At 45.5% G+C, this 288358-nt stretch overlaps 3 protein-coding genes and 2 non-coding genes across 7 annotated transcripts in view; 3 read left to right on the top strand and 2 right to left on the bottom strand.

The window, feature by feature from the left end:
* The window catches only part of MDM4 (MDM4 regulator of p53), a 73290-nt gene extending 70882 nt beyond the window's left edge, over positions 1 to 2408 (bottom strand). For both annotated transcript variants that reach the window (XM_073587169.1, XM_073587171.1), the window contains exons 1-2: positions 2252 to 2408; positions 693 to 801 (exon numbers count right to left, since the gene is read on the bottom strand). In XM_073587169.1, the coding sequence (XP_073443270.1) occupies positions 693 to 767 (75 nt within the window). In that variant the 5' untranslated portion in view covers positions 768 to 801; positions 2252 to 2408. The remainder of the gene's footprint in view (positions 1 to 692; positions 802 to 2251) is intronic.
* A 301-nt stretch (positions 2409 to 2709) lies between these two features.
* On the top strand, positions 2710 to 2782 carry TRNAK-UUU (transfer RNA lysine (anticodon UUU)). The gene has a single exon. It is a non-coding gene; the product is annotated as a tRNA-Lys (tRNA).
* Positions 2783 to 3042: 260 nt separating this feature from the next.
* On the bottom strand, positions 3043 to 3115 carry TRNAK-UUU (transfer RNA lysine (anticodon UUU)). The gene has a single exon. It is a non-coding gene; the product is annotated as a tRNA-Lys (tRNA).
* An 87664-nt stretch (positions 3116 to 90779) lies between these two features.
* PIK3C2B (phosphatidylinositol-4-phosphate 3-kinase catalytic subunit type 2 beta) lies at positions 90780 to 224031 on the top strand. Of its 2 annotated transcripts, none has more exons than XM_073587167.1 (33): positions 90780 to 90952; positions 128393 to 129208; positions 130571 to 130671; positions 134588 to 134742; positions 137168 to 137288; positions 141399 to 141510; positions 142170 to 142249; positions 142492 to 142555; positions 143760 to 143906; positions 144744 to 144777; positions 150280 to 150475; positions 155052 to 155174; positions 160159 to 160326; positions 163509 to 163617; positions 169272 to 169414; positions 184428 to 184616; positions 185822 to 185915; positions 186005 to 186099; positions 186288 to 186468; positions 186855 to 186962; positions 188417 to 188509; positions 190310 to 190439; positions 194067 to 194203; positions 195539 to 195708; positions 195820 to 195976; positions 197415 to 197524; positions 197624 to 197825; positions 197967 to 198091; positions 208827 to 208944; positions 212225 to 212306; positions 213986 to 214092; positions 220012 to 220137; positions 221844 to 224031. In XM_073587167.1, exons 2-33 carry the CDS (start codon positions 128492 to 128494, stop codon positions 222030 to 222032), a joined length of 4683 nt encoding a protein of 1560 aa, XP_073443268.1. In that variant the 5' UTR covers positions 90780 to 90952; positions 128393 to 128491; the 3' UTR covers positions 222033 to 224031. The 2 variants fall into 2 exon arrangements, with proteins under 2 accessions (XP_073443268.1, XP_073443269.1); XM_073587168.1 differs by lacking the exon at positions 90780 to 90952 and adding an exon at positions 122120 to 122242.
* A 48710-nt stretch (positions 224032 to 272741) lies between these two features.
* Positions 272742 to 288351, top strand: PPP1R15B (protein phosphatase 1 regulatory subunit 15B). The gene is made up of 2 exons (XM_073587166.1): positions 272742 to 274790; positions 286276 to 288351. The coding sequence occupies exons 1-2, from the start codon at positions 272931 to 272933 to the stop codon at positions 286471 to 286473; spliced, it is 2058 nt and encodes a 685-aa protein (XP_073443267.1). The 5' UTR covers positions 272742 to 272930; the 3' UTR covers positions 286474 to 288351.
* Positions 288352 to 288358: the final 7 nt, after the last annotated feature.

The following is a 288358-nucleotide window of genomic DNA, read 5'->3' as shown; positions in this document are numbered from 1 at the left end:
AGGCAAAAACAGGCTCAGGCGCGAAAGGGTTAAAGAAAGAAAACCTGTTGGGGGACCAGAAAAACTCCTTAAATTTTGGTCATCAGTTTTGATAAATAAGGAGTCCAATTATTTTGCTTTTCTGGTCTAGTTTTTGTTGTTTTATGCTGGTTTTTGACTGGCACAAAATTCTTTTAACGTGGGCTTTTTTGTTAAGTCTATTTATACATGTTTGTTTTTTTTTGTTTTTAACGTCCGCCAACGTGGGTGAAGCTTTGTTTTCCATATATATGCGGACGATCAATTGCGTCTTTTTAAAGAGTCACTAAATTTTTCCCAAACCTACTTTGGATCCCAATTGAAGTGATTACAAGTTTGCCTGAAATTTTTGCCACATTTTAGTGGAACATACATCTTTGGTGCTGTAAAAATGAACAAAAATATAAAACAAGAATAAAATGCTTGTTACTTTTGCATAAAATTCACAAATTGTGTGCTATTTTGAAGAATTTGGTGGAAAAAAAAACATTTTTATAAAAATTAATCAGGCACAGTGTTTTGTTTTTTAAATGTGTTAAAAGAGAGAGACATTTAGGATGAAAACCAATATTCGTTACAGCCCATCCTTTTAATGTCTTAATAGCTAATCATTTGTTACTTCAAAATCTAACAGATCTTTTCTGTGACGCTCATGATGAGCTGTTCTCGCATACCGCATTTCCCTCGGAGTCCTGTAGGTTTGAGGGATTCAGTCCCAGCAGCTCCTGCGAGGAGGTAGAAGTTGACATGTTGGCAGTGTCACAGCTGTGTGTGAAGTAGTAACTGCAGAAGAGGGAAAACCAAAGTAAACCACAAGCACATAACTCAGGAAAGACTGATGAGCACAAGTATTAGGGATTGTCCTGCCCTACACTGATTACCAGGTACATGGCTGAAGTAATGAGGAGTACAGCCAGGTGGGTGATCTGAGGGCCGTTCCCTGGGAATGCCAATGCACAAATTTCTACCCAATATTGCAGGGGCCATGCTTCGACATGGCATAAATGGCAGTTACCAGAGGTGGAAAAGATCATCATATGACCTCATGCTATAAAGAATATAGTTACACAAAGTATGCACATAAAAAAGGGGCAACACTCAAGTATTTAGTGCTACATTATCTAGGAAATCTGATCTTTTACACATTTTTTTTTAAGCTGCAGGCAGTCCTGTGTGTGGCCACGGTCTTTCCACCGCTTCCCTGCGCAATCACTAAGGCTAGGACGAAACTGCAATATTGGACACAATGATGTCATCATGTGATGGGCTGCGACACAGACAAATGTTTCCAAACATGTTGGATTTTCTGTCGCAAGAGACAACCTTGCCGTTCACACCAAGACAAGTGGCACATGTATGGCCTGTAGCTGGTTATACATATGCGTGCACACTCAGCTGAGCATGCATGTGTTTTGAATTGTGATAGTGGAGTTAGTCGCTGACAGACACCTCTGGTGATGGATCATCTTCACTGAGATCAAAAGGATCAGATGGGCTAAAGACCAACAGCCCACGCCTTCTCTTCCCAGACATCTGCCCATAGCAGAGATTCAGGAAACCCCCCATAAATTGGACCACTGGTTGCGTCATAATCTATGGATTTAGCCGGCATAATTCTAAGGCATATAACCACGTTAGGTGAGCACTATGTGGCAATACAACCAGATAGAGTCACACCCTTGTCCTGTCTAGTAAATACTGTGGCGAGCTGTCAGTCTTCAAAATCACTTTGGGTGTAATGAAGATCTGTCATCAAATAGTTCTCCTGAACGTCATGATATTGATTGCTTATTCTTAGAAGTCATTAAGTTCACATTGGTGGAACGGGTCCTTAAGGCAAGTGGAAGCAGGGATGGCTCATGAACAACTGGGGCAGCACTGGGAACAGATTCTGAAAGGCTCACAGCCAAATGATCCGGATCACCAAAGGCAGCTGTCAGCCATGCCCCTGCACTGCCATTTGTGGGAGGGGGGCAGCAGCCCCTGCACTGACAGTGGGGGGCCCAGCACTGATCAGCAGTGATGGGGCAGGTGGGGATAGTGTCCGGCACATGAGTGAAGCTGGGGTGCGAATATACTAATAAATCCCCCAGCGAGTCCCCCGGAGGCCTCCAGCACGTGATGGCGCACACGTCTCAGTGTATAGAGCCGGCCACTGCGGACGTGCTTGAGGCCAAGGAGCCCATGTGAGGGACCTGGCCAGGGGCCAATGCTCGCGGCTTTCACTTCTCACCGTATATTCGGCCTATTACATTCTCATCCTGGCCTACACGCCGCTTCCGCAGCCACCACTAAGGACGACTAGGCGCCATATTGCGGGAATTCACCGCTTCCGGTTCACGTAAAAGGGTGTCGCTTTCCATTTCCGGTTCTTAAAAGGGAAAAAAAAAAAAGGCTGGGTGATAACGGCCTGTGTAAAGCGGAAGTAGTCACCATAGAGAAGCCGTAGGGTAGGATAGAGGGGCGGTACTTTTTGAGCAGTGGGCTGGGATTAGAGCGCTGGAGGGTGGCGGCGGTTTATGACGTCACTGCACCTCACAGAGCGGGAGACTCTAGGTCTAGTACAGTATATGCTGCGGCTCCAATTACTTGTACATAGACTGTACTGTGGGCAAGAAATCATTAGCGATATGGTCGGACAGGTGGACTGCCGCGAATAACACGGTGTATTGGGTGACGGATCGACAACGAGCCCGGATAGCTCAGTCGGTAGAGCATCAGACTTTTAATCTGAGGGTCCAGGGTTCAAGTCCCTGTTCGGGCGGCTCTTTTCTTTTTTTTCTTCTATTTTTACATTTCATTAAAATTCCTGTGCATTTCATCAGTGATGTGCGAGGTAAAACAACACTGCACAGTAGATCATGTGCTGGGAAAGTAATGCTAGTCATATCTGTTGTTACAGGGCACAGCGTGCTCCTACTGCACCCTAATATTTCACCGCATGTAATACAAGCACTTTTATTATAATTTTTATTTTATTCTACTTTAGGATTGATTAAAAAAAATAAATAAAAACTCGAGCGCCGCCCGAACAGGGACTTGAACCCTGGACCCTCAGATTAAAAGTCTGATGCTCTACCAACTGAGCTATCCGGGCGCTCATAGTAAAGTATGCGGATTTCCACAGCATAGTGATAACAGGTGTTTTCATTTTCCTGTTTTATTTTCTCATCCCTTTGTCCAAATGCCATCACTTTTTTATTTTCCTGTATGAGGTCTTGTTTTTTTGGGCAATGATACCATTGATTTTACTGGAAAATGCCATAGTCTAAGAGCTGTAACTTTTTTTTTATCTTTTTGAAAAAAATCCTTGTTTTTTTGCAGGACGGTTTGGAATTTTCATATATACCATTTTTTTGCATATGACTTTTTGATCACTTTTTATTCACTTTTTTTGTGAGTCGCTATGATGAAAAAGCAACATTTTGAGCCTGTTTACGATGTTATTTTTTCAATTCGCTTTAAGGAATAAATAACGTGCCAGTCTTATAGAGCGGGTCGTTCCGGACGTGGTGATACCGATTATGTGTACTTTTTTTGCTTGTTGTTGTTTTATCACATTTGCTATGTTTTGAGTGGCTAAATGATTTTTTGTTATTTGTGTGTGCTTTTTTTCATATTTTATTTTATCTTTTCACTTAGGCCTGTTTCACATTTCAGTTTTTTGGCGTCAGTCAAAATCCGCCAATTTTTGTAAAAAGCGGATCTGCCTTTTTTTGGCGGATCTGCCCTTTTTTCCATTGAATTACATTAGTGGCTGATTTTGGCGGATGGTCATCCGTTACATCCGCTATTCGGTGGATCCGCCAGATTTCTGGCGGATCTTGCCTGAGGTGGACAGACTTTGTAAGGCCTGTTTCCCATTTCAGTTTTTTGGCGTTAGTCAAGATCGGACATCGTGGCGGATTGACGGATCCGCTATAAATGTGTCAAAACGGATGGAAGCGGATAATACGGATCCGTTTTTTGACGGATCCGCTATACGGATTTTTATACGGATCCGTATCATCCGTTTGCACCCGTTTTTGTCATCTGTTGGATCAGTTTTCTGACGGATCTGTTTTTCCACACTTCCAAAATGGGATGCTCCCAAATATGATTGGCTCTTGGAAACTGCTCCCAAACGTGATTGGATCCTGGAAACTAGTGGAAAGCTATATATAGAGTTGAGCGACTTTGGTCGGATCGGGTTTCATGAAACCAAATTTGTTTCAGATGAAACTGGTCCGACTAGGACAAAAAAAGTCGGAGTTTCGTCCGAAACCCGACCCCAATGAAGTCAATGGGGAATAAAAGTTGGCATTGAGCGGATGACATTCATCCACTCAATGCCGACTTTTATTCCCCATTGACTTGTTTCATGAAACCCGATCCGACCAAAGTCGCTCAACTCTAATAGCGAATATTAATAGCATCTGTGTGGATTTTGATTTTGAGTGCAATCGTTTGGCAATTATTGCTCGGCAGAAGGAGGAAACCAGACTGCGCATCCTGCGTCGGAGAAGGAAGAGACGGCAGTGGATTCATCCTATAAATGCACAGAGATTGACCCTTGGAGTTTTTTTGACACGTTATCTTGAATTGAGGGATAACCCTGAGAAGTTCTTCAATTATGTGCGGAACAGACAGGACCTGTTTGAGATTTTGGTGGAGCGTGTTGGAGCGTAAATCCAGAGAAGGGACACCTACTTGAGCTTTTCAATATCACCGGTGGAGCGTCTGCTGGTGACCCTTGGGTAAGCTATCTTTTATTTAAAAGTTTTCAGATTCTGCAGACTTTTATTGTCATGTTCTTACTCGTAGTTTGTATCAAATTTCTTTTTTCCCCTTTTTTTATCAGATTCCTGGCAACTGGAGAATCCTTCACCTCCCTCCATTACCAGTTCCGGCTTGGGATATCTACAATATCTGGAATAGTCCAACAGACCTGTCGGGCATTGTGGGATTGTCTACAGGAGGAGTACATCCCACAGCCAAAACAGGAAAGGTGGTGTGAGATTGCTGAAAAATTTTCAAAAAATATGTCAGTTTCAGAATTGTGTTGGTGCAGTGGATGGGAAGCACATAAGGATTGTGAAACCCGTTGGATCCGGATCAGAATATTTCAATTATAAGAAATTCTTCTCAATTGTACTGATGGCAATTGCAGACTCAAAATGCAAATTTATTGCGGTCGATATTGGTGCGTATGGTCGATCCAATGATTCACAGGTTTTCAAGATGTCTGCAATGGGCCGTCGTTTGTATGGAGAAAATTTTGATTTCCCACCTCCAACACCACTCCCTGGAACAGCAGGCCCACCAATGCCATTTGTGTGTGTTGGTGACGAAACATTTCAACTGTCTAAACATCTTCTCAAGCCATACGCAAGTCATGGATTGACACACAGGAAAAAAATCTTTAACTAACGATTAACAAGAGCGCCAAGAGTGGTGGAGTGCGCTTTTGGGATTTTAACATCAAAATGGAGAGTTCTGTTAAGTGCCATAAAAATGAAAACTGAGACTGTGGATGAGGTGGTGAAGGCATGTGTGATCCTGCACAATTTTGTAATTTCAAAGGAGCCAGTTTCCATTGAAGAAAATGTTTGTGAAACCACCTTGTAGGATTATCACCAGACAAGTGTTCGGCGTACTCTTTCAGAGACAAAAATGAGGGACACATTTGCTGATTATTTTGTATCAACGGAAGGAAGAGTTGACTGGCAAGTAGAGATGAGCGACTTTGCCTTTTTTAGGGTCGAGTCGGGTTTCATGAAACCCGACTTTCTCAAAAGTCGTGTCAAACGAAATCGGCCGACTATAGGGAAAAGTCTTGAAACATGAAACCCAATGCAAGTCAATGGGGAGAAAAGTCGGCAGTGAGTGGAGGACTGTAAACACACCTGGCATGAATTTTAACCCTAGAGGCGGCGAAATCTCTCTCTCTTCTCTCTCTCTCTTCTCCCTCTCCATCTCCCTCTCGCTCTCTCCCAATTCCACTCCCACTCTAGCTACGCTCCCACTACGCTCCGCTCCGCTTCTCTCATTGGCTGAAAAAAGTCACGTGCAAGCATTCAGCGAAACCCGACTTTGGCGCTTGGGTCGCCGACCGCATGGACATGCACTGAGAACCTATAGGCAGGGTTCCTATCCAACCCACTCCTCCTCTCTGTTCTCATTCCACTTCGTTCCGTACTTGTCTTTCTCTCTTATGGAAATGCAGGTTACAGTTCTACGTCTCTCTCTCTCTCTCTCTCTCTTTTTCTTCCAGGGACCCTCACTCCTGTCTGAGTGGCTTCCGTCCCGACTGACCTTCTGTCAGCCTCTCCTCACTCTCTCTGTCGGCCCCCTAAGGGACTGACCTCGACTCCCGTCCGGGAGACTGAACTGTCCTTCCCCGCTGGGTGACTGACTTGTCCTTCCCCTCTGGGAGACTGAACTCTAATTCTATCTTTCCCATTCTTTTTATACTAACTCCACCCACCTCCCAGCACATCTCGTGTTACGAAGCAGGATTCCAAGAAGGGGCTCGGCTACCCTGTTATGATTGAGTCACCGTAGGAGGCAAAAATAGTAATGCTAGCTAAGTCCAGAAAACCATAGAAGTTGGCAGCTATCGGATTGCAGACCCCTGAACCTATCAACACAACTAGCAGTAGCCGTGGGGGGCTCCTACGATGCCCTAGGCCCCTCGATCACAGCCGGAGGACTACATAGCCTAAAGACAGAAAGGTAAATCTAAACTGCCCCAGAGCAGACCCCAAAGTAAAAGGCAGCCCCCCACATATAATGACGGTGAAGCAAGAAGAAAGAACAAAACACAGACAGAAAGATAGACTGAGCAAAGATGGGGCCCACGCTAGCTTAGATAGGAAAGGACAGGAAGGCTGCTGTCTGCAATCCGTGAAAAACCCTATGAAAATAAGAGCCAACAAACTGACAGTAAAAAGGCCCTGAAGACGCTAGGCTTCAAAAAAGCTATGTCAGTACTCAGGAATATTCTGAAGACAGAGCAACAGGCAAAAGGAGATTCAGCTAACCCCAGCAGGGAATGGCAGAATCCAGAAAAGCAAGGAAAACAAAACACTAATTCAAAAAGTTAAAGCAGAAATCTTAGCTTTAGATGAGCAGGAATCAGACTGGTTTCCTAGAAGTCCACAGAGAAATCACCAGCAGGCCAGAAGGGCGTTGGCAGCCTTATATCCAGTCATTAACTCCACTCAACCAGTCATCATCATCAGCCCCAGGTGTTTGACAATCAGGCTCACTACCTTTCTTCACCAGAAGAGGGAGTTCCTCGGGCCTCAGTAGTGAAGGGGAAAATGAACTCACAACAGTACCTCCCCCTTGAGGAGGGGTCACTGAACCCTCAACCACGCCACCAGGGCGATCAGGGTGAGCCCGATGAAAGGCACGCACCAATCTTTTGGCATGAATATCAGAGGCAGAGACCCAGGAATTATCCTCCTGACCATAACCCTTCCACTTAACCAAATACTGGAGTCTCCGTCTAGCTAGACGGGAATCCAGTACTTTCTCTACCTCATATTCCATGTTACCTTCAACCAATACAGGGTCTGGAGGTGCAACCCCCGGAACAACAGGTTCAACAAACCTCTTCAACAAAGATTTATGGAACACATTATGGATTTTAAATGTGACAGGAAGAGCCAAACGAAAAGAGACCGGATTAATAATCTCCAAAATCCTGTAAGGTCCAATAAATCTAGGCTTAAACTTAGGAGAAGCCACCTTCATAGCAATATTTTTTGATGATAACCACACCATATCACCAACCTTAAATTGGGGACCAATGGTCCTATGTCGGTTGGAAAACCGCTGGGCCTTTTCCTGGGAGAGAGATAACTTATCCACCACTTGGTCCCAGATCTGGTGCATTCTCTCCACCACAGTGTCAACCCCTGGGCAGGCAGAGGGCTCCACCTGCCCTGAAGAAAATCGAGGATGAAACCCAAAGTTACAAAAAAAAGGAGACATCAAAGTGGCAGAACTAGCTCTATTATTTAAAGCAAATTCGGCCAAGGGCAAAAATGAAACCCAATCATCCTGATCAGCAGAAATAAAACATCTCAAATATGACTCCAAGGTCTGGTTTGTTCTCTCTGTCTGCCCATTGGTCTGAGGGTGAAAAGCAGAGGAGAAGGACAACTGAATTCCCAGCTTGGAACAGAAAGTTCTCCAAAAACTAGACACAAACTGGACTCCTCTGTCAGATACAATGTTCTCAGGAATCCCGTGCAAGCGAACCACCTGTTGTAAAAACAGGGGCACCAATTCAGAGGAAGACGGCAACTTAGGGAGTGGTACAAGATGAACCATCTTAGAGAACCTATCACAAATCACCCAAATAACAGTCATCCTTTGAGAGACAGGCATATCAGAGATGAAATCCATTGAAATATGGGTCCATGGCCTCTTGGGGACAGGCAAAGGCATCAACAACCCACTAGAGCGAGAACACGATTTAGACCGGGAGCACGTCCCACAGGACTGCACAAAATTCCTGACATCACGAGACAAGGAGGGCCACCAAAAAGACCGACTCACCAGATCTCTAGTACCAAAAATACCTGGATGACCAGCCAAAGCAGAGCATTGAACTTCAGACATCACTCTCTTCTTCCACTGGTCAGGAACATACAACTTTCCACTGGGACAACGCTCAGGTTTGTCCTCCTGGAACTCTTGCAGAGCACGTCTCAAATCGGGCGAGATGGCAGAAAGAACTACCCCTTCGCCTAAGATGGTAGCAGGCTTGGTCACCACAGGAGAATCAGCAAAGAAGCTCCTAGAGAGGGCGTCAGCCTTCACATTCTTAGTTCCAGGAAGAAAAGAAACCACAAAATCAAAACGTGTAAAAAACAAGGCCCACCTAGCCTGTCTAGGGTTCAAGCGCTTAGCCGACTCTAGGTAAATCAAATTCTTGTGGTCAGTGAGGACCACGACTTGATGCTTAGCTCCCTCCAACCAATGTCTCCACTCCTCAAATGCCCATTTCATGGCTAAGGCTGGTTTCACACTTGCAATTTTTGCGCTGCTTTTTAGCGCAAAAAAAGCGTGCGTTTTTTCCCTTATACTTTAAAATGGCTGCGCATATGTGCGCATACATATGCGCACGTATGCGTTTTCTATGCGCATGTGTTTTTTTGCAGTGTGCGCTCGGGCGCACAAAATGCATCCTGTTGCATTTTTTGTGCGTCCGACTTGCCCCCCAAAAACACATGCGCACGCAATGTGTTTTTTTTTACAGCAAAACACCCATTAAAGTCTATGTATGCGCAAAAAAAGCATGCTTTTTTTAAAAATGCACCAAAACCCGCAAAAAACGCACACAAATGCATGATGCTTTTTTTCATGCGTTTGTGTGCGCAAAAAATGCGCAGCAAAAAAACGCAAGTGTGAAAGTAGCCTCACAGTTCCCGATTCCCCACATCATAGTTACGTTCAGATGGAGAGAACTTTCGGGAAAAGAAAGCACAGGGATTCATTTTAGATGTTACAGGATCCTTTTGGGACAAACCAGCTCCTGCACCAATCTCAGAAGCATCCACCTCTACCTGGAACGGAAGTGAGACATCAGGTTGCCGCAAAACCGGGGCGGAGGTGAATCTTCGCTTCAGCTCCTGAAAGGAAGAAACAGCCTCCGGAGACCAATTTAACACATCAGCACCCTTCTTAGTCAAATACTAGAAAATTTTGCTATAAATTTCCGATAAAAATTAGCAAAACCCAAAAACTTCTGGAGGGCCTTCAAAGAAGTGGGCTGAACCCAATCGTAAATGGCCTGTACCTTGGCCGGGTCCATTTCAATAGTTGACGGGGACAAAATAAATCCCAAAAAAGAAATCTTCTGTACTCCAAAAAGGCATTTAGATCCTTTGACATACAGGGAATTCTCCCTCAAGATCCGGAATACAGTCCGAATATGTTCCACATGAGAATCCCAATCCTTGGAGAAGATCAAAATATCATCCAGATAGATAATCAAAAATTTATCGACAAAATCTCGGAAAATATCGTTCATGAAGCACTGGAAGACAGAAGGGGCATTAGTGAGCCCAAAAGGCATCACCAGGTACTCAAAATGTCCCTCCGGAGTATTAAATGCCTTCTTCCATTCATCCCCATGCTTAATGCGAATAAGATTATACGCCCCCCTGAGGTCAAGCTTGGTAAACCAGCAAGCGCCTTTAACTCTGGAGAATAGATCAGAAATCAGGGGTAACGGATACTGATATTTAACAGTAATTTTGTTGAGAGCACGATATTCAATACAAGGTCTTAATGATCCATCCTTTTTGGCTACAAAAAAAAACCCGGCACCTAAGGGTGACGAGGATGGTCTAATATGACCCTTCTCCAACGCCTCCTTAATATAGGATCACATAGCCTCGTGCTCGGGTACAGATAAATTGAAGAGCCGACCCTTGGGAAATTTACACCCCGGGCTCAGTTCAATAGCACAGTCATAACTCCTATGAGGAGGCAGAGACGCAGACTCATTCTCACTAAGTACATCATAAAAGTCCGCCAAATAATCAGGAACATCATGCGACTGAGGAGAGGTGGAAAACACCGGAGCCTCACTAAAGGCACACCGACAACCCCAACTCACCACAGACACAGATTTCCAATCCAAAACTGGATTATGAATTTGTAACCAGGGAAACCCCAGAACAATAGTATCATGCAGATTATGTAACACCAAAAACCTGCAATTTTCTTGATGGTCTGGGGCGACCCGCATTACCACCTGGGTCCAAAACTGAGGTTTATTTTTAGCCAAAGGAGTAGCATCAATCCCCCTCAAAGGGATAGGCGTCTGCAGAGGTGTCATCGGAAATCCACAACGTTTAGCAAAATCCAAGTCCATTAGGTTTAGAGCTGCTCCCGAATCCACAAAAGCCTTGGCGGAAAATGTGGACAGGGAGCAGATCAGAGTAATAGCCAGAAGAAACTTAGGTTGAACACCACCAACAGAAAACGTGTGTGCAAAGCGTTTCTCGCATTTAGGACAGACAGAAATAATATGCGAGGCATCTCCACAGAAAAAACACAACTTATTACGCCTTCTGAACTCCAGACGCTGCTCTCTGGAAAAAACTCTATCACATTGCATAGGTTCAGACGTCTGTTCAACAGGTGGCAACCCCTCTCATGCAGCTCTGCGTTCGCGTAAACGCCGATCAACCTGAATGGCTAAAGACATAGAATCGTCAAGACCAGAGGGAACAGGAAATCCCACCATAGTATCTTTTACGGCTTCTGACAACCCCTTCCGAAAGAGAGCAGCCAAGGCACTATCATTCCAGGTAGTGAGTACCGCCCACTTTCGGAAGTTTTGACAGTACAACTCTGCAGAATCACGACCCTGGTTCAATGCCAGCAGGGTCTTTTCAGCCTGATCAATGGCATTAGGTTCGTCATACAACAACCCCAAGGCCTGAAAAAATGCGTTCACGTTAGTCAGAATAGGATCATCTGGTTTCAAAGAAAACGCCCAATCCTGGGGATCGCCACGCAGCAAAGTGATGACAATTTTAACCTGCTGTGCGGAGCTCCCTGACGAGTTAGGCTTCAAGGCAAAAAATAATTTACAATTATTTTTGAAATTCAAAAATTTAGACCGATCCCCAAAAAATACATCAGATGTAGGAATCTTTGGTTCAGCAGCATGTGAATGAGCAAGGTAGGCGGAAATTCCCCGCACTTCCGCAGCGAGCTGCTCCACACGATCAGACAATTGCTTTATCTCCATTGAGAGAAAAAAAGAAATTCCCCCTACGGCCTCAGAGATATAGAGGAAAAAATATACACACTTTTTTTTTTTTTATATATATACAATTCTTTCCTGCTATTGAGTACCCTAGAATCTGCGGTATGGCGCGTGATTCTGTTATGATTGAGTCACCGTAGGAGGCAAAAATAGTGATGCTAGCTAAGTCCAGAAAACCAGAGAAGTTGGCAGCTATCGGATTGCAGACCCCTGAACCTATCAACACAACTAGCAGTAGCCGTGGGGGGCTCCTACGATGCCCTAGGCCCCTTGATCACAGCCGGAGGAATACATAGCCTAAAGACAGTAAGGGAAATCTAAACTGCCCCAGAGCAGACCCCAAAGTAAAAGGCAGCCCCCCACATATAATGATGGTGAAGCAAGAAGAAAGAACAAAACACAGACAGAAAGATAGACTGAGCAAAGATGGGGCCCACGCTAGCTTAGATAGGAAAGGACAGGAAGGCTGCTGTCTGCAATCCGTGAAAAACCCTATGAAAATAAGAGCAAACAAACTGACAGTAAAAAGGCCCTGAAGACGCTAGGCTTCAAAAAAGCTATGTCAGTTCTCAGGAATATTCTGAAGACAGAGCAACAGGCAAAAGGAGATTCAGCTAACCCCAGCAGGGAATGGCAGAATCCAGAAAAGCAAGGAAAACAAAACACTAATGCAAAAAGTTAAAGCAGAAATCTTAGCTTTAGATGAGCAGGAATCAGACTGGTTTCCTAGAAGTCCACAGAGAAATCACCCGCAGGCCAGAAGGGCGTTGGCAGCCTTATATCCAGTCATTAACTCCACTCAGCCAGTCATCATCATCAGCCCCAGGTGTTTGACAATCAGGCTCACTACCTTTCTTCACCAGAAGAGGGAGTTCCTCGGGCCTCAATAGTGAAGGGGAAAATGAACTCACAACACTACCCCCAGCCTGAAGCTGCTAGATGTCCGTGCTGAACTATCCTGTGTGTGGGATGCAGGTGTTGGAGTGTGGCAGGGAGTTCCCACCTTACCTGGAAGGTGGGGCACTACACCTTAGGAGAAGGTGCAGTACCTCTGTGGCGACTGAGCCTCAGGGGCACCACACACCGAGACGACTGTCCGAGAACCGCGGCCCCGTGTCGACCAGCGGCCGCTGCTGCCTTCCTCCTGCCCGCGGACACCAGCGGCCGTTGCCGTCTCGCTCCTGCCCGAGGCTGCGGCCTGCCCGCGGACACCAGCGGCCATTGCGGCCTCGCTCCTTCCCGCGGCTGCGGCCTGCCCGCGGACACCAGCGGCCTCTGCCGCCTCACTTCAGCCCGAGGCTGCAGCCTGTCTCCCGCCGTCCGCAGCCGCCCTGCTTCTACCCGTGGCCGCGGCTAGTTCTGTGCTGTCGGCAGCCACCACTGTCCCGCTCCAGTCCGCGGCAAGGGCCGGGTCCTCCGTTGCAGTCGCTGGCTGCGCAGGTGGCCTGCCAGCCGGCACCCCGCATCGCCGCTGCTTGCCCCTATCCGGGGGCTGCGGCCCATCTGTCCAAGGACTCCTCCAGGGCCTGTTGTACCCCTGCTTCACCGGAGCGTTGGAACGCTCGAAGACTAAGAAAGATCTTCAGCGGCTGGGCCCAGCGGCTGCTACGCCGAAGAACCATCGTCCGGGACGCCGAGCGACATCGAGTCGGTTAAGTGACACTATATAGTTAAGGACCCGTAGTCGGCCATACCGCGGCACTATAGTGACCGGCTTTTGCCGGACGTAGTCGTGTTCTCATATTTCCATGTTTGCTTGTATTGAGTCCCTGCGAGGACAATTCCTGTTATTTGTTCGGTTGCTTAGACTACCCCTGCGGATAGTTACCTATAAAAGTTATTACTAGAAACACCAGACCGTCTCGCATCTCATCACTGCATCTTGCGTACCTGCTAGTACCACATTTGGCGTAGTTGGCAGGATGCAGTCTCCGAGCGCGGACAATGAGGGCCCCATGCCCAGCATTTCTTTGGGGGGCTATGCTAAGCAATCTACCCAGGTTCTCCGGCAGCAATATTATGCTGTGGACCTGGACGGAGCGAATGCGTGGGTTATTTAGAATGCATCCGCTTACCCCTGACCTAGAGGCAGAAGTGGCCCTGATGGCGTTGGACGGGGAAGCCCGGGATTCCGTAATGTTGAGGCCCCAGGGGCAGCGAAACACCTTCGTCAGGGTGTTACAGATCTTAGAAGAGACCTATGGGGACCCGACCGATGTGGGGGAACTGAGAACCCGGATGTTTAGTCGCATGCAGAAAGAGGGGGAAACAGTGACCCAGTATATGAATATGTTGCAGGAACTGTTTCTAGCCATTGAAAGGAAGGATGGAGTCGGCGTGGGGACTGTGGACATAACATTACGTGACCTGTTAGTGACTGGGTTACGAGACACCCTGACAAGACAGGCTTTGCGAGAGCGGGTGCAAGTGGACCCACATCTGACCTTTTCAGAGACGGGGAAGGAGGCACGTGTTCGGGAACAGGAGCAAGAGGTGACGATCCTCTTGGGGATGGCTCGGAGTATCGAAGTATCCGTAAGAGCCCTGGGCGAACCTCACTGGGTACAAGAGGTGAAGCAAGAGATACAGAGTATTATAGGTGAATTGGCCGAAGCCAAGAAAGAGGCCACATGGAGTCGGCTAGGGCCGGGTAAAGGAGGCATGAACCATCGCGGTCCTTACCCAAGTTGGTCCCCACGACCATTCGCCTGTTACGATTGTGGAGAATTGGGACACTATGCCCGAGAGTGCCCACGTTCCAGGAGGAACCCGCCCCGCTGGCTAAGAAGAGCAGAGGACCCTGAGCCGTGGAGACGTCGCCCGGAGCCGGAGCCCACCACACGGGATGGTGGAAATCATGAAGACCTGGTCGCACGGTGTCCAGTTGTATGGGCAGAGGTCGAAGGCCGTGCCGTACGATGCCTAGTAGATACGGGATCACAAGTAACGAGGATGCCAGAGACTTATTTTCGGCAGCATTTTCCCGAAGCAGTGAGACCTCAGTGGGGGGCCGTGATAAAGTTGGTAGCCGCCAACCAGCTACCAGTTCCTGTCGTCGGGAGTAGCCTGGATGCAGATTTCGATAAGCGGCAAATCACTCGGCGGCCGGGGAGTGGTCCTGACCCACGGAGACTTCAAACAGCAAGCATCCGGTTACTCTGGGTATGAACAGACTACGAGAGTTCGGCAACTTCCTCCTCAATGAGCCCACACAAGAGACTCTGCGCCACTGGGGTTCTCGCACGGCTCAAGGGCAGGTCTTCCAGCGGTTGGTGCGGGAGGCGCGAGTGCTCCAGGAGTGCCAGGAGGGTGAGGCACTGGGCTAAGTCATTGCGCCGGCAGCTCCCCCGCTCATGCTTCCTCCTGGGCAGACGGTGATGGCCCTGCCTTTCCGCGCCCCGATGCCACTGGAGGGCGTGGAGGTGCAGGTGGAACCATGCTACTCAGAGCGCCTACACTCTGGCATACTGGTAGCCCACTCCCTGGCCATGGTGCGGGAAGGGACCGTCCTGGTGCGTTCTGTCAACCTGGAATACCAAGATATCGCCTTGAAGCCCCGGTCCGAAATGGCCAAACTAGTAAGGCCTTTGGAGGAGATGCTGCCGGACCCCGCGGTCCAGTTGAAGGTGCGGCCCGAAGATCCTTGGGCAGTAACGATACGGACCCTACAGACTGCCGTATACTCAACCCAGGAGAAAGGTCGAGCCATCCTGGAGAGAATGCGGGCCGAACTTTCCGGCCTAGCGCCAGCCCAACTTCTCCAGGTAGAGACACTTCTCGGACAATATTACAGTGTCTTCGCCAGTCATGAGGATGACTTTGGATGTACCACGGTCATCACGCATGGGATCCCCACAGCAGGAGCGGCCCCCATCCGGGAGCGATATCGGCAAATTCCACCACAGCTATACCAGGAAGTGAAAACCCTATTAGCTCAAATGCTTTGGAAGGGGGTCATACGAGAAAGCCAGAGCCCCTGGGCGGCCCCCATTGTACTGGTTCGCAAAAAAGATGGTACTCTGCGTTTTTGTGTGGATTACCGAAAGTTGAACTCCTGCACCATCAAGGACTCGTATCCACTGCCCCGCATAGAAGAGTCTGTGTCCGCCTTGGGGAACGTAACGTACTTCTCAACTCTAGAGCTGGCCAGTGGGTACTGGCAGGTGCCGATGTCGGAGGAAGACAGAGCCAAGACGGCATTTATCCTTCCCATGGGACTGTACGAGTTTAATCGGATGCCGTTCGGGCTGGCCAACGCCTCAGGAACCTTCCAGCGGTTGATGAATACTAGAGAAGAGAGAGAGAGGATTCAAAAAGATATAAATAAACTGGAGAAGTGGGCAGCAACTAACAGAATGGTTTTTAACAGGGAAAAATGCAAAGTACTACATCTGGGCAATAAAAATGAAAAAAGCATATACAGAATGGGAGGAATAGGGCTAAGCAACAGCACATGTGAAAAAGACTTGGGTATACTAATAGATCACAGACTGAATATGAGTCAACAGTGTGATGCAGCAGCAAAAAAGGCAAATGCAATTCTAGGATGTATTAACAGAAGCATACAGTCTAGATCACGTGAAGTCATTATTTCCCTCTACTCCTCTTTGGTCAGACCTCATCTGGAATATTGTGTCCAGTTTTGGGCACCACATTTTAAAAAAGACATCAACAAACTGGAGCAAGTTCAGAAAAGAGCGACCAGAATGGTGACCGGTCTGCAAACCATGTCTTATGAGGAAAGGTTTCAGGATTTGGGAATGTTTAGTTTGCAAAAGAGAAGACTGAGAGGAGACTTAATAGCTGTCTACAAATATCTAAAGGGCTGTCACATTGTAGAAGGATCAACTTTATTCTCATTTGCACAAGGAAAGACTAGAAGCAATGGGATGAAACTGAATGGGAGGAGACACAGATTAGATATTAAAAAAAACTTTTTGACAGTTAGAGTGATCAATGAGTGGAACAAGCTGCCACGAGAAGTGGTGAGTTCTCCTTCCATGGAAGTCTTCAAACAGAGGCTGGACAGACATCTGACTGGGATGATTTAGCGAATCCTGCTTTGAGCAGGGGGTTGGACCAGATGGCCCAGGAGGTCCCTTCCAACTCTACGATTCTATGATTCTATGATTCTATGATTCTATGTGTGGGAGACCTCAACTTTGAAGCCACGTTGATATACCTGGACGATATCATCATTTATTCCGCCACGTTCGAGGACCACCTGCGGCGGTTGGGGCAGGTGCTTGACTGGCTGCAGAAGTACGGGTTGTAGGTAAAGCCCCAGAAATGCCACCTGTTCCGCACCCAGATCGAATATCTGGGGCATACCGTCTCGGCGGAGGGTGTCAGACCATCCCTGGAAAAGGTTGCTGCCATCCAGGGGTGGCCTACCCCCGAGACGATGAGAGACATGCGGGCCTTCCTGGGGTTGGCCGGCTACTACCGTCGGTTCGTGAAGAATTTTGCACGTCGAGCCCGAGCCCTGCAGGACCTGCTGAAGGGGACTCCAGCCGGGGCGAATGGACGGACGGTCCAGTGGCAGCAACCGCAAAAGGATGCGTTTCAAGATCTCAAAGCTGCACTCTCGTAAGCCCCGGTATTGGCGTATGTGGATTTCTCGCAACCGTTCATCCTGCATACCGACGGGAGCCTCCAGGAACTAGGAGCTGTGTTGTCACAGGTGCAGGACGGCCGAGAGAAAGTGATCTCCTATGGTAGCCGGTCGCTGCATGACTCCGAACGCAACCCGGACAATTACAGCTCCTTTAAGCTCGAGCTCCTCGCGGTAGTGTGGGCAATGACGGAGCGGTTCGCAGAGTATCTGGTGGGCTCTGAGGTGGTGGTGCGGACTGACAACAACCCACTAGCCCATTTGGAGAATGCCAAACTGGGGGCCCTGGAACAGCGGTGGGTGGCTCGGATGGCCAAGTTCAACTACAAGATCATCTACAAAAGAGAAAACGTGCACGCTGACGCACTCTCCAGAATCCGACACACCACCCCAGGGAGGAATCGAGACGACGAATTAAAAGGAGAAGAGACGCCGTTTTCCCTCACCACCGCCGCACTTACAGCCACCGTGCAAGATGCTCCTCATCCGGGATCCTTAGGGGGAATGCTGGAACAGCCATGCGACAAGTGGATCCAGCAGCAGCAGGAAGATGGAGAAATTGGACTCCTTGCGCCGATGGGTGGCCACCGGCAAACTGCCCACTGGCTCACAGAGACAGACTTTGACCCAGGATATGTTGCTGATGTTGCGCCAGTGGGAGAAACTAGTCATCAAAAAGGGACTTTTATATCGGAGAGTCGTGTCACGAACAACGTCTGCTACAATATGGCAGGTGATCATGCCCGGAACCCATCTCAGCCAACTGGCTCGGGAAGCCCACGAAAAGGGGGCTCACTTTGGTGGTCAAAAGACTTTGCAATGGTTGCAGCAGATAGTGTGCTATCCACACTTGCACGCTGCTGTGGAAGAAGTTTGCAGAATCTGCCGCCCGTGCGAGCTCGCTAAACCTCCCGCGCAATGAGCCCCAGTGCAGACAATTGTAACATCAGCTCCCCTCGAGCTCCTCATGGTGGACTATCTGACCATAGGTCCTGCCTACCAGGGGTATGAACATTGTCTCGTTATGGTGGATCATTTCACCAAGTTCGCCGTGGTCACCCCCACCCGAGACCAGACAGCGGAGTTGGCCGCCTATGCGATTTGTAAAACTTTATCCAAGTGTACAGCTGCCCGCAATGAATACATTCGGATCAAGGAGCGTGCTTCCTAGGAAGAGTCATGGAAGAACTACATCATCTCCACAGTATCGATAAGTCTCGGACTACACAATCGGACACTAATCCAAATGCTGCGTACCCTGGAGAGTGACCGAAAGGCCCGCTGGCCTGAATACGTCCCTGAGCTGGGGTGGGTATATAATAACCGGGTGCACCGGGTGACTGGTTACACCCCCTACTCATTGCTGCTTGGACGGGAAGGCAAAGGAATCACGGAAGTGGAGTTAAACCAGGAGGAACCCCAACCCTGGACCGGAGTATCCTCGTGGGTCCGAAAACACCGGCACCAGCTGCAGACCCTCCACCGAATCGTCCATACAAAGCTCCAGGATCTAGAACACCCGGGGGGAGCGCTGCCCCCACCAATTGACTTCCGGACTGGGGATTGGGTACTCGTACTAGATCAACGCCCCCAAAACAAGTTAGAACCACGGTGGGAGGAGAACCCGTACCGAGTGTTGCGTTGGATAAGCCCCAACGGGCCTGTGTATGAAATACAATCCGAAGGAAACGACGCACCTCACTCGTACTGTGCACCGAAATATGTTGCGCCCCTGTGCGTCCACTGATCCCATGCGACCCGAGCCAATCCCTCAGGTCCCCGACCCCCCCGTCAACTGTCTGGGACCTGGATGATGAAGAGGACTTCCCAGCCACATCCGCGGGCCCTCCAAGTAGTGACATTGCAGCAGACCCAGTTAGCCCACCAGAATCGACCAACCTACCACCATCCACCACACCAGAAAGCTCCACTACAGTCGAACTTAGACGCTCCGAGCGGTCAAAAGCTGGCAAACCCCCTGAACGCTACGAACAGGACCAATTCTTATTGCGACAAGAACTGTCGTCTCCAAAGACTAACTCAATTCTACTAAAGCCCTCGCCCGAGGACTGGCGAGCATACAGGGTGGGGGAGTGTGGGAGAGAGGGTCCCCGCCGAGTGTCCGGGTCGGAACCAAGGGGACCGTCACCTGGGTTCCGGGGGAAACCGTTTACGGGGGACAGAGTTCAGGGACGGACCGTGGAGACTGACAGGTGGGCTGGGGGAGGAACCAATATAAAAGGGGTGGGGAATGAGAGTCACAGTGAGTCAGCAGAAAGAGACAGAAAGAGCAGGAGACCGTGGGAGCGACTGAGAGCCAGAGCAACTTACCGGAGCCAGGAAGGAGGCCAGAGACAGGAGAGATACTCCCCCTTGACATCATTGGGACGGCGCCGAGACGACCATCCGAGAACCGCGGCCCTGCGTCAACCAGCGGCCATTGCCGCCTTCCTCCTGTCCGCGGCTGCGGCCTGCCCGCGGACACCAGCAGCCGTTGCCGCCTTGTTCCTGCCCGTGGACACCAGCGGCCGTTGCGGCCTCGCTCCTGCCCGCGGCTGCGGCCTGCCCGCGGACACCAGCGGCCGCTGCCGCCTCACTTCAGCCCGAGGCTGCGGCCTGTCTCCCGCCGCCCGCAGCCGTCCCGCTTCTACCCATGGCCGCGGCTAGTTCTGTGCTGTCGGCGGCCACCACTGTCCCGCTCCAGTCCGCGGCAAGGGCCGGGCCATTGCTCGCCATGGGTCCTCCATTGCAGTCGCTGGCTGCGCAGGTGGCCTGCCAGCCGCCACCCCGCATCACCGCTGCTTGCCCCTGCTGCTGCGGTCCATCTGTCCAAGGACTCCTCCAGGGCCTGTTGTGCCCCTGCTTCACCGGAGCGTTGGAACGCTCGAAGACTACGAAAGATCTTCAGCGGCTGGGCCCAGCGGCTGCTATGCCGAAGAACCATCGTCCAGGACGCCGAGGGACATCGAGCCGGTTAAGTGACACTATATAGTTAAGGACCTGTAGTCGGCCATACCGCGGCCCTATAGTGACCGGCTTTTGCCAGACATAGTCTTGTTCTCATATTTCCGTGTTTGCTTGTATTGAGTCCCTGCGAGGACAATTCCTGTTATTTGCTCGGTTGCTTAGACTACCTCTGCGGATAGTTACCTATAAAAGTTATTACTAGAAACACCAGACCGTCTCGCGTCTCGTCACTGCATCCAGCGTACCTGCTAGTACCACACAGTCACTAGAGCGGCCTGATATAGCCCATCTGGTCTGCCATTGGTCCGAAGGTGCTTCCGGGTCAGGGCACAGCCGGAGCACAAGAAGCAGCAGGGAGGCGCGGCCGCGGCCTATGGCGCATGCGCATTGCATGCAGAGATGGCGTCGGCCGCGAGCCCGTCAGAGGTGACCGCCGTAGCTGTTGGGTGGAGAGAGGCTGCGGCATGGGAGCGGAGGCCGGCTGCGGCGTGGGAGCAGAGGCCAGCTGCGGCGTGGCAGCGGAGGCCGGGTGAGTATGATGGAGCAGTGTAACACCAGACAAGTGTTCGGAGTACTCTTTCAGTGACAAAAATGAGGGACACATTTGCTGAATATTTTGTATCACCGGAAGGAAGAGTTGACTGGCAAGATGAAATGGTTTAATTTTTTTTTTATGTTATATCAAGGTTCCTTTTTTGTGTAACACAAACTTTTGTAATTTTTCCATTTTTGTTTCATAGTTTTGGTACCTTTACACCAATTTTGTGTACTGAAAGTGTGGTGTTTTTTACATGTACACCACTGTTGTTCCTTGACCCTTTTTGTACCTTTCAAAAAATGTTGTGTATTTAACCTGTCCACTTCTGGTGTACCTTCACCATTTTTGTACCTTTACCAAAAAATTGTTTCCTTTACTTGTACACCACTGGGGTACCTTGAACCTTTTTGTACCTTTACCAAAAAATGTTGTGTATTTTACTTGTACACCACTGGTGTACCTTGAACCTTTTTGTACCTTTACCAAAAAATGTTGTGTATTTTTACTTGTACACCACTGGTGTACCTTGAACCTTTTTGTACCTTTACAAAAATGTTGTGTGTTTAAACCTCAACTCCACCGGTGTAATGTTTTTTTACTTAACACTAAAGAAAAAATTAAACAACACAATAAAATTCTTTTGAAACAAAAAATATTTTATTTATTTTAACAATTTGGTAAACATTTTTTTTACAAATGCCGGTATTGTTGGGTGGAGATATCATCGGAGGGGTTAAGAGGGCTGACCACATCGAGGGGGGGGGAGGACTGGGAACAAGGTTGGGGAGGATCAGAAGTGGAAGGGGGGTTTAAAACATGAGGTTGGGACGGGAGTTGATGGACAGAGAAGGTTTGTGGGAACATTGAAGGTGTGGGTGGGTACGATGAGGTCATTGGGGTATAATGCAATGGGGATGGAAGGTACTGGGAAGAATGGAATGGTGAAATCGAGAAAGGAGAAGGAGTGGTAGGAGGATGGACGCTAGGAGGATGGACGGTGGGAGGATGGACGGTGGGAGGATGGACAGTGGAATGAGAAAGTGAATAGGTAGATGGGTAGGTTGGGAGGCCTGGGAGATTGTAGTCACTAGAGCATTGTGACAGCTTTGCATCACATGCATCTGCAGGTGAGGATTTAGATTTTCCATGTGCCAGACAACTGATTGGAAAAAAATATGTCTCGGCACCTGGTTTGCCACTGAATGCATCCTCTCCATATAACTTCTGAGTTCCATGATATTTTGATTTATCATGTTCAACCCAGAAGTTATCTCTTGCCCTAAAAGTCGGAATGCATTCTGGATGGATGCATTCAGAGTCAAACAGTCAGAGAAAAACATCCTTTCCTGACCTCTCAGACGCTGCCGTCCAGAGCCAAAAGTTGGTAGAGATGTTGCAGCAGTGTCAGATGGGGTGGGGTAAAGGGTACTCTAAATCGTCACCTGCAGCTTCATGTGATGAAGACTGCCCTGCTGCTCCAGTGCTGGTGGATGGGAAAGAGGGACGAGACCAGAGGGAAGGTACTGAGGGGTGGGGTACTTCGACGTGGTCCCCGGTGGCGGTCTCCGAAGGGATCTCTCCAGAGGGAGCCAACTCGGAAGCAGGCTCCCGAGTGCTGCAGATGGTGCTATAAAAGAGAAAAACAATATATATTAATATATTGATATTTCATTGGCCTTGCTGAAAAAAATTAGGTTAAACATGTAAACATTTGTACTACAGAAATGGTGTGTGGAATATTTACCTTCTGCTCACCATTGTCAACCGGAGGAACGACAGGCCTCTGTAGTATTTATACTGGCTGCTCCTGCGTCCTCTCGATCCACTCGGGGCCTGCATCTCCTTGTTGAAGTCCCTCTTGAAGCGTTCCTTGAGTGACCGCCACCGCATGATAACCCTGTCACCTGTGAAGCAAAAAAACAAAGTGGTTAGTATTCAACACTTCACATGATGTAACATAACTTACTGAAATCTGAATACTTACGCAATAAATCCTGGGCCCTCGCGTCGCGCTCCTCCCAGTTTTCTATAACCACCAAGCAGACTTCATCCCAATGACGTCGGGTGGTTGGTTGGTCAGCATGGCGTGGGTCCGCCATGTTCCACAGCGGCTCCCGCTCTCGCACCGCCTCGATGAAGGTGTCCACATCAGTGATCCCCTTGTCATAATCTCTGTCGGGAGCACGCTGTGAAACCTGTGGAAAAAAAATAATTAATAATAAATTCATACACATGAGGTTCATTAATCAATCACCCAAATAAAGTGTTACTTACTGATCGCTGACCGCCGAAAGCATCACCTCGACGATGCTGGGATTTCCTGGGAGTTGCTCTAGTGCGGACACCGGATTGAGAAGACTATAAAAAATAAAAACATGATTATGTGCTTGGATGGATGCGTAGTTATTGTGTGTGCTGTGATGAATGTTTGTGTTGGGTGTAGCATTATGTATGTCAGTATTTGTATCTGCTAAACTTACACTCTGCGCGCCCCCTGCTTGCATTTCTCCACCCTGCATGTCTCCTCCTGGAAGCTCCTCAGATTCAGCTTCCTGTGAAAACAGAATACATGCATATAGGGTTAAAAAAAAGTGTCAAATAAGAGTAAAAAAAGTTATTTATATTACCTCAGTTCGCTGATGCTGTGAGGGGGGCTCCCAGAAGAAGACATTAGTAACAAACTGCTGTGGCTTGGCTGGCGGGTCTCTACTATGGCCTAGCTGGTGGCTCTGCTGCGGCCTGGCTGGCGGTGCTTCCTGAACGGATCTGCAAGTATAAAAAGACACTTGTAAAGCTACTATACAAAGGATCAACAAGCTTTCAGGCCTTTATACTTACAGGGAAAATAGAACTCTTTGCCTAGCGGTGTAGGATGCGGCCTGGCTGGCGGTCTCTGCTGCGGTCTAGCTGGCGGGTCTCTGCTGCGGCCTGGCTGACGGTGCTTCCTGAACGGATCTGCAAGTATAAAAAGACACTTGTAAAGCTACTATACAAAGGATCAACAAGCTTTCAGGCCTTTATACTTACAGGGAAAATAGAACTGTTTCCCTAGCGGTGTAGGATGCGGCCTGGCTGGCGGTCTCTGCTGCGGTCTAGCTGGCAGGTTTCTGCTGCGGCCTGGCTGGCAGCTCTGCTGCGGCCTGGCTGGCGGTGCTTCCTGAACGAATCTTCAAGTATAAAAAGACGCTTGTAATGCTACTATACATAGGATCAACAAGCTTTCAGTCCTTTATACTTATAGGGAAAATATAACTGGTTGCCTAGCGGTGTAGGATGTGGCATGGCTGGCAGGTCTCTGCTGCAGCCTTGCTGGTGGTGCTTCCTGAACGGATCTGCAAGTATAAATACACTTGTAAAACTAATATACAAAGGATCATAAAAAACAATTTAAAAAAAAAGTATTTTCAGATATATTTTGATTGAAAAACCACCCCAAAAAAATGTATACCAAAACCACAGAAAAATATTAACTACTTGAATGTTTCCCACTCCTCTTTAATTTAACGGTTAACGTTGAATGTTGATATGCGCAATGCACAACCTTCCCAACCCTACACCTACTGTTCCCTTTTAAAAAAAAACAAAACCTTGGTATTGTATGTATACCCACACTTAAAGTGACCTGGTTTTGGTATTGCACGTATACCCACACTTTAAAAGTGACCTGGTTTTAAAATGATACTACGGACAGTTTTTGGAGACAGTTTTTATTTCTTATATTTTTTTTTGTTTTCAATTTTTTTTTACAAGTAGGAGCTACTATACTCTTTATTTTAAATACAACTACAGTACATGAAAAAAAAATGGATGAACACATGCTACACAGTCACAGCACATACAATACCACAGTCACACCACATACAATACACACATAACACACAATCACAGCACACTTGGAAATATTCAAATAAAATTACAGTAGTATGAAAATAAAATGCAGTACACATGCAACAACAGAAAAGCAAGTAAAGTATGGAAAAAAAATGCAGAATAAAAAAACACACACACAGGCATGCAACACTGGCAGGCCACACACACACAGGCAGGACACACACACAGGAAGGCCACACACAAGCAGGCCATACACACACACAGGCAGGCCACACACACACACACTCACGCACACACACACACACACACACGCAGGCAAGCCACAGACACACAGACATGCCCCACATAAATAGGCTATACTCACACTTGCAGGCCTCTTTGCTGGCAGGCTGTTGGTGCTGGCACTGGCAGGCCTCTCGGTACTGGCTTGGTGGTGGCAGGCCTCTTGGTCCTGGCTTGGTGGTGTCGGGCCTCTTGTTCCTGGCTTGTGGTGGCAGGCCTCTTGGTGCTGAACTGGTGCTGGCAGATGCTGGCAGGCTGTGGCTCTTCCATCTTGATGCTGGTGCTGCATGTCTGGGCCCAATGAGTAATTAGGCCACCTTATATACTTTTTGGACTGTCTGGAAAAGTATCAATTCTTCTGAGCATGCTCAGTGCGTTAAAGCGGATTCCGCCGGCGGATTCCGCTAAATGGCGGATTCGCCGCCCATAAGCGGCCATTCTATCAAATGGTGGACGGCGTGATCCGCCATTTTGACGCAGACAAAAGACGTTACAAAGTCCGTCCACCTCAGACAAGATCCGCCAGAAATCTGGCAGATCCGCCGAATGGCGGAGGTAACGGACGACCATCCGCCAAAATCTGCCACTAATGTAATTCAATGGGAAAAAAGGGCGGATCCACCAAAAAAAGGCGGATCCGCTTTTCTCACAAATTGGCGGATTTTGACTGACGCCAAAAAATGGAAATGGGAAACAGGCCTAGCGTTTTTTGTCTGCGTCAAAATGGCGGATCAATGCGGATCCGCCGCCGTCCGCCATTTGATAGTATATGTGGCGCCCCCAGGAGTATGGTCGCCACAGTGGCATTACCTTCATCCTAGGGAGTGTGATGTCATGCTTGGAAGCAATAAAGGGTCTCTCTGTCAGGTAAATACAACACACAGCACAGTTCCCACTCCAGGCCAGCAGAGGGAGCTCTGGACCAAAACTGGGGGAAGAGCTGCTCTCTGGGGGCCAGGAAGGGGAAGTTTAGTTAGTTTGTGTGAGGAGGGCGAAGTGTGTGGATGAGAGAAGAAGAGCTGGAGGATTGAGCAGAGTTCAGGCTCACTTCTAGTGTGGCGCATGGTTCCGGATTCCAGTATCCGAGGTTGTATGGATACTGATGTTTCTGCAGCAAAAATCGGAGGAATAGGAAGCTGTAAATGCTCTGTTCCCACATAAGACTCGGAGGCACAACAGCAACGTGTGAGCCAGAAGAAGGAGGCTACAGCTGTCTGCCATACGAGGGGGTTCTAAAAGAGAGCAAGCAAGAGGAACTTCAGTGTAACTCCATACTGCATGTACCTCAGATAAACGCTAGAAAGGAGACTACGCAACCTATCTTCATAGAGAGATTCCTGAGTTGCTTCCAGGCTGGCCAACTCCTGTTCCATCTGTAATCTGGATCCTGGACTGCACTTGCAAAGCAAAGTAAAGGTAAAGGAAACTGCACCCTTTTGTGTCATTGCCTTCTTCCTGCAACCCCTTCAGCACTGCTACATCTCTATGCCTAACACTGCACTGCACCCTCTTCCTCAACACCTATTCTCACTGCCCTGGGGCTACAGCTCTACCTGTGGGGACCTATTACATCTTGCTGCCTTATACCATCTGTCCCAGAGGATCTGCCTGCAGCGTCAGATTAACCCCTTCATGGCCGAGCACCACAGGTGGCGTCACATATCATCCACTTATAAACTTTAACCATCCATGCTTAACCCCTTTTACATGGACGCCCAGGGCCACGGACCAGGTCACCGCTACTGTGACACTTCCCTCTGAGATACCGGCCCGGTACCGAGTACCCCACTACCCTGGCGGGCGATCCATATATAAGGTGGCCTAATTACTCATTGGGCCCAGACATGCAGCACCAGCATCAAGATGGAAGAGACACAGCCTGCCAGCACCTGTCCAGCACCAAGAGGCCTGCCACCACAAGCCAGGAACAAGGGGCCTGCCAGTGCCAGCACCAACAGCCTGCCAGCAAAGAGGCCTGCAAGTGTGAGTATAACCTATTTGTGTGGGGCATGTCTGTGTGTGTCTGTGGCTTGCCTGCCTTTGTGTGTGTGAGTGTGTGGCCTACCTGTGTGAGTGTGTGGCCTGCCTGTGGCGCCCCCAGGAGTATGGTCACCACAATGGCATTGCCTTCCTCCTAGGGAGTGTGATGTCATGCTTGGAAGCAATAAAGGATCTCTCTGGCAGTTAAATACAACACAAAACACAGCTCCCACTCCAGGCCAGCAGAGGGAGCTCTGAACCAAAAACTGGGGGAAGAGCTGCTCTCTCGGGGCCAGGAAGGGGAATTTAGGAGTTCGTGTGAGGAGGGCAACGTGTGTGGACGTGAGAAGAAGAGCTGGGAGATTGAGCAGAGAGTTCAGGCTCATTCCCATCTATAGCGCATGATCTGGAGCCCGATCTCCAAGGTTGTATGGATACTGATGTTCCTGCAACAGAAATCGGAGGAATAGGAAGCTGTAAATGCTCTATTCCCACATAAGACTCGGAGGCACAACAGCGACGTGTGAGCCAGAAGAGAAAGGCTACAGCTGTCTGCCATACGAGGGAGTTCTAAAGAGAATAAGCAAGTGGAACTTCAGTGTAACACAGTACTGCAAGTACCTAAAACCAAGCGCTAGGAAGGAGACTACACAACCCATCTGCCTAGAGAGATTCCTAAGTTGCCTCCAGGCTAGCCAGCTCCTGTGCCTTCTGTAATCTGGACCCTGGACTGCATTTGCCAAGCAAAGTAAAGGTAAAGAAACTGCACCCTGTTGTGTCCTTGCCTTCTTCCTGCAAACTCTCCAGCACTGCTACATCTCTGTGCCAAACACTACACCCTCTTCCTCAACACCTACCCTCTTCATCTACTCTGCCCTGGGACTACAGCCCTGCCTGTGGAGGGCTACACCATCATTGCTGCACCCCACCATCTGTCCCAGAGGATCTGTCTGTAGCGTCGGCTTAACATCTTCATTGCCGAACACCACAGGTGGCGTCACGAATCATTCACTCATAAACTTTATTCCATCACATAATCCCTTTTACATGGGCGCCAAGGGCCACGGACCGGGTCACCGCTACTGTGACATTCCCCTCTGAGAGACCGGCCCGGTACCGAGTGCCCCGAAGCCCTGGGAGGGCGACCCATCTTGGCGTCACGAACAGGATCACGGAGCCCGGTGTCCCCGGGTCCTGTGTGCCAGAGACTGTGTTGTGTGCCACAGACTGTCGGCGCCATTATCCCGCTGCTTGGCGCGCGCGGGAAACCAGAGGGGCGGGCCGTCGTGGGCGGAGCCAGCCGAAAAGCGCGGAAAAAGTGAAGGGCCGCGCAGGAAGAAGCCAAAGCGCGGGAAGTGAGAAGCTGAGGCCTGCAGTCCCGGCGTCCCCCGATCATCCAGCCTGCACAGCGGCAACCGGTAAGCCAGCGCAACCCAGGGCCTGGCCAAACGTTAACTGGGGGGGAGGAGAGTGTCTGAGGCAAGAGCAGACGCAGCGGTCGATGCCACCGCACCCCCCACAGCGCCACAAGATGCAGGCGCCAGCGCAGCTGCGGCTCTAATGGCGCCACAGAACCCAGCAGCCAGCGCCACCGCCAGAGCACAGCAGGAACAAGCGCCCACTGCAACAGTCCCCATAATGCCGCTGTCTATGCCCTATATACTGGGAGCAGCCTGGCTACCGCAGTATTCAGGGGAGTCACATACCCTGAGTGAATTTAAAGAGAGACTGTGCAGTTTGTTTGAGGTGTATCCTCTATCTGAAAGCCAGAAAGTGAACATCCTTATTGGGCAGCTAACTGGTGCAGCGCAAAGGGAAGTAAACGCCTGGCAGGACACTGATAAAGAGACTGTTAAAAAGATCCTGGCTAAGCTAAGAAGCACCTTTGACACCCGCACTGCAGCTGAAATAAAGATGAGAGTCTTTGGGTGTAAGCAAAGAGTGCAGGACAGTATACGGGACTATGCTCTTAACCTGCAGGAGGCGCTGCGAGCCATCAAGCAGATTGATCCAGACAGTGTGAAAGATGGAGACAGACTGTTAAAGGAGCAATTTATTGAAGGCCTCTTATCCAGTACCCACAGAGCACAGCTGCGTATCATAGCCCTACAGAACCCTGACCTAGACTTTGCAGACTTCAAAGACAGGGCTATCCTGGTGCTGCATGAACCAAATGTCAGCCGTCCAGCGCCCCCTAGGCGCCCAGCGATCACATACCATCAAGAAGCAGCATCTTTCCCTCTCAGCCCGGTGGAGGCTGATGCACAGACTCTGGACAAAGACCCTTCTGCCGAACTGCGTCTTCAGGTCCAGGAGCTGACCAAAAATATGGCTGCACTTGCCAAAACTGTGCAGTCCCTGCAGGTGTCATCCAAGGAGAAGATCCAGCTGGCCTCCAGTCCAGAGGATGTCCCGTGGCTACGGAAGAAGAGGAACCCGCCACGCCGAGGGAGAGACAACGATCGCTATGACCAGGATGGACGTCCCATCTGTCGTCATTGCCACAAGGCAGGCCACATTGCAAGGTTCTGTTATTTAAACGAGCAACCCCTGGGGCAGAGGGCCAACCCCCAGGAGTAGGACCATAAGGCCCAAGGAACTGGTGAGCCAAGTATGTTGGAGGGCGACCGGTCCTCCCAGTGGTGATTGACGGTATCCCCATGAACGCTTTGCTGGACACTGGCTCTCAGGTGACAACTATGCCATATATCCTTTACAAGCGGTATTGGGCTGACTCTGAACTTACTCGCGGCCCAAGTGATGAACTCACAGTAGTTGCCAGCAATGGTCATGTGGCGCCCCTGAGGCTCAGTCGCCACAGAGGTACTGCACCTTCTCCTAAGGTGTAGTGCCCCACTGTTGTGAGTTCATTTTCCCCTTCACCGTTGATGTCTTATGAACTCCCTCTGCTGGTGAGGAGAGGTAGTGAAATTGATTGGGTTGGGAAGAACCTGTCATCTGAACAGGTGGAGCCTGATTGGACACCCGGAATCACTGAGTGGATATAAGGCAGCCGACGCCCTACTGGGGTGCTGGTGAGCCTTTCTGCTCTGAGCTCTTGCAAACCAGTTCAGTACCTGTCTTCTGAAAGCTAAATTTTTGCTCTCTTATTTTTCCATTAGATTGTGTCTGTTTACTTAGTGTTTGTGTTCTGCCTGCCCTTGTTGGTATAGGCTGAGCTCCATTTTTGTCTCTGGTCAAGTTGATCTTTTGCTCAGTCTTCAGAATATACCTGAGTGCTGAGATAGTGATTTTGAAGTCTAGTGACTTCAGGGCCTTTTTTCTATCAGACGTGTTGGACATTATTTTGGCAGTATTTTTGCGGATTGCAGCCAGCATCTTTTCTGTCCTTTCCTATTTAGTTAGTTGGGCCCATCGTTTGCTCAACCTGTCTTTCTGTCTATGTTTGTGTTTTCATCTGCTTTTCACCGACAATACATGTTGGGGGCTGTCTATTGCTTTGGGGTCTGCTCTGGGGCAGTTTAGATTTCCCCTTTCTTTCTTTAGGCTTATTTAGTTCTCCAGCTGTGATCGAGGGGTCTAGGGCACCGTAGGAACCCCCCACGGCTACTGTTAGTTGTATGAATAGAATCAGGGGTCTGCAATCCGATAGCTACCAACCTCTCCGGTTTTCTGGACTTTGCTTGTATTTTTGTTTTTTCCTCCTTCGGTGACTCATTCATAACACCCCACCATCCAGGTAAGGTGGGAACTCCTTGCCACGCTCCAACACATGCATCCCACACACAGGATAGTTCAGCAGGGTCACATTGCAGCTTTAGGCTCGGGGTGTGTAGCAGAGCACCTTTCGTGGAACCCTGCTTCGTAACACGAGATGTGCTGGGAGGTGGGTTGAGTTAGTATAAAAAGAAGGGGAAAGATAGAATTACAGGACAGTCTGAAGTCAGTCCCGTAAGGTCGGTCTCAGAGCAGTCTGAGAGGAGAGTAAGGAAGCCACTCAGTGAGGAGTGGGAGTCCCTGGAAGAAGGGATGGAGGAAGGAGTGCTGCAGCTGCCTCAGTGACCTGAGCCAGCTGGCACGGGAAAGGAAAGAGACAGACGTAGAACTGTAACCTGCATTTCCATAAGAGAGAGAAAGACAAGTACGGAACGAAGTGGAAAGAGAACAGAGAGGAGGAGTGGGTTGGATAGGAACCCTGCCTATATGTTCTCAGCGCAAGGCCGGGGCCCGGTCCCCGAGGTTGTACGGACACTTATGGTTCTGCAGCAGACACCAGTGGAGTAGTTGGTTGTAAATGCACTACTCCCATCAAAGACTTGGGACACAACAGCAAACTGATAGAGAACCGGGATTCAGGAGAAGGGAGTCCCCGAAGCAGGCTACAGCTGTCTGTCATACAAGTGAGAGTTGTTAGGATTAGGAACATCTGACAGGAGGAACTTCAGAGAACCACGGTACTGGAGCTCTTCATACTAAAAGGCGCAATAGAGGAGTCGTTCAGGAAGGAACATGTTGGTGGGGTGCTGGCGGGGGAGAGTCCTATCTTGCCTGGAGGTTGGCTGGCCCTCTGCCTCGGAGGACACGGTACCGAAGCAGGCACCTGTGTGCACTATGAACTGTGAGTAAAGCTTTGAAACTGCAAGCTCTGGTGTCCTCCATTCATTCCCGCATCAGCACCGCTACATTTGGGTATCAACATCTACACCATCAGGTGCCCCTACTCTTCCATCGCACCTACACTGCCCTGGGGCTACAGCTCTACCTGTGGGGAGCTATACCATCTTTGCTGCATTACACCATCAGTCCCAGTGGATCTGCACGCAGTGATGGCTTACCATCTTACTTGCCAAACACCACGGGTGGCGTCACAAACTTTTCATATAAACTACACCACAAACATCACCGCCATTGATATTGGGCACCCAGGTCCACGGACCGGGTCACCGCTGCTGTGACACCACATCATCCCCCTGACACCGGCCCGGTACCGAGTACCCCACAGCCCTGGGTGAAGCCGGCGGGGGTGACCCAATTTTGGCGTCACGAATAGCATGACGAGACCCGACACCATCGGGTTCTGTGTGCCTGAAATTTATTGAACTTTGAAAATGTGCAGAAGACCTGATTTGATAGACTGTAAAATGGACATTAGAAATAGCCGCTGGCACGGAGAAGAAGGGCGTGAAGAGATAGGAGGTCCTTAGAAAAGACCGCGAAGAGTATTGGGCCTGCCCTGTCTGAATTACTATGTGACAGATACATGGCCCACCCCCCGAGGGGTTCGTATACTGGCTTGGTATGGAGGCGCTGGAAGAAGACGCCACCCCCGGAAGGAGGGGCAGAAGAAGCCAGTGGCGGGAAAGGGGCCGAGGCAGGAAGAGGAACGCCAGAGTGCCATGATGAAAGGAGATGAAGAAGAACAGGGGAATGAGGAATTACTCGCCCCTAGGCCGCCCACGCGGAGGCTGCGACCGCTGATACATCCCCAATGGCGGTCGCCACTACCTCACCCCCGATACTGCCATTGGGTGAGTCCCGTTCAGAGAAGATACATGAGGGCGCTGGAGCAGAATGGAAGCCCGGGACCGCTCCCCCGCCTGGACCGGGCGCGGTTGTTCCGAGCTCCACCAACGATCCCCGTCGAGACTGGTCTTGCCCCGGCTGGAGCGCAACTGCGGTCCATCCCATCCGTCACTCCGGAGGTTGCTGCAGCTGCCATTTACTACCCGGAGCTGGAACTGGACCCACGGCTGGGACCGCCAGGTACGATTACTGCCCCGGGGGTGACCTTAGCTTTGGGAGTGGCACCTATGGATAGGAATGGCCCTGTTGACCTCCGCCGAAGACCCCCGCCCGCGGTACCGCTGACTGAGACCCCAATGGATATCGAAGAATCAGACCCTGAGGAACTGGCGGTGGTGCCCACAGGGGATGTGCCATCCCCACCGGCAGTTGATGTTTCAATGGCCCTTTCCATTATCCCGACCAGTCCTTACCTCTCCCTGTGGGAAGTAGAGTACATGCGGTTAGCCAGCCAACAACAGGATGAGGACATCTCCAGTACCACATCTGAAGACAGTTCCAGAACCCCAGGAGGGGACCACTATTAACAGATTTGCATTTTCAATCTCGTTACCCAGGAGGGTTTGTTGCACCAGTTGTGTCTTTTGTTTATTATGTTGCCTAGTTTTGATTGGCAGCGTTATTTTTGAAATGGAACTGAGGAGATCATAGACGCTGATTGATCCAAAACTTTATTGTAAATAGTTTGCACCTTTTTAGGTGCCCTTTCTTGGTTTTACATATAGAGACACTTTGCGAAGATGATGTTTTTGCATGGACACTTTTCGAAGAATGATGTCTACCTCAAAGGACACTGCAAGAGATCCCGGCTGGGAGCAGTGTCCAGCGCTTACAAGAATCTTTACAAATGTTTTACTGAAAAAGTATTTGATAATGTGTTTAATGAGAATGTTGGTAGTTGAGAAATAGCTTTTATATAGTGAGAATTAGGAATGTCAAATATAGAAGTGAGCGATGTGAATAAAGAATTGATAGAGACAGGTGACAGACCAGGTATTAGAGGTCAGTGTCTTGCGTCTAGTAGAATGAGAGAAAAATGAGAGTAAATTGAAAGAATAAGAGGAAAGTAATAAAGAAATGTTTTACGGAGACTAGCACTTTGAAAGCAAGAATTGCACTTGGAATTGAGAAATAATTGCACTGTTTAACATAGGATTTTAGATAGGATTGTTGGTAACGTTTAAGAAGAGTACCTCCTATATTAGGAAGTTTAGAATAAGAAAAGTTTATTATGCATTCTAAAAATTTTGTACGTTTCTTTGCTGTATGCTTTGTTTTCTTGCAGCCCGCGGACATGCTGTGTTTAATGGGGGGGAGTGTGGCGCCCCTGAGGCTCAGTCACCACAGAGGTACTGCACCTTCTCCTAAGGTGTAGTGCCCCACCGTCCAGGTAAGGTGGGAACTCCTTGCCACGCTCCAACACCTGCATCCCACACACAGGATAGTTCAGCAGGGTCACATTGCAGCTTTAGGCTCGGGGTGTGTAGCAGAGCACCTTTTGTGGAACCCTGCTTCGTAACACGAGATGTGCTGGGAGGTGGGTGGAGTTAGTAGAAAAAGAAGGGGAAAGATAGAATTACAGGACAGTCTGAAGTCAGTCCCGTAAGGTCGGTCTCAGAGCAGTCTGAGAGGAGAGGAAGGAAGCCACTCAGTGAGGAGTGGGAGTCCCTGGAAGAAGGGATGGAGGAAGGAGCGCTGCAGCTGCCTCAGTGACCTGAGCCAGCTGGCACGGGAAAGGAAAGAGAAAGAGAGACGTAGAACTGTAACCTGCATTTCCATAAGAGAGAGAAAGACAAGTACGGAACGAAGTGGAAAGAGAACAGAGAGGAGGAGTGGGTTGGATAGGAACCCTGCCTATAGGTTCTCAGCGCAAGGCCGGGGCCCGGTCCCTGAGGTTGTACGGACACTTATGGTTCTGCAGCAGACACCGGTGGAGTAGTTGGCTGTAAATGCACTTCTCCCATCAAAGACTTGGGACACAACAGCAAACTGATAGAGAGCCGGGATTCAGGAGAAGGGAGCCCCCGAAGCAGGCTACAGCTGTCTGTCATACAAGTGAGAGTTGTTAGGAACATCTGACAGGAGGAACTTCAGAGAACCACGGTACTGGAGCTCTTCATACTAAAAGGCGCAATAGAGGAGTCATTCAGGAAGGCACATGTTGGCGGGGTGCTGGCGGGGGAGAGTTCTATCTTGCCTGGAGGTTGGCTGGGCCTCTGCCCCGGAGGACACGGTACCGAAGCAGGCACCTGTGTGCACTATGAACTGTGAGTAAAGCTTTGAAACTGCAAGCTCTGGTGTCCTCCATTCATTCCCGCATCAGCACCGCTACATTTGGGTATCAACATCTATACCATCAGGTTCCCCTACTCCCCCATCGCACCTACACTGCCCTGGGGCTACAGCTCTACCTGTGGGGAGCTATACCATCTTTGCTGCATCACACCATCAGTCCCAGTGGATCTGCACGCAGCGTTGGCTTACCATCTTGCCAAACACCACGGGTGGCGTCACAAACTTTTCATATAAACTACACCATAAACATCACCGCCATTGATATTAGGCGCCCAGGGACACGGACCGGGTCACCGCTGCTGTGACACCACATCATCCCCCTGACACCGGCCTGGTACCGAGTACCCCGCAGCCCTGGGGTACTCTGAGTTGGTGCCCCTGTTTTTACAACAGGTGGTTCCCTTGCACGGGATTCCTGAGAACATTGTATCTGACAGAGGAGTTCAGTTTGTGTCTAGATTTTGGAGGACTTTCTGTTCCAAGCTGGGAATTCAGTTGTCCTTCTCCTCTGCTTTTCACCCTCAGACCAATGGGCAGATGGAGAGAACAAACCAGACCTTGGATTCGTATTTGAGATGTTTTATTTCCGCTGATCAGAATGATTGGGTTTCATTTTTGCCCTTGGTCGAATTTGCTTTAAATAATAGAGCTAGTTCTGCCACTTTGATGTCACCTTTTTTTTGTAACTTTGGGTTTCATCCTCGATTTTCTTCTGGGCAGGTGGAGCCTTCTGCCTGCCCAGGTGTTGACACTGTGGTGGAGAGAATGCACCAGATCTGGGACCAAGTGGTGGATAAGTTCTCTCTCTCCCAGGAAAAGGCCCAGCGGTTTTCCAACCGACATAGGACCATTGGTCCCCAGTTTAAGGTTGGTGATATGGTTTGGTTATCATCAAAAAATATCGCTATGAAGGTGGCTTCTCCTAAGTTTAAGCCTAGATTTATTGGACCTTACAAGATTTTGGAGATTATTAATCCGGTCTCTTTTCGTTTGGCTCTTCCTGTCACATTTAAAATCCATAATGTGTTTCATAAGTCCTTGTTGAAGAGGTTTGTTGAACCAGTTGTTCCTGGGGTGGAACCTCCAGACCCTGTATTGGGTGAAGGTAACATGGAATATGAGGTAGAGAAGATACTGGATTCCCGTCTGGCTAGACGGAGACTCCAGTATTTGGTTAAGTGGAAGGGTTATGGTCAGGAGGATAATTCCTGGGTCTCTGCCTCTGATATTCATGCCAAAAGATTGGTGCGTGCCTTTCATCGGGCTCACCCTGATCGCCCTGGTGGCGTGGATGAGGGTTCGGTGACCCCTCCTCAAGGGGGAGGTACTGTTTTGAGTAGCATTTTCCCCTTCACCATTGAGGTCTGATGAACTCCCTCTTCTGGTGAAGGAAGGTAGTGAGGCTGATTACCAAGCACCTGAGCAGGATGATGATGACTGGGTGACTGGAATTGCTGACTGGATATAAGGCAGCTGACGCCCTTCTGCCTTGTTGGTGATGCGTGTGCGCCGGCTACTGTGTGCAGACAGTCAGCGTGGGAGAACTCTTATCTGCTACTAACGCAATAGAGATCCGGAGGAAGTGACAGAGCAGCAGCAGCTCTCGCTTCCTCCGGATGCCTTTGCCTGAAGGAGAGTGCAAACAACGCTGATTGGCCACAGGGATCACGTGACGTCATTATGTCAACTGATCCCTGGGGAGACAGTGCTGACACCGCTGGAACGGCGCCGGCACCAGAGGTGATTGTGTTATTATTTTATTTGGAGAAAACATAGGGAAACAAAAGGGGCTGTCCGAGCAGTGAGCAACCTCTGGAAGAACAGGATCTGGATGAATACTGTTTTTGTACAACGGAAGTTAATGGAAACAGTTATATTTTTGTTCTAATTTTATAAAAATAAAACTTTCAACAAAATGAAAAAATATGTCTTTAATGTATTCTTATTACATCTCACAGAAAAAGACAACAACTGCAAAACATTCCCTAAATTAAATATCTGATCAGGGACCAGAGTAACAAGACCACCCACAATTAACGTGTTAGCTTTCAATATGGGATGATGTAAAGGATATTTCAGACCTCAAAATACTTTTATGAGTGTGAGTATAATATGAGGATGTGCAATTCCATGTGGCAGTAATTAGACACTTTTTGGTTTAGAGGTTCTGATGGTGTTTCCAGCCAAGCATCGTATGGCAGAGATCACAAGTGCCAAAAATCTGCAGCAAAGTACAGAATAACACATGTGAATTGGTTTAATTAAAACCTAGTTGCCATGCAGCCCAAAATAAGACTGCTGCAAAGAAAATCTGCAGGCTGATCTGCTGTGTTCTGGATTTTGCTGTGGCCTTATGGTACACCGACCATGCTTTACAGAGGTGACATTAGCAGTAAAATCTGCATGCACATTCACATATAAGGGTCACGCGGACTTAGGTGTCTTGCTGTGACCCTTGACACCAGTAAAACGGGTTCTTCAGGGTGTGTGTCATTATCTTCTGCAGATGACACATTACGTCCAGGCTTACAGTGTAGACAAGGAAGAATTCTTATAAAAATAAACTGGAATTTACTGATGAACTTGATAGACCTATTATACAGAGAACAGCAGGTTCATTATATCGTCTGTTTCCACCAGAGACACATACATAGTGGTTACATGTGGTGGCACATATCTTAGATAGCATTGAGTAGTCACACTCACTACCTGTAGAAGGCCTTCCATCTTTCCTGATAGACTGTTACTTTCCATCCACCATCAGCCCACTCCCAGTGTTCAGTCCGTGTCCCGGCTTGGCTATTTCACTTTCAAGTTCAGCTTAGATTTAGCCATAGCTCTCAGCCGTCCTGAATCCAGTGGGACTGTCCCTGATTTGGGGCTCTGTCCTACTGTGGCGGGCGGTGAGCCAAGTGTCCTGCTGCGCCATCATCAGTGAAGCACTGCGCAGCTTGAGCACTGACAAGCTGAGCTCACACTGCCCAGCCAGGGTTGGACTGGCCCACCAGAGAAGCGGAGAATCCTCCAGTGGGCCCTGGTATCTCCTTCAGGAGAGTTCATAGTGCAAAGCTTGCAGTTGCTATGGGGCTCTTCAGTGGGGGATAAAGGTGGGCCTTCAGAATCAAATTCTCTGGTTGGCCTAATGTTCTTCAGTCTGACACTGTGCACAGCACTTTACAAATGAGCCGCCGTGTCTCTAGAGAAGATAGAAGCGGCTCTTCACCGGTATCTGTCTTCTCTTCTGCAGTCACCAAGAGCTTAATGAGCTCCATCCGCTGAATAGAAGCAGCTTTGGCACAGTTAATAATGCTATTAACCTGTAGATATAAGCTTAATCCGCACGTTAATAGCGTTATGGATGTGTTTGGCTGCTGTACTGAAAGTGCAGAAAATTACATTTGTTCTCCCCAGGAGCCGCTGGCTTTCAGTCATACTGGTGTGTCGGTATGGCTACAGTAAGCATGTGCAGACTGTAATCCTGAGAATGGAACTGGTGTATTGTGTAGAAGATGGAGGAAGAGAATGTATAACCTGTAATTCACCAGTTTGGCCAAATATATAATGGAAATATGACATATTAAATGAAATGATTACCAGGAGAGGAACTGTACTAAGGTGCCCATCAAGGAAATGGCGGTCCACTCACACGACTACCACCGGGGACCAGTTTACATTTGGCATAGTCGGGCGGATACGAGTTCCTTGCATGAAGATAGCTGAGTCGAAAAAACCTGTGTCACAGACAAGGGGGTGCCTCAATACATACGCCCCAAGATGGTGACCAAAAGCATGGACTTCAAGATGGCAGCGGTTAAGACAACCTATTGTGGGTGTGGATGGCATCAGAGGGCAAAAATGTGTCCCCAACCCCAAAGGTGTCGGCCATAAGAAGGGTTTGCCCTGCAGCTAGGATCCAGCCCAGAGTGGGAGGTGTGTACCAAAAGAGGACAAGGCGCAGCCCATTGGGTAGAAGATGATGAATGCAGGAGGCGTGGCTGAAGGCAGAGTCACCGGGAGTGATGCATGATGAAGCAGTCGCTTCAGAAGTCTGGCCCAGGAAGAAGGGATGTCCCACAACCCACACCCGAACCCCCAAAAGCAAGTGTGGCCTGAGAGGTTCAACTGGAACCGGAGGAGGTGGGACCCCCCCCAATCCCTGTAAGGGAGATGTCCAACATCATTGAGGCGTGGACGCGCTGACCTGGAAATGGCTAGCATGTTCAAGACAGGCTCTGTTCGAGGAGAAGTGCACAGAGCGCCGGGTGATCGTTTTCAATCAGATCAAGAGATTCGGTTCTATCAAGGAGCAAGGAACAGGGGATGAGGTTTACGTTAAGCGGGCAGAGTGTGGAGAAGGCTGTGTGCAAGAGAGGTGATGACAGCAGGAGGACAGGTCAACAGGCTCAGCAGGTTGTCCAGCTTCAAAACTTCCAAGTGGAAAACCTCACACCCCTAGCAGCCAAGCTGGGACCAAGGCCTTTCTGGCAGGACAAACTCCTGCTGGGAGCACAAGCTGCTTAACTGACTTACCGTAATTTTACAAGGAGTTATTGTGAGTCCTAGCCGTATATGGGTTACATTTCCAAAGTCTAGGGAATGGGAAGAAAGCCCGCCGGGGTCTGGACCAATTCTAGCACCCCGGGGTGGGGAGAATGGCTAGTTGAAGCCAGGTAGCGAAGCCGTGTTTAGTCGCCAACCATAACAAGGGCTCGGCCAGATGCGATGTCGCCAAATTCACGTCCCTATGACCTTCCATTGAGAAGTTATGATCCATCATAGGTTTTGGCATTTCAGCTACCAGACCCAAGATGAAATAATCTAGGACCATCCCGGGGGCGAGAAGGGAATGTGACCAACCTAGTGGTTAATTGCTAGTGCGAGGTTGTAGCACAGGGTTCTCTTCTAAGGGAGGTCACACCGTCGTATCATGTTGGAAGAAACCAGAAACCGCTGACACCCCACATCTCCCATGTGGCTGCACAGCACCAAGGCCTAACATCAACTGGTAACTGACTGTTAGGCGCCGGATTCCTGCAGCTACACTACAGGAATCCCGAGCCTCACATGCTGCTCTGCAGCAAGTCATTCCTAAGGCTAAGTTCCTCAGCCGCTCCACTGAGCATGCTCACGAGACGATCTCCCATTGGAGGTCGGGAGTCACCTGCTCAGGTCCTTCTCCAGATCTGATTGGTCCATCTCAGAGATCTGGAAGGTCCCGGCAGCGCACGGCTATAAAAGGCCCGCATGGCCGCTCGGCCGTGCGCTAGTATAGACTCTTCTTGCTAGATGTGTGAATGGTGATGGATGTATGATTCTGGTGACTGACTTATTAAGATTCCCCTCCCTCTGATATTACGCATGTGAATAAGGAACTGTAGAAAGAGTCAGCGCCAGTCAGTGGCAAGCCATAGGCCACTGTACACACTGCACCTCTACACTAGCGTCCGGTGGTGTCTCGTCTCTCACGGCACTATTGTATAGCGGCTGTGTCTGCCGCCGCGCTGCATTCAGCAGCACTTACCGGCGTCCGCAGTTGCGGCGCCGAATGCACGGTAGGTCTAGACGGACACCGTCCACTGTCTTGGACCCTGCCCTGTGACCTGATACAGTGCGTGCAATTTCGCTGAGACCTGTGAGTCTAATAGGCTCGGTGTTTGTGTTTATGTTTATGTTACAGCGCCTCTGTGAGTTAACAGAGTCCGCTCTGCGCACATCGGGTGACGTTGAACCCGTGTGCATTATACCGCCATATAGCGCGTCTGCCATTGTCTAGCAGCTGTTTTAACATCTACTGAACAGTGGACCCCGAGCGGCGAACGCACTTATTTATTTATTTAGTGCGTTCCGCCGTTCCTAACACTGACTTTTGTTTCATCTGCTTATACTTATTGTACTACCACCTGTATTTGCATATCTGACCACCGTATATCCATTGTGAATATAGTATTTTGTCTAGTGTGTCCTTAAGGTGATTAAATATCTAATTTAGCCTGGGGCTGCTCTTTCATCTCAATCTACGAATCCACACATCTGTGTTTTCGGTTTAACGTTACATGCTACCGGGGCTGGTTTGTGGCCTGATATAATCTCTTTAACGGACCAAATTTTACTAAGAATTAAATGTAAAAAAGACATGAACAAGAGAGTAAATTGGATACTGTATATCATGCAGTATAATATTGGAAGACAAGTAAAAAAAGGCCTAATCAGTCCGTATCTAATATAAAAGTAGTATAGAGCTTACCCATATTGAGGTGAAGAGACCCCACATATAGCCACCAGTGCCCTGATGCACATTTTGCTGTTACGCTTTCTCAAGTGGTGTGTAACAGTGAAACGCACGTCAGGGCACTGGTGGCTATATGTGGGGTCTCTTCACCTCAATATGCGTAAGCTCTATACTAACTTTATATTAGATATGGACTGATTAAGCCATTTTTTTGTTTTGTTTTTATTACTTGTCTTCCATTATTACATTGCATGATATACATATTGATTATTTTTGTTACTATACTGTCTTAATAGTCTGTACTATGACTTACAGTATCATGCCTTACATGCAAATTCTTACGTGAATCATGGAAGTTCATTATTATTCCTGGCTTTGTCTGATATAGACTACCTTGCTACCCTTTACTTTTTGGGAAAAGTCCCCTCCCACCTTTATCTACTTGATTCTATCCCTTTTTGAATCCTCTTACATGTCCCATTTACTCTCTGGCTCGTGTCTTTTTTACATTTAATCCTTATTAAAATTTTTACATTTTATACTCTTTTGAGTGGTGTTTTTCTGGGTACTTTGTACCCTGATTTTGGTTGTATATATCATTAGAACCCACTGGTTATTGATCTTTGTATGATGGAAAAATCCCTATAACCATGTTTATATGTCTTTTGGATATTTTTATGGTCAAAATGAGTAGTTGGTGCCAAAACTTCACCCTACAGTGCCTAGCATAGGAGACATGCACTACAATTACAGTCTATTGTATATACAGTAGTACAAGATGCCCTGAACCTCCTAGTAACATCTCCAGAGGTCCTCCCAGCTGAAGGGCTGACTCACTGTTACTCCTCCCTATTCAACTGCCTATTTTTAAAAAAGCTTGAACATAAAAAGGGATAACAGTAAACCATATCATTAACCATAAAATCACAAAAACTTGAATCAGTGTCATGTAATAATAGTATATTATGCAAATAAAGCATTATGTCTCATCACAGCAAGTCTCTTCAGGGGTGTTATCCATCATCCACTCCTTTATACACATATCATCCAATTTAAAGGCTACTGCACGTGGCACAGTGACTGTCCAGCCTCCATGTATATCTGAACAGGGTCTATTCTATGCCAGTCTCCCCAAGAGCTATAATGTCTCATATGCCGGTCCAGATATCTTTTTGCCTTTGTATGCCTCTGGATGATATTGGAGGTAGGCAAAAAGGGTTCTCATATGTAAGCAGATGACCAAGTGCACTGCACAGACTAGCACAATGCAGAACAGACAACAAAACTGTTTATTACTTCCGGTATGGTGGGAATTTGTGGAACTGGGGAAGCAGTTTAACAATACTGTGGGTACGGAAAGTATTCAGTCCCCTTTAAATTTTTCACTCTTTGTTTCATTGCAGCCATTTGGTAAATTCAAAAAAGATCAATGTTTTTCTCATTAATGTACACTCTGCACATTAAATGGAAGAAGTTTGGGACCACCAGAAGCCTTCCTAGACCTGGCCGTCCAGCCAAACTGATCAATCGTGGGAGAGCCTTGGTGAGAGAGGTAAAGAAGAACCCCAAGATCACTGTGGCTGAGCTCCACCAAATGGCTGCAATGAAACAAAGAGTTAAAAGTGTAAAGGAGTCTGAATAATTTCCGTATCCACTGTAGAAAACCAGCACAAAACACAAGTGGGTTATACAATGCAAAACACAGAATAAGTTTTACATTTTAATCAGAGTAATCGGAAAAGTCTCTTAAAAGATTATAATAGCGTCTCTTCAGCAGGGGTGGATACACCCATTCCTGGGAACGCTGATATGCTTGCTTCTCTTAGCACAATGGCCCTAGTGGGAGTCACTGGGTATTCCCACTAGACCTCAAGTCCTCCTAACGAAGACTTGGTGTAGGAATTGACTGCCTGTCTCACTCGTGTCTCCCTTGTTTCACCACAATTGTCCTTCCTCAGTTGAAGTCTCCTCTTGGATCTTCGGTGTTTGACTGGCGGCGGGTGTCATGTAAGAAGGTGGATCTTGGCATCTGCACCGTCGCAGCTACAGCCACAAAATTTTGCACAGTCACATGTCTGGACCCCGAGAGCATCATAGGCTATGTTGTGAGGTAAAATTTTAATGCCGCATGTTCTAATTCACCAAACAATTTTGCCCCTAGTGTGGTGTAATTACTACTGTGTCCGCTAGGGGGCGCTGTGTGGATGTCCCAAGAGAGAGGATGAGTGGCAGAATACTGAGTGGCCGTTGTGTATCTCAAAGTGGGTGGCTTTGAGATGAAGGCTTGGTTATGTGCTGATCAGCAGAGCTGATCTTTCGTGCCTATCTGTTAGGGAGAAGCCTTCAGGCAGCTGGAGAGATGGGCAGGTTCTAGCTGCCTACAAATCCACCCAGGGGTGTGTCTGATAACACCTATAGTAAAAGGCTATGTGAGTATGTGAAGGACCTGTGATGAGGTCATAGCCATGTGACCCGGTGGGCGTGGCTACGGACCATATATGGTGGCCAGGGTAGGTCACATGGGTGAATGCTGGGACCTGATTGGTCCAGTTTGGAAGGTCCCGTGAGGAGAAGAATCTCCTCACTAACAGCCTGTGGAGCGGCTGTGTGTGAGCAATGGCGATGTGTGCCTGAGAGCTCCCTGGAGGGAACTAACGTATGCGATGGTGAAGCCGCATAAGGAACTCTGACGGGTGAGATAATGATGAGGCTGAATAGCCTATATAACGGACACTATGCTGATATGAACTTTGTGGTGCTTCCTTTGGTTTATGCTGAATAATAAACCTCACGGACTGGTATGGTTTTATGGAAAGCCCGTACCGGATGTGATTTATTTGCTGCCAAGTGAGTGTCCCCCAACCTTGAATGACAGCGCTACCTCACAATTGGTGGAGAAGGCTATGTGCAGTGGTGTAGCCTTGTTGCTGGGAGCAACGGATAAGGACTGCAAAATTCGGTGGCAAAGAGCAACGCTGAGCCAGGAGGGCTGACGGTTGTGGAAGCCGTGTGATGTTCTGCTGACCGGCCACGTGTGAGCAGAGCCTGTGACAGCCTGCAAGTGGGGAAGGCTCTGTCCGGCTGTGGTTCTGGAAACCGTGGGGCGGCCTAGTGAGTAAGGCACTGTCCGTATCGGTGAGCCCAGTGCGGCTGCTTCCCCAGGAGAAAGAGACTAGTATTTACTAGTGTGCCTCTGCGGAGAAGAGGTACCCGAGGACCTGTGTGGACAACACAGGAGAAACGGACTGGTGTTCGTGTGGTACTGACCTGAGTCAATGAGTAAAACGGTGACCCGTGTGGCCGACACAGGTATCGGACAGGTGTTCGTGTGGTACTGACCTGGGTCAGTGAGGAAAACAGTGTACCTGGTGGGTTCAGTGAGGAAAGGTCCTGGAGGGTCAGCCCTGGGACAAGAGTCGGATCCCAGGAGCACGTGGTGTGACGTTGGACCTGGTGAGGCATGAGTGTTGGGCAGTCTCAGGCGGAGACATATGTCCTGAAGAGCACCCGCCGAGCCCCTGGACCTGGTGAGGCCGGTGTGTGGGGAGACCCTGGGAGGAGGGTCGCTCCCTGAATCGCACCCGGTGCGCCCTGTGTGTTGGACGGTCTCAGGTGGAGACAGGAGCGTCCGGAATAGCACACAGTCAGGACACGTGAGTTTTTGAGTTTTTTGTGGTGTGTTTTTTCTTCTTTTTTCTCGACTCAGCCTGCCGTGGCTCAGTGGGAGTCAAGAAGGTGACAAGCGGCTTGATGTGGCTCAGTGGGGTCACGAAGGTGACAAGCGGCTTCCGGTGGATCGGCGGGTCCACGAAGATGGCGCAGCAGGAGCTGCAGTGACTCCAGCTGCTGTGTGTGTGAACAGCAGCCGGTGGTGCCGGTGATCGGTGACAGCAGAAGCTGTGGTGGTGCCAGCAAGGACTTGTCTGGTATCGTGAGAGAAATAAACTGTGTTGTGTGAACTGTCGTCTGAGAAGACCAGTATAACGAACATGGGGAGATCCCGAAAAGGGGTGGAGTCCCAAAAGGGGGCGGTGACCCAAATTGGGGTAGTAGCCCAAAAGGGGGTGGAGTCCCAAAAGGGGGCGGTGACCCAAATCGGGGTGGTAGGCCAAAAGGGGGTGGAGTCCCAGAGGGTGGTGGTGACCCAAATTGGGGTGGTGGTCCAGAAAGGGGCCGAGTGTGAGGAAATGGCAGCACGGGTTGGCTCAGTGGGTATGTCTGGGAAACTGCAGTGTTCGTATATGTCATTTCCAGAGTGTGGGATATTCTTTCCGAGTGATGACTGGCCGCAGGTGTGTTCCGTGATGCTGCACAGGGAAGGGATCTCGGGACGGTTGGACTCAAAGAGTCAGGTAACGCTGGTAGGAACTTCTCTCACTTTCTGTCTGACCGAGAAAATGGTCCAGGTTCGCTGTGCACATGGGGTCACAGTGAACTATGCGGTAGACAGAATAATGTTTGAGGCACTCGAAGGAAGTGAGTGCCAAGGGGGCAGTATACCATCAGACTTAGTGTATGCCTTGGAATGGGGCCGGGACTTTGTCAGATTTGATGATATATGCCACGAGGGTGGAGACGTTCCTACTGTTGGACTAACCAATACGAAGACGCTGACGCCTCCTAACGTGGACAGGCCAGACGTAGGGGTGACCAGAGAAAGAATTACGTCAGATGAATTTACTGACCTGACGTCACCTGAAGGGTACCACAGTGTGAATGAGAATGGTGTGGTAAACAAAAAGAGCGGAGCTGACACACGGATAGAGTGTGTCTTGGGGGTTCACCGTACGATGTGGTGTGACTGTGACGTGTTGTTGCCAGTAGCCACCACAAGGACAGAATCTAGTGCTGTGCTGACTGAAACTCGTGACAAAACTGACGCTGACCTGGTGGATAAGACGGCGGAAGTAGTCACACGGTTAGTGAGTAACTGGAGGGATGACAATCTCTGGGGGTGCCTTTGGCTCTGAGAAACAAAGGGAGCACAGAATAGAAGGGCTAGAGAAAGAAGTCTATGAGCTCAAAGGCCACATGGTAATGTGGCAAGGACTGAATAAGGCCCTCAGAGAGGAGGTGGATGAATGTGTCAAACGAGAGAGAGTCCTGAGACAAACGGCTGAGCACAGGGTCGAGGAGCTCAAGAAAGAGATCTTGGAGCTCAGAGGTCACCTGTCCACCTGGCAAAGTGTGAACAAGAACCTCAAGGAAGAGATGGAGAAACTCAGAGGAGTAGTTAACAGTCTTCGGCGGGAGAAATTGGACGAAGACTTACCGCGGGTGAGCGTGAGTGATAAGACAGAACTGCCAGTAGCCATAGTGGCCAAGGGTCATGAAGTGATCCAATCGTGTGAAGTTGATGAGTTAAGAACTGAAGAAGACAGTCACCCGGTCGGGTCAACTGTAGTGAGAGAAGTGTCCGTGGTAAGGCCAGAGCCTCCTGGCCTGGAAGAGAGCAAGACCACGTCCTTCAAGACTGTGATTGACATTCCAGAAAACATGCAAGACGCCTGTGCAGAGGAAGGTGTACATGAGGCTTTCAAAGAGGCGCTCAAGGCGTGTGAGGTGCACTGGGCACCTGAGACACGGCAGTTAGTGATAATATCCTCCAGAGAAGATACAGCAAACCGGGTAGCTGTCCTGAAAGAGATGCATTTGCAGTGTCTCCACGTCAAACAGTTGGTCAGGCAGAGTAATGTGAAAGCTGCTCGACGCCTGGAGTTAGCCAGGGAGGCTATGGATCGGCTGGGTTTGCAGATAGACGTGGTTCCGGTACCCAAAGCTCTGATTGGGAGAATCTTTGGAAGATCCGGGAAGGTAATGCAAGACCTTGTGAATATCTCCGGTGTGGTGAGGGTGAGGATCCCTCCTGTTGATGAAGACCAGGTATCCAGTGAAGTGGGTAGAATTCCAATCATGGTGGATGGCTCTATGGAGAGCCTGAGAGACTTTCGGATGCTCATGGAGTATCGAGTGGGGTACCTGCGAAAAATTGAGCAGTTGAGGCTGGACCGTCAGCAAATTAATAAAGAAGTACGGAATACCAGGTGGCGGCCGCCTGCAACCCAACAAGATGTAAGGACCCGAAGAGTTCCAACAAGAAATGACAGGGCAGATGGCCGAAGAGTGTCAGCAAGTGGTAGTTCGACTGGCAGGATGACGGTGAGAGACCGTAGTTCCTGTGAGACGCTGAATGAGTCAGACTCAGGCCAGACAGTAGGGCCGATTAGGACTGATGACCGTACCAACCGGGAGAGCCGGTCAGTGGGAGAACGGTCAGGTGACAAAGCGCACTCTAGGAGGGTGGTGACTAAACATTGTCTGATGACGCAGACAGACTGCAACTGGAGGGTCAAAGACAATGACCGATATTTTGACCGCTGGGGGCGGGGGAGGCCTAACGCAGAGATGAGGCCGTATGACAGAAGGAGACGGTTCTCTCGACCTGGGGGGCAAGGTGTAATGAGTGCCCGGTCTCGAGATCCTGGTGTAGGATTGTGTGTTCAACCCCACAAGTTTGCACAGAGGGGCGGGGTATGTGGTGTAATTACTACTGTGTCCGCTAGGGCAGTGGTCCCCAACCTTTTTTGCACCAGGGACCGGCTTGAACCAAGACCATTCGAGGTGTGACAGGGGCTGGGCTTTGGTCATAAGGGGGCGGGGCTATGGACGCGGTTGTAGTTTAGCAGTGCATACTTATCATTTAATTATAACATTTTTAATGTGACTCAACTCACCATAGGTTTTGATTGAGTGGGAGCACCTGGCTTGTTTCTCTGTTTCAGTGGGAGCACCGACTACTTCTACTGATGACCGTCACTGCTAAAGATGATTGGAACCTACAAGGAAATGGAGCATTGAGCACTTAAGAAAAATTGTACTGGAGTACTGTACATGCTGATTATTTTCTAATCATCAGAAAATGTATGTGTGGTCCCCCCTGTCCTGTCCAGCTCTGTGTGGCTCCCCCTGTTGTATGCATGGCTCCCCTGTCCCATCCTTGTATACATGGCTCTGCGCCCATCCTCCCATCCTTGTATACATGGCTCCGCTCCCACCCTCCCATCCTTGTATACATGGCTCCGCTCCCATCCTCCCATCCTGTATGCATGGCTCTGCTCCCACTCTTCTATCCTGTATACATGGCTCCCCTGTCCCATCCTGTATACATGGCTCCGCTCCCACTCTCTCTCCGCTGTATGCATGGCTCCGCTCCCACTCTCCCGGCCTCCCTTGTATATATGACTCTGCTCCCACTCTCCCTCCCTTGTATATATGGCTCCACTCCCAGTCTCCCGGCCTCCCTTGTATATATGGCTCTGCTTCTACTCTCCCTCCCTTGTATATATGGCTCCGCTCCCACTCTCCCGGCCTCCCTTGTATATATGGCTCTGCTCCCACTCTCCCTCCCTTGTATATATGGCTCTGCTCCCACTCTCCCTCCCTTGTATATATGGCTCCGCTCCCACTCTCCCGGCCTCCCTTGTATATATGGCTCTGCTCCCACTCTCCCTCCCTTGTATATATGGCTCCGCTCCCAGTCTCCCGGCCTCCCTTGTATATATGGCTCTGCTTCTACTCTCCCTCCCTTGTATATATGGCTCCGATCCCAGCCTCCCTTGTATATATGGCTCCGCTCCCAGTCTCCCGGCCTCCCTTGTATATATGGCTCCGCTCCCAGTCTCCCTTGTATATATGGCTCCGCTCCCAGTCTCCCAGCCTCCCTTGTATATATGGCTCCACTCCCAGTCTCCCGGCCTCCCTTGTATATATGGCTCTGCTCCCACTCTCCCTCCCTTGTATATATGGCTCCGCTCCCAGTCTCTCGGCCTCCCTTGTATATATGGCTCTGCTTCTACTCTCCCTCCCTTGTATATATGGCTCCACTCCCAGTCTCCCGGCCTCCCTTGTATATATGGCTCCGCTCCCAGTCTCCTGGCCTCCCTTGTATATATGGCTCCGCTCCCAGTCTCCCGGCCTCCCTTGTATATATGGCTCCGCTCCCAGTCTCCCGGCCTCCCTTGTATATATGGCTCCGCTCCCAGTCTCCCAGCCTCCCTTGTATATATGGCTCTGCTCCCACTCTCCCTCCCTTGTATATATGGCTCCGCTCCCAGTCTCCCGGCCTCCCTTGTATATATGGCTCCGCTCCCAGTCTCCCGGCCTCCCTTGTATATATGGCTCCGCTCCCAGTCTCCCGGCCTCCCTTGTATATATGGCTCTGCTCCCACTCTCCCTCCCTTGTATATATGGCTCCGCTCCCAGTCTCCCGGCCTCCCTTGTATATATGGCTCCGCTCCCAGTCTCCCGGCCTCCCTTGTATATATGGCTCCGCTCCCACTCTCCCTCCCTTGTATATATGGCTCCACTCGGCTCCCCCATCATACTTACCCTCACATCGCTGACCTTCCTTCCCGTCGCTGAACCTCCCTCCCTGCATCTCGCGGCGCTTCAGCTCCTGTGCGGAACGGTCACGTGCTACCGCTCATTAAGGTCCATGAATATGGACGCCACGCCTAAGGGAGAGGAGTGGCGTCCATATTCATGACCTTAAATGAGCGGTACACCTGACCGCTCAGCGCTGGATGAAGCCGCCGTGGGATGCAGGGTGAGTATCAGCTGCTGCACCGCCGCCGGCTCCCCTTCTGTCCACGGACCGGCAAGGGCACTGCAACGGCCCGGTGCTGGGCCGCGGATCGGTGGTTGGGGACCCCTGCGCTAGGGGGCGCTGTGTGGATGTCCCAAGAGAGAGGATGAGTGGCAGAATACTGAGTGGCCGTTGTGTATCTCAAAGTGGGTGGCTTTGAGATGAAGGCTTGGTTATGTGCTGATCAGCAGAGCTGATCTTTCGTGCCTATCTGTTAGGGAGAAGCCTTCAGGCAGCTGGAGAGATGGGCAGGTTCTAGCTGCCTACAAATCCACCCAGGGGTGTGTCTGATAACACCTATAGTAAAAGGCTATGTGAGTATGTGAAGGACCTGTGATGAGGTCATAGCCATGTGACCCGGTGGGCATGGCTACGGACCATATATGGTGGCCAGGGTAGGTCACATGGGTGAATGCTGGGACCTGATTGGTCCAGTTTGGAAGGTCCCGTGAGGAGAAGGATCTCCTCACTAACAGCCTGTGGAGCGGCTGTGTGTGAGCAATGGCGATGTGTGCCTGAGAGCTCCCTGGAGGGAACTAACGTATGCGATGGTGAAGCCGCATAAGGAACCCTGACGGGTGAGATAATGATGAGGCTGAATAGCCTATATAACGGACGCTATGCTGATATGAACTTTGTGGTGCTTCCTTTGGTTTATGCTGAATAATAAACCTCACGGACTGATATGGTTTTATGGAAAGCCCGTACCGGATATGATTTATTTGCTGCCAAGCGAGTGTCCCCCAACCTTGAATGACAGCGCTACCTCACACTAGGTACATAATGGGGAAAAAGTGTATGTATGTATATATGTGTGAATGTCCGGGATTGGCATCTGCACTGTCACAGCTACAGCCACAAAATGTTGCACAGTCACATGTCTGGACCTCGAGAGCGTCATAAGCTATGTTGTGAGGCGAAATTTTAACCCTGCATGTTCCAATTCACCAAACAATTTGGCCTATTTTTCTTATCATTTTTATGGCGTTATCGTCCTTCTGTAAAGCTGGAAATAATACAATTTATTACCGTGCCAACACAGACCACCCTCTGACACAGACTGCAGGGGGAGCCCAGTATCACACAGGATGGGATTAGATACACAGCTCAGCAGTCAGTATCACACAGGAGAGGATTAGACACATGGCTCAGCAGTATCACACAGGATAGGATTAGATACACAGCTCAGCAGTCAGTATCACACAGGATAGGATTAGATACACAGCTCAGCAGTCAGTATCACACAGGATAGGATTAGATACACGGCTCAGCAGTCAGTATCACACAGGATAGGATTAGATACACGACTGAACAGTCAGTATCACACAGGATAGGATTAGATACACTGCTCAGCAGTCAGTATCACACAGGATAGGAATAGATGCACGGCTCAGCAGACAGTATCACAGGATAGGATTAGATACACAGCTCAGCAGACATTATCACACAGGATAGGGTTAGATACACAGCTCAGAAACAGGATGTGCCAAAGGAGAGGACATTTTCATTCCAAGAATTCCACTCATTCCATCTGATTTGTTTTTTGATTTTAAATGCCTCCAGTTTCCAGTTCAACTGCTTTTTGCAATGTCCATTAACAATGCTCAGGGACAGTCCTTGAAAGTAGTAAGGATCGATTTGCAATCTCAATACTTTTCTCATGGTCAACTTTACGTGGTCTGTTCAAGAGTTGGAACTGCCAAAAATCTGTTCATCTTTGCACCGAAAGGAAAAACCAAAAATCTTGAATGAGTTGAAAATAAAATGCTATCAATACTTGGGTAATCGTTTAGTTAATTTGTGTTGCAAATCTGTAGTGTAAAATGTTTTTATGTGCAATATAATCATTATAATTTGCTATAACTAGCCACAGTTGGTTACTATGCCCAGGCAACGCTGGGCTCTTCAGCTAGTAATATAGTAACTGACAACCAGCACAGATTCATAAAATGAATGATAAGTCATGTCTAATCAACATGTTGTGTTTCTATGAAGAGGTGAGTGCAAATCTGGATGTTGGTAATGTGGCTGATGTGATTTATCTGGACTTTGCAAAGGCATTTGATACTGTTCCACATAACAGCTTTATACTGAAGCTACAGAAGTAGGGACTAGGGGAAACTATATGATGTTGAATAAGGATCTAGCTAAAAGAAAGGTAACAAAGTGTCACCATAAATGGTACACTCTCTAAATTGGTTACAAGTAAGCTGAGCAGTAGTACTTAATGTCAAGCAGCAGCTGCAATAACAAACAAGATTTTAGGGTGTATAAAGAGAGAAAGAAAATCCTGTCATCCCAACGTATTGTTACCCCCTTTATAAATCAGTTGTGAGGCCACATCTAGAATATGGGATCCAGTTTTGGGCTCTACATTTAAAAAGGATATTCAGAAGTTAGGGTCAGTTCAAAAGTGGACAACTAGATTGTTACAAAGGATGGAAGGCCTCTCATATGATCAGTTGGAAAAGTTGGGCTTGTATTGCTAAGGCTACTTTCACACATCAGGTTTTCGGCGTCAGGCGCGATCCGGCGTCGTGCCGGAACGCCGGATCCGGCAAATGTTTAGTAAAACCGGATGTGACGGATCCGGTTTTCTGCCGGATCCGTCTTTTTCTTGACAGACAAAACCGGATCCGTCTCATCCGGTTCATCCGTTTTTCTATCCGTTTTTCGACGGATTACGCCGGATCCGGTTTTTAAAATTGACCCTTGTGGCCTTCCGAACGGGATTGGCTACTGGAAAACTATATATAGCATGTTCCTACAGCCCTTCTTTGACAGGTTGTAGAGGAGAAAGTGCAGGTTGGAGAGAAGAGCAAGTACTGGCGAAGATGGATGTTGTCATTGGAAATATTTTGAAGAATTTGGCGGATTTTACAGCGGAGGCAAATCGTTTGAGGGTGATTGTTCTGGAGAAGGAGAGAGCGAGACAGCAGCGCATCAGGCATCGTAGACGACGTTTGTGGATCCACCCCATCACAGCCAAGAGAATGACGCGTGGGGTCTATTCTACACTATGCATGGACCTTCGACGAAACCCGGAGAAATTTTTTGGATATGTTAGGATGAAAATGGAGAATTTTGATTACTTGGTGGAGCGCATTGCACACCTCATAAGAAAAGCGGACACCTATTGCCGCTTCTCAGTTTCACCCGCAGAGCGTCTGATGGTGACTTTAAGGTAAGCCACATTTATTGGATATGATCGCATCAGAGCACACTTTCACTGCAATCTTGTTGGTGGTAATTTGTATCTCCAAGTGTTATAGGTCAGTTTTGGTATGTAATGCTGTGATTTAAAACTAATTTATTGTTTGTTAATTCCCCACAGATTTCTTGCAACTGGAGAATCCCTTTCGTCACTGCATTTCCAGTACAGACTCGGGATTTCCACCATATCTGGAATTGTGAAGTACACATGCCGTGCACTGTGGGACTCCTTAGCTGAAGAGTTTTTACCAGAGCCCACAACAGAGAGGTGGATTGAAATTGCTGACAAGTTTCAACAGATATGTCAGTTTCCCAACTGCTTGGGCGCTGTGGACGGGAAACATATCCGCATTGTAAAGCCAGCTGGATCGGAATATTTCAATTACAAGAAATATTTTTCAATTGTCCTCATGGCCATCGCTGACGCGGAATACAAATTTATTGCGGTTGATATTGGGGCCTATGGCCGCTCCAATGACTCTCAAGTTTTCAAACTGTCTGCCATGAGGCGTAAACTGTATGGAAACACCTTCCAGTTCCCACCACCTAGACCGCTGCCGCAAACATCTGGTCCACCTATGCCATTTGTCTGTGTAGGGGATGAAGCCTTCCAGCTGTCAGAACACCTTTTGAAACCGTACTCTAGCAGAGGATTGACAAGACCAAAACGCATTTTTAATTACCGCCTCACAAGAGCAAGAAGAATGGTTGAATGTACCTTTGGTATTCTGACAGCCAAATGGCGGGTCCTATTGACTGCGATCAACCTCAAGACAGAAACTGTGGACGAGGTGATCAAAGCGTGCGTGGTACTCCACAATTTTGTTATCTGCAAGGAACCCATTTCCATTGAGGACACCTCTGAAGAAACCACCTTGCAAGATTACCATGACATTACCACTAGAAGTTCTGTGACGGTTTCAGTAATGAGGGACAATTTTGCACTATACTTTATGTCACCTCAAGGCAGAGTACACTGGCAGGATGACAGAGTGTGAAAGATTTGTGCCCAACCAAACTTGTGTACCTTCTGTACCAACAGTATATACCTTTGCCAACCAAAGTTGGCTATCTTGTCATGGTCTCTATTTTTAGCTTTAGGCCACAGGTGTGTACCTGGTTGTGTTTTATGCAAAGTATTTCACCTTTTAACAAAAGTTGTGTACATTGTTAGGAAATCACCAACAATAAACACAACTTTTTAGGTGAAATACTTTGCTTCAAACACAACCAGGAACACAACTGTGGCAAAAAGCTAAAATTTACCCACAGTTATATACCTAGTTTTGAATACTATTTCACCTTTTAAATACCCTGTATTTAACCTTTTTCGCCGCAGAAAGAAATGACAGACAACCAGTGTAAAATAATTTAACTTTTATTGAAAAATGTTTTTTTTAGTAAACTTTTTTAAAATTTTAATAAACATGTTTAATAAAAATTTGAAACTATAAAACTGAAACCATAAAACTGGTCATTTTTATTTAAATACACACATTATAATTCTGTGTAGTGTGTGGTGGAAATACTGCTGTAGGGGCTGCGGGACACTTCGACACTGGGAGTGTGGAGAGAGGACTGGGATCGTGGTGGGGAAGGAACAGTTAGAGGTGAAGGTGTGGAAAAAACTACAGAATGGGTGGACATGTGGGAAGCAGAAGAGGTGGTGGGTGGTGGAGTGGAGGGTTGGGCAGGGACTGTAGGAGCAGATGATGTTGATAGCAAGTTGTATGGGGAAGGAGTTTGGTACGGGGCAGGTTGCTGGAAGTGGGGAGATGTCTGATACGGGGCAGGTTGCTGGAAGTGGGGAGATGTCTGGTACGGGGCAGGTTGCTGGAAGTGGGGAGATGTCTGGTACTGGGGAGTTTGCAGGTACTGGTGAGGTTGCTGGTACTGGTGAGGTTGCTGGTACTGGTGAGGTTGCTGGTACTGGTGAGGGTGCTGGGGAGGTGGATGGTGCTGGGGAGGTGGATGGTGCTGGGGAGGTGGATGGTGCTGGGGAGGTGGATGGTATGTAATAGGAGGGGGAGGATGGAAAGTGGCTGGAGGTGGATGGTATGTAATAGGAGGGGGAGGATGGAAAGTGGCTGGAGGGGGTGTAGATGTAATAGGAGGGGGAGGATGGAAAGTGGCTGGAGGGGGTGTAGATGTAATAGAAGGGGGAGGATGGAAAGTGGCTGGAGGGGGTGTAGATGTAATAGGAGGGGGAGGATGGAAAGTGGCTGGAGGGGGTGCAGGTGGAGGAACTACTGTGGTGGGAGGAGGAGGAGGTTGGGAGGTAACTTGCTGGAGAGCAGCGTGGCATGAATGCATTACATGCATCTGCTGGGCAGGAGAGAGCGTTTCCATGCGCTCCACAACAGACCTGAAAAAGGTGTGGTTTGGCGAAGATCTTGCTTCTGAATGCATGGTTTGCAGAAGTGTCTTCACCTCCAGAATGCTGGAGTTGATCTGCTGATAGCCTGCAGAGATTTGCTCTGACAAGACTTTTAGACAGTTCTGGAAAGATGCATTCAGATGCAAGAACTCTGGCGCATAAGTCTTTTCCTGACCCCTCTGCCGCTGCCGCCCAGTACCCGCAGGTGTACTAGAGGTGGCAGGGGCAGAAGGGTGGGGTAAAGGGAAAGCGATCTCCTCACCAGCAGCTTCATGTAATGTAGGCAGCCACGATGCTCCTGTGCTGGTGGATGGGACAGATGGGTCGAATGTGTTGGAAGGCTGGGAAGGTGCAGATGTACCGGGGCGGTCGAAGTGTCCCTCGGTGCCGGTCTCCTCAGGGATCGCCTCAGAAGGGTCCAATCGTGCCGGCTCCCGAGTGCTGCTCACCGTGCTGTGGAATAAAGAGAAAAAAAAAAACAATTAAAATACTGACATGGTATGGCCCTGGCTGAAAAAAAATTTTACATCTAACATTTTTTTTCACATGTGGTGTGTAATATTTACCTTCTGGTGACCATTGTTTCCCGGAGGAACGACAGGGCTTCTGCGTACTTGTACTTGCTCCTGCGTCCTCCAGATCCACTCGGGGCCCGCATCTCTTTATTGAACTCCTTCTTGAAACGATCCCTCACAGACCGCCACCGCTTCACAATTCTGTTCCCTGAAACGAGAAAGGAGTGGTTAGTATACAACATCAGTGTTTCCCAAACTCCAGTCCTCATGGTCCCCAGGGGTCATGTTTTCAGGATTTCCATAGTAAATAGAAATCCTGAACACATGATCCGTGGGGACCACGAGGACTGGAGTTCGGGAAACACTGGTTTAAATCAAGCAAACGGTACTGTATATACTTACGCTCTGTAATCTGGGCCCGAACATCGAGGTCCTCCCAGCGGCCCACAAGGAGAGAACAGATTTGCTCCCAGAGTCGTCGGGTAACGATCAGGTCAGCGTGGCGGCGGTCAGCCATATTCCAGAGCGGCTCCCTTTCTCTGACGAGATCGATGAGGCGGTCCACATCAATCCCTCCATCCTCAACGTCAGAGTCGGGAGCACGCTGTGAAGGCTGTTAAAGAAAAAGACAAAAATAACATAATTAGCCTCCACAAAAGAAATGAAATAAAAAGTGCAAAAAAACAAAGCAAAAATATTTATACTTACACGCTGGTGACCGCCGCGTTGCTGTCGCCGACGACCCTGGGAGGCACTGCGAGGACCTCTTGGCCAAGCACCAGATTGGGAAGACTAGAGAAGAAAACAAAAAAAGTTATGTCTTTGGATGTAGGCATTTGTTTGCTGTGTGTGGTCTGCAGAACATTGTTTTCTATGTGTAGTGTGATGTTGTGTTTCTGCGTTTGATGCAAAAAACTTACCAATTGTGAGCCCACTCCAAGTGTCTGTCCACCCCTTCCTTCTTCTTCTGGGAGCTCCTCTTCATCTTGTGATTCCTGTTTTGAAATAAAAGGCCATGAATAGACATATATTACAGAGAAGATGGATTTTGGAAATAAAAACTTACCGTCAAACGCTGACGATGCGAGGGAGGGCTCCCAGACGATGATGTGCTGTCTTCCTGGTGGCCACACTCCATGCCTGTGGGTGGTGTTCCAGCTGCTGCCATTGCTGCTGCTGCTGCTGCTGCTGCATCTATTGGGCGGCTGTTGAATAAAGAGAAACAAAGGGCCAATGAATATCTTGATATTCAATAGCCCTAGTTTGGAGGAATGGGTGATTTGATAATTACCGTCTCTCATCTGCTGCTGGACTCCCCTCCCGTTGTTCAGCATGCTGCTCCAATTGGGGTGGTGCTGATGGTGCTGCTGCAGATGTCTCCTGCCTTCTCCTGCGCCTGGTTGCTGTCTTGGGTGGCATGTTGGGTGTGGCTGTGGGTCCCACTGTCTTGCTTTTATATATGTCTTGTGGGCAGAGCTACTGAGCATGCTCAGACCAAAAAACCGGATCCGGCCGCCGGATCAGGCTTTCATAGGATCCGGCGCATTGCGGCGCTCATAGGCTTTCATTGTGTGAAAAAGCCAGACGCGCCGGATCCGGCGTGTCCGGCTTTTTCGCCGGAGACAAAAAACGTTACAGTAGACGTTTTTTCCAGACGCCGGATCGCGACACATTGCGACACATTGCCGGATCCGGCGAAAACCGGATGAAACGCATGGCCATCCGGCGCAAATGCAAGTCAATGGGGGGGAAACCGGATCCGGCATTGCATTTCGCCGGATCCGGTTTCTGTCAAAAGCGCCGGATCGCGCCTGACGGCGAAAACCTGATGTGTGAAAGAGGCCTTAGAAAAAAAGACTTCTCAGAGGAGATCTCATTTATATGTATAAATACATGTGTAGTCAAATGACAGGCAAATGACTTTTTCCTTCCAAAGACCAGGGGACACTTATTGCAGGTGAAAGAAAGGTGATTCCAGCAGCTAAGTAGGAAAGAGTTCTTTACAGTTAGAGCAGTCAGACTGTTGAATGCCCTGGACAGGAGGGTTTCACGTCCCCCTGAAAGACCTGGAGTTATACAGTCATATCAGGTAATGAATCACAGGTCTTCTTTAGAGATACTGTGAGCTGTGTCCCATATTAAATGGACTTAGTTTCCTCTCTGTGATGGACACCGCATCAAACTCACCACCAGAGACTGTATGTGTGTTCAAAGATGTGCTGGGGAAACCAGAGGACTCCTGCAGTGGAATGTGAACATGGCTGAAAGTGTGCTGCAGGAAGAACAGGACCTGCAACACGTGACCACTGGGGGAGTGACTGGGGGCGGAGCTAGGTCCCAAACTCCTAGCAGGGATGGGGGACCCAGCAGAGTCGGGAGAATAGTCAGTAAAGCCGAGGTCAGACCAGAGAGCAGCGCAGTAACAAGTGAGTAGCACGAATAGAGTGGCAAGAAGCAAGCCGGGAGTCAGAACCCAGAGAGAGAGCAACTCAGTACCAGGGGAACAGGTGGACGCGAAGTCAGGAATGTAGCCGGGGTAGAACCAAGAGTAACACAGAAAGTACAGAATCAGCAGATGAATATCAAATGGGAAACAGACCAGGTCATACACAGAGCAATCGTACAGAAACAGGCAATATACACAGGTATACAAGGGTCAGCTACTAAGCCAGGAACGGATGTATCACTGATAATGAGCATAGCACCAGTGCGGTTACATACAGCCCTCCCCAAACCAAGGAGAGGACAAATAGGATTAACCCTAGAAGGACCGTAACAGAAATTCCAGGCAGACCATAACAGTACCCCCCTCTCAGCGGGGGGCCACCGGACCCCCCCCCGGCTTCTCAGGATGCCTGGCATGAAACGCCTGGAACAGATGATCAGTGTGTACCAAATGAGCCAGGACCCACGACTGATCCTCTGGACCATACCCACTCCAGTGTACCAGACACTGCACGGTACAGCGCATCCCTTGGGAGTCAACAATGCGTGCCACCTCATACTCCTTGTGACCCTCCACCAACACCGGGGGAACAGCAAAGAATCCTCCTCAACCATTCCCAAGGGTTTTAAAAGGGACTTGTGGAACACTTTGGACATTTTGAATGAAGCTGGGAGACGTAACCTACAGGCTACCGGATTAATAATCTCTACAATTTCGTATGGACCAATGAACTTCAGAGCCAACTTGGCAGAGGGAACCTTGAGCCTTATGTTACATGTGGATAGTCAGACCTTCTCCCCAACCTGAAATGTAGGACCTGAGACTCTTTTCTTGTCTGCAACAAACTTATACTTCCCCTGAGCTTTGGAGATGTTTAGACGGACCTCAGCCCACAAACCTTTCAAACACTGCACAGTCCCTTCAGCCCCAGGACAACCAGAGACCAAGCGTGAGAACTCCCCAAAATGCGGATTAAACCCATAGTTTAGAAGGATGGGAGATATACCCATGGACTGACTCACACGACTGTTGAAAGCAAACTCAGCCAAAGGCAAAGCATCACACCAATCATCCTGCCTGGTAGTTGACCAAACACCGCAGAATTTGCTCCAGTGACTGATTAGTACGTTTGGTTTGCCCATTAGACTCAGGGTGATAAGCCGAGGAAAAAGACAAGGCAATCCCCAATTTTTTACAAAATGCCCTCCAAAACTTGGCCACAAACTGCACACCTCTGTCAGATACCACATTCATCGGCACACCATGCAGACGGACCACGTGTTGCACAAACAATCTGGACAAGGTTTCTGCTGAGGGCAAAGCAGATAAGGGTATGAAATGAGCTTGTTTAGAAAATTTGTCCACCATGACCCACACAACGGTATTACCCCTGGACGAAGGGAGATTGGTAATAAAATCCATGGACAGATGAGTCCATGGTCTATCAGGAATTGGCAAAGGCACCAATTCCCAGGCCGGCCGGCAATGAGTGCTCTTAGAACGGGCACAAACCTCACATATAGACACAACATTCCTGACATCAGCAAACAGTGAGGGCCACCAAAAAAACCCTTGCCACAGCCTCCCGAGTGGCCGAAATTCCCGGATGGGCACTCAATGATTCATGGAATTCCCGAAGGAGCCTAAGTCTAAATTATTCCAGGACAAACAATTTCCCAACCGGCTTAGAACTAGAAGCAAGAGGCTGGACCTCAGAAATCTCTTTCTCCGCAGTATCGTCCTTTCCTTTGATAGGGATTCTCAGATCACAAGGCCCCCAGGGTCTTATTTCTACCTTATATACTTATATGTTGTCCGCGGGCTCTGATTCTGCTTTATCTTCAGTAAGGGAGAGGTGGAGGTCTCTAGTTCCAGATATCCAAAATGGAGATTGGGAGGAGATCCTTGATTCTCCAACCGGGGTGTTTCCATCAGACAATAATAAAATGACTCAAATGCATATAGTGCACCAGTCATACCTGACCCCACTACGGCTATTTAGGATGGGGTGGTCCCAATCCTCAGAATGTTTAAGATGTCATACAATAGATGTGGATTTTATACATATGGTGTGGGGATGCCCAACTATTCTGTCCTTTTGGAGCGAGATGACCTCGTTGTTAACCTCCCTCATAGGTACTCCTGTTCTTTTCACTCCATTGGCATGTCTGTTTGGTGTGCTGGAGGAAGAGATATGGGGACACCACGTTAGAATTTTCCTGCGGGAGACACTTTTCTTTAGCCAGGAAGATATTGGCTTTACACTGGATGGGTAATCAACATCCTTCTCTTAGAGCTTGGATTGAACTAGTAAATTCAATTATACCTTATGAGCGGACACTGTACCAGAATAGGGGTTGCTTGGGGAAGTTTAATAAAATTTGGGATGTATGGAATACATCTCACCTTACTATATCACTAGATAGTGGTCTGTTATTAGCATAATAGCTGTGGTGAAGAATATATTGGCTTATACTTTATAGTTTTATGATGTCATCAGTTCTATGGAGGTTGTTTTGGCAGGAGGGTAGGAGTAGTTTTTTTTGTATTATGTTAGATATGTTGGTTGTAATGTATCATTCTGGGTTATGCATAACCAAACATTTGTATAGATGAATAACGAGTTCTTGTAACTACTCCTAGATTATCCATGGGCCTCGCAAGAGTGTGAGGACCTGTGAAATTGAGATCTGTACAAATAACTCAATATGCAAACTTGTTGGTTTTCTTCCTTTATAGATGCTATGAGGATCGTCTATACATTGCATTGGTTATTTACAAAATGTGTACATCTGTTTGTTGTTTAATAAACAAATTAAAAAAAAAAAATCTCTTGCTCCAATTCTGACGAAATCTCGTCCACAACCACCCCAAGTTGAAGAATGGAGGATGGAGGTTCGGGAGGAGACACTGGATCAAAGCTCCGGGACAAAGCAACCGCCTTAACATCTTTAGACCCCGGGCAAAATGTAGTGGAATATTGAAACCGGGAAAAAAAAGTGACCACCAAGCCTGCCGGGGAGTCAATCTTTTGGCAGACTTGATGTAGGCTAAATTTTTATAATCCGTGACCACAGTAATAGGATGAGCCGCCCCGTCCCAAAAATGTCTTCACTCCTCAAAAGCCAACTTGACTGCAAGAAGTTCTCTATTGCCCACATCATAATTTCTCTCTGCTGAAGAGAACTTATTGGAAAAGAAAGCACATGGTTTGAGACTGGTCAAAGTGGCGGGTCCCTGGGACAAAACCGCCCCCACCCCCAACTCAGAAGCGTCAACCTCCACAATAAAAGGTTCAGATGGATTCGGCTGAACCAACACCAGGGCTGTCATAAAACACTGTTTCAACTTCAAAAAAGATAATACAGCGGACGTTCACCAATTTTTTACATCTGCACCCTTCATCTTGAGATCAGTGAGCGGCTTAACCACCTGAGAAAAACCCCTGATGATCTTCCGGTAGTAGTTTGCGAACCCCAAGAAGCGTTGCAAACCCTTCAAATCCCGAGGCTGAACCCAATCCCTAATAGGCTGCAACTTCTTGGGATCCATGCAAAACCCCTCATTATAAACAACTAAACCCAAAAATGACAATTCTTGTACAAAAAAATTAACATTTTTCCAATTTTGAAAAGAGTTGGTTCTCCCTGAGTCACTGAAGAACAGCACATAAATGTTGCAAATGGGTCTGACTATCAGAGGAGTAAACTAAGATGTTGTCAAGGTAAATAACCACAAAGTGACCGATAAGGTGTGAAAACACCATATTAATGAAATTTTGGAAATGGCCGGGGCATTTGTCAGGCCGAAAAGCATAACCAGATTCTCAAAAAGACCTTCTGATGTGAGAAACGCCGTCTTCCTCTCGTCCCCCTCTTGAACCCTTATCAAGTTATAGGCTCCCCGTAAATCCAATTTAGAAAACCACTTCGCCCTTGATAATTGGTTACAGGGATGAGAGGGAGTGGGTACGTGTTTCTCACAGTGATTTTGTTAAGTTCCTGAAAGTCGAGGCAAGGACGCAAACCACCAACTTTTTTTTCACAAAGAAAAAGCCAGCCGCCACAGGAGAAACAGAAGGACGGATATGCCCCTTACGGAGACTCTCAGCAATATACTCCTTCATGGCCAGCCGCTCAGGACCAGACATATTAAACAACCGGACTTTGGGCAACTTAGCCCCAGGGATAAAATCGATGGCGCAATCAAAAGATCATTGTGGCGGTAGAACCTCAGCCTCGCTTTCAGAGAAAACATCTTCCAAGTCCTTCAGGTACTCCGGAATACCTTCCAGACGATACAGATACAGATCTCAAGGGTTTAGCTAAGGACACAGATTTATAACATTGGTTGGTATAGTTTGACCCCCATTGAACAATTTCCCCGGTTTCCCAACTAATAACAGGGTTATGACGTTGTAGCCAAGACATTCCCAAAACCAACCCCGCAGGTAAATTGTCCAGCATAAAGCAACTTATATTTTCGACATTAACTGGGCCCGCCTTGAGTGAGAAGACCTCTGAGACAAAGAGGATTCCCTCCTTGGTGAGAGGAGATGAGTCAGTGGCCACAATTTTGACTGGAGTCTCAAGCCTAACTGTCCCTATCTAAGGCTACTTTCACACTTGCGTTTTTTTGCTGCGCGTTTTTTGCGCACACAAACGCATGAAAAAAATGCATCATGCGTTTGTGTGCAGTTTTTTTTTGCAGGTTTTGGTGCGCTTTTAAAAAAAAGCATGCTTTTTTTGCGCATACGTGCGCATTACAATGCGCACGTATGCGCACCCATAGACTATAATGGGTATTTTGCTGTAAAAAAACCCTTTGTGTGCGCATGTGTTTTTTTGGGGCAAGTTGGACGCACAAAAAATGCAACAGGATGCATTTTGTGCGCCCGAGCGCACACTACAAAAAAACGCATGCGCATACAAACGCGTACAAACGCATGTGCAGGGGTGGCATTTATGCACATGTAATCTAAGTACATGTATCAAAGTACTTCTGGCAGTTATAACATGGATGAATGTGACACGCATCTCTATGCTTCTAACCAGCTTTTCCAATCTCTGCTCTGAATCCACTCCTGTGTCTCCATTCAATGTCAGCAAGCAGTTAATCCTGAATGCTATCTATGTGTTTTCAACTCTGCAAGCTTATATCTGGTAACCAGCTTTTCCAATCTCTGCTCTGAATCCACTCCTGTGTCTCCATTCAATGTCAGCAAGCAGTTAATCCTGAATGCTATCTATGTGTTTTCAACTCTGCAAGCTTATATCTGGTAACCAGCTTTTCCAATCTCTGCTCTGAATCCACTCCTGTGTCTCCATTCAATGTCAGCAAGCAGTTAATCCTGAATGCTATCTATGTGTTTTCAACTCTGCAAGCTTATATCTGGTAACCAGCTTTTCCAATCTCTGCTCTGAATCCACTCCTGTGTCTCCATTCAATGTCAGCAAGCAGTTAATCCTGAATGCTATCTATGTGTTTTCAACTCTGCAAGCTTATATCTGGTAACCAGCTTTTCCAATCTCTGCTCTGAATCCACTCCTGTGTCTCCATTCAATGTCAGCAAGCAGTTAATCCTGAATGCTATCTATGTGTTTTCAACTCTGCAAGCTTATATCTGGTATATAGTTTTTTCAACTTACTCTGCTTGTCCCCTTATGTTGTGAGGTCAAGAAACTTTTCAAAGTGCTTTATGATCCATGTAGTGCTGGACATGTGTTTATTTGACCACAACATTTTATTGGGTCCTGGTGTCTCAATTTAGTGTGATTGATTAACGAGAAGAGAGAGAGCCACAAAAAAAAAAACTTAGCCTCAACCTCCTATATATTCAGACCTAGCTAGGGGGAGCATTTATGCAGGGGTGGCATTTATGCACATGTAATCGAAGTACATGTATCAAAGTACTTCTGGCAGTTATAACATGGCACTTAGACATACATTAGGAGTACAACAAATATATACCATATGCATTTGTGTAATTTATATCCTGGCCGCTGCATTCACACACATCCACCGCCCTGGCATTAACTCTCCACACTCCATCCATATTGGCCCCTCGCTTCTTTCCTCTCCTATGTATAGCACTCACGCTCTTTTCACATTGTTAAATTGCACAGATCCAGCCAGTCCCACCATTCAACACCAGAGACGCTCTCACAAATCACTTAACCATCTGCTCACTCTTTCTATCCTCCTCCTAGTCGCAGGAGACATTGCTCCCAACCCTGGTCCCCCATGTTATAGAAAGTCAAACCCCCCCACTGCTACACTCAGAAACCCCTCTAATCTTATTAATATTCCCTGCATGCCATCTGTCTCTCTTAATTGTGCACTTTGGAATTCTCGCTCAGTGTGTAACAAACTCTCCTTCATTCATGACTTCTTCCTTTCTAATTCTCTTAACCTCCTGGCACTTACTGAAACCTGGATCCAGCAGTCAGACACTACCGCTGCTGCTGCTCTTTCATACGGGGGGCTACACTTCTCTCATACCCCAAGATCAGACAATAGAGCTGGTGGAGGCGTTGGTCTGCTCCTATCACCAAAATGTACCTTTCAGGTTATCCCTCAAGTACCCTCACTTGTCTTCCCTTCTTTTGAGGTCCATGCCGTCAGACTCTACACCCCCTTCTCCATGCGAGTGGCGGTGGTGTATCGTCCTTCCGGCCCCTCCCATCAGTTCCTGGATCATTTTGCCACTTGGCTTCCACATTTTCTCTCCTGTGACATCCCTACCCTCATCATGGGAGATTTCAACATCCCCATTGCTCTTCCCCTCTCCCCATCTGCTACTCACCTTTTATCTCTAACCTCCTCATTTGGCCTTTCGCAGCTTACTAATTCTCCAACGCATGAAGACGGAAACTCCCTCGACTTGGTCTTCTCTCGGCTTTGTGCAGTGGATGATTTTGCAAACTCCCCTCTCCCGCTCTCTGACCACAATCTTCTTTCATTCTCTATAAAGAACTGCCAGGCTGCTCAGGTCACCCCCACTGTCCAGACTTATAGAAACATACAGGCCATTAACACCCAGAAACTTCTGAAGAACTTGCAGTCTTCATTGGCCCCTATCTCCTCCCTCTCATGTCCTGATTCTGCATTGAAGCATTACAATGAAACACTTCAAACTGCCCTGGATGAATTTGCACCCCCTATAAATAGAACACCACAACACAGACGGCGACAACCCTGGCACACGGTGCAAACACGTTTCCTGCAGTGGTGCTCCAGGTGCGCCGAACGTCTGTGGAGAAAATCCAATCTACACGAAGATTTCATCCATTTTAAGTTTATGCTTAGAACATACAACACTGCCCTTCACCTCTCCAAACAAACCTATTTCAACACCCTCATCATCTCACTGTCCAATAACCCGAAACGTCTCTTTGACACTTTTCATTCCCTACTCAATCCAAGAGTTCAGGCCCCAACCACGGAGCTCCGAGCTGACGATCTGGCCAATTACTTCAAAGAAAAAATTGACCAGATCCGACAGGAAATTATCTCCAAATCCCCTCATACCATGCACTGTCCTCCCTCCCCCACTGCATCTAACTCACTCTCTGATTTTGAACCAGTCACAGAAGAAGAAGTAAGCAGGCTCCTTGCATCTTCTCGCCCAACTACTTGCACCAGTGACCCATTTCCGTCACATCTCCTCCAGTCCCTTTCCCCTGCTGTCACCCCTCACCTAACTAAAATATTTAACCTCTCTCTCTCTTCTGGTATTTTTCCCTCCTCATTTAAGCATGCCATCATACATCCACTACTTAAAAAACCATCCCTCGACCAAAACTGTGCCGCTAACTATAGACCTGTCTCTAATCTTCCCTTCATCTCTAAACTCCTGGAACGCCTGGTCCACTCCCGTCTTATCCGCTATCTCTCAGAAAACTCTGTTCTCGACCCTCTCCAATCCGGTTTCCGCTCTTTACACTCCACTGAAACTGCCCTCACTAAAGTCTCTAATGATCTGCTAACAGCTAAAACAAATGGTCATTACTCCATGCTAATTCTCTTGGATCTCTCTGCAGCATTCGACACTGTGGATCATCAGCTCCTCCTCACTATGCTCCATTCCATTGGCCTCAAGGACACCGTTCTCTCCTGGTTCTCCTCCTATCTCTCCGACCGCTCCTTTACTGTTTCTTTTGCCGGTTCCTCCTCCTCTCACCTTCCCCTTACTGTTGGGGTTCCTCAAGGATTGGTTCTAGGCCCCCTCCTCTTCTCCTTGTACACTGCCCCTATTGGTCAAACAATCAGTAGATTTGGTTTCCATTACCATCTCTATGCTGATGACACCCAATTATACGCTTCTTCTCCTGACATCACGCCAGCCTTTCTAGAAAACACTGGCGATTGTCTAAACGCTGTGTCTAATATCATGTCCTCACTATATCTGAAACTGAACCTGTCAAAGACTGAACTCCTTGTGTTTCCTCCCGCTACTAATGTACCTACACCCGACATTGCCATTTCCGTCTGTGGTTCCACTATTACTCCCCAGCAACATGCCCGCTGTCTTGGGGTCATACTTGATTCCGAGCTTTCCTTTGCCCCCCACATTCGATCACTGGCTCGCTCTTGTCATCTGCACCTCAAAAACATTTCTAGAATTCGACCTTTTCTTACTTTTGACTCTGCAAAAACTCTTACTGTTTCTCTTATTCATTCTCGTCTCGACTATTGTAACTCTCTTCTAATCGGTCTCCCTCTTACAAAACTCTCCCCTCTCCAATCTGTCTTGAATGCTGCAGCCAGGATCATATTCCTCACCAATCGTTACACCGATGCCTCTACCTTGTGCCAGTCATTACACTGGCTACCCATCCACTCCAGAATTCAGTATAAACTTATTACCCTCAACCACAAAGCCCTCCATGGCTCAGCACCACCCTACATCTCCTCCCTTGTTTCAGTATACCACCCTACCCGCGCCCTCCGTTCTGCTGATGACCTGAGGTTAGTATCCTCAATAGTCAGAACCTCCCACTCCCGTCTCCAAGACTTTACACGTGCCGCGCCAATTCTTTGGAATGCACTTCCCAGGTCAATACGATTAGTCCCCAATCCCCACAATTTTAAGCGTGTCCTGAAAACGCATTTATTTAGACTGGCCTATCGCCTCAACACATTAACCTAACCTATCCCTGTGTGGCAGAGCCAAAAGTTTTACCATAACCAGGTTCCCAGCATCATGTTCCCACATGCTTTATGCATCCATTAGCCCTCTGTGTCTGTACTGTTACACACTTAACATTATGGCTGGTCCATACAATCAGGGCAACTGTTACCACCCACCTTTCGTGTCTACCTCTTTCCTCATAGACTGTAAGCTTGCGAGCAGGGCCCTCACTCCTCTTGGTATTTGTTATAATCTACTGTATGTGATTATTGTTATGCTGTAATGTCTATTGTCTGTACAAATCCCCTCTGAAATGTAAAGTGCTGCGGAATATGTCGGCGCTATAAAAATAAAATTTATTATTATTATTATGTGTATGCGCACCTATGCTAAAGTATAGAGGAAAAACGCATGCTTTTTTTGCACTAAAAAACGCAAGTGTGAAACCAGCCTTACTTTGAGTTACCAAGGAAGAGTCAATCAGGTTGATGGTAGAGCCACAATCAACAAAAGCCATGGTGAGGGACAGATCGCCGTCTACACCCAGCTCCACCTGGACTAGAATCTTAGAAAATGAGGAAAATTGTACCTGAAGGTCTGTGTAACTTCCTTGACCGTTACCCAGATCTAGACGTTTCCCGACAGCTTGGCAGATGAAGGACTAGAAGGACAGTCCTTTTTCCAGTGACCTGGAGCTCCACAGTAGAAACATAGCTGTTTTACCCTGCGGCACCTCCTCTCCTTCTCCTTGAATGAAACGGCTCCCACCTCCATGGGTTAAGCAACTGACGATGTATCATCTTTGCTGGATTGTATAGGGGTTTCCAGCTGCATCATCCCCCTGGCACGAAGCCTACGGTCCATGCGGACAGCCTGTGTCATGGCATCCTCAAGGGAGTCAGGAGGAGGATATTATGCCAATGGGTCCTTCAGGTGTTCAGATAGGCCCCGTCGGAACAAACCCCTGATGGCTGCATCATCCCATGATACTTCTGCAGCCCAATGCCTGAACTCTGAATAGAACTTTTCGGCTGAGTGTTTTCCCTGCGCCACACTCATAACCATGTCCTCAGCCAAACGCACACGATCAGGCTCATCATAATTGTGCCACAGGGCCTCAAAAAAAAAAAAAAAATCGATCTACAGACACTCTTTCAGGGGCCGTGGGAGAGAGAGAGAGAAAGCCCAAGTGTCATGATCCATGCTGGATTATGATAGATTTTGAATAAGTAACCTTTTTTTTTCCTTTGAGCTGGTTGCTTGGAGTTGGTTTTGCCCCCGGTGGCCATTGGGGTTATTGCATGGTGGTGTCTTTTGTTCTAGTTTGCCCACGGTGGTGGTTAGTGTTATTGCACATGATAATGAAGCAGGTGTGGTTCCTTGGGTCCTGCCTATAAAGGTGTAGCAGGTGGTTTCACTCATTTCCAACCAAGACTGGTGAAGGAAGGAATTACAGAGAGTTGTTCCTTGCAGCTCTGACAAAGCTTGGAGAAGTAGCAGCTATTCTGGAGGAAAGCTGCATTCTGGTGGTGGACTCTGTTGCTGGGAGCAATAGCAACAGAGCAAAGCTAAGTGGTGTTTCCCTGTTTGTATTTTACCCTGGTGTGTATTAGTACAGCGGTGGGGCCAGTGCCTGCACCACCCAGCTCCCTAGCAAGGGATAGGTGTAGGGTGTGCTAGGGTGACAGGTTCTGGCTCGGCGACAGGTGAGGAGCCTGTATAGGGAACATTAGGAGTGTGAGGGACACTGACTCAGGGGAGTGCAGGAGGTCTCCAGGTCCCCATCCCCTATCGCCAGGCCCACCGTTGTAACTGTTTCCCCTTCCCCCGTGTCTTGTTGTTTTAGTTACCGGCCTGCGGGTCGTGTCACACAAGACGGGTCCTCGTGACACCAAGCCTGCAGAGCCTCCCTTAATGAAATAATGACTCCCACTCTCTGACTCTCATCCCCAAAGAACGGGGTTGCAGTGAAAAAAAACAACGTACATCCTTCCCTGAAAGCCCCACATTTTTTTTTGTCCCCAGAGAAGGTGTCAGGTAATTTAACTTGCGGTTCAGGGGTGATAAGAAAGACATCACCGGTACTGTCACCCCAAGCTCCAAAGGAGAAGGCACCCTGCATGGCAGCAACTTCCCTCTGAACTTGCTGCTGAGACTGAGACAGGGTTCTCTGCTCAACAGACAGCTTTTGCATCATCTGAGTGAGATTGCTAACCTGTTCAGACAGAGCACGCAGAAGATCCATAACACACACATTAATGTCCCAGAAAGCCCCACACAGAGGGAAAAACTTTTAGAGGTCAGTGATAATGTGATGGACATCGTATCAGACTTACCACCGGAGACTGTACGTGTGTCCAAAGATGTGCTGGGGAAACCCGAGGACTCCTGCAGTGGAATGTGAACATTTCTGAAAGTGTGCTGCAGGAAGAACAGGACCTGCAACACGTGACCACTGGGAGGAGTGACTGGGGGCGGAGCTAGGTCCCAAACTCCTAGCAGGGATAGGGGGACCCAGCAGAGCCAGGAGAATAGTCAGTAAGGCCGAGGTCAGACCTGAGGGCAGCTGTTGTGAGTTCATTCTCCCCTTCGTCACTGAGGTCTGGTGAACTCCCTATTCTGGTAAAGGAAGGTAATGAGCCTGATTATCAGGCACCTGAGCCTAATGATGATGACTGGATGAGTGGAGTCACGGACTGGATATAAGGCTGCCGACGCCCTTCTGCCCTGCGGGTGATTTCTCTGTGGACTTCTAGAAGACCAGTCTGATTCCTGCTCCTCTAAAGCTAAGTTTTCTGCTTTGCCTTTTTGCATTTGTGTTTTGTTTTTGTTTGCCTTGCTTTTCTGGATTCTGCCATTCCCTGCTGGGGTGAGCTGAATCTCCTTTTGCCGGTTGCTCTGTCTTCAGAATATTCCTGAGTACTGACATAGTCTTTTTGAAGCCTAGCGTCTTCAGGGCCTTTTTCACTGTCAGTCTGTTGGCTCTTATTTTCATAGGGTTTTTCATGGATTGCAGACAGCAGCGTTCCTGTCCTTTCCTATCTAGTTAGCTTGGGCCCCGTCTTTGCTCAGTCTATCTTTCAGTCTGTGTTAGTGTTCTTTCTTCTTGCTTCACCGTTATTATATGTTGGGGGCTGCCTGTTGCTTTGGGGTCTGCTCTGGGGCAGTTTAGATTTCCCTTTCTGTCTTTAGGCTATATAGTCCTCCGGCTGTGATCGAGGGGTCTAGGGCATCGTAGGAACCCCCCACGGCTACTGCTAGTTGTGTTGATAGGTTCAGGGGTCTGCAATCCGATAGCTGCCAACTTCTCTGGTTTTCTGGACTTAGCTAGCATTTCTGTTTTTGCCTCCTACGGTGACTCATTCATAACAGGCAGCGCAGTAACAAGCGGGTAACACGAATAGAGTGGTAAAAAGCAAGTCGGGAATCAGAACCCAGAGAGAGAGCAACGCAGTACCAGGGGAACAGGCGGACAGGAAGTCAGGGACGTAGCCGGGGTAGAACCAAGAGTAACACAAAAAGAACAGAATCAACAGATGAAAATGGGAAACAGACCGGGTCATACACAGAGCAATCGTACAGAAGCAGGCAATATACCCAGGTATACAAGGGTCAGTACTCAGCCAGGAATGGACTTATCACTGACAGCGAGCATAGCACCAGTGCGGTTACTTATAGCTCTCCCCAAACCAAAGAGAGGCCACAGAGGATTAACCCTAGAAGGACCGTGACAAATTCCAGGCAGACTATGACACTCTGGTGCTGAAGAGGTTAATGACCCTTTCTATGCTGGTCAGAAACATACAGCTCCATTTCAGCTGCTTCTGATCTGGTTATTACCTCTTCCTATAAAAACTCGTTAGACCTTCTTGTCCCTGCTGGTGAAAGATTTGTCTTCCTGTGCTGTGATCTAAAGCTGAATTGTTGGAGAAGAGTTGTAGTTTTCTGTGGTTTGCTGTAGTATGTGCATTTGGTCCCTGTTCCCATTTAGTTCATTCCTCCCTGTCCCTATCTTCCTCATTGTTGATTAGTGCTTTTTTATGTTAGAGTTTTTCTGTTATCGTTGTTTTGTCTTTGTGTCTTGCTTACCTTACATTTCTGTCCCATGCCTCATAGTGTGGTGGAGGGGACAGATCAGCGTTTATCAGGAGCACAGTAAGGTCCGAGACTTGGGCCTCTCTATAATCAAGACTACCACTGGGACAGGGATAGTTAGGGTCGCAGTTCCAGGGACAGTTTGAGGTCCCCCTTCCTTACCGAAGACCATCGTTGCATGGCAGCCCTACCACAAGAGGTAGTAATGGCAGACACTATAACAGCTTTTAAAAAAGGGCTGGATGATTTCCTCAGTACACATCACATTGTGCGTAATAGATAATTTAGTGACAAAGAAATCACAATTGGTGGAGAAAGATTGAATTTGATGGACCTAGGTCTTTTTTCAACCTTAAGGCTGAGTTCACACGTGGCGCTTTTTTCGCGTTTCCGCGGCGGTTTTAACCGCGCGATTTTGCCGCGAAAACGCGAAAAATAAGCATCCCATGCATTCCTATGGGATTCCGCAATGCTGTGCTAATGCTGCGGTTTTTACCGCGGCGGAATCGCTTCGCGGTAAAAACCGCAGCATGCTCATTAATTTGCGGAATCGCGGCGATCCCGCACCCATAGGAATGCATTGTTCCGCTTATTTCCCGCATGTGGCTGTGCACACCATGTGGAAAGTAAGCAGAACAATTGCGGATGGTACCCATGGTCCGGAGGAGAGGAGACTGTCCTCCAGGCTTTGGGTACCATATCCCTGTAAAAAATAGAATTTAAAAATAAAAAATATTGTTATTCTCACCCTCCGACATCCCGCGCAGCCTTCCCGCCTCTCTCCACGCTCTCGTTCCCAGTAGTCCTTTGCGAAAATGCCCGAGATGGCGTCCGTTCTCGCGGGATCGCGAAGTCTCGTGGTCATTCGCGCGACGTCATCGCGAATGACCGCGAGACATCGCGATCCCGCGAGAACGGACGTCATCGCGGGCATTTTCGCAAAGGATTACTGGGAACGGCTGCGCGGGACGTCGGAGGGTGAGAATAACACCATTTTTTATTTTTTTTTACATTCTATCTTTTACTATTGATGCTGCATAGGCGGCCTCAGTAGTAAAAAGTTGGTCACAGTTGTCAAACACTATGTTTGTTTGACGAGTGTGACCAACCTGTCAATCAGTTCTCCAAGCGATGCTACAGATCGCTTGGAGAACGCTAGCATTTTGCAAGCTAAATACGCTTGCAAAATGCTAGTTTTTCCGCGGGAAAATCGCGGGAATTTAAAATGCGATTTTCCCGCGGACTGGAATTCCGGAATTCTCGCGGTAATTTCCGCGAGAGTTCCGGTACGTGTGCACTTAGCCTTATGATTATGTAACTATGACATACTGGCTTCGGGAGAGTCTATATGTTCCAGCATTGTATGAATATAGCCTTATTTATAATGTGCGTTCTACATTTCCTAATTATTCCATGCTAAGATCAGGTCTGACCTGCACTAGACTGTAGAATGTTTTTTTTCCATAGGATTTGTGACGCTTCATTAATTTTCAACACTTTAATAAGCATATTACAAATCAGGGTTCTGCTGGGACAAGCATATTTCGTGGATTAGCTGGAACATTTTTATTTCATATTTTTGCCTTTTCTTGCTGCTGCCCTTTATTACTGTGTTTCTATGTCCTGTGAATCAATTAATTATTTAGGAAGGTCTTCTCCAAAATATGTTAAAAAAGAAAGATAGAAAGTTGCTGGCACAATGACAATTTTTATAAATGTTACCCATTGTCACCATAATACTGCATAACCCCAGTGTTAGCAAATTTCCATCCGGAGTAAAACAAAAACCTCATTGAATCTTAAATGTATCATAAATGAGGATTGTTTTCAGACATGCAAATACATGTCGTTTTTAGGTACTGAAAATATATGGGTGCTTGGCACAGAGATTCGTCTAACAGGAGAAAATAAGGGACGTCATGCTTTGACTCGCACATGTCATCAACATTTATAAGGGGTTTACCGGGCTCAATTTGAATTTCTGCAGTCATTTTGTCATGTGACATTGAGCTGGAAAAAGAGGGGAATCCTGACAGTGTTCACATTTCACACTGTCACAATCCCGCAATCTGCTGTCATATGCAATGACTGCAGAATTCCCTTCTCCAAGCCTGATCAGTGATACAGTACCGAGTTTTTGAGAACTAGATTTCAAGTTTTTGGGAACTAGATTTTTATTTCCATCCATCCATGTTGATACAGTAGTCTGATTCTTTGCTAGTCTTCATATGGCTGGTTTCACGCACACGAACCACAATACCCAGCCTGCCCGCCGGGTCTCCTGACCTGAGCTGTCAGGAGATTGGCCGGTTAGACTGGTAATGTGATCCCAGCACTATCCGAGATATGTGAACGCATCCAATGTTTGCGTGGGTTTTCTCCAAACTCAGAAGACATACCGATAAGGAATTTAAGATGGTCAGCCCTTGGGGAGACAGTAGAAACAGGGGAGACACATAAATAAGATGTACAGGCTTTGCAGGAGTGTGCATTACTCTTTAATAGTGTTGAGCATTCCGATACCGCAAGTATCGGGTATCGGCCGATATTAGCGGTATCGGAATTCCGATACTGACTTCCGATACTTTTGTCATATCGGATTCCGGAATCGGAATCGGAAGTTCCCATCATGCTATGAGCCTGCTTGCTTTGATTAAGCCAATGGGAATCCTCCGAAGTGTGGGCACATCCTGTTAGGCATGTAGGCATGTTAACTATTGGCATGGCTGTGATTGGCTGCTGAAATGATGTCATGATGCACTATAAAAGCCACTGCAGCCGCCATTTCTGGTTCACTCTGCTGGGAATTCAGTTAGGGACAGGCTGCTGTAGAAGACTGTGAGGGACAGTTAGAAATAGCGATTCCACCAAACATCTAGTGCTTTACCCAGGCTACATAAACCACCACTGTAGCCTTCTTTGCCCTAGCAGCAGTGTTCACAGCTGTCTGCAAGGGCTGTGTGAGTGCAGCTCACGCTGTGGAGTGGGTCCTGCAGCCACGTCAGGCTGTAGGCCACCCAGTGTGATCACTGCTGCCTCATACATCTTTTAATTTTTGAGCTGCATTTTTTACATAATTTCAATCTAGTGTGCTTCCATCCGTATCCATATACGTTGGTTGCAAACACTAGTAGTAGACAGCGGAGCCTTTCTGCAGCCTTTCAGTGCTAGTGTCCACTTTGCTGCACTGTTCACGGCTGTCTGAGAGGTCTCTGACTGTGTGTGAGTGCAGCTCACGCTGAGTAGTGTGTCCTGCAGCTACGTCTGGCTGTAGGACGCTCAGCGTGCGTCAGTGCCTCACACATATTTGTATTTGAGTGCAGCTCATTTTTTCTTCTATTAGTGTGCATCCATCCGTCTCCATCTACGGTGGTTGCAAACACTATATAGGAGTACACAGCGGAGCCTTTCTGCAGCCTGTCAGTGCCAGTGCCCACTTAGCTGCACTGTTGACGGCTGTCTGAGAGGTCTCTGACTGTGTGTGAGTGCAGCTCACGCTGAGTAGAGTGTCCTGCAGCTACGTCTGGTTGTAGGACGCTCAACGTGCGTCACTGCCTCACACATATTTGTCTTTGAGTGCAGCTCATTTTTTCTTCTCCTATTAGTGTGCATCCATCCGTATCCATCAACATTGGTTGGTTGCAAACACTATATAGGAGTAGATAGAGGAGCCTTTTTTTCTGGCTTGTGCCCTGCCGGCGCAGCCAGATTAGTATTACCCAATTTTTTTGGAGCCTCATCTTTTGCATTGTAGGTTACCTGCCTGCATTGTAATAGCTCCAAAAAGTTGGTGATACTATCAGTTTCAATTCTTTGTTCACATACTTTGAGTTTGTTTCAACAAAGAAACCACAAAAAAAGTTCACCAAACACTACATTTGGAACTTGTGTAGGCCACATCAGCTCCTATTAAAGTGTAGTCCACACACACACACACTTCATAAAATTAGTGTTTCTTGTACCTGTAACCAGCTGTTCAGGAATAAGCACACTAAGGCCCCCCTTTGTACTTTTCTGCCTATCTTAAGCAGTCTTGCAAGATGAAGAAGGCAGGGAGTAAGGCGCGTGGGCGTGGGGTTTCAGCAGGGAGAGGACGTGGGGTTTCTGCAGGGAGAGGACGTGGGGATTCTGCAGGGAGAGGACGTGGGGATTCTGGGCCTGCTGCGGGCACCAGTGGATCAGCATCCCCCAGTTTTAGCAGGCAACAGTCCTTTATGCGCAGCTTTGTAGGACCTCAACGTACCCCACTGCTGCGGGAGGAACAAATTGAAGCCGTTGTCGGATGGATGGCAGCTAACGCATCGACTTCAATTACTTCCACAGCCTCTCAGGACCAGAGCACCGAAGAGCAACCATCTGTCTCTTCACCACCTGCCAAAGTGCCCAGGCCGTCAGAGAGACATGGACAGGAGCCATCACAGTCTCTACTTCTGTTCTCGGAATCTGTTGGCTTGGAAAGAGGGGGCCAGCCAAGCAGCATTCCTGAATGTGAAGAAGAGGGAGTATGCAGTGATGCGCAACTTCTTTGTCCCTCTGAATATGAAGAGGCGAGTGGGCCAGTGCCTATGGTCAGCACACCTCAGTACGCATCAGATGATGACGAGACTCAGTTGCCACTTTCTGGTGCGTACGGTGCTGGCGAGACAACCCCGGAGAAGCAGCTGTTTGAAGAGGGGAGGGAAGATGATGAGGTCCTTGACCCATCATGGCGTGAGGAACAGGAAGGTGGTGGGAGCAGCTCGGAGGAAGAGATTCCCCTACCGGCCAAAACAGGAGGCAGAGGGAGGGGAAGACTTGGTTGCCTGTACCCTCCACTTCGGCACCCGTTAGGAGCATTCCTCATTCCAAAAGGCAAAACGGGCGCTCCCAAGAGTTGCAGTGCGTGGTCCTTTTTTGACACAGTTGCAGATGACATTTGCTTTGTCAAATGCAAGCTGTGTCATCAGATAGTCAAAAGAGGGAGAAATGTCAGCAACCTCAATACCACAAATATGTGGAAACATGTGCGCACCAAGCACGAGTTGGAGTTGCAGAGACACCCTGAAGACGTAGGCCAACGTACAGCACCACCTACCACCTCTTCAGTTCCTGTTGGGGCCTCTTCCTCCAGCTCACACACTGCTGGTTCGGCTTCCTCACAGGATCGCCAAGGAAGAACCTCTGCCACTGTTGTCCGGAGACCCTGTCAGATTCCACCCATAGCAGCACATTCCCATCCATCACAGCCATCGGTAGCACAGGCATGGGATAAAAGGCGCCCTTACTCGGCAAACCATCCCCGAGCACAGTCTCTGAATGCTGGCATTGCCAAACTTCTGGCAGTTGAAATGCTGTCATTCAGGCTGGTGGACACTGACACCTTCCGGGACTTAATGGCATTGGCAGTCCCCCAATACAATGCGCCCAGCCGCTTTTATTTCAGCAGGCGAACCGTCCCTGCCCTGCAGAAACATGTTGAGGGCAAAATAAAACATGCGCTACTAAACGCCGTTAGTAGCAAGGTCCACCTGACCACCGATGCGTGGACCAGTAACCATGGACAGGGACGATACCTTTCCCTCACTGCCCACTGGGTCAATGTTGTGGAGCCGGGTACAGATCTGGAGAGTGGCGCTGTACGTGTTCTTCCAACGCCACGGATTGCAGGACTCCAGTCTGTACACATAGACTCCTCCTCCTACTCAAGTTCCTCAGAAACAGCAGAGCAGGAGTCTGTTACGACCGATATGAGCACAGCCGTGGCCAAACGTCAACAGGCTGTACTCAAATTAATTTCTTTGGGGAATCGAAGCCACACAGTGCAGGAGCTCTGGAATGCTATCAAGCTGGAGAGCGATGTGTGGTTTGGGCCAGCGAATCTCCAGCCGGGCTTGGTAGTGTGTGACAATGGCCGAAATCTGGTGGCAGCTCTTGGCCTAGGCAACCTCACACACATCCCATGTCTGGCACATGTGCTTAACTTGGTCGTGCAGAGCTTTCTGAGGGACTATCCGGATCTTGATGCACTGTTGCACAAGGTCCGCATAGAGTGCGCTCACTTGCGGCGTTCCAGCACGGCAAGATCGCGCCTCGCTGCTCTGCAGCGACGATTTGGCCTTCCGGAACATCGCATCATATGTGACCTACCCACCCGGTGGAATTCAACGTTACATATGTTGGAGCGGTTGTGTGAGCAGCAGGCAGCAGTCATGGAGTACCAGCTGCATCAGGCGCAAACAAGTCGCACTGAGCGCCGTTCACACTTCAGCACCATTGAGTGGGCCTCTATGAAGGACATCTGCCTCGTTTTGCGTGCCTTCGATGAATCCACGCGGATGGCGAGTGCAGATGATGCACTAGTCAGCATGACTGTCCCCCTTATCTGCCTGCTTCAACAAACACTACAAGCACTAAGGGATGAGGTTTCGGAAGAGGTGGAGGATGAGGAGTCCCAAATGCCATCTGCTTCTGGACAGTCTGCGCTACGTGTTTCCTCACAAAGGCCTAGGCAGGGGACACTTTGTGAGGAGGATGAGGAGGAGTCAATGGAGGAGGAAGACATCTCTCCAGAGGAGGGAGGTACACAAACCTCTACTCATTATGTACAGCGAGGGTGGGGTGATGCAGAGCAGGCCGAGGTCACGCCTCAAACAGGGGACAGCGGTTCTTTGGCAGTTGGGAGTCTGCAGCACATGGTTGATTTCATGCTGCAGTGCCTGAGAAACGACCGCCGCATCGCCCACATTCTCGTCTCGGCTGATTATTGGGTGTACACCCTCCTAGATCCTCGCTACCGGGACAGCGTACAAAGGCTCATACCAACGTTGAACCGGGAGCGTAAACTGCGGGAGTACGAAGAGTCACTGGTGCAGTCCATAATGTTTTCCATTCCACCCGACAGCATTGTTGCTAGTGCTTTACAAAGCAGCTCTGTGCGTCGAGGCAGTGGAGGAAATTGTGCACAAAGAGGGAGCAGAGGCAGCGCCGCAGCACAAGGCAAGACCACTATGGCCCAAATGTGGCAAAGTTTTGTGTGTCCACCACAATTGTCTACACCATCAGCGACGCCTCGAGTCAGCAGGAGGCAACGCTTCCGTCAGATGGTGTCAGACTACATGTCTTGCCCTGTCACTGTACTCCCAGATGGCTCTTCCCCCTTCAAGTTTTGGGTCTCTAAGCTGGATACATGGCCAGAGCTTAGCCAGTATGCATTGGAGGTGCTGGCTTGCCCTGCTGCCAGTGTATTATCAGAACGTGTCTTTAGTGCCGCAGGTGGTGTACTAACAGACCGTCGCACGCGACTATCTTCCGATAATGTTGACCGGCTGACTTTTCTGAAAATGAACAAGGCCTGGATCTCCAAAGACTTTGCCATTCCTCTTACACACTAAATTAGTGGTTGGCAACTGTATCTAGGTCTGCTGGTGTGTTCATTTTTCTACCACCTGAACTATAATCCCTGTGCTTCAACACAGCCAGTTGTCGCTCAGATGTGTCGTCTGCACAGAGAAACACATTAGCTCCTGTGTTAGTGGGGTTCAGTAACGCCAGCTGATCCCCTGCTGTGTGGACGGCAAAGTCACCAGCTCCATCAACATTCAAACCACTACTGATTTTTAACCGTGCCCAACTTAGGTCTCTGGCTCCACTGTCTCTACTATTTCCCCTGACCTCCAACCCCGCCATCTACATCTCTGAAGTGGCGTCAGCACAATCTACACTTGTTCCTGTGTTCCTGTGGCTCAGTCCCATCAGTTTATCCCCTGATGTGTGTCCGGCAAGGTCTCCTGCTCTGTCCACATTCCCATAACCAGTAGTGGGAATGAGGACAGAGCTGGCGAACTTGCCGGACAAACATCAGGGGATCAACTGACGGGACTGAGCACCAGTAACACAGGAACAAGTGTAGATTGTGCTGACGCCACTTCAGAGATGTAGCTGGCGGGGTTGGAGGCCAGGGTAAATAGTAGAGACAGTGGAGCCAGAGGCCTAAGTGGAGCATGGTTAGAATCAGTAGTAGTCAACATCCTCCATAAAAACCGCTGCCCATTGGCCTCTGCATGCGGCATGCGTAATCCTGGGCTCCAACAGTGTCAGTTGGTGTTCAGAAGTGTCGTCTCCACAGAGCCAAACACATTCGTTCAAGTGTTAGTGGGGTTCAGCACTGCCAGCTGTTCCCCTGCTGTGGAGATGGCAAGTCTCCTGCTGCCTTCACCTGCCAAAATCCAGTAGGCCCCAGCCTGCTCCACGCCTAATCCTGGGCTCCAACAGCGTCAGTTGGTGTTCAGAAGTGTCGTCTCCACAGAGCCAAACACATTTGTTCGAGTGTTAGTGGGGTTCAGCACTGCCAGCTGTTCCCCTGCTGTGGAGATGGCAAGTCTCCTGCTGCCTTCACCTGCCAAAATCCAGTAGGCCCCAGCCTGCTCCACGCCTAATCCTGGGCTCCAACAGCGTCAGTTGGTGTTCAGAAGTGTCGTCTCCACAGAGCCAAACACATTTGTTCGAGTGTTAGTGGGGTTCAGCACAGCCAGCTGTTCCCCTGCTGTGGAGATGGCAGTCTCTCCTGCTGTCTCCACATTCCAAAGACAGTAGGCCTCTGGCTACACCCTCCTATTTCCTGGGCTTCAACACAGCCAGTTGTAGCTCGGAAGTGCCGTCCACACGGAAAGAGATACTTGCTCCCGTGTCTCAGTGGGGTTCAGTAACGTCAGCTGATCCCCTGCTGTGTGGATGGCAGTCTCTCCTGCTGTCTACACATTCCAAAGACAGTAGGCCTCTGCCTACACCCTCCTATTTCCTGGGCTTCAACACAACCAGTTGTAGCTCGGAAGTGCCGTCCACACGGAAAGAGACACTTGCTCCCGTATCTCAGTGGGGTTCAGTAACGTCAGCTGATCCCCTGCTGTGTGGATGGCAGTCTCTCCTGCTGTCTCCACATTCCAAAGACAGTAGGCCTCTGCCTACACCCTCCTATTTCCTGGGCTTCAACACAGCCAGTTGTAGCTCGGAAGTGCCGTCCACACGGAAAGAGACACTTGCTCCCGTGTCTCAGTGGGGTTCAGTAACGTCAGCTGATCCCCTGCTGTGTGGATGGCAGTCTCTCCTGCTGTCTCCACATTCCAAAGACAGTAGGCCTCTGCCTACACCCTCCTATTTCCTGGGCTTCAACACAACCAGTTGTAGCTCGGAAGTGCCGTCCACACGGAAAGAGATACTTGCTCCCGTGTCTCAGTGGGGTTCAGTAACGTCAGCTGATCCCCTGCTGTGTGGATGGCAGTCTCTCCTGCTGTCTCCACATTCCAAAGACAGTAGGCCTCTGCCTACACCCTCCTATTTCCTGGGCTTCAACACAACCAGTTGTAGCTCGGAAGTGCCGTCCACACGGAAAGAGACACTTGCTCCCGTGTCTCAGTGGGGTTCAGTAACGTCAGCTGATCCCCTGCTGTGTGGATGGCAGTCTCTCCTGCTGTCTACACATTCCAAAGACAGTAGGCCTCTGCCTACACCCTCCTATTTCCTGGGCTTCAACACAGCCAGTTGTAGCTCGGAAGTGCCGTCCACACGGAAAGAGACACTTGCTCCCGTATCTCAGTGGGGTTCAGTAACGTCAGCTGATCCCCTGCTGTGTGGATGGCAGTCTCTCCTGCTGTCTCCACATTCCAAAGACAGTAGGCCTCTGCCTACACCCTCCTATTTCCTGGGCTTCAACACAGCCAGTTGTAGCTCGGAAGTGCCGTCCACACGGAAAGAGACACTTGCTCCCGTGTCTCAGTGGGGTTCAGTAACGTCAGCTGATCCCCTGCTGTGTGGATGGCAGTCTCTCCTGCTGTCTCCACATTCCAAAGACAGTAGGCCTCTGCCTACACCCTCCTATTTCCTGGGCTTCAACACAGCCAGTTGTAGCTCGGAAGTGCCGTCCACACGGAAAGAGACACTTGCTCCCGTGTCTCAGTGGGGTTCAGTAACGTCAGCTGATCCCCTGCTGTGTGGATGGCAGTCTCTCCTGCTGTCTCCACATTCCAAAGACAGTAGGCCTCTGCCTACACCCTCCTATTTCCTGGGCTTCAACACAGCCAGTTGTAGCTCGGAAGTGCCGTCCACACGGAAAGAGACACTTGCTCCCGTGTCTCAGTGGGGTTCAGTAACGTCAGCTGATCCCCTGCTGTGTGGATGGCAGTCTCTCCTGCTGTCTCCACATTCCAAAGACAGTAGGCCTCTGCCTACACCCTCCTATTTCCTGGGCTTCAACACAGCCAGTTGTTGCTCGGAAGTGCCGTCTTCACAGAGTAAAACACTAGCTCCTGTGTTTGTGGGGTTCAGTAACGTCAGCTGTTCCCCTGCTGTTTTGATGGCAATCTGTCCTGCTGCCTCCCAATTGACAGCACATCAGGCCTCAGCCTGCTAAGTGCTTGTCCCTGGGCTCCAACATCGCCAGTTGCTGCTCATAACTGACTTTGGCACGGGTACTCCCTCCTGCCCAGCTTGGTTCCAGCCCTGCCTGCTGTTTCCGGGAAGTGTCAATGTCAGTTTGCCACCCCAAGTTGCCATGTCGTGTTGCGGTTGGGTTAGCCGAGGCTAGGGTGCCAGCAGTTTAGGTGCTTCCTATGTGGACTGCGGGTTCTGGTAAGAAAGGCTTGTTCCGTAGTGCCAGTAGGACAAGCACCCCCTGTAGGACTGTGTGATTCGGTAACTGCGGCCAGCTTGCGGCATGCCAACTTTGCTTTTCAGGGGTAACTTCTGCTACCCCTCCGGGTTCCAGCACCGTCAGCTGGTTCTCGTCAGAGCCTTTGGCCTAGGTGCCTCCATCTCGGTATCCGAGTTCCGGCAACGTCTGCTGGTCCTTGGTAGTGCTTTGTAGCACAGGTACCTCCTGCTTAGTAACCGGGTTCCAGCACTGTCAGCTGGTCCTCGGTTGTGCCATTGGCTCTTATTCCTTCTGCTGCCCCTCCGGGTGCCAGCACTGTCAGCTGGTCCTCGCTATTTCCATTTGCTCTTGCAGCTTATGCTACCCCTCCGGGTTCCTGCACCGTCAGCTGGTTCTCGTCAGAGCCTTTGGCCTAGGTGCCTCCATCTCGGTATCCGAGTTCCGGCAACGTCTGCTGGTCCTTGGTAGTGCTTTGTAGCACAGGTACCTCCTGCTTAGTAACCGGGTTCCAGCACCGTCAGCTGGTCCTCGGTTGTGCCATTGGCTCTTGTTCCTTCTGCTGCCCCTCCGGGTGCCAGTACCGTCAGCTGGTTCAAGAGGACAAAGAACAGGAAGACAACCACCAAGATGCAGAACAACAAGAGAGAGAAGACAAAGAAGCATAAAAAAACAAAGCAGAAGAACATTAAGCATAAGACTAATACTCTGAGCAAATGATATTATCTTATTTATAGGCAGAAGAAGACTAAGCAGTGTATGGGGGTGAGTCCGTTCCTCCTCGTGGTGCCCCTGGAAAAGGCCTGCTGCTGCAGGCCAAACTGAACGCGGACAAATCCTGTTGTAACAGGCAGAACGGAAGGTGTAAACTTCTAACTTTTCTAGATAACAACTACAGGGAAGGAGAAGGAGAAGGAGAAGGAGATAAAGAAAGGAAGGAGAAGATAAAGAAAGGAAGAAGAAGGAGAAGAAGAAGAAGGTAAAAAAAGGAAGAAGAAGAAGGTAAAAAAAGGAGGAAGAAGAAGAAGAAGAAGAAGAAGAAGAAGAAGAAGAAGAAGGTAAGAAGAAGAAGAAGGTAAAAAAAGGAAGAAGAAGAAGAAGAAGAAGGTAAAAAAAGGAAGAAGAAGAAGAAGAAGAAGAAGAAGAAGAAGAAGAAGAAGAAGAAGAAGAAGAAGAAGAAGAAGAAGAAGAAGAAGAAGAAGAAGAAGAAGAAGAAGAAGAAGAAGAAGAAGAAGAAGAAGAAGAAGAAGAAGAAGAAGAAGAAGAAGAAGAAGAAGAAGAAGAAGAAGAAGAAGAAGAAGAAGAAGAAGAAGAAGAAGAAGAAGAAGAAGAAGAAGAAGAAGAAGAAGAAGAAGAAGAAGAAGAAGAAGAAGAAGAAGAAGAAGAAGAAGAAGAAGAAGAAGAAGAAGAAGAAGAAGAAGAAGAAGAAGAAGAAGAAGAAGAAGAAGAAGAAGAAGAAGAAGAAGAAGAAGAAGAAGAAGAAGAAGAAGAAGAAGAAGAAGAAGGTAAAAAAAGGAAGAAGAAGGAGAAGAAGAAGAAGAAGAAGAAGAAGAAGAAGGTAAAAAAAGGGAGAAGAAGAAGAAGAAGAAGAAGAAGAAGAAGGTAAAAAAAGGAAGAAGAAGGAGAAGAAGAAGAAGAAGAAGAAGAAGAAGAAGGTAAAAAAAGGAAGAAGAAGGAGAAGAATGTAAAAAAAGGAAGAAGAAGAAGAAGATTGTAAAAAAAGGAAGAAGAAGAAGAAGAAGATTGTAAAAAAAGGAAGAAGAAGAAGAAGAAGAATGTAAAAAAAGGAAGAAGAAGAAGAAGAAGAAGAATGTAAAAAAAGGAAGAAGACATACATGTCTGGCAAAATATAAATGAGGCTAACATAGTCAATATCTTTGTAACTCCTAACGTCTTTAAAAAAAAAGTTTAATTCCTGCTATTCCATTTGATTGGGCTAAACCTCTATGGCTTTAATGTCTCCTCCACCTCCCACAATACATTCTACATTATTCTTAGTTGTTTTTCTTCATGTAGAATTAACCTACAAGGAAAGAAAGGGTTTTTTTTAATTCTGATATTTTGGCCCCATTGACTTGCATTGGTTCCTGGTATCGGAATCGGCGATACCGATACATTTTTTTAAGATCTTCCGATCCGATATTTTCAAGTATCGGCTGGTATCACTCAACTCTACTCTTTAATATTCATAGCAATATATGTGGTTAAGAATAAAATACCTGGCCTAGGCGTATGTAGGGCTGTAATAACAACCCAGAGACCTGGGATGGGCCAGTGGCTAGATGTAATATCCCAGGTGGTCTTGTGGTAGTTTGTGGATATCATGAAATATCTTTAACATACTGATAACTATCCATATGATCACTTGAATAGAAGATAAATAGCTGTACCCTGGAGTGGCTATTAGGCCCGGGGTCAGACTTGCGAGGAACTCGCACGAGTCTCGCATGTGAATACCCGGCATAGCCGCCGGCACTGGGACCTGAGCGTGCGGCTGCATGTATTTCTATGCAGCCGCACACTCCGATCCCGAGTGCCAGTGGCAGTCCCAAGTATTGACATGCGAGAAAAACTTTTAAAACTTCATAATAAAGGCATAATCACATAAATCCCCAGGGATGATAAGCAGACGCGTTTCGAGCTCATAAGCTCTTATTCATTGCTTAACATGAAAAATTTCCTTTATCAGTTATATACGCTAGAGCCTGCTACCACAGGTGAAATGTCTATCAGTCATTAGTAAACACCTGTTCCACAGTAATGAATAGACAAAGTAACAGACCTAAGCATAAACCTTGAATAATATCCCTGAAACACCAAGTGTAAAAAAACAACAAAAATATATAATAAAGATTAAAAATGCTGTGCTAATGCTGCGGATTTTTCCGCTGCGGAATCGCATCGTGGAAAAATACACAGCAAGCTCATTCATTTTGCGGAATCGCGATGATTCCGCACCCATAGGAATGCATTGGTCCACTTACTTTCCGCATGTGACTATGCCCACCATGCACAATGTAAGCGGAAAATGTGCGGATGGTACCCAGGGTCTGGAGGAGAGGAGACTCTCCTCCAGGCCCTGGGTACCATAATCCTGTAAAAAAATAGAATAGAAATAAAAAATAGTGATATACTCACCCTCCGGCGGCCCCTAAAGTCCTTTCCGCCTCTCACCACGCTCCCGGCATCTTTCAGTCCCAGTAATGCTTTGCGCGAATGGCCGCTGATGATGTTGCGCTCTTGCAAGCGTGACGTCACAAAGGTCCTTCGCGCAAAGCAGTACTGGGACCGGAAGAGCGCCGCAGAGCAGATCGGGGGCCGTCGGAAGGTGAGAATAACAATATTTTTTATTTTTTTTATTATTTTTAACATCCTATCACATTTCCAAGCGATGCTTGAAATCGCTTGGAATGCGCAAGCATTCAGCAAGCGAAAAACGCTTGCAAAATGCTTGTTTTTCCTGGGAAAAATGCATGCGAATTCGCATGCGTTTTACCAGCAGTGGGAGTGGCGGAAATTTTGCGGAAATTTCCGCAGCATTTCTGCATGTATGCACATAGCCTGAAAAGATTAGTGGTGCAACCAACATATTGTATATCGCATACCGTACAAACTAATAAATACACTACAAATGAAGTGATACAATTGATAAAAGAGTTAATCTTATAGGTTTTTCTAGTAACACTAGAACAAAAATCCTTAGTGTAAAGGGGCTTTACGCATAGCGATATCGCTATAAAGTCACCGATTTTGTGACGCAGCAGCGATATTGCTAGCGATATCGCTATGTGTGATACTTACCTCCGACCGGCTCCCTCGCTGTCTGTCGCTGATCGTGCAGCTCCATTTCTCGTCGGGCGCTTCCTGCTGGGCTTCCTGCTGGCGCCGACGAGTGACGCGTGGGCTCGGGGGGGGGAAGACGTCAGGATTGCTGCATCTGAAAGGTAAGTAATGACCGCTGCTGCGTCGCTATGTCGCTGTGAGATCTGCCTGTGTGGCCGCTCACTAGCGACCATTTAGCGATGCACCAGCGATCATGACCGCATCATATTATGGTCGGGATCGCTGGTGCATCGCTAAATGTAAAGGGGCCTTTAGATATATGGTTGCAACTACTAAATAGCGAGTCTTGGTGGATAAACACTCTGAAGACTAGAAACCCTATGGGTATGAACATCAAACAGGATTTGACATATCGTTATGTTTGAGTATTATGTTGTGGGGTTTTTTCTCAGCAAGTTTTTAATTTTTATTATATATTTTTGTTGTTTTTTACACTTTGTGTTTCAGGGATATTATTCAAGGTTTATGCTTAGGTCTGTTACTTTGTCTATTCATTACTATGGAACAGGTGTTTACTAATGATTGTTAGACGTTTCACCTGTGGTAGCAGGAACGGGACTTGCCGGGAGCATTGCTGAGGCCTGGGAACGCTGCGGGAGCCGCCGGAAGGTGAGAATGTCACGATTTTTAATTTTAATTCTTTTTCAACAGGGATACGGTACCCAGGGCCTGGAGGAGAGTCTCCTCTCCTCCAGACCCTGGGGACCATCCGCACATTTTCCGCTTACTTTGCGCATGGTGGGCATAGTCACATGCAGAAAGCAAGCAGATCAATGCATTCCTATGTGTGTGGAAATCCCGCGATTCCGTACAAAGAATGAACATGCTACGTATTTTTCTGCGATGCGATTCCGCCACGGAAAAATACGCAGCATTAGCACAGCATTGCGGAATGCCATTGAATACAATGGGTTGCTTTTTGTATGCGTTTTCACGGCAAAAACAGATAAAATCCGCAACGTGTGCACATAGCCTAAGAAATGAATAAGAGCTTATGAGCTCGAAACGCGTCTTCTCATCCCTGGGGATTTATGTGATTATGCCTTTGTTATGAAGTTGGAGTTTTCAAAGTTTTTCTAATAAATGATGAATTTCCAAGGACCCAAGAGCTGGATTTCTTTTCCCCTGCTGCACTACAGATCTTCCGTGCTCGGGTTCCTGGAGGATTGAGGGGTGAGCTGACCTTTTTCTTTATCTTATAGCTCTAGTCTGGGTTTTTTTTTTCTGAGCGTTTTTCTGACAGTTTTGTTCACGTGTTTTTTGGAGGGTTTTCCCCTTTTTTTTTTTTAACTTCTTTTACTGTAATTGTCAAGTTGTTTTTTTTTTTTTTCACTTCCATTGAATGATGAGCAGAAATTATAGCAAAACGCTTCAAAAGATGTCTGGTCATCTTCAGGGTCGTCTTTTTACCCTTTCCCATTGTCCTGTATTGTAACGTACAGAGCGTCTTCAGAGTGACAAACGCTAGCAGAATGGTCAGGGCACTTTGTTAAGCTGCTTGGCGTATTTATAGGCCTGAAGCGGTTAAAAGATATTGAAAAGTCAGAACATATGGGCAACTCGTGTTTACATGCACAGGATTGCGTGTGGTCAAGACTTTGAACATTTTCTTTTTTTTTTTTCAGGCAGTTTACATGGAGGAATTCACCAAAAAAAGGCATCATGTGCACATAACCTAAAGCAGTTTCTGCTTGAAAAATTAATGGGCCTCAATTCTGGGTGAAGGTGAGGTTGAAATTAGATGCATCTTATGCAATAAGATCTTAGTGAATCAGGTGCGTTTTAACCCCTCCCGGACATGTGCCGTAATAGTACGGACATGTCGGACTCCCCCTGTTTGGTACGGGCTCCGGAGCTGAGCACGCACCTTTTCAGGCACATGACAGCTGATGTATACAGCTGACATGTGCCCACACCAGCCGCAGGTGGAATCGTGATCCACCAGCAGCTGTTAACTAGTTAAATGTCGCTGTCAATCTCTGACAGCGGCATTTAACTTGCGCTTACAGAAAGCACACCACTAATCCCACACATAGATGACCCGTCACATTATTGCGGGTCACTGACGGGTCAGCATGACAACCAGAGGCCTGCAGCAGACCTCTATGGTTGTCTTTGCAAGATTGCTATGAGCACCGCCCCCCCAGTGGTCGGCGCTCATAGCAAGTAAGCATTTCTGCTACAAACAGGCGATCTGATCACCGCCGGTCTGTAGCAGAGGCGATCAGACAATTGCAGTTTCTATTCTCACATAAAGACTATTGAAACATGCCATAAGTAAAAAAAAGTTCTTAAAAATTTAAAAAAATAAAAAAAATAAAAGTTCAAATCCGCCCCATTCAAAATAAAACAATAAAAAAAACAACATACACATATTTGGTATCACCGCGATCAGAATCACCCAATCAATAAAAAAAAGAATTAACCCGATCGCTAAATGGTGTAACGAGAGAAAAATTAAAAACGCCAGAATTACATTTCTTTGTTTGCTGCTACATTGCAATAAAATGCAATAACAGGAGATAAAAATATTGTATCTACACAAAAATGGTATCAATAAAAATGTCAGCTCGGCACGCAAAAAATAAGCCCTCACCCATATCCTGAGATCATGAAAAATGGAGACACTACGGGTATCGGAAAATGGCGCCATTTTTTAAAAACAAATTTTGGAATTTTTAATCACTTAAATAAAAAAGAACCTAGACATGATTGGTGTCTATGAACTCGTAATGACCTGGAGAATCATAATTGCAGGTCAGTTTTAGCATTTAGTGAACCTAGCAAAAAAGCCAAATAAAAAACAAGTATGGGATTGCACTTTTTTTTGCAATTTCACCGCACTTTGAATTTTTTTCACGTTTTCTGTTACACAACTGGAGCGCCCCGCGGGGCCTGGGGGTGTACTCGGACTTCCATGGGAGACGGTGTCACGGCGGCGGCTACCCGGTCCGTGGCCCAGGGGCGTCCAGTAATAAAATAGGGGAAAGTTGTGTGGTGTTTATGTGGTAAAAATGAAGATAAAGTTATTAGATGGTGAAATACGTGACGCCACCTGTGGTATTCTAGTCAGAGGTGACCAGCGCTGCGGTGTTGCTTCTCTGGGATGGATGTTGGGCGCAGCTATGATGTTGTAGCCCTCCATAGGTAGGGCTGTAGTCCCAAGGCAAAGATGTTAAATAAATAGTAAAAGTGGCTGTAAACGTTGGGGTGCAGATAAATGAGAGAAGGACACAGGGAGGTGCAGTTTCTTTACTTTTTACTGGTAATAGGTTGCAGTCCGGAGTACCACATACAGGTGATGGAATGAGTCCGGCTTGCCTGGAGGCATTCAGGGGATCCACCTTGCCAGGTGGGGATTTACGACCTTCCTCTCTGCGGTTTGTGTGTGGGTCTCCGCTGTATATAACTATGCTGCGACCCTCTATTCGTGATGGTTTCACTAACCTGTACGGCTGTTAGCGTGAGCCTATTCCACGGGCACCGTTCTCTTCACTGTCGGCCCCGGCCTCCTTATCCGCTGACGTGCCCTTAGGTGATCAATGTGCACAGGAATTTACAATCCCCTGTACTTTCAGATTCGGCTATCAGGACTTACAGCTCCTGTGAGCCTAGGACTCTGATGTCCCTTTTCTCTTTCTTAGCGCTTCACTCAGGGGTCTGCTATATGCAGTATTTTAGCTTCCCTAGAGTCTCTCAGTCTCTGCTCTTGTCCTTTCCCTCTTCACAGATCAGCTCTGCCTATCGAGCTCCTCTCAGATCAGCTCCCTGTCTTCCTCTGACAGGATCTTCCAGAAAGTTCTCTTTACCTCACGTCCTCACGTTTAAACTGTCATTTCTCCTCACAGCTCACAGCTGCTTCGTTTCCATAACAACTCCCTCAGCTGACTTCTAGCTGACTCACCAACCCCCTCTGCTGGCCAGAATTCATAAGGCATCTCCCTTTTCTGACCTGCAGCAGGAAATTGTGATTAAATCTATGCTGCCTGGCATGGGGGTCCCTTTTCTGCCTCCAAGCATGACTTTACCCATTAGAGGGAGGTAATGTCACTGTGACAACAGGACTCTGGGGTGTCACACAACATGGTAAAACCAATGGTGTCGTTCAAAAGTACAACTCGTCCCACAAAAAATAACCCCTCACATGGCCATATTGATGGAAAAAGAAAAAAGTTATGGCTCTGGGAAGAAGGGGAGCGAAAAACAAAAACAGAAAAACTGAAAATGGCCCCGGGGTTAAAAGTGGCCCCACAGCTCGCCATGAATTAGACAGCCCCGTCTCGCTCTATCTCCACCTATTTGGCAGGGCTAGCCGAAACTTTCCTGAAAACGGTGCTAAATTTTTGCGCACAAATTTTGAGTCTTTTCAAAGCCTTTTACAACAAAATTCTGCTTTGATGGACTGGGGCAATGGTTTTTGACAATCTGAAAACCCCTGTGTACACATACCCTTCTGGTTTGCCAGACAGGACCTGATGATGATTCTGACCGTGGCAGCTACCCTCTCGGTAGGTCCATATCACCCTAGTCAGTGTCAGAGCAATTATATGGGTATCATTTGGGTTTTTTTTATGAATACTGTGTCCACTAAAAAAAACTAGCAATGACATTGGACTTTATCGCCACCTAGTGGTCATAGCTGGCATTAGCGTTTACAATCTTTTTGGCAGCGAGGCCAGACATTCGTGCCCAGTTCCCCAAGACAGTAAAATAAGCCATGGATAAGAATTCCTGTTTTACATTTACAACCACCTAACTAAGAAAAATGCAGCACCCATCCCTACAAAACCTGGATGCAAAGGCCCTAGCTTGCAATTCTGCACGCGTCCATGAGGTGGCGCCTGATGCTGGGTGCCCATTGTCTGCCGGTGAAGCAGTGCTGCTCCCATCCTGCTGCGCACACTCAGCCTCATTTCTGAAGGATTTCCTTCGGATCTCCCCCCCGATCTCTCCGGAGGATTGCACCAGACTACTGTACGAGGAAGCAGGTGAGAGGGGAGCGGAAACTAGCAGGGGGCTGCGATGTGATCCTCCTGGTTTTGGCAGTGTTAACCCCTCTGGTGCCCAGCTCTCGGCAGGGGTGCGGTTGGTCATCCCATGGCAGCTGCTTTCTGGGGGTCCTGGGTGTAAGGTGCATGGACGCTGTGTATGTCTGATGCCCTGCCATGCCCCCTGCTGTGGACACTGATCCATAATGGGGTCATCAGGAAGGAGGGGGCCATGTGTAAGCCATTCAGTAGGGTGCTCACCAGATCCTGGGCATCGCCATTTATTAGGGTCATCACCCCCCAAAAAAACCAAGCCTGTGGTTGTGGGTCCTGGTATCTGGTCTGCATGTCCCTGCAGCTAGTGATGGAGGGCTTCCTATACATCTGGGGGATTGGGGTGCTGCTGACAAAGGAGCAGAGGGTTGCCCCCCGTGCCGGCCGTGGGGTGACAGTGGGTGCTGAGAGGGGTGACAGTGGGTGCTGAGTGGGGTGACAGTGGGTGCTGAGTGGGGTGACAGTGGGTGCTGAGTGGGGTGACAGTGGGTGCTGAGTGGGGTGACAGTGGGTGCTGAGTGGGGTGACAGTGGGTGCTGAGTGGGGTGACAGTGGGTGCTGAGTGGGGTGACAGTGGGTGCTGAGAGGGGTGACAGTGGGTGCTGAGAGGGGTGACAGTGGGTGCTGAGTGGGGTGACAGTGGGTGCTGAGTGCAGACTCCACAGTTGGCCATGACGCCACTCGGAACCAACGTCCCCAAACTGCTTTCTCTAGCTGGGATTACACTATCTTATGAGGCGTGCTCCCCGCCACACAACCGGGGGAAACCGAAGATTCCAGGATCAGTTGGGGTCTCGGCGGTCAGAATCCCCCACCAGTGACCGGATTATGGCAGACCATGGGGGCCTAAGAGGTCGCGGCCCATTTCCACCTCTCTTTTATGATGAGGGCCCATATATCGTTCTTGCCCAGAGACCCCCTTCTGTCTGTGCCCCCCAGGGCTTCATTCATTCACTAGGAGATGGGAAAGCTCCAGTAAGTCATTGATCTGATCCTATGTATAAGAAGCCTGAAGTATACGGCTGCGTTCCCACAATGAGTATTTGGTGCGTTTTTGATGTTGCAGATTTTCTGCACCAATTATGTAAATTACGTTACTTATGTTTTCTTCATTGCTTTTTTTTTTATCCCTTGGTTTTGATACTTCCGGGTTTTTGACGTTGACAAAACTTTATTGATACTGTCACGTACGGATTACATGAGCATTTGATGCGTTTCTGCCACGAAAATGCACTAAAAAAATGTACATTTTTTTTATCTGCATAATTTCTTATGCAAGTCTATGGGAAAAATCTGCTCATAAAACTTGGCGTACCCGTAAGACAAATTGACATGTTGCGGATTTCAAACACGAGTCTCAACCGGTGTGTGGGGTCGTAACGTCATGGCCGATGCAAAACTGCGGCATGCCAGATAACACAGCAAAGTGTGTGGGCACCTAGGAATATACTGCTTTATTTCTAAGAAAAGGTAACAGCTGTTTGAAAGTTCATATTCCTGTCATATTTTATGTGGCAATATGTACCTAACTCCAATCTCCACTGGGTTTTTACAAATCCATCTGATAGCAGCATGATGTAGGGGCAGAGACCCCTGATTCCAGCAATGTGTCACTTACTGGGGTGTTTCCTGCTGTTTTGCTAAAATAACAGTTTTATCTGCTGCTGATCTTCCGGTTCTCTGAGTACCGAGCTCTGTATAACCCGCCCACACCACTGATTGGCAACGTTCTGGGTACACTGTGCATGGGCAGAAAGCTGCCAATCACTGATGGGAGTGGGCTTATACAGAGATCATAACTATGGAAGACATGGCAGCAGATTTAGTAGTCCTCGAGTGATAATCTCCTGCTGAGAAAAGAATAATTTTTTATCAAAACTACAGCAAACAGCCCAGTAAGTGACACATCACTGGAATCGGGGTCTATGACGCTACCATTATGCTGCTCTCAGATTAATTGGTAAAAACCTGATGATAGACTTCCTTTACAGCTTGTGAAGACGACCGTATTTTAGGCCTGAGCACGATCTGACAAATTATCGAATTTAACTCAAACTAATGTTTTGGGATTTTTTTTTTGTGGCTTTCTATATGTCCGATTTTTCTTATCCCTCTGACCGAGTCTGTAAAAATCACAGCGAGCACAATTTCGGATCACACTTAGCCCTGCAAACTTAATGGGCTTGTGGAAAACATCAGACTGCACTTTGATGACATCCAAGTGCAGTGTGAGTTTTCAGGGACTGACAGTGTAGAAGAAGGAGACGTTTTTATTCCATCTTATACACATCCCCAAAAAAAATCTGATCAGCATAATTGCTCCGATTCTCTCAGATGAGAGGAAATGCGGTAGTGTGACCTTAGCCTTAAAGGGGTTATCTGGTCCCAATCATCAAGTCTGCAATGACCCTGTGTGACTGCAGACTTATGAACACCCCCTAGGGTACGTGCTGTGTGCTGCAGGGATTCAACGGTCTCTGATCCGGAACCAGAGGGTATACACGTGTTATATACACTTCCTAGACCAAATTGTATTAGAGGAGTTATCCAACAGTAATTTGTATTAACCCTATATATTATAGTATAACATAACAGGCAATATTCAAGTATTTTTTTTGCCCGTCAATCCAATTTAAGTGAATGGAGAGCTTCACGTACGGCAAACAATAAGAAAGCTGTTGCCACCATGGGAATCTGCCCGGCAGTACATCTCCCTGCAGAGGCTTGTGCATTAAAGTAAATTGCCCCATTGGTACGTGCACCTAAATCCTGTTTTTCAGGGTTACAATATTGTACCTGTGCACATTATGTAAATTTGCTCATCAGGGGCAAGGGGCAGTTATCCCCTCTGATTCCTTTTATTCGTGAGGGCTGATTTTGTACTCCACATCAGAGGTATGAGATTGCTGATAGATGCAGCTAAAATTGATGGGATCCTCCATGAAAAATCTCCTGTTGTGAGGATTTGCTGCAGAAATACAGCAGATTGCTTTTATCTTGAGTGTCGTTTCTGATTTGACAATCTGTCACCAGGTTTTTGCCACCTAATCTGACAGCAGCATGATGTAGGGTACAGAGACCATGATTCCAGTGATGCGTCACTTACTGGGCTGCTTGCTGTAGTTTTGATAAAATCTCTGTTTTATAAGCAAGAAATTATCAATAGACCACTAGTAAACCTGCTGGCTGTCAAGTTTATTCACGAGCTTTGCATGATCTCATGCCCACCACTGATTGGCAGCTTTTTGCCTATGCACAGTGAAAACAGAAAGCTGCCAATCGGTGGTGGGAGTGAGTTAGTTTTTTGCGAGCGAGAAAAGTTAAACTCCCTTCACACTTAGACATGATAAAACTCCACTGAAGTCATTGATCGGATCCTATATTTGTTTGGGCCTTGTTAGGGTTGTACCCGGACCCACCCCCTTTCCCCCTAAACGGGATCCCAGCTTATACACAGACGGGACCACAGACTATAATGGGTGATGACAGAGTCGGCTACGTCCGAGTGTCCGCCTCCTGTAGTCATATACGCCCGAAAACGATGCACGTCAGGACCATTGTTGACTCTGTCAGCACCATTATAGTCTATGACCCCGTCTGCGCATACCCGGGAATCCCGTTTTGTTTGGGGATGCAGATGCAAATCCGAACGGGGCCAAAATCACAGTGTGAAAGGAACCTTCCGGACTGATTTACTGTGTGAAATCGTCCTGTGGAAGGTTTTGCACTATTCGGCCTCATTCAGATGTCTGTATATCACATATGTGTTCGATCTGAGATTTTCATGAATGGAGCACGTTCCTATTATAGTCTATGGGGCCGTTTACATGTTTGTGGTATTTTACAGACTGGGTGTCCACATAAAAAAAAAATCACGTAGACGTCTGTTTTTTAGCAGCACCTTGAAGCAAGTCTGTGCGTCCGTGGAAGCCATTGTCAGCGCATGGATCAGTCTGCTGGCCGTGATTAACATTGTAATGTATGGGAGATTTGCAAATGTTTAATTTTTTTTTTGTTAATATGTGAAATACTGATGATATAAATTGAAGCTAATGAGGATTGTATTCAAAACGCTGATGAAACTCCGAGCGGTTTTTGTGTGCGTGGAAAGTGGCGCCGTCTGAATGACGCCTACAGGCAGCGGACGCTTGATGTTGGTGCCATAAGTGCTTGGATTAGAGAACGTCTCCACCACGCTAACGTCTTTAACCATACGCCTAGGAGTGTCCGCTCCGCCAGGTTACTCAGCAGTGTTTTGTGACTGACAGCTGGGGAGCTGGGTGTACGTCCTGTGCCTTTCTGTAGGCAGCCATCATGAATCCTGCCATACCTGTTTAGTTCCTGAGGTGTTTACCTAAGGTGAGCGTTCTGTGGGTTATCTCTGTAGAAATCAGTTGTGGATAACATGGCGACGCTATTGCGCAGAGCCATCCAGCAGTGCCGGTTCACAGTGTCACGGAGAATGTGCTCACATGTCCGAAGCGTGACACTGACACAGGGCCGGCCCGAGAGATTACGGCACCCTAGGCGAAACTATTTTGTTGCGCCCCTACTATTCTTGGCAGTAGATGAAAACTTGGGATATAAATTTAGGAGCAAAATAAACCACAACAACAATGATTAATTAACTCTCTCCTAACTCTTTAATCTTCTGAGAAGTTGTATAGGACAAATATATACAAAGTAATCAATAACACGAAACAAAAACGACCATAGGTAACTAAAATTTTTGTTTCCTTGCCTTTTTTTTGAAAAGGATGACACTAAGTCACCGAGATTAATTTGTTTAGCAACTTCAGATTCTATCGAAATTGTTGCCAACCCAACCAACCTCTCTTGCGTCATATTTGCCCTTAAATATGTACACTTTTCTTTCCATCCCTAAAACTTTTTGCCTTTTGAAAAGATTTTTTTATAATTTTTTTCAATTTTTTTTCTCTGGCGCCCCCTTTGGGTCGGCGCCCTAGGCGGCCGCCTAGTTTGCCTATACGTTCGGGCCGGCCCTGCACTGACATATACTATATTTTTACACACGAACTATTCACTGGTAAAGGAGCCGATTCATTAACTGATGTTAGACATACAACAGTATTAAAGGGGTTTTTCGGTCTTAAATTGCAAAACCTGCAGTCCCTCTATGTGACTTCAGATGTCGTGAATCCTCACTGTGTGAGGATTCTCCGGCGCTGGAAACGGGGGTCATGTGACTGCGAGTATGTGATATGCACAGTCCTGGCTACATTCCGACTAGACTGTCTCTGGACAGACTCAATACACCTGCATTGAGCAACGCCGCACCCATCTAGTAGGCGTGTGGCTGGGAGCATGCGATATTGCACACTCCTGGCCACATTCCAACTAGACTGTTTCCAGCTAGCTCTATACACTTGCATTGAGCAAGGCCGTGCCTGTCTAGTAGGAATGTAGCTGGGAGTATTCATATAGCATGTTTGCCATCGGAGAATCCTCATGGCGTGCAGTGCACTCGATGTGATGAGTAACAGGTCTGCTGTCATTAAGTACAAAGCCTTAGCACACACTAATAGTGATTTCCAGTGAAAGATGACGTTAATAACCAGTACATACAGTAGACGTTTCAGTCACATTGACCTTCATCAAAGTACTAAGTATTGTACTGTTGTGGTTTACACAGTGCTCTAATACAGAGCCAAAAGATTAGAAGTCCCCCGGGGACAGGGACATAAGGCACTATCTATCTATGTGATTACAGATTAGGATCCTACTTGTTGCATCGCCATAGTGTAGCCGTGCTAACGGTCCTGATTATAATTGCTGTCATTAAGTGACTGCAGACTTGTAGTTTAAGACCGAACAACCCCTTTAATGAAGGGCATGTTGGAGTATAATGCACAAAGTTCATTAGGTGGCACATACCACATAAAGAGTTCAGTGCATACTCTCAGTGGCATGTGCCTTGCCAGAAATGCTACTCCAGACAGTGACTGGAGTAGCGTTTCTGGCCTAAGAAATGCTGACACTTTCGCTAAATAGGATGGGTGATTGTAATGATGACACCCCGTCCCAGTCCTCATTGCTCTTGAGCTCTGCCCATTTAGACAGCTGCTTCAAACGAGCATGAAAATGGCAAGACTCAGTGTTGCACAAAAAAATTTGCCACCTAGTGTTTTACTACGGTAGTGTGGTGTTAGAACTTTGATGAATTGGGCCTATGTCTCACCAAGACAGTTTAATCTTTTAAAAGAAGAATCTGCAATCTCCAAGTGGTCACACACTGACCCCGTGCCTGCCAGTGCAGGAGAAATGTGGCTCATTAAAATGGCCATACAATCAATTGAGTCTGGCATCCATTCTGTTTATTAGAGGGGATCACCTGCACTTTTAAAGAGTTGCTCCACTACTGTTATCATTACCTATTCTCGGCACCGCCATAGATCATACATTCTCAGTACTAACACTGGCCAGATGTTAGTGGTTGCAGAGCTGAACAGCCCAACTCCGTCAACTGTGACCACTTCCATGTAATGCAGATCTCACTATATTCAAATGAACAGGAGTAGATCTGCAGTACTCAGCAGCGGCCACTACACCGTTTATAGAGCTGTGCTGTTCAATTCTGCAACCACTTACATCTGGCCGGCTCTGAGAACAGATGATCGGTGGGGGTGCCAAGTGCCAGAACCCCACCTACACAAAGGATAGCTCATCAATATAAAAGGAGTGGAGCAACACTTTAAGACACTGCAGGGGAAATGTAGCATTATATGGCAGCCATACAAATGCACTGCTGTCCATGTAATGCATGGATAGGTGGGCCTCTGTCCTGCCTAATGCTCATTTTTGTATGATGGCTCCTTTTTTTTTTTCTTGGGTTTTGGTGCATTTTTACTGGTTTTTGTTAGGGTAAATTTGCCTCTTGTACATTCTATTAAAGTTTTTCGTTTAACTAAATGGAGGATACAAGAATGGACTGTACATCGTCTGAAGAGATTGGCACAACTGGATAGTGGCATCTTCTCTTTAACCAGATGCAAGAAGGAGCGCTTAACACCATTAAAGTTTAGTGCATAAAGAAAATCTGAATCAACAAAATCAGATTTTGGCACCAAAAAACGCAGCAATACCTGATACCTGCGTTTATTTCAATGTGTGAAATACACTGAAAGAAGTGACATGCTGCATTTTGCAAGAAACAATCTATTTGACAAAACAGGGGAAAAAAAAAGGTGTGCAAGAGATTTCTGAAATCTCATAGACTTCGCTAGTACTGTGAAACGCAGCTGAAAATGTGCACAAAAGAACACAACGTGTGAACATAGCCTTAGGCTGATTTTACACTTACCACATTTTTTGGGGGCCCGTTATTGTGGCCCGTTTTTGCGGGCCGTATTGCCACATTTTTTGTGGTGTACCACAATAACAGGCCGCAAAAAATGTATGCGGATTGCCGTTTTTTTTTTCCCCCAATACTATGGAAATAATATTGGAGAAAAAAAAACGGTGTTCCACAAAACCGGAAGTGACAGCACGCCGCAAAAACAAACTTCCGTTTATTTTTGTGGCCCTGTTGATTTAAATGGGGGTCGTGTCCGTACACCGCGAAAAATATCAAGCATGCTCGATATTTTTTCACGGCCGTACGGCGCACTATTGAATTTTTGCGGGCCAATTTTGCAGCCCCATAGAAAGCTATTGGGCCTGCAAAATCGGCCCACAAAAATACGGTAAGTGTAAAAGCAGCCTTATACTGTCCTAAAATGTTAACAGGACAGGCACCTGTCCTAACATCCTACAACAGGTTTCTGTCTTTGTCGCAAGATAGTGGCCATTTTAATGTTATACATATTTTTAAAAGTGGGATGGTACCTATAGCAACCAGTCAAGATCCAGGTTTTCATTTATTTACATCAAGTGAGAAGACTAAAGATGTAATTGGCTGCGATGAACAAATCCCTGTGTAATGCTGTGATGCACTACTGTGCCATAGGCCAAACACCATGTGCTGTGTGGTTGTTATCACTTTTCTATGGCAAGAAAAAAAAATAAAAGAAAATTATGTATGTGACGCCAGGGTAGACTTAATTCACCTCTGCTTCCTGGTAGTGTGATGTAATGTGGTGCACTCCAAATAGTCCAGAAAACAGGGAGGCCGTTGATAAACTTTACTTGTTGGATGAATACACAGGTACATCCACATAACTGATGGTTTAACAGAGATGCAATTCCAATGCAGCAATCACAGTTACTTTCCGGTATAGTCATGCAGATATAAGAATGGTACAGTGATTCCTGAGTCTCCGCTTCTGCTTTTATGCACAGGCTCTGGTTTCTCTTACCGGAGTTCAAGCTATCTCCTACCTGTTCCTTCAGTTTTCCTGAGCAGTACTCTGGTGAGCACAAAATGTCTCCTTCTCTCTGTGCTAACCCAAGACCTTGTCATGTGGTCTAATTATGTGACCTTATGGGCATATATACAATGCAAGGCTGTTTTGTTAACTCTTTACACCCTCCTGACAGGAGAACATAAGTAGTCCATCACTCTATACATATATGTCACTTCTATGTACTGAATTAAAAAGGTACATTATCTGCAAATGGAAATGTGAACATTGTGCGAATATAATGAGTTAGCTCTGCTACATCTTAAAGGCACATATGCAACCACTTTGGGGCATTACACCTGTACTAGGTAGGCCTTTAGAGGAATGATGAAACTATCCATACCAAAAATCGCAAGTCAGTGAGCACTCATTTCCTTTTCATGTGCCAATGATGATAACGTTTGTATGAGCAATTGATCATTCTGCATAAATGGAACCGTTGTCTGCAGCACTCCCAGTTGTATATGATGGAAAGTGCTGCTGATAAAACACAAATTTTTATCCTAAATGATGTGACCAATGATGGGCGAGCATTTTCTCAGTCTACGTTTGATTCTTGGGCCGGTTTTGACTAAGTAATTGTTGGGAATGAAGGTTTGTACAGGGGGATCATCACCCCATGTGAAAGGGTCTTTATTCTCATCAGACCATACAATGTGACCTCTCACCGCTCAGTGGTGGCTGATGATAGGTCTGGTCAAAGGTCAGTTTCACTAGCTGATATGGAGACAAAGCATAATTAGCATTATTGTTTGATGGGAACAATGAATTTGCCTTTTTGTAACTTGGAAGAAGATAAAGCTAGACAGATATCAGGGATGTGAACGTTTTTTTCCAAAGATCACGTTTGTTGGAAAGTAAAGGGCCCGTCACACTGGTTTTTGTGACGTTATAGCGATATTGCTAGCGATATCGCTATGTCTGATACTTGCCTCCGACCGGCTCCCCCGCTGCTTATCGCTGATCGCGTGAGAACGTCCTGGACCGTTTCTCGTTGTCAGCTTCCTGCTGGGCTTCCTGCTGTGGAGACGAGCGACGCGTGGACGCGGGCGGGAGTACATCTTCATCGCCTCGTCAGACAGGTAAGTAGCGACCCCCGTCCCATGCGATGTCGCTGGTGAGATCTGCCTGTGTGGCAGCTCACTAGCGACCACTTAGCGATGCACCAGCGATCCTGACCGTCATATTGCTGGTCGGGATCGCTGGTGCATCGCTACGTGTGACAGTACCTTTACACATCTTTGGGATTTGTTGTGTTTCTGTTTGTTATGATATGTCCATATCCATCCAGCCGTAGGTGTCCTATACACAACGTAGGCTGCCGGGAAGTCATGTATAGCTAGGCCCTGATTGTCTGGAAGGTCTAATCAATGCTAGTTTAATGCTATAATGTTTAATGAGATCTGTTAAAGGCCTGGAACTGAACCAAGATCACTAAATGGAAAACACTTGGACTTTACACTGTCTGATAACCTGAAACGTTTATACTCTTGGATTCTGAATTAAAAGGCACTGAGAAAGTACAGAATCCAACGGCTGGGATGTCTCATTTCTTTCTAGAAGGCCTCATTCAGATGTCCTCAACTCATGTACACTGGGAAAAATAAGTATTTGATCCCCTGCTGATTTTGCAAGTTTTCCCACCCTCCGTGAATGCGAGGTTTATAATTTTTATGGTAGGTACACTTTAACTGTGAGAGACAGAATCTAAAAATAAAAAAGTCACATTGTATGATTTTTGCATAATTCAATTGCATTTTATTGCTTGAAATAAGTATTTGATCACCTACCAACCAGCAAGAATTCTGGCTCTCACAGACGTGTTAGTATTTAAGAAGCCCTCCTACTCTGTACTCATTCCCTTTACTGCACTTGTTTGAACTTGTTACCTGCATAAAAGACCCCTGTCCACACACCCAGCCAATCACACTCCAACCTCTCCACAATGGCCAAGACCAAAGAGCTGTTTAAGGACACCAGGGACAAAATTGTAGACCTGCACAAGGCTGGGATGGGCTACAGGAAGGCAACAACTGTTGACGCAATTACTAGAAAATGGAAGAAACACAAGATGACTGTCAATCTTGTTCAGTCTGGGGCTCCATGCAAGATCTGTTTTCGTGGGGTAAGGATGATTCTGAGAAAGGTCAGGTCAATGTGACCTGAAGAGAGCTGGGACCACAATCTCAAACATTACTGTTAGTAACACACTGTGCGTCATGGATTAAAATCCTGCAGGACACACAAGGTCCCCCTGCTCACACCAGCACATGTCCAGGCGCATTTGAAATTCACCAATGACCATCTGGATGATGCAGAAGAGGCATGGGAGAAGGTCATGTGGTCAGATAAGACCAAAATGGAACTCCACTCGCTCTGGAGGAAGAGAAGGAGAAGTGCAACCCCAAGAACACTGTCCCAACCATGAAGCATGGCATGGTGGGGGAAACATCATTCTTTGGGGGAGCATTTCTGCAAAGGGGACAGGAGAGCTGCGCCATATTAAATGGAGGATGGATGTGGGTCATGTATCCTGAGATTTTGGCCAACAACCTTCTTCCCTCAGTAAGATCATTGAAGATAGATCATGCTTGGGTCTTCTAGCATGATAATGAGCCAAAACGCACAGCCTGGGCAACTAAGGAGTGGCTACATAAGAAGCATTTGAAGGTCTTGGAGTGGCCTAATCAGTCTCCAGATCTGAACCCAATAGAAAATCTTCGGAGGGAGCTGAAACTCAATGTTGCCCAGCGACATCCTTGAAACATGAAAGATCTGGAAAAGATCTGTATGGGGGAGTGGGCCAAAATCCCTGCTGCAGTGTGTGCAAACTTTGTCAAGATCTACATGAAACATCTATCCTCTGTAATTGCAAACAAAGGTTTTCTATGCCAAATATTAAGTTCTGATTTTCAATTGTATCAAATACTTATTTCATGCAATAAAATGCAAACTACCTATGTAAAAATCATACAATGTGATTTTCTATTTATTCTTAGTTTCTGTCTCTCACAGTTGGTGTACCTACAATAAACATTACAGACCTCTCCATTCTTTGTAAGTGTGGAAAAATTGCAAAAATGGCAGTGTACCTAAATATTTCACCAGTGTGTAGAAACAAAATTTTAGCCAAAATACTGGGATTTAAGTAGACAATAAAACTGTTGGCCTCATGGCCTATTTACACTGCCTAATTTCAGGCCAGTTACAGCCAATGTCGACAGTGTCTCAAATAATTTTTTTCCACCCTGCACCTATGGTAACTACTTTGGCACCAATTGTACCTACAGTGGGGAAAATAAGCATTTGAGACACTGATGATTTTGCAAGTTTTCCCACCTGACTATGGCCGCGGGTATCCCAACCGGAGCATGATAGCTTTGTATACTGTTTTTCTGTGAGACTATCGCATTCAGGTCCCGGGCCTGGCCAGTCTGTGCATTGCGATCCGTAATCAGATAGAAATCCATGGGCGTGTGCGTGAGCCTCAGTATGTTTTTTGTGTATTTTACGTTAACATAATAGTTTTGTTGATTTTTCATGAAAAGATTTTTATGTATCTCGTTGATTTATAGTTCTGTCTATTGGAACAAGTGGAGGGAAAAAGGAACCCCCCCCCAACTATGAATTCCCAATTCCTTAAGGTAATGTTCCCCACCTCCACTCCTCAAGGCCCACCAACAGGTCATGTTTTCAGGATTTCCTTAGTATTGCCCAGGTGATAATTGGATCACCTGTACAATACAAGGGAAATCCTGAAAACATGACCTGTTGGTGGGCCTTGAGGAGTGGAGGTGGGGAACACTACCTTAAGGGGTTTATGGAAAGATAAGCAAACTACACTATGCAGTCAAAAAGCCATGGAAACCTAGCAGAAAGTGCTCGCACTCCATCTGTGTGTTATCCAAGTTCGGTTCCTTTTGTCATTGAGAAGTTCGTAGTAGAAAATTGGAAAAACCTCTATTTTTTCATATAAGAAAAAACTGATCACATATTGACGATAAAAAAAAAACAAAATTGACACATGGACCAAAAACTGATCCAACACGCTGAAAAAAAGGTAAAATTTTCAAATATGAGAAAATGGCCATCTGAATGAAGCCACAGAGGTGGAGACCAGTATTCAATTCATATGCCCAATAGGCCGAGCCCTTAAAGCCATAACTTTACAGAAAATTCCCATTGCATGAAGCTAAACATTTTCATTTGTTTTTCTATTTCTGTGGCTCATGTTTCATCTGTTTCCCCTTTTTTTTTTTCTAGAAATACTCATAAGTTGGTTGTCTGTTACTAATTATGTATTTAATTTTCCAAATGCAATTAATTTCTGTTATGTTATATGAGGTCGCTCTGTCTAATAATAGGTTTGCACATTCACATTGGTTTTATGTGAGCGTTAAGCAAATGTGTGTTCTAAGAATTAGCTTACAGTATATTGATGGAAAATTTTGTCAGTAGAATTTCCCTTCATCAGATTCTCCCACTGGGGAATAATGAGTGCTGGGTGTAGGCTTTTCATTGTATCACCCACTCATGTATAGGCGTGGACCCCAAGAATTTATTTACAGTTTTCTCCTTTCTTCTAGTAGTCTTTACATGAGTATGAATGATGTTTGTTACATTGTTTGCCTTTATTCCTATGGGCCTCAACATTGCCTTTGGTATTTGTGAGTGTGTATATACGACCCCCCCACTCTTTACAAAAGCGAAATTTCAGAGACCGGTCCTAAAGATTAATGGTGGTCCTGGCGGATAGGTAATTATTTTTAATGTTGGGACTAAACTTTTAAGGTGGTCATACAAATTAGCCTAAAGTTGATGAAAATGGATGATTTCCACCAAATTGATCATCCAGATCAACTCCGTCCTGAAAGAATGATAACTGAAAATTCCCAAAATGCTCACTGAAAGATCTTTTGTTCTTTACCTTGGGTCATTAAACACGTGTGGCCGGGTTGAACAAGTTTTACAGCTAATATAGACTAAAATGTATAGGGTTAAATCCTCCAGGTGGACATTTGTTCAACCATCTACCTACCACTATCTTATATACAGTGGGTATGGAAAGAATTCAGACCCCTTTAAATTTTTCACTCTTTATTTCATTGCATTCATTTGGTAAATTCAAAAATGTTCATTTTTTTCTTATTAGTGTACACTATGCACCCCATCTTGACTGAAAAAAGCAAATGTAGAAATGTTTGCACATTTATTAAAAAAGAAAAACTGAAATATCACATGGTCATAAGTATTCAGACCCTTTGCTCAGACACTCATATTTAAGTCACATGCTGTCCATTTCCTTGGGATCCTCCTTGAGATGGTTCTACTCCTTCACTGGAGTGCAGCTGTGTTTAATCTGATAGGACTTGATTTGTAAAGGCACACACCTGTCTATATAAGACCTCACAGCTCACATTGCATGTCAGACCAAATGAGAATCATGAGGTCAAAGGAACTGGCCAAGGAGCTCAGAGACAGAATTGTGGCAAGGCACAGATCTGGCCAAGGTTACAAAATAATTTCTCTAGTACTCAAGGGTCCTAAGAGCACAGTGGCCTCCATAATCCTTAAATGGAAGAAGTTTGGGACCAGCAGAAGTCTTCCTAGACCTGGCCTTCCAACCAAACTGAGCAATCGTGGGAGAAGAGCCTTGGTGAGACAGGTAAAGAAGAACCCTAATATCACTGTGGCTGAGCTCCACAGATGCAGTAGGGAGATGGACGAAAATTCCACAAAGTCAACTATCACTGCAGCCCTCCACCAGTCGGGCCTTTATGGCAGAGTGTCCCGACGGAAGCCTCTCCTCAGTGCAAGACATATGAAAGCCCACATAGAGTTTGCTAAAAAACACATGAACTCCCAGACTATGAGAAATAAGATTCTCTGGTCTTATGAGAAAAAGATCTTTTTGGTGATAATTCTAAGCGGTATGTGTGGAGAAAACCAGGCACTGCTCATCACCTGCCCACTTCAATCCCAACAGAAAAACATGGTGGTGGCAGCATCATGCTATGGGGGTGTTTTTCAGATGCAGGGGCAGGGCGACTGGTTGCAATTGAAGGAAACATGAATGTGGGCAAGTACAGAGATATCCTGGATAAAAACCTCTTCCAGAGTGCTCTGGATCTCAGACTTGGCCAAAGGTTCACCCTCCAACAAGACAATGACCCATAAGCACACAGCTAAAATAACAAAGGAGTGGCTTCAGAACAACTCTGGGACCATTCTTAACTGGCCCAGCCAGAGCCCTGACCTTAAACCCAATTGAGCATCTCTGGAGAGACGGGAAAATGGCTGTTCACCATCCAACCTGACGGAACTGGAGAGGATCTCCAAGGAATAGTAGCAGAGGATCCCCAAATCCAGGGGTGAAAAACTTGTTGCATAAGTTGTTGCATCATTCCCAAAAAGACTCATGGATGTACTAGCTCCAAAGGGTGCTTCTACTCAATACTGAGCAAAGGATCTGAATAATTATGACCATGTGATATTTCATTTTTTCTTTTGTGATAAATTTGCAAACATTTCTAGGGTTTTTTTTTCAGTCAAGATGGGGTGCAGAGTGTACATTAATGAGAAAAAAATGAACTTTTTTGAATTTACCAAATGGCTGCAATAATAATAATCTTTATTTTTATATAGCGCTAACATATTCCGCAGCTCTTTACAGATTTGCACACATTTTTCATCACTGTCCCCGATGGGGCTCACAATCTAAATTCCCTATCAGTATGTCTTTGGAGGGTGGGAGGAAACCGGAGTACCCGGAGGAAACCCACGCAAACACGGGGAGAACATACAAACTCCTTGCAGATGTTGTCCTTGGTGGGATTCGAACCCAGGACCCCAGCGCTGCAAGGCTGCTAACCACTGAGCCACCGTGCTGCCCAATGAAACAGAATGAAAAATTCAAAGGGGTCTGAATACTTTCCGTACCCACTGTATATTTTAACGCCTTAGGAATGGCTGCTATAGGTGTATGGCGGCCTTCTGTTTAAATCATCCCCCAAACAAAATCCAAAAAAAAATTACATATTTGGTATTGCTTTGTGCATAAGCTCAAACTAATGAAATATTTTTATATTTATTCCATACCATAACATTTTCCAGTGGCACTAATACCCCCAAAAGTACAAAAATAAGCAATCCGCGCAAATACCCCAAAAACGTATAAATAAAAACATGAATTGACGTATAAAAAAACAAGATTCATACACGTTCATTGACAATTATGGTCTATAATTAAAAACTCAATAAGACATGTGACCAAGACAATAGCATGAGTATAATATCAATACCTGGAGATCAGACGAGATAAAGAGAGTGGCAGCTGCCCACCCCAGCACACGTTTCTCCGCTGGCTTCTTCCGGGGGCGTTTTCCTGGTCACATGAAGCTTTCCCTTCTTATTGAGTTGTTACTTGTAACTAATTGTGGAATGGTTTTTGTGCCTAGTATTTCTTATTGATTTTTGATTCAGTATCAGACTGGTGGCCGGTATACCTGGGTTCATGATCATGTTTACATTACATTCTTAGTGGCATCTCTCTGAGACATTTTTTCTGCTTTTTTAATTCTTTGAAATTGTATTTTTATGTATTAATAATAAATATTGAGTTTTTATTGTTACTGGATCTCTTCTTTTTCCTCTGACTACGTCATTGGAATTTTGCTTCTGCTGCATAAATACGCAGTGTCAAACCCGCAGCAGTTCCTGAACGTGGGCACGTACCCTTAAGTGCATTTCTCAACAACTAGACTGCAGCTATGAAGCATAAAGGTAAGACTAGTTTAAGCATTCTATTACCTTTTTGCCCATAGTAATAGCATAAAAGTGTCTCGGGGTGACAGATTCCCTTTAACAACAGAGGCAGAGGTAGTATAAGCTTGTTCAGACAAGAATGTAACAGCATCGTCCTGTATAAGCAAAGGTTTCTGTACCAAATATTAAGTTCTGTTTTTCTATTGTATCACATACTTATTTCATGTAATAAGATGCAAATTAATTATGTAAAAATCCTACAACGTGATTTTAATTTTTTTTTTTTTTTTTTTTTTTTTAAGATTCTGTCTCTCACAGGTAAAGTGTACCTACGAATAAAATTACAGACCTCTCCATTCTTTGTAGGTGGGAAAACTTGTAAAATCGGCAGAATATCAGATACTTATTTTCCCCACGGTATCTTTACTCCGTTTTGCTTTATTTTTTTGTATTCTTGTCTCTAGCAATTTGACTTATTAACATAATACTGGCCATTTCTGGATCTATAATTTTGCAATTTGGAATTGTTATCAAACACTTGTTGAATAGTTTGTAACTTTTATTCTGGCAGTAAAGATTCTTGTGGAACATACCTTAGTTCACTTAGGGTTTTTTTTTTTATAGATGGCTTGTTAAAAGTCTATGATAAATGTTATAGGCCGTACATGCTGTAATGTTGTGAAATTGACTTGTTCTTCACGGTGTCGTTATTCATTCCTAACGGTTGGATTATCCTTTTGTTTTTATAAACAGGATTGCAGAGAAAGATTTTTATTATTAGGGATGGCAAAATTGGTGTTTGATTTGTGAATCATGGATTTGACTACCATAAGTCTTATTTCATAAAATTTGGATCCCGTAAATGTTCCAAGTTTCTCTCTTTGTATGTAGCCAGGAAGGCAAATAGATTTGCAGAGCTTATCATAAGGAAGGGACAGAACGTATTTATACTTGGCTAAGGATTGAAGTGTCTGCGACCTTAGCCTACAGTATACTATAACCATTCTTCACCCGGAGCCCAAAAGTGTGTGCTTTCGGCTTACATGCCATTTTTCTTTATTGTATAGATGTTACCCTTTTTACTACTTTTCTATACGATTATTAGTGGCCACTAGAGTTGAGCGACTTTGGTCGGATCGGGTTTCATGAAACAAAATTTGTTTCAGATGAAACTCGTCCGACTAGGGCAAAAAAAGTCGGAGTTTCGTACAAAACCCGACCCCAATGCAAGTCAATGGGGAATAAAAGTCGGCATTGAGTGGATGAATGTCATCCGCTCAATGCCAACTTTTATTTCCCATTGACTTCATTGGGGTCGGGTTTCGGACGAAACTCCGACCTTTTTTGCCCTAGTCGGACGAGTTTCATCTGAAACAAATTTTGTTTCATGAAACCCGATCCGACCAAAGTCGCTCAACTCTAGTGGCCACATGTCAATCAGGCATGTCTGGTTGGCCATATAGTGTGCAAAGTGGTGTCCGACTTTCCCGCAACAGCAGATGTCAAGGGTATATGTGTATTTCGGGAGGAACAGTTGTTGGCCGACAGCTATCTAATGAGTATGAGCAGCTCACTAGATGCAATAGTTTATGGTGCAACTATAGGACATTCCGGGGCTGGACAGAACCCCTACAGCAAGTTGGCAATTGCAAAAAAAGCAGTTCTTCACTATTTTGGGGCTTTTTTTTTTTTCTTATTATTGATGTTTAGAAATTATGTTATAGAATATCTATAGAAAAAAACCAAAACATCCAAAGCTCAGTGCACATATCAAGTCCTGTGTTTAGTGTGTATGGCCGTAAAAGGTCCCGCGATGTTTATTATTAATATGGCTTCATTTATCTGATGGAGGCTTGTCCATTGGGGTATAGTATGACGTTTTTTACAATCAGTCAAAATCTGCCAGGTTTTGAAAAAAACGGATCCGCAATTTTTTTTTGCGGATCCGTTTTTCTCCCCATTGACTTTCATTATTGGCGGATCTTGACGGATTGCCGTCCGTTGCATCCGTTTTTGTGCGGATCCGCCATAATGTTGCTGTCCGTCAACATCCTCAAAGATTTCCAAACGGAGCTTGCAACGTTTTTTGGCCGGCGGATCCTCCAGACACTGATTTAACCTGAAATTCTGTCTGGGTGCCGGACAAAAAAAATCTCTCTCGCTCTCTCTCGCTCTCTCCTCTTCCCGGCCAGCAGTTCCTTTAAATATCCTCATTTTGCGGATCCGTCAAAAAAGGGATCCTGTGGCATCCGTTGACATCAGTTAAGAACGGATCCGCTTGTCCGCCTTTTTGGCGGATTTTAACTGACACAAAAAACTGAAGTGTGAAAGAGGCCTTAGCGGTTGATTATGATGAATTTTACAAATGGCCTGGTGGTTAGGTGAACTGTGTCTGCTCGACTCTTAGCCTTGAAGAACGCAGCCTCACGAGTCTAGAGATGCTCTAGTGGAGCTTGGAGGAAGTGAAGCAGATGGTGTTTACATGTTCTTCTGTCAGTACCACCATTACTAGGCCGCATTCACACACACTCCCAGTGCAGAGTATGAGGCCTGAGCAGAGCCGTCCACTCACGCCTGGGCTTATGGTGGGAAACTGCCTTACAGAAATAAACATTCCCCCAGACATTGTGATGAATTTTCCGCTTGATTCATCTGTAGATCAGGGGCAGCAGGTGCAGGACACAAGCATCAGCAGGAGGAGGAGGGTTGTGATCATACAGTGTAACCCCCTCTTCCCCGCCCTGACTTGTGCTTCTTCCTCTACAGATGGGTAACCTCCCTCCTCCTCTTCCAATGCAGGTCATTCGGGAGATGCTGGGCGCTTTACAAGAAGGTATCTTGGGAATACGGGGGAAGGGGTGCAATGAAATGCTCATTCTTGGCGAGTAAACATTGCATTTTTGATGGATGTTATCTGATAGTTGCAAGGGCATACAAGTGCTTTAGGTTTTGAAATCCTCATTGATCTTAATCAGGTAGGCAAGAAATAGTTTTTTGGTGAATAATTTATTATATGCATGTAATAGAGAGATATTTCCTCTATTTGAGTTTTAGATTTCTGTAATCGTGCTTTAGGTTTTACTTATACAGAAACGGAGCTCTAAGGCGTCCTCCTGAAGATTCAGTTTGGACCAGTGGCTGCTGGTCTGAACGGTGTGCTTCCCCCATTCTGCAAGCAGAAGTCGCTTTGCCTTCGCAGAATTGCAGGAGTGCTGGGGCTCCGAAGCCTACCGGACCCAATGATCCGCAATCAGCTCGTTGCCTACAGAACCAGCCACCTCTGATTCACGGGGGAGGTGGTCGACAACTTGGGCAAAGAGCAGTACTTTATAGAATTAAAAATCACTCAACTTTTGAGATGAGAGAGAATTTTTAATAATATATGTATTACAAATTTGATATAGTTTTTACAAGCACTTTACAATTTTGCCCATTCCGCAACACGGAACATTGGTTTACCAATCCTGGTCTGACATATTTCCGATGACTCGATTGAACAGTATGCTAGGAGTATATGCTTTTCCAAAACTGGCCTAAAAGAAGAAAATATTCGAGTACTGTAACACATTGTATAACAGAAGCTTATTTTTATGCATTACATTTTGAGCCGTCTTCCTGGAGTTCTTTTGCCTTTCGGGTATATTCACATGTGATGTTTATTCTATGTCAGTGTGTTTACTTGACAACTTTTATCTTTGAGCAAATGTTCCACACTGATGTCCATTTAACAAAAGATAAAGTTTGGTTTTCTTGAATGTGTTAATAAATAAAACAAGTTAAAAAGAAAACTTGCCTTTTAAAAACTCCACATGTGAGCATACCCTTATTTTTATTTATTTTTTTTTTTTTCAAATTTTGCCACGTATCATCTGCATATTCTGCTTTGTTGTGAATGGTTGCGTATGCATTAGTCTCAGAGACCTTTCTCATAGAAGCCAAATAATCTACCAGTATGTTATTCAATTTGGGAGTAGATTAAACAAAGGAACAAATAAGCACAGGCATAAATTAGTTGTTCAATGCAAGGCTAAATTCACATGACTGTCTAAATAAAAATACCAAGAAAAAACGTTATTCTATCTGTATTGTCATTTGTATGCCATTTGTTTTATACGTCAGCAGTGAATAACATTTACAAGACCGTATACAAATTCCAATGTTAATAATGACAATGTAGCCGTAAAGACTGGACGCTATATGGATGATCTATTTTGGATCCCATAGACTTGAATAGGCAAGTCTCGAAATGCAAAAGAGACTTGTGCATATTGCGATTTTATTAATGCTGACATTTGGCGTGTGTGAAAAAAATTGTTATCTCAACAGCCCTATTGAATAACAATGTTCCAAGTGCTGTCCACGTGATATATATTTTTTTCATGGGCAGCACTCGGACTGTATGAACGCTCCCTGACAGTGCTAACTACTGAGACACCATGCCCATCCAGTAATCCAGAATGTTGGGGCCCATTAATCCTGATTCGGAAGAATTTTACGGGGTTAGATCTCATTCACACCTCTGTATTACAATATGGTTCCAATACAGAAGCAGGTTTTTTTTGTAGTAATTGTCCTGTTTTTCTTTCCATGGTGTAACCCTTTTGTTGTATGTTGTGTTCTCCGTTATCCATTTTTTTTTTTTTTTATCCTTTTTGTCTATTTCATTTAATTACGTTATTTTGTTAAAGGGTCATCTATTTTTGTTGAATGTTGCTGAAACACAGATGAGAAAATCTGAACAATTAAAGGGGTTGGCCACTACTTTTGTATTGATGGCCTATTTGTGGGCAGCACGGTGGCTCAGTGGTTAGCACTGTTTCTTGGCAGCACTGGAGTCCTGGGTTCAAACCCCACCGAGGACAACATCTGCAAAGAGTTTGTTCTCCCTGTGCTGGCGTGGGTTTCCTCCAGGTATTCAGGTTTCCTTCCACACTTCAAAGACATACTGATAAAGAATTTAGATTGTGAGCCTCACTGGGGATAGATAAATGATAAATAAATTCCTTAGGCTAGGCCATCAATGTCTAATTGGTGGGTCGGTGGCAACCAGGATACTGGCAGCGGCCGGAAGCTCTCAGGTGCTGCCGGAATACAGCAGTTCCATAATCTCTATGGTACTTCAGAATAGGGGGTGGATCTGTAGTATCTGACCACGGCCACTATAGTTTTAACAGAACTGCTATGTTTCGGCAGCTCTGCATTCCTCTTGATGTTCAATTTGTTGAAAGGCAGGGACAGTTACACCGCTGCCGATTGGGTACAGGGCTCGTGTGACATACTGTATTTTACGGACTATAAGACGCACTTTTTGCGAGCAAAATTCTCGATGTCTACCTTGGGATGGGAGTCAGATCATCGCCGGACCACCGAACACCCCCTGTGACCCCGCTCCATTAGCGCTGCCGACCCCCTCCCCCGGTACGCTGAATTCAGACTGTAAGACTGACCCCCATTTGACACATTAATTTTTTCCCCCATTTTCCTTCTGAAAATTTGGGGTGCGTCTTATGGTCTGGTGCATCTTATAGTCCGAAAAATACGGTAATCAGCATGCAAATGCCTACAACACTGAAACATTAACAGGATCGAAGGTAAGTATAGGTGTTTTTAGTTTAACGAGGCCCAACAAGAATGAGAAAGGGTTGTCCAAGTAGTGGATAACCCCTTAAAAATAAAACCTAATACTCGTGGAGCAGCAGGAATAAAAGAAGAGCAAAAACTGTCCACTTTTAACCTGGTGACAGGTCCTCTATAAGGATAAGTGCACACGCTGCGGATTAACCTGCGTTTTTTTCCATGCAGATCCGCAGGTAACGTGACCTGCGGATTGACACCTGGACAATGGAACAGGTGCCAAACCGCTGCGGAATCCGCAGAAAGAATTGACATGCTGCGGATTATAAACCGCGTGGAAAAAAACGCAGCATGGGCGCTGCGGTTTTGAAATCACATTGGATAACATGGTACTGTACCAGGTCTGCGGAACTGCTGCGGATCCGCAGGGCCAAAAACGCTGCGGAACCGCAGCAGAATCCGCAGCGTGTGCACACTCCCTAAATGTTCCAGTAACATTTTTTTCAATAGAAAAATGAAATAATGAAGACTAAACTAATACAGATCCATATTATCTAGGAATACTGGTGTGAATGAGCCCTAATTGTCATATTTATTATGACATAAGTTTGAGAAAAATGAATTAAGAAACTGTAGAAAGAATAGTATATGTTTTAATGTCTTGGTAGAGTGGTAAAGGATATTTACAATGCACCTACAAATCTATCTGTGTAATGGAGTCTTGTGTAGCGAGAGTGCTGTAGGCCATAGTCTAGAGAGAAAGGCCTGTGTATTATTGTTCTGTGATGCATTATGAATGCGCGTGACTTTCTGTACAGGCAGTATAGATTGTGGCTGGGCATTCTTTGTATTCGGGTTTGGAAGATGATGCGTGCACATGCTGAGTATATGGTCAGTATTTTACCTCAGTATATGTAAACCAAAACCAGGCGAGGAACAATCGGAGGAAAAAGTATAATAGAAACACGTCACCACTTCTGTATTTATCACCCACTCCTTTTCAAGGGAACTTGACAGCTAATAAATGCTGCCCGATGTGCAGGCAGCATGCGTCAGACACTGGCTGCGGCCTTTCAAAGAAGAACACACTTTAAGGCCGGGGTCAAACTTACAGGAAACTCGTACGAGTCTCGCGCCTCCATACCCGAGACTGCCGCCTGCACTCGGGACCGGAGTGTGCGGCTGCATGTAGTTTATATGCAGCTGAGCGCTCCGGTCCCGAGTGCCGGCGGCAGTGCTGGGTGTTGAGACGCGAGACTCGTGCGAGTTTCTCGCAAGTGTGACCCCGGCCTAAGAGCCGAAGGGGACCCACCTATCCGAATAGTCCAAATAGACCACACATGTTTGTAAGGGTGTGTTCACATGACTGTTTTTAGTCAATGCTGTTCATGAAAAAGGCTGACCTCACTAGAATTGCACTCACACTTATGTTATTCAATTAGACCATTCAGACGTCAGATTTTATATGTTTGAAAAAAACGGCCTCATGCTCTAGTTTCTCCCCTATTTTGCATGAGGCTCACCTATTTTAGTCTATGTTTGTGCAAAAAAAATTGAATATGATGTATAACATCCGATTTTTAAAGACACATTGCAATTCTTAAAGTGAACCTGTCCCCTGTTTTGGCCGATATAAGATACGGCAACTGTCTTTCAGGGCTTATCTACAGCATTCTATAATGCTGTAGATAAGCCCCCGGTCCGACCTGAAAGATAAGAAAAATAAGTTTTATTATACTCACCCGGGGGTGGTCCGGTCCGATGGGTGTTGCAGGTCCGGGTCCAGCGCCTCCCATCTTCTTGAGAAGACGCCCTCCTGCTTGCTTCATGGTTCCCTGACATCGCACTTCTGTGCAGGCGTAATCTGCCCTGTTGACGGCAGAGCAAAATACTGCAGTGCGCAGGCGCCGGGAAAGGTCAGAGAGGCCCAGCACCTGCACACTGCAGTACCCTACTCTGTACTCAATAGGGCAGAGAAGTAGACTCGGACCTCCCTGTCTAGTGACTGGATAGCCTTAACCGGACATCTTCACCCGGAGACACTTACCCGGAATTGCTTACCCAGAACTCCGGGAAAGGAGTTCCGAGAACCTACAGTGGGATTGACACCACTTTTTCTAAAAAGAGGACTCATCATACTAAAACAGACATTTCTTGAGAAAGGCTTGCCAGCCGAAACATTGAATTTATGTGTCTGCATTTTCATTTGAGTCTGCCATGTTTGGAGGAAATAAACTTTAAATCAAATTTTTGAGTGCCGGAGGTCATTATCCTATTGATTTTTAATTTTTTCTCCTGAGCACCTACTCTATAGCAGTGAGCACCCCTTATTCACGTCAAACCAGAGGTCCAGCAGACTTCTGTGGTTGCAACTGCCAGAGTGATCATCGCCTGTTTGTAGCAGAGTCGATCGGATTATGGCAGCTTCTAGTCTCCTATGGAGACTATTGAAGCATGCCAAAAGTAAAAACAAAAAAGTTTTTTAACCCCTTTCTTATCTTTGACGTACTATTCCGTCCTTGTGCCCTGGGCCCCTATGACCATGGATGGAATAGTACATCATACACGCGATCAGCCGCACTTACGGGGGGAGTGTGGCTGATCACGGCTGGGTGTCAACTGATTCTCAGCACTACATGCCAGGAGTGGTCACTCGTAGCACTTTAACCCCTGGCACACTGCAATCAAACATGCTGTGACAGCCCCTCTTCCTTTGGACCGGAGACCTCGCGGTATGACGCGGGGTCCAGATCACTCCCATGGTAACCCGTAGAGTTGCCATAGAACGTAATGGCGTATGCCAGCGCATGCGCAATAATGATTTTATGCTTTGCCCATAGTTGGGCAAAGCATACTGCGCACGCGAGAGAGGCCATTTCAATGTGCACGCGCGGCAACTCCACGGGATCTGTGATATTCACAGATCACAATACGTACAGCAAGCCGAGGAAGGGGGGGAGAGAAGGACCGTAAAGCGGAGATTTACATACACTGCAGAAGAGCTAAAAACGGTATTTATGCATCAAAGGTGGGGAGTCGGGGTATCAGAAGTCCTGCTATAATGCTTTTGTGACACTAAATTGAATGATATCCTTACATCATATCACAAAAAATGGGTGGCAGATTCCCTTTAACATGCAAACCACCCTTGGGGGTAAAGGGGTTAAAAATATTTAAAAAAAAATAAAAAAAAAAATTAAAGTTCATATCGCCCCTATTCGCCGCATTCAAAATAAAACAATAAAAAAAATCAAACATTCATATATTTGGTATCGCCGCGTTCTGAATCGCCCGATCTATCAATATAAAAAAGGCGTAACGAGAAAAAAGTCAAAACTTCAGAATTATGTTTTTTTCTTTGTCGCCGCAACATTGCATTAAAATGCAATAACAGGTGATCAAAAGATCGTATCTGCACCAATATGGTATCATTAAAAACGTCAGCTCGGCATGCAAAAAGTAAGCCCTCACCCAACCCGAGATCGCAAAAAATAGAGATGCTACGGTATTGGAAAATGGTGCAATTTTTTTTTTTTTTTTTTTTCAACAAACGTTTCAATTTTTTTTCACCACTTAGATAAGAAAGACATGTTTGGTGTCTATGAACTCATAATGACCTGGAGAATCATAATGGTAGGTCAGTTTTATCATTTAGTCAACATTGCCATATTGACCGAAAAATAAAAAGTTATGGCTCTGGGAGGGGAGCAAAAATGAAGATACCTCTGAGGGTTAAGGGGTTAATTTTCATGGCTCTAATTTATGAACTTCTGTGAAGCACCTGGTGGCTCAAGGTGCTTACCACACATCTAGATACATTTTTTCTGGGGACTAGTTTCCAGTTTGGGTTTATTTGTGGGAGTTAAACTATTTTGGCACATCAGGGGTTCTCCAAACGTGACACTCTTGATTCCAGTCATTTTTCCGTTCAAAAAGTCTAACTGTGTTCCCACTCTTCTGAGCCCTGCCCTAGTTTCCCCCCACATGTAGGGTATCGGCAAACTCAGGAGAAATTGCACAAGAACTTATGGGGTCCATTTTTTTCCTGCTACCCTTGTGAAAATTTTTATATTGGGCTAAAGTAAAATTTTTGTGGCAAAAAAAAAAAGGTACCGTAAATGTTAACTTTTTCACTTTCACATTGCTTTATTTCCTGTGAAGCACCTGAAGGGTTAATAAACTTCTTGAATGTGGTTTTGAGGACTTTGAGGGCTGCAGTTTTTAGAATGGTGTCACTATTTTCTGTCATATAGGCCTCTCAAAATCACTTCAAATGTGATGTGGTCCCTATGAAAATGGTTTTGTTGGAAAAATTAAATTGCTGATCAACTTTGCACCCTTCTACCTTTCTAACTAGAAAAAAAATGTTTAAAATGATGATGCAGGTGGTAAGTAGACATGTGGGAAATGTTATTTATTAACTATTTTGTGTGATAGAACTCTCTGGTTTAAAGACCATTTAAAGAAGACCAGTAACAGGTCAAAGTTACACCGTTACACCATTTCTGCTTTTATTTTGCTTCTGCTGTTCGTTTTTGTTGTTTTGTTTTTTTAGTCTGATATGCTGTGCCATAGATATGTGTCTCTTTATTTAGTTCTACTTTATAGTCTTTACCATGGGTCCGCCCTTTCAGCGGAGCAGCTGGACTAGAATAGGAGCAAAAACTGTACACTTTTGACCCGGTGACAGGTCTGCATTATCGAGTCATTTTTTTAGGTTGAGAAAATCCAGGTCAAATTACGGTAAGTTTGCTGTCAAATGAAAATAAATCCACACTCCTGGAAATATCTGGACCTTTTAAATCCAAAATTGTTGAAATTACACTTTATTTTACAAGGTCCTTATATGTATCTTCATTACGGTACATTGCTTTTACTCAAGTGTTTGCCTAAGTGAGCACTAGTGTTGGTCTGGGTAGATAGCCTGTGTTATATTCTGGCATAAGGCAAGTAGTTACTGGGTCAGTTTCGCCTTCCCACAAAAACCTCTCGTGGTTTGTATTCTGCATTGATGTTGTCATGAATGAATCAGTGTCTATGGTGCTATTTTATTCTATTTGCTTATGTTATGATATTTTACATTTGATACATTATTTTGCACAAGTCACACAGTGGATATAAAAAGTCTACATATCTCTGGTCAGTATTTTACCTCCGTATTTGTAGGCCAAACCCAGGAGTGGAACAATCAGAGAAAGTATAATAGAAACTCGTCACTACTTCTTGTTTTTCATCCACTACTGATTTTGGCTTACAAATACTGAACGTGTGAATGTGACCTTCAAATCACCCATAATTTGTACAAATCTATTTAAGAATAAATAGAAATATTTTTGAGTGAAATAATAAATAACTAAAATAATGTGGTTGCATAATTATTCCCACCTTTAGAGCTCGCTCACACGGGCTGTGATGTGGGCCCAGTTGCATATGAGACAGTATTTCCCACTGAAGCTATCAGCGCAGAGACTGTTAGGAGGGCATTGAGATGTAAAAGTGAAATTTTCTTCTGTAACCAGAAATTCCCTCTTATGGCGGATAGACAGGTCAAACCTGTCATCAGGTGTCCCATGGTTGGCCCCAGTAAGCGACATTATTACCACAGGCACAGACGCAAGCAAGTTAGCTTGGGGGGCACATCTGAGAGATCAGATGATTTGGAGTTCTTGGTCACTTCACGAAACAGGTCAAACTGCAGTGCCGTATATAAATCAATAGGGGGATCAATGTCCCACTCCCTAATGGTAGCAGTAAACAATCTTTTTCCACTAGCAGAACAACACCTTCTTTCCCTAACAGCATTACATATAAATGGGATAGGAGACACCAGAGCAGACTTCCGAAATCGAAACAGACTGAGGCAAGGGGAATGGACACTAAATTCCGAGGTGTTTTAGCACATGGTAGACTTGTGGGGGTTGCCCGAGATAGGTCTGTTTGCCATCAAGCAGGAGAGGAAAGTGAAGAGGTTCTGTTCATTGAATCCAAAAGAAAACCCCCATTCGATAGATGCCATGCAGACCCCTTTGAACTTCAGGATAGCATACACTTTTTCCTATGTTAGTCATGATCCCAGCAGTTTTGAGGAAGATCAAGGAGGAACAGACAAGAGTGATTTTGATTTATTTTAGCCAAAAAAGCCATGGTTTTCCTTAATTAAGTTAAAATGTCTGAATCATGGATCGTGCCGGAGATCCTGGACCTTAGTCAGTGTAACGGGGTCTTCTGTGCTGTAATACTTCTTACATTACCACCCCGTTTCTCAGGAGGTCCACTCTGCTTTTCCTCACTCCTGAATGAAGGACGCTGGTTCGAAAGGCTTTGTAACATGGGAACATATAAAAGATCACTGCTACTCCATGTATGTCCAGTGTGTGACCACATTTTACTCATCGGTCTCAGAATATATATACATACAGAGGGCAGGACAATCAGTGTGTGTCGTGCCAGTAGATAACAGGCTCCAATTAAGACGCCAGATGTACATTACAATAGCCGTGGGATTTACAAAGGTGGGGGGAGGTCAGAAGTGGGATATCTTGTTTACCTCTGCCCAGGGGGTCGCAGCCGATCGGTTGCTGCATTAAGGGCATACATCTCCTATTCGGTGTGCTGGGGGGTTCTGTAACACTCAGGGTCACTCTCAAATGAAACAATAAAAATAAACGGTCAAAGAAAGAACCCCAGTACAAGTATTGGTTTCTTAAGTCCACAACACGTTTCGACAGTGACCCGTCTTCATCAGGTGCCACTTGATGAGACCGGTCACTGTCAAAACGTGTTGTGGACTTAAGAAACCAATACTTGTCCTAGTGTTCTTAGCGCTCCTTTGACTGTTTATTTTTATTGTCTCAGCATATCATCCTCCCTTGGAGGTCTACGGCTGGAGCTGCATTGAACCACTCTTTTATACATTTCATCTCACCGCCTTCCTAGTGCTCCCTGGTGACTGCTACCCTTATTGACTTTTACTCTCAAATGAAAGGCTTACATCTAACAGCATGGAACTTGAGAGGGTACTATTGAGTCAAAATGGATTCTCTCCTGGATTAGTCTTCATCTTATTGAAGTGTAGGAAACCGATAACAACTAAAATATATTGCAGAACTAGGAGAAAATTTCTCACCAAAAACAATGAGGGAAGGTTCCATTTAAACCCATTCTAGAATTTCTCCAAAGGGGTTTAGAACTTGGGATAACTACTAATACCCTTAAGGTTCAAGTCTCAGCCCTGGGAGCATGTTATGATTACAGTGTGGCAGCTAACAGATAGATATTGAAGTTTATAAGATCCTGCAACAGATCTTGACCAGTCCCAATTCCAATAGTTCCCCTGTGGGACCTAAATTTAGTTCTGTAAGCAATAACCAATAAAAAACATTTGAACCATAATAAGAATCGTAGGTTAAATACCTTACTCTGAAGACCATAATATTGGTAGCGCTGACCTAGGCACGTAGGGTTAGTGATATTCAAACCCTTTCAGTGAACCCTCCTTATTCTCTGGTGTATGAGGATAGAATTGTGTTAAAGGGAATCCGTCACCCCTTTTTTGAGATATCATATAATGATATCATTCAATTGTGTGTCACATAAGGATTCTCTTAGTACTTTTGCTTCCCCCTGACCCCGCACCTTTCATGCATAGATACCTTTTTTATATCGGTTCAGATGTACGTAAGCTGCCACTGTCCGGTCCGCTGGGCGGAGCTTATTCAACTGCTCCCCCCCTCCCTGTCTTGCGCTACACAAGAAGAAATGCATAGAGCAAGACAGAGGGGGGGCAGTTGAATAAGCCCCACCCAGCGGACCGGACAGCGGCAGTTTACATACATCTGAACCGATATGAAAAATGTATTTATGCATGAAAGGTGCGGGGTCAGGGGGAAGCAAAAGTACTAAGAGAATCCATATGTGACACACAATTGAATGATATCATTATATGATATCTCAAAAAAGGGGTGACAGATTCCCTTTAAGACCTGATCTGGCTTATCTCCCAAAGGTAGCAATTGTAGGAAATCCTCCTATCTTCTTTTTGCAATAATCCTAGGAACCCCCGGAGAGGAAAAAATTCATAGTCTTGATGTCAGAAGAGCTTTGATAGAATACTTGTCTGTAACCAGGCAGTTGAGAGAGAGCCAATTTAAGCACTACAGACTAGATTTATCCTCCTCTGCTGACCTAACCTTTGTTAGACGGGTGCTGCAACCCGGTCCCTTACCAAGGTGATTCGTTTCTCTGTAATTCTCTCAGGTATTCTTTCATGGGTGAAGTGAAAACGCCAAGTTTACTTACTGGTAGCCAAATTTTCCTGAGCCTATGACAGCACCTCTATATTAGCCCCCCGATGCCCAATTTTTTTTCTTTTAGTGTATTGGTGTTCACTATAGAGTTTGGTGAAATAAGGATTTGGAGTGTGTATAATTTTTTTTGGGAGGTCCTCTCATGCTCTGTTACCCTACTGATGTGAGGGAGAGGTACCGCCCTTTTCAGTAGGTTTCCTGTCCTTGGTGGGCAGATCCCTCTCTCAGGTGTACTGTCATGGGTTCTGTAAAAACTGGCTACCAGTAAGTAACTTTGATGTATTTCTTGATTGCATGCTACAGCACGCAAATTTGTCAGTTCTAGCTAATGTCCCAGTTGTGCCAAATTTAAGTCACTTCAAAATGACCATCTTCTCAGGGTTCCATGGTATCTCTAATGCTTTAGAAATCTTTTTGTAACCTTCTCCTGACTGATAACTTTCAACAATGAGATCCCTTGATGAGTTCTAAGTTGTTTACGGACCATAGATTTTGCTGTAAAATGCGACTAAGTAAATGTCAGAAAAAATCCTACAATAACAGTTAAACTTTGTGAGGTTAATCAGAATCACTTTGAATGATGGCATCTGCGTACTGACTATTATTAATATAGCGTACGTTTTAAATGTGATTGGCTAATTTTGAACAAAACTACATCTCCAATTATAAACAGGTGTGCACACTTATGCAACCACATTATTTTAGTTTTGTTATTTTTATCTTTCCCTCAAAATTAATTTTGTTTCTCAATTCATTTGTACAGATTGAGTGACATTAGTGGTGGAAAAGGTTCTCAAATGATTCTTCATGTCATGATTTTTTCTTACATGACGAAAACATGTCATATTAAAAGGGGCATGTAGACTTTTTATGTCCGCTTGTGATGTACCAACTAGTGGTATTCTCAGAGATAGGTGTGTATCGCACAGACAGAAGTCTGCTGTGATCTGAATCCAGGACAGGTTGCTGGGTCTTGTAGTCAAACGAGCCTGTATTTTTAGTAAAGGACTGGATTTAGGGTTAACCAGAAGTGATGGGTGGGACTGGTTAACCACACACCTCCCAAGGGGTGTGCTCCTGTTAAGTCAGGAAGGTCCTATGTGTCTTGCTGGTTGCACCACATGGAGAAGCCCATGTCTGAGACTGGAGCTGGCTAGTGCTCCTGAGGTTCGGATCTACGGACAGGACCTATCGGAATCCAGGCTGGGAAAACCCGAGCAACAGTTACGCAGGTAACCCAGAGCCTGGGGAACTGTGTGTGTTTGGCTCCAGACCGAGCTTGAATACTTGACTCTAACCAAGCGTGTGTGACCACAGGCTTGTCGGAGCAGAGCCCTGTTATGGACACTGTTATTTTGTTTTGCCGGAGCTAAAGGTTGTTTACTTTGTGTTTGTGCTGTTGGGGTTTATCGAGCAATAAACCCACATGGACTTTTAAAGAAACACAGTCGTGCTGTACGTATTATCGCTGCTAAGTGAGTATACCCCAGCCCACTAGTGATCACTACATCACACACTGTACAGCTGATAATGATCTTCCTTTTCATATGTGGGTTGAAACACAGTCATTATGTGAACCAAACAGTTGTTTAGGAGGATTAACACTAGGTGAAGAACAGCTAAACTCTGCTACAAAGTTGAGGTTGTGGAATCCCACAATGTTTCGTGTCATCTGTCATCCACTGTGGCAAGACTAAGCACAGCAGCAAGACACAAGGTAGTTATACTGCATCAGTAAGGCCCCCTCCCCCAAGATTTTAAACCAGACTCGGGTCTCATGATGTGCTGTCCAAGCTCTTTTGAAGAATCACCAACATCTACTGTTTGGAGAAGCCTGGCCAGAAATAGTCATTTTCAAAGAAGTGCAACCAGAAAGCCTTACCATTGACTTGTAAAGAACAATTGACTCAGCTACGCACAAAAATATAGGAACTGGGTTGCAGAACAATGGCAACAGGTGCTCTGAATTGATGAGTCAAAGTTTAAAGGCAAAGAGTGGTCACTAGTGATGAGCGAGTATACTCGTTGCTCGGGTGTCCTCTGAGTATTTTGGCGTGCTCGAAGATTTAGTTTTTGTTAATGCAGCTACATGATTTGCGACTGATGAACAGCCTGAATACATGTGGGGATTCCCTAACAAGCCGGCAGTCCCCACATGTATTCAGGCTGTCTAGCAGCTTCAAATCATGCAGCTGCATCGACAAAAACTAAATCTCCGAGCACATCCAATTACTCGGAGGACACCTGAGCTTACTTGGGAAAACCTGAGCAACGAGTATACTCGCTCATCACTAGTGGTCACACCAAATACTGATTTGGTTCATATTTCTCTTTATATTTATTCAATATACATTTTATTTGTTCAAAATAAACTATTAACTCTTTTTTTAGTTTTGAAAGCATTCTCTCAAATGTGATAGTTGCCGTTTTCCCTAGCTGGTGTATCTCAGCGCACATGGCTCCTCTGGTGTCTGTAATTGATTATGTTTATACAGTGAAATTCAAGAACCATGGTCTTTATCAACTATTGGGGCTGTGGACTGAGCAATGTGAAGTCTTCGAGTTTCCATTGCAGCTAGATTTGCCATTAATGCTCCTTTAGGAATTTGTGGAACTCATCTGGTATTTTTTCTTTCCGTAAACTACATCTAAATCATTTTTCTTCTGTAAAACCATTTATGGGGAGTGATGATATTTTCACATGTACTGGAGGTTATAAGTGAGGATTGCCTACAAACATTATGTCTGTGACTAAGAAATAATAAATGGTTTATGGAACAGGAAAAGAGAGAAGAGCTTCGTAAGGAAACACATCGGTGTAGTCGTGAAACCAAGTAATATTCTGACCTTATTTTATTGTGCTGTAAGCATAATATCCATATAAACCTTTTAAGGAAACAGCGGTTAGCCTTGCAGCACTGGGGTCCTGGGTTCAAATCCCACCGATGACAACATCTACGAGTTTGTATGTTCTCCCCGTGTTTGTGTGGGTTTCCTCCGGGTTCTCCGTTTTCGTCCCTCGCTCCAAAGACATACTGATAGGGAATTTAGGTTGTGAACTTCATTGGGGACAGTGATGATGATGGCTGTAAAGCGCTGAGGAATATGATATAGGTAAAATAATTAAAAAGGAAATCATGGAAGTACAAGGCACTCAGCTCACTCTCTGAAATCCTTAGTGGGTTTGGATGTGGTACAAAGGAAGTCACGATAAAAGCGAGGGCATGGTGAGGGACGCCAGAAGCAAATGCACCCATGCAATGTGTTTTGTGGATGAACCTTCATCAGGTAAGAACACCAATATGGTCTACATGCCGACGAAGGGGATGGTTTACCCCCAAAACACGTTTCATTTGTGCCATCCTGACTAACTTGTATTATATTTGTGTGCGTTTGCTTCTGGCTCCTCTCACTATCCCTTTGCTTACATCTCTACTTACATAAGAAACAATATAAGAAGTCTTTAGTGTGGTTTGTACCAAAGTATAAAATGTTCCATCGCGATAAAAATACGACATATTCGGAACGAAAGTCTTGTGTTAAAATTAAATGCCGATTAGCAGCCATTTGTTGTTTTTTTTAATACAAGTTTAAGGGTTTATTTCCATCTTTTACATTTTTAGTATATCCACAAGACATGGAATCTAAGAGTAGAGGGCCCGCTGTGCACCTCTGTCCGAGGTGAGGGGTCTGCACAAGTGAGCCCCTTTCTCTATTCATTTCTACAGTTCCGAACGCGCTCAGAGCTTTCGGTTTCCTCCTATAGGAAACAAGGTGGGATTTTTTGTTTTACGGTTTTGATAGGTGAGGACCATAATAATGTCTCATTATTAGCTTTATAGCCAAAATCTGTCCCTAGTAACTCCACAGCCCATCTGCGCGGCTCTTGTGATTATTCTAAGAGCTGGGCTGTGTATTGGTGTCCCTCATCTTGTCTTTCTATGTGATTTGTACTCACAGAATGCCACAGTAACAGGAATAAAGCATCCCCACTGTGCTCTGCAGGTGCACAGACCGTAGCACATAAATAACACCGCTATCATGCTTATACATTCCATTATGGAATGCTTTATAAAATTAGTAAATTGACCCAAGTGACCTCCCTACTGCTCCTTCCAGATCTGGTTATATTTGGATCAAATAGATGTTTCTCCTTTATTATATTATGGGTCACATCGCCACTTATCAAATGCAAGGACATGAGATTTTTTATGCAAGGGAAGTACGGTATGTAAGAAAAAAAAAAAAGATTTTGGTTCATCTTTCACTATTACTGAAATGTTATTATTGATACTTTGTTGTACCAATCACAGGTTCATCATAGTATGAATGATTCCGTTCCTGCCCCTGAAGACACCAATCACGTTGTGCAAAGTGCTGTGTGAATTGTGTCCTGAATCTTTTGTAAATATTGCATAATGTGATTTGTAATGTATTGCGATATAGTGTGATAAGCATTGTTAGTATAGTGGAAAGATATATGGGCTAATAGAAGCAGGAAAATTATAAACAGTCAAGGGAAACCGTATCAGAGTGAGGATAGTGTATTAAGGTTATGCAAGGCTAAACATAGAAAAAAATGCACAAGAAACCAAATAGAATATAAAACGTAATATTTATTGGGAATATACAAGTAATTAAAAAGTAAGAAATGAAATGCATGGTGGAGACAGAGAATGGTCAGAAAACCGAGGCACCACAGCTGCACGCTGACGAGGCAAATGGTGAAAAAATGATGCACAGGTACAGTACATAGAAGGGAAGTTGAAGGAAATGAATACATAAAGTGTCAGAAAAAATACCCAATCATAAGCTGGTGAGTAAATACTCAAAATACCAGGGGGAACCAACACATAAACATTATGAGATGATAGGTTTGACTAAAAGACTGTGCAGAGCATGATTTACCTGAGAGCTGTTGTGCCACCACCCCAACACGCGTTTCAGCTATAGTGCCATTTTCTGCTGGGGGAGTGCAGTTGTGGTGCCTCGGTTTTCTGACAATTCTCTGTGACTCCACCATGCATTTAATATTAATTGTTAGTTTAGTGTTATAAGATATGTAATGTATAGTGTAGAAAGTTACCCATAGGGCAAGTTGAAAGTTAACAATTGGGACTAGCCCACAGTAGGAGGGTCTATGTTGAAAGACAGTGAAGAACTTCTTGTTCCTTAGTCAGGTAGGGTTTGGAGTGCAAAGTAGCAGTGCTGCAACAAAAGGGTGACCGAGTGAGAGAACGCAAAAGGCGATAGAGACGGGTCCTAGGAAAGGACGTTTAGCCACAAGCACTGGTGCTTATAACGCAGAAAATAACAGGCCTTGATTGAGAGACTGAGAGTAATGAACCGTCCCGAGTGGTAGCTCTTCCAGTAGTGGAAGAAATAGGACACTGAACAAGTAAACGAGACTTGTGAATCAGGACTGTTGTGTTAAAGTTGGGTTGTGGTGAAGTAGGGAGAAACTGTGCCCTGGAATATACAACAGAGTACAGATACTGTGTGGAATAATGCTTCATACTGTAAAGGAAGCTTCTATAAGGCTTTGTACCCGCTATCCCTTGTATATTACCCTTACCAAGTGACCGTTCAGTAAAGAGTTTATTATGGAATGGAGGTCTACCTCATTAAACAGTGAAACATCTGGTCCTGGCAAGCCTCACAACAAAAGTCCACACACCCGGACAGGATCTACTTTCATGTTACATGCCGGGGCACTGAAGACGAGTGCCTCGCCCATGGCTAACGCCTCGCGCCAAGTTACATGTGCTCAGAAAGCTGCAGATTAATGGTGTGGGCGGAATTGCAGCATTCTGAGCACTGCTAAAGATGCAACAGTGAAAACTGTGATTCTATCACAACTGCTGCACCTAGTAAACTAAGTGATACATTGCTGGAATCAAGGTCCCCTGTCCCTACTGCATGCTGTTGTCAGATTACATAGTAAAAACCTATTGACAGATTCTCTTTAATGAGAGACGTGCAACAAGAAGACGCATCTAATTTATTTAAACACGAAACCAACTTACGTTTGGTGCATCTTATCAGTGGTGTCAACCTCGCCAGAAATATTATTCCAGTCACTGACTGTAGTAACCTTTCTGGAGTAAGGAACTCTGCCACTTTTGATGGATTTCATGGGTGGGCATAGCCACACTCCTTCCCTCTCTGGCTCCTCCACAACTCTGCCCATTTTGGTGGAGCTGCCCAAAGCTGGCTTGAAAGCAGCAAAAGTTGCAAAAATTTTGCGTACCTCTGTGTTGTGCGTGATTGTTGTTGTGACTTTTTTAAAGTGTTTTACTCCAGTTTTCTGGTGTAAACACTTTGATGAATTGGACCCATAATCTATACTCCTGACCTTATCAACTGTGCCTTCACCTCCAAATATCAACCCACACCCACTACAGAGATTTATTAGGCAGCTTGTGCAAGTTTTCTGGGCAAAAAAAGTTGAATATCTTTCTTTTACTCAGACGTTTTCTTTTAATGCTGCTCTCTGCAATTTTTAAACAAGCGGGCCAGGCCTAGGTAGTCACCCACCACGAGGTCAATGAGTCTCGAGTAAATCACGGTACAAATTTATAGGTGCTCAGGTTTAAAGGGAATCTGTCTCCAGGTTTGTGAGAGCAGTATAATGTAGAGACAGAGACCTTGATTCCAATAATGTGTCACTTAATAGGCTGCTTGCTGTAGGTTTGATAAATTCACTATTATCAGCAGTGATTTATCACTAGAGGACTAATAAACCTGTTGCCAGGTAGTCTTCTATATTCATGAGCTCGGTATAACCCCATCACTGACTGGCAGCTTTCTGCATATGCACAGTAGAAAGCTGCCAATCAGTGGTATGGGAGGGGTAACACAGAGCTCAGCATTTAGCGAACTGCACCAGATACAACTGTGATTTTATCAAAACTGTAGCAAGCAGCCCAGTAAGTGAAAAACCACTGGAATCCGGGTCTCTGCCCCTACATAGTGTTGCTTTCAGATGGGGCAGGAAAAACTTGGTGACAGATTCCCTTTAAGGCTAATTTACGCTACACGATCTGTGGAATAAGGCCAAAAAGTGAGACTGTATACTTTCTGTCCATTACATGTGATGCATTCCTTTAGCAGCTACTTTCCCCTTCTATTTTAAAAAGCAGAAACTAATTGGCTGGAACATGTTATTCCTGGCAGCTGGGCGCTTGAGTAGGAAACCCTGCTTTACCATACAGTGTCATCCAAGAACACGTGGTTATGGCTGGAAGGTAGCATAGTGGTCAGGCTAGACATGAGTCGTCTTAGAATAAAACCGCATGGCAAAGCCTTATTGAAATGCAGATGTCTGTGTTGTGCATAGTTATTTTTTATTTCATGATATTTTTATTGTCTTCCTTTTAAAGGTGGCGTTGTGAAGCATTATGCCTCATTCTGCTGTAAAGGATTTTCCTCCACAATAGCCCTCTTCGGTCTGTATTGCTTATTAATATAAATTCTCAGTAATGTCAACTTCAGGCGGAAAGAAGGAACAATGGAATGGCTTAGAGGCGCTGGGAATGAGTCGAAAGGAGCTTGCACTAGCAGAGGCATTGCAAATGGAGTATGACGCACTTTCCAGGCTCAGACGAGATAGCAGACAATCGAACGAGAGTCCCCTCATCTCGTGGGAAGATGTGTCACACTCCTCTTCATCGGTACCTTCGCCCCAAAGAACCAAACCTCCACCGTCTGGAGACTACCTGTATATATATGGTGATGCACACCAAGGAAATGGCCAAAACGACGGCAGGAGGTCCCCTAAAAACATGTCCTCTCCGGTGCCCTCCCATTCTGAGGTTATGAAGTATTTCAAAGAGGTCTCCTCATCGACTGACAAGATTTCTCAATCTCGGGATGTAAATGTGTACACTGAAGAAACGGGAGGGAAACTGCTTGGTCGTAGGATTTCTGAAGAAGAAGATGCGAACTTATTAAGTAGGGGAGAGGAATGCTTGGAGTTAGACTATGAAGACATTAATGATACACTTACCCGCCTCAATCTGGCTCCGGCGTATGATTCTGAGCTTTTGCGCCAAGCTGAAGGGCACTGGAAAGATGTAAGTTCACGAAAGGGAGTGACTGGGAAACCGGTAGCACGAAGCAACACATTGCCACCCCAACTACCACCACGCACGTATGGGCAGAAACAGTACCGGAACACTAGAGCGTCCATGGGACCGGTGAGTTTTGTATATTAAGATGATATTTTTTTGATTTGAGAGTGGAGATTTGTGTCTTGGCAATGAAATGAATTGTGACTACTAACCGTGCAGAGTGCCCATATATATATTTATTTATTTTTATATTTTTTTATTTTTTTTTTTTGGCCTAAATTATAAAACAAATGTGCCATCTTTAACTTTAGCCCCTTTAGAGATCATTTAATCTTCAACTTGCTTAACTGTTCACAACAACAGTAATTTTGACCAGGGGTGCCCAAACTTTTACATGCCACTGTGTGCCATAATTATCTGTCAGTCCGCATGAGACATGGCATGATATATTTGAAATATTCCAAGTGTTCCAATGATGTGAAAATGTTGTCATTGAAGTACAGAAATAGTATGATATGAATATTGGCAATTTATTTCATTTCTCCACTATCCTAGCAAGGTTACATTTAAAGGGAATCTGTCAGTAGGATCAGCCCTCCAAAGGTGCTTGTAGGTCATAACAATCTGAATAACATGTTACCTTGATATCTGTGATCTGATGTTTTATTCCATAAAAATCCACAATTCTCTTAATATGTTAATGAGCTGTAAAAATTGATAGGCCGAACTTAGAGAATCTGCCTCCAGAGCTTAGTTCAAATGAAAGGGGGCGTTACCAGTGTGAGACATGTAGATCAGAAAAACAGACTGTCAGTCATTACATGGCTCACACTGGTAATGCCCCCTTGAATTTAAAATTCTCTCTGGAGGCAGATTCTTATTGAGTGTTCGGCCCATGGATCTTAACTGCTCATTTACATATTAAGAAAAACGTGGATTTCTCTGGAATAAGACATCTGATCACAGATATCAAGGTATCATTTTATTCAGCTTTTGACGGCTTAGGAGGATTGATCCTTCTGATAAAACGCCCTTTAAGCTGTTGATATGGAGCATATTGTCACAGATCCGGTGACATTTCTGTTACACTGTATGAATGATACCTGCACAGAAGTGCGCCATGGGTGAGAGAGAGGCCAGCGGGAGCGGAAAGCCGGGTGGATGGAGGGGAAGGAAAGGGATATACACAGTGTAACTAGCACCGAGACTCCCTGTTTCCTGCCAGATTAGTAATTGAAGAGTCTATGAAATAATTTCAGCCATGATTTGTAGTTAGTGAAGGGGATTTGGCTTGTGGAAGTTCTGCTGCTTTCTATGCTGCCTGCGTCGTCTCCTTGCCCTGCTGCTTATCAGTGGTATGTACGGTGAATGATGTACAGTCCCCAATGAGGAAGCGCAGGAGCGAGACGTATGGATTTGTCAGGATTGTTGCATGGACGGAAGAGGAAGACCTGGAATGTCTTATTAATGTCGCTGCTTCTTGCACAGGACACGATGCAGACCTACCCCCAGCACAACGGCTGCGAACTGTTTGAGATGTCGGAGCAAAGGGACGAGGAGACGGCAGCGTTTTGTCACATGCTGGATGTGTGAGTAAACCTTTACTAATGGCTGAAGTCCCATCACTAGCGCGTGACGTGCATGGCCGGCTTCTGAACGTATACTCTAATGGACAGGGCATCCCACAACAATATTCTCTTTATATTGCATTACTTTGTGTAATTTGTCCTTTTCCTAAACCTACCTTTATAAAAAAGAAATGTGCCAAAAGTTGTGATCTAATGGGTGCTGGCACTGATATGCCAACTGGGTGCTCAAAGGAAAGGCTCTTGCGCTGTGCAAAGAGACAAAGCGCTAAGCAGAAGACCACGGTCACTGCAATTTAGGTAATAATTAGGGTCTCTATAGAAGCAGACCACCTACACATGGAGACAATGCTGCCATATTGGTTGTCACATTTCAGCAAACTTCAGCTGAACATAACTGACTGTTTTTTTCTTGGTCAGCTTGTAAAGATGCCCATATACATTACACCAAAGGTGATAAAAATAGAGGATTTTAACCATGACAAACGTTCGTTAGATGAAATTGAACAAGCACAGTCCTTATAGCCAGCCGACTTTGTCAGCCTGATCCTTCTTATCTCCGTAACATTCTCATGGTGCACTGATTGACTGCAGAGGTGGCAGTCACCAAACCTTCAATCATTGGTTTAGTTCTGTCTAGTGTGTATAGTTACCTTAAAGGCCTTAACTGACCATATTAGTTAAGCACATAGCCTTGTAGGGGTTATATCCTCTATAAAAAAAATGCACTTTTTAGTGTTCACTGCCTCTTTTCTGCAGAAACTGAAGGTTAATTAATTATGTTAATTAGGGTGGTGCTCCCTTGGTGTGGACAAAAGTCTCAGTGCATCGTTCCACTCACTGGTTTTGCATGTCCCTCACTGGTTATTGACAGCAATGGCTTGCCTGAGCTTCCTCAGCAGAAAGTGGCCCCTCCAGGTCAATCACCACTGAGGGAGGTGAGAATATGCAAAACCAGGGGGCATAATTGTACACTGAGCCTCCTGGCCACACCAAGGGTGCACCAAGAACGCTAATTAGTATATTTCAATCAAACTTCAGTTTCTGCAGGACAAAAGCGGTGATTAGAACACTAATGGTGCAATTTTAATATGGGCGACGTCTCCTACAGGGCTGTGTATTTAGTTTATGCTATCAGTTTGGGCTCACAAACTCCCTTCAAGAAGCTTAATTGAAGTATAACTGCAGCGTCTGTGGTCACTCTCGCCGCTGCAACTGAGTAGAGAGATGAGAAAATTTAGAGAAGAATGCAGAATAGACAAACGGTGCCAAAGCCTGCCAATTTCGTCTGCACAGGCCCACTATTTCACGTGTGTTGGATTGTTTGAGTCTCTCATAAAGGCCGATATAGGGGTAAAGAAGGATCAGGGATGTTTGATTTTCAGAGGCACAGTCTTTTGTTCTAAAATTGAAACTAGAGGCATATAAATAGTTTGGGGGGGGGGGGGGAATCTTTCTAAGGGATTCCCTTTAAGGTGCCTATACAAAAGAGGTGGATGTCAGCTGAACGTTTGGCCAAGAGCTGCTTCTCCTCACACACACACACATGCTTGGCCAAACGTTCATGTTTTCACATTGGGAAAGGAAACAAAGCTGCTGTTAAACACCTCTGGCAGTGGCTTATTCAAAAGATTCAGGGATATAAATTAATGCTTCCCGCTCCTTCTATCCCTCTGAAATCATCTGTTGGAGGAGACGTCAGATGATCAGCAAGTTTGGATGACTATAATCTGTATGGGGGACTTTAGAAAAGCATGTACAGTATATGACAAAAAAATGAGGAAATTATTAAATAAGTTTGCACTTAAAGTAGAATTTCCACCAAAGCAAGTGATTGCATATGTCTAGAATAAGCCATCGGATGTTATAGTATTATCACTTAGGGCCCCGTCACACATAGTGATCTCGCTAGCGAGATCGCTGCTGAGTCACTAGTTTTGTGACGCAACAGCGATCTCACCAGCGAGATCGCTATGTGTGACCGCGATCAGCGACCAGCCCCCCTGCCGGTATCGCTGATCGTTGATGGAAAGCCCTGGACATTTTTGGGGTCGCTGGTCTCCCACTGGTCAGCACGCATCGCTGCGTGTGACAGGCGGGAGAACAGCGAGCAGGAGCTGGTAACTAAGGTATACATCGGTGTTGTGAGTTCATTTTCCCCTTCACCATTGATGTCTGATGAACTCCCTCTGCTGGTGAAGAGAGGTAGTGAAATTGATTGGGTTGAGAAGAACCTGTCATCTGAACAGGTGGAGCCTGATTGGACACCCGGAATCACTGAGTGAATATAAGGCAGCCGACACCCTACAGGGGTGCTGGTGATCCTTTCTGCTCTGAGCTCTTGCAACCAGTTAGTCCTGTCTACTGAAAGCTAAGTTTTTGCTCTCTTATTTTTCCATGAGATTTTGTCTGTTTGCTTCGTGTTTTGTGTTCAGCCTGCCTTTGTTGGGACGGGCTGAGCTCCATTTTTGTCTCTGATCAGTTTATCTCTTTGCTCTGTTTTCAGAATATACCTGAGTGCTGATATAGTGATTTTGAAGTCTAGCGACTTCAGGGCCTTTTTTCCCTATCAGACGGTTGGGACATTTTTGGTAGGGTTTTTTGCGGATTGCAGCCAGCATCTTTTCTGTCCTTTCCTATTTAGTTAGTTGGGCCCTATCGTTTGCTCAACCTGTCTTTCTGTATGTGTTTGTGTTTTCATCTGCTTTTCACCGACAATACATGTTGGGGGCTGTCTATTGCTTTGGGGTCTGCTCTGGGGCAGTTTAGATTTCCCCTTTCTTTCTTTAGGCTTATTTAGTTCTCCGGCTGTGAACGAGCACCGTAGGAACCCCCCACAGCTACTGTTAGTTGTGGTGAATAGGATCAGGGGTCTGCAATCCGATAGCTACCAACCTCTCCGGTTTTCTGGACTTAGCTTGTATTTTTGTTTTTTCCTCCTTCGGTGACTCATTCATAACACATCGGGTTTCTAAGGGGGCGCGTTGTGGCTAGAAACCCGATGTGTACCTTAGTTACCAGCGCGCTGATGCAGGGAGCCGGTAACCAAGGTACACATTGGGTTTCTAAGTGACACACGCCCCTTAGAAACCCGATGTGTATCTTAGTTACCAGCTCCCTGCATCAGCGCCGCTGGTAACTAAAGTACACAGCGACGCCGCACGCTCGGCGTCGCTGTGCTGATCACTGGTGAAGCTGTCTGTTTGACAGCTCACCAGCGATCCTGACATGTTGATATCGTTGTTGGGATCGTTGGTGAGTCGCTATGTGTGACGGGGCCCTTAGTCCAACGATTTGCAGAGGTTGTCCACTATTTTAGTGTTGATGACCTATCCTTAGGGTAGGTCATCAGTGTCTGATCGGTTTGGGCCTGACACACGGCACCCCCGCCGATCAGCTATCACTTGCGGAGCTGCTCCGTCTTCTGGTTGTGGCTGAGGTAGGGGAATTACACATCTGCCTCCTATTCAAATCAATAGGAGGTGGATGTGTAGCGGCAGCCTCTATCAGAAGATGGAGCAGCTCCGCAAGTGAGCACTTCCGGCTGGTGGCTGACAGCTGATCGGCGGAGGTGCCAGGGTTCGGACCCCTACTGATCAGACATTAATGATCTATACTAAAGGTAGGTCATCAGTGTTAAAATAGTGGACAACCTCTTAAATTTGATCTGCACTGGGATGCCCAGAAATAGTTTTTATTTTAATATCAAAAGGCGGAATGTTAAGATACAGCCATTCTGACAGATTTTCAAAGTAAGTACCCCATCTTCATCAGGTTCACGTCAGTTTAATAATGTAGTAGTAATGTAGTTTGCATTATATCTAAAGACAGATCCTCTTGAATTGCACAAGGTTCTAATCTTCTCTTGAGCAATGTTGAGTTTAATAACCTATATCTCTGCTTTCTCTTTCCCCTTTAGCCTACGCTCTGGTCAGACTATGACAGATCAGATAGATACAGGTATTGTGTGGAGTCCTGTCAACCTCAGTCCTGAGCACCTGGGTCCTGGAGTGAGCGTGAAAATCACTGTGATCATTGATAACGTGAGAGATCCTCTGACTTTCACCTGTGATTGTGAGTTGGTCTTTGTTCATTTGTCCAAAAAGCGTAATCAACTAATTCCTGAGCCACGATTGGCAAAAGACCCTCAATTCTGTCAAGCGAGATGTATTATTTACTTTTTTGATCTAAAAAGGATCACTGGTCCTGTTGTGCTGATTATCTCCTAATCTGTCTGTTCAGGGCTCCAAATCCCCCATTTACCTTTGCCCAGCCATATAGTTAAATGATAAAATCCTGGCTATCTGCAGCGGCCAATAACTAACTAAAGACAGATGATTGTCGCTTCCATCGCTCTCAGTGATAAGTCCTTCTACTGTAAACGCCTAAAGGTATCTAGCGGTGGCTGCGAAATTTTCCTGATTTTTATAGAACGTGTCCATCCATATAAAGGCATGCCATCCTAAGGAATTAATTGCCACAGGATTTTGAGCCTATTTATCAAAATATCTTTGGGACCTTTTAGGTCCCTCGCTATGTTGTGTTGATCGTAGTACTTGAATTTCATTGTGAGTTAAAGGGGCTCTCCAGGTTAAACAAGTGTTCACCTATCTGAAACTTACTGATCGGTGGGTGTCTGACCACTGGAATCCACACTGATACTCTTGGATTTTCCAGCAATCCCATAGGGAAAAAATAGAGCAGCTTTTGGGCATCCGACCTGCTACTCCATCTTGCACTGAGGATATAATCCCTCAATCTACCGATCAATACAGGTTCCAGCGGAGGACACCCACCGATCAGCAAGTTATCATCTATCCTGTGAATGGATGAAAACTTGTGTTAACTGGACAGCTCCTCTAACGGCTTTAAACCCCTTTAATGGTATTTTTTTTCCTGACTACTTGAACACATAGGGCCAATGTATTAAAACTGGCGGAAAGTAAAAGCAATGTGTTCTGTTCCCAGTGGGTGGTGTGGCACTGGCTGCAGTGGGTACATGATACAACAATCTGCAGGCGCTGACCGGTTGCACCTTTACTATTCCGGAATGTCCGCTCTGAGGGAATATTAACGAGTTGCAGCCAATCGGCGACCGCTAATTTGCTGCAGTGGTCATGTCATGTCACACACCAGCAATAGCAGTGCTGACGTCGCTGGAACAGTGCCCCTGCAGGAGAGGAGTATTCATTGTTTTTATTTTCTATGGGGCACTGAATTTATAAAGCAAGGGATGTCCTAGGAGAAACCCACTGTCAGTGTTGATTGTCTGTCAGAACTTGAATGAACACAATATGCGTGATTCTCATTTTTTTTCTAACATTCACCATCAGTGGGCAGCAGCAAGGCCACCATACACATAATACTGCAGATATAGACAGCTTAGGCTATGTGCACACGCTGCAGATTGGTCTGCGGATTTTTTATCTGCGGAACCGAAGGTAAAATGACCTGCGGTTTTACCTGCGGATTGGCCTGCGGTTTATCACCTCTACAATGGAGGAGATGGTAAACCGCAGCAGAATCCGCAGAAAAGAAGTGACATGTCATTTCCTTCTGCGGATTCAAAACCGCAGTTAAAAATCCGCAGCATGTGCACAGAAAATTGTAAATCCCATAGGATGACATGCTACTGTACACTGCAGAACTGCTGCGGACCCGCAGCGGCCAAAACAGCAGCGGAACCGCAGAAAAAACCGCAGCGTCTGCACATAGCCTAAGGGTATGTGCACACGCTGCGGATTGGGGTGCAGATTTGGCCGCACGGATTTTGTACAATCCACAGGTAAATTTGCAGGTCAAAAGACCTGCGGTTTTACCTGCGGATTAGCCTGCGGTTTTGCCCTGCGGTTTTTCATCTCCACAATGGAGGAGATGGTAAACCGCAGCGGAATCCGCAGAAAGAATTGACATGTCAATTCTTTCTGCCGTTTAGAAACCGCAGGAAAACCGCACAGAAAAATCCGCACCGTCTGCACTGCAGTTTTTAATATCCATAGGATATTATGATACTGTACACCGCAGCAAAAACTGAAAAACTGCTGCGGATCCGCAACGGCCAAATCCGCTGCGGAACCGCAGCAGAATCTGCAGCGTGTGCACACAGCCTTAGATCTCCTTGGTTTTTACTCATCTATCTAACATCATTACTAAATACAGTATGTTCTATAGTACAAAATGGCCAGTATTAATGTCTTACATGTAAATCACCTCTCCTTAAAGGGATGTTCCCATCTTAGAAAGTGATGGCAACTCACTATATGTCTTCACTGTATGATCAATTTTCTCTATTTTTTTTCCTACTTAACATCACTTCCGGCTTCATAGTCTATCCTAATGGTGACCGCTACAGTTCTCTTTCTATGGGGTGGTCAATAATTATTGCTGGGCAGAGAAAACTTAAACGGGGCGTTGGTGTGAATCCCAAAGTTCCAATACTGAGATGCTATCCCTCTATTATTTGGGAATACTCCTTTCATGAAACCTTTTCTTTTCACAGGTTCCTCTACTGTAGATCTCCTCATTTACCAGACTCTCTGCTACACCACTGATGACCTGCAGGAGCTCGGTGTATCTGACTTTGTGCTCAAACTGTGTGGTCTGGAGGAGTTCCTGCAGAAGTAAGTCAGTTATGCTGGGGTGTAGAATCTGTTTTTATCGACTTCTTCTACAGTATATGATTTTATTTTTAATCTTGTTCTTGCAAACGCAAAGGGTAATGCGGGTTTGCTTATTTAATAGACTTAAAGGAGAGTTCTGATCTTCTGTCTTCAGAAGGAGGTTGCGGCCCTGAAAATTGACAATTTGGTAGAGTGCTATGCCATACTGCTGGTCCCAACTGTTAGCACAGGCAGCTTTGCTTTTACATTATGGGAGAAGCGCAGGGGGACTGACGACCCGGTGAGCTTGAGAGTGGTGCTTGCAGGCTTTAAAGGAAATCTGCCACGAGCCTTTAGCTACCTTATGTGATCAGGAGCAGCATAATGTAGAAAAAGAGACCCTGGTTCCAGCAATGTGTCACTTAATTTACTGGGTGACACAATCAGAGATTTTAGATGCATTAGAGCCCTGATTACACCACAGCTTTGTGTGTAAAATGTCTATTGACAGTGGGCTGCTTATCAGAGGAGGGGGCGTGGTCTGACCACTTCTCATGTGCGGACTGATAATTTCCTGGTGATAAAACCTTTATTATACAGAAACAGCACACAGCCTATTGGGGGACACATCGCTGAAATCTGTGTTTCCGCCTATACATTATGCTGCCCTCAGATTACAGAGCAAAAACCTGTTGACAGATTCCCTTTAAAGCATAGAGTCTGCAAGTACCAAGCACTCCTTGCCTAGGTGACTGGCCACGCTGAGGTTGCAGGGTGGCTAGTAATCTATGCAACGAGCTGTAAACTATAGCATTAAAAATCCTTTTCTTTCATTTTAAACCATTTTCCAAACTTGATTCAATCCCTTGGAAGACCATTACGTCAGAGAAGAGTAAAGGTCATAAAGTAGCTGTGTTTGTAGAAGATTGCTATATTTGGTGCGTATGGATCTATATCTGAACATATTTCTGATTTCGAATATGTGTTAAAATGACACCACCCTTATATTGTCATGGCTGGTCGTCTCAGGATGCAGAAGGTGCTGCGATTAAGAGTCTTAGGGAACTGTTGCTGGTACCCTGCCCAGTTTCTGCACTAGATAAACTTCCACTGTAGATCGGACTGTGATATAGGTTTATTCTCTCACATATTCAGCTTCCTGTCTGGCAACACTGAATTTTTATTAGACGCATAAAAGGGTATCTTCATTCTGTACTTATTGTCTCGCTAACAATGGGAGACATTGGTGTCGACCCCAGGCACCATATTAGAATACATCCTAAGCTGGCCGTTGTGCCACTCCATGTTACTTGTTTAATTTATCATGCACACAAGTAGATGTAGGTTTCAGAAATGGTGGTTATTATTTTCAAAATATTCATTGATTGACCAGAGTATATAGCTGCTAGAAAGTCTTTTGTCTCAAATGAGTCCTTTGTAATGCCTAATCTCCCCTGTGGGGGAGCTGTGGGGAAATGGAACACTTACTGCCAGGTTTCCCATAGATTACAGCAGCTCACTGTGCGTCCAGTGACAGGACACTTTGAAAGGAAATTATTGTCAAATCAGAGAACCACTTTAGCTGAATTTTATACAAGTCTAACAATAAAAAGTTTTAGTTAAAAAATGACTAAAAAAGAAAAAATCAAGTAATCACTTTGTTTCCATTTAACTTTCTTTCCAGATATGTGGTATTTAACGTTTTTGCTGAATTGGCATTATTATATCCATTTGTTTGTCATTGCTCTTACAGTGATGCTTGATGTCCTATACTGACAATAGAAACCAACCATAAAGTCAGTTTAGATAAAAGATACCAGGAACTGCCTCCATAAATGAGCAGCTTGGACTCCCCCCGTTTCTATTATTTCAGTTTCCTGTTTAGATAATTATATGTTCATAGTTCAAATAAAAGATAGAATAAGTATGTCTGGTCTTAAATATTGATCCTGAAATATAAAATTGCAGGAGAAGTTCAGGGAACACACGTATGACCCTGTTCTCCTAGCAGGGTTGTATTCAGATCCAGTTCAAGAATCTCATTTCGGAAATAAGATTAAGAAATTCTGGAGAGATAGTGAGTGATACGCTTTCAGAGCTGCCAAAAAGTGCATTGTGTTTCTTGGACATCCACTGATTTTAGTGCAAAAGTCTGCAGTCACTCTTTGTGGCTGCAGACCTGTGAATCCTCAAAGCACGTGCTGTAAGAATTCTCTGTTGTCTGGAGCTACCGATCACGTGACCGCAGGTATATACAGTGCCTTGCGAAAGTATTCGGCCCCCTGGAACTTTTCAACCTTTTCCCACATATCATGCTTCAAACATAAAGATACCAAATGTAAATTTTTGGTGAAGAATCAAAAACAAGTGGGACACAATTGTGAAGTTGAACGAAATTTATTGGTTATTTTAAATTTTTGTAGAAATTCTAAAACTGAAAAGTGGGGCGTGCAATATTATTCGTCCCCTTTAACTTAATACTTTGTTGCGCAACCTTTTGCTGCGATTAAGCTGCAAGTCGCTTGGGGTATGTCTCTATCAGTTTTGTACATCGAGAGACTGAAATTCTTGCCCATTCTTCCTTGGCAAACAGCTCCAGCTCAGTGAGGTTTGATGGAGATCGTTTGTGAACAGCAGTTTTCAGCTCTTTCCACAGATTCTAGGTTGGATTCAGGTCTGGACTTTGTCTTGACCATTCTAACACCTGGATACGTTTATTTGTGAACCATTCCATTGTAGATTTTGCTTTATGTTTGGGATAATTGTCTTGTTGGAAGACAAATCTCTGTCCCAGTCTCAGGTCTTTTGCAGAAGAATGGTCCTGTATTTGGCTCCATCCATCTTCCCATCAATTTTAACCATCTTCCCTGTCCCTGCTGAAGAAAAGCAGGCCCAAACTATGATGCTGCCACCACGATGTTTGACGGTGGGGATGGTGTTGTTCAGGGTGATGAGCTGTGTTGCCTTTACACCAAACATATCGTTTGGCATTGTTGCCACAAAGTTCGATTTTGGTTTCATCTGAGCAGAGCACCTTCTTCCACATGTTTGATGTGTCTCCCAGGTGGCTTGTTGCAAACTTTAAACGACAATTTTTGTGGATATCTTTGAGAAATGGCTTTCTTCTTGCCACTCTTCCATACAGGCCAGATTTGTGCAGTGTACGACTGATTGTTGTCCTATAGACAGACTGTCCTACCTCAGCTGTAGATCTCTGCAGTTCATCCAGAGTGATCATGGGCCTCTTGGCTGCATCTCTGATCAGTCTCCTCCTTGTTTGAGATGAAAATTTAAAGGAACGGCCGGGTCTTGGTAGATTTGCAGTGGTATGATACTCCTTCCATTTCAATATGATCACTTGCACAGTGCTCCTTGGGATGTTTAAAGTTTTGGAAATCCGACTTTAAACTTCTCCACAACAGTATCACGGACCTGCCTGTTGTGTTCCTTGGTCTTCATGATGCTCTTCAAATAGAACCCTGAGACTATCACAGAGCAGATGCATTTATACGGAGACTTGATTACACACAGGTGGATTTTGCTGCACTGAAAGTAAAGGGGCCGAATAATATTGCACGCCCCACTTTTTAGTTTTTGAATTTCCAAAAAATGTTAAAATAACCAATAAATTTCATTCAGCTTCACAATTGTGTCCCACTTGTTGTTGATTCTTCACCAAAAATTTACATTTTATATCTTTATGTTACAAGCATGACATGTGGGAAAAGATTGAAAAGTTCCAGGGGGCTGAATACTTTCGCAAGGCACTGTATTATGCATACTTCTGGCCACATTCCGACTAGATGTGCACAGCCTCCCTCAATTCACTTGTATTGAGCGAGGCTGGTCATGTCTAGTTGGAATGTGACTGGTAGAACGCATATTACATACTTGTTGTCACATCACTACAGACTTTTATGCCAAACCTGGACAACTCCGGTAAATTCATGAAGTCTCCGTAGCAAATGCTTTGAGACCGTTTTTGGTTGAGGACCCTCCTAACAAAAAAGAATTGAACATCTGTTGGAAAACCTAAACAAAGCTGGTTGGTTTTACATCTTTATGGTCATGAGCTCTGTTCTCTTTGTAGGATAAGTACAGTATGTGATATTTTCTGTATTTCACTTACAGGGAACAACCCTTAGGAAGTCATGAATACATCCAGCAATGTAGAAAGTTCGACACTGATGTCCGGCTTCAGCTGATGAAGAAAGTGACTGTGCGGGGAGATCTTGCAAGAACAGTAAGCTGATGGGGTTAAATTAATCTTTTTCATCCCTGTATCAGTTAACACCCATTTACAACCCGGAGATTGCCCACTGAGCTTTTCCATTGGAACACATTCCTTTAAATTAAAGTGGTTGTTGCAGTGAGCAACAGTGGGACTCTCATATGGGACGTTTATGGCATGTCTTATTGTTTTGTCCCAGCCAGATGGAAACACTCTTTCAACTTTGTTAAAAGCGAGTGTCATAGTTTTTAAGTTTGAAAGTAGACTTAAGTCCCAGAGGAAGTTGTGGGCTAGAAGTTGTGAGGGATGGGCGCTGGGGAGGCTGATGGTTCAGTGTAAATGGTTGTTTCTGTCATTAGTGTTCCGAATTCCCAAATGTCTGTACATCCATGATTGTTGGCACATGGTACTGTAGTAATGACTGTCAAAAGGTTTCGTTTCCTGAATCGTTAGCTTTGGCGACATCCAGAATTTCATGGTGGTTTATATGATGTTTGTAAATGAATCTCAGACACGTGTATAACAATTGCTTTTATTATGTCTAAGCTGCATAAATCTAACCTTGAAAAAAGAAATGGAGTCATAAGACAATTCTCCACACTTAAATCTGGGTGCAGCAATCAATTAATTAATTGAGACTCACTTATACAATAACCGTTTTCCTCCTCCAGGCCAGTGATGTCCAGAGTCCATCTACTCTTAACCTTCATATTCACCTCCAGGAGAGACCTGTCAAACAGACCATCACCAGGTATGAGATCGAAAACATGGCACACCCCTTCTACAGGAACCAGAGAGATGTTTTCAATCATTTTTAGGCATATATGAAATGAGATTATATTAATGATTTATTCCATCCTAGGCTTATAAATCAGTGGTGACCGGTGTTTAGTGTTACCGTAGGGCTCTGCTTATTGTTTCCTTTGGTGTGAGAACTTCTAGGTTTCCATCACAGGATCTATCTACGCAGCTAATATGTTTTTTCCTTCTCAGACAGGCTCTGTCTCTGCTCTTCGACACATTCCAAAATGAGGTGGATGAATTTGTTGCATCCGAGGTTTGTACGTCTTCACTTTCTTCTAACACAACTTCATCCTTAGTATTTTGTGTTTAAGAATTTTGAGGAACATAGAGACAGAGCATTCTGAGTCCCTAATAATTCTGTTATATGTCTAGATGTTCATTGCAGATATTCGAGAGACCTGTCAGTCTAGGGGAGCAGGGTTGGGAGAAGCCACCTGGGACTTGCTTCAGTCTAGGTCATCTGAGGAGAACCAAGTAGGAGTAATCCAGCACCAAAAAATATATAAAAGTCAGATTCTTTAAAGATAGATTAGTGCATTAAAAAGAGAAAAAAGGGGCACCAAAAGTAGTAAGCGTACGTGTTTCGGACTTACTCGTAGGTATTTTTTTGATGCTGGATTACTCCTTTGGATCCATCTCTTCTTGTTTGTCTGGAATATATCCGAGTACCATTACTGTAATTATATGGCCATTGCCTTCGATTTGCAGTCAGCAGATGTTTTCAACCTTTTTCCCTAGTCATCAGAGACAGGATCTCACTAAAAACGTACTGATAGGTTTATGTGGAATTTACTGTGGGATCCCCAATGGAGGCAGTGTCCGATGTGAGTGAGGATAATCTCTGTGTTACCTTGGAGAATAAGTTTGCGCGTAATAATTGAATAAAAGATCTAAAAATAAAATATCACTACAATGTTAAAGGGGTTGTTCATTTTTGGGGACCATTTTTTTTTTTTTAATTTAAATGCATGTATTTGGGGCTAGAAATATTTTTTGCAGTTGGGTTTTATGATAAATGTTGCACCGCTCGGCTTTTACTGGCTCTTTCTTTTCAATTTTGATGTGGTCTGTGGTCATAAAACAGCTGAGAGCAGGTCAGAAAAGACTGCTAACAGTTTAAAACGCACCGTGAGACCGTCAAAATGTATTCACTCATTCTGTAACCAGCAAATAAAACAAACACAGACTATGAAAGGGAAACACTGCAATTCTTTAAATCCCAATTGTAAAATTGATTTGTAGCCCCAAATACACAAAAAAAAGAAAGTCCCCAATGGTGGAGAACCCTTTTTCACTCATACACAATATGCTGTATATGATTAATAAAAGGCTACATAAAAACGTTGCCCTGTCTGAATCACCACATCATGGGCACAGCACTTCTGCCAATTCTTCAGGACTGTAACTTTGGTCGTACTTTCCATGTCTTATTTTCTCACTTTTTTTTTACTTTATAGTCTGATTACCATTTACGAGCAGAAAGAGTGGTACAGTCTGTGAAAGCGATCTGCAATGCTTTAGCCTCTGTGGAGACCCCAGAAATTAGCATTGCCCTCAACCAGCTTCCTCCTTGCCCATCCAGAGTCCAGATCAAAACCAATAAGGTACAGAATACCAAATCTACATATAAGAATTTATTTAAAGGGTTTTCCAACAAAAAAAAGGTTCATTTTAATCAATAGATCCATGAATAATAATAATTTCCACAATTGGATGCGATTAAATAAAATGTTCCTGTGCTGAGATAATCTTATAAATGAGCCCCTGCTGTGTACTGTGTAATGACCGTGTCTGACCGTACAGGAACATGGTCTGATCATACCACAGCTCATGGGCAGGGGAGAAACAAAAGAGAGTAGACAGACAGAACATGAGTTCGCAGCTAGTTCTTTTATTCTTTTTGTGAGGTAAATCATTTCCTGCCTATTTTTAAACAATATTATACTTCAAAGAAAGTATTAGCTGTGAGCCTGTGCTGTCCTGTCTGTATACTCTTTTGCTTCCTCCCCTGCCCAGGGGCTGTGGTATGATCAGACCATGTTCCTGTACGGTCAGACACAGCCATTACACAGTACACAGCAGGGGCACATTTATAAGATTATCTTGGCACAGGGACATCTTATTTAATCACATCCAATTGTGGATCTTATTATTATTCCAAGATCTATTGATTAAAATGAACGTTTGTTTGTGGTAAAATCCCTTTAACGCTGTCTAGATCTTGAATTTAGAGATTTTGTAATGGAGACTCTCCTGTGGTTGCAGCCAGACCATGACCTTTTGTCATTTTACTAATTCAGGTAACAGACCATATTCGGTATAGATTCTCAGCTAGGAACTTGCTGGCATTATGGGTTACTAATTGTATTTTTTTTTTTTTTTTATTGTGGTTGCTTCATAAAAATATTTTTATATTTGTTCAATTTTTTTCCTTTTTGCAGGACCCCAACTTTCTGGCCAAAAAAGAGAACAGAGGTAATTAGTCTATGCTATGCTCTTTTCCACTTGTAGTAGTCATTTTTTTTGCTATCAAACAGGCCCAATTGTCAATAATGTGTGTAAGGCTACTTTCACACATCAGTTTTTTGCCGTCAGGCAGGATCCGGCTATTTTTAGAAAAAACGGATCCGGCATAAATTTTGGAGAACTGTAGAAACGGATCCGTTTTTTTGCTGGATCCGTCTAGCAGGTTATATCTGTTCCTGGGGGCTGGCCAATTGGATCTGAGCATGCGCAGACTTAAAAAAACCGGATCCGGTGGCTGGATCCGTCTTTTTCTGGATCCGGCGCATTCCGGCGCCCATAGACTTTCATTGTAGCAAAAAGCTGGAAGCGCCGGATCCGGCGCTTCCGGCTTTTTCGCCGGAGACAAAAAACGTTACAGTAGCCATTTTTTCCAGACGCCGGAATGAGACAAGTGGCCGGATCCGGCAAAAAACGGATGAAACGCAATGCCATCCAGCACGATCCGGCGCTAATGCAAGTCAATGGGGAAAAACTGGATCCGGCATTGCATTTTGCCGGATCCGGTTTTACAAAAAAAAGCCGGATCGCGCCTGAAGGCAAAAAACTGATGTGTGAAAGAGGCCTTATAGCCTAAAAAAATAGGAATGTGAACTATGTTTTAAAAGGCTTGAATAGAAATGAAAAAATGGCTGCATTCTAACACATAGGGTTCTGGTCACATCTGTGTTGTGGTTTTCCTTAGAATTGCCTGGTTTGTCTTCTCACGGCACCAGATACAAAGGATCCCAGCGACTTATAAGGCTCTGCTGAAGTCTCCATCATTGTCCTGCCGTACACCACGTAGTCTGTGGCACAGATGAGAACGTTGTCTTACATACTTTTTCATCCCAGATGAGAATTGAATCTTTGTCAAATCTGAGTGCCAAGCCCAGTTTAGAGTGCAGGCGTTACTCTCAGAACTTGTCCCTTGGGTTAACCTCTTTTGATCAGATGGCCCATCTTCTTAGCCTATCCATGGCTTATAGGCTGCAGTGCTAGGGTTTGGGATTTATGTTCAACCAAGGGCATCACCTTTGTAAAGTTTCTATGTTCTTCTTCCTATGTTTTTCCATGGAGTACGTCTTTAACCACTAAACCATCTATGACCACCGGGGAAGCATGCATTTACCCATTCGTTACCATAGAACACCACGGGAAGTCAATATTAGTTTGAATTTTGTTTCATATTTTTCTGTTACCAAAATTAGGATGCAAACTTTTGAAAAATATGGAGTTATCCTTAAGGGATTCAGGCACTAGGCTCTTGCTATGTAAGAGCACTATAATGTAGACACAGAGACCCTGATTGCAGTGATGTGTCACTTACTTAGCTTGTTTCATTACAATTAGTGTATCATCAGCAGGAGATTATCCCTACATGACAACTGGCCTGGTGCATTCTAGTCCAACCATGCTCCCAGCACTGATTGTTAAATCTCTGTCACTATACACAGAAACCTGTGGTGTGAATGGGGTTATACACAGCTCAAAAAATGAGCTCTGCTAGATCTCCAGCAGAAATAACTGTGACTCCATCATAACTGCTGCACCCAGAAAGTACACTAGGTGATACAGCGCAGGAATCAGGATCTGTGTCCCTATCTCACGCTACTGTCAGATTACTCAGCAGAAACCTGCTGACAGATTCCATTTAAGGGGGTCCTCCCCCATAGCACAGTTTTGTTTTTTAAAAAAACAACTGTATCTAACTTACCCTCAGCAGGTCCTGCACTGCATCTCCGCCACTGCTCTTCATGTCTGTTATTGTCTGCAGCGCTGACGTCACATCAACAACGCTGCAGTCAATAAGTGAACTCCTTGGCTCTGCCCAAGTTGATGGTACTGGCCTCTCGTAGCCGCTGAGCTCAGTTATTGTTTGCGATCTTATCAACATGGCATCAGCACTGCAGACAGTAACAGACACCAGGAGCAGTGGCGGTGATTTATCACTGGACCTGGGGAGGGTGAGTTTCCAAAGCCAGAAAACCATGTTAAGCTAACGGCCCCTTAAGGAGGAAAACATCTCTTCGACCTCGTACTCTTTCACATAACATGTTGTCCCGACCTGTATCTGGATTTAATGTATATAATTAAAGTTCAAGGAGTGATTATTAGAGGTTATTGTTAAGCAATAATATAATTATTAGCCTGCAGTTCTCCAATGATGGACAGTAATTATTTAACTTTTCCATGCTAACCTCTTTGATGAAGAAATCCCCATAATCCATGTCTTGGAAGCGGCATGCCTCGTATATATTTCTCTTAAGCATCACAGCCTTGTTTTACGTAAGCTGAGTTTATTGCTGTGTCAGTCCTGTTTGGTGTACACTATAAAATGCTGTCTGGCTTTACTGTTAATTTTAATGTGTATACTTAATGAGACTCATACATCAAAAGTGACCAGAATATCATGAGAGCAATCACTATTCTTAAAGTCCTTTTCTTGACTGCAGACACCAGGTTATTTTTCAACTTGTTATGCCAACTACTAGTGAGGAGCGAGCGTAGTTGGATAAGGTGTTATCTGAGCATGCTCGGGTGCAAACCAAGCGTCTTCTTCGTGCCCGAAAATATATCCGAGTCCCCACGGCTGCATGTCTCACAGCTTTTCAACAGACGCAACACATGAAGGGATTGACTGTTTGTTAGGCAATCCCTGTATTTGTGTTGTGGCTGTCAAACAACTGCGAGACATGCAGCCACGGGGACTCGGCCATATTTTTCGAGCACACGAGCATGCTCGGATAACACCTCATCTGAGCACGTTGACTAACTACCTAAAGGGAAGCTGTCAGCAAGCTTTCTTCCCCAAAACTATTTATAAGCACGTGTAGCTATTTCAAAGACAAGTCCAGCAATATGTTTACATGGCCAAGAAAAATTAGTGTGTTGAATTAATATGCAAATGAGGCGGAATAGCTATTTGTAGATCTGAATTCTGTGTCACTCCAGCTCTATTCACTGCCCAGCACTGCCTACTCCTTCTTGACCAGGCACATTTAAAGTGACTATGGTGTCACTTCTACTATCACACTGAATGCGATTAACTACTATACTGCAGTCTGTTACTGATGAAGGCCAGTGAGGCCGAAACGTCTATTATTTTCTGGCTGCATTAAAAAATCCAAAAAAATATTCTAGAAGTTGAGTGCCAAATTTTCTTTATTACTCCTGCTTGATTGACAGTCACTGTGCTGTGCGACATCAAGCAAAGGAGCCATTGGTCAAGCAGGAGGAGGGTGCTGGGGGAGGAATAGAGCTGGAGTGACAGAGGCTTCAGATCTACCATGCTCTTTAATACTCATTTGCATATCAGTTCAAGCTCTGATTTCTCAGGAACGGACTGGCCATGAATAGGTATTGCTGAACTTTTCTTTGAAATACCGTAGTTACACGTGCATACATGAATAGTTTGGGCTGTGAAATCCTGCTGACAGATTGCCTTTAAAAAACAGAATAAAGACTGCATTCTCCTGGTGTATTCCCAGGGAACGTTTGTTGCATTTGTATTTTCCCGCTCCATGTGATTTTATTATCAAACTACCTACAAAAAAAACAATACTAATTAGTAAGATTCAATAAGAAAATAATCCTGGACATCATCAAGCAATTACATGCAGAGAAAGGCCGATTAAGTATATTTCCTACAAGGACACAGAGTTATGAATCTCCAAATATGAAAAAAGTATACATTTTATTGCGGTAATACAACATTTAAAAATGCCAATAAGGAGTGATGGATAAATGAAACAAAGGAGTAAAATATAAAACTACCATACTTTTTTTTTATACTATTATATTTTGCTCTTTTGTTTCTTTTGCTTATCATTCTTATTGGAGTTTATATTTTTATATTTGGTACTAATAAAATTTATAATTTTTTTATATTTGGAAATTCATGATTGTCTCTTTGTAGGAAATACGGAAAACTGATTGGATAAAATTACTAAAAAGTAATTCCCTATTATACAGGCTACAACTATATAATAGTCAGATCTATATGATTTGTGTGAAGTCTGATTAATGATGCGAAAAATATCCCATGGGCAGACAAAGACAGAAGAAGACCCCTCTGCAAGAAGGCTCTTTGCAGTCCAGGAGCTCATCATAAATGTCATAGTCAAAAATTTTTAAATCTATAAAGACATCTATGGAGAGGGCACATATCATCCTCACATTGAACATATGGGATTAATTATAACAGGTGAAGTGCTCTAGAACTAACAATTCAACCTCATTGAAGTAGGACTTCCTGCCATGAACAGGTAATTACAACAAGGGATCTGCTGAGAACCAGCCACCGAGTCTGGGATTCATATACTCAGAGGCAGAGAAGTACAGGGGCTTCCTCTGTTCAAATGAATTATCTCAGACACTCTGGAGCCAGTGGTCAGTGATGAATTTTGGAGTTTGCATCAATCCAATATTTATGGGAGATATATATTTGGCGAAGTAGGCCGAACGCCTCCTACTTAATATCGGGAAGATGGATGATGCTATCCATGCCATGTTTCATCTCTGTAGAGTTAAAATCATGATGGGAAACATGACAATAATATCTTCCACCTGGGACTTCCAGGGGTGAAGATATCCTGAAAGTTGCAGATCTCATAATCGTTGCAAGACACAGCACTTCCCACGACCAGCCACTCATATGAGTTCACCAAGGGGAGGTATGTGGGTGTAACCTTGATCTAATAAAAATCAGAGTTTGGGTTTTGTCTTTTGTCATTTCTGGAAGACATAGCTTGCTGTGGTTCTGTCCATTGATCTGCGGAGTGCTTCCATCTACTAAGCTCTGAGCCATTTCTGTAACACAGTTTTAACACTTTTTTTTTGTTCTCCCTTTTATTTTATGTGATTGTATATACTGTACTGTTTTCTTCCCATATTGTAACTTATCTGTATATTTTATCATATGTTGGAATCGGAAGTGTATATACCATACACTCACTGTGAGTTCCCCAATAACTGGCCTGGTAGGAAAAACAGCTGCGGCCTCGTCCATCACTTGTCAGTCAATTGCGTAATTGTCCGTCCTGACTAGTAGAGGCAGCGGAGTTGTGTCCCCTGACAATAAAGTACAATTCTACCTGCTTTGGAAGTAGTAGTGGGCCCCCTTAACTTTTGGACTCCTGTGTAGCTGCACAGGTTGCACCAATGATATGTCTGCCCCTGCAATAACCACTGCAATATTTCAGTTAAAGATACATTTTTACAACACAGTGGAAATTATTCAGATGTATCATCAGATAGGATCAGCTCCTTACGCTGGCATGGAGAAATGGAGACCGCACACTGAGCCATGTACCTACTGCAGGGAATAAAATCAGAACAAAATGGGCCTCTTCTGACTTGGTGACAAATCTCCTTTAAAAAAAAAATTCTGATAATAAACTTTAATATGTTATCTTAAAGTTTTGCATTGTGCATGTGAATTATGGAAAGTGCACTTTTTTTTTTTTTTTACAGAAAAAGTGGTGGAGAGTCTTACAGCCGCCATCCTGGATCTGGTTCATCTGTATTGCAGCACGTTCAATGCCGATTTCCAGACGGCACTTCATGCTGAACGCAAACTAAGTATGACCCAAGCGTCCTCACTCCTTACAAGTCCACTAGCCTTCACAGTGTATGCAGCGCATCGCATCCCTATTTCTTGGGCCACCAGGTGAGATACACGCAGTGGCTAATCAAAATTGTGGTTCAGCTCCACAGGTTGTAGGACATGTTCAGCAGCAGGTGCTCCACAGAATCACCAGGTAATGAACTAGATGCAGATGGAGTATCCTGTCCTTACAGGGTCATCTTTCCAAGGGAATCTCATGTCCGTGGGTGAAATGTATAAAAGATAAGGAAAAATACTAATTTTCTATATAACTATAAGGGCACAAGGATTGTCTACATTTTGAGGTCCTTACCACTTGTAAAAATAGATGATAGCTGTGGCCTAGCACATATTTTCCATCAGGCTATGTGCACACGTAGTTTTAGGTCCTGCAGATTTTTCCGTGCGGATTTGGAAAAATCCGCAGGTAAATTCTCAGGTCAAAAGACCTGCGGTTTACCTACGGATTAGCCTGCGGTTTCACACCTCTACAATGGAGCAGGCGTGAAACCGCTTTGGATTCCGCACAAAGAATTGACATGCTGCTGATTTAAACCCGCAGCAAATCCGCAGCATGTGCACAGCGTTTTCCAGTTTACCATTGAAAATAATGGTACTGTACAACGCACCTAAATCTGCTGCGGACCCGCAGAGCCTGAAACGCTACAGATCCGCAGCAGAATCCGCAACGTGTGCACATAGCCTAAGGGTCCAGAATTAGAAGCTGTGCCTCTGTGTTACTAGTAGCACTAAGATTTTTTTTATCTAGCCTGACCACATACTGTATAAAATAATATGCATATATAGGGATATATAATAATAATAATAATTATTATTGTTTTCATTTTCTTTTGCTGTTTTTTTGTTTTCATTTTTTATATTTAGCTGAGTTTTTTCACTACCTTTCTATTATTGCATACTACAAATCAGTCTGGTATTTTATATGCACATGCAGTATGTGCTCCCATGTAAAGTCTGAGTGCAATGTGAATGAGCTGCCTGCACGCTACATGGGAGCTGACATTGTAAATTCAGACCATGTAATGCATCATTTGACTTTGAGCCACTGGCTGCAGGGGGTTGATGAAGATGGTGGATGTTACCAGTCCCTCCCCTCTTTCTCGGCCTTTCTGTCTCCTGATCATGAGTGCCATGGGATGAATAGTTAGCAGTTAATTCAGCCGCTCCCCCTGCTCACAGCTGTGCTGGAATTCTCTGCTCTTGTCCCATAGCTTCCTCATTCTCTCAGCCTCTCCCTCCTCTCTGCTTTCCACCCCCTCCCTGCTCACTGCAGTGACAGATGGTCAGTTTCAGGCTTTGCTCTTCTTGTCCTAGGCAAGAAGTGGGTGGAGGGGATCCCCTTTGTTTAAAGGTGCTTTTCATTCTTTCTGTTATGCCATGGGAAGAGGAGGAGATTAGAGGAGGTGTAGAAATAGGGGAGAGCATGACCTTTGGTATTTTTCTCTACACCCTCACCCCTCCCTTAATAAATCTGTTAAAACTTGCCTTGCGAATTTCTTTGGAAAGGGTGGAGATGGAGGCTTGCAGCTGGGCACTGGCTCCACTTGTTCCTCTACCATAGCCCATGTGCCCCCTCTTACCTCCTCTCCAGTCTGTTTATATTTATTCCCATGGTCTCCTCCCCCATGCCTCAGTTATACCAGGTTCCTGACATCTTTCTCATAGTGTTTTTTTTTGTCTATTTTTATTTGCCTACAAACCTTCCGGTTTGTCTCGCTTGGCTACTTTCTCGCTTTGCTTTTCTATTTTGTCTTCCCACACTTTCCACAACTATTCTATAAATTGCTTGCACATACGCAGCATCGCTTAGAGTGTCAAGGAATGTCCAACTTGAAGTAGAGCTTCATGCAGACTTTAAATTCCAGTGAACAGTGCATGTAATGTAACATTAAAGGGTCTGGGGTTAAATAAAATGATGACCTATCAGCACATGTCTAACATCAGGCGCCCCTGCTGATCAGCCGATATCTGCTTCATATACCAGGTCCCCCTCTTTGCGTAGCTTCCCCTTCTTATTAGCTAACTGACCAAGTATAGCTGTTTATCTCCAGAACAGATTTCGGCTTAACAGTGGGGATGCAGGGTGTTAGACCCCCACTGATCTCATATTGATGTTCTATTCTAAGGGCCCCTTCACACATAGCAACGCACCAGCGATCCCGACAACGATATTACTTTGTCAGGTACGCTGGTCTGTCGCTACATGATCGCTGGTGAGCTGCCAAACAGGCAGCTTCACCAGCGATCAGCACCAGCGACACGTGGGTAACAAGCGATGCACATCGCTTAGTTACCTACTGTGTAACTTAGTTACCAGCGCGCTGGTGCAGGGAGCTGGTAACTAAGGTACACATCGGGTTTGTAAGCAGCGCGCAGCACTTAGAAACCCGATGTGTACCTTGGTTACCAGCTTCCTGCACCAGCGCGCTGGTAACTAAGGTACACAGTAGGTAACTAAGCGCTGCTTATAAACCTGACGTTTACCTTAGTTACCAGCGCTCTGATCGCTGGTCTCCCGCCTGTCACACGCAGCGATGTGTGCTGGCCAGCGGGAGACCAGTGATCAAAAAAATGTCCTGGCCATTCCAGGACGATCAACGATAACCGGCAGGAGGCCGGTCGCTGGTCAGTGTCACACACCGCGATCTCGCTGATGAGATCGCTGTTGCGTCACAAAACTTGTGACTCAGCAGCAATCTCGCTAGCAATCTCGCTATGTGTGACGGGGGCTTAAGAACTGGTCATCAATTGTTTAGTCCTGGATAAAAGTTTCCAATTGTAGAGGTCCGCCAAAGAAGATATAGAGAGGTAAAGATGATAGTGCTGGGTTTTAGTTTGTGCCAACTATATCAGTGATACAGTAACATAGTTACAAAAAGTGTATAAGTGGCATTATAATCCGGGCCTAGATGTCTAAGAGGACCTGGTGTTATAGTGGTTATGTGAGTGGAGGGCTCTGTTACAATGCCACTATACACCTCTGAATTGATGAGTTACCATGGACATCCTTTCAATGGCTTTTAGAATAAAGATCAGTCTTTATACAGAACACTGCTTAATTTATCATTGTCTATTTACCATGTGGAGCATTTGTAAGGTAGGTGAAACAAATGTCCAGGCTCCTGTATTAAAAAGTTGTCTAACTGGACATTTTATTTGAATCAATCCTGTAGCTGAATCCTATTTAGGACATGGCCTTTGCACATGCTGGACTTTCTTGGTTGCCAGAAAGCCTTCTTCACAGCAATTAAACCCTTGTTTTTGATGATCTGATAAGTGGTTGATTTAAAGACAATCTTACAAGCAGCAATGTCCTTGCCTGTAAATCTATTTTCATTAACAGCAATGATGACTGCACATGTTTTGTTAGAAGTTGAATTGTAAAGCGCTGCGGAATATGTTGGCACTATATAAATAAAGATTATTGTTGTTGTTGTTGTTATTATTATTATGGTAGAATGGTTAATAGAAGAAAATAATAATTTAAGTCACTAAATCCCTATTAAAGCAACCAGACTGCTCTTATAATTCAGTTGGCATGACAAAGTGATATTAGCTGCTTTGTCCTTGTTAACGCTTTCTTCCAAGCTAACGAGAAAATCACTGCAATGATATAAGCAGATCATTTTGTGGCAGAGTTTAAATTCAGCGGAAATGGGGTTATTGAGTTGAAGTTAATTTTCATGGCAAGGTATGATTTTGATGATTTTGCAATTCATCTGATCTACCCTTATAACATTTGGTCTAATGATGAGGCAGCACGTGAAATGTGTGTCAGGTGCTGGACAGTGTGTTGTTTGGCATACATGGTTCATGGTTGTCATGGGCTTTGCTTTGAAGGTCAAAAGGCTTATGGGTTATGTTTGCATTTATTTATGAATTGATTTTTGGCTCGATCTATGTAGTTTATGAATTTAGATTATTTATACTTATTTATTGTGCAGAAATTGACCCTGTTACTTGTTACCGTCATATCATTTACGACTTCATGTTGCTTCATTGTGCTGATTACATTTAACTATTTTTTAAACTATTTATACTAGGGTTTTATGCGTGTTGTGTAATTTTGTAGGGTTTCATTAGCTTTTCTTGGGACTCTTGTTGCTTTCCATTAATAGTATGTTACTACAGTTAATGAGGCTTTTTGATTCTTTTTTTTTTTTTGATAATCACTATTGATAACAATTACAGAGTTAATGCCAATGGCTATAAAAAGCAGCACACTTTGTGGAAACCCAAATTTCTGGCAGTCTCAAGAAGACTTTTGTCTTTGACTATACACATATATAATCACTGTTGTGGTGTATGCATTGTTCAGTAACCGTATTTTATTAATTCTCTATAACATTTAATGTTCTAGACATGCGCAACTTACTCTTCTAATTCTGACAACTACAAGAAACCTTATGATCCAGGAAATAAAAATACGGATGTCTAAGACTTGTACACTGTATTGTGTGAGTGAAAATGATGTGGAAAATATGGAACTTGTGTATTAGGACTTTATATATTGTGACAACTGTTCAATTATTTGCTATGTACTGGGAATCTTACAAATTCTGGTAAATTTGGCAAGAGGAACACAGAGTCCTAATATTTGTATGTTCTCTCCTTCCAGTTATGAAGATTTCTATGTGTCCTGCTCTCTGAGTCATGGAGGGAAGGAACTGTGCAGTCCCCTACAAACGCGCAAGATTCATGTATATAAGTACTTGTTTCATCTCATCGTTTGGGACCAGATGTAAGCACTTTGAATTTTCTTTCAATTGCAAGTGTTTTCATTATGCTGCCATCTGTGCCAAGGACATACCGAAATCACGCAATGGTTTTAATGCTGTAAGAGATACATTATTGCGTCTATAGATGTATATGTTTATTCAATGTATATATCGAGAATTCAGCACTTACGAAAGAGTTGTGTACCCGAAAGGTTGTAGGGCCAAATACCATTGCTGATTTCATTGCAGAGCTTGTGTGGTTATGCCACCCTTTACACCATTTACCCTACTGGTGTGATATGGACGGAAAGTTCACTGTAAATGCTTGTACTTTTATCCTTAAAGGGAATCTGTAAGGAAGTCAACCCTCCCAAGTCAAGTCGTCTATATGGGCATGTAGGTCATAGGAATATAAATAAATTAATTCTTTGATATATGTGATCTAATGTCTTTTTTCTAGAGAATTCCACATTTTTATTAATACCTTATGTAAATTGAATGTTAATGGGCTATGGGCCACATCTAGATCTTTCCTGAGAATCTACCTCCAGAGCTTATTTTAAATGAAAGGGGGCATTACTAGTGTGGGACACGTAATGACTGACATCTACATCTTGATCTACATGTCTCACACTGCTAATTTTCTCTTTCATTTAAAATGCTGCTCTGGAGGCAGATTTTTGGGGAGCTCTATGTCCAGCATATAGATCTTAACAGCTTATTTACATATAAAGAAAAATGTCTTATTCTTGGGAATACGTAATCAGATCGCAGATATAATTTTATTCAATTTTCTGTGACCTACATGCCTATGGCTTATATATAGATGGGTTGATCCTACTGGCAGAATCCTTTTAAGGCACAGGAAATGGAAATGCAAAATACACAGTCACATATACATTCTTATAAGTAAAAACATACTTTTACCCATTTTACTAGGGTGCAAAGACACAATGGTAAGTCAGCGTAGATATATATTACGCTTAAAGCTGTGCCGATGGCCAAAGATCTGAACAATGCAAACCACAGTTTGTTCCGGCAATTCTTGCTTTTCCTGAGAGTCGTACAGCAGTCAGCATATCTAGTATTATTTCTTCTAGGGTTCCTCAGTTTGAGAACTGATTATTTTTCTTGCATACTAGAAATACATAGACCTGACTTGCTGTGCTTTCTTATACTATAATGCTTTCGCTGATCGTAATCTTGTCCTGTAGAAGTGCCTGGGCTGCACCTTTGTTTTCTGCACCCCACAGGGCTTAAATCTCAGCTGTGCTCCCAAAATAGCTGTCAGGATTTGACTCTGTCCTTGCCCTATTCCCTCCCTGTCCTGTAAGAAGCAACTGAAAGCTTATGGAAAACAGATAAAATTAGAAAGAGCCCGATGGCCTCCTAGCAGCTCTGTGAGACAGGCCGAGAAGACAAGGAGACAGGAAAAGACCGAGAAACAGGGAGATACGGCGGATGTAAAATCCCACAGGATATAAAAGCTTTAAAGTCCGGATTAGTTATCTGTTATGGGCGACAGAAGTAACCGGTATCACCATCTGGGGTTCTGCGTGGCTGCTGAGAACTCTTGGCTTCTTCCTCATAACCAAGAACGGTCCCTAATCTGAAACCTTTTTTTGAGCCGGACCTGATGTAACCTTGCGATTGAGTTAAAGGGATCACAAGATATGAGAATTCCCAGTGCTTCCCACGGCTTTAGATCTGATTGCTAACAAGGTTAACCCTACTGGGCCTGGCATTGGGAGGGCAGCCAGTCAGCAGGAAGGTAATGGCACAGCGCGTAGTAATTGAGCGTCTGGAATAAATTGGGAAATTATGGGTGCACATATGTTCCTGCAGAGATCTGGAGCGCTTTGGAAAAGTACTTTACTAGTAGTAGAGGGCACGGTGAATCATCTTAATGACTTATCAGGCTTTCTTGTTCGTCTGGTATGTCATAATTGTTTAGTGAACACAGACTTTATTTTCATCCATTGCTTTGTCTATAACCATTTTGTTTTGGTATTTGACTTTAGTTGAGTAGTAGATAAAATATGCTTCTGTTCTTCTACTTGTCTAGTGGCAATCACAATGCCCTTTGTTTGAAGAACATAGGAAGACGTGCACTAGACATATTATAGATGGCCTTGCATATATGGTAGTTTAGTATTTGCAGAGGCAACATGTGAAGATTAGGATTGACAGCTGTGTGTGATTTTTTGTTTTTGTTTTAATCACATTTTTACAATGTGTTCCCCTAAAGGACAGAAAATACATTTGGGAGACTGGATATTTTCCGTATAATTTGAGATTCTCCGGGATTATGAGGCTTTCTGTGATCATAAACATCATGACCATAACATAATGTGCCTATTATTGTGATTCCTATTTGTCAGTAATGCACCCCACCTGTGATGCTGTAAAAAAAAATAAATAAATAAAAGGCTGCTAATGACCAGTGCACAAAGGTTTGCTGTGGCTTAAGGGATCAATGGATATTGTTCACCATCTACAGTAGTGTAAATGTCTAATCATGAGTAAAACGTGAATGATTCCATTACAATGCATACAAATGCACCACTAATAGTCACTTCTGCCGGTGGAAAACCACACACCCATCTATATATGCTAAATAATAAATATAGTAAGAAAATTATAGATGACCACCGTATTGCAAAAAAATAGATAATGATTGAGTAAAATCTCCTAGTATATAATTACACAGTTATGAAAGGATGAACACAGATGCGTTAGCATTGATCGTATGGCCAAAACAAGACATTTCTTGGATGATGACATAGGACCTTGTAAGATGAGCCCACACAGTGAGGAAAATAAGTATTTGAGACACTGCTAATTTTGCAAGTTTTCCCACCTACAAAGAATGGAGAGGTCTGTAATTTTTATCATTGGTACACTTCAACTGTGAGAGACAGAATAAAAAAAAAAAAAATCACATTGATGATTTTTACATAATTAATTTTATTGCATGAAATAAGTATTTGATACAATAGAAAAACAGAACTTAATATATTGTACAGAAAACCTTTGTTTGCAATTACAGAGGTCAGACGTCTCCTGTAGTTCTTGACCAATTTTGCACACACTGCAGCAGGGATTTTGGCCCACTACTCCATACGGATCTTCTCCAGGGATTTCAGGTTTTGGGGCTGTCGCTGGGCAACATGGAGTTTCAGCTCCCTCCAAAGATTTTCTATTGGGTTCAGATCTGGAGACTGGCTAGGCCACTCCAGGACCTTGAAATGCTTCTTACGGATCCACTTCTTAGTTGCCCTGGCTGTGTGTTTCGGGTCATTGTTATGCTGGAAGACCCAGCCACGACCCATCTTCAGTGCCCTTGCTGAAAGAAGGAGCTTGTTGGTCAAAATGTTGCGAAACGTGACCCCATCCATCCTCCCTTCAATATGTTGCAGTGATCCGGTCACGTTTACAAAAAAGCACCCCCAAAGGGTATGTGCACACGCTGCGGATTCTGCTGCCGATCCGCAGCGGATTTGGCCATGCGAATCCACAGCAGTTTCTGCTGCATTGCACGTTACCATTAAAATCAATGAAAAACAAAAAACGCTGTGCACATGCTGCAGAATTTTCCGCGGTTTCAAATCCGCAGCATGTCAATTCTTTGTGCGGAATCCGCAGCGGTTTTACACCTGCTCCATTGTACAGGTGTCAAACCGCAGGCTAATACCCAGATAAACCGCAGGTCTTTTGACCTGTGGATTTACCTGCGGATTTTACAAAATCCGCAGCCCAATCTGCAGCATGTGCACTCACCCAAAGTATGATGTTTGCCCCACCATGCTTCACATTTGGGACAATGGCGAGTGGAGTAGATACCTTAAAGTTCTATTTTGGTCTTCTCTGACCACATGACCTTCTTCCATGCCTCCTCTGAATCATCCAGATGGTCATTGGCAAACTTCAAACAGGCCTAAACATGTACTGGTGTGAGTAGGGGGACCTGCAGGATTTTAGTTCATGACAGGGTAGTGTGTTACTAACAGTAATGTTTGAAACTGTGGGCCCAGCTCTTTCCAGGTCATTACAGACCTTTCCATTCTTTGTAGGTGGGAAAAGTATCAAATACTTATTTTCCCCACTGTAGTTAGTATGATAGACAACTCGCCATTCATCAGGAAGATAAATGTATATACACCAGGGTATGTAATCTTCCTGATGCAATTTAAGAGCCTTTGAGTCACATTTGCAGGCACCAAAATTCAGTGCTTGAGATTAAGCTCAAAATATCACGGTTTTGTTGCTAAAAAGAAGAAAGTGAGAAGTTTGCAATGAGGCTGAGTGAGCGCAGATCATCATGGTGTCTTTTATGTATGCACAGTTATCGTTGTCCACTGTGATCCATTCATTCTCCTGGAGAAGGTCCTGATCCTACTGCACCATTATAGAGATCCTAATATTCATCCAGGCAGCTGAAATATAGTGTATCCTGAACAGTAGTGAAAAGTTAGGTAGTAAATATATCTATAGTTATATATTAGTGCATATAATACTTTGTGGCCCTTCTCATCATCCAGTCCTGAGCATATGATGCCTAGGACCGCTCCACATCTGCTTGCACATGAGATAACACATGGCTGTGGTTTCGCTCTACTCGTACATTTATAAAGCTGCTTAATGATCTGCTAGAAATACAATTACTATTACATTTATGGCTTTCATGTGTTCTGTGTGTTTCCTTCCTGGCTTCAATGAAGTCCACATGTCTGTGTTACTACATCAGTGCTACAAATTGAATTGTGTAGACACACGGGAAACATTTGTTTAGATTTATGTGCGGAATCAGTCACCAGAAGTGCTGGTATCTATGGAAAAAGCGGAACGATGTTTACATTAATGTAGGAAAAGAGGCAATTTATGATGATTTCTGAATGAAGACGATTGCTGACTTACTACGATGTACTGTGTATCACATTGGAGAGATCTGTCGCCTGTTTATTTTCAGACACCTGTGCTTTACCTGCCTTTTATTTTCCTTTCCAGGATCTGTTTTCCTGTCCAGATAAACCACCTGCCACGAGAGACTCTTCTAACAATTACACTGCATGCGGTGCCAGTCCCCCCTCCAGGGAGCTCCTCCGAAGCCAGCAAGCAGCGACGAAACCCTCAGCCGCTGGGTTGGGTCACCACTCCCCTGTTCAATTTCAGGCAGTACGTTCTTAGCATTATACTTCTTTTAAGCATTCACATTCCTCCAAATTCTTTGATCTAGTTTCCCTAAGACGTTACCTCAGTTTCACTTGAATGACTAATATCACTATATTAATTAAGTGAAATGACTAATTACATGAAGGGTGATCCAAGGGAATAATGACTGGCAAATATTAACGGGGTCATCCAAGTATTTCAGTTCCATTTCTATAAGGGCCCACCTAAAAAATTGCCATTCAGCTGGATTCCAAGAAATGTTTAATTCGCCACCAACGAAACATATGGTGCTTATTGATATCAATAGTCTGTCCATGTAAGGCCCTCTTCACACGTCTGTGTTTCATATATGTGTTAAATCCATATTTTTCATGGACACCACACATACCCATTATAATCTATGGTTTGCATAGACTGTGTGTCTGTGCAATCCAACCGGAGACATGGTCGTTTCTTACCAGCATCATGGCTGTCAAGGGCCAATACAAGTCCATGGGTCCCTGTAAAACACGCCCAGCACACAGCTAGCATCCATGTGTCATCCATGTGATGTCCCTGTGCTGTACGTGTTTAACATTGCAAAGCAAAGGAGAATCTTTGGAATTGATTTACCGTAAGCCATAAAGGAATAAAATGGATGGCACAGTGATCCAAAACACTGATGACGTTGGTACCGTTTTTTTCCTGTACCTGTATCATAAGGACATATAGATAATGCATAGATAGGATACTCCTCCCAGTTGTTCTCCACTCGGGAATGATAGTTCTTAAATAAATGAGTCCTCATCCTTTCCATTAAAGGTGTTGTCCAGATTTGAGAGCAAGTCTGTGGGCACTCTGTGACCTCAGACTTCTGAATTATGAGAGCGCACAATGTGCAGTCTGTTTCGATTTCCAGGTATTGCCAGAGTGAGCGAGCGGTCACATGACGACAAGTTTGAGATTTGCATACATGTGGCCACATGCCACATAGTCATATCTGGCTTTTCTCAATAAAAGTGAATTGAGAGAATACGAAAGCATCTAGTCGGCACGTGACTGCATGTATGCAAATCTCATTTGTGGTCATTTGACCACTGGCTCACACCAGCAATACCAGGGAATCAAGAACATGAGCGTGTCTCATGCTGCTACAAATCAGAATTCTGCAGTCACACGGCCTTTTCACTCAAACCTGGACAATCCCTTTAACTTTGGATGCCTTTATTGGGTATTTTGCAAAGTTGTTTCAAAATCAGACAAAAAAACCTGTAAATAAGAGTAATAGTGGGGTATCTAGGAGGGATCTGGCTGCTCCGAGGAGGTCCTATAGACCCAGGCACTAACTGGGTTGTTGAAATTCAACATGGGACGATCACACTTGTGTATCACTTATTATTGAGGCTTAATAGATTTTGGGGTTACTTCACAATTTATCCATCAACAATTATATTTTATAAATCCTACTAAAGATGGTTACCTCTGTGACTGTCGATCCATATGGCCAACACTCTGCTGCTCTTGAGCTTCCTAGGCGTACAATACAGTTACAGTGGGGCAAAAAAGTATTTAGTCAGTCAGCAATAGTGCAAGTTCCACCACTTAAAAAGATGAGAGGCGTCTGTAATTTACATCATAGGTAGACCTCAACTATGGGAGACAAACTGAGAAAAAAAATCCAGAAAATCACATTGTCTGTTTTTTTTTCATTTTATTTGCATATTATGGTGGAAAATAAGTATTTAGTCAGAAACAAAATTTCATCTCAATACTTTGTGATATATCCTTTGTTGGCAATGACAGAGGTCAAACGTTTTCTGTAAGTCTTCACAAGGTTGCCACACACTGTTGTTGGTATGTTGGCCCATTCCTCCATGCAGATCTCCTCTAGAGCAGTGATGTTTTTGGCTTTTCGCTTGGCAACACGGACTTTCAACTCCCTCCAAAGGTTTTCTATAGGGTTGAGATCTGGAGACTGGCTAGGCCACTCCAGGACCTTGAAATGCTTCTTACGAAGCCACTCCTTCGTTGCCCTGGCGGTGTGCTTTGGATCATTGTCATGTTGAAAGACCCAGCCACGTTTCATCTTCAATGCCCTTGCTGATGGAAGGAGGTTTGCACTCAAAATCTCACGATACATGGCCCCATTCATTCTTTCATGTACCTGGATCAGTCGTCCTGGCCCCTTTGCAGAGAAACAGCCCCAAAGCATGATGTTTCCACCACCATGCTTTACAGTAGGTATGGTGTTTGATGGATGCAACTCAGTATTCTTTTTCCTCCAAACACGACAAGTTGTGTTTCTACCAAACAGTTCCAGTTTGGTTTCATCAGACCATAGGACATTCTCCCAAAACTCCTCTGGATCATCCAAATGCTCTCTAGCAAACTTCAGACGGGCCCGGACATGTACAGGCTTAAGCAGTGGGACACGTCTGGCACTGCAGGATCTGAGTCCATGGTGGCGTAGTGTGTTACTTATGGTAGGCCTTGTTACATTGGTCCCAGCTCTCTGCAGTTCATTCACTAGGTCCCCCCGCGTAGTTCTGGGATTTTTGCTCACCGTTCTTGTGATCATTCTGACCCCACGGGGTGGGATTTTGCGTGGAGCACCAGATCGAGGGAGATTATCAGTGGTCTTGTATGTCTTCCATTTTCTAATTATTGCTCCCACAGTTGATTTCTTCACTCCAAGCTGGTTGGCTATTGCAGATTCAGTCTTCCCAGCCTGGTGCAGGGCTACAATTTTGTTTCTGGTGTCCTTTGACAGCTCTTTGGTCTTCACCATAGTGGAGTTTGGAGTCAGACTGTTTGAGGGTGTGCACAGGTGTCTTTTTATACTGATAACAAGTTTAAACAGGTGCCATTACTACAGGTAATGAGTGGAGGAAAGAGGAGACTCTTAAAGAAGAAGTTACAGGTCTGTGAGAGCCAGAAATCTTGTTTGCTTGTTTCTGACCAAATACTTATTTTCCACCATAATATGCAAATAAAATGAAAAAAAAACAGACAATGTGATTTTCTGGATTTTTTTTTCTCAGTTTGTCTCCCATAGTTGAGGTCTACCTATGATGTAAATTACAGACACCTCTCATCTTTTTAAGTGGTGGAACTTGCACTATTGCTGACTGACTAAATACTTTTTTGCCCCACTGTATATTCTGATTCACTAACACACATTATTTTTTCTTTCAATTTCTCTTTAGACTTTTAACCTGTGGTCGTCGTTTACTTGGTCTGTGGCCAACTACAAAACATGGTAGCGCTAGTTTCAGTACACCAAATGTGAACCAACCGGACAGCACCATTCTTCAGGTAAAACTGATAGTTGTGCAACCAAGGCGCTTAGTATCTGTACTGTCATTTTTGTTGTAAGTTATCTTTTACTGGACATTTTGATCTTCTTCTTCATAAAGTTAGAAAACTAACCCAAACATTCAGAACATCCGAAAGGTTTTGTTATGACAACTTTGTAAAAGTTCTAACCCGTTTACTTCTATCGTAAATAGTGTGGTCAACTAGACTGATTTCTGCATACACATGTTTTTCCAAACGACTCCTCAATTTGATCATAGTATACAGTCATGGCCAAAAGTATTGACACCCCTGCAATTCTGTCAGATAATATTCAGTTTCTTCCTAAAAATGATTGCAAACACAAATTCTTTGGTATTATTATCTTCATTTAATTTGTCTTAAATGAAAAAACACAAAAGAGAATGAAGCAAAAAGCAAAACATTGATCATTTCACACAAAACTCCAAAAATGGGCCGGACAAAAGTATCGGCACCCTCAGCCTAATACTTGGTTGCACAACCTTTAGCCAAAATAACTGCGACCAACCGCTTCCGGTAACCATCAATGAGTTTCTTACAATGCTCTGCTGGAATTTTAGACCATTCTTCTTTGGCAAACTACTCCAGGTCCCTGATATTTGAAGGGTGCCTTCTCCAAACTGCCATTTTTAGATCTCTCCACAGGTGTTCTATGGGATTCAGGTCTGGACTCATTGCTGGCCACCTTAGAAGTCTCCAGTGCTTTCTCTCAAACCATTTTCTAGTGCTTTTTGAAGTGTGTTTTGGGTTATTGTCCTGCTGGAAGACCCATGACCTCTAAGGTAGACCCAGCTTTCTCACACTGGGCCCTAAATTATGCTGCAAAATTTGTTGGTAGTCTTCTGACTTCATAATGCCATGCACACGGTCAAGCAGTCCAGTGCCAGAGGCAGCAAAGCAACCCCAAAACATCAGGGAACCTCCGCCATGTTTGACTGTAGGGACCGTGTATTTTTCTTTGAATGCCTCTTTTTTTCTCCTGTAAACTCTATGTTGATCCTTTTGCCCTAAAAGCTCTACTTTTGTCTCATCTGACCAAAGAACATTCTTCCAAAACGTTTTAGGCTTTTTCAGGTAAGTTTTGGCAAACTCCAGCCTGGCTTTTTTATGTCTCGGGGTAAGAAGTGGAGTCTTCCTGGGTCTCCTACCATACAGTCCCTTTTCATTCAGACGCCGACGGATAGTACTGGTTGACACTGTTGTACCCTCGGACTGCAGGGCAGCTTGAACTTGTTTGGATGTTAGTCGAGGTTCTTTATCCAACATCCGCACAATCTTGCGTTGAAATCTCTTGTCAATTTTTCTTTTCCGGCCACATCTAGGGAGGTTAGCCACAGTGCCATGGGCTTTAAACTTCTTGATGACACTGCGCACGGTAGACACAGGAACATTCAGGTCTTTGTAGATGGACTTGTAGCCTTGAGATTGCTCATGCTTCCTCACAATTTGGTTTCTCAAGTCCTCAGACAGTTCTTTGTTCTGCTTTCTTTTCTCCATGCTCAATGTGGTACACACAAGGACACAGGACAGAGGTTGAGTCAACTTTAATCCATGTCAGCTGGCTGCAAGTGTGATTTAGTTATTGCCAACACCTGTTAGGTGCCACAGGTAAGTTACAGGTGCTGTTAATTACACAAATTAGAGAAGCATCACATGATTTTTCGAACAGTGCCAATACTTTTGTCCACCCTCTTTTTTTATGTTTGGTGAGGAATTTTTCTCCAATTTGGCTTTAGGACAATTCTTTGTGTTTTTTTCATTTAAGACAAATTAAATGAAGATAATAATACCAAAGAATTTGTGTTTGCAATCATTTTCAGGAAGAAACTGAGTATTACATGACAGAATTGCAGGGGTGTCAATACTTTTTGGCCATGACTGTATCTATTAGAGAAGATCTGATTGGTTTCATGTGTAAATAACAAAAATTACAGAAGAAATGGTGGCACCGCTGCAAGGCTTCAAGAAAATGCCCACCTAGACAAAAACGCTTTAGAAATGGTTAAATTAGAAATAATACAGCTTACTATTATACTTTCATTAAAGTGTTATTTTTTTTATCTTTAGACATTATCACCTATCCAGTGGGTAGCTGATAACTTGCTGATTGGTGGAGTTGCAACTGCTGAGACCCACACCAATCCAGAACCCTGTATTGAGCCTCGTCTGAATGGAGCATTGGCCCGACATTTGAGCCACTCCTCCATTCATTCTCCAAGGGATTATCGGTAAAAAGCGAGAGCTGTACTTGGCCATCTCCAGCAGTCCCATGGAGAATGAGTGGAGCGAGGATGTGCATGTCCGGCAACTCCTCCATTTAGACAGGAATTGTTGGGAATCCCAGTAGTCGGACCCTCGGCAGGGTATTATCAATACTATTTATCCCAATGGTGTCTTGCTGTCAGCACTGCTTTACTTCTACATGTGCTCTGGCACAGAGGAGAACTTCATCCCTCTCATTATGTTGATGTGTAGAAAGGGGGCTGTTTAGCTAGCCCTCTTCTCCATCATAGTTGATGCAGGTTATGATGAGATAACTTTGATTGGTGGGGGTCCTACTTCAAGACCCTTACCAACTCTAGAATAATGGTACTGGTTTAGCACTATGGCCCCTTCAGCTTTTTCCTGCATAGCAGGACTCCCAGTCATCACTCATCAGAAGTAGTCTTAAGGTGCCTAGAAGAGAAAAGGAATTAAAAAAGGACTCCCACCAAAATTGGTTTCTGTTGACCACGTGACCATAATTTAGACAAGCTGGATCACACATGTGGATCAGAAGTCACTTTCTGTCATAGGATTGCATTGAGGTATGCACCTACGGTCTGCTCATAAGACGCTGTGTGAGCAAGCTAGTCTGAATTATGGCCATATGCTTGGTGAAGAAGAAGTCTGGGTCATGTGGACAACAGGAGAAGACAACGATTGATAAGTGTATGAACATCCTATGGCAAATGGACTATTGTATGTAAAAAAAAAAGGTGGTGCTACTTTAACTATTTCAAATATGTATAACCACAAAGCTCTTCAGTAAAAATTTTTTTACAGTAAAAATAAGTCATTGCCTATTCACAGGGTAAGTGATGGCTCATTGGTGGGGATCCAATTGCTGGCACCTGGGCCAATCTTCAAAACGGGGTGCTTTTATCCTCTATAGAATGAAGCGTAAGTGTGCATGCTAAACCGCAGCTCCATTCATTCCCTATGGGGATACTGAGCGCTGTGATCGACTTTTTCCCACAATAGAGAATGAATGGAGTAGTGGCAGTCGGGCATCCAACATGCTTCTCCATTTTGTAACTGATCAGTGTGGGTCCCAGTGGTCAGACACCCACCGATCAGTAAGTTATTACCTATCCAAAGTATAGGCGATAACTTGTTTTCACTGGACAGCTCCTTTTAACCCTTTAAGAACCATAAATTCATTTAGTCAAATTCATTTCAGTTTAAAGCTAGGGAGTAGATATGTTCCTTGATCAAGGGTTAATGGAATCATGAACAAATCTTTCACTGGAGACTAATCAGTGTCTGTCGTTAATCTTTTCTGCTGTCGATAACCAGCGTGTAGACAGCTGGGTCCCTTCCATAGCTCTGAGTGTTGGCTTCTAAAATTTCCTAGAAAACATGTCCTTAATTTACTTTGTTTCCGTCAATCAGTGTACTTGAAATATTGGACAACTGTATAGTAATTGTATTTGGTTTCTTAGTTGCCACATTATACGTGTTCCCTGTTTGTTTTTGTTATTTTATAGATATATAATCAGTAATGTGATGGGCCAGAATAGCATGTTAATTCAGAATCAAATATATTAATATTGATTATGTATATACAATGGGCACATATGTATATACGTATATATGGGCACATAATTACAGTCATATTCTATGTACAGTGTGAATATAATCAAGTATTGTTAGCTTGATTTACTGCAAGGAAAGGATAGAGAGAACCCAGCTGTGTGGCGTCCACCCCGACGCACGTTTTGGCGGAATTTGTACATGTCTGTAGTAATATTGTTTAATCAAAGCCAGATTCCAAGAAGTATCAAACTAAGCAGCAATATTTAAAACATGACACCAACGAGAGACACAAACCACAGCGATAAAAACACCTGTAAAAAAAATGCAAGTAACCTCATTTAACTAATATGTGCACAAATGCTTCAACATCAAAAACTCATCAAATACTCATCATGGAAACCCTGCCTGAAGGTATTTTTTAAGGCAGGGCTGGCATGCCTAAAATCTCTGATAATTATAGTGCCAAGTATTGATCAGATAAACAACACTACCTGAAGCAGCCAGTGAAACACTGTCATATATTGTGCAATTATGTCCTTTCCTTTGTCTGATTTCTTAACATCTTAGACTTCTTTTTTCGTAATACAAGTAATAATTGGGCCAAAAATACCTAATTGTGCTGGTCCTTGGTCTTCAGGTCGGGGTTGAAGAAAGGCTGCATGTGCCACGTCCTCCACTTCTTGTATTTGGAAATAGAGCAGCATTTCTCTGGATTAAGAAAAAAGGGAAAAAGAATGAATATAAAACAGCTGCTAGTGTATTTTTTGCCAGGAAACTAAGAGAAAGAACTTTTGAGTTTAATAACAGAGACTTTTCTTTTGTGAAACTAGACTTTCCTTACCATAAAACCAGTCTGCTCTTCTTTAACCACTGAATTTCTAGTGCAAGGTAGTAAAATGCCATTATGATGTGATGTTTTAGGGTGGAACATAACCTATGGCACACGGATATGGTCCCCCCAGGGCAGAAGCTCACTCTTAGGCCCCCGTCACACATAGCGACGCACCAGCGATCCTGACAACGATATGATCTTGTCAGGCAGATCTCAGCAGCGATCAGAACCAACGACGACGCGGGTAACAAGCGCGCGAGTCGTTTAGTTTCCCGCTGTGTACCTTAGATACCAGCATGCTGGTGCAGGGAGCTGGTATCCAAGGTAAACAGCAAGTTTCTAAGCTTAGAAACCCGCTGTTTACCTTGGATACCAGCTACCAGCACGCTGGTATCTAAGGTACACAGCGGGTAGCTAAGTGATGCGCACGCTTAGTTACCCGCAGTTTATCTTCGATACCAGCTCCAGTTCGCTAATCGCTGGTCTCCCGCCTGCCACACGCAGCGATGCGTGCTGGCCAGCGGGAGACCAGCGATCAAAAAAAATGTGCAGGGCTTTCGAGCACGATCAGCGATGCCCGGCGGGCGGGCCGGTCGCTGATACGTGTCACACAGCAATATCGCTGGTGAGATCGCTGTTGCATCACAAAACTTGTGACTCAGCGGCGATCTCGCTAGCGATCTCGCTGTGTGTGACGGGGGCTTAACACAATAAAGGTCTGCCATGACAGTGCGTATGTTGCCATATAATGAACAATATGGAGTGAAGAATTTGGAAAACCAGACAAGACAAGGAAGAATTCCTACTTCTGAATTTTAAATTCTGACAAGTTTACTTAAATACTATTGTCAAGGCAGGGAAATGATATAAGGAAACGGAATAAAGTCGGTCATTTTTATTAATAGTAGTAAGTGATGATGATATGATATGATCATCCCCTTATACTGTAGTCGAAGCAAAGTTCACCCATCCAGATCTTTCATCTCTTATATTTTGGTTACAGATCGACTTTCCAACATCTGCTTTTGATGTCAAATTCACAAAACCAGAAGGTGAAGCTTTTAGCCCCAAATACGAACTTTCCAGTTTATCTGAGGAAGATAAAGGCAAGTTACGAGAGGCCATGCAGAAGGAGTCTTTATACTGGTAAGTACCGGGCTTCCTCAGTGATTACGGAGTTTTCTTAGTACTGAATATGTTTGCATTTTTGTGCTATTTTTTTAGTTTCCTTAGATACATAGCTATAAAAAGTGTTCAGTATCTGAGAAAGCATAGATGACTCCCACCAATGTTGAGAATGGAGGGCTGCAGTTATTACTTAGCATTACTAGTGATGAGCGAGTGTGCTCGTTACTCGAGATTTCCGAGCATGCTCGGGTGATCTCCGAGTATTTGGGCGTGTTCGGAGACTTAGTTTGTGTTGCCGTAGCTGCATGATTTGTGGCTGCTAGACAGTCTGAATACATGTGGGGATTGCCTGTTTGTTAGGAAAACCCTACATGTAATCAGGCTGTCTAGCAGCCGCAAATCATGCAGCTACGGCGACAGAAACTAAATCTCCGAGTACATCCAAATACTCAGATCACCCGAGCATGCTCGGGAAATCTCAAATAACGAGTATACCCGCTCAGCACTAGTTACAACCCCATTACCGCTACTCCTTGCACAATGGCACTCCTGGACAAGTACTGTGCAGGACACCACAGCTGGCCCCATGCAAGCGCACTTCTGTGCAGGGCAGACCAATGCTAAACCACTGCGACCACCACCTTTCTCAGTACCCATTAGTAATAAAGTGAAGACCTATCTTAGCGATATTGTATCACTTTGTAAGATTGGAAATTAAACAGAGATGTTCTGCACTGCAGGCTTTTAGCGAATAGTGAGTATAATATAGAATTTTGCTTTCACATAATGGCATGCATTTAGTTCCCTGGTTCCCTGAGAATTTAAAAGAATTCTGTAATGTCTAAAACCAATATTTACCTGCAGGCATTGGGTTAATCTTCAGTTAAATAGTGTCTGAATTTTGCCTAGCTGCCTTACTAGAGCAGTAGCTACAGGGAGAAAATGAAGTTTTATCCTCCCTGCAGCCGCTCGCTTCCAGTTATTTGGGCTCTTTTTAGAGTGGATCACTCCACGCCATTCTGTGAGCCTGCTCTGAAGTGTGTGTACTAGGGTGACCGGATCTCATATGGGGGGGAAAAAATGTCAGAATCTTGTTCGTCTGGACCCCACAAAATGATTCCCCTTTCCAGATATTGAGATAGCCAAAATTTGAGCTCGATCAAACGACGTTAACCCGTGCCGCTCGTCGCTCAAAGTTTGAAAAAATCCAAATTGAGGTATTTTAAGATTTAGGTATTTTGCATAGTCTGTTAGACTATAAAGAATATGACAACAGCATTGCAGAAATAGCCCTGACCAAATTTTCGAACCATTTGTGGTATTTGAATGCAGAGTTGGTGGGATTATTGTTTTTTGATCCCACCATTACAGACAATGAAAAGTTGTTAATGGCTAATAAATTGCTCAGTAGCACAGATGAACCATCAGAGCACGCTAACCTACATGAGTTGATAATTTTACATAGTTATCTAATCTATTCTAGAGCTTTAGTTAAAGTAGTTTTTGAAACGTCAGAATATAATGCTCGGCATTTGCTTACAACTTGCAGGACATATTGCTTTTGTTCTTCATCTTTTGTCAGAAGGTCGTTAAAGTCGGTTACTTCCTACCTCTTTTAATTTTTCTTTCCTAACTTTTGGATTTACAACCCTAGCGTGCTCTGATGGTTCATCTGTGCTACTGAGCAATTTATTAGCCATTAACAACTTTTCATTGTCTGTAATGGTGGGATCAAAAAACGATAATCCCACCAACTCTGCATTCAAATACCACAAATGGTTCGAAAATTTGGTCAGGGCTATTTCTGCAATGTTGTTGTCACATTCTTTATAGTCTAACAGACTATGCAAAATACCTAAATCTTAAAATACCTCAATTTGGATTTTTTCAAACTTTGAGCGACGAGCGGCACGGGTTAACGTCGTTTGATCGAGCTCAAATTTTGGCTATCTCAATATCTGGAAAGGGGAATCGTTTTGTGGGGTCCAGACGGACAAAATTCCGACATCGATTTTTTGCGGTCACCCTAGTGTGTACAGAACAGGCTGTCAATCAGTGTCGGGGAGTGACTACACCCACTGTCCCTGTATAGTGATCGGTGATTGTAACTGTTCCCTGCACCTCCCCAATGACTGTAAGCGATCATCTGTAGGGACAATATAACTTTATTTTCTCCTTTTCTACCTGCTATGTTAGTAAAGCACATTAACATGATTTTAAAGCTGTTTACCTGCGGATTGCCCCTATATCTGCAGGTAAATAGCAGTTTTGGACATGACAGACTCCATTTAAACATGGTTGACAAGTGTATCCCACAAGAATTCCCTAGAGTTAAGACTGAGCAGAATAAAACATGTAAAATTTAGATTAAGTGGCAGAAAATATAATCACGGACTCATATTTTAGAGATGGGAATTTCTGCTAATCATCATTTTCTCTCTCACCCATGACAACACCACAGAGAGAAGGGATCGCCCTTCAGGGACAGGAATCTACAGATAAAAAGGGCGGTACCTCTCCTCCGTCTTCAGTTGGGTTCCTGTCCCTGACGGGTGACCCACAGGACGATACCTACCTGTTCGACGTAATCCGCATTCGGGGCCGGCCTGCCTGATGCATGGCAGCGGGGAGGCCCCTGCCACGGGGAGGTGAGGTGCCCGAAGCCGCCACTGCTGGGGCTGATGCGGGCTGCCAGGTGAGCGGGTGGGAGAGACGTCGGAGCCGCCGCTCCGGAGAGGAGGTCGGGGCTCGCAGGGACCCGGCAAACATGCGGGCGGCGCCATGGTGCAGAGGTGTACCAAGATGGCGGCCGCCCCGGAAATAGAAACAGTCTTCCGGGTCCCGGGAACCGGCGCATGCGCAGGAGCGCTCTCCCCGGCGAACGCGGTGCAGGATGGGAGCGGAGATGTCACACGCCGGGAAATTTAAAATGGTGGGGCCAGAAACACTCCTGGTTGGAAGCGATCCTGATCAATGGGGGATAGCGACCAGCAACAGGAGCAGCAAGCCAGGCAGCAGCTTAAGCAGCAGCACCACCACCCCATCATCGCCAAAAGGAACGAGACAGGAATGGCCGTTCCAGCAGTCACTCCATGCAGCGTAGCACGTCAGCTGCAAAGGGCAAATCGCCACCAGGAGATCAGCCTGTACCTGACTCCATCTCCCGAATCACTACCTGTAGCCGCATACTTCTGGGTGAGTGATCTTCGTGAATGTTCACCATTGTAATAGAATTCCTTTCCCTTACTAGGGAAAGAAGAAGGGGAAAAAGAAGAACAGGGAATGCCCCACTTGTACTAGACCCCTACCTATATCTTGGGAGAAAAAACTCTGCAAGTCTTGTGCAAAAGAAGTCCTCTGTCAGGAAACTCCGGATTTCGCCTCTGACCTAAGAGCCGCAATCAAATCGGAGGTTCAGAGTGCCCTTACATCCCTTAAGCACAGGGACAAATCAAAAAAGAAAGACACAATAGTGACTTCCTAGTCAGACTCTTTGACGTCGGAGAAATCGCGTCTAAAACCTCAGAATCCGGTTCCTCATCCTCAGACGAGGAAACAGAGGGGTGTCACTGCTTTCTGAGATAGACAAGCTAGTGAAAGCGGTAAGGTCTACCATGGGGGTGTTGGACCCTAGGCTTGATAAAACAGTCCAGGACATAATGTTCGGCGGACTAGGCCAGAAAAAGCGGAGAGTGTTCCCGCTAAATGAAAATGTTCAGGGCCTAATCAAAAAAGAATGGGATAAACCGGACAGGAAAAACACCACTCTTCCTTCCCTTAAAAGAAAATATCCCTTTGAGGAAGAGGCATCTACATCTTGGGATAAAGCCCCGAAGCTCGACGTAGCCATCGCAAAGGCCTCAAAGAAATTCGCCCTTCCCTTTGAGGACATGGGCACCCTCAGGGATCCCCTAGATAAAATGGCAGATACCTTTCTTAAAGGGGAATGGGAATCAGCTGGAGGTAACCTCAGGCCAGCCATAGCGGCAACATGTACCTCAAGAGCCCTAATGGTTTGGGTTGACCAACTTGAAAAACAACTAAGGGAAGGGACGCCAAGGGATAAAATCCTAGACTCTATCCCAGTAATAAGGGGAGCAGCTGCCTTCTTAGCGGACTCATCGTCCTATTCAGTCCGGTTATCCTCCAAGGCAGCAGCACTCTCAAATGCAACCCGTAGAACACTATGGCATAAAAGATGGCCAGGGGACCTACAGACCAAAATGAAACTGTGCTCAATCCCCTGTGAAGGAAAATTCCTTTTTGGGGAGACGTTAGACGACATCCTCCAGAAAGCGGGGGACAAGAAGAAAGGGTTCCCAAATTTGGGGTCTGCAGCATTTAAAAGGCCCTTTTGGAATAGAAAGTTTTTTCAGAGGAGGCCACCGAGGGAACAAAAGTGGGATGACAAGAGAAGAGATAGAGGGTTCCTCTTTGGTAACTCGTCCCGAGACAAAAAGCCCTCTAAGTGACAGTTTGCCCAGTGTGGGGAAGGTTAACCCTTTTTCTGCCAGCCTGGAAGAGAATCTCAAACAACCCATGGATAGTAAACCTAATCCAGGAGGGCCTAAGAATAGACTTTCTCTCTCTCCCACCTCAAAAGTATGTAATGACTCCGCTGAGATCCAGTACGCAAGAGCAGGAAGCCCTAGAAAGCGAGGTCCTAAGCCTGGTAAAAAAAAAAAGGAGTCCTCAAGGACGTTCCCCTGCAGGAAAGGGGCAGGGGGTTCTAATCCCCTCTTTTCCTGGTGACCAAGCCAGACGGCACGTTTCGGACAGTCATAAATCTAAGAAAATTAAACAGATACGTCAGGAATCAAAGCTTCAAAATGGAGTCGTTCAGGTCCACCACCAAAATCCTGTTCCCGAAGTTCTTCACGACAGTGTTAGATCTCAGCGACGACTATTATCACGTCCCCATTCACAAAGACTCCAGAAAATATCTCAGGTTAGCCGTCTCAATAAAGGGCGAGGTAAAAGAATTCCAGTACAGAGCCTTGCCGTTCGGAATATCTGTAGCTCCACGGGTATTTACCAAAATAGTAGCGGAAATGATGGCCCATACAAGGGAGCAAGATATAATAATAATCCCGAATCTAGACAATTTTTTATAGCAAGCAGCTCGGCTCAAAAATGCCGGGAACATAGGGACAGGGTGATGGACACTCTACAGGGCCTGGGCTGGCTCCTAAACCTGAAAAAAATCAAGATTGGAGCCCAGCAGAGTGCAGGAATTCTTGGGTCTAACACTAGACTCAAACAAGAGTGCCGCCTCCCAGACCGCAAGAAGGAGAAAATCGCTCAAATTGTAACAAGAGTAATCCAAAATCCCTCCATGAAATTAAGGAAAGCTATGTCACTGCTGGATTCTCTCTCCGCCTGCCAGCAGTCCAATGGGCTCAGTTACACACAAGAGATCTCCAGTGGGATGTACTAGCCAACCAGTCAGCAGTAGGGGGACACCTAGAGGGTCGTATTACCCTAAATTCAAAAACTACTCATTCCCTAGCCTGGTGGAGAAGCCAAGACAACCTTTCCAAAGGGATCCCCTGGGTAACAAAAATAACACACATAGTTACCACGGACGCCAGTCCCACAAGATGGGGAACACACATGAACAACGAGGTGGCTCAGGGTGCGTGGGGAGGTCAAGAATTAGAAACCTTCTCAAACCAGAAAGAGCTCTTAGCAGTGGGCTACACGTTAACACACTTCCTACCCCTGCTCCAAGGTCATCATGTCCGCATATTTTCGGACAATCGAGTCACAGAAGCCTATATAAATCATCAAGGGGGAACCAGGTCCCGAGCCCTAATGGACACATCCTCTAGAGTCCTCAAACTAGCAGAGACAAACCTGCTATCTCTGTCAGCGCTACACATCCGAGGCATGGAGACTCACAGAGCAGACATTCTGAGCCGCACCCAATTACAGCAAGGGGAATGGGTCCTAAAGTGGTCCGTTTTCGGCAGATTGTAAAAATGTGGGGGGCCCCGGACATAGATCTGTTCGCCGACTTCAGAAACAAAAAAGTGAAAACTTTCTGCTCCCTAGACCCCAGGGGGAATCCTCTAGCTCTGGACTCCTTCTTGCTCCCATGGACACAGAGCCTAACATATGCCTTTCCCCCGATCATGCTTATTCCGGCAGTCCTAAGAAAAGTCAGGGAGGATGGGGCAAGAATTATATTAATAGCCCCCTTCTGGCCCAAAAGAACTTGGTTCTCCTGGCTAAGAATGCTCTCGGTAACCGACCCATGGATCCTACCGGATCTCCCGGACCTGCTATCGCAAGGCCCAGTGTTACACCCTCAGGCAGGGAACCTCCATTTAGCTGCATGGAATTTGAGAGGGTGCTGATGAGAGACAGAGGATTTTCAGAGATCCTGATAACTACGTTACAAAAAAGTAGAAAACCGGTTACGATGAGAGCTTATGGTAGAATGTGGAAAAAATTCTTATCCACTTCCGAGGTAAAGGTTCCGGACGGGGTTCACATTGATAAGATCCTAGAATTTCTACAGAGGGGCCTAGAACAGGGTCTAGCGGTCAACACATTAAAGGTGCAATTAGCGGCTTTGGGCGCCCTTTATAACCATGATGTGGCAGATAATCCTTGGGTGGCAAGATTTATTAAGGCCATAACCAGATCTAGGCCAATAGCTAATCAAAGATTACCGTCATGGGACCTGAATCTTGTACTGTCCACACTAACAGGCCCTCCGTTCGAACCTATTCACTCAGCATCCCTAAGAATCCTGTCGTTAAAAACAGTGCTTCTGGTGGCACTAACATCAGCTCGCAGGGTGAGCGTTATTCAAGCTTTATCAGCAGGGCCACGTTTTACAAAAATTCTAGAGGATAGAGTCATTTTAAAACCTGACCCGGCCTATCTACCAAAAGTGTCATCACATTTTCATAGGTCCCAAGAGGTAGTCCTTCCTTCCTTCTGCCCAAATCCTAAAAATAAGGGAGAAGAAAAATTCCACATCTTAGTTGTGAAGAGGTACCTAGTACAGCATCTAGAGGCCACCAAAAAATATAGGAAGGAAGGCTCTCTCTTTGTGTGTTTCCAGGGACTTTGGAAGGGACTCAAAGCATCTAAGAGTACCCTGGCAAGGTGAATAAGGGATGCGATTGCCCTGACATATTCATCCAGTGGAAATACCATCCCGGAAGGGTTGAGAGCCCATTCCACAAGAGTGATGGTGACCTCATGGGCTGAAAGATCTGAGGTATCGATAGAACAAATCTGTAAGGCGGCCACCTGGTCATCACCTTCAACCTTTTTCAGACACTATCGATTAGATCTAGGCTCTACGTCTGACATGACCTTCGGGAGAAGGGTCCTTCAGGCGGTGGTCCCTCCCTAAGCTACCAATCTCTATAATTCTCTCCGTGGTGCTGTCATGGGTAAGAGAGAATAGCTTAGTTACTCACCGATAACAGTGTTTCTCGGAACCCATGACAGCACCCACTTATTCCCCTCCCCTTCACGAGTGTGGTGTACACGTTTTACTGTTTGTAGAGTGTTTCCGTTTAAGCACAGTGCTTCTGATAAATAAGCAATACTATAATGTTGTGCATATATTTATGTTGTTTAACTAACCTGGAGACCCTCTGATGTTCTCTAACCAGCTGAAGGCGGAGGAGAGGTACCGCCCTTTTTATCTGTAGGTTCCTGTCTCTGAAGGGCGGATCCCCTCTCTCCGTGGTGCTGTCATGGGTTCCGAGAAACACCGTTATCGGTGAGTAACTAAGCTATTCTCATCTAGTGAAGGACTGCCACTGGGAGGTACAATACCTGTGCACAGTGACACACTATGCAGTATGTACATAGTCTATAAACCCATAACCATCACATCATTCAGTTCTACCACATCATGTCACTATTGCATAAACCTTATTTTTGGGGCAACCCTTTTAGCCCAAATAACAATCTGTGATTTACTTGCCCTCCCCAGGTCTAGTGCTGTGCCTCCACTGCTGCCCCGGTCTCTGCAGCGGTGCCTTCACGGAAACAATGCCGTATGTCAGTATCTGAGCTCAACAGCTTCTGTTGTCTAGATCAGCTGAGCTCAGTGATTGACTGCAGCGCTGTTGTCGTGACAAAAATAAGGTGAAAGGGGACAGCCCATTTAATGAATGGTGACTGATGTGATAAGTACGAGTGATTGCAGACCACATTACAGAGAATCCGATAAATAGCATCCATCTTGTATTAATGATGGTTTGCTGATTTGCCTCCTCACTATTACACCAAGTAACCTCCCTGACAGCCAGTATACCCCTATAATAGACACACTGCTCTAAGGCTCATCATGATGGCCATGTAACCTCCATGACAGCCAATATACCCTTATACTAGACACACTGCTCTAAGGCTCTGCATGATGGCCACGTAACCTCCACGACAGCCAGTATACCCCTTTACTAGACACACTGCTCTAAGGCTCAGCATGATGACCACGTAACCTCCATGACAGCCAGTATACCCCTTTACTAGACACACTGCTCTAAGGCTCAGCATGATGACCACGTAACCTCCACGACAGCCAGTATACCCCCCTATACTAGACACACTGCTCTAAGGCTCATCATGATGGCCACTTAACCTTCATGACAGCCAGTATACCCCTTTACTAGACACACTTCTCTAAGGCTCAGCATGATGGCCACGTAACCTTCATGACAGCCAGTATACCTTTATACTAGACACAGTGCTCTAAGGCTCATCATGATGGCCACGTAACCTCCACGACAGCCAGTATACCCCCCTATACTAGACACACTGCTCTAAGGCTCATCATGATGGCCACGTAACCTCCCTGACATCCAGTATACCCATATACTAGGCACACTGCTCTAAGGCTCATCGTGATGGCCACCTTACCTCCCTGACATCCAGTATACCCATATACTAGACACACTGCTATAAGGCTCAGCATGATGGCCACGTAACCTCCCTGACATCCAATATACCCCTATACTAGGCACACTGCTATAAGGCTCAGCATGATGGCCACGTAACCTCCCTGACAGCCAGTGTACCCCTATACTAGGCACACTGCTATAAGGCTCAGCATGATGGCCACGTAACCTCCCTGACATCCAGTATACCCCTATACTAGGCACACTACTATAAGGCTCAGCATGATGGCCACGTAACCTCCCTGACAGCCAGTGTACCCCTATACTAGACACACTGCTCTAAAGCTCAGCATGATGGCCACGTAACCTCCATAGCAGTCAAGATCCCACTCTCAGGAGTTTAGCTCTTATTTGCCTTCTGCATCATTTTTGTTCTCAAATGCCTGTATTTGAGACTAAATATCATATTTGATATTTGGTTTCATTAATTATTTTCAACATTTGTCATTTACGGGCTCTTTATTTTCCTGCACATTCTACTTTGATGTGGTCTGTGGTCATAAAGCAGCCAAGAGGAACTCAGGTAAGAGTTAGAACTCTCCTGTCACAGTAAACCCATTCTGTAGCCTGGAATAGACAGTGTCACACTTAGGCTACAGGAAAGCGTATATTTGAAAGGGTTGACCAGTACTGTAATGTTGATGACTTATCCTTTGCATAGGTCATCAATATCAGATAGGTGGGGGATACTGCAGCTCTGTCTCTATTCATTCGATAGATGTGCAGTACCCAGCCGCTGTGTTTTTCAGTTCCACAATGGATCAGATTGGCATCTGCCAACTTTTTTTAAAGCCAACCAAGAATTCCTGACATTAGGTCACAGATGTATTTATTGTAGAGCAGTGATCATTGGGCCACCAGGGAAAAGGCCCTGGGCATGTGCCCCTTGTCTTCAGGCCTGACCGTGCCATTAGCCTTGCACCATGTTCCCCTGGAAGCGGAGTATGGCAGTGTAGTATTCCATGTAATATGGTGCATTATGACTATGTATCCTGCTAGTAAGACCTTGCATGTATTAGTCCATAGATGAAGATTACGTTCCGAATACTGCCTTGGAGTAGCCCGTAGTGATACATGAAGAGGGTCACATTACTTGTCGCACAAATCTCACTAACCTGTCATCTTCTAGTTTCTAGTGCCCCCAAACCCTGACTCCAGATGTCAAAACAGTTGAGACCATGTCATGGGTGTGATCCATGTGTTACACATACTCCCATGCATGTTGCAGCTGTCTGATGGTAACTCAACACCCACAATGTCCTGGGAATATAGCAAGAAAAAGGGGTCTGTAACCAAGGTTCACAAAGACTTTGTCCTGTGGCGGCATACCCTGTCATTTGAGACTCCTACGATACTGAGACTCACAAGTGATAGCTCAGACTTCTAGTCTCCGAGGAGCTTTGTTTCATGCTTGTGGCGTGTGTGTACTTACTCGGGTTTTGTATTTTAATTGTGATTACTTTCATTGTTTTGTCGTCTGAATGGACCCGGTAAACCGTTTTTTGCTTTCTCGTATTTACAGATTTATTTCTGAAACATTTTAGAATGTAAGAAAAAAGAGATCATCTTTTGAAGTCAACCTGTCCATGTGGGGTTAGTCCTTAAATTAGGCTCTGTCAGGTTCTTCTGATGTATGCTGCCATCTAGTGGCTGTAATACACCTGCACTCATAAGGGCAGAGGAATGCAAGTGGATGGAAACACTCCAGGCTGTACGAACATTCAGTGCTCATATATACAGATCTGGTCCCAGAGCTGAGATCTCTTGGTAGGAAATCCCATGTAGGTTATTTTTTTGGACCAGCATTGGACATAGATCTCTGTGCACACTGTTCTTTTTTTGGACATTCCTCCTGTGAGCTGTATGGGTGAATAACAAAACATGAATTTCCAAAGTTGTCAGGACAGAAGAGGACACAATTAACCTCCGAAGCCGTAGAGAGTGCGGCCCTGGCGCTTGAGCGCGTACACCACGTCCATAGCGGTGACGGTCTTCCTCTTGGCGTGCTCGGTGTAGGTGACGGCGTCACGGATCACGTTCTCCAGGAAGACTTTCAGGACCCCACGAGTCTCTTCATAGATGAGGCCGAAGATGTGCTTGACGCCTCCTCTGCGAGCTAGACGGCGGATGGCAGGCTTGGTGATGCCCTGGATGTTATCACGGAGCACCTTCCTGTGCCGCTTAGCGCCGCCCTTCCCAAGACCTTTTCCTCCTTTGCCGCGACCAGACATCTTCCAAGTAGTCAGCTGTAACTTTACAAATAAAGTCAGGTTGATCCGTAAGAGAAAAGAGGAGGCTTATAAAGCAGTCGATATTACTGAATTCAAGAAACTTAGGAACTCGCTATCTAAAGAGATCAAGTTAGCCAAACACGAGTATGCAAAGATTATGGAGGAAAGGTTCTCATCAAAAGATACTAGATCTGCATGGAGAGGATTAAGAGAGGTCACCAATTATAAAAGCCACCCCACTATAGTGAACCCCAGCAGAAGTCTGGCAGCAGAGTTAGGGTACCGTTACACCTAGCGACTCACCAGCGATCCCGACCAGCGATATGACGCGGTCAGGATCGCTGGTGAATCGCTGGGTGGTCGCTAGTGAGCTGCCACTCAGGCAGATCTCACCAGCGACATCGCTGGGGACGGGGATCGCTACTTACCTGTCAGACGAGGCGATCCTGCGTCCTCCCGCCCGGCTCCACGCGTCGCTCGTCGTCACAGCAGGAAGCGCCGCAGGAAGTGGACGACGAGAAATGGTCCAGCAGCTTCTCGCGCGATCAGCGATAACCAGCGGGGGAGCCGGTCGGAGGTAAGTATCACATGCAGCGATATCGCTAGCAAGATCGCTGTAACGTCACAAAATCGGTGACTTTACAGCGATATTGCTAGCGATATCTCAGTGTGTAACGGGGGCTTTAAATGAATTCTACTGCAGATTTGAGGCAAGCTCTACACACAGTGGCTATTCATCTCTAAGCTCCTCAGTCTGTTCATATAAAGATCATTCATTGTGCAACACCCAAGTAGTGATCTCCGAGGCAGAGGTGATACGCATCCTGAAGGGACTTAAGGTCAAAAAGGCACCTGGCCCTGATGGTGTATCTCCAATGTGTCTGAAAGTATGTGCTACCCAGCTTGCCCCTATACTGACAAATATATACAATGTGTCACTGAAAGAGTGCGTTGTACCTCAGTGTTGGAAAAGTTCCACAATTATCCCTGTCCCCAAGAACGTGGGATCCTCTGAGTTGAACGACTATAGACCAGTAGCACTCACATCTGTAGCTATGAAAGTCTTCGAAAGAATTATGATGTCTCACCAGATAAAATTCACGCAGAAGCTATGGGACCCGCTTCAGTTTGCCTATAAGGAGAATCGTTCGGCAAACGACACTGTCAATCTGGCACTGAAGTACATTTTGGATCATACAGATGAACTGCACTCATATGTCCGGATTCTTTTCATGGACTTTAGCTCAGCGTTCAATACCATTGATCCGAATTTACTTCATAAGAAAATGGTAGCTCTTGGAGTCCCTCTCAACTTATGCTTGTGGATTTATAACTTCCTGACAGCCAGGATACAGAGTGTAAAAGTTGGACCATTCACTTCGGACACCTTGGTCACAAACATCGGGGCACCTCAGGGGTGTGTTTTGTCCCCGTTACTGTTTTCTCTCTATACGAATGATTGCATCTCTTCAGCAGACTCAGTAAAAATCTTGAAATTTGCCGATGATATGACACTGATTGGTCTCATCAGGGGAAATGCTGAAGACTTGTATCGGAGTGAGGTGAAAAGAATATGTGACTGGTGTAAAGCCAATAATCTTGTGCTCAACACAAAAAAAAACTGCTGAGATGGTTGTGGATTTTAGGAAAGATCAACATGAGATACTTCCAATCTACATCCATGACGAAGTGGTTCTTAGGGTCACAGAGACCAAATTCCTTGGTGTTATCATCTCTCATGATCTTAAATGGGGGAAAAATGTGGATGCTGTTATAAGAAAAGCACAAGAGAGGATGTTCTTCCTGCGTCAGCTGAAAAGATATGGTTTGTCTAAGAATCTGCTGATCTTATTCTTTAATGCTGTCATCAGATCTGTGATTTGTTCCTCTCTAATAGTCTGGTATGGGGGAGCCACTGCGCATGACAAACTCCGCTTACAAAGGACTTTCAGAACAGCAGAGAGAATTATAGGTTCCCCCCTGCCTAAAATCCAGGATCTTTATGATAAGAGTATTCGATCCCACGCATTGAAAATTTCATCCGATCCCTCTCACCCGGGACACTCCTCATTCCAACTACTCCCTTCAGGACGTCGCTTCAGAGTCCCCAAATGCAGCACCAACCGCCATATGAACAGCTTCTATCCACTCTCTGTTCAACAATTAAATCGTCGTGTAGACTATATACTGTATCTGTCTTGTTAGATGTTACTTGTTGTATCTGTTGTTATATATTATGTTGCCTCTTTGCCACAAAGAATTCCTTGTATATATGTAATATGTACTTGGCGATAATAAATTTGATTGATTGATTGAGTTGTATGGAATTGGTTAAATATGTCAATAAGGGGCCGATGTTTACCAAAAAAAGTGATCTTTTCATTACAAAGACCACAAAGGTCTTTTATCTGGATGCAAGCAGTAGTATGGCGGTTTTTTATATCGGTTCCATATATTGGTCCTATGCATTGGATAATTTTTCCCATGTAAAATCCGTTTTCTCCTTAAAATGCATCTTTAAAAGACTAGATGGTTGGTTGTCATCAAGCATCCCTGGCATGGCTTCCTTGAGGCCAGAACAGATGTTTCAGAACTTGTGACATGGACTGATCACTGCTGTGAGAGGTCACCAAGAGGGGCTTTTCTCCTGCCGATCACCCAAAACTGGACTTCTCATAGATCAAAAGACTCAAAACCAGAGTGAGACCCTATACTAATTCTGCTCTCACACTGGTCATTGTGGGGATTTATTAGTATGAATTAGATTTTTTTGGTCCACCAATAAGGGACATGGAAGGATTTGTTTTATAACCTACATCTAGTAATATATTTTGCAGTTCCTGTTACAATATTGTAATACAGGGGTGGGCAGATAATTTTCCAAAGTATCCCAAGAGAGATCTGGATTTTTGTGGAGGTTCATATCAGCAAATCGTTCTTAATTCTGATTATTATTATTTTTTTATTTTTATCATTTAATATTGAACTGAATTAAGTATGTTGTCAAGAACAGCTGCTATTACATGTTACTTTAGAGCTTATTGTATAATGTAGTCTTACGTTTAGCTGCTCATCAAAGCCATATAAGTTGCTGCTTTTTCTAAAGTGTATAAATCTTGTTGCTCCTGTTATTCAGCCTTAAGTGTATGTATATTAAATACAGATATACTTTGATGTACAGATTTGCCAAAACACTATCATACCCCATACACTGTAGGTTGCCCCCACACAGTATGATGGCTGTTAGCCCAACCCTTACCCCCAAAAACGGTGTGATGGCCCCCAGTTTCCCTCCACAAGTACTGAATAACAGTATGATGGCTAAAAGGCCTCTTCAACACACGTAGAGTATGATGGCCTGATAGCCTCCCTCTACACACCCAGTATGATGCCCCCCACACAGAATCATGGCTCACAGCCCCACCGCACACAGTATGCTGATCCCCAGTTTTCCCACACAAGTACTGATTAACAGTATGATGACCCCACAACCTTTAACAAACACACACACTCACTATGCTGACTCCCACAGTCTCAAAAAAGTACTGACAATTAAAAAAAAACTAAATAAAACTACTCACTTAGCCTTGTTTATCTGATTCTTTGCTCCTCTCTGTGCAGTTTGTGATTTGGGGCTCCACTCCATGCAGCAGGCACAATCTGGTGATGTCTTTGAGACTCGGACAGGCAGGCTGAATGTTGGAGTAAGGAACCTCAGCATTCAGATACCATAAATCAAGACAAATGGCCAAGGGGTGGTCATGTGGTACGGTATGCCACTGATTCCACCACTTTGGCTGCCCAAGCAGTAATATTCACTTTTCCCAGGTCTGTGGTAATATAAAGTTTTTTGTTGTTGTTTTTTTTAAGGTTGACAGATGCAGATAAGAAAAAATTGTGGGAGATGCGCTATTATTGTCACTCAGAGATTAGCTCTCTTCCATTATTGCTGGCTAGTGCACCGAGTTGGCAGTGGTCATGCCTTCCAGACATTTATGCTTTACTGGGTCAGTGGACTCATATGAAACATCAGGATGCCCTTGGTCTTCTTCATGCCACGTAAGTACTTTTTTCATTGTTGTAGCATTTTGCTAACATGCACGAGTCCGGCTGTGATGCTTTTACAAAGCTATGAATTTGGCTACATAGGTAAAGGGGGTTTTCCCCACAAACAAAGTTTATTTTAATCAATAGATCTTGGAATAATAAAACTTCCACAATTGGATGTGGAAGTTAATCTTAGAAATGTGAAAATCTTAGAATTGTGTCCCTGCTGTGTACTGTGTAATAGCTGTGTCTTACCGTACAGGAACATGGTCTGATTATACCACAGCTCCAGGGCAGGGGACAACGAAAAAAGAGAAAATACAGACATTACAGCACAGTATCGCAAATAAGTATTTCTGTGAGGTAAAACATTTTTTAAAAACAGGCAGGGAAATGTTTTACCTCACAAAAAGAATTGTCTGTGATCCCATGCTGTGCAATCTGTATACTTTCTTTTGCTTCCCCCCCTGTTCAGGAGCTGTGGTATGATCAGACCAGGTCCCTGTACGGTCAGACACAGCCATTACACAGTACACGGCAGGGGCTCATTTATAAGATTATCTCCGCACAGGAACATTTTTTATAAACCGATCCAATTGTGGAAATTATTATTATTCCAAGATGTATTGATTAAAATCAACTTTAAAACTAACGTTGTTTTTGTAAAAACCTCTTTAATTTCCTTATAGTTTCCTTCTTTCCCAAATACTGTGCTGCAGTGCTAATTCAATGCTCATTTTATGCTGTTTAAGAATCTCCATTCAACTGCTATTCAGCAATATCCGTACTTTGTTCAAACGGTCTGTGTATGGGAGTTTGCCTGTCTGAGTATGGGGGTTGAGAGTGGAAAGGCACATACAGTGAAAGTCCTGTACACACAGCAGCAGATGAAAGGAGCTTCTAAAGAAGCATATGAAACAACACTAGCACAATGTTTGGGAGAGAAGAACGCAAAATAAGGTAATAAAGTACATTACAAAAATGCATAGCTGTGTAAAGTTTCAAGTATAATGACGTTTAAAAAAAAATAAATAAAAAGTTGTTTTGGTATAGCAAACGGGCCAATGAGAATTTGGAATTTTGGTCTGTAATTCTGAAAACTTTATATTAGGGAATTGCTAGGAGTAGAAGCGTATCTCTCTGATGCTTACGCTGTTCCTGATTTAATGAACATATATTATACATCATATTTGCTCTGCATTTTTACTTCTCAACAGCTTCCCTGATCAAGAAGTAAGACGCACAGCCGTGCAGTGGATTGATACTATACCTGATGCGGAACTTCTGGATTACCTACCACAGCTTGTACAGGTCTGTATGACGAAATGAAGAATTATCTAGAGAAATATAAATATTTTTTTTTGTCTTTTGATCATTTTCCTTGTATAATCCCATCCCAGGCTCTTAAATATGAATGCTATCTGGATAGCCCACTTGTCAGGTTTCTACTGAAAAGAGCCATCTGTGACTTAAGGATCACCCACTACTTCTTCTGGTGAGTATTTTATTCTTTTGTTTCATATATAAACTTGTGTCCAGATATATACGGTTGCTTTCTTTCTTACGGGTCCAGGATGTAATAAGTGTTATGATTTTTGTCCCTCTTAAGCAGGTTATATGTTGCATGGACCGCTTTCTGCCAGGATTTCCATTTCTTAATAAAGATGTTTCTATCTTGACCAGGCTGCTAAAGGACTGTCTGAAGGACTCTCAGTTCAGTATTCGCTACCAGTACTTGCTTGCTGCTCTGCTGTGCTGTTGTGGGAAAGGTCTGAGAGAAGAGTTTGACCGTCAGTGTTGGTTGGTGAACACACTGACTAAATTAGCACAGAAAGTTCGGGAGGGAGCTCCGTCCTCCAGACCTGTAAGTGAGAGAGTTCCGGCGTTGTATCCAACGGAGCTAGACATCGGATATGTATCTCAGGTTATAAAATTATCACTAAGCTAGTTGTAGGATATGAGCATGATGGTGATATAAGTTTATGGCCATGTACACACATTGAGTATTTGGTCAGTTTTTTACCTCCGTATTTGTAGTCCAAAACCAGGAGTGGAACAATCAGAGGAAAAGTATAATAGAAACACGTCACCACTTCAGGATTTATCACCCACTCCTGTTCTGGTTTACAAATACTGACGTAAAAAACTCACCAAATACTGAATGTGTGCATGTGGCCTATCTCCGTTATTTTTTCTTATTTTCTGGGGAATAACGTCTACCATGTTAAAAATGATAATTCTCTTATCTAGGAAATTCTGAAAAATGGATTAGAAGATGTCAAGCAATTCTTCATTCTGAACGGATCATGTAGACTCCCCTTGAGTCCCAGTCTTCTTGTAAAAGGGGTTGTGCCTCAGGTATGTTTCCACATCTTTTGCCATGTAGGTCAGTGAGCTCCTAAATGTGGACCATGTCACATGAATCATGTTCCTTCATTGACCACTGTGGCTTGGATGGATACCATGTTTTGGCATAGGTGGTTTCCTTCATTGGAGACTGCCCTTCCCGTGGTTGTTCCTTCCCGGGCTAAGACCTGGCTGGTCATTGCTTGCGTTGAGAAACATGTGATGGTGTCTCCGCGGCTTCTGTTTTGCATGTTTTACATATTTCCCATAAGGGATGGGGGCAGTGCTCTAGAATCACTGCGTTGAGAAACACGTGATGGTGTCTCCGCAGTGTCGGATGTTGATCTCCATGAGTTCATTCATCCTCCTTTTCATGGCCTAAATGTGGACCATGTCACATGAATCATGTTCCTTCATTGACCACTGTGGCTTGGTGTACTTATAGTCATACATACATCCTTAATCTTGTTCAGAGTACACACACTCTTTACTTCTGATTTTCCAGTTTATTATTACAAATCTGCTTATTTAAAGGAATTTTCACCATGGTTCTTTACGGCAGAGGCCACATATGGCCTACGATGCTATTCTGTGCAGCCCCCAACCATATTGTCATAGACATTCTTGTCTTCGTTGGCTTCTGACATACAGTACATATTCCTTGCCAGGATACAAGAGATTTGATGCTGTACACTCTAAGTTGCAACATTCGTGGAATTTAGTTACAATATTTTATCAAAAGTTCACGATCATAATACAGCTTTTAGTTTTATGGCGATCCTTGGAAATAGTTCAGTTTGACAATGTGGTTCTTGGACAAGAAAATTCATCAAATTCCAACAAAGTGGCTGGAGCTGGACCGGACCATCAAATTCATGTAGAGTGGTGGTGTTCTTTTTGCCATTGTCACTGACTGGAGTTAAGGTTCTGGTGAAGTGCTGACTGAGGCACACACCGCCTATCCGTGTGCCTCTTCATAAATAGAGGCACATATTCTACCATAGAGACATATTCTACCAAGGTGAGGTCACTCCAGTGAGAATTCATGCTTCTGCACTTACTATTTCAACTGGTGGAAGTTATGTAATATATAATGTTAAACCTCCTGGTTATTATATGGGTAAATTTGGAGTGTAATTGGACACGTTTGAGTGTAACGTTATGAAACAAATATCACTTCCATTCCAAAGGTCTTCTCCTCTGATGACTATGCAATGCTGGCGTCAGTAGCGGGACAGCTGTGAGTTATAGTGCTGGCTGCCAACTTTATCTCTTTTCTGAGGGTGAAAATCCACATGCAGGGTCATTTTCATCCTATTAATACATCACCACAAGTTCCCATTACTATTAAGCTGTAGGTTCCTTTAAAATTGTGAGGATCTATAGAGAAAAATAGAATATTTCTGGCAAACTTTAGGAAAAGTATACAGAAATGCAGTGCTACAGCCTGTCTCTTTTGTTTCCAGGGCTGCTCCCACTTCAACTCGAATGCCGTGCCTCTGAAACTTACCTTCCAGAATGTGGATCCACTGGGAGAGAACATACCTATTATTTTTAAAGTATGTATCAACAACTGTTCAAATAGCAAACTGAAGAAAGTAATGTTTTACTGTAAGAGTAAAATGTCCATGTCACACACATTTTATAGTGTTACAGGTGTTCTATAGGAGAGGTAACCTACATCTCAACCTTCAGGTTGTCACTGCACATTTTGTATCCAGATGTAATATGTTAATTATCTGTGTTTTGTACTGATGGACGCACCTAGAGCTGACAGCTATATAATCCTCTTTACGAGTTTTTATTCTTTTTATTTCAAGCTGAGTAGCTTTAACCGGAGAGTGCCAAGCCAGCATAAGTCTTCAGAGAGGAAGATGACTTCAACTCTAGTTCCAGTTATTGGATGTAGTAATCTTTAAAAGTCAATATTGACCCTTTAACTAGCTTTGACACGTGATTTAGGATAACAAGTAAAATCAGACCAGTGTTTCTGGGTGTTTGCTCCTCATTAGTGCAAAACAGGAGGTCTGATTTGGCTGGGTCAGAGGCCTCTGGAAAGGTTTCTAAAGGGTAATGTTTCTTTTTTGTGGAAAGAGCACAAAACATAGAAATTTATAAGCCATTCAATGCACTTTTGGGTATTTGCAAATATCCTATTCAGAGAGGAAGAGGACTTGAATTATAGTGCAACTTATGGGATGTAACAATCCTGTCTGTTTTGGATATTTATCCTAAATTATGTGGCAAGGCTTGTTAAAGGATCAGTATTGATTTTTATGATTTCTACATTCAATTTCTGTCCTCTTTTTCTCTAGAGATGCTGTTTGCATATTTAAATTCCTATAGTAGCCTCGGGTGGCTTATAAGTCTCCTTATGCTGGCTTGGCACACTACCCAAGGAGAAACATTATTTCTTAGATCCCCTGTCGGGGTCCTCTCACCTAGCCAAATCGGATCTCCTGCTTTGAACTTATGAGGGGAAAGTACTCCAAAACGTGTCTGAAAATGAAGTGTCTGGTTTGGCTTCCTATTCAAAGTCTTGTGCCAATGCTCGTTAAAGGGTTTAGGGTTTAGTGTATGTTAACATTTAGGATTGCTACATTCAATGGGTGGCACTAGTGTTCAAGTCATCCTCTTTTAAATGTATACATTTTGTATTTCTCAATGCTATTACAAAGTCAAATCCATGCGACACATTCATTCCTGCACTGAGTGTATGATGCCGATTCTGTGGTGAAACTTACAAAATTCATTCTTACCCACAACTGCTTTGAATTTGGTAACATATGTCTACAGGAGACTGGTACAGCAATGGGAAGTAAAATGGCTCCACAATATGCAAATCTCTTCGACATTCTTGGATTTCTGTATTTCTTTATCAGCAAAGGAATGTGCTTCTCAGACCATTTGGGGGCATCACAGTCATTGACCAGACCTCAATCACAGGACAATAAAACTTTCCCACTCCTTTTCTATGAACTGATCCGATATTTACGGCCACAATGGTCTTCTCCCTGTCCCACATCTATAGTTCTGCTTCACGTCTCTTGTCTTATCTACTTCATTATTCCTGTGTCCTGTTGTGCATAAATATGTGATTCTTCAGATTTTGTGTTATTCTACACCTGATGAAGAGACCTGAGTAGTCTCGAAAGTTTGCAATTTGTTACCATCTTTTCGGCTAGCAATTAAAAGGCATCAACCACTGAGGACTCTCAAATCTTAATGTTTTTCTATCTACTGGCTAAGATGGTACGAAGATATATATATTTTTCCTACATTATTTTGAAGTAATTTGCTTTGCCATCTTACTTAAAATAAATGACACTGGTTGACAAGATGTCTGTTTTCTTCATCAGTGTGGAGACGACCTCCGACAGGACATGTTGACCTTGCAGATGATTCGCATCATGAATAAAATCTGGATACAAGAGGGTCTGGACATGCGCATGGTGATCTTCCGCTGCTTTTCTACAGGACGCGGACGGGGTAGGTTTAATTAATTTATTTTTTATTACGATTGCAAAAATCATTACTTCTAAAACATTATATTAAAACTACATGAAAGATAAAATAGTGTGACATTCCTTCAAATGTAATTCACCTGAGAACTGCAAGTCCACAAGTAAAAGAAATAGGGGATAAAATCTATGTGGTCTATGGAGGGCTTGTAGTCTTCTCATCTGCTAGTCTCGCAGTGGTATGTACATCCGTATATTTGCTTGTGCTGCACTGCCATTTCTCATTGTTTCTTAGGTATGTAAGTTGCTTTGGCGATTTTATGAATGGCAGTCTTGATGTTATTTATGGCTCAATATTCTAGACTAGGAAACTGGGACCTCCACTGGTCATCTAAATTTAATTTTCTAATCTAGGCATTGAGAGTCAAGAGCTATAAATAAGGTCTACAGGTCAACATTTGTGAATGTTAGACTGCCCTGCAGAAATAGAGTCTGAGTGCTATTGGTATGTCAGTTAGGACTGACTTTTAGTTTTGCTACGTAAAGCCTCAATCAGACTTCCGTGAGTCACATACGTGTTTTATCAGTGATTTTCACAAATAGAACATGTACCCTTTATTGTCTATGGTACTGGTCACATATATATATTTTTTTTTGTGGACTGAATAGTCTACAACAAGTCACTGAGACATGTCCATTTTTGATCCGACACATGGACCCAAATTTTCCATACAAGTATATGGGTCTGTGAAAAATAATGACAGCACTGACGTCATCCCTGTACAATCTGAGTTGTCCATGATTAACACTGTTTGGGCTAGCAGAAGCTTTTTTATTTATTTCTCTGGAACACTGACACTCTGACCAAACACTAATGATATCGGATCAGAAGCAGTGATGAACAATGGTCCATGTTTTTAGATATGAGAGAAATCGCAGCCGTCTAAATAAGATCTTGGTGTCCATTCTAGAAATCATCGAATATATGAATTTTTAACTGCACGAAATATAGACTTAAAAACTTGAGATACTTTAGCGCATTGTGTGGGCAAATTGTCTGAGTCAATTGACCAATAACGATGTGACCACTGTAGATGGGACCCTAGATCAAACTTGGATCTTCTGGGCTCTGACCTATAGATTTAAAGGGCAAGTAGGATTCAGCTCTAGTTGAAAATAGGCAGGAGGGTTTAGCCAAATATGAGGGCAAAAATCAAAACTGCGAAGCACCTCCTGGCAGAGGAATGACAGATGGGCATGTACAATTTGGCCAAACTGTGAGAATCTTATTTGTATAAATATAGTTTATATATAGCAATAGTGCAGTGCAAAATTCATATATTCAGTGTTCACATATACCTTAGCACACTCAGTCCGGTTGTATTTGGGTGCTATAGCAGAGCAGTCACAAAAACCGGCTGTATACTGTACTTTTTTCATTTTGCTAGGAGGTGGCAGTCAGTCTCATTTTTTGCTTCTTGAAATCATTGAGGCCCTTTCATGATAGCAAAAAACCCAGCACGCCGATCTGTTAAATGATATGGAGCGCTACCTGCATTTAAAAGAGCGTTAATTATATTCGCTCATGGATCCAATTTATGTGGCAGTCAATCCCCCACTAAACTCCTTACAGACAAAAGTCCTGGATACGCACGTTTCTCCACCAAAAACAATTCCCTGTTCCTTATCAGAATGGAGAACGTCTTCTTGAGCAGTGGACCTTAGGGGCGTCATGGTTGCCTATAGGTATGTGCACCTATAGGTCAGTATATAGTATTGTCATAGTGCTTACTTTAAAGATGAAGCCAGTAGGACAAGAGTGGAATCTGCATCTATGGCCGGTGGGGGCACATGCAATCCATGATGCTATTCTTTGTGATCCCAACACCCATCTGGAAACAGAAACCCTTGTCTGTGTGTGGCTGCTCGGATATAGTTTCCATGTCAAGGTGAAGAGGGGAGCACACACCTTAGGAGCATGTGCAAGTACTAATGTTGTAGTGCGTAATTCTGATTTCCCCATATATGATGAGATTGGGGTTTGTATGTTATGGGAATTTTTATTTCTTCAGCTATTACTACAAAGCCCATAATATACAATAAAGATCCCCGTGCTTGCAGGGTATTTTCCTCCCTGGGATTCTGATTGGGGAGAGAACGTGGACCCCTTCTTGGTAGGACTCATGGAACCCATTGAACCTACTCCTATCTGACAGTCATAGCATATACTTTTGATATGACGTTCATGTCTTAGATGGAAAAATATCCCTTTAAGCGCTTATCACGTTGCTTGGAAGTGGTTCATAAGGTCATTGTGGCCAGAAAAAGTTATGTACCCCGATCTAAAATATTTTATGCGGCTTGTGTTCTCATTAGCAGCCCGTCATCATTGTGGCTCTCATAAGGCAGTTATAGATAAAATAAAAATCTATTAAAAAAGCTGCTAATATAAGACTTGAATAGCTGAATAGCACAGTTGTTGAATTGTACCTGACATACTCCAGCCAGTGTGAAATCACACATTTATATGACTGATTTTCATTGTTTGCCAATATGTAGTAGATGTGACAATAATATTAGTAAATACCTCCAATTAGAAATGTAGTATAGTTCTTCTGGTTCACTATGTCACTTATCCCATGTGCAGGGCATTGCAGTAGCTTTGGTATCCATGGTTTCTAGGGTCAGTTGTGAGTGGTCGTAACCATGGATACCTAAGCTATGCCCTGCACATGGGGTAAGCAACATAACTTATCACAAGAACTATACTTAATTTAATCCAATATATCCAGCTAGAAATGATTATTACACCTACTACATATTCGGATAGGATCTTGGCAATGGAAATATTCCTTTTAAATCCAAGAAATTACAACAGACTACCATTTTAACATTTCTTTCCTGTGCTTAAAAATAAATACAGCAGTACTTCCCCACCGCCACTCCAGCAGTGGTTCGCCACTGCCCTTTGTTTTTTTTATGTGGTTACAGCAGTAGTGACACATTGACACTGTATGATCACTGAGCTCAGCAGTCTGGTGCTGTCTGACCCCAGTGATTGGCTGCAGTGGTCGCAGAGACTAGATGCAGCAGCAGTGAGTAAGTGCATGTCTATTTGCTAATTTTTAAGCATAGAAAATTCAACAGATTAGTAAAAAATAAATTAAAGGGAACCTGTCATGAAATTGATGCTGGTCGAAACGAGTTTGTGGCGTGCATCAGACACCGGTTGCGGGTTTGGAGCCAGGGATGTTTTATAACAAAACACAGCAGCGTTTTCAAAGCAAACATATTTTAAAAAGCCGGCCATTGACTATGTGTCTTTACTGGCTAGTCAGAGGTGGGACTCACTTTAAACTAGTGAGAAAGGACACAAAGTCCTTGGTCAGCTCTTTAACGTATGCGCTGTTTCTCAGTAAAATATACCTGGCTGTAATTACGCTGCCAGTGCAGATTCATGCTGCAAGTGGTTGGACCAGTATGAATCTGATGATGGGTTCCCTATGAAAGGACAATCCCTTCATGTGTTAATTATTATATTCTATAATAGATTTTTTAAGTTCTATAATATCATATTGAAAATCTAAGTAGATTTAGGGCACAACATCTAGATAATGCCTAGAGGCAAGTTAATGATTAGACCACTATTTTCCAGGTATGGTTGAGATGATCCCATCTGCAGAAACTCTGAGGAAGATCCAGGTGGAGCATGGAGTCACTGGCTCATTTAAAGACCGACCTCTTGCTGTCTGGCTGCAAAAACACAATCCCACAGAGGATGAGTATGAAAAGGTGAACTAACCCATATGGTGTGACAGGCTGGTGATGGTGTAAAGTAACACACTAAGCATTGCTTGCCTGTTAAGGCCTGTTTCACACATCCGTAGGCGGCGGTCAGCTGAAATCCGCCAAAGGGGGTAAAAAACTGATGAGTCGCCGTTCATCGAAGCACGGATGACAGCGGACCATGGATCCGTGTAAGGAGGAAAGCGGGGTCAATTAAAGGGACCGCGGTGTCAATAAAGTATCGGTGCGATATAGCTGAGAACCTCCATGAGCGAGAGAGAGCGGGCGTCGATCGCCGCGATCTTGCGGGATTACAGCATCGCGCGGGCTCAGATCGCGCATCATTTCCATGTGAGAGGAGTATGGTCTCGGGATTACGGCAGCATGAACGAGATCGAGCGGGCGTCCCTCGCCGCGATCTCGCGGGATTACTGGTCTCAGATCGCGCGTCATTCCATGAGAGAGAGAAAACGTTGCAGGGTCCGTCTCATCCGCCTGGGAGCCGCTAAAATCTTGGCGGATCCGTAAAATAACGGGTGTGACGGACGACCATCAGTCAAGATCCGCCAATAATGTAAGTCTATGGGTGTAAAAAACAGATCCGCGCCTTTTTTGGCGGATCCGTTTTTAAAAAAAATTGGCGGATCTTGACTGACAGGAAAAAACTGATGTGTGAAACAGGTCTAAGCCCCTCCCATTTCACAATTGTCAGGGAGTGGTTTCACTTGGAACAGCAGGGACTTTAGCCGGGAAAGTAATGTATATTTTGTGTGTTGGGAAAGCAGCATTCTGCCCCATTCTAACCTTATCCTGTTCATTTCCCATACAAATAGTATATCCTCTCATAGCGCATGTCCTTGAGATCAGCATCTCCCTGTCTATTCCAGGTTGCCCTAGGGTCACGTGTTCATTAATAATAATAATGCGTCTTGTAGAGGACCGATCACCGCCCCTGACATGTCTGCTTTAATAAATACTTGTATTCACAATGAAATGACTGTCCTGGAGAATCTGTTCTTAGAACCTAGTGATTTGCTGTTCCTCTGTAGTTCCTCCTTCAAATTTATGATCAAATTAATAGCCGGGTGTTACCGTTCCCTTTCATCGAAGGCGTGTGTCCCGACATAGCCTGGTAATGTCCGCACTGATTGGCAATGCCAGACAATGTAGTGTAGGGACTTTCTCCCTACTGATAGCACCCAGTTGTCATTTTATTTATACATTTTTAGAAGGAATAATGGAGGAACAACATGGTGCATTTGGGTTTTCACTGTATAATTAGGACTTGTGAGCTTATGACACACTAGATTTATGGTCGTTGATAACTCTGTAATTGTACAGGCTGTTGAGAATTTCATCTACTCGTGCGCTGGATGCTGCGTAGCCACCTATGTGCTTGGGATCTGTGATCGACACAATGACAACATCATGCTGAAGACAAGTGGCCACATGTTTCACATAGACTTTGGTCGCTTCTTGGGACACGCTCAAATGTTTGGAAACATTAAACGGTGGGTACGATTGTGTGTGTGTTATATGTTTTTTAGGAAACAATTTAATATTAAGCTATTTTGCTAAAGTCCCATTAAATGTGTGGGTTTCTTTCTATTTTGTCACTACAGGGATCGGGCACCTTTCGTCTTCACATCAGATATGGCATATGTAATTAATGGAGGGGACAAAACGTCCAGTCGCTTTCACGACTTTGTGGATTTATGCTGCCAGGCATATAATCTAATCCGCAAACATACTCACCTTTTCCTCAACCTACTGGGACTAGTAAGTGAAATGTTCTTGGATTGCTGTAATGTATACAGATATTCTGCAGATTTGTACGCATTAGTCCTCATGCACACGTACAAGTTCTGTGTACAATGGTTGTGATTGTATATTGGACCTTTTGCCTCCTGTTTTATCTGAAAGAACTAAAAAAAGGAAATGTAGAAATGTGATTACCTCCATTTTTTTCCCTTATAGGCTGGCAGGCATAAAAAAAAAAAAACTCTTCTATACTAACCACTGGCTCAGTGCTGTCTCTCTGTAGCTGATCGCGGTCTTTGTTGACTGGTTGCAGTGGTGACCTCACAGCTACCGTGGACGTGACTGCTGCAGCCAATTACTGGACTTAGCTTGTTTGATCAGACTGCCTCTGAGCCTAGTGATTGGCTGCAGCAGTCTTGTGAACTGTAGAAATGATATCACTGCTGTTGCCCATCAACAAACACTAGGAGCAGTAACAGAGAGTCAACACTGGACTTGTAGCTGAGTTTATTTTTTTTCTACTGCGAGTGGAATAAAAATGTTTTTCTTTGGAAAACCCTGTAAAGGTTTTACATGTATAGCAGGCTCTGTTCAGACAGAGACCTCAGTAGGACCCTGATGGACCCCCTTATTAGTCAGAGTCTGTCAGGAACCAGTGATCTCCACTGTGCAGCAAATCCATCACAGTGTCATGGCTTCCATTTCACACAGAAGCCACAACGCAGATGTTACCAGAGTCTGGTATTTTATATCCGTTACTGTTTCCTGCAGTACCCAACAGAATGGACCATTTGGTTTGATCTTTCAGATGGTCATCGCAGTTAAGCCCCCCATATACTTTATATAGAGCTTTCGGGTGTTCCTTTGTCAGGCAGCTTACTCGCCCAACTCCAACAGACACAGAAGTGCTTGCTCTGCTGAGCTCACCTGTATTCTCAGAGAGAGCCGCTACGTGACATTTCTGGCAAAAGCTTATGTCCTAGAGAACAAAATGACTGGCATTCCAAAATCAGATATCCCTGATCCTTTTATTTCCCGTAATCATCTGTTGGGAAAAACACAGGAGGGGAATGTTTCAATACACGTTAGACTGTCGGCCAAACCCACCAATATCGATGGATTCTATCAACCTTTGAATAAAAGCTCCCATACACATTAGACGAACATCAGCTGAACCCGTCATTTTCGACCGCCTAATGTGTATAGGGACCTTTATTCAGTTTTTCATGTGCCTTAGAGCTCTTAAGGTGGTGACCCTAAATGAAAAGTGACCTTCACTTTAATCCGTAAGATGTGATTGCACGTTCATATGATCTGTTCCTCCTTAGTATTGGCTGAACCTGGTCCAATGTAACCAACAGATTTTATTTACACTGCTCCAGAAATATTTTCAGCCTATAATTATTGGAATCTTGGCCCTTGGTTTGGGAGTCTAACCTCCAACTATCTGCTTTAGATGTTGTCATGTGGAATTCCTGAGCTGTCTGACCTGCAGGATTTAAAGTATGTCTATGATGCTCTGCGCCCACAAGATTCAGAAGCTGATGCCACAACATATTTTACCCGGTAACTGGAGCTGTCCGTATAGTCGAGTTTTTCTGGTACATGTCATGTTGCCATCAACAATCCGACTAAGTAGTGCACTTCCTTATTTCTCTACACCAGGCTCATAGAGTCCAGTCTGGGTTCAGTAGCCACAAAGTTAAATTTTTTCATCCACAATCTGGCACAGCTGAAGTTCAGTGGTTCAGATGAGCGGTTAACACTCTCCTTCGCGCCAAGAACTCACACAATGAAAGTGGATGGGAGGATTCGGGATGTTTTCCTAACTCGTTATAAGAAGATATTCAATCCTAATAAAGGATATGTAAGTGGAGTTCTCTCCAGACCGGTCTAACTATTGTCCCTTGTGTATGTTAAGTCATAGCTTTTCATATAAATCTAGTCTGGGACAAGATCTGGAAATGTCGTTGCCTTGCTGTAAATGTATTTGTTCTGCTTGTTACAGGTCTATGTTATTAAGGTGGTACGGGAGAGCCTGCATGAGACCACTCATGTACAGAGATCCTTCGAGGAGTTCCAGGAGCTACATAGCAAACTACGGTTACTCTTCCCAGCATCACAACTTCCCAGGTAGCGACATGTTCGGGACTTGGGACACTAAATAGTGAAAGGATTATTGGAAAGGAATTGTCATTTATAGTAATCTGTGATACATACAGATAGTGTTTATGCTGCGCTTTCTCTTCTGAATCTCCAGATTTCCCTAAGTTGTTAAACAGTTATAATGTTTTCTCCTTCGTCTCATTGGGGGACACAGAGACTGTGGGTGTGTGCTTCTGCCGTCTGGAGGCCGACACTAAGTGTACAAAAAAAGAGTTAGCTCCTCCTCCGCCGCATACACCCTCGCCCCTAGGCCGGGCGTAACTCAGTTTTTGCTTAGTGTCTGATGGAGGCACACGCAGTCTGGAATTCCAGACTAGATTTTTTTTTTTTTTTTTCCTCCCTTTTTTCTATGAAGATAAGATAGGGGCGACGGTTCCTATAGAGAGGATCCGATCTCCCCAAATCACCAACGGGCGACCACGTGTGAGTAACCCTCCACGTGTCCTCTCCCGCACCGAGGGACACATCTGGGACTTTTTTCCAGACATCTATTTTTTTTTTTTTAACGAAAGAGGGGCAACGCGTCCTGATTAGAGGACTCGGTTTCCCCACAACTTCATCAGGAGCACGTGTGAGCAGAACCAGGGGTCAGACTCCGCGTTGCTACTCTCCTACAACAGCAGTGTATGGAGGACCCGTCCACCCCTTGGTAGTGAGTCCAGGGGGTTGAATCGGAGGCGCAGGTGAGAGCGTACAGGGGGAAGAGGCCGCGGGTAAGACCGACAGAGCCCCCCGCGCCCCCCCCCGCGCCTGCACGGCGGATGGCCCTGCTCACCTGTTTGGTATATGGGGGATCCGCTCCTGGAGCGCACCGCAAGTTGGCGCTGGTGGGTAGCGGTAGCCAGGGCGTTGCAGGACAGCCCGGTGGGTGACCCGGGCTCCGCACGCCGCGTGTATCGCGGCCGGAAGCCCGCCGGCGGCCGCGGCCCCACTGCAGAGCGCGAGTATCGCGCGAGGCCGCGCGCCGACTTCCGGTGGTAGCCGGAAGTCCCGCCCGCTGACTTCCGGTGGTAGCCGGAAGTCCCGCCCGCTGACGCGGCGGTGACAGCGGCGATGGTGGAGACGCGCGATATAGGGCAGGAGGTCAGAGGCGCAGATCCCGGAGAGACTTCCGCCCTAACACATTGCATCCACGCAAGGACAGCCCGGTGGGTGAGTGTAACTCCGTTTGGAGAACCACGCTGCTTGTCAGGGAAGAGGTTACCCTCCTCCTCCTTCTACTCTGCCTTCAGCCTGTGCAAGTATGTCTGCAAAGGGGAAGCTCTGTACAGGAAAAGCTCACTCTTTCCTTTACGCGGTTTGCGTGTCCTGTGGGGTCAGGCTGCCAAAGGCACAGGCGGGTAAATATTGTGAAGCCTGTGAGTCGGAGCGCGCCCAGGAGCCCCCCACTGTTTCTGAACCAAGGGGTCAGGACCCCCCGGAATGGGCGGTGTCCTTATCGCAGTCTATGCTGTCCCTTACGAGGGCAATTGAATCCCTTCAGGGCCCAGGCGGGAGCAGGGAGGGGGGTCTGCCAGCGGAAGAGAGCTCGTCCTCGTCTCAGGACCCTCCAACCATTAGAGGTCGCTCCAGTACCAGGCAAGCTCATATAAAGAGGGTTCGTTCCCCGTCGGCCGGACCCTCCGGGGCTTCGGCGGCGGGTATTAGGGCATCCCGTTCCCCGTCACTGAGCTCTGGGAGCGATCAGGATGAAGGAGAAGAGGAAGGAGCCTGGAATCTAGAAAGTCTGGGGTTCCAGGATTCGGTGGACAGTCTCATTGAGGCAGTCAACCAGACATTAGAGATCGAGGACGATGTGCCCACAGCCTCAGGTCACAAGGTCTCTTTTAAGAAATCCAGGCGACCACATAGAAGATTTGCCACGCATCCGGAGTTTGAGGAGCTAGTCCAGAAACATAGAGATCACCCGGATAAGCGCTTTGCAATGCAAAAAGCGCTACAGGCAAAGTATCCGTTTCCTCCTGAGCTCCATAAGGCTTGGGTAGAGTCGCCAGTAGTGGACCCTCCCGTGTCACGTTTAGCATCTAGGTCGCTATTGTCAATACCCAGTGTTTCCTCTATTAAGGACCCAACTGATCGCCTCATGGACGGGCTTGCCCGCTCGGTATATGAGGCAGCAGGGTCGGCTCTGGCCCCCTCCTTTGCGGCGACTTGGGTGGCTAAAGCCATGGTTTCGTGGGGGGAAGCTCTGTATAAGGCCCTCCAGGACAGGGATCTGCCCGCGGAGGTCTTAGAGGTGGCAAATCAGATGTCAGGGGCAAGTGATTATCTTGTCAGCGCCTCACTGGACGCGGCCGAGTGTTCGGCGGTGGCAGCGGCGAATGCGATCGCCATTAGGCGTGCATTATGGCTGAGGCTGTGGAAAGCGGATTCTATCTCTAAAAAATCCTTGACCTCATTGCCTTTTCAGGGCAATCGATTGTTCGGTGAGAAGCTGGATAGGCTTATCTCAGAGGCCACTGGGGGGAAGAGTAGTTTCCTTCCGCAGCAGAGAAGTTGCCCGGCATTCAGGCAAACGCAAAGGCGTTTTCGACCCTTTCGTAGCCCCTGGGGGGGGACTCCGGCCAGGACATACTCCTCCGCAAACGATGGCCAGAGTAGGGAAAAACAAGTCTCTTACAGGGCCAATCCGCTGGGTAGAGGCCGAGGCCATTTACCCAGAGCGAAGGGGGCCAAGCCCCAAAAGCCTCCAGCTAAATGACTGGAGGCGCTCCGTACCTACGGACGACAGGGTGGGCGGACGCCTACTAAGGTTCAGCCACGTTTGGGTCGCAGTGACACGCGACACTTGGGTGGCAGAACTTGTATCGTCCGGGTACAAGATAGAGTTTGTCGGACGGCCACCACAGCGATTCTTCCGTTCACGACTTTCCAAGACAGATTCGCAGGCGGAGAGTTTGTTACAGGCTGTAACGACGCTAGAGCACAAAGGAGTTATCGCCCCAGTGCCGCAGGGCGAAGAGTCGCAGGGGTTTTACTCCAATCTTTTTTCGGTCCTCAAAAAGGACGGGACTGTGAGGCCGGTTCTGGATCTAAAGATCCTAAACAGATTCATCAGGGTCAGGCGATTCCGGATGGAATCCCTCCGCTCGGTCATTGCAGCCATGGATCCAGGGGAATTCCTGGCCTCAATCGATGTGCAGGATGCGTATCTGCATATTCCGATATTCCCCCCACACCAGAGGTTCCTGCGATTTGCGATCGGAGGACGTCACTTCCAATTCGTGGCTCTGCCCTTTGGTCTGGCCACTGCCCCCAGAGTCTTTACAAAGATAATGGCGGTGGTTATGGCCATCCTGCATGCACGGGGCATAACGGTGTTTCCTTACCTGGACGACCTTTTGGTAAAGGGGCCGTCGTTTCAGGAGTGCCAGGACAATGTCAATATTACTCTGGATACCCTGGCCCGTCTGGGCTGGCTGATCAATTGGAGCAAGTCGTCCTTGATTCCAGCCCAAAAAATCGTGTTCCTGGGCATGATTTTCGACACCTCCCGGGGGCTGGTGATCCTCCCTCAGGACAAGGCGCAAAAAATCAAGCAAGGGATACGGAACCTTCTACAGCCGGGCTCCAGATCCATCCGGTATGGCATGAGTGTGTTGGGAAGAATGGTGGCGGCGATAGAAGCAATCCCGTTTGCCCAGTTCCATCTCCGTCCGCTTCAGCATGCGCTCTTGACAGCATGGGACCGGAGGCTGCTGTCTCTCAGTCATCGGTGCAAATTGTCTCCGCTAGTACGGAGTTCACTCCGGTGGTGGACTCGCGACTCGTCTCTGGTCCAGGGGAAGCCTTTTCCCCCGGAACAATGGTTGGTGGTGACGACCGATGCAAGCCTGCAGGGTTGGGGAGCAGTTTTCCAGAGTCACATAGCCCAGGGGCGATGGTCGGTTCAGGAGGTAATTCTCCCGATCAACATTCTGGAGATACGGGCAATACGATTGGCCCTGCGACATTTCCAGTGTTTCCTGAGACACCGGCCGGTGCGCATCCAGACGGACAATGCTACAGCAGTAGCATATGTCAACCATCAGGGGGGCACACGCAGCCAGGCAGCCATGCGCGAGGTCGGACTGGTACTACGTTGGGCGGAGAAGAACCGCGTGGTAATTTCAGCGGTGCACATTCCAGGAGTCGAAAACTGGGCGGCAGATTTTCTCAGCCGACAGGGGGTTGCGGCAGGGGAATGGTCCCTGCACCCCGAGATCTTTCAGCAGATCTGCCAACGGTGGGGGACACCAGACGTGGACCTTATGGCATCCAGAGAGAATGCCAAGGTACTAAGGTTTGTCGCTCGATCCCTCGATCCGCAGGCAATCGCAGCAGACGCACTGGTGCTCCCGTGGGGCCAGTTTCGTCTCCCGTACTTGTTCCCCCCGCTGCCGCTGCTTCCAAGAGTTATCAGGAAGATAAGGAGAGAGAAGGTTCCAGCAATTCTGCTGGCCCCAGACTGGCCCCGGCGGGCCTGGTACGCAGATCTGGTCCAACTAGTGGTGGACGTACCCTGGCGTCTTCCAGATCGGCCGGACTTACTGTCCCAAGGGCCGATCTGCCATCCGAACTTAGGGGCCCTGTGTTTGACGGCGTGGCCATTGAATCTTGGCTGTTAACACAGGCAGGATTCAGACGCGATGTGGCGGCCACGATGGTGAGTGCCCGAAAACCTTCCTCGGCGAGGGTGTATCATCGGACTTGGGAAGTATTCTTCCGTTGGTGTAGGGATCGTGAAGTGGCTCCTCTGGTTTTTTCGATCCCCAACGTACTGGCTTTTCTACAAGCAGGGCTGGACGCAGGGTTGGCCCCGAGTTCCCTCAGAACGCAAATCTCGGCCCTGTCGGTACTTTTCCAACGAAAAGTCGCTTCCGTCTGGCAGGTTAGGACGTTTATGCAGGGGGTCGCACATTTAGTACCCCCTTATAAGGCGCCGACGGAATCATGGGACCTGAATTTGGTGCTCAGAGCCCTTCAGGAGGCCCCTTTCGAACCATTGCAAGAGGTCTCCTTACCTTACCTGTCCAGAAAGGTCGTTTTTCTAGTAGCCATAACGTCTATTAGGCGGGTTTCGGAATTGGCGGCCTTATCTTGTAAACCACCGTTCCTAACTTTTTATAAGGATAAGGTAGTTTTAAGGCCAGCTCCTCCCTTCTTGCCGAAGGTTGTGTCTGCTTTTCATATCAACGAAGACATCGTCTTACCCTCGTTTTGCCCGGCACCGGTGCACAGGGTAGAGAAGGCTTTGCACACTCTGGATCTGGTAAGAGCTCTTAGGAGGTATGTGGCGAGGACGGCGCCATTCCGCCAGACAGACTCTCTATTCGTGGTTCCAGAGGGACGGCGGAAGGGGCTCGCTGCGTCCAAAGCGACTTTGGCCAGATGGGTTCGCCTGACGGTTCAAGAAGCTTATCAAATCAGTGGCACGCCAGTTCCGGCAGGGATCAAGGCTCACTCGGCACGGGCAGTGGGTGCCTCATGGGCACTACGACACCAGGCTTCAGCGGAGCAGGTATGCAAAGCAGCTACCTGGTCCAGCTTACATACGTTTGCCAAGCATTATAACGTACATACCCAGGCATCCTCGGATGCAAGCCTGGGAAGAAAGATCCTCCAGGCAGCGGTTGCGCACCTCTAATCAGGGGCGCAAATTAGCATGGATTGGGTGAGTTAAAATCCCGCCCAGAGGACTGCTTTAGGACGTCCCACAGTCTCTGTGTCCCCCAATGAGACGAAGGAGAAACATGGATTTTTGTGAGTACTCACCGTAAAATCCTTTTCTCCGAGACGCTCATTGGGGGACACAGCACCCACCCTATCAGCCAGTTGGCTTTTACTTATTTTGAGTTTTACAAATCCTTGTACAAGGTTTAGGGTGGTCCCCTTTTTCAGACATATAGTTTCTTGCCTGAGTTTAAGGCGCGTTCTCCTACTGCTTATGCACTAAACTGAGTTACGCCCGGCCTAGGGGCGAGGGTGTATGCGGCGGAGGAGGAGCTAACTCTTTTTTTGTACACTTAGTGTCGGCCTCCAGACGGCAGAAGCACACACCCACAGTCTCTGTGTCCCCCAATGAGCGTCTCGGAGAAAAGGATTTTACGGTGAGTACTCACAAAAATCCATGTTTCTTCAAACTCAAAAAAGAAAGAAATATAAAAGAAAAATGCACTATACTATTACTTCCAGGGTCCGATCATGGTAATGGGCTAGTGGAATTTGGAAGTAGTTTTGATAAAATAAATATAATGAGATACGAACCTTTAAGGGAATCTGTCACCAGGTTTATGCTATGTAATCTTAGAGCACTATAATGTCGGAGCAGAGACCCTGATTACAGTAATGTGTCACTTACTGGGCTGTGTTTGGCTATTTCAGTACAATCAGTGTTTTATCCGTGGGAGATTATCACTACAGGACAACTGGCCTTGTGCATCCTAGTCCAACCATGCCCCAGCACTGATTAGCGGCTCTCTGTCACTATATAATGTACACAGAAAGCTGTGGTGTGGGAAGGGTTATACACGCTCAATAATTCCATTTCTTATTAATTTAAAGAAATAAAAATATGGCTTCCTTTTAAAGGCTATTCCCAACATCTGTGTTGTAGCCACAGGATATGCCTCATACGTGCAGGTCAAACCTCTGCTACCCTTACATATTTTAAGAATCAGGGCCACATACCTTACGAGTCACAAACCTGTGCTCATTTAAACATGTTCATAATAACGCATCAGAATATTTAAAGGTATTTTTGCTATTCCGTTCTGCATGATCCAGAAAAAAAATCGTATAACACACTTTGTAATTCACGAAACACACCAGGCCATAGGTGTGTAATTAAATATTTGTTAAACGAATGCCATTAGAGCTTGTGTATGGCATCCATCACAGGCATTTATTACATTTCTACAGCAATAGCTTTTAATATCCTACATAGGTGGCAATATAGCCTATGAGTGATGGATGCCTAACAGTGGTATCTGATACCCATAGGCTAAAATAATAGTGTAATAGGTGCGCCGTGACATAACCATGAAATTTTGCCATTTTTTATTTTTTTTACTCGTTTATATAGCACCATTAATTCCACAGCGCTTTACAGACATCATCATCACTGTCCTCATTGGGGCTCACAGTCTAGAGTCCCTATTAGTATGTGTTTTTGGAGTGTGGGAGGAACCAGTGAGCCTGGAGGAAACCCACGCGAACACAGGGAGAACATGCAAACTCCTTGCAGATATTGTGATTGGTGGGAATTGAACCCATCCACCAGTATAGCCTACAAGTGACACGTGTCACGTTCATGCATCCATCAAAACCTGGATGAGGAGCTTTTCTTAGCATATACGTTACACAGACACAAAATGACCAGACTTCTTTTTTCCAAGAACAGATAAGGGGAGAAAATTGCATCACCCCAATATACACTAGGTGGTCAACCAGTCCCACCAAAGTCTCCCAACATTTGTATAAGGCTGGAGTCACATACAACGAATAAAAAATCGGTCCCATTTTAACGGTCCGAAATCGCACAAAGGTATCTTAACCAGTGATGCGTTTTTGATGCGATTTTTCTTCATTGATACGATTTTAATCGCATGTAAGCATCCTTTTGACATCCGTCTGGCGAGATTTTCTCGCAGGAAAGCAAAATGGACATATAATGGAGCCCAATGACAGGTTTCCCCACACAAACGAATTAATAGATCTACACACACACATATATAATTTTTTTTTTTTTTTTTTTTTTTCATAGAGACACATTTATACATATATTTCTAATTCATACAGTTCATCATAGCAGAATAGCCGCAGAAACATTTGCCGGCTTTTGTATAATTATTCTCCTGCCCGACATGAAATGACACATGGTTTACATATAGTTAACCATTTCATTTCATGTTTTTTTTGTAATGTCCATCACTATTAATTAGATGAGTGTTTGTGGGTAAAATTATGGAGTTGTAGGGGTTAATTTAAGGGGTTAATTCGTTGTATTAAATTGCAGGGACTCCTGCTGACGTCACTGAGGCTGCAGGAAGTCCCCGTAATTTAATACAACGAATTAACCCCTTAAATTAACCCCTACAACTCCATAATTTTACCCACAAACACTCATCTAATTAATAGTGATAGACATTACAAAAAAAACATGAAATGAAATGGTTAACTATATGTAAACCATGTGTCATTTCATGTCGGGCAGGAGAATAATTATACAAAAGCCGGCTAATGTTTCTGCGGCTATTCTGCTATGATGAACTGTATGAATTAGAAATATATGTATACAGTGGGGAAAAAAAGTATTTAGTCAGTCAGCAATAGTGCAAGTTCCACCACTTAAAAAGATGAGAGGCGTCTGTAATTTACATCATAGGTAGACCTCAACTATGGGAGACAAACTGAGAAAAAAAAATCCAGAAAATCACATTGTCTGTTTTTTTTTCATTTTATTTGCATATTATGGTGGAAAATAAGTATTTGGTCAGAAACAAGCAATCAAGATTTCTGGCTCTCACAGACCTGTAACTTCTTCTTTAAGAGTCTCCTCTTTCCTCCACTCATTACCTGTAGTAATGGCACCTGTTTAAACTTGTTATCAGTATAAAAAGACACCTGTGCACACCCTCAAACAGTCTGACTCCAAACTCCACTATGGTGAAGACCAAAGAGCTGTCAAAGGACACCAGAAACAAAATTGTAGCCCTGCACCAGGCTGGGAAGACTGAATCTGCAATAGCCAACCAGCTTGGAGTGAAGAAATCAACTGTGGGAGCAATAATTAGAAAATGGAAGACATACAAGACCACTGATAATCTCCCTCGATCTGGTGCTCCACGCAAAATCCCACCCCGTGGGGTCAGAATGATCACAAGAACGGTGAGCAAAAATCCCAGAACCACGCGGGGGGACCTAGTGAATGAACTGCAGAGAGCTGGGACCAATGTAACAAGGCCTACCATAAGTAACACACTACGCCACCATGGACTCAGATCCTGTAATGCCAGACGTGTCCCACTGCTTAAGCCTGTACATGTCTGGGCCCGTCTGAAGTTTGCTAGAGAGCATTTGGATGATCCAGAGGAGTTTTGGGAGAATGTCCTATGGTCTGATGAAACCAAACTGGAACTGTTTGGTAGAAACACAACTTGTCGTGTTTGGAGGAAAAAGAATACTGAGTTGCATCCATCAGACACCATACCTACTGTAAAGCATGGTGGTGGAAACATCATGCTTTGGGGCTGTTTCTCTGCAAAGGGGCCAGGACGACTGATCCGGATACATGAAAGAATGAATGGGGCCATGTATCGTGAGATTTTGAGTGCAAACCTCCTTCCATCAGCAAGGGCATTGAAGATGAAACGTGGCTGGGTCTTTCAACATGACAATGATCCAAAGCACACCGCCAGGGCAACGAAGGAGTGGCTTCGTAAGAAGCATTTCAAGGTCCTGGAGTGGCCTAGCCAGTCTCCAGATCTCAACCCTATAGAAAACCTTTGGAGGGAGTTGAAAGTCCGTGTTGCCAAGCGAAAAGCCAAAAACATCACTGCTCTAGAGGAGATCTGCATGGAGGAATGGGCCAACATACCAACAACAGTGTGTGGCAACCTTGTGAAGACTTACAGAAAACGTTTGACCTCTGTCATTGCCAACAAAGGATATATCACAAAGTATTGAGATGAAATTTTGTTTCTGACCAAATACTTATTTTCCACCATAATATGCAAATAAAATGGAAAAAAAAACAGACAATGTGATTTTCTGGATTTTTTTTTTCTCAGTTTGTCTCCCATAGTTGAGGTCTACCTATGATGTAAATTACAGACGCCTCTCATCTTTTTAAGTGGTGGAACTTGCACTATTGCTGACTGACTAAATACTTTTTTTCCCCACTGTAAATGTGTCTCTATGACATGTATAATATATATATATATATATATATATATATATATATATATATATATATATATATATATATATATATTTATTGTGTCTAGATATATTCATTCTTTCTTTATTTAACCGGTCTCTGATTTTACTGTATTGGAATAAAGAATTGCCGGCTTTTGCTAAAGGACACCGGGTTCGATTTAATCGCAACTCACACATCTGGTCCCTTTTTAGTCCCATTTTTTCTCGTCCCCATAGACTTGTATTGTCAAATCCGATCCGAAAATCGGTGACAATCGCAGCATGCTGCGATTGTCTCAGTCAGAAGATCGGATGCGATAAAAAATCGCATGATGGGAGCTGCCCCATAGAATAACATGGGTTCGAATGCAATGCGATTTTTTTATCGTATTGCATTCGTCCGTTTTATTCGCCAGTGTGACCCCGGCCTAATGTGTATGACCACCTAAAACTGCTGGTGGGACAAAAATATCCTGAAAGGTCTTTTCAAAGAAAAACTCCAAGCTACTAATTTATAAAAAACTCAATACAAACAGCTCACACGGTACTTAGAGTAGCAACATTTTTGTCTTTTAAGCTATGTGTTAGGCTCTCAAACGCCTTGCAGATCGAATGGGGTCTTGATTCTGAGACCCACACTGAGCGGTAGCGCTCTTCAGCTGAATGAGTACGCACAGAGCTAAAGTCTATGAGTTTAGGCTCCACTCTGTGTACAGGCTCGAGCATTTTTTTTTTTTGCCGATGTAATATATTTATTGATTAAATTGTGTTCACTTTGTATCCTTTCTTATTGTTTTCTTAGTTTCCCAAATCGCTTTGTTATTGGTCGTTCCCGTGGAGAGGCAACGGCAGAGCGCCGAAAGGAGGACTTGAATGCGTATATTTGGCACTTGATCCATTCTCCTCCTCAGGTGGCTGAGGTGAGACACAGTTTTTGCTTTCTAAAATTGAGTTCAACTTACAAGAGCTATTTATTTCTGAGGACATGGCCATCTGAATGTAACATGACCAAAGTATACTATGGGGTAATCACTACAAGAAGCTCTACTAGAGGTTTTCCTGCTCAATTTTTCAATTGTTTGGCTAAATAGTAATATGCTCAGTGCACCATTGGGCTTGGTGTCCATTATGTGATGCATCTAGCGCTGTCATTGTTCACTGTTCTACTCCTATGACGGAACAGAAAACTGGAAATATTCTTAGAAAAGTGGACAGATCTTTAAAGGGGTATTCTGGCCTATACAAATATCACATATCTGTTGGAAAGGTGATCGATGTTAGATCTGTATAGGTCCCTCCTCTTAGACTCTACCGATTGTTGCAACAGGAGACTTGTTCCCATGTTTTCTTTCCTCCACAGTCTTAAATGGAGTACAGCCGCTTGTGTATAGCATTAAGGATACAAAGATTACCAAGCACAACAAGTGATCATTAAAGCAGATGACCATATGCATTTAATGTATATGAGACCTCCCAACTCTCCTTTGAAGGCATGTGTTGGTGAAGCTGTAGAGAGAACTGTTGGATTCAGCATCAGCTTTCCTGATGAGAGCACATGTATGCTTAACCGAGCTGAACAAGCATTTGTGTGGATGGGTCAAGATAGCTGTGGGCCAGACAAGCTAGCTTATGTCTATGGTCAGAGTTGGACCTTTTTTGCTGTCGTATTTATGAACAAATTATTCTGCACACCCCGATAAAAGGTTAATCTTTCACCACATTTGCCTCTTGGCGTAAGCTGCACCTGTCGCATTGTTTGCCTTGCTGTAACCCGACCTCTCATAAGAGTCTGTTCACAAACTGTTAATGGAGACATTGCCCATTCCCCTTCTGGCGTAAGCCTACCGACCTACATCTTTTGTTCTCCTTATTAGACAGTAATAGTATCGTGGCTAACTACGTGAGATACTGCCGAAATGCATCTCCGCTTCTTGTGTATTCTGTGGTCAGAACTGGGCGGTTCTGATTTAGAGTTTAAGTGATTGTGCTTACCGCAATCTTATTTTTCGCTGCATATTAAATGATAGCTGATAATTTGTTGAACATTTGGATACAGTTACTCTGATGATCACTGATCATGAGAATGGAGACTCCAAATCACCCATTTGAATGAAGCGATGGCCGAGCATGTGCTCTGTTGCTGCATTCAAAGTCTAAGGAACTGTCATGGTTAACTGCATACAGCGCTTCATCTGCAGAGAGGAGAGGATGAGAATAATCCATTTTTTGATACACCTGAAATGAGACTTGTTTTTTTTCTTTTTAAATGGCAGATAATTAGGCATGGGAGAGAGATATACAGTGACTTGCAAAATTATTCACGCCCTTCCCCCTCCCCCTTGGCATTTTCCGTGTTTTGCTACCTCACAACCTGGAATGTCAGTTTTTTTTTGTTTGTTTTTTTTTGAGGTTTGCATCAATTCATGTAAAGAACATGCCTATAACTGTGACCATTTGGTTTTCTATTTTTGTGAAGCAAACAACAAATAGGACAAAATACCTGAAAACTTAACTTTGCATATCTATTCACCCCCCCTAAAGTCAGTACCTTGTGCTCTCCTTTTGCTGCAATTACGGCTGCAAATCGCTTGGAATAAGTCTCTGAGCTTTCCACATCTTTCCATTGGGATTTTTGCCCATTCCTCAAGCAAAACCGCTCCAGCTCCTTCAAGTTTGATGGTTTCCTCTGGTAAACGGCAATCTTTAATTCTGACCACAGATTCTCAGTTGTATTAAGGTCTGGGCTTTGACTAGGCCACTCCCAAACATTTATATGTTTCCCCTTAAACCACTCAAGTGTTGCTTTGGCAGTCTGCTTTGGGTCATTGTCTTGTTGGAAGGTGAACCTCCATCCCATTCTCACATCACTGACATACTGAAACAGGGTTTGCTCAAGAACATTGCTGTATTTCGCACCATCCATCTTCCCCTCGACTCGGACCATTTTCCCTGTCCCTGCTACTGAAAAGCTTCTGCACAGCATGATGCTGCCACCACCATGTTTCATTTTAAGGATGATGTTCTTGGAGTGATGAGCTGTGTTGGTTTGGCACCAGACATGGCGTTTATCTTTGGTGGCCAAAAAGTTCAAGTTTGGTCTTATCTGACCACAGCACCTTCCTCCATACATTTGGGGAGTCTCCCACACGTCTTGGCAAACTTCAAAAACGAGCATTAGAAATTTTGTGTGTATGTAAATGCTTTTTTCTGGCCTCTCTTCCATAAAGGCCACCTCTATGGAGTGTACGGCTTATTCTGGTCGTGTGGACAGATACTCCAGTCTCTGCTTGGGAACTTTGCAGCTCCTTCAGGGTTACCTTCGGTCTCTGTGCTGCCTCCCTGATTATGCCCTCCATGCCTGGGTTAAGTGTTTTGGTGGGCGATCCTCTCTTGGCAGGTTTGTTGCAGTACCATGTTCTTTGCATTTGATGATGCTCCAGGGGGATCATCAGAGATTGGGATATTGTTTCATAACTCAACGCGGACTTCTCCACTACTTTGTACCTGACTTGTTTGGAGATCTCCTTGGTCTTCATGGTGGTGTTTGGTTAGTGGTGCCTCTTGCTTAATATTGCAGCCTGTGTAGCCTTTCAGAAAAGGTGTATATAGACTGAAAACCATGTGACATTGCACATAGGTGGACTTCCTTACACTAATCTTGTGCCTTATGAAGGTAAATGCTTGCTAGAAATACTTAGGGACTTGATAGCAAAAGGGGTGAATAAATAATCACATGCCAATTTGTATTTATTTTATCCCATAAATTTAATTTTTGCCTAAATTTTTTTCACTTCACCAACTTAGACTATTCAGTACTGATGTATAACACACCAATCATATTACAAAAATATTTAAACACAGGTTGTAATGTAACAAAATAGGTAAAAAGCCAAGGGGTTGAATACTTTCGCAAGCCACTTTAACTTGTCACATTTTTAACCGACATGCCATCTTTCTTATTATCTGTCTTTCCTGAGTTACATGTCATTTTCATAGTTTGCAGCTTGGTGTCCTACTATCAGAAGATTGTAGGATTTTATATAGGAATATACTTGAGTGACTAGAATAAAATGTATCTTCTGAGTATCAATTATAGTGATACTGATCAATAGCCATTGTGCAATTTGTGGTTCTTGTTATTTGGTATTGAAATCTGTCTTGGCTTTGGCAATCACAAATAATTTTGTCTTTTTTCTACAGTGTGATCTGGTTTATACCTTTTTCCACACTCTTCCTCGTGATGAAAAGAATTTGAGCAACTCGATATCACATAGACCATCAGGTAAAATATGATTTTTTTTTTTCTTGTTCCTCTATAAAGCTGATTTTACTTATAAACACTTATATACACCCCATTTTTGTTACATTAACTTCTTGGCGTATAATCATGTACATGTATGTCATAGAATGCCTTGTGATGTAGTCTTTTGTTGCACTTGTTCAGTCACTGATGAAGCTTAGCAATGATTGACAGATGGGCTCCTGCAGTAGCTGGGATTAGAAGCTTAAAGAAGAGACCAGATCGACTAGAATTGAATGAACGCTTGTAGGTCCCTGGTCCAGCAGCCACGTTGGTAGTCTCTGACCACCGACCAGAGCCCTGCGAACCTCCTCCTATCTGCCGGCAACATTTTTTGATCAGTAGGCCTGACGTGATGTCATCATTTAGGCTTAACACATGCATGACATCATGCCATGCCTAATAGAATAGTCACTGGAGCTCTGGCACTGCGGCCACGGACTTCTAGCTGGACCAAATATTAGACTGCCTGTCATTGTAACCAATTATGATGAGCGAGCATGCTCAGATAAGGTGTGTCCTAATCGAGTATTTTCGGCATGCTCCAAAAAAAATGCTCGAGATGCCTCGGCTGCATGCTTCGCGGCTTTTCAACAGCCGCAACACATACAGGGATTACCTGTTAGTTAGGCAATCCCTTCATGTGTTGCAGCTGTCAAGCAGCCACGAAGCATGCAGCCGAGGCATCTCGAGCATTTTTTTTGGAGCATTCCGAAAATACTCGATTAGGACAAGAGTGTGCTCTGATAACTCCTTATACAAGCATTCTCGCTCATCAGCACTAACCAAAAATAATGCTTTGGAGTACTTAGTTTTACAAGTAATTGGTGCTTCATGTTCCCTAAGGGGCTGATCTCACAGCCAGAGCTCTACCCACCCACAGCTAGCCATTGCCACACGAACGTAAAATAAAAATGTGCTGCAATTGGCCACCTTGGTAGGCAAAACTTCAGATGCATGCAGATAGCTGCAGCGTGGGGTCTTGCAGTTTAATGGACGATATACTGTAGATAGCTCTTATATGGAATTATATGGCCAAAGATATGTGGACACCACTTTTAGGTGCTGAGTTTAGGTGTTTCGGCTACACCTATTAGAAAGAGGTACATAAAGTACTTTGCTATGCTGTTGCCATATAGACACGTTGCGTAGGTCATACTAGGAAAGTGTTAGATTACACATGGCATTGTCATTGTCAGAATTTTGTGGAACGCCTTCCCAGAAGAGATGAGGCTGTTATATCTTCAAAATGGGGCCCCAACTAATGTGAGCAGCCATGGTAGGTTGTCAGAATCTACACACAGACTGTATAGCCCAAATGTGGACACCTGGCCATCACACCTCTGTGAGCTTGTTGGAGAAACTATGGAGTCCTTGACACTATCAGACAGAAAAGCATCATGTTCAGCCAATGCTGGGGCAAGAGATTGATATACAGTACATTGAGATATTGAGGATTTCCGACATGGTCATATTTGAGGTGTAAGCTCTAAACATACAATTGTAGAGCCTCATTTTGGCTGCTACAGTAAGGTATCCACTCTCTACCTACTTTGTGGTGAAATAAATGGAATTGGTTTACTGCCAATATGTTACATTGACTATTTATATGAAATAATTTAACATGTCTATTAAAGGTACATTCTTTTTTGGTGTTTTAGATGCAACATGGGCCGTTCCTGTGGGTAAGGTTGGAGGGGAGGTCAAACTTTCCATTTCCTACAAGAATGACCAGCTGTTCATCATGGTAATGCATATCCGTAGCCTGGTAAGTGCATTGGTTTCTGATAAATGCATACAAATAATAACAAAAAATATACAATGGGTGTTATCATTCTAAATTCATTAAACTAGCTCTTCACTACTGTGATACTGACAGCCACCGATCTGATACTAATGACCTGTCTTGAGGATAGATCCTCTTTATCATAGTAGTGGAAAACCCTATAAATATTGGTCATTTTTTTTGAAGCAGCATCTTCCTACCCATATTCTTTTCCAGTACAGGCAGGAATGTAGTGATCATCTTATTTTAATGTCTTGTAGGAGTTTTAAGGGGGTCATGTGGTTCTGTTCTTGCTCAAAGAACGCAGTCTACTATGATAAAATACCAACGTTTTCTACTTTGTATTTTACAAACTGTATATTATGGGGTTCCTAAAAAAAAAACAGTTTTCGAAATCTGTACAAGAAAAAGTTATGGGTCTTCTTTGTCGGAAGATATTTAACCCACTATTACGAAGAAATGACTGTGTGAGATTAAATTGTAGCTATGGCTATAGCTTCCATCTGTTGCTTGATGTATCAGGTATAGATAGTCCCCGGTGATTATACCGCTGTTGCTCTTTGGTTGCACAGCCAGGTAAATTACATCAGCTACTTTGCAATGTGTATTGCACAGTGATGACACCATATAGCAGCAAGATGCAGCAATTCACAGGAGTATGGCCTATACCGGTGAGGCACAATGTGTGAACTTGCGTTGCAACATTTTGTTGTTATATCAAGCTTAAAATGTCACGTATCAGGGGAATGAAACCGAGTGCCTGTCTAAGAAGTGGTCCTATACAACAACAGCATCGGTGATCCAAGAAACAGATGATGCCCTTTGTTCAACTGAAATATTTTATTCCTAGACTCGTACTGATAAATTTTAATTACAAATATTTATTAGTCATGTACAGAAACTACTTTTGTGTAGCACTGCAGGGGGTAGATTGATTACAAGATTTTTTTATACTGTGTACATAAAAAAATAACTGCTGAAGAACTGACTTAGGGCCCCATCACACATAGCGACTCACCAGCGATCCCGACAACGATATCACCTTGTCAGGATCGCTGGTGAGTCGCTACATGATCGCTGGTGAGCTGTCAAACACACAGCTTTACCAGCGATCAGCACCAGCGACGCCGAGTGCGCGGCGTCGCTGTGTACTTTAGTTACCAGCTCGCTAATGCAGGGAGCTGGTAACTAAGGTACACATCGGGTTTCTAAGGGGCACGCAGCACTTAGAAACCCGATGTGTATGTAACTAAGGTACACATCGGGTTTCTAGGTGCGGCACGCCCCCTTAGAAACCCGATGTGTACCTTAGTTACCAGCTCCTGGTCGCTGGTCTCCCGCCTGTCACACGCAGCGATGCATGCTGACCAGCGGGAGACCAGCGACCCCAAAAATATCCAGACATTTCAACAGCGATCAGCGATACCCGGCAGGGGGGCCGGTCGCTGATAGCTGTCACACACAGCGATCTCGCTGGTGAGATCGCTGTTGTGTCACAAAACTAGTGACTCAGCAGCGAGATCGCGGTGTGTGACGGGGGCTTAAAACTTCATTTTTTCTCCTAAATATTTTTGCCTATATGTGGGGCAATATGCAAAACTTTCCCTTTCAATCAAGGGGGCAGTAACAAAGATTTTTCTCTGTGAACATTTATTTTTTCCCCTCTAGGATGCTGCGCAATCATAAGAAGGCAGTGTGATAGAAGGGAAAAAAGCAAATGCTCACAGAGGAAGTCTGAGACATGCATGTTCAGTGTTATCTGGTAAATCTTGATGCCTGTCACTTGACCGCACTGAGATTCCCTCACTTCTGTTGCTTCCTGTTATTACAGCACCAGGAGAAGAGGAGAGCTGCAGAATGTTAGCTTCGGGCCAGTAAAGATCATTGTGGGAGTAACGTTTGTTACAAACAACACTCGACCAACTACAGCTGTCAGGGAATAAGGAGATTGACCAGGGGCGTAATGATTGTGGACGCAGAGGGTGCAACTGGGCCTGCAGCGCAGGGACCCTCCAGCTCTCTGCACTGCAATACATGCCACTGGCCGATCAGAGGCCGGCAGCTGATGTTGGCGTTCCAGTCACGAGCGGTTCGTGGCAGTGGCATAATGTTCTGCTGGTCGCTTGCAAGCAGCAGTCAAGTGAAGGAAGTGAGAAAGGCAAGAAGAATCGTTTATTTTTTATGTTTTGGAAAACAGTACAGACTTTATACGCGTAAGGGGTCATTATAAAAGGAAGGGGCCCAGGATGGAGGGTGAATATACTAGAATGTGGTCCAGGGTGGGGGTCATTTTACCAGAATTGGGTCCAGGATGGGGTCCATTATACCAGAATGGGGTCCAGGATTGTAGTCATTATACCAGAGTGGGATCCAGGATGTGGGTTATTATACCAGAATGGGGTTCATTATACCAGGATGGGGTTCATTATACCAGAATGGGGTCCACAATGGGGGACATCATGCCAGAATAGGATCCAGGATGGGGGTCATTATACCAGAATGGGGGTCATTATACCAGAATGTGATCCAGGATGGGGATCATTATAAAAGGAAGGGGCCCAGGATGATGGACATGTTATAGGATGGGGGACATTATACCAGGATAGGGACTATGATGGGGGGCATTATACCAGGATGGGGGACATTGTTACAGGAACGGCCCAGGATGTAGGACATAATTGCAGGAGGGAGCGTAGGATGCGAGCATTATACCAGGAAGGTGCCCAGAGATGTAACTTGAAATGACTTAAGATGAGAGACATTATTACAGGACGAAGGGACAGGACAATTGACATTATTACAGAAAGGGGCCAGAATGGAAGACGTTATTACAAGAAGGTGATATTATAAGGACACTAACAAGTATGTCTTTATAGGATCTAGAATGCTACAAAGGCCCTTACATCTGAGCAACATAGAGGTGGGGGCCCAGGTACAAATTTTGCATTGGGACCTATGAGAATCTAGTTAATGCACTGAGATTGACAGATACCTTTAGTGGGTCCAGAGCATTGTATGTGACAAACGCTGCTCCCTTGATGATATTCACTACTCGGGAGCTCCCACTCTGCAGCTTCCCCCACCCACCCACCTCCCTGGAGATTGAATGATAGGAAGCAACAGGGTGAGGAATTCTCAGTGTAGTCAAATGAGACATATCAAGTCTCACCAGATCATTCTGAAAATGCCCGTTTTGACCTTCTCTGTGGATACTTGCTTTTTTCCTCCTTTTTGATGCTGCCTTCTTATATTTCCCCATTGGTTGAAGGGGAAATTTTCATATTGGGCACCATAAACTTCAAAAGTCAATATCTCAGCAAAAGAGTAAAGAAAAATGTTGTGAAAGGTCCTCTGTAAAGGGGTTGTTCTATAAACAATACTGTGTCCATAGGAGTGGTGGTTCTCGCATGTACATCAGGGATTCGGTTCTAGTGAATGGTGGGGATCCCAGCAGTCACTCTCCCAGGGAGCAGGCATTGATAAATGTTGTTTATGGGATAACCCCCTTATGAAATTGTAATATATAAACCTAGAGTTTATATATCACAGTGCATGATGGTTTTTAGTGCAAGATTTATTTATTTTTCTTAAAATTTAACTTTATGCTGGTCATTCACAGATGTGAGAACAATTCTCAGTGCATGGCTTTACCATACCTTGTGTATGAAATGTTATAGAGAGTGTGTATTGATAAATAAGGATACAAAAATATGGCCGCCTTACCTATAGCAACAAACCACAGCTCAGCTTTCGTTTTTCTTCAGTAGTTGAAGGAGCCGTCTCATCTTATTTAATTGGTAAAATTTCAAAGTGCCTGTAAAAAGAAGCACTTAAAGATCTTCTTTGTTCTCAAGAAAGGAGGGCTTTTTATTACTATAGTTAACAGCATGCTGTCTTGCTTACTGCCCACCTCAGGGTTGGCTGGTCTCCTAGGTAAGGAGCATGTGCTTGTAAGCTGTTAGCTTGTAAGTGCTGTTCTTAGCTGGCTGGATCCATCTCCAAATCCCTGTGCTTCACCCATGCTGCAGAGGCAAAGCTGCCTCTGTTTGCAGAATAGTATAGCACCCAGTTCAGCTGAACCCAACTGTCAATCAAACTGTTCCCTGGAAAGCAGGAAGCCATGAGGCATAGCATGTTCCTGAAGACCACGAGACCACCTGATATTGTTTTTTTTTATTTTCTCCTGATCATGTGTTAGCTATCCATTGTTTCTTCTTAAGGCCCTGTCACACTAAGCGACTTACCAGCGATCCCGACACCGATATCAAGGTGTCAGGATCGCTGGTAAGTCGCTATGTGATCACTGGTGAGCTGTCACACAGACAGCTTCACCAGCGATCAGCACAGCGATGCCGAGCGCCCGGCATCGCTGGCCATCCCTGTAAAAAATAGAATCAAAATAAAAAATATAGTTATTCTCACCTTCCGACGTCTCGCGCAGCCATCCTGCCTCTCTCCACGCTCCGGTCCCAGTGATCCTTTGCGAGAATGAACACGAGATGTCACGGTCTCGAGGGATAACAAAGTCTCGCGGTCATTTGTGCAAAGGATCACTGGGACCGGAGCGTGGAGAGAGGCGGGATGGCTGAACAGGACATCGGAAGGTGAGAATAACTATTTTTTTTATTTTTTTTATTATTTTTTACACCTGATCGATGGTCTCCCGCCTGTCACACACAGCGATGCCTGCTGGCCAGCGGGAGACCAGCGACCAAAGAAATGTCCAGAGGTTTCTTCTTCAAAAGTTGTGACTCAGCAGCAATCTCGCTACCGAAATCGCTTAGTGTGACGGGGCCTTAAGGCCGGCACTCCGGAGCGGAGCGTGCAGCTCCATGTATTGCTGTGCGGCTGCACGCTCCGCTCCGGAGTGCCGGCGCCAGAGCTTGGTTTTAACCTGCGAGACTCGGCCGTATCTCGCTGTGTGTGATCCCGGCCTAATACAAGCATTACCACTCTACCTATCATGATTATTAATCATACCAATAACAATGCAGCCTTGCTGTTCTGACCATTGGAAATGTTTTAGCTCCATTGAGGACTTCCAAGGTGCCTGTCTTTTCTGGTCTGAGAGGGGTGCCAAAAATCCCTTTGCAAGTCTTCTCCCGAGGAAAAAAGACCTACGAAGCCTTCTCACAATGAAGCTTTTAATGTAAGCTTTGAAGGCATAGGACACAGTAAATAAATGCCACATATGTCTTTCACGACTGTGAAATTTCACTTTCATGCTCAACCCAATCCATCAAAGATAGCCAATTTCTAGCTCTTCAAACATCAAAGACCTCTTGACAAACCTAAAAGAAGAGGCTTCAGGCCTACCTGCCCAAACCATATTTATCTCCTCTCCCATAACACGATTAAAATCTCATTTGCAGCCCCCCCAGCAGTGCAATAAATCTATGCTCTTGGGTCAAAATAGCCGTACAAAAGGGATGAGGGATATTACCAAAGGCCAAAACACACTGAAACCCCTCTACATTACCATGTGGGAAAACAAAAAATGCCCATAATAATTGATACACAACATTATCAAAGAAAAGTTAATTTGGTCATGAATGTGAAAGCTACACCCACCCCCTTCAAAACCCCAAGGAATACATAGAGAAATAAAGAAGAAACGGTGGAATTTGAGACCTATTAATTTCCTTTTTACTGAGTGCAGTCAGAACTTGGCCATAGGAGTCTCAATAAGGCATGGTGCTCACCTGATCTGTCAGTCTTCAGGAGCACACCCATCATCCCTCCCGGTAAGCATGAGGCAGAGGAACTGTGAACTTGAATTAAATCAAAGCTGAACTGTGATTCCTTGCTATAGCAACAAGGCCAGTTTTATCCTCAGACTGATTTGATAAATTTGGGCAAATGTTATTTTTTATTTTACTGTTTTTGTGTGTTCCTGAGCAGCCACTGCAGGATAACAATGAGCCAAATCCATATGTGAAGATCTACCTGCTACCGGATCCACAAAAGACAACAAAGAGGAAAACTAAAGTGGCAAAGAAAACCTGCAACCCTACCTATAATGAAATGGTACATATTTCCATGGATGAGCTTCCAAACTGTAATTTTCTGTTAATAAGGCTGGTGTCAAATTAATACTGGACTTATATTGATTGTCCCATTACTCGCCCTAAAGATATCAGTAATGGCTGTCACAAATGTCTACTCAGAAAGCCTAATTTTCCTGTTTGTAATTTTATCCATGCTTTTCCTACATAGCCTTTTTATTTTTCAAATAAAAAGTGTAGATGAACTTTATAAGATCACATAATACAATAAAACATGACACTTTTAAAGGGAACCTGTCAAGTGAAAAAACACTATTAACCTGCAGATATTGGGTTAATCTGCAAGTTAATAGCCTTCTGAACCTGCCTGGCACCTACACTTGGAGCCCCACTGCCAGGAGAAAATTAATTTTATTTTTCCCAGCAACGTTTGGGTTTCAGTCACAGGGGCGAGACTGACGTGGGTTCCGTCACCGCTAGGTGTATCGAGAGCGGGTGCTGTAACCGCAGCCCCCTCACTAACTGACAGCTGGCCATTATACTGAGTCACTGACAGTGGAACACATGTTTTTAGTATAACTATGCATTTTTCATTAGTTCATGGTCATATTAGCATAGATGATCCTAAATCTTGGATAAAGCGGTTGTTCACTACTGGACAACCACTGCCTAAACGGATTGTCCCACAAACAAAGTACATTTTAATAAATAGATCTTTTTTTTTTTTTCCTGTGCTGAGATAATCTTATAAATGTGCCCCTGCTGTGTACCATGTAATGGCTGTGTCTGACCGTGCAGGAACATGGTCTGATCATACCACAGCTCCTGGGCATGGAGGAAGCAAAAGAGTATACAGACATTACAGTAGAGGATAACAGCTGCTGCTTTCTGTGAGGTAAAACATTTCCCTGCCTGTTTTTAAACTGTGTTTGAGGAAATCCTTCTTAGGCAATGGCTTCCAGTGTACACCCTAACTGCAGATAACAAATACACTTATATGTATTCCAAGATCTATTAAAGTTCCACAATTGGATGTGAAACTTATTTCTGTGAGGTAAAACATTTAAAAACAGGCAGGAAAATGTTTCATCTCACAGGAAGCAGCAGCTGTGATCCCGTGCTGTCCTGTCTGTACACTTTCTCTCGCTTTCTCTCCTGCCCAGGAGCTGTGATCAGAACATCTTCCTGTACGGTCAGACACAGCCATTACAAAGTACAAAGCAGGGGCACATGTATAAGATTATCTCAGCACAGGAAGATTTTTTTTTAACAGATCCAATTAACTTATTATTCCAAGATGTATGGATTAAAATGTACTTTGTTCGTGGGACAACCCCCTTTAATCAATTAAAACAATAGATACTCATCTCCCGCAGCAGAACCATTCCGGCAGTGTCTGCACTGCTATTGCCTGCCGGTGAGTGATATTGTTGTCACATGCCTGTTGCAGTCATTCAGCAGCCGCTGTTTGGCTGAAGCCTTTAATATTTCATCAGAACAGACATCCGACCTGACGGAATATTAATGAGCTGCAACCAATCAGAGACAGCTAACTGGCTGCAGCGGGTACATGACACAATAGTGTCACAACATCCACTGTGGGAAGTATCTATTGTTTTTATTGTAAGTGGAGTTTTGAATTGATTAAGCAGGTCGTTGACTGCCCCTTTTAATTCTTAAACTCAGAAAAATATGTACGGTACATTTTCTTTGTTTGTTTTTTTCCAGTTGGTGTATGATAAGATTCCTAAAGGAGATCTTCAGCAACGTGAGATCTGGTTAACTGTGCTCAGTGAAGAAGGATTTTGGGAAAATATTTTACTTGGAGAAGTCACCATCCGACTTAGAGATATAGACCTCAGTCAGGAGAAGATTTGCTGGTTCAAGCTTGGTTCTGCTAGCCAAATGGCTAACTAAACAACACTGAGTAATTCAACAATAGCATGTGTCACCGGTATGGCGACGGCTCTCTTCAATGCCTTGTTATGTCTATAAGGTTATTGTAACCAGAAACGAGCTCAAGGAGTTTTCATTTTAATTGACAACGGATAATAATATATATTATATTTCTTTCCAAGGTAATTCAAGAGACTGCAAATAATTACTGGCTTCCTTCTAGAGAAGGGTTTCAGACAAAGACTGGAAAAATTACAGTATGTTTAATAAGTTTACCTTGTGTCAAGGGAAGCAGTCTAGTACAGAATTAGCTTGAATTTACTGTTTCTTTTTTTTTCGGTGCGTGGGGCTGGGGCACGGGTGCTATTAATATAAATGGATTTGTCCATGACATTGGGCTATGTGCGCTAGAAGAAGCCTACCTGTTCATGACATTGGATTACGTACGCTAGAAGGCTACCTGTCCATGACATTGGATTACGTACGCTAGAAGGCTACCTGTCCATGACATTGGATTACGTACGCTAGAAGGCTACCTGTCCATGACATTGGATTACGTACGCTAGAAGGCTACCTGTCCATGACATTGGATTACGTACGCTAGAAGGCTACCTTTCAATGACATTGGATTACGTGCGCTAGAAGCCTACCTCTCCATGACATTGGACTACGTGCGCTATAAGGCTACCTGTCCATGACATTGGACTACGTACTCTAGAAGGCTACCTGTCCATGACATTGGATTACGTATGCAAGAAGGCTACCTGTCCATAACAATGGATTACGTACGCTAGAAGGCTACCTGTCCATGACATTGGATTACGTATGCAAGAAGGCTACCTGTCCATAACATTGGATTACGTACGCTAGAAGGCTACCTTTCAATGACATTGGATTACGTATGCTAGAAGGCTACCTGTCCATGACATTGGACTACGTGGGCTAGAAAGCTACCTGTCCTTGAAGTTGCTCTAAAACTCCTAGACCTGTGCATCCTGGAGAATTTAGATATTTTACACGTGCAGATTGATCTAAGCACCTTTTTAATGCAGCTGCATTGGAGTTGTATGTATCTTGTTTTACACTTCTCCACACTTTGTTTTATTCTTGCCGTTGTATTTATTTTATTTCTACAGCTAGGTCTCCTACTGGTTCTTTTCCTCTAGAACAATTTCTGAAAACTAACTAAAATGCAGTCTTGTTAAAGGAAAAACAGTTAAGATATATCCAATTATTAACAGATGAGAGGACCAAAGCCCACTGTACCTAGCGTGGAATCCATATTCCAGACAATGTTTGTGTATAAGGGCTAGAAGTTCTGGTAAATTATTATTTAAGGCCTGAAAGTGAAGATTGTGTATATATACCCATAGATCTTGTTTCTTTCTTTCATCATAACATCCGGGAAAACACTTGAATCCTGCATTGCTCTGATTTTAAGGTTCTCCTAAATAAACCCCATTGGAAAAATAACAAGTTACTCACTCAGATGGACTGCCTTTGGTTTAGATGTATGAATTAAAATAACATGATGTTTCAGTATATGTAAGTACATGTAAAATAATATTGTGGCGTTTGAAACAAGGGGACCATGTGAGGGTTCTCCTTAGTGGTTATGTCTTTGCACAGGCCAGTAATTGCACTCATAGGATGCCAAGAAATTTTATTGACTTATATAATATTCTTACTGATTTTTTTTTTTACTTGAAAGAGTGTGCAGGATATTATGGACACACACAAAAAAATAATTTGACCTTCTCCATACAGTAAAATGTTTTTACTACAGTCTCTCCAAAATATGAAGAAATCCGGGTATTGCTGAAAGTGGAGGTGGCACCTATAATTGTTTTAAGATGAGAATTTGGACTCTCATATTCTGTGCACCTGTACAATTAAGAAATTGCTTCCCAAGGAGAGCTGCGTTCAATAGGGCAGTGGTTCACCTGCCCCTGCCAATTTGTGACCACTAATACAAAGTTTATGATAATGTGTATGTGCTGAATAAATGATGTTATTCTGAGTTCCACAGTATTGATGTCTAAATACAACTTTATGTGCTGTATCTATTATTGGTAAATCTTTTAAAGAGGTGTGCTCAACATTGGAATTTCTACTCTATCCATGGAAGGCGGTATAATTATCCAATTGCTGGGTGTCCAACCACTGGGACCTCCATCGATCCCGAGAATGGAGTGTGACTGGGGCGGAGGACGATCATGGGCACTGCTGACACCATTCCAGCGCTGAAATAAAAAAAAGCATCAGCATGGTAGACACAGATGTGCAACAAATTTATCTACATTAGCACTTATATAGTAAATGCCTGCAGTATTTATTCCAAACATAACAAAAAATCATACCTATTTAATGATAATTTCTATATACATCATATTATACACTATGCTGCCCAGCGCCGACATGGTACCAAAGTTTAGCTCAATGGAAATGATGGAAGACATAATTATGCTGCTAATTTTATACTGACATACTAATAAAATCACAAGAATTTGTATGGAAATATTACCATTTTATCTTTGCATCAAATGTTTTGAGCTACTGTAGATCGCATTAGATAAAATGTAAAAAAAAAATATTTTAATGTTAATATACACTGCTCAGAAAAAAAATAAGGGTGCACCTAAATTACATATCTAATCTACATGAATGAAAATTTCAAGTTGAAAATCTTTGCTAATATAAATTGTGAAATTTATTGGCGTGGATATGCCATACCCATGTACTCGTCTGTATTATTTATCCACACATTACAGATGAATACCGGTTATTCCAGCAAGTTGACACATTGGCATGAGTTTCTTTTTTTTCTGAGGGGGGGGGACTTCCTAACAAAAAAGATTTGTTAAAGCAGTTTTCCCACAAGATAAACTTATCCAGCATCAATTTATCCACAATTCTATGATTTTTCGCTGGAAGTATGACCATTGAGAACTCCAGTGATTAATAATAATAGTAATAATAATCTTTATATAGCGCCACCGTATTCTGCAGCGCTTTACAGTTTCAAACACAACAGTCATAGGTAACAACGTTAACAATACAATAATTAAAGCAAAATAAGCCGAACCTGCTCGTGAGCGCTTACAATCTACAATGAGGTAAGGGAGATACAAAGTACAGGTGTGTATTTACAATGATGGTCCAGCCATCTTGAGGGAGTGGGGGATAGATAGAGATAGTGAATGGGCTATGCACACATATAAAATGACTGAATAGGGATCGGGATAGGCTGCTCTGAACAAGTGTGTTTTGAGGGAGAGCCTAAAACTATGTAAATTGTGGATGGTCCTAATTTCTTGGAGTAGAGCATTCCAGAGGATTGGCGCAGTGCGGGAGAAGTCTTGAAGTCTGGAGTGGGAGGTACAGATTAGTGCAGAGGTTAGTCGAAAGTCATTTGCAGAGCGCAGCGGTCGGTTAGGCTCTTAGACAGAAATGAGGGAGGAGATGTAGGGGGGTGCCGCACTGTGGAGAGCTTTGTGGGTGAGAACAAGTACTTTGAATTGCATTCTATAGTGAATGGGCAGCCAGTGTAACAACTGGCAAAGAGCGTACACGTCTGAATACTGATTAGCTAGATGGATGACCCTGGCTGCTGCATTATGGATAGACTGGAGAGAGGAAAGTCTAGTAACGGGAAGGTCAGTTAATAAAGCGTTGCAGTAGTCCAGGCGAGACTGGATCAAGGCGACACTGAGGGATTTTGTTTCCATGGTGAGAAAAGGGCAGATTCTAGAGATGTTCTTCAGTTGTAAGCGGCAAGAGTGGGCAAGAGATTGTATATTGGATGTGAAGGAGAGATTGGTGTCAAACATAACAGCCAGACACTTGCTGCCGGGGTGTTATTGCGGTGCCACCTACGGAGAGGGACATGTCAGATTAAGGCCGGTTTCACATTTGGGCTTCAGGGTGCAGTGACTGCCTGCGCACGGCCGCCACTAAGCCCCGCCCCTGTCGCGCCTCCGCCGTTAGGTCCGCCTCCGGGTGCATAACGCTGCATGCGTCCCCTATCTTTTTCACTGAGGACGCAGGCGCCGCAAAAACGCATACTGCGCACGGCCTGCGTCCACAGTGATAAAGATAGGGGACGCATGCAGCGTCATGCGCCCAGAGGTGGAGCTACCGGCGGAGGCGCGGCAGGGGGCGGGGCTTAGCGGTGGCCGTGCGCAGGCCATCGCTGCGCCCTGAAGCGCAAATGTGAAACCGGCCTTAGGGAGGTTAGTAGATGGTGGGAGCAGAAGAAGTTACGTTTTGGAGAGGTTGAGTTTCAGATAGAGAGCGGACATGATGTTGGAGACTGCGGACAGACAGTCACTGGCGTTCTGTAGTACAGCAGGACTTGACAACTATCCACACTGCCAAAAGTACAAATACCTGGTTTAAAAACAACAGTATCACTGTGCTCGATTGGCAAAAAAAAACCAAACCTGACCTTAACCCCATAGAGAATCTATGGGGTATTGTCAAGAGGAAGATGATATTCTAATTTTGTGTGAAGCACCTCTATATAGCACCTAAATTTACTCCAGACCACGGAATAGTCTATAGGTGAGCATTATAATTTTGAACAATTTTTTTGAGTTTTTATAGCAACAAAATGAACCCAAGAAGATGTAATACCCTATGGGTGAGCAACAGAATACAGATACATTTTTTTAACAAGTTTTTTTAGGGTTATATTCCAACAAAATGTACCCAAGAACACGTAATATTGTATGGCTGAGAAGTGTAACCCAGCAAAATTTTTAAACAGTACCCCAGAACACGGAAAAATGTGACCAAACAAGCAAAAATTTCAACCGCTTTTTTCTGCTGTGACAGAAAGCACATAATACTCTACGAATGAGTAATCTGATTCTGAAATATTTTTCTACACTTTTTGTAACTTTTACATACTACCATAATGCAACAATAACCGTGTTAAACTGTGTGGATCAATCATTGAATTCATAAAAAATGATGTGAAAGTGTAGTCGATGTATTTATACAGTCATAAAGGCTTTGCAGAAAGTGCAAAGTCATGCAGAAATTATGAGGAGGGTCAGTCATAATCCCCTGAAAGGCAACAACTGGTGGGCCACATTAAAATATTGAATATTACAAACACTTCATGTGCTGCTGTCTTCTGGTGGTGTGGAAAAGTGTGGGCTAATCTTGGCTTTGTTCATTTTTATGAGGGTGAGCTTGTCAGCATTCTATGTTGACAGGTGAAAGTGCCTTTCTGTTATGAAACCCCTTTCCCCGACAGCACTAAAAATCCACTCAGACAAGACTCTAGTGGCAGGACAGCACAACACTTCCAAGGCATAGAGGGATGACTCATGCCAAGTGTCCAGCTTTGAGAACCAATAGTTGAAAGTCGCAGAGGAAATAGGGAGTACGCTGGTTTGGTCGGACAGGTATTACTTGACCATCTTTAAAAACTTTTCCCTCGCCAAAAATACTCGGTCATCAGGAACTGGGCTGGCATCATGAAATTGACCCATGCCTTTCACAATATACCCCTACCTCTGCTGTGTGTCTCCCTGGCCTCTCCTCCTTGATTGGGCAAGGAAGCTTGCTACCTGCCGCTAGCGTTTTCTGATGGGAATTTTTTCAACATATTTTCCACAATGGCCTTCTGGTATAGCACCATTTTAGAAGATGTCTCCACCTCAGGAGGAAGAGATGCAAAGTTCTCCTTGCAGCAGGGGCAGGGGTATAGCATGGTGAGCAACCAGTACTTTTTTTAGCCAAGATGAATGGAACGCGAGGGTCATGGGAAAGGCAGCGGTACTTAAAGTCAGCAGTATGTGCCATGCCCCATACAGCCAACACGTCCCTGTCTCCACCATGATGATGACATTCCATCTCCTCCTACTCCCTCTCTTCCTCCTTATTTCCATCTTCAGGCCATCCACACAGGAGAGACCAGATGAAAGTTTTGTGGCTACTAGCCTCTGTTGCACTAGCCACCAGCTCCTGTTTCTCCTCTTCCTCCTCCTTGGCATACACCTCCTCATTGTTACCCAATCTGCGCTGGGCAGATGAGATAAGGCTGGGCTGGCTACAATCTCCCTGTGTTATGTCTTCCTCCATTCCCACCTGGTCCACATGCAAAGCTTCATGCTTAGTTGTGAGCAGCGACTGTTTAAGTAGGCACAGTAGCAGTATAGTTGCACTGACTATGGCATCAATGTCACTCACCATCTTTGTGGAGTCCACAAAGTCTTGGAGAACCAAACAAATTTCAGACATCCTTGCCCACTCTTCAGCCTAGACTGACCAGAATACCGACAGGTGTGTCGGAGCTGGTAATCAACCATTAGCCTCTTCTGTTCTGAAAGTCTTGCCTGCATGTGCACTGTGGAGTTCCAGTGCGTGGTGATGTCGCACATGAGTTGGTAAGCTGGCACTTGCATGTGCTGCTGCAGCACTGCCTGAGCGACAGCAGCTGTAGCCAACTTGTGGGAATGGGCGCTAATGCTGCGTACCTTGACCAGAGAAGCAGTAGCAAATCTGGGTAGGTTTTCAGAAACCGCTGAACTACCAAGTTGACCACATGTGCCAAGCATGTACGTGTGTGAGATTGCCAAGCTTCACAGCTTCCACCAGGTTATGCCCATTATCACACGGCATAACCATGCCTGGTTGGAGATTCAGAGGCAAAAATCATAGATGTGCCTGAAAAATATTCAGAATTGAGAGCCCTTAGTGGTTGATACCTTTTAATGGCTAACTGAAAAGATGGTAACACATTGCAAGCTTTCGAGACTACTCAGGTCTCTTCATCAGGCAAAACTAATACAAAATCTGAAGAGTCACATATTTATGCACAATACAGCACAGAAAAAATGCAATAGATGAGACAAGTGACGTGAAGCAGAATTATGATTATGGGAGAGGGAGAAACATAAATATTGGACCAGTTCATAGATAAGGAGTCCGGATGTTTTATTGATCTCTGCTTGGGGTCTCCTAATGTGCTGTGATGCCCCCACGAGGTCTTAGGAGCAAATTCCTTAATTGATGTAAAAAGACATAAATCCATGCGACACATTCATTCCAGCATTGAGAGTGTCAAAGGTCGTCATAAATTTATACTCACAGACTCTTCTCTCTCTCTGAGATGTGAAGTTAACTTTCAATACCAGTAATTTCATATCCCTGATGTCGTGGTCCATCATACAAAAATGTTTTGCCACAGGTAGATCCATTCTTTTTTCTTTTATTGTGTGACGATGAGCATTCATCCTTGTTCTAAGCTTTTGTCCTGTCTCCCCCACATACAGACCCCCATTTGGACATTTAGTACAAATAATTAAGTACACCACATTAGATGTAATGCAGCTGAAAGTACCTGGGACCTTGTAGTCCTGATGTGAATTGGGGATCTTTATCTTGTCCGTGGTCATTATAGATGGACAGGTTTTACATTTTTTCTGGTTGCAGGGAAAGGTTCCTCCAGCTGTAGGAGAGGACAGGGAGCTTCTGACAATGATGCTACTTAGATTTGGGGGCTGCCTAAAGCACAGTAGTGGGGGGTCTGGAAAAATGGATTGTAATCGGGCATCTTTTTGTAGTAAAGGTTGTAATTTCCGTGCAGCTCCCCTTAGCACTTCCAGATTTGGGTTGTAAGTGACTACTAGAGGCACCCGGTTATTTTCTTCTTTAGCTTTGTAATGTAGCAGGTGATTCCTTGACATTCTGGTGGCCCTTGTAATTTGGTTTTCAATTGTTCTTGGATGGTAGCCCTGATTCAAAAAGGTCTTTTTGAGGCGACCAAGGTGTTTGTCTCTATCCATGGGGTTGGAACATATGCGATTGTATCTGATGGCTTGGCTATAGATAATAGAGTTCTTTATGTGTTTTGGATTCAAACTGTCCCATTTAAGGTATGTTGGACGGTCGATTGGCTTCTGATACAGGGATGTCTCTATTTCATTGCTTTTTAGCTTAATGATGGTGTCCAAAAAGTTAATCTCAGTGCTGGAGTAGTTGAGTGTTAAATTGATGGTGGGATGAAATTGATTAAACTGTTCGTGGAACATCTTTAGCTGTTGCTCAGACTCCGTCCAGATGATTAAAATATCATCAATGAAGCGGTAGTAGGCCAAGGGCCCGATGGGGCATGAGGACAAAAAGTCGCTTTCAAGCTTGGCCATGAAAAGATTTGCATACTGTGGAGCCATTTTACTTCCCATAGCTGTGCCAGTCTCCTGTAGGTAGATCTTGTTGTCAAATTCAAAGTAACTGTGGGTGAGGATGAACTTTATAAGTTTCACCACAGCATCAGCATTAGTCCCTGTGTTTTCCATGAAGAATTTGCAGGCATTTAATCCATCTTGGTGTGGGATATTAGAGTACAAAGATTCCACATCCATGGTGGCCAGGATGGTTCCTTCTGGTAGAGGACCTATTGCTGCTAGTTTATTCAATAGGTCAGTTGTGTCCTGAATGTAGCTAGGTGTATCCTTCACCAGTGGTTTAAGAATACCCTCTACCCATCCAGATACCTGCTCAGTGAGGGTGCTCACACATGAATTAATTGGTCTTCCTGGATTTCCAGATTTGTGGATTTTGGGATGCATGTAGAATGTCCCTATTCTTAGACTCTCTGGTATCAGGTCATCACCGGCTCTTATGGACTGGTCAGGCAGACAAGATGTGCCTGTTATTCCTTTAAGTTACACTGCTGCGGTGTGTGATTTGTGTCCTAGAAAGATTAGCTTCAGCAGAGTCTGTTGCCACTTCGATGAGGCAGTGCTGCAGAACTTCCAGCTTCCTACTGATGTGGACGATGTGCTCTGAGATGCCATATTGGAGGGGAGGAGTTGAGGAGGAGCAGGAGGGGTGCAGGAACTGCTGTAGAAGGTGGAGGAAACCCTGATAGAAGTAGGGGCAGCAATTTTTGGCATCAGGAGCAAATGTGGCATGCCAGGGTGTGGCTCGGCCCCAACCTCCACAATGTTCACCCAGTGTTCCGTCATGGAAAAGTAACGTCCCTGCCTAAAAGCGCTTGTCCACGTGTCAGTTGTTAAGTGGACAATGCCAGTAAGTGCATTGGTAAGGGCACAGGTGATGTTCTTGGACATATGCTGGTACAAGGTGGGGACACCACACCAGGAGAAAAAGTGGTAGCTGGGGACCGAGTACCGAGGGACGGCTACCACCATGAGTCGGTGGAAATCCTCCGTGTCTACCAGCCTAAATGGCAACATTTCCACAGCAAGCAACCTGGAAATGTGCTGTTTAGCATTCAGGCCTGTGGATCGGTGACTGGGAGCTTTTGTTTTTGTCCCAAGGCCTGGGGTAGGGAGCTGAACTCTGACTTACCATCCTCAGGCACTTCCAAATCCTCGTCCCAGCCCAATGTGCAAGGATAATTGCAGGGCAGAAGGCACTTACACCAGTGTTTTGGACAGGGGATTGGGAAGCACCCTAGCACAGTGGAAGAGGCGTTTAACCCACCGAGTCGGGTGCATAGATGACGTGTCTGATCATGCTGGTGATAGTTAGAATCTTAGTGGTCAGATCCCTGCTCATCTTTGCATGGACAGGTTGCAAATGGCCATTTTGTCTCAGAACTCTCTTTAAAAATGTCAGACTAGGTAACACCTAACTTTTTGACGGACCAACTGTGTCGGTGCTCTGTGGAACAGTTGCCCGCCTTCTTCCTCTGGTCACCCCATTGCCTGCCACTGCCTCTTCCTGTCTGTTTCGGTGCTGCCGATCTCTCTCCCTCAGTATTGCTGCCCTTGCTCTGCATGCCAGCTTCCCAGGTTGGGTCGCTGACTTTGTCATCCACCACCGCATCCTGGTCCTCCTGACTTTGTGACTTAACAACAGGCCTACTTTACAACCCTCTTATCTTCCCTATATTTCAACCCCAAACAGTTATTCAAAACTTTTAACTCCGCCCACCACTGCCCCCTCCAACCTCCCTCATCTCTACCGAGGACTTTGCCACACACTTCAAAAGTAAGATTGACCAAACAAGGCAAGTCTTCATTGTTCAACCACCACAACCCCTTTGTATACCAGACCAATGCCCAAACCCCATAACCTCACTCTCCAACATCACTGAAGGGGAGCTTAATTGTCTCTTCTCCAAATCGCACCTCACAACCTGTGCACTTGACCCCATTCCATCCCACCTCCCCAACCTCACCACCACACTTATCCTATCCCTAACCCACCTCTTCAACTTATCACAAACGTCCGGTACCTTCCCTTCTGCTTTCAAACATGCCACAATCACACCTATCCTTAAAAAGCCAACCCTCGACCCAATCGCTATATCCAGCTATCGCCCAATATCGTTGCTCCCATTCGCTTCCAAACTCCTGGAGCAGCATGTCCACGCTGAACTTTCCTCCCACCTATCATCTAACTTGCTCTTTGACAATCTACAATCTGGTTTCCGCCCCCATCACTCCACTGAGACAACCCTGACCAAAATTACTAACGACCTACTTAAGGGGGTTTTACACATAGCGATATCACTAGCAATATCGCTATAACGTCACCGATTTTGTGATGTTATAGCGATATTGCTAGCGATATCGCTATGTGTGATACTTGCCTCCGACTGGCTCCCCCGATGTCTGTCGCTGATCGCGTGAGATCGGCCGGCTCCATTTCTCCTCGGGCGCTTCCTGCTGGCGCCGACAAGCGACGCGGGCGGGAGAACGTCAGGATCGCCACGTCTGAAAGGTAAGTATCGTCCGCTGTATCGCTGCTGCATCGCTGTGAGATCTGCCTGTTTGGCAGCTCACTAGCGATCATTTAGCGATACACCAGCGGTCCTGACCGGGTCGTATCGTGGTCGGGATCGCTGGTGCATCACTAAATGTAAAAGGGCCTTTACAGCCAAATCAAATGGACAATACTCTTATACTCCTGCTTCTAGACCAGTCCTCTGCATTCAACACAGTTGACCACTGCCTCCTACTACAGATCCTCTCCTCCTTCGGCATCAAAGACCTCGCCCTATCCTCGATCTCCTCATACCTTTCCAACTGCACATTCAGCATCTCCCACTCACACACCACCTCCTCATCCCACCCTCTCTCTGTTGTAGTCCCCAAAGGCTCTGTTTTAGGACCCCTACTCTTCTCAATCTATACACTTGGTCTGGGGCAACTCATAGAGTCCCATGGATTCCAGTACCATCTTTATGCTGTTGACACTCAGATCTACCTCTCTGGCCCAGACGTCACCTCTCTGCTGTCCAGAATCCCAGAGTGTCTATCAGCCATATCCTCCTCCTTCTCCTCTCGCTTTGTCGAGCTCAATGTGGACAAATCAGAACTCATCATCTTTCCTCCATCTCACAGATCTTCCTTACCTGACCTAGCTATAACAATTAATGACATCATGCTTTCCCCAGTACCGGAAGCCCGCTGCCTCCGGAGTAACCTTTGACTCTGCCCTGTCCTTCAAACCGCACATGCAAGCTCTTTCTACCTCCTGTCGCCTCCAGCTCAAAAATATTTCCAAAATCCGTCCTTTCCTCAACCCTCAATCTACTAAAATGCTTGTGCATGCCCTCATCATGTCCCGCCTCGACTACTGCAACATCCTTTTCTGTGGTCTCCCTGCTAACACCCTCGCACCTCTCCAGTCCATCCTTAACCCTGCTGCCCGACTAATTCATCTCTCTCCTCTGCAAATCTCTTCACTGGCTCCCATTCCCTCAGGGTATCCAGTTCAAATTACTAATACTGACCTACAAGGCCATCTATAACCTGTCTCCTCCATCTATAACCTGTCTCCTCCATATATCTCTGAACTAATCTCCTGATATCTTCCCTCACGTAATCTCCGGTCCTCCCAAGACCTCCTTCTCTCCTCTACGCTTATTCGCTCCTCATGCAACCACCTCCAAGACTTATCCCGAATTGCCCCTGTCCTCTGGAATTCTTTGCCCCAACAAGTCCTACTATCAACCACATTTAGATCCTTCAGATGGAACCTGAAAACCCACCTCTTCAAGGAAGCCTACAGCCTGCAATGAACCCGCTACCTCCTCTCTCACCACTACCGGAGATATCACCTCAACCAATACCGAAACTTCTGCAACCCACCAACCTACTGTCTCCTTCCCTACCATCCTATAGCATGTAAGCCCGAAAGGGCAGGGTCCTCTCCCCTCTGTATCAGTCTGTCATTGTTAGTTTGTTTACTGTAAGTGATATCTGTAATTTGTATGTAACCCCTTCTTATGTACAGCACCATGGTGCTATATAAATAAATAATAATAATAATAACAAGACTTAGCGGCAACTGTTATGAATGGGTCACCGAGGAGGATGGCAGGAACAGGCTAAGCCACCAGAAGACCAGAGAGGTTGGTAACTAAGCGGATTGCAGACCCCTGATCCTATCCGCACAACTAGCAGTAGCCGTGGAGCGTTCCTACGATGCCCTAGACGCTTCGTCACAGCCGGAGGACTAACTAAGCCTAAAGACAGAAAGATGAAATCTAAACTTCCCCGGAGCAGATCCCCGAAGGGAATAGACAGGTGAAAGGCACGAATCAATCTCTTGGCATGGATGTCAGAAGCAGAGACCCAAGAATTATCCTCCTGGCCATAACCCTTCCACTTGACCAAGTACTGAAGCTTCCGTCTAGCCAGACGAGAATCCAATATCTTCTCTATCTCATACTCCATGTTACCCTTAACCAGAACAGGGTCAGGGGGTGCTGCCATGTGAACGACTGGCTCCACAAACCTTTTCAACAAAGATTTATGAAAGACGTTATGAATCTTAAACGTAATTGGAAGAGCCAAACGGAAAGAAACGGGGTTAAGGATTTCCAAAATCTTATAAGGTCCAATAAACCTTGGCTTGAATTTTGGAGATGCAACTTTCATGGGAATATTTTTTGAGGACAACCAAACCATATCACCCACTTTAAACCGGGGACCAATGGTCCAATGCCGGTTGGAAAACCGTTGGGCCTTTTCCTGAGAGTGGGACAACTTATCCACTACTTGGTCCCAAATCTGCTGCATTCTCTCTACCACAGAATCCACATCTGGGCAGGCAAAAGCTTCTACCTACCCCGAAGAAAATCGAGAATGAAACCCAAAGTTACAAAAGAAAGGAGACATCAAAGTGGCAGAGCTAGCCCTATTGTTTAGCGTGAATTAGGCCAAGGGCAAAAATGAGACCCAGTCATCCTGATCAGCAGATATGAAACATCTCAAATAGGACTCCAACGTCTGGTTTGTTCTCTCAGTCTGCCCATTGGTCTGAGGATGAAATGCAGAGGAGAAAGACAACTGAATTCCCAATTTGGAACAAAAAGCCCTCCAAAATCTGGAAACAAACTGGACCCCTCTGTCCGACACAATGTTCTCAGGAATCCCTTGCAAACCAACCACTTGTTGTAAAAACAAGGGCACCAACTCAGAAGAAGATGGCAACTTTGGGAGTGGTACAAGATGGACCATCTTAGAAAATCTATCACAGATCACCCAGATAGTCATTCTCTGAGAGACAGGAAGATCAGAAATAAAATCCATTGAGATATGGGTCCATAGCCTCCTGGGCACCGGCAGGGGCATCAACAAACCACTAGCACGAGAACAGGGCTTAGACCGAGAACAAGTCCCACAGGACTGCACAAAATTCCTGACATCACGAGATAAGGCAGGTCATCAAAAAGTCCGACTCACCAAATCTCTGGTACCAAAGATACCTGGATGACCAACACGGAGCAATGAATTTCAGACATTACTCTTTTCCTCCACTGGTCAGGGACATACAATTTTCCCATAGGGCATCGTTCAGGTTTATCCTCCTGAAATTCCTCCAGGGCACGTCTCAAATCAGGAGAGATGGCGGAAAGAACTACACACTCATTTAGAATGGTCGTTGGCTCGGTCACATCAAGAGAATCCGCAAAGAAACTCCTAGAAAGAGTGTCCGCCTTAACATTCTTAGTGCCCGGAAGAAAGAAGACCACAAAATTAAAACGCGTGAAAAACAAGGCCCACCTATTCTGTCTAGGATTCAAGCGCTTTGCTGATTCAAGATAAATCAAATTCTTGTGATCGGTGACGACCACAACTTGATGTTTAGCTCCCTCCAACCAATGTCTCCACTCTTCAAATGCCCACTTCATGGCCAATAATTCCCGATTCCCCACGTCATAGTTACATTCAGATGGAGAACATTTTTGAGAAAAGAAGGCACAGGGATTCATCTTAGAGGTTACCGGATCTTTTTGAGACAAAACGGCTCCTGCACCATTCTCAGAAGCATCTCAGCATCTCAGAAGCTATCTCCACCTGAAAAGGGAGTGAAATGTCAGGTTGCCGTAGAACCGGAGTAGAAGTGAATCTCTGCTTAAGCTCCTGAAATGTCGAGACTGCCTCTGGAGACCAATTTACCACATCAGCGCCCTTTTTGGTCAAATCCGTCAAAGCTTTAACAATACCAGAAAAATTACTTATAAATTTACGGTAGAAATTAGCAAAACCCAAAAACTTCTGAAGAGCCTTCAGAGAAGTGGGCTGAACCCAATCATAAATGGCCTGTACCTTGTCCGGGTCCATTTCAATAGCAGACGAGGACAAAATGAATCCCAAAAACGAAATCCTCTGTACACCAAAAAGACATTTCGATCCCTTAACATACAGAGCATTTTCCCTCAAAATCCGGAACACAGTCCGGACATGTTCCACATGAGAATCCCAATCACTGAAAAAAATCAAAATATCATCCAGATAAATGATAAAAAAACTTATCCACAAGGTCCCGGAAAATATTATTCATAAAAGATTGGCAGACGGAAGGGGCATTAGTGAGTCCAAAAGGCATCACCAGGTACTCAAAATGTCCCTCCGGAGTAGTAAACGCCGTCTTCCATTCATCCCCGTGCTTGATGCGAATAAGATTATACACCCCCCTGAGGTCAAGTTTGGTAAACCAACAAGCACTTTTAACTCTGGAAAATAAATCAGAAATCAGGGGTAACGGGTACTTATATTTAACAGTGATCTTGTTAAGGGAATGATAGTCAATACATGGCCTTAATGAGCCATCTTTTTTGGCCACAAAGAAAAAACCAGCACCCAAAGGCGAAGAGGATGGTCTGATATAACCCTTCTCCAATGATTCCTTGATATAAGATCGCATAGCATCATGTTCAGGTACAGATAAGTTGAAAAGCCGACCCTTGGGAAATTTACACCCGGGCATTAACTCAATTGCGCAGTCATAACTCCTATGAGGAGACAGAGACGCGGACTTACTCTCACTAAACACATCAGAAAAATCAGCCAAATGGTCAGGAACGTCTTGAGACTGGGGAGAGGTGGAGAAAACAGGAGTGTCACTAAGAACACATTGACAACCCCAACTCACCACAGACAGATTTCCAATCCAAAATAGGATTATGGGTTTGCAACCAAGGCAAACCCAGTACAATAGTAGCATGTAGATTGTGCAACACCAAAAATTTACAATTCTCTTGATGGTCCAGGGCTACCCGCATTACCACCTGGGTCCAAAACTGGGGTTTATTCTCCGCCAAAGGGGTAGCACCAATCCCCCTCAAGGGAATAGGGGTTCTCAGAGGCACCATGGGGAAACCACAACGCTTGGCAAAGTCAAGATCCATCAGATTCAAAGCTGCTCCTGAATCAACAAAAGCCTTAGCAGAAAATGTAGACAAGGAGCAGATCAAGGTAACTGCCAAGAGGAACTTAGGCTGTACACTGCCCACTGCAAATGCGTGAGCAAAACATTTTTCTGGTTTAGGGCAGACAGAAATAATGAGAGGCGTCTCCACTAAAGAAACATAACTTATTACGCCTTCTGAACTCTTGATGTTGCGCCCTAAACAAAACTCTATCACATTGCATGGGTTCAGAAGTTTGTTCAAAAGGCAGCACCGCCTCTCGCGTACTTTTACGTTCACATAAACGTCGATTAATTTGAATGGCTAATGACATGGAGTCGTTAAGACCAGAGGGGACAGGAAATCCCACCATAACATATTTTACAATTTCTGCCAGATCTTTCCGTAAGAGAGCTGCTAGGGCATCATCATTCCATTTAGTAAGGACCGACCACTTTCGGAACTTCTGGCAATATAACTCCGCAGTATCCTGACCCTGGTTCAATGCCAATAAGGTTTTCTCAGCTTGATCAATAGGATTAGGTTCATCATGCAACAACCCCAGGGCCTGAAAAAAATGCATCTACATTAGCCAGAATAGGATCTCCAGGTGTCAAAGAAAAAACCCAATCCTGGGGATCGCCGCACAGCAGGGAGATGACAATTTTAACCTGCCGCACTGAGCTCCCTGATGAATTAGGCTTCAAAGCAAGAAATAGTTTAGTTATTCTTGAAATTCAAAAATTTTGACCGATCCCCCGAAAACACATCAGGAGTAGGGATCTTTGGTTCTACAGCAGATGATTGAGCTAGATAGGCAGAAATTCCCTGCACTTCAGCATCGAGCTGCTCAACACGATCGAACAATTGCTTAGTCTCCATTAAAGAAAAAATCCTCCTACGGCCCCAGAAAAAAAAAAAAGGAAAAAATATATTTAAAAAATTCTGACACTTTTTTTTTTTTTTTTTTACAATTCTTTCCTTCTTTTGAGTACCCTAGAGTCTGCAGTTGGGCTGGTGATTCTGTTATGAATGGGTCACGGAGGAGGATGGCAGGAACAGGCTAAGCCACCAGAAGACCAGAGAGGTTGGTAACTAGGCGGATTGCAGACCTCTGATCCTATCAACACAACTAGCAGTAGCCGTGGAGCGTTCCTACGATGCCTTAGACGCTTTGTCACAGCCGGAGAACTAACCAAGCCCAAAGACAGAAAGGTGAAATCTAAACTGCCCCGGAGCAGATCCCCAAAGGAATAGACAGCCCCCAAACACATATTGTCGGCGAGACAAGATGAGACACAAACACAGGCAGAGAACAGACTGAGCAAACGGTGGGGCCCAAGCTGTCTAGACAGGACAGGACAGAAAAGATACTGTCTGCAATCGCGCACAAAACCCTAAAAAAGTCCAACACTTCTGATATACAAAAAACCTGAGGCCACACAACGTCACCCCACTAGATCAGCACTCTGGTATAAACTCGAAGCAAAGCAAAAAGATACTAACATAACAGGGAACTGAACAAGCTGTAACATATGAAGCAGGGCCCAGCGCTGCCCCAGCAGGGATCACGCTGAACCCTAGCAACAAAGCAGAATGCAAAAAAAAGGCACAACCAGATTAGATGCAAAGGATTAGCAAAAGAATCACTTAACTGAACCATGCAGATCAGGCAGGAACAAAAGAACAACAAATGCACAAGGAGGAAATCACCAGCAACCTCCAAGAGCAGCCAGCTCAATTATATGCTACCAGCCAGTAATCCCAGGTTCCCAATTATCGTCGTCAGGTGGTTAACTTCCATCAACCTGGCCAGCTCCACTACTCTCAGTAACCACCAGAGGGAGCAAAGGGAGCTTCAGCTCAGAACTCCGAGCAAGGGAATTCACAACAGTTATGTAGTAGATGTCGAGCTAGAATTGCTCTTCAACTCTTCTCCTGCCTTTTTTCCTTCTGTGTCACTGTCCTACTTGGTTGTTGTCCATGTTTTAATTGTATTTGTTGTAAGATGTGAACTCTTCAGTGTCGAGTTTACATACTGTTATTGATTATTAAGTCCACTATTATTTACTAATATTTTGAAGTTTATGAGGTCATGATGTAATTTAATTTTTGGGAAAACTGAGTATTTATAAAGAAAAACAAACCACGCAATGGGTTTATGTTTAGTATGAGGTTTTGTTTTTTTTATTGGGCTTAGCAATAACTGTAATGACTACATCTTCAAATTCTTGTAAAAGACCACTGAAAGGCAATCAGGACCAGAGGTCCTCCAGTTCTTTCTTCTGTAATGACCTCTACTTTCTTTTTTGTCACATCCCCTAGCAGAAGGTTGTTTGCCTTGACGGTGAGCACTGGTAAGGGTTTATTAGGCTACTTTCACACTAGCGTTACAGGGTGCAGCGTACGGCCGCCGCTAAGCTCCGCCCCCGGCCGCGCCCCCTCCGGTCAGCTCCTTCTATGATCGCATGACGCTGCATGCGATCAGCGTACCCTATATTTAGCGTTGGGTACGCTGGTCGTGCGCTGGCACACTTTTGCCGGCGCATCCGCCCTTTTGGCGTTGCGCCGACATGCGCCAAACGCACTGTGTTGCATTTTTGTGCACTTGGCTCAGCGCCAAAAGGGCAGATGCGCCGGCAAAAGTGTGCCAGCGCACGACCAGTGTACCCAACGCTAAATATAGTGCATGCTGATCGCATGCAGCATCATGCGATCAGAGGAGGAGCTGACCGGAGGGGGCACGGCTAGTGTGAAACTAGCCTTAAACAATATTATTATTAAGGACAATATAGCTATGAAGTGATAAAAAATAACCATCTCCTTGTAGATGCTAGTGGGTGGTGAGCAAAGAAAGCAGATCAACTAGTGTATAAAGAGACATTGTATCGTGCCCAAAATCAAATGAATAGTATACAATTGATAGAACAAACTCACAATAACACAATGATTAAAATATTACATACAAACAGCAAAGACAATTGTTCTTCAAATTACAATAATGTAAGATTATGTTCACACATTGCATTTTTGTGCGTGTTTTTTTCTGCAGGCAATACCTGCTCTCTTGGCATTAAAAAAGCTGCTTACAAAAAGCATGCTTTGCTGCAATTTCATCAGGTACATTTGTCTCTTACGCACCAAAAGCTCAGAAAACCTGATACTGGCGTTTATTGCTGCGTTTTTGCACTTACCCATTACTTTCCATGGGTGAAAAAAGCGCAGCAAAACAGCTGAAAGAAGTGACATGCAGCAGTTTACAAAAACGCAGCAGTTTTTCAATTTACTCAGGAAAAACAGTGTGCATGAGATTTCTGAAATCTCACAGCTTTTGCTAGTACTGCAAAACACATCTGAAAATTAGCATAAAAAAACAGCAAAAATGCAACATATGAACATAGCCTAAGATTTACCAGAAAGGCAATCTTCAAGCATTCTCCCTGGTATTCTCTTGGTGTGTTCCCCCTTCCCCAGGTTTGTGTTCCTCTTGGGTTGTCTCTCCTCCCTGCTGACCTGTGCATGGGTATGTTATACTCATTTTGGGACTCGAGCTATGCACCCCCCAACATCCTAGAGGCATTACATCTCACTTTCTGATCAAATACCTGATTTTATCAACCTCTGTCCTTTCTTTCCAATATGCGCAGAAATGATTCCATCAGATGTTACTGCAGCTGAGGGCCATGTAGACTGGCTGACCGCAGCTAAATTAACGCCAATCAGCTACATGCATGTCGTTCATTGATCATTTAATTGCTTCTTTAGACAGGTCCACACATACATTTAGAACATTGTATTATTGGCAGCACATCTCCTGTTTACACAGGACCATGTTCTTTCGAGAACGACGATATTTAAGCTTGCTTGAAGATCATCTAACATGACGGGTGAGCATTTTGCTCAGTCATCGGGTGATTGCCTGTCTCTTTAGACAGGTCTATTTGAGAAAAAAGAATTTATAGAAATACTTGTACCCCATTATCTGTCTAAGGGTATGTGCACACACTGCGGATTCACCTGCGGATTTTTCCGTGGATTCTCCAGCGGTTTTCCCCTGCGGTTTGACACCTGGACAATGGAACAGGTGACAAACCGCTGCGGAATCCGCAGAAAGAATTGACATGCTGCGGATTTAAAACCGCAGCAAATACGCATGGAAAAATCCGCAGCATGTGCACTGCGGATTTGAAATACCATTGACTAACATGGTACTGTACTATGTCTGCGGAACTGCTGCGTATCCGCAGAGGCCAATCCGCTGCGGAACCGCAGCAGAATCCACAGCGTGTGCACATACCCTAAATGGGATTTTTAAGATGCCTTTAACCCCTTTCCGGCATCAGGCATAATAGTACGCCAATGTCGGACTCCCCTTGTTTGGCGCGGGCTCCGGTGCTGAGCCCGCATCTTTCCGGGCACATAACAGTTGATCTATATAGCTGACATGTGGCCGCAATCGTGATCCACCAGTGGCTGTTAACTAGTTAAATGCCACTGTAAATCTCTGACAGTGGCATTTAACTCGTGCTTACTGGAAGTGCGTCATAAATCCTGCCCACCGATGGGTTGGCATGACAACCAAAGGTCTCCAGCAGATCTCTATGGTAGTCATTGCCAGATTGCGATGAGCCCCGCCTGGTGGTTGGCGCTCATAGTAAGTGAGCATTTCTGCAACACACACGCAATCTGATCATCGCCTGTGTGTAGCAGAGGCAATCGGACAACTGCAGCTTCTAGTCTCCCATGGAGACATTTGAAACATGCAAAAAGTTATAAAAAAATAAAAGTTCAAATCACCCCCCTTTTGCCCCGTGTAAAATAAAACAATAAAAAAATCAAACATACACATATTTGGTATCGTCGTGTTCAGAATCGCCTGCTCTATCAATACAAAAAAATAACCAATCGCTAAATGGTGTAGCGAAAAATAAAAGATGACGAAAAATGGAGAAGCTACAGGTCTCGGAAAATGGTGCCTTTTTTTTTTTTTTGTTACCAAAGTTTGGATTTTTTTTCCACCACTTAGATAAAAAAAAGAACCTAGACATGTTGGTGTCTATGAACTCGTAAAGACCTGGAAAATCATAATGGCAGGTCAGTTTTAGCATTTAGTGAACATGGTAAGAAACAAAACAAAAAACAACTGTTGAATTGCAACATTTTTTTGCAATTTCACCTCACTTGGAATTTTTTTCCCGTTTTCCAGTACACTATATGGTAAAACCAATGATGTTGTTCAAAAGTACAACTCTTCCCACAAAAAAAACAAGCCCTCAAATGTCCATGTTTACAGAAAAATAAAAAAGTTATGACTCTGGGAAGAAGGGGAGCGAAAAACGAAAATGCAAAAATGGAAATACCTCAGTTTGTGAAGGGATTAAATTAGCTGACTTTGCGGTGTTAAACTGCTGATTGGCAGTCATCTAATAGCCTGATCACTCTGTAAGGCTGGCATCACACTAGAGAGGAATACGGATGAGTGAGAGGTGTTAAAAACACGCATTGCACACAGACCAATGATTCTCTATGGGGTAGCTCCCATCACCAGTATTTTTGTCGCGTATTTTTTGCGGGCGGGGCCAATCTCAGCATGCTGCGATTGTCAGCGTACTACGACCATAGTACGCCAATGCATTACACACGGACCACACGTGTGACTTGCGAGAAATACGCCAGACTTCTCCTGGTGACAGGAAATTATTATTATTATTATTATTATTATTATTATTATTATTATTATGCATTTATATAGCGCCATTTATTCCATGGCGCTTTACATGTGAAAGGGGGAATTATAGACAGATACAATAAACATGTGTAAGACAAGGGACACACAAGTACATAAGGAGAGGGGACCCTGCCTGCGAGGGCTCACAGTCTACAGGGATGGGTGAGGATACAATAGGAGAGGGTAGAGCAGGTCGAGCGGTGGTTCAGTAGACCGAGGATCATTGCAGGCTGTAGGCTTGTCGGAACAGGTGGGTCTTTAGGTTCTTCTTGAAGGTTTCCGTTGATGGTGAGAGTCTGATGTGCTGCGGCAGAGAGTTCCAGAGTATGGGGAGAAGCACAGGAGAAGTCTTGTATGCGGTTGTGGGAAGAAGAGATAAGGGGGGAGTAGAGAAGGAGATCTTGAGATGATCGAAGGTTGCGTGCGGGTAGGTACCTAGAGGCCATGTCACAGATGTATGGAGGAGACAGGTTGTGGATGGCTTTGTATGTCATGGTTAGGGTTTTGAATTGGAGCCTCTGGGCAATAAGAAGCCAGTGAAGGGCCTGGCATAGGTGGGAGACAGGTGGATTAGTCGGGCAGCAGAGTGTAGGATGGACTGGAGTGGAGCCAGAGTGCTAGAGGGGAGGCCAGAGAGTAGGAGGTTGCAGTAGTCGAGGGGAGAGATGATAAGAGCATGCACTAGTGTTTTTGTGGTTTGAGGTGGCAGGAAGAGGCGAGGGCTTGGATATGTGGTTTGAAAGAGAGTGCAGAGTCGAGGATCACCTCAAAGCACCGAGCGTGTGGGACTGGGGAAAGAGAGCAGCCGTTGACATTGATGGATAGGTCTGGTGGAGGGGTAGAGTGAGATGGGGGAAAGATGATGAATTCTGTTTTGTCCATGTTGAGTTTGAGAAAGCGAGCAGAGAAGAAGGCTGAGATAGCAGACAGACATTGTGGGATTTCAGTCAGTAAGGAGGCGAGGTTGGGTCCAGATAGGTAGATCTGCGTGTCATCGGCATAGAGGTGGTACTGCAAACCGTGGGATTCTATGAGCTGTCCCAAGCCAAAGGTGTAGATGGATAATAGTAGGGGTCCTAGGACAGAGCCTTGAGGAACACAGACAGACAGGGGGCGAGGTGAGGAGATGGTGTGTGAGAGGGAGACATTAAATGTTCGGTCTGTTAGGTATGATGAGATCCAGGATAGGGCCAAGTCTGTGATGCCAAGAGATGAGAGAGTCTGTAGCAGGAGGGAATGGTCTACGGTCTCAAAGGCAGAGGACAGGTCCAGGAGAAGGTGGATAGAGTAGTGTCGCTTGCTCTTGGCAGTTAGTAAGTCGTTAGTGACTTTAGTTAGGGCAGTTTCAGTTGAGTGATGCGGTCGGAAGCCAGATTGTGTTAGGCATCTGGTTTCTGCGCCTGCTCTGCAGGAATCCAGAGCCTCACATTCTGCGATCTCCTGCAGAGAAGATTACTTTGCAGCAGACCGCTTCAGAGACCAATTTCCTCTGTGCTCCTACTGGGCATGCTCACGAGGCGATCTCCCATTGGAGATCGGGAGTCATGTGCCCAGGTCCTGTTCCAGATCTCATTGGTCCATCTCGGAGATCTGGAAGGTCCCGCACGGCTATAAAAAGCGCGCATGACCATTCGGCCATGCGCTAGTATAGACTTTTCAAGCTAAATGTGTGAATCATGACGGATGTGTGACTCTGGTGACTGACTCATTTGAAACCCCTTCCCTCTGATATTACACATGTGGATAGGGAATTAGTGCAGCAGTCAGCGCCAGTCAGTGGCAAGCCTTAGGCCACTGTGCACTCCGCACCTCTATGCTAGCGTCCGATATTGCGACTGTCTCCTAGCTTTGTCGACTAGCGGCCGTGCCCTACGCCACGCTGCAGTTGCAGCCCTCCTTGGCGTCCGCAGTAGTGACGCCGCACACACGGTAGGTCTAGATGGATGCAGCTCCTCTGCCTTGGATCCTGCTCCTGTGACCAGATACCGTGTGTGCATTTCCCTTTGGTCTGTGACACTAACAGGCTCAGCATTTTCGTATGTTTATGTTGCGGTGCCTCTGTGTGTGAACAGAGGCCGCTTTGCGCACTTCGGGTGAAGTCTAACCCATGTGCATTATACCACCATATTGCTCGTCTGTCATTACCTAGCAGCGGTGTAACATCTACTGCACGGTGGACCCCGAGCGGCGAACGCACTTTATTATTTATTTTTATTTAGTGCGTTCCGCCATTCCTAACATTATACTAGCACCAGGGTCTGGCTAGTAATGGCAGATCAGCAACTCCTTCAGTGCCATTCACGAGCTAGAGGGCCGGTTGGCTACTCTTGAGAGTGTTATCTCAGCGGCAAAGTCTTCGGAGGCTACTGTACAGGCGATCGCACAGGCGGTTTCACATATGTCCACGTCCTCCCCTGCGCCGACAGTTTCCCGCCTCCTGTTGCCCGATAAATTTTCTGGCGATTGCGCCTCCTGTAGGGGTTTCATGAGCCAGTGCTCTATCCAGCTGGAGTTACTGGCTGCGCGTTTCCCTACGGAACGGGCTAAGGTGGGTTTATTATTTCCCTTCTGTCGGGCAGGGCGTTGGAGTAGGCCATGCCACTGTGGGAGCGTGGTGACCCTGAGGTTCGGACCGCTGCTCAGTTTTTAACATCTATCAAGCAGGTTTTCCTGGGACCATGGGTCACGCACGATACCTCTCTTCAGCTCCTTGCATTAACTCAGGGATCCCTCTCGGTCAGCCGGTATGCCGTTCGTTTTCGGACACTGGCTTCTGAGCTGGAGTGGTCTGATAGAGCCCTCATCCCTGTGTTTTGGAGAGGTTTAGCTGAGCATGTTAAGGATGCTCTATCTACCAGAGAGGTTCCTGCAAGTCTGGAGGAGCTGATTGCCATTGCCACCCTCATTGATCTCCGTTTCTTGGAACGCAGGCTCAATCCAGACGGAAAGTTACTCCGGCTCCCAACCTCTTTGAACCTCTGGAATCACCCGAGACAGAGTGTTCACTCCCAGAGCCCATGGAGGATGTCTCGCGCCAGTTTCGATGCGCGTTCGGCACTAAGCTCCACTTGCGGCTACCACTGTCAGCACTCTGTTCCCCAGGATAACGGGGCCCCGCAATGGCCAAACTCTGTGCCGCCGGGCAAGACCTTTGTCCCCCCTCGCCTTCGGCCGAAGGTCCTTGTGTGGGCACACACGTCCAGGGCAGGTGGTCACTGTGGCTACATGCAGACCACAAAACTCCTGGCAGGGTCGTATTGGTGGCCGCACAGTGCTCGGGACATTAAAAAACATATTCGGGCATGCGCCTCATGTGCTCGGGATAGCCTCCTTAAACAGAGAGTGGAAACGTCCGCCGACACACCGTGGCGTTCCACTTCAACCAATGCTCCGAGCGGTCTTGCCGCTCCCGTTGTCTCCCACGTGTCCCTTCTTAAACCTGGCGATCTTGCCGCCTCTGATACCTTCCACGTGTCCCGGTTTTCCGTGTCATCTACCGGGACATCAGACTTGCCTTCGGACGAGTCTGAGACCTATGCCTCTGATGGGCACAAGGTGGTGGATTGGAAGGCTCAGAGGGGGGGGGGTAATGTTTGGCGTCTGGTTTCTGCGCCTGCTCACATTCTGCAGTCTCCTGCTGTCTATCTACTGCAGAGAACATTACTTTGCAACAGACCGTTCCAGAGACTAAGTTCCTCTGTGCTCCTACTGGGCATGCTCACGAGGCGATCTCCCATTAGAGATCGGGAGTCATGTGCCGAGGTCCTGCTCCAGATCTCATTGGTCCATCTAGGAGATCTGGAAGGTCCCGCATGGCTATAAAAAGCGAGCATGATCGTTCGGCCATGCGCTAGTATAGATTTTTCAAGCTAAATGTGTGAATGGTGACGGATGTATGACTCTGGTGACTGACTCATTTGAAACCCCTTCCCTCTGATATTACACATGTGGATAGGGAATTAGTGCAGCAGTCAGCGCCAGTCAGTGGCAAGCCTTAGGCCACTGTGCACTCCGCACCGTTTCTCTAGCGTCCGACATTGCGCCTGCCTCCTAGCTTTGTCGACTAGCGGCCGTGCCCTACGCCGCGCTGCAGCCCTCCTTGGCGTCCGCAGTAGCGACACCGCACACACAGTAGGTCTAGACGGACGCAGCTCCTCTGCCTTGGATCCTGCTCCTGTGACCAGATACAGTGTGTGCATTTCCCTGTGGTCTGTGACACTAACAGGCTCAGCATTTTCGTATGTTTATGTTGCGGCGCCTCTGTGTGTGAACAGAGCCCGCTTTGCGCACTTCGGGTGAAGTCTAACCCGTGCGCATTACACCGCCATATTGCTCGTCTGTCATTACCTAGCAGCGGTGTAACATCTACTGCACGGTGGACCCCGAGCGGCGAATGCACTTTATTATTTATTTTTATTTAGTGTGTTCCGCCGTTCCTAACAGATTGTAACCGGTCAAAGAGGGAACAGGAGGAGAGGTGGGAGGACAGTTCAAGATATACATGCTGTTCCAGTAGTTTTGAGGCGTAAGGGAGAAGAGATATCGAGCGATAGTTAGACACACAGGATGGGTCAAGGGAGGGCTTTTTGAGGATGGGAGTGATTGAGGCATGTTTGAAGGATGAGGGAAAGATATAATTTGTAAGTGAAAGATTGAAGAGGTGTGTTAGAGATGGGATGAAGACTGTGGCTAAGTTAGGGATGAAGTGAGACGGGAGTGGGTCGAGGGCACAGTGGTGAGGTGTGATCTTGACAGAAGGGTGGAGAGCTGATCTGTCATGGTGAAGAAGCTGACTTTTGCAGAATAGGGCTGAGCGGCTAAGGCTGGTTTCACATTTGTGTTTTTTTGCGCATACGTGCGCATGCATTTTTTCCCTATATTTTAATATGGGTGTGCATACGTGCGGGTTGGCATGCGCACGTATGTGTTTTTCGTGCGCTGCGTTTTTTGTGGTGTGCGTCCTTAATTTCCAGATGCTACATGTTGCATTTTTTGGTCCACCCAACCGCTTAAAAAAACGTATGCACACGTTTTGCACAAAAAATTACCATTATTGTCTATGGGTGCGCATTGGCATGCGCATGTATGCGTTTTTTTGGGCATGCGTTTTTTTTGGTGTCTATTGGTTAGACAAGTTATAAAAATCCCCACCTAAAAAAAATTTCATGTCTATATAAAAGTAGGTGTGAAAAATGAGGATGAATGAACTCATGGAAATCAACATCCAACACTGCGGAGACACCATCACATGTTTCTCAACGCAGTGATTCTAGAGCAATGCCCCCATCCCTTATGGGAAATATGTAAAAACATGCAAAACACAAGCCGCGGAGACATCATCACATGTTTCTCAATGCAAGCAATGACTAGCCAGGTCTTTCCCCGGGAAGGAACCCCGAAACAGCTGTCTGTGGATGGATACCATGTTTTGGCATAGGTGGTTTCCTTCATTGGAGACTGCCGTTCCCGTGGTTGTTCCTTCCCGGGGAAAGACCTGGCTAGTCATTGCTTGCGGTGAGAAACATGTGATGGTGTCTCCGCGACTTGTGTTTTGCATGTATATAAAAGTAGGTGTCTGCCAGCACTGTACCACAACTATAGAGTCAGCCTCGAGAGCAGAAAGACTGCAAAAGAAGACCCCATTTTCAATTCCAGCTTCAGTGGCAAGATTGTGAGTATTATTACATCTAAAAATGTATGCCTGTCCTTTTAAATTGTATATGTACTAATGCTTTGTATTATTTTTACATGCAGTATGTCTTCGGAATCTGAATATTCCCCATCCCGGCAGGAACTGGCGCAAGCAGACCGTGAGGTGATTATTTTCGTGCGTTTGGTAAGTATATCTGCTGCTTCTCAAAATCTCTAACGTTTGTTGTTTTTTTTCTCAGACATCGTCATCTTCAGCGGACGCAACTAGTGAGGGCAAACAGCATGAGCAGCCAAGCCAAGTCCCGGTGGTGATACGGAATGTAAGTATCAAATGATTTGTAATGTTCTTTATTTTTTATCTTCTATCTTTCCTCTTTTCTGGATCTTTTTTGTAACTTTTTATTCACACAAAATTCGAATATTCTAATGAATGTCTTTTGTCTAGGTTCCACAATGGGATGAAGACGTCTACCTGGATAATGAGCACCTTATCCACCTGGTCCAGGAGCGTGCCCCGTTGTGGGACAGCCATGACCGGCTGTACAAGGACAATGTGGTGACCCGGCGGCTATGGAATGAGGTGGCCGCAGCGTTGATGGATGGCTGGGACAGCGCCACTGCATCCTCCAAAAAGGCATTTAGTAAGTATTTCCCTGCTCTGTTATGCCGCAGTGACTATTGTCCTTGATGGCACTGTTGGGTTTCGTGCTAGATATATTCTAGCAGGAAACCCAACAGTGTCATCTGGCTCAACAGTGACTGCTTTGGGTATTGTATTGCTGTATTGTGCCGCATTGAGTCTTGTTCGTGATGGCACTGTTGGGTTTAGTGATAGTACGAGTATATATCGTGCATCATACACAATTGTTAAATATTGTTTTTGTTTTTCCAACAGTGGACAAAGTCCGAACACGTTGGCGCTCGATCAAGGACCGCTTCAACAGTGATGTTCGCGCTGAGGGCCAGGTTCGCAGTGGTTCTGCATCAAGGACAAGAACAAGATACCAGTACTATCAAGTGTTGCAGTTCCTAAGACCGGTCCTTGCCACCAGATCGTAAGTATTATAATTTTTTGGTTTTTATTTTTATTAATCTGTGTTTTTCTAATCCACAGCTGATGCTTCTTGTAAAGGCATGATAGTAATGTTTTTCCTTTCTTCCACAGCACCTGGAGCAGCACCCTGCAACCTGGCCCTGGAGCGGTCCTTCATCGGACGACCTCGGACCCATCTCGGCCTTCTGACAGCCCGGAAGCACCTTGCACATCAGCAACGCAAACAGCTGCTGACCAGGAAGCTGGTCAATCAGGTGTTCCCCTGTCCCAGGTCTCTGCCACTGGTTATGCGGGCACTACACGCCAGCGGTAGAGGGCCTTGGACAGGAATGTCTTGCCCGAGTTTATGCACTTGAGCGAGGCCTTTAATGCCAGCCTCAAGTCACTGTCAGACAGAGTGAAAAGCGGTTTTTCACTCACGGAACGTGGTTTTAACCATATGGAACACCGCTTCCACTCTGTCGAACAGCGCCTTGACCATCTGGAGGCCGACCTCAACAGACCAGCGCACCTTTTTTTAGTAAGATTGAAAAGGGCATGGCGGAACACCTTAGTCCTGAGCAACAGCTGAGTGTGCTGCAGGCCTGCAACAATGCTTTCTTGCAGGCTATGCAGCATAATCTGTACGGGCAGCAGTCAGTGGTGTCATTTCCAACTGTGCCACCATTGACTCGCTTGACCTCACTACCGACTTGTGCTCCATACCACTGCACAGACACCTATATTCAAAGCCAGGACATCAACCATTACACCACCACAAGTCTGAGTGCTGCTGGTCACTTCACCGACACCACCATGGCAAGCGCTGCTCCTGTCTGGAGCACCACTGCCACCCCCATGCATGCTTGGAGCACAGCCACAGTAGCCACTCCTCAAATGTGAAACAGCCCTGCCGCAAAAAGTATAACATGTACTAGCCCTGCCACCACCACTCCGCAAACCTGGACCATCACTGCCGCCACCAGTCCTCCTGCAAGGATGATCACTGCCACCGCCACCACAGAGCAGCAGCCACAGTAGCAGACGAGGGACCCACATTCAGTATTTGCCCCAAGTTCCAGGCAGCGCCAACAATCAAGGCGGGCATTGGGCCCAAGGAGGTCCAGGCAGGCCAGTTTAAGGAGACAAACAGTTAGGACCACTGTAGCTGAACCTCTGTCCTCTCCTCCTAGTGTCTCTACTTCCATTCCCATAACTGGCCTCCCTTCCCCCACAAGTATTGTTGCCCCTTCCCCTAGAACACATTCATCGACTATAAGCTGTTCATCTTCACTGCACACCCCCAACTTGCAACCATCTGCCACCAAACGCAGAAAAAAATGGTTTTTATAATTTTTTTGGTTAAAAATAAATTTAAATTTCTGGTTCACCATAACAAAGTTTGATTAATGTTTTTGGAGCCGCCTACACACACTACGCCGTACACACAATGCGCCTTAAACTTTGCAAGGTGTCATAAAAAGTGTTTTGAGGATTGGCTGTTTTTACCATCCTCATTTCACTTATTGTGATACTAGGCAAGGGGGATTATAGATATACCTTGTAATTAACAACATACTCTTATTATGTGTGTGTTGAATCCACTGATGGGTAAAATACACGTCATATGTTCAATACCCAGGCCTAGTATAATAACTAGAGTTGACCGACTAGGATCTGGTTTCATGAAACAAAATTCTTTTCAAATGAAACTGGTCAAACTAGGGAAAAAAAAGTCTGAGTTTCGTTCAAAACCCTACCACAATGTAAGTTAATGGGAAATAAAAGTCGGCATTGAGCGGATTACATTCATCCACTCAATGCTGACTTTTATTCCCCATTGACTTGCATTGGGGTCGGGTTTTGGACGAAACTCCGACTTTTTTTTCCACTAGTCGGACCAGTTTCATTTGAAACTAATTTTGTTTCATGAAACCTGATCCTACCAAAGTCGCTCAACTCTAATCATAACTATTTATCAATCATGGCCAGGTTAATACACATATGATATTTAACCTGCAGCGTCGCTTATGTACCAATATATTTCACGCAGACTAGCGATGCTGCAGTTTAACTCATATGTGTATTTACCTGCCCAGGTGTGAGAACATCATGAATTCACAGGTATACATGGGAAGTTGTTTATTTTATTGGAGTGTAAAAAAATAGTGCACTCGGTACAGGTATCAAAACAGGTTTTTTTATTAACATACACACACGAAAACATTTTTACACCATTTCATCTTGCCAGTGCACCCGTCCTACATCAGAGATAAAGTATGCTGCAAATTGGTCCCTCATTTGACCAACTTCAACGGATGACCTGAGAGGGTGCTGAGTGAATTCAGGCAATGGGTTAGGAGCAGCATCATCGAGTTCAAAGGTCGGGTGCTCTTTAGCCATCACAAAATTATGTAGAACCACACATGCCTTCACCACCTCATCCACTGTTTCAAGTTTAAGATTAATGGCTGTGCCGAGAATTCGCCATCTGGAGACAAGAATCCCAAAAGCACACTCTACAGTTCTTCTGGCCCTGGTCAGCCTGTAATTAAACATTTTTTTGGTGTGGTCCAAGTCACGGCTGGAGTAGGGTTTCAGTAGGTTTGCGCACATTTGAAAAGCCTCATCCCCAACCATTACAAAGGGCAGTGGCGGAGCTTCGGTGTGGGGAAGAGGCTGTGGCATAGGGAAATTAAATTGGTTGCCATACAACCTCCGGCCCATGTCTGAGTTTTTAAAAGCCTGGGAGTCATTACCATGGCCAAATGCTCCAATGTCCACTGCTACAAACATACATCCGGCATCCGCAATGGCCATGAGTACTGTTGAAAAGTACTTTTTGTTATTATAGTACTCATATCCAGTTCTTTTGGGTTTGATGGTCCGTATGTGTTTACCATCAACAGCTCCCAAACAGTTGGGGAAATTGCAGACTGTCCAGAATTTGTCAGCAATTTCCATCCACTTTTCAGCAGTGGGCAGGGGCATAAATTCTGGACAAAGAACGTTCCAGAGAGCCCGGCAGGTGTCTGCAACAATTCCAGACAAGGTGGAGATTCCAATACGGTACTGGAAGTGTAGTGAAGATAGGGTCTCTCCAGTCGCCAGGAATCTACGAAACAGAGAAAGAAGTAAAATTAATATTTCTGTATATGGTTTTTTAAAACTATAAAATAAAAAATTAGTACATTCACGGAAAATAATTAGGCCAGGTTTTGAATAGTACATGTAAAAAAAAAAAAAAAATCAGACCCCACCCCTTGGTTTTTAAATATTACCTACCGTAATGTCACCAGGAGCCGTTCCTCAGGAGGAATCACACGACGGAGCTGTGTGTCCTGTCTCCGGATGGATTCTCGGACACGAGCAAGCAAATCCCTGAAGCTTTCTTGGGACATCCGGATATAATCTGTAAATTTCTCCGGGTTTGCCTGTAGCTCAGTGTAGAGGGTGTGGTACGCCCCACGGTGCTCCCGGAGTTCAACAATCGGATGTATCCACATACGCCGCCGCTGCCATCTTCGCTGTCTCTCTCTCTTCCTTTGTTCATGGCAAACAACTGCATATGCCCTAGCCATCGCGATGTCCAAATCCAAGTTGAAGTGAAAACTCTTCCAGCGCAGATCCATGTTGACACGAGAAAAATCAAGCAAATGTGAAGAATACTGTAGACAGGGTCTATATATTAACATACCACACAGCCACTGATGTCCCATTGGTGGTGTGTGTTGCAAGATTGTTCTAGATTTTTTTTTTGGTGAGGAAAAACAATGTGCAAAAAAACGCAAACGCACTGAAAACGCATACAAACGCTGCGGATTTTTTCCTGCATGTGCATAAAAATGCTGGAAAAAACAGCGTTTGTATGCGTTCTTTTCATGCGTTTGTGTGCGCATAAAACGCACTGTAAAAAACGCAAGTGTGAAAGTAGCCTAAGAGTGGTACTGGGGGCTGCGGGTGAAAGTTTTGTCTGATCGTGTCGATCTTCTGCTTAAAGAAGAAGACAAAGTCTTCAGCAGAAATGAGAGGAGGGGGAAGAGGTGCTGTGGGACGGAGTAGAGAATTGAAAGTGTTGAAGAGCTGTTTAGGGTTGTGAGTCAGGGAGGATGTGAGAGATGCGAAGTAAGTTTGTTTGTAAGGAAATGGGCCAATCCATCATCAGGAAGCTTAGACATGCAAACTAGCTCAAAAAGCGCTCCAGACATCCAAGAAGTACGCCTCCACGGAGTTCAGCATCATGTCTAGCCACATTAATGTGGAGCTCTTAATTGTGTTGGTCCAGGAAAGGCCCGAACTTTGGGACCAACGGGATGCCCATTATTCTGACCAGGCCCGAAAAGAGGCGGCATGGAGGCGCATCTGTGTGCACATGTTTCCAGACTTTGCACAACGGCCACATGAGGAGCAACAACAAATTCGTAAGTAATTGCCTTTTTTACCATGACTTTGGTATTGTAAAGTTGTTTGCCTGCGGGGAGACCAGAGCATCTCAGCATCCCCGAACCACCCCACCTGTCTAAAAACCCGTTACGCCGCTCACCAAGACACCGAGACAGGTAATTTCTTTGGAATATGTATAGCCACAGCAGCCTTTTATTAAATCAACAAACAATAAACAATATATTATGAATTACATAAATACAATAAACTTGAACACTGAGGAGAAGTCCTTGAAGCCACAAGATCTAGGTGAAGGAGCCCGAAATGCTGTGAACAAAACCCACCATATTACTCCCAGCCGTTACCCCACAGGCTTAGGCGCACCAACAAACCGAGATATATTGTCCACTAAGCTACTTGGGGATCCGCCCACTTCTGTCAGAAACTCCCCATCCACCTTTCACCAGATCACCACCAACATACCTTTTTAACGGAGGAGACCATAAACACTAAGTCTCCAAAAGCAATTTCCAACCGACTTCAAGGACTCCCCCCTCCTCCGAACCACCATGACCCAAAAATAACTTGACCGTCACCTTCTACCAAAGTGGAGGGAGGGTGGGACTGCTTCCCCATTGAGATAGCGGGAACTGTAAAGGAGGGACGCCCCCATCCTCCCCCTATATAACCTATAACTCCCCTCTCATTTAAATGCTACTCCCCCACCAAACCTTCCAACCCCCCGTCATGCTGGCCTCCGCCCACGCCTCGTATGGGAGGGTGGGAGGCTCAGCTCTGGCCATTTCTTGACGTTGGTATTGTCAAATTGTTTGCATCCCCGAACCACCCCACCTGTCTAAAAACCTGTTACGCCGCTCACCAAGACAGGTAATTTCTTTGGAATATGTATAGCCACAGCAGCCTTTTATTAAATCAACACACAATAAACAATATATTATGAATTACATAAATACAATAAACTTGAACACTGAGGAGGAGTCCTTGAAGCCACAAGATCTAGGTGAAGTAGCCCAAAATGATGTGAACAAAACCCATCATATTACTCCCAGCCGTTACCCCACAGGCTCAGGAGCACCAACACACCGAGATATATTGTCCACTAAGCTACTTGGGGATCCGCCCACTTCTGTCGGAAACTCCCCATCCACCTTTCACCAGATCACCACCAACATACCTTTTTAACGTAGGAAACCCTAAACACTGAGTGTCCAAAAGCAATTTCCAACCGACTTGGACTCCCCCCTCCTCCGAACCACCACAACAAGGGCCCTTGAACACCTCAACGGCCCGAGACCCCCCCCAACCCGCCATGCTATGGCCCTCTCTATGCCCTCCTGAAGACCGAGAGCCCAAATGTCAGAACCAACAGCGTTTAAATGGACCCCGTCGGCCAGCCAAAAATCGCCCTCGCCCTTTTCCAGGTCAAAATGTCGCACAGGCACTCCCCCGTTCCTAACAACAAAAGAAGACACCGCCCTGTTGACTTTGATCCTGGCCTTATTTACCTTTGCCAAGGACCTCATAGAACGCCATCGCCTGCGTGGAACAATATCGAACCAGACGATAGTAACCCCCTGGTACAACAACCACAACCACAAGCAATCCTGCTTAATGTCCTTTATCAGTTCACGAAAGGGTCGGACCGCCAGATCATTACCCCAAACGTGAAGAACAAGAATGTCCGGTGCACGGTCCAACTGGGCGCAATCATGTATTTCCTGCAGTACCCTTCTCCACTCCATTCCCCTGAAACCAAGCCACCGCACCAACGTCATGGACCTGGGGATGCCCAGCTGTCTGCCTTAGTTCCTGATATCGGCTCACAATGCTCCCCAATAAACGAAGGAATGACCAAAAATCCAAACCAGCAAAGGCTCGACACCTGAAACAAAAAGGCAGTGCTAAAATCATAAACATACCTGAAATACTAGTGAAAGTAACTTCCCCCCCCCCATGCTATACCTGAGCCAGCCCTCAAAATTAAGGCCTAATGTAACTGCGGTACCGATTGGACTTCCAACCACCAATGCGCTGTATAGAAGCCGGACCCAAACCCCCAGCTGCCGTTTCCGTCACTGCCCCTATCCTGAAAGAATGAGGAGCAAAGCGGGAGTCGTCCAGGCTCAACAAAATAATGGACTACTTGAAATCGGCGCCAAACTGGTACCGAGACAGACTACCGCCGTCAACATGACTTAACAGAGAGCTGTTCAAGCTGGGCTGAAGCTCCCAAAAACGCTGAATGGGGCACATTGAAGAACCGGGCACACTGCCCAACACCACTCGGCGGCCTTTTCCCGACTGATCCATCTTGAACCGCCGCAGCCAAAATTCAACGCCTCGCAAGGTCAATATGACATCTCTAGCCAATAACCCGCCTAACAACTTTTTGCTGGACGAAACTAGCTCCCCCACCCATAAAGCCCCAAAATATGCAAACGAAAAAGCTAGACGAAATAACGAAACCTCGTAACGCGAAGAACATACCGATTCCAAAATGAGGCCCAACTGCTCCAATAAATTAAAAGATACTGGCCGCCTCAAATCGCCCCTGCTTCTGAAGCGGTGAAAACCCTTTGCCGCCTGTTTGACCAAAAATGTCTTCGTCAAATCCCGATTTCCGCGCAAGCGAAAACCAAACGACAACCCGGTTAAAACGCGAGAGACTTTCGCACAAGACCAACCCTCGGTGGCGCCACGCCCCAACTAAGACAACAAAATTCCCTCCTGATCCTGCCCAGGCCCAATGACCGGGTTAGCTGTAAGAACTTCCTCCCACATCTGACATACTGCCCGGTAGGCCTCCCATGTTTTTGGGGCCAAAGAAGACTCAGTCAGCGACTCTGCGGCCCATAAGCCACTTTCATAGTTCCTCTGGACAAGCTAAGCCCTCGATCTCTGCTTATGGCGCCAAAAGGCGGAAACGATCCAACTGCGAACGAGAAAGAGAGTCAGCTATTTCGTTCTTAACACCAGGAACGTGAGTCGCAGTCAAATGCGCATTCAAAGACAAACATAATAAAACCAACTGTTGCAACACTCGAACTACTGGAGGGGACGACACGGTAAGACCATTAATCGCACACACCACGCCCATGTTGTCAAAGTTGAAACGCACGTGCTGGTCCCGAAACTCCCGCCCCCACAAATGCACAGCCACGAGGATCAGAAAGATCTCCAACAACATGATGTTGCGTACCAGGCCAGCCGTAATCCACTCATCAGGCCAATGAGATGTGCACCACTGCCCTCTGAAGTACGCCCCGAAGCCGATCCCACCAGCCACATCTGTAAACAACTCCAGAGCGTCATTACCAACAACCTCGGCCATTACCAACGAGAGGCCATTATACCCCTCCAAAACTGACTCCCAAACCGCCAAATCTGCCCTGAGTTCCGACGACAATCTGATGAAATGATGAGGGGCTCGAATCCCAGCAGTAGCGCTTGCCAGCCTACGTGAAAAAACCCGCCCCATCGGCATAACTCGACATGCAAAGTTTAGCATCTCTAACAGCGACTGGAGTTCACACAGCGAAATTTTCTTCAAAAGGTGCGCCCGAACCACTTCCGCCCGCAGATCCACTACCTTGTCCTCAGGCAGCCTGAACTCCCAATCCACAGAGTCAATGACAAACCCCAAGAAACACAGGCACGTACTAGGGCCCTCCGTTTTACCGGACGCCAGTGGGACTCCAAAACGCTCAGCCACCCACTCAATGGCTTTCAAGATCCTGTGACATTGAAATGAATCCGCAGGGCCGACGCACAAAAAATCATCCAAGTAATGAATGACCAATTCGAAACCGGAAACATCACGCACAACCCACTCAAGAAAAGAACTGAAGGCTTCAAAATACACACAGGACAACGAACATCCCATGGGTAAACACCTGTCCACGAAAAACATGCTGTCCCAATAGCAACCCAGCAGCTTCATGCTATCCGGGTGGACTGGTAAAAGACGAAATGCGGATTCGACAACAGTCTTAGCCATGAGGGCCCCCCGATCGCACTTCCACACCCACCGTGCCGCCTCATCGAAGGAGGAGTAAACCACCGAACAGATCTCTGGATCAATATCGTCGTTAACCGACCTCCCACGTGGGTAAGACAAGTGCTGAATAAGCCAAAACTTAGTCGGCTCCTTTTTCGGAACAACTTCCAAAGGGGAATCCACCGAGTCTGGAAACAGGGGAGAAACAAAGGGGCCAGCCAAGCGGCCCAACGAAACTTCCTTTTCAAGTTTCTCTGAAACGACCGCGGTATGCAACAGAGCTGAACGCAAATTCTTCAAAACTAGCGGAATGACGAACGGGGGATGAGGGATAACAAAACCCTCCTTAAAACCCACGTACAGCAATGCGGCCTTATCCCTGTCTGTATATCTATTTAGATAAGGGACCATCCATTAGAGATTCACTGGAGTCTCCCCCTTGCGAATTACCCCCCCCCGGCTCTGGGCTTCTGGGTGTGAAGCGCCGTTGCAGTTGGAGCAGAGATGCTTAAATCTGCAATTCGCCCCAAACTTACACTGGCCGTCGTTAAACTGCCAGCACACACCCAATTTGTGACTTGCTGTTTGCCCTTGCCCGCTTCCGCTTGTGCCGCTGGAGTTACTGCTACTCTGGCTGGTGCTCCCAGCCCCCTCATGAAAGGAGCTCCCAAACTTATTTTGTGCTATAACACGCATCCACAGGCCAATGTTCTTCTGGTCCCAGCGGATAGCAGGACGAATGGCCTTCCTCTGCCGAAATTGCTCATCGTACCTCAGCCATGCCTGACCCCCATACACTCTGTAAGCTTCCCCTATAGCGTCCAGGTAACAAAACAGTGCAGAGCATTTGTCAGAGGCTTTTTCCCCAATGACGCTTGCCAAAATGGCAAAGGTCTGCTGCCAGTTGACAAACGCCTGAGGGATTAGGCGCCACCTGCATTTTTCTTCCTCCTTCTTGCTATCATCTTTCTTACTCTTATCCAAATTAAATTTCTCGAGATGCAACAAGGAAAATATTTCCACGTACTCATCCTTACAAATGCGCTCTTTCACTTCCTTCAAAGCAGACATACAACTCCCCATGCGCCCTGTCGTCCAAATGCACACGACACACCTTCTCCTTTTCAGTTTGCACCGACACCAGTTCACCGGCATGCCCGGCCAGCTCTGGTCCACTCTGCGAAGCAGGCCCCCCGACCTGCGACCCCACCCAAGCTGCTAACGGAGATGGCGCGACCAAATCCCGCTCCAAGCGTGAAAGCAAATTGCGCACATCCGCGAGCACGTCATTAATATCCCCGACCGCGGCTACCCCACTCAACGCCGACCCTCCTCCAACACCGAGAGATTCAGCCATCGGACGCCCCCTTCCGATAATGACGACAAAAGTGGATGACACGCAGTGGACACAGTAGCATACTCACCAGGCTGCGAGGGGGCTGTATGCCCTCCAGCCGGAAAACCTGGATCCGCGGATGCATCCTCGCCATCCTGCCTGACCATGAAGGTCCTGCCGGCTTGCTGATGACCTCCGATACTCCCCACAGGAAGAACAGGGGTGTGAGGCCTGAACCCATGGGGGGGATCCCGATTGCTGGACCTCGGATAACGATGCTGCCCGGGTCGCCACGCCGAGAGCCCCTGTTAATGTACCAGTATTCTGTGTGGAGACGTTGATGGCCCCCCCATGGTGCTTCCTGGATGCCTGGAAAGAACCCACTGCCTCCGTCCGTGGGAGTCGACGGCACAAGCCCTGCAGTGCTGCAGGCCACTGACACGCTGCTCTGAGGACTAACACACCTAGTTCCGGCTGACAAAGCAGGCCGCGCTGTGGGCCCTCCACTGCCGCGGCCCCCCACAGGAACCGATGCCCCCCCACCGCTTGGGGATGGTAATGTGAGCCCTGCCGACTGACAGGCCGCAGTTCTGCCGATGGACGACCGAGGCCTGGAGGAGGGAGTAGGCCGCGCAGCGGGCACGCTACTGCCGCGGCCCCCCGATGAGGCAGGTAAAATGCGCCACCCAGCGCGTGGCAGCTCCGCCCCTCCTGAGAGCGAGACGGAGGCCTGACAACCGCCGCGGGGCCTCGCCAAACCTGTGGATTCCTCCCAGAGTGGGGCGCGTGCATGCAGGGATTGCGCGGCGCCCGGCCTGGAGGGTCCCGGGAGGGGCTCCCGCGGCGACGCGAGGCCCGGGGAGCCAAATCGGGTGAAAGTTGCTCCGGAGGCCTCACCCGTCTTGAACGCCGCTCCCTCACCGCCAACGGGGCCGACTGCCCGGAGGTCCCGGGGATAATCCCCGCCACCTGGGCCTCCAGCCATCCCGGAGGCTGCGACTAGGCTGCAGTCCTCAACCGCTCCAGCACCTGGTCCACCGCTGACATGGTGAGTGCCGACTGTTTCCCCGTTGAGAGAGTGGGAACTGTAAAGGAGGGACGCCCCCCAACCTCCTCCTATATACCCTATAACGCCCCTCTCATTTAAATGCTACTCCCCCACCAAACCTTCCAACCCCCCCATCATGCTGGCCTCCGCCCACGCCTCGTATGGGAGGGTGGGAGGCTCAGCTAAGGCCATTTCTATCAGCTTAAAGGCCAGAAGTGAGCTTTTTGAAAAGTACAATCCTATACTGTGTTTGCTATCAAAAATTTAGCTAAAAAGCACCCCCCTACTAGGCCACATGACTATGTGAAATGTTAGGAATATTGCTTGGCACATTTCACAAAGGTTAAAGTCCATTTTCACTTCACATTGCAGTTGAGGATGTGATGAGACGCTGGTGCAGCGTCCGCGACCAGTACCGGCGGGTCAGAACTACATTTTTCTTTGTACATTTCCTAACAGAACTCAGTCCAACCTCACAGAGAGGGAGACAGGGTCGGATACTGAGCCCATTATAGACCAGGACGGGGGATGTGAAGAGGTGGCTGGCCCATGTTCTGACCCGAGCTTTTGCAACCCCCAAGCTCCACCAGCACCAGGACCAGCATCAGGTTCTGGACCTGGTCCAGAACCAGCAGAGCCACGCAGCCAGCCACGCAGCGTAGAAGACCCCGGCAACAGCAGCAGCCCTACTGGCCGTCTTGAGGGGTCCCCCCAGCCTGCAGCTGTAGGCCGCCATGGGAGACGGAGAAGTGACAACACTGCCTCTGATACCCGAAGACATGTAGACACACGTGTCCTAAATTACCTGTCCAGGGCTGCCCAGGATGAAGGTGAAGAGGCATATTCCCGAAGCCTAGCCCTGTACCTCCGTCCCCTACCCCGTGAGGTGAGGCTACGTGTGCGAGGATCCATTCAGATCCTAATTGATGCATGCACACACCCCAATGACCCATATGAGTTGTTTGAGTATCTTGAGAGGTGGCAGCTCTCAACCCATAACCGTCTCCGCCTTGCCCGACAACCAGATGTGCATGCTCAACTAGGATCTGAAGTTCTGCCTGAATGTGTGCCTACACCTCCACCCATTCCCCCCCCAAACCAAGCTTGGCAACAACAGGGCCAAAGCGCAGCCTATAACCAACCTGCCCAATATGGCCACTTGTACAGACCCAGTGTTGGAGGCTGGCCCCAACCTGGGTTTGGACGACATGGTCATATTGGGGGGTATGATGGACGTGGCTACAATCAGCCACAGGATTTTAATCACCATTATCCTTATGGTCTCTTTGGTGCGCAGCTACCTGACCATGGACACATATTCCCACAGGGCCAAGAACAAACACCCCAACAGGGTGATGGTCAAGCTGGGTAACCCAACCCCCAACAAAGAGATGAAGGCCTCCCGCCATCACCTCCGCCAAGCTACCAGCAGTTATAAAAACAAATAGTTGTTTATGTTTTTGTGTTAGAAAATTATTTTTTCTTGTTACCTATTTGGGTGTCCAAATAATATAATGTTCTATACAGAAAAGGCTAAATGGCCAGGGCAATATCTGCCATATGACCAAAATATGGTAAACAGTATTCTAAGTTATTTTTTGCATTTATAAAAAATTTGAAAACGCAACTTTGGCCCTCTTCTTGAATTATTTTAGGCATTCGAATAAGTAAGTCAACTTTAGCCCATATAAACCGAACACACAAATCGTAGAACAGAAAAAAAATAGATTTATATACACACACATAAGAACATCACAACATAGATACAGCCTGATCTTGCCAGGTTGTAGCACCCTGAGGAGAAACAAAATACTGGGTGAACACATCACAGACTTTGAGTCCTGAGAGAGGACGCTGTAAAGGGAGCACATGTGGCCTAGGCCTATCCCCATTGTCCACCACACATTCAGTCACATCAGATGAGGAGCAATCATGCAGTCTAGTGAAGTTATGGAGGACCACACAAGCTTTGATGACCTCATTGACGTTGGCTTCACTCAGTTGAATGGCGGACTGGAGGACACGCCATTTGGCACAAAGAATGCCGAAGGCGCACTCCACCAGTCTTCGGGCACGTGAAAGGTGCAAATTAAAAATCCTGCGCCGGTGGTCAAGATTTCTGCGCAGGTATGGCCTCATGACATGCCTGGTCAATTGGAAGGCTTCATCCCCCACTAGGACATAAGGCACCGCTTCTTGATTTGAGCCTGGCAGCTGACGTGGTGGTGGTAGGTCCAACTGGTTATTGCGCAGCCGCCGACCCATAATGGAAGAATTGAAGACTCGAGAGTCTACAGTTCTTCCATAAGCCCCAATGTCTACAATTATAAACCTGTAGTTACTGTCAACCAGAGCCAACAAAACTACAGAAAAATATTGTTTATAATTATAGAATTGGGACCCTGAGTTCGGCGGCTTACGCACACGGATGTGCTTCCTATCCAGGGCTCCAATACAATTGGGGAATTGGCAGTGCAACTCAAATCCCCTGGCAATCCTCAACCAGTCTACCATCTTGGGCTCTGGCATGACCAGATGATGAAGTCTGGCCCAGATTTCAGAACATGTAGCACGAACGATGCCAGATATTGTTGCACGCCCAATCAAAAACTCCAGATGGAGTGTGGCATAAGAAAGGCCAGTTGTGAGGAACCTACAATTAAACAAATGATGAAAATATATACATTAAAATACATGCTAAAGGATGCACACATTACATATAGATCACCAGAACAGTGTGTAAGTAAGAAGCTAGGCGAGCAATACATATACACATGTATCACGGCTATGTAATGTGGAATAACACATCAAAGTCTTCTAACTTTTAGAGCATATATTTGGTAACAATTCATAATGTTACTCGGCCATAAAGGTGTTACTGAGTAAGAGAATTTTTTTTTAAACTAATCGTTTACATACATTCTGTAGCTGAGGAATACATACCATAATGTAAGGAGAAGCCGCTCCTCCGCAGAGATACATTTGCGCATCCGGGTGTCCTGGAAGGTGATCCCTGGGCGCACTGTCTCCAACAAAACATCAAAGGTAGAAACGGTCATCCGACAATAGAGGAAAAAACATAATGTGTCCTCAGAGCTGCATAAAGCCTGTGAAAATGGCCTTTATTGAGGCGTTGTCTCAAATGCGGATGCACCCACATTCGTCTCCTCCTCCTCGGATCCACAATCACTGGGTATGGCTGGCCAAAGCGCCGGGACAAAACCCAGTTGAACAGAACACGGTCAGTTGGGGTGAACTGAAGTGTGTCTGACATGTTTGCTAATTGTTAGGAACGGCGGAACGCACTAAATAAAAATAAATAATAAAGTGCGTTCGCCACTCGGGGTCCACCTTGCAGTAGGTGTTACACTGCTGCTAGGTAATGACAGAGGAGCAATATGGCGGTATAATGCGCACGGGTTCAACTTCACCCGAAGAGAAACAAAGAAATGGGGGCACCACCAAAAGGATAATTAAGGGGATCCAACCTAGACCTAAATAGTACATATGTTTGACAAAAAGGAGAGAAAGAAATAGGCCATGAACAGGGGATCACCCTGAATAGGACATAGCATATATAATACAAATTTTAGTAAACACAGCAAACAGCAAAAATTCTTAAAAACATTAAAAATGGTCACAAATGTGACACATACACAAATAATACAATGCTCATAATAGAGCAACCCACCTGCTACCAACTATCACCCTCACTGAGAATGATGCCTATATCCCTAGGTCCATGTAAACAAGATTCTCAATAGGAGAATTAGTAAGCCCACACATAGGTAATATAGAGCATATGAGTCAGAAACACCAATAATATACAAATACAATGAAAAAAATGATGCAATTCCAACCCAATAATTACAAAAAGCAGTACAAGGGATAACGTAAACCCAAGAAGATGCTGATCACTATGAGGTGTACAAAAAAGAAATGCACACTAAATAGACCTCATATATGCGTAGAGGTACCCCAGCCCAAGATCAGGCATAGGGAACATCAAGGACCAGATCATCCAGACCATTAGGGGCTAGAGAGGGTCTAAGTGGACAGAGAAAATCACTGCCTAGCTGGCTATTTATTTTATCTACCTAGCTATGAGTGAGACTATGTATACTGCTATTTGCGCAGTAGCGCCTTGTCTCTATTTCTAGAACTGACTACTGTTAGAAATGTGCTTGTGACTAATTTTAGTCGAGCATATCTATTATCTTAGCGCCTGCGCACCAGTGATGAGGAGCTCTTTCATCCTTTTATTTGTGGTCTTCATTTCTATAACTACAGATTATAGCACTGGGATAGACAAAAAGGTCAATAGTTACCTTCTGGTCCTTCTTTTATAAGAGCTGTATAAGAGTGTGTTAGCTCCACCCAGTTGGCTGAGTATAAACAGTGTCCCGTGTTCGCTCCGCCCAGTTGGCTGAGCATAAAGTGTCCAGTTTATTTAACTGATCATCATGGTAACTGAACCCCGAACCAGCATCGTCTTTGTATAAGTACAGGCGCTTAAGATCACAGGTATTGAGCCTTATCGTTGTTTTCTCTAGCAATGTGCATCTATTTGTGACTATGGCAGCTTCATGACTAGTAATACAGTGGTTATCTATGTCTAGCTCTGGCCGGGAGCGCCTATGGGGGAGTGTTTTTGGTCATCGCCTACTCAGATAATTACTACAGTGAATGTGCTGCATATCTTTAGAATGTCCCCTTAATTGTGTCTCTTCACCTATTTGTGACGCGCGCTTTGATTATACGCCGACACTTGCGCAGATAATCATCACAGCAAGTGAGCTGTATATCTTTGAGGGTTAATCGGTCACATGACCGCAAGCGTCCCCTTGATTGGTCTTTCTCATTTATTCGTGACACGCGCTTTGTCTACTATACGCCGACGCCTGCGCAGTAGACTACTGCAGGCACCTGCGCAGTAGCAATATTGGGCTCTCTCTCACTTCCTGTATTCAGGATGTGTGCCTTGTCTCCCGGACACCAACGCTTGCGCAGTTGGCATTCTGTGACGTCACATGCTGCTGCTGTGAGCTGTCAGCCATAGCTATGGATCAGTGACTAAGGCCGGTTTCACATTAGCGCTTTTTCAGCGCGCGCACGGCCGGGGGTAGCTCCGCCCCCGAGCCGGCTCTCTGCCCGGCGTGCCCGCCCCTTGCTTGTAGCGCCGCCTACTAGCGGACAGCGGCGCCTGCGATCGGCGCACCCTATCTTTAGCATAGGGTGCGCAGATCGTGCGCAGGCCGTGCGCTAGTTGCGCTTTGACCTGCGCTGCGCACTTTTGACGGTGCGCCGTGCGCGCCAAAATCAAACTTTTCGGATTTTGGCGCGCACGGCGCACCGTCAAAAGTGCGCAGCGCAGGTCAAAGCGCAACTAGCGCACGGCCTGCGCACCCTATGCTAAAGATAGGGTGCGCCGATCGCAGGCGCCGCTGTCCGCTAGTAGGCGGCGCTACAAGCAAGGGGCGGGCACGCCGGGCAGAGAGCCGGCTCGGGGGCGGAGCTACCCCCGGCCGTGCGCGCGCTGAAAAAGCGCTAATGTGAAACCGGCCTAACCCTGACTCTCAGGTATATTGGATGTTAACCCTGTCATGGTAAGCAGCGGCGCAGCTGCTCCCTATCTACTAATTATGCAACCATATATATGGACACAGCTGACTGGCAATCTGTACCCCTGATGAAGCCACCTAGAGTGGCGACACACGTCGGGTCTCTGGCTCTACCTGCCCCACTTCACTACTCATGGGTTTTGTATTGTGCTGATTTGTATGTGTGGTTATCATTTGGGGTAGTTATGGAGATTTTCTCTGTCCACTTAGACCCTTTCTAGCCCCTAATGGTCTGGCTGATCTGGTCCTTGATGCTCCCTATGCCTGATCTTGGGCTGGGGTACCTCTACGCATATGAGGTCTATCTGTTTTGTACACCTCATAGTGATCAGCATCTTCTTGGGTTTACGTTATCCCTTGTACTGTCTTTTGTAATTATTGGGTTGGAATTGCATCATTTTTTTCATTGTATTTGTATATTATTGGTGTTTCTGACTCATATGCTCTATATTACCTATGTGTGGGCTTACTAATTCTCCCATTGAGAATCCTGTTAACATGGACCTAGGGATATAGGCATCATTCTCAGTGAGGGTGATAGTTGGTAGCAGGTGGGTTGCTCTATTATGAGCATTGTATTATTTGTGACCATTTTTAATGTTTTTAAGAATTTTTGCTGTGTTTACTAAAATTTGTATTTTATACGCTATGTCCTATTCAGGGTGATCCCCTGCTCATGGCCTATTTCTTTCTCTCAACTTCACCCGAAGTGCGCAGAGTGGGCTCTGTTCACACACAGGCGCTGCAACATAAACATACAAAAACGCTGAGCCTGTTAGAGTCACAGGCCTCAGGAAAATGCCCACAGGAGCAGGACCCAAGGCAGAGGAGCTGCGTCCATCCAGACCTACCGTGTGTGCGGCATCGCTACTGCGAGCGCCAAGAAGGGCTGTGGCGTAGGCCACGGCCGCTAGTCGACAAAGCTAGAAAGCATGCGCAATGTCGGACGCTAGCATAGAGGTGCACACCGCCTAAGGCTTGCCACTGACTGGCGCTGACTGCTAAACTAATTCCCTATCCACATGCGTAATATCAGAGGGAAGGGGTTTTATAATGAGTCAGTCCCAGAATCATACATCCGTCACCATTCACACATAGCAAGTATAGTCTATACTAGCGCCTAACACTAACAACCACCAAGACACCAACACAAGCACAGCACCAAAATGGGCAGATTGGAGGCTGTCACCTGATGTTGAGGCAATAAATAGGGTTGGTGCTGATGATTTAAATTATGTGCAGGCCTCAAAACCGTTAAATGTGCATTTTGCAAGGTTGCGAGAAAAAAACGCTATACGGATCACATACAGATGCTTACATGAGAAAAATACGCGGCCACATCCTGACAACGGATGACATACGGAACACTATTTAGGGACCATTTATGCGTATTACGGCCGTACAATAAGGCCCGTATTTTTCGACGTTGTGTCTGACTCCAGCCTGATAGACCGTTCTGTGCACATAAGCTGCCACTGTTCTCGGCAGCACAGATTCTGTTGACACAGGACAATTCGTTGGAATGCTCATTCACAATATATATTTATTTTACTCACTTATATAGCGCCATCATAATCCGCAGCGCTTTACAGAAATCATTACTGTCCCCATTGGAGCTCACAATCTAAATCCCCTATCCGTATGCTTTTGGAGTGTGGTAGGAAACCAGAATATCCGGAGGAAACCCTGGAAACACAGGGAGAACATACAAACTCCTTGCAGATAAGGTCTGTATTTTACAGTATTGGCAAAAGCGATTGAGATTTCAGAGGTCTCATGCACACACCTATTTTTCCTGCAAAAAATTTGAGAACTATAATTTTTTTTTTTTAGATTTTCGGCATATCGATTCTTTCAGCATTTTTTAAGATATTTGTGCAGCTTTTTCACCCATAGAACACCATGAGAAAGTTCAAAAATGTTGCAAACAATGCCTGTCCTCGCAGTGATTTTGGTGGGAAAAAAAACCTTTATTAAACATGTACTGTAGACAAATCACACATGTGATCACAAAAGAAAACACAATAAAATCTGAATTTTTAATGCAGCGCTTTTTACTGCCAATGGAGCAGGTTTTGGCTGTAGGAAAAAAACGCTGCAAAAACACTGCGTGTGAACATAACCTTATATTGCAGTGTAAATGGACCTTTGGCCGATATATGACATCCGGATTATACTTTGTTAGCACATTGCATGCCAATCACATGACGTGACTGGGAGACGGAATCCTGGAGTAGAAAGAAGCAGAGCTATTGTATATGTGGTTTCTGCCTTTTCCTCCTAAACTGGGAAGTAGACAACTGATCAGCTAATTCACGCTTGTTTAGTCTGTCTTCTAGATCTGTTTCTTATACTCCTCTCTCTTTTCCTCTTGGAGACCATTCGGATCAGGGACCCAAGTCGCTGCTTTGTGAGCTATCCACGTTATTCCCGTAGAGGTGTTCTGATGACTAGTGATCTGTACGTATGTCTTACGTTCTGTTGCTATCTGAACTATGCGTATCTGTCAGCAAAGATTCAGTAAAGGGTTTTTCCATTTGATATATGATTATATGTGTAAAATAACAAATGGAGCAATCAATCATCCATCCTAGGTCCTGCGCCGGCTTTCCTCCGACGCTCCTATCTCCGTGATATGCCTGCTAGCTCACATTACCGCTGCAGCCACTGGTTCGGGCTGTGCACATCAGCAGAGCTCAGTGATTGGCTGTAACTGTGATATGACCACTGAGGAGGAGCCAACGTACTCGGGTGCTAACCGAGTGACTTCGGCGTGCTCGAAAACTATGTTCGAGTCCCCGCAGCTGCAGGTCTCGTGGCTGTTCAACAGACGCAACACATGTGGGGATTGCTTGCTCGTTAGGCAATACATGCATTTGCTGTGGCTGTCGATCAGCCGCGGGGACTCAAACATATTTTTGGATAACGCTGAAGACACTCGGTTAGCACCCGAGCATGCTCGATAGCACCTTATCCGAGCACATTCGCTCATCACTACTAGTGACCTCTACAACCACAGAGCACTTACTTTTTTAACACTTGGTGCTTCCTGATTGAAAAGGTGAATTCTCATCCTTTTCAAAAGGAAGCGTCGTGAAGTATTATGATGTTCTGCAGCAGCTGGGGACACATTTTTCCCAGAGATAAGCACAACCTTAGCCCTGAAAATGACTAAGCACACTTGACGTATATGAGCGCTCGTGTTCTCCTGTCAGTGTCCACGCTAGGTTCCACCTGTGTGCACTTAGTGATCTTCGCTCTCCGGCTGCACTTGCGCACTCACTACATGGCTGATGCAACAGTCACATAACGGGAGGGAGAGGTTACCGTAAATACACTAATACACATGTGTCTTTACCATGTGTTCAGAACTGATCAGGCCACAGCTGTTCCTTGCTTCCTAGAATGGTTTGTATGCTGTGGATGAGATGAGCTTTGTTCACAAATGCATTTGTTTCTGTTGTTCTGCTCCATCATAGAGAAGAATGAGAAAAATGATGGAAGTGCTGGGTCCGTCACATGATGAACACTTCTGGTTCTCAATGAAATCCATTGACTATAATGGGGGAGTCAGCCAATTCTGTGCCATTTTGTCTGGCGTTTTAGGTTATGTGCACACGTTGAATATTTGCTTGCAGAAATTTCTGCATCTCTTGGCAGCAAAAACACGCGTTTTGCAGCGATTTTTGGTGCGTTTTTGCATGTGTTTTTGTACAGCAATTAAAGCTATTTTGAGCTAAAGATATTAAAAAAAAGTTTTGTGATGTGTTTTTTTGGTTCAACATCACCTTTTTCATTCTGATGCAGTAGCATAAGGGTAATGGGATTAGGGATTGGTGTCCACAGCTGTCATTTACACAAAACCCGAGTCAGTAAGTAAACACAAACACACTGTCACCAGTTTATGTAGGAGTGTTAACAGAATGAACCTACATAGGCTGTAACCAAGCAGCAATTCTTAAAGAAAAAAAAAATTGTGTGTGCTCCCGTGTAATTTTCATAACCAGCAGCGGGAAAGTGGACGGCTGATGTTAATATTCTGGGATGGACCCAATAGCCATAAAGGTTCCCACGCTATTAATATCAGCTCACAGCTGTCAGCTTAGCCTTTACAGGGGGACCCAAAAAATTGACATAGGGTCCCCCTATAAAATATAACCAGCAAAGGCTAGGCAGACAGCTGCAGGGTATTAATAGCCTAGGAAGGGGCCATGGATATTGGCCCCCTCCCAGACTAAAAACATCAGCTCTCAGCTGCCCCAGAGAAGGGGCATCTATAAGATGCGCCAAATCTGGCACTTAGCCTCGCTCTTCCCACTTGCCTGGTACCAGTGGCAAGTGGGGTGATGGGAAGGGGGTTGATCTCACCTTTGAATTGTGAGGTGACATCAAGCCCACAGGTTAGTAATGGAGAGGCATCTATAAGACGCCCCCATTACTAACCCCATAGTGATATTATAAAAACACCCCGAATAAAGTTCTTTATTTGAAATGACACAGACTACTTTACTGAATCTAAATTAAACCATAGTCACTGAACACCTAATCCATGGATGCCAACCTCTCCTGCACAAAAATAAAGTAATACACCACAATATGCCTCACTTGTCTGCAGAGAAGATAATCCATAATGCCCCATGATGATCCTGATCACTTTGAGAGCAGTCACATCAGTGACAGGTTTTTGCTATGTAATTTGAAGACGGCATGAGGTAGGGGTTAAAACAGAGTTCAACAATGTGTCACTTATCAGGCGGTGTGCTGATTATTTACACTGAAAGTTATATCACCTGGATATTACCATAACTCAGACTATAGCAGCTGGTGCATACTAGTCTGACCCCGCCTCCTCCTATTCCTAAATCTAAAAACTCTGTTTCAGAACTGCTGTATGCAGATAATTAAAAGGAGATATCTGGGACTTTACAAACAATGTGCCTAAGCACTAACATGTAGGTATTTGCAACTTACCTGCGTGTTGTGCACAGGGCTGTTCTACCCCAGCACAGATCGCTCCTGCTGGGGATTCAGAACCCTCTGATGACGTCACTTCTAAAGAGCGAAGGCTTCTTTTCTGCTCTGTCAACGGGTTGGGACTTCCAGCGTCATTCTGATTGACAGCCGGATCCTCACTGCCAAACTGGGGGAGCCGGTTATCAGTCAGAATAATGTCGGAAGTCCCGCTTTGTGTGTCAACAGAGGCAGCTGAATAACTAGCAAAGGCTAGGCAGACAGCAATTACCTGCCTGTTAGTGCTTAGGTACATATTTTTTTATAGTCTCAGATACCCCCTTTATGTGATCTATGGTTGGATTCAGGGTCTTTTTCCCTACATCATGCTGCTCTCAGACAAGGTAACAAAAACCTGCTGACAGATTCCGTTAGCGCCTCCTTCACTGTTCTAGTATGTTTTTACCATGTATCTTATGTACCCATTATAATCTATGGTGCCGTTCACACGTCCGTGTTTTTACATGGACCGTGTGTCTGTGCAAAACACAAGGAGACATCCATTTTTTCCAGCGGCAAAGAAGACATGGGCCAATACAAGTCTATGGCATACAGCACACGGATGGCATCAGTAAAGTCTGTGTTCAACACTGCAAAGTATAGCAGAAGCTTTGTAACTTATTTATCCATACCAGAGAAACACTGATGGTAAAAACGCACTTTTGCACAGACACATGAGAATGTGAGGCTGTGTGCACACGCTGTGGATTCTGCTGCGGTGTACAGTACCATGATTCCCTATGGGAATCAAAAACCGCAATGCAGACGGTGCGGAATTTTCCGCGCGGATTATCTGCGGTTTTCAATCCGCAGAAAGAATTGACATGTCATTTCTTTCTGCGGATTCCGCTGCGGTTTGCCATCTCCTCCATTGTGGAGATGAAAAACCGCAGGGCAAAACCGCAGAGCAATCCGCAGGTAAAACCGCAGGTCTTTTGACCTGCGGTTTCACCTGCGGATTGTACAAAATCCGAGCGGCCAAATCCGCACCCCAATCCGCAGCGTGTCCACGTACCCTGATAGGAGGAGACATGGAGATGAGAATGACAGGGGCTCAGTACACACATATCATGAGGGCGCAGCGGGGTGGGAGGAGGGCAATGACGGCGGGTTTCATACAGCAGGAGCCTGCAACACCGGGGCTACCGCAGGGGAGCGCCCTCTCCCGGTGGCCGGCACTCCCAGCTCTATGGAGCCACCAGCCTCTAGGCGCCAACAGTTTAAACTAGTGAATGAAGTGAACGCTTTGGGCATGCGCATTTACGCTCCCGCCCACGTAGACGTCACAGGGTCACGTACATCCCTGGCCCCGCCTCCTCTCCTTCGCAGCGCTTCCAGCTGTCACACAGACGCCGGTGTCTGAGCTCAGGCCGGTGTGGTCGCCGCCATCGCTACCGGAGAGCCTAATGGCGGCGGTTTTCTGCTCGAGGACGCCCTAGGACTGTACCAGCGAGGCCTGATGTGTGCAGATCGTCACTCCTCGTCCTCCCCGGGGCTCCGGGCCCTGCTGGGCCGCTTCCTGCACGGCCTGCTGCAGTTCCGGGTGTTCCAGCTGTTCGGGGCGGCATGGTCTTACCTGATGGGACTGTCCGGAGGGTCGTTCTTCTCCTTCCTGCCCTCGGCCTGGGTGGTGCACAGGGCGGTGGGGCCCGATGAGCTGCCCGAGGTGCTGGAGGCCCTGGGGCTGCGGTCAGGGCCATGGGAGGAGCTGGGAGAGTGTCTGGAGGAGCTGGGGCCCTGGAAGGATCTGCTTTCTCCCGCAGATCTGAGCCCATGGAAGGGCTATATGTCCTCCAGCAAGGAGCAGGAATCCTGGGACATGACCTTACAGGACCTTGGCACCTGGCGCAGCAAGATGCAGACCCTATGGGAGCCGGGGCTGGGCCCCTGGAAGGATCTGGTGGACTCTGACCAAGAAGTGGACGATAAGTCCGCTGCCAACACCAAGTATGTTAGCCATAGGATGAAGGCTGAGGATGGACCGTGTGATGGAGACCAGGAGAAGAGTGCTGCCCAGCTCCATTCGGCTCCTCTTGGGATGGTGTCTTGCATCTTTAACCCCGCATCGGGTGGAGTATTCACTTGGCTAGATCTAGGTAATGAGCCCGGTCTCCACAACAAAGATGTTCCCGATGAAGCATCCACAGCAGAAATTGAACATATCCGTAACAAGAGGCTGTGGTTCCTGCAGCAGAACCAGAGCCAGGATGTCCCCACCACTGAACTCAAGGACCCTGCTCAGAATCTGGGAACTGGTCCCGATGACCCTGTCCTTCCTGTAAAGTCAGAGTTGCCGATAACTGACTGGCACGATGGCCACCATGAAGACTTATCTTCAGATGTGGACCAAAGCAGTGTCATGGAGCTTCCAGGTTCTGACCTGGATTCCAAGCTTTGTCCTCCTCTTTCCCTGTTGATTCAAAAACCTCATACTTCAGGCAACACCCAGAGTAAATATCCACCCAGTCCAGACCCGGACCAAGGGTATCACAGTCTGGAGGATTGGCAGTGCTTGAATATTAAACAAAACCTCCAGTTCTTGGGTATCTCACCACCCATTACCTGTAAATCTGTGACTGGTGACGATGGTGTTAATTGTCCTACAGAAACTTTATGTCCTGATATAACAGATGATATGGACTCTGATCAGGAGGAGGAAATCCATGCCCCTGCCATTCCTATTTGCGCAAATAAGCACATTGGCTATATATTGGGTACAGTTGTGAGCGATGAGGAATACCCCAGTTCCTCGTGTGAAGATGATGATGATGATGATTGGGATGAGGAGGATGATGATGGCTTTGACAGTGAAGGATCACTTTCTCCCACAGAGGCTGATGCTCCTGCCACTGAGGAAGTTGTGTTGTGGAACTCTTTCTGTAGTGTGGATCCTTACAATCCGCAGAACTTTACTGCCAGTTTACACACTGGTCCCATTGCTGAGGTGGAGTCCCACCTTGACGACCGAGCAGCTGTAATTTCTGAAGATGAAGAATCGTGGTGCGACAGCGATGCAGTGTCAGACAGTGACAGCGAGGATGAATTTTGTATCAATGAGCAGGAGAACTTAAAACTCTGGAATGGGTTCCTCAAATCTGAAGATCCCTACAACCCCTTATGTTTTAAAGCCTCAGTTCACACAGCTGAGCATAAAAGACAGAGCAGTGACGCTGCCACCAAACATTTAGAACTTGTTTGTACGAGTCCCTCAAGTAGTGAATTGACTGTGCCCACTCACCCCAGTGATGCTCCGCTCTTACGGTTGAGAGAGAAGCACAGTATTCCCATGGAGGAAAGTGCCAATGTTGGTCCTAAAAAGGTATATTCCACATAGTTGCCAACCATTTTGCTTTTATATTTTACTTTAGCTATGCATTATTAATACTATTATCCTGTGCTTGTACACATATTAGGGCCACCCAGCAGTGACAGTGTTCAGGATGGTCCCAGTGACTTGTTATCGTTTCTCCTGCCTTATTTGGCTTATTATCTAAATATATCTGAAGGACAGTGTCTAGACTGATCGTAAGTTGGCAGCTGGTTCTTAGAACTTGATAGAAGTGGACTGGAATGTTGGTTATGTTTATATTGGTCCTTCTTGTTCCCTTAGCAGCTTTTGATTTTTGTTGAGGGCCATAGCCTGATGGCACCATTTTGTGTTTTTCTTATGTGGGTACTGTAATTGATGAAAAGATTATTGTGGTTTCATTGGGCATGGGGCCTATTAAATGGCCATATGTATGTATATATATTTTAGATGGGTTCAGGTTCTCCTTGGAGATCAAGCTGGTGTATGGAGAAGTAGGCTAAGTGCTCGTAGCATCTTAACCTACTATTCAGTATGTATGCTCAATGGTGTTTAGTCTGGATTGATGCCGAGGCATCTACCAACATAAGGACCCCGTTACAAAATGCCGACGCATCTGCCAACATATGGACCTATATTTTTTGAGGTGGCAATGATAACCTTATGCGCTTTGCTACACATTTTAGTGAATTGTATGGAAATGCCTGGCAGTCGGAGGCCCAAGATGCTCACTTTTGGTCGGTGTCTCTCGCTCTCTCGCTCTCTTTTCCATTATATTTCCTCATTTTCAGGATCCGTCTAAAAACGGATCCTGTGACATCCGTTTGCATCAGTTCACCACGGATCCGCTTATCTGACTTTTTGGCGGATTGGAACTGATGCTAAAAAACTGAAGTGTGAAAGAGGCCTGAACCACATGCCTTGCCGCAGACAGCTGTATTTAGGATTTCATTTAATCGGTATTAAAGGGAACCTGTCAGCAGGATTGTGCCCAATAACACACAGTTTTTCAGGTGTTGTGCCGTTATACTGATTAAGATACCTTGATTGGTTGTGATTTAATCTTCATTTTCAGTTTTGAGTTAATGATATGCTCGTGCTTCGGGGTGGACTGTGGGGGGGGTCTTCATGTGCGCTGCAGTGTAATTGTCATGTAAAATATGCATATAATTCAGTTGGTGCTATTAATAAATTAATTTAAAAAAATAAAAATCCTCCTGCAAGTTGGCACCAGTGCAGTAGCAGCTGTCTGCGATCGCCAATAGATGCTACTGCTCAGGCGCCAGCAACGCCATCTTGCTAGAGGAATAGGGAAATAAAAATTGTCTTCACTAAGATGGTGTCGGCCACTCCTGCGCAGTAGCATTTATCGGTGATCTGATGGTGCCACCGGCGTCTGCGCAGTAGAATCTATCTTGGGGGAGACTTTTCTTTTTCATGATGACTATATAGCACCTGTTAACTGAATCATATGCACATTTGGTTCATGCTGCAGCCAAAGGGGTGTGTTTATTATATAAAAAAAGTTTTTTTCCAATGTATAGAATATGTAAACTAGGGAGGGGGGGCAGGTTAGTGAGGGATCAGTGTCCTGTCAGCAGTCTTCAGTATGAATACCTACGTAGAGCACCGCATGAAGGCCCCGCCCCGAAGCACAGGCATATCATTAACTCAAAACTGAAAATAAAGATTAAACAACAACCACAAGAAGAATTTCATCCCACCCAAAAAGGTATCATTTTACTCAGTATAATGGTGCTGACCTGACACTGTAGGTTACTCAGCACAATCCTGCTGACAGGTTCCCTTTAAGAAGCCCAAAGGCACTGTGTGCAGGCTTGTCTGATTTTGTTGACTTTGGAGGAGAGAACGTTTGGCTACTTGTCATTGGGAAACATTTGAAGTTATGCTTAGCAATAGGATAGACTTCTACAAATGACATACAGTAATTAGGCCTTGCATAACTTATGACATGGAACATTGTTTTAGCTACATGTGAGTAATACAAAGTCTATTAAATAGTTTTTGGTCTTGTTGCTCTTGGGAAACGATTAATTTTTACTATTTGAGTCACTGGTTGCTTTGTATTTCTGTGTGGAAACTTTACACTGATAACGTGTCCTTCATTAGTGGAGCTGAAGGCCATGGGATCTGACCACTTGCTTTAAGATCTGGCCTGCTTTCCTTTAGGTGGACGTTTTGCACCTGGTTGAGTAACTTACGTGTATTTTCACCTTTGGCCGTTATGTTCAGGTTCTTCATGAAAATTGCATTGTGTCTTTTAGGATTTATAACTTCCTTATTAGCAGAGACTTGCCAGAAATCATCTATAAGTGGTTCTTTTAGACTTTTTCTTATAAAATGAATATATAATTTTTTTTGTTTACCTTTTTAATATAGGTAACCCATCATTGGGTTCATGCTGCCGAACTCTTTGCCTGAATCAGAACCTGGCTTGTGGAATTGCGGCCAGGTGTGGCTTTCTCGAAGGCCTCTTTCACACATCAGTATTTTTGATCAGTATTTCATCAGTATTTGACAAAACCAAGAATGTCTCCAAAATAAGGAACAGGAGTCAGTCTTTCAATTATATTTTTTTCTCGGTAAGTTCCATTCCTGGCTTTGGCATACAAACACTGATGCAAAATACTGACCAAATACTGACGTGTGAATGAGCCTTAAAATGTGGTGTTTTAGAGACAACCATTGGAAGAGCTGACTGGAGACCATAGGGGGAAGGCCTGACTAGTTCAGCATGGCCGCCCCCTACAGGTGATTGATCGGACACTCCCTAAGTAAACACATGGGATTTACCTGTCAATTGCCTGGAGTGAGGTAGGAAGAAGCTGACCAGGGGCTGCTCTGGACAAGTTGCGTCTGTCCCTATGGTCTCCAGCAGAATCTTCAAACAGCATGAATCTCATGAATGTGTTTTATGCTGAAATACAATTGATTTTATAGGCCCAAAGCCTGAGGCTGTACTATTGACATTACGATGCCAACATTTCCTATGTGTGCTTTGTGGTGTCATGACCACTTATTTGTGTACACATAATCCTACTATAAGGGAATGGAACCATGGTCAAGAAACGCTGTAGATTGGACCCTGTGTACAGCTGCAGCGTCCAGATGTTACAGCATAGTGGAGGGGATTTTATGAAATCCCATCTCCACTATGCGTTCAAACACGCAGGTGGCAGACCTGCATATATGTACATGCGGCGCGTCTTTATAGACTGCAGCATGTCTATTTATCTTGCAGAGATGCTCCGTCTCTGCAAGATAAATTACACAGTCGGTGCGGATGCAGTGATTCCCCATGGTTCAATGAACACATGCGGAATCACCGTGCATACAAAAGCCAAGCAGTGCTTTGGCGGAGCTGCGTCCAAAGCGCTGCTATTACGGACCGTGGAGACATACCCTTAGGCTTTGTGCCCACGTAGCGATTTTTAAGCGTTTTTGCCGTGATTTTCAGTGCGAAAACGTTTAAAAATCGTGTACAGAACGCCCCCCATGCATTCCTATGGCATTCCGCACATGCTGTGCTAATGCTGCGCTTTTTTCCGCGGCGGAATCGCATCGCGGAAAAAATCGCAGCATGACCATTCTTTTGTGCGGAATCGCAAAGAGTTGCCGCGATTCCGCACCCATAGGAATGCATGAGAATCGCTTACTTCCCGCATGTGGCTATGTCCACCATGTGGGAAGTTAAGCGTCTCATGTGCGGTTGGTTCCCACGGTGTGGAGGAGAGGAGACTGTCCTCCAGGCCCTGGGTACCATACCTCTATATAAAAAAAAAAAAAAAAAAAAAAAGATTAAAAAATCGGGGTATATTTACCTTCCGGCGTCCCGCGCTGCATTCCCGGCCTCAGCGTTCCCAGTAATGCCTTGCGGCAATGTCCTGTGATTTCGTAGTCTCGTGTGACTCTAGCGGTCTTGCGAGATCGCTATAGCAACGCGAGACCAACGTTATCACAGGTCGCGCAAGGCATTACTGGGAACGCTGAGGCCGGGAATGCAGCGCGGGACGCCGGAAGGTAAATATACCCCGATTTTTTTTTTTTTATTTTTTTTTATTTTTTTTTTTGCGTTTTAACATTAATCAATAGTAAAAAGCTGCTCACACTTGTCAAACACTGTTTGATGAGTGTGACCAACCTGTCAATCACTTTCCAAGCGATGCTTCAAATCGCTTGGAAAGTGCTTGAATATCGCACGTGAAAATTGCGGCAAAATCGCGATCATAATCGCGGTGAAATCGCGCAGAAAAAAACGCGCGATTTCTGGGAAGGAGTCCGGTTTTTAGTGTCCGGAATAAAACGCTACGTGGGCACATAGCCTTAAAGTAGATATGTCTGTGTCTAATTATATAAATCCACAGAGAACCTCCATTATAGCCCTGTACATGACAGAAATCCTATGGAGATATGCCATTAGAATGCCTGTCTCCTTTTTAAGACTATATTTTATGAAAGTAGTGGTCAGATTTCCACATGTTGGTCCATGTGCACACGTTCAGTATTTAGTAATTTTTTTTACCTCAGCATTTGTAAGACAAAACCCGGAGTAGGTGATAAATACAGAAGTGGTGACGTGTTTCTATTACAAATTTTTACCCTGATTGTTCCACTCCTGGTTTTGGTTTACAAATGCTGAGGTAAAAAACTGACCAAATATTCAATGTGTGCAAGTGGCCTTACTTTCCTGGTGATAATTAAAAAAAAAAAAAAAAAAAGTTTGACCACGGTCAGTTTTGGCAGCCTTCAGTCCACAAAGCAGTTGTTGTGAAACTACCACTCCCAACACACTTGGACTACTGCCTCAAAGAAATGTAAGTTGTAGTTTCACAACCGCTGGTTGTTGGTTCCTGAGCTTGGCTTTTAGGCCGGGATCACACATTGCTATGAGGCCGCACAGTCCCCTCCCGAGTGCCGGGTATTAAGATGCGAGACTCATTCGAGTTTCTGGCATGTGTCATCCTGGCCTTAGGCCAAGTTCCTGAGTGGTAACTGCTGATGGGGTGCAAGTTCTTTTGCACTTGGTGTGATAATAGACAATTGGCTACCATATGTCAGGTCAGAAGGACCAAGGGGAATTTTATCATTTTTATCCTCATTATCTTTTTAACTATTTTATCCAGGTGATGCCTAATTTGCTGAAAAGCAAAATTTCACTGTCGAGTGGTGCAGCTGACGAAAGTGTGACCGTATTGTAGGTGTTCCAGTACGTGCTGCATAGTGTCGGCCTCACAGAGAGGGCTTTGTTTCCAGGCGCCTGATGGTCATTACACTAATGTGTAATACAATAATCAAACCGGCTGGTGTTAGGATTACATTGTTGCCTCTTCTGGGTAATGTCTGACCTTATAATTGTGGTTTACCTTCAAACTAATGTTGTAAATGACTATTATGCCATTGTGTGGATTAGTGATGCGCGAACGCACTCAGATAAGGTGCTATCAGGGAATGCTTGGGTGCTGAGTGACTTCGGCTTGCTTTAAAAATGTTAGTGTCCCCACAAACAGGCAAAATATTGAGGCTGTCGAATAACCCCGAGACATGCAGCCGTTGGGAGTCAAACATATTTTTCAAGAACACTGATGACACTCGGTTAGCACACAAGCGTGCTCGGATAGTACCTTATACGAGCACGCTCACTCGTCACTAGTGTAGAATCTACTCCTGTACTGTGCAGACCCCTCATGTAGGACCTTACTGGAAGGACTGTGGAGTCGGTAAGCCAAACCACCGAACCTCAATTTCTCCAACTCCCCAGCCCTTCCTCACTACTAAGCATGTACATAAAGTGCAGCACGTCTCCACTAGGAACAGACGTTTATAGGACACTTCCTAACATTCCCATATTATGAGAACATTTACAACACATCCTGCATTTTAGGAGTCAGTCGGTACATTTTATACAACTCCACCCAAATGAACACCGAATACACGGCCCTTCTTGCTGGTCCGTATTGCAGAGGAATTTTCACCTACCGTCGTAGGTCTTGTATTAAAAAATGGTCATTGTTGCCCATAGCATCCAATTGTAGCACAGCTGTGGTTAGTTTCTACGGACAACAGAGTTCTTTACAGCAGCGTTGATGGATAAGGGCTGTATTGATTTGTAGGGCATTGCACTCTAAGGTCAGTAGGATAGTACAGTTTAAAGGGTTGGTCGCTTCTTGGCCAGTATTGGTATTATAACAGAATATGCCATAAATGTCTAATAGGTGTGGATCTCACATCTGGGACAATCATTCATCTCAAGAACAGGGGTCTTTAATCCATGTCTCGCCGCCACTGTGAAAGGATAGTTCTTTCGTCACTTCTGCTAATATGAATGGGATCCTTTTATTCTTAGGGTGCAGTCAGACGGCCATATAACGCGAACAACGATCACATCACAATGCTCCTGACCTTAGCGTGACAGCATGAACTTCTATGTGACTGCCATGCTCAGGTCAGGAGAATTGCCGGTCAGTCCATGCACTGCTATGCGGTCGTCATCCATGTTATACGGCTGTCTGACTGCGCCCTTAGGTTATGTTCACATGTTGTGTTTTTGCTGCATTATTTTTCTCGGTAGGAAAAACCTGTTCTTTTGGCAGTAAAGAAACAGTTTACAATTAGCATGTTTTGCTGCGTTTCTAACCGGTACATTTGTCGATTGTGCATGCGGATAAAGTTTTAAAAGTGCAGCTTCCTGAGTTTTCTGCACCAAAAACACTGAAAAACCTTGCTAATTGCTTGAAATTCCAAGGCTGTAGCCCATCAATTTCAGCATCTTTCCACTGGTTTTCGCCTGTTCTAATGATTGAGAAAAAAAAATGGAGCAAAAAAGACACTTGTCTCTTGGCAAGGGAAAGCAAAAAAGTTTTTGATGCAGAAATGACTGCAACAAATAATGTGTCTACAATACCCTAAGTGATAGACTGTTTGCCAGTGGCTCTCTCCTAAAGACCACAGGAGCACCCCTGTGTATGGGAGGACGGGCAAGATAGCTGCCAGCCGAATAATCAGCCAAGTCATCGTTTGGCCAGCAGCAGTCTACCTTGTGTCGGGACGCTAGGTTCCATATCGGGCTGCTCCTATTCTTGTCAGTTGCTATATTTCCTTGTTTGCCCGCTGCAGGTGTGATGTAGCTCTTTGTATCTTTGAGTCTACTCAGGTCTCTTCATCAGGCTAGACAATAGGCAATGTATTACCATCTTTTCAGTTAGCCATTAAAAGGTATCAACTACTGAGGACTCTCAATCCTGAATATTTTTCTATCTACTGGCTAACACGGTACAAAGATATACATCTTTCCTGTATCTTTGAGTCATGACTTTGCATCCCTGGTAATGGTTTCCCAAGAGATAGGCGCAGACTGATGCAAAGGACTGAAACTTAAAACCCGCGTCGGGGTAAGGCTGATGTAACTGTAGGACAGACCTGATATTCCGCAGGGAGACAACTTGTAGCATAATGGGCGCATACGCAATCAAGAAAAAAAATAAAATCACACATTTAGATTAATCGGAAATACTACACCAAAGCCAAACCTTATGGGATGTGGAAGATAGGCTTTTGTTTAAAGAAGTGCTCCTCTGTGGGTTTTCTCCATTACGAACACCCAGACGCTAATTTTATGATTCCTGCTAATTAAGACTGTATGCATGAGTGTAATTTTTATTTTTTTTTTGTTTTAGGCTTAGTACCGGCCAAGAAATAATTTAAAATATTTCAGTCATAGCAGGGTTAAATTGAGTTAAAATTGAAGTATTAGTCAGCATTTGTTTGCTTCTCAGAGATACAAGTCATCTGTGGGTTTGGGTGACTCTGCACTTATACACCCACCAGCTGATAAGGTTTCTTCTGCTTCGTCATAACCTTGTGGATAAGAATACAACTGGATCTCCAATATAAAGACTAGTGTAGAAAGCGGGGATTATTGCAATCAATAGGATTTTATTTTCTGGTCTTTAGAAGAGCAGTATTGAGTTATGGGCAACTTTTTCACTTTGGTGTGCATGAATGCTGTTAATCTAGGTATAGGGGTCTCAACATATGTTTTTGCCTTAAAATGGTTTTCTGATCTGAGTGAAAGCATAGGGAAATATAATGTGTGAATATTTAATACACTTTTACCTCTTGGATCTCAAATATGATAAAGGGGGAAACCTGATGTAATGCTGTATCCCTTTTCCTAATTTTCAGACATGTACAGCACAGCTTTGTTAATGCAATACTGTTCATATTAAAAATTATCTATCTTATTCTTTGATTTTGAAGGTCCGATCATAATAGACTGGCTGTCAGTGATGAGCGAATGCGCTCGGATAAGGTGTTATCTGAGCATGCTCTGATGCTAAGGCCGGTTTCACACTTGCGTTTAGGGCCGCAGTGTCGGCCTGCGCACAGCCACCGCTAAGCCCCGCCCCTGCCGTGCCTCCGCCGGTAGCTCCGCCTCCGGGCGCATGACGCTGCATGCGTCATGCGTCCCCTATCTTTATCACTGAGGACACAGGCCATGCGCAGTATGCGTTTGGCGGCGCCTGCGTCCTTTTGACGGTGCGCTGAGCGCAACCAAATTGCAACAGGTTGTGTTTGGTGCTGGTTGGCGCACCGTCAAAAGGACGCAGGCGCCGCCAAAACGCATACTGCGCATGGCCTGTGTCCTCAGTGATAAAGATAGGGGACGCATGCAGCGTCATGCGCCCGGAGGCGGAGCTACCGGTGGAGGTGCGGCAGGGGCGGTGCTTAGCGGTGGCCGTGCACAGCCTGCGTCCTCAGTAATAAAGATAGGGGACGCATGCAGCGTCATGCGCCCGGAGGCGGAGCTACCGGTGGAGGTGCGGCAGGGGCGGTGCTTAGCGGTGGCCGTGCACAGCCTGCGTCCTCAGTAATAAAGATAGGGGACGCATGCAGCGTCATGCGCCCGGAGGCGGAGCTACCGGCGGAGGTGCGGCAGGGGCGGTGCTTAGCGGTGGCCGTGCACAGCCTGCGTCCTCAGTAATGAAGATAGGGGACGCATGAAACGTCATGCGCCTGGAGGCGGAGCTACCGGCGGAGGTGCGGCAGGGGCGGGGCTTAGCGGTGGCCGTGCACAGCCTGCGTCCTCAGTAATAGGGGACGCATGCAGCGTCATGCGCCCGGAGGCGGAGCTACCGGCGGAGGTGCGGCAGGGGCGGGGCTTAGCGGTGGCCGTGCACAGCCTGCGTCCTCAGTAATGAAGATAGGGGACGCGTGAAACGTCATGCGCCCGGAGGCGGAGCTACCGGCGGAGGTGCGGCAGGGGCGGGGCTTAGCGGTGGCCGTGCACAGCCTGCGTCCTCAGTAATGAAGATAGGGGACGCATGAAACGTCATGCGCCTGGAGGCGGAGCTACCGGCGGAGGTGCGGCAGGGGCGGGGCTTAGCGGTGGCCGTGCACAGCCTGCGTCCTCAGTAATAGGGGACGCATGCAGCGTCATGCACCCGGAGGCGGAGCTACCGGCGGAGGTGCGGCAGGGGCGGGGCTTAGCGGTGGCCGTGCACAGCCTGCGTCCTCAGTAATGAAGATAGGGGACGCATGAAACGTCATGCGCCCGGAGGCGGAGCTACCGGCGGAGGTGCGGCAGGGGCGGTGCTTAGCGGTGGCCGTGCACAGCCTGCGTCCTCAGTAATGAAGATAGGGGACGCATGAAACGTCATGCGCCTGGAGGCGGAGCTACCGGCGGAGGTGCGGCAGGGGCGGGGCTTAGCGGTGGCCGTGCACAGCCTGCGTCCTCAGTAATAGGGGACGCATGCAGCGTCATGCGCCCGGAGGCGGAGCTACCGGCGGAGGTGCGGCAGGGGCGGGGCTTAGCGGTGGCCGTGCACAGCCTGCGTCCTCAGTAATGAAGATAGGGGACGCATGAAACGTCATGCGCCCGGAGGCGGAGCTACCGGCGGAGGTGCGGCAGGGGCGGGGCTTAGCGGTGGCCGTGCACAGCCTGCGTCCTCAGTAATGAAGATAGGGGACGCATGAAACGTCATGCGCCTGGAGGCGGAGCTACCGGCGGAGGTGCGGCAGGGGCGGGGCTTAGCGGTGGCCGTGCACAGCCTGCGTCCTCAGTAATAGGGGACGCATGCAGCGTCATGCGCCCGGAGGCGGAGCTACCGGCGGAGGTGCGGCAGGGGCGGGGCTTAGCGGTGGCCGTGCACAGCCTGCGTCCTCAGTAATGAAGATAGGGGACGCATGAAACGTCATGCGCCCGGAGGCGGAGCTACCGGCGGAGGTGCGGCAGGGGCGGTGCTTAGCGGTGGCCGTGCACAGCCTGCGTCCTCAGTAATGAAGATAGGGGACGCATGAAACGTCATGCGCCTGGAGGCGGAGCTACCGGCGGAGGTGCGGCAGGGGCGGGGCTTAGCGGTGGCCGTGCACAGCCTGCGTCCTCAGTAATAGGGGACGCATGCAGCGTCATGCACCCGGAGGCGGAGCTACCGGCGGAGGTGCGGCAGGGGCGGGGCTTAGCGGTGGCCGTGCACAGCCTGCGTCCTCAGTAATGAAGATAGGGGACGCATGAAACGTCATGCGCCCGGAGGCGGAGCTACCGGCGGAGGTGCGGCAGGGGCGGGGCTTAGCGGTGGCCGTGCACAGCCTGCGTCCTCAGTAATAGATAGGGGACGCATGCAGCGTCATGCGCCCGGAGGCGGAGCTATCGGCGGAGGTGCGGCAGGGGTGGGGCTTAGCGGTGGCCGTGCACAGCCTGCGTCCTCAGTAATAAAGATAGGGGACGCATGCAGCGTCATGCACCCGGAGGCGGAGCTACCGGCGGAGGTGCGGCAGGGGCGGTGCTTAGCGGTGGCCGTGCACAGCCTGCGTCCTCAGTAATAGGGGACGCATGCAGCGTCATGCGCCTGGAGGCGGAGCTACCGGCGGAGGTGCGGCAGGGGCGGGGCTTAGCGGTGGCCGTGCACAGCCTGCGTCCTCAGTAATAAAGATAGGGGACGCATGCAGCGTCATGCACCCAGAGGCGGAGCTACCTGGCGCGGCAGGGGGCGGGGCTTAGCGGCAGCTGCACGCAGCCTGACGCTGCGGCCGTAAACGCAAATGTGAAACCAGCCTAAGCAAGTGACTTCGGCGTGCTCGAATAATATGTTTGTCTCTGCACTTGCATTTCTCGTGGCTTTTTGACAGACTCTACACAAGCAGGGATTGCCTAAGAAACAGACAATCCATGTATGTGTTGTGGCTGTCAAACAGCCATGAGACATCTAGGTGTCGAGACTCAAACATATTATTCGAGTAGGCCGGAGACACTCGGTTAGCACCCGAGCATGCTCAGATAGCACCTTATACGAGCGCATTCGCTCATCACTAGTGGCTGTTATGGAGGACCGGACCAAGGCGGAGTGGATCCAATTGTTAATCTCTAATCATGACCCATTATTTGATGTCAACATTTAAAAGGTTTGCTGTGTTTTGTGTTCGTCTTCTATCCATGTTTCTTATAAGATTTTTTTTTTTTTTTTTTTCTTGTTTTCCCCAGGTGACCTTCTGTGACAAAGTCACGGTATACTATGTTTGTAATGAAGAAGAGCGCAAGGGTCACTGGGAGGAGTTTGCCCGAGACCGCTGCCGATTCCTCCGTCGCATACAGGAAACTGAGTCTGTAATTGGACATTGCTTCACCCCTGACCATAGGCAAAAAGTGTGGAACCGAATGCAAGAAATATGGGGCAGCTAGCACCTCCTCACTTTAAAACAATAGACTCTTTGCAGAAGTTTTATCTATCACCGTTACAATTCTATACTCTACCACCTTATCCTCCAGAGAGGGGGACGGTGACCCCCGGGAAACTACCATGATTGCAACCCAAGCCTATGTCACGATGAACTCAATGGTCCATTGCTGCTTCTAATCTCCTATACCATTGCTTTGCTTGAAGCCTCCAGAATGACCTAATGAGGCCGTTGTTTTTATTTCCAGACTTTTTTTTTTTCACGAAGAGCGTACTCCTAGGTTACGGACCAGAATATCCTAAATGATCAGTTTGCTCATTGTATGGATTCTGGAACAAAGAAATTGACTAATTATTTTTCAGATCAGTGCTGCTTTTGATTTTAACATTGGGTGTAGGAATTGAATCCTTATGCTAGTCATGAGTTAATCTGTTTTATCTCTATTTTCGATACTAAGTAACTGTGGGTCAGTATTTAGCCTCCTATTTTTCAGCAGAACTTTGATTTGAACAGTACAGACATTTTTCTGTTTCTCTCTTTGCTTAATGCTTCCTTCACAATAAAGACAGCCTAGTTCCTGTGTTCAGCTCTGAATGCAAAAAGACGACAATGCTTTTGTGTGTTTGCAATGCAAATATCTATAGGAATTGTGGCAGGAAGAAAGCCCCATATGATGAAGATTCCTTAAATTGTGTACTATGCAAAACCTTCCAAACATTGCTGTAAAATGTTTTTTTTTTTTTTTTTTTCTCATAAGCATCATCCTGGTTAGCTCCTCACTTGTATCCCCTTTTTTTATCTTTTTAATTCAGACACATTTTGCTTTTGTTGCATATTTTTTCAAAGGGAGACAAATTTTAATTGTGGTTTTCTATATAACTTGTTCTACAAATTTACTGCAAAACTTTATTTTATTGCTGGCAGCTGTTGGAAATTGCACGTGTGTAATGGCCTAAATTTTATTTAAATGACTGCATGCCCTGTATCCATTAACCCTATACAGTGTGGGCCCGCTTCATCAAGGTGTAGTTGTCATCTTTCTGATGTAAAACACCTTGAACTGGTGCAAAAAAGAAAAAAATTACAACTTTTGGCTTTCTTACCCAAGCTTTGCCAAAACGGGCAAAGCTCGGCTGGGACATGGTGAAGCCTGGCCAGGGAGTTGAAGAAAATGATCTCCATTTTTCCCAATCCCTGTTGGAGGCGCACAGCAGTCATTAGATGCACCTAATTCATTATATGGTAAAAGCCTCTTTAATGAATTGGGTGCATGTTACTCAAACAGTGCCTTCATTAAGATGGGCGTTATGTACCAAATGCCAGTCTTTATGAATTGGGCCCTACATGTTTCAGCGTGCCCTGTCTGATCTGTATGCTGTGCTGGCGTTGGGACCATCAACCACTGATCGTTGCTCTCTCCCACTTCTTGGACGTCCGGAGAAATTCGAGATTAAAACAAAAAAAATCAATTTAAACACTAAAAACCTACCTTTTAGCCAGTAAGTAATTTCCAGATTTCCATACGGAGCTAACAATGTGGTGCTCGTAATGCATCCTGCCCCCCTCTACTCTATGAAAACTATGCCTGAATGTTGTTACACCAGGCATCACGTCATTGCATGAATAGACCTTTTAATTATCATTTTTTTCATTCTGAACGACACCTCGCTATAAAATAATGGAATGTCATGTGTCACCATATACATTAATTCTGTTTTGAGCCATAAACCCATCCCACAAAAAGAACATGTCAAAAAAATTTAATTTTTATTTTTATATTAGCTGTGGTTAATCAAGAGTGACTATTTAATTTAAAAGATTTATTTCTCTGTATAAAAATACATAATCTATTAATTTTAATAAAACATCTGCAAGAGTTTAACTATGTG

Source organism: Dendrobates tinctorius, unplaced genomic scaffold (assembly GCF_039654945.1).
Source record: "Dendrobates tinctorius isolate UK_male_01 unplaced genomic scaffold, ASM3965494v1 ptg000098l, whole genome shotgun sequence".
Taxonomy (NCBI): domain Eukaryota; kingdom Metazoa; phylum Chordata; class Amphibia; order Anura; family Dendrobatidae; genus Dendrobates; species Dendrobates tinctorius.
Note: the sequence above shows the minus strand (reverse complement) of the source record. Positions and strands in the feature narration are given on the sequence as shown.

What these genes read in the sequence shown, in the direction of transcription:
- PIK3C2B (XM_073587167.1), top strand. Translation starts at nt 128,492, where the DNA reads ATGTCAACTTCAGGCGGAAAGAAGGAACAATGGAATGGCTTAGAGGCG. An exon ending in GAGCTCCGTCCTCCAGACCT is followed by an intron (nt 186,469 to 186,854) that starts GTAAGTGAGAGA and finishes TCTCTTATCTAG; the next exon opens with GAAATTCTGAAAAATGGATT. An exon ending in TTCTACAGGACGCGGACGGG is followed by an intron (nt 190,440 to 194,066) that starts GTAGGTTTAATT and finishes ACTATTTTCCAG; the next exon opens with GTATGGTTGAGATGATCCCA.
- PPP1R15B (XM_073587166.1), top strand. Translation starts at nt 272,931, where the DNA reads ATGTGTGCAGATCGTCACTCCTCGTCCTCCCCGGGGCTCCGGGCCCTG. An exon ending in CCAATGTTGGTCCTAAAAAG is followed by an intron (nt 274,791 to 286,275) that starts GTATATTCCACA and finishes TGTTTTCCCCAG; the next exon opens with GTGACCTTCTGTGACAAAGT.